This window comes from Peromyscus maniculatus, chromosome 23, assembly GCF_049852395.1.
Source record: "Peromyscus maniculatus bairdii isolate BWxNUB_F1_BW_parent chromosome 23, HU_Pman_BW_mat_3.1, whole genome shotgun sequence".
Lineage (NCBI taxonomy): Eukaryota > Metazoa > Chordata > Mammalia > Rodentia > Cricetidae > Peromyscus > Peromyscus maniculatus.
The window spans coordinates 42081357-42328623 of NC_134874.1; the positions used below are offsets into that span (position 1 = coordinate 42081357).

Here is a 247267-nt window from a genome sequence, read left to right on the forward strand (position 1 = left end):
CTCCACTTCCAATGGCGCCTGCCCTGCCCCCTCCCCTCCTCCACCTAAATCTAGGTTATGTTATCAGGTGAGATTGGAGGGGACCCCCAAAAGGAGTTAGCTCCTGGGGGGTCCTACTGCCCTCTGGAATCTCCTGCAGTAGTTGTGCTGTGTGTCTTCAGACAAGCCCCTGCCTGTCTCTGGCCCCGGACCCTGTCTGGACAGGAGCCCTCCCTACAGGATTCTTGGTGCATTCCTCTGGCACCACTCCAGTGGCAAAGATAGCTCAGGAATGAGCTTGGAGCAGGGCAAGGGACCCTCCAACTGGCATGCTGGTCGCTTCTGAGGCCTGACATTCCCCATCCCCATCCCAACCTCAACCTCTACCAGGCTGGTTTCCCACCAGCCCTTGGAAGTTGGCTTTAAGGATTTCCTTCTGTTTAGGGGTCACCGCCAGGCAGTGTTTAAAAAGGTGGGAGGGGGCTGCATCCTGGGAGAAAGGTATGCAAGTCTGAGGGGCCCCTGAACACCACCCAGGCTGCTATGGGGTGGCTAGCAGCCCAGGGCTGTTTGCCAGCCTCCCTGCCCCCACCCTCCCTACCATCCCACCCACCTCCCACCCCGTATTAGGTAAACAGACTCTTCACTGGCTGCAGGCAGGGCTCAGTGCCATCGCTTCACAAAGAGGCCCTGGGGTCCTGAGCAGTTGCCAGGTCCCCCCATTTCCCTAAGTGGCTCCAGGTCCCCCCTTTTTTACTCCAAAACAATGGATGTGGGAATCGGGGAGAATAAGGAAGGAAGAGAATGGAGCTTGGAGCTCCTGGTAGGGGTCCCTGGGGAATATAGACCCACTGAGATCCTAGTCTGTTTACTTCTTCATCACCAGAAGCCCCTCCCCGAGCCAGGAGTTTCCCAAAGGTGTGAAATGGGGAGACTCCTTCACCTTTAAAGATCAACACACAGGCCGGGTTGCCCCAGGAGCTGGGGTCAGCCAAGAGTCACAGCCTAAAGTCCCAGCCACCTATGAGTGTGACACTGTGTGCCTGTGCCCATGTGTGTGTGCGCGCGCTTGCGTGTGCGTGTGTGTGTGTGTGTGTGTGTGTGTGTGTGTGTGTGTGTGTGTGTGTGCTAACAAATGTGCACAGGTATGCAGGTATACGCTCACATATGTGTCCATGGGGCTGCCAGAGCTGACATCAGAAATCTTCCTCTATCATTCGCCGCCTTAATTTTTTTGAGGAAGGATCTCTCACTTCACCTGGAGCCCATCAATTTGGCTAGGCTGGCTGCCAGCCAGACCCCTGGGAGCTTCCTGTTTGCATCTCCCCAGCTCTGGGGTTACAGGTGCATGCAGGTACCTGGCTTTTTATGTGGGTGCTAGGGATCCAAACTCAAGTCCCAACACAGCAAACACTTCACTAACGGAGCCGGCTCCTCAGTTCCAGGGGCACTGCACTGCCCAAACCCCTCGGTAAGGAGGAGCTCCAACCCGGGGCAGGTAGGCCACCTCCTCCACACTCCCCCAGGACCGTGTACAGAGCTGCTGAGCACACAACACGGCCGTGGAAGAAAGCGAGAGCTGTTCCCAATCTATGGGATTAAGATGGCAGGCTCAGGCATGCCAGAATCCACATTGCCACAATGAAAAGGAACTGGGGCTACGCACACAGTCCAAACAGCCTGGGGATGTTGCCATGAGGGAGGTTGGCAGGGATCTTAGCCCAGGGACCTGACTTTGAGGAATATTAAAAAACCTAGAAGGTTCTTTCTCATGAGTGCAGATAAAGTGCAGATGCACACAGATGTGCCCAGGGCACTCAACGGTAGGACAACGGGACATAGGATCACAAGCAGGCATCTGACCAGGTGTGTAACAGAAGCATTCCTGTGTCCTTGTCCATGTACGTGAGTGTGTGTATGTGCACACGTGCATGTGTGTGTGTATGCATTATGTTTGTGTATGTCTGTGTGTTCCAGCAGAACCTCAACAAAAGAATACACATTTTCTTAAGAGCTCATGGAATTTTCCTCCACCATGGGCAATATTCTAGGCCATAAAACAAGTCTCAATGTGCTTAAAAGAATCAAACTCATGCACTCATGTTCTTCAGCCATATTGGAATGGCATTAGAAAGCACTAATGTCTGGTGATATGGTAGGTGGGTGCACAAGTGAGTATAAATGGGTGGTTAGTGGATGGATAGTAGAGCGAGTGAAGGGTATGTGGGTGAATGGTTAGGTGGCTGGTGGATAGATGGATGCATTGATTGGATGGATAGGTGGATGAGTGAATGGATGGATAGGTATATGGTAACAAATGGATGAATAGGTAGATGAGTGGGTGGATAAGTGGATGAGTGGGTGGTTAGACGGATGAATGGTAGAAGAATAGATAATGGATTGGTAAAAGGATGGTTGGGTAAATGATGGATAGAAGAGTAGATGGGTGGTAGACAGATTGATAGGTGGGTAGATGGATGAGAGGGTGGACAGTGGATGGATGGTAGAAAGATGGGTGAGTGAATAGATTTGGATAGGTGATGGATGGTAGGTAGAGAAAATGGATAAGTAGTAGGTGGATGGATGGATAGATGGTTAAAAAGATGGGTAGGTAGGTGAATGGGTGGGTGGATGGTGGGTGGGTAGATAGATGGGTGGATGATGGGTGGGTAGATAGATGGGTGAGTGGATGGTGGGTGGGTGGATGGTGGGTGGGTGGATGGTGGGTGGGTGGATGGTGGGTGGGTAGATAGATGGGTGAGTAGATGGTGGGTGGGTAGATAGATGGGTGAGTGGATGGTGGGTGGGTGGATGGTGGGTGGGTAGATGGATGGGTGAGTGGATGGTGGGTGGGTGGATGGTGGGTGGGTAGATGGGTGGGTGGATGGTGGGTGGGTGGATGGTGGGTGGGTAGATGGATGAGTGGGTGGATGGTGGGTGGGTAGATGGATGGGTGGGTGGATGGTGGGTGGGTGGATGGTGGGTGGGTAGATGGATGGGTGGGTGGATGGATGGGTGGGTGGATGGATGGGTGGGTGGATGGTGGGTGGGTAGATGGATGGATGGGTGGATGGTGGGTGGGTAGATGAATGGGTGGGTGGATGGTGGATGGGTAGATGGATGGGTGGGTGGATTGTGGGTGGGTAGATGGATGGGTGGGTGGATAGTGGGTGGGTAGATGGATGGGTGAGTGGATGGTGGGTGGGTAGATGGATGGGTGGGTGAATGGTGGGTGGGTAGATGGATGGGTGGATGGGTAGTTGGATATGAAGATGATAGATGGATGGGTGGATGGGTAGTTAGTTGGATATGAAGAAGATGGTAGATGGATGGGTGGATGGGTGGTGGGTGGGTAAATAGATGGTGAGTGAGTGGATTGCTGGGAAGATGCTGGATGGTAGATGAACTTCTTGAGACGCAGCAACCACAAACCTTAGCTCTTTGCAGAGTCCAGTGCATGGCTTCTCCATCCATTAGCCCTGGGCATTCTGAGAAAATACTACTGGATGGTCCCTGCTGCTGGTAGAAGGGGCAGTAGCCTCTGAGCAGCCCCAGGACTGGGCTCTGGAAGTCCAGAAGCCCTGGGAGAGGCCAAGGACCAGGCTTAACAGAAGGTGAAAGTGGGCCCGGAGTCATGCAGGGTTCACAATGTATCTGAGTAATGGTCCTTCCTTCCCCAGATGGTCCAGCCTGAGGTCAAATCCCAGCAAATCTGCAGTTGCTTCTTTCCCTGGAGAAAGGCCCAGGCCCTGGGGACCAGGCACGACTTGAAACTCCTGGCTAGATGTAGCCAGCTGTGTGTAGGCTGCTTGCCCATCTCCAGGCGCTCACAATGTCAGGGGGCCTGCAGGGCTAGGCTAAAACAATAAGCCTCAGAACTAGAGGCTACAGAGGAAACTTCAAACAGGCCAGAGTGCCAGCTGACCATTGCCAGCAAAAAGTTGTTGCAGCCCCCTCCAAACTGGCACAGCACAAGAGGCTTGAAGGGACGGCAGAGTGACCGCCCTGCCTGGGATTGCCCTGGAGGATATTGGAGTCAAGTGAAGAAATTTCTGTCTGTACATTCCTTAGTCACCCTGAATACAGGCCTTCCGGGCAACACAGCCCCGGCACAGTGGCTTTGAGCACCTGCCCCGACTCAGGAGCCAGAAAGGGCATGGGGGACACTTCTGTCACCCCAGTAGAGGCAGGGGCCGTGAGCCATGAGCACTGTGAAGACGGATGCCCAGTGCGTGGCAGGGCAGTCCTCCGGTCGGCCCTCCAAAGAACGTTGCAGGCTAGGGGCCAAATCATGAATACTCCACATTTTTGGCAACTCAAAGGCCTGGCTGGAAACAGTGGCTGTTTTATTCTGTAGAACTCTTATAATTTTCTCCGTCTGAGTGCCTGCGGGGAGAGGGTGGACTTAGGCAACTCGGGGTGGGGGGCAGGTGGCAGACTTCTTGCATACTATGGCCACCTCCCAGGCCAAGCTGGGCCTGGCTCCCATCCAGGGCCAATCAGAGTTATAAAGAATGCTAAAGGCCACGCCCAGAAATAAGAACCTGGCTCTGGGTGCACTTGGCTCTTAGAGCCAGAATCTATTCAGAGATGCTGGGGGAATCCCAGCCCTTCCCCCCAAAAGCCCCAGTGCTAATACACATACAAGGCTGAGGACACTAAGGGATGCTGTGTGAAGAAACTTCCAGAACCCTCTATCTGAAGGCTGACTAGCCCAAGTCTATCCTAGGGGAAATGTAGGGTGCACAGTGGTTGAAGCAAGATCTTCTCCTGCCTCCCTATGCTCCTTCCTGGTGGGGACCCATCAACCTGCCCAGCATCCTTTCTGGACCAAATCCTGCATGTTAACCACAGCAGATCATCCAACCCAGGTCACCGCATGGTCACCCAAGGGTTGCCCAAGGCCACAATGGGTTAAGTGAAGGTGAGTTCACACAAGCTCACAGTGATGTGACCTAAGGTCACAGAGAGGTGGCCAGGATCAAACCACGGAGCTACCCAAAGTCACAATGTCACCTAAAGTCTCAGTGGGGTTTACTTAAGGTCACAATAGGGTGTCCTAAGGTCAAAAAGAGTTTATTCAAGGTCGGGTCACAGTGATAGCACCTGAGGTCACAGTAAGATAGCTCAGGGTTACACGGAGCTCTCTTGTCAGTCCTCAATGGCAGACTGATAATGACAGAGGGGGAACAGTGGCTGCCAAGTGCCTGCTGCCCTGAACCAAGTTCAGATCTTCAAGTTGGAGGAGGTTGGTTCGTGTCCCAGGCCCAAAGGCATTGGGGGAGCAGGGGTTTCCAGTTGTTCCATGATGTGGACAGGCCTCGTAAAGTCCTGACTGGGATCAGGACCCTGTCTGCCTGGCCTGTGCCACAAGCCATCAGCTCCCATACCTGCTTTCTCACCGACTCTACCCTGCCACAGAGAATCCACCCAGTAGAGCTGACGAGGGCCGAGACAAACAAGGGGCTGGAGTGGTTCCTGGTCGGGCTGTGCCAAGAACCATCAGTGTCCTCAGTGGGGTTGAGAGGGGCAGGAGCATGGCGGGTAGGGTGGCCTGTAGAGGGACGGCCTGTGATCTGGCTGCCCTGGGAAGGGTGGACAGGTGGACTAGAGTCCTCAAGTAAGGGGCAGCCATGTTAGCAGTGTGGCCTGAAGGTTGGTGCAGGGCCTAGCATAGTGTACAAACACTTGAGGTGACATTAATCGTCTGGATAGCTCCTGGGCCCCAGGGTGCTTTCCCCACAACCAGGAGGCCACAAAGATACCCACTGGGTCCCCCTCAGCTTCCTGCCTCTGTGGCCTCAGCTGGGGCTAGCAACTCGGAGACACCACAAGGTTGAATTCACCAAAGCCTGCATGCCAAATGGTATCTAAATACACCTTTTGCCCTTGGGTGGACAGTTCTGGGGTTCCTCAGAAGCTGACTCAGTTTCCCCAGGCTGACCCTCCTTCCCCTTGCTGGGGTTTTCCCCGAGTGGAGAGCCATTTACCCATCCTTCACCCTTTGCTTTGGGGGTTCCCAGGCCAATGCACCCCACGAGTCCAGTAAGGAACCTCTCATCTCTGAACAGGGACCCTTGTGATCCCCACCCATGACCCTTCCCAGCACCCTTAGAGCAGTTCTATGCTGCAGAGGGCCCTGGGACTCGGTAGGTGAGAAGCAGATATCAGCACTGGGGGCCGCATGTCCAGCTGCCTCTGGGCTAGCAGAAACCAGGTCTCTAGATAGACAGGAAGGAAGTTGGGGCCTGCAGGTGACCTACTTTCTCTTTTGCCTTTTCTGACAAGTGGAAAATATTGGGGTAGCAGGCAGGCCCCAAGCTGTGCACCCCCATATAGTGACATTGTCACTCCCATCCGTCCTGGAGGCTTACTATCCTTTTTTTGGGGGGGCGGGGTTCAAGACAGGGTTTCTCTGTGTAGCTTTGATGCCTTTTCTGGAACTCACTCTGTAGCCCAGGCTGGCCTTGAACTCACAGAAATCCTCCTGCCTCTGCCTTCCGCATGCTGGGATTAAAGGCGTGCCACCGCCCGGCTTACTATTCTTTAGTGTAACCCATGTTCAAAGCATCATGGGTGTCCACGGAGAAAGGGGTGAAAGCAGGTAGCCTGGAGCCAGGGGGGATCCGACTGCGTGGGAATGTCTGTCTGATTTGAGGGGCACAGGGCTGTGGGTGCCAAGAGGCTAGAGGGAGAACTGGGGGTGGGGATTACAGAGGCAGCCTCAGCTCAGGACAGTAGTAGCTCTTATTCTACCTGATAGCAGTCCCCACCCTACCCCCCATCCCTCCCAGTTCCCAGCATGTCTACACATCCTCCAGGAATCTACAGCCCAGATAGCTACCCTGAACCCAGAGTGGCCATGGTGCCAGGCACGGGAGCCTGGAATGGGTCCACGCAGGTCTTGAGCAGCCAGGGGAGGAGGGTCTAACAGCATACCTAGGTATGGCCATCACCTGTACTTCCTCTTAAGGCGCTTCCCACAGGCTCATGAGGTCTTGGCAGCCATCATCTTTATGATGATGATCACAGCGGTAGGGAAACAAGGTGTAAACAGCCAAAGGATGCTCCCGATGGGGAATTAACTCCCCATACAACTGGGTCCCACACAGCTTGTACATTGGTATTTGAAGGGACCACCCTCTGCTCACTTCCAAGGATGCTGGCTGCTATAAGAGCCCTGACCCTAGAGCCCATGACCCTAGGTCATGGTCGGACACGCACCCAGCAGGCACAAGAGGTTGGCCACGCCCACAACCTCATGAAGCTTGCCTTCCTCCTGGACTACCTAGATTTTGATTGAAGTCGACATTCTTTTAAAAGAATGAAACTATTTTTAAACTTCATTATCAGAGCCAAAAACAAAATATCACAACATGGCTGCTAGTGAGACATACAGCTTGGACGCTGAAACCTACTATACAAACCTGCTTCGCACAGCTCTCTGGGAGGTGGGGGAGTGGGGCACCCATGGGAGGGAAGATTCTGGCTGAATTATAATAGAACATCCAGCACCAGGCATTGCACCTGGGACTCTGCTTCTCAGACCACCCCAAGCCCCTGAAGTACTTTATAGACCATCTTGCCTTGTGTTGGCTAATTCTTTGGCTGGAGTTGTTTTAGAAGACGGAACCTCGATTTAGAAAATGCCTCCACTAGACTGGCCTGTGGTACATTATTGTGATTGATAACTGCTGTGGTAAGCCCATCCCATGGGGGTGATGTTATCCCTGGGCCTGTAAGCAGCATTCCTCCACGGCCTCTGCATCAGATCCTGCCCTGACTTCTCTGGATGATGGACAATAACTGGAAACTGAAAGGAATCTCTTTCCTCCCCAGGTCCCTTTTGGTCCTGGTTGTAGTATCACAGCAATAGAAATCTAACTTGAGGCCCACCCACAGCTGAGACCGCATACAGCTACAAGTTGGCTGCAGCCCCGGGGCCACCCAGGACTTGGGCATCACGCATCCAAAGTGACGGTGCTCAAATCCCACCTCCAGCATTCTGAGTCCCTCAGCTCCTCGTTATCTCACCTTGCGTGTGTGTGGGGGTGGGGGGGGGGTGAATAGCCTTCCACCATCTGACCTGGCTTCCCTAGGCCCTGGAGACTGGGTGTTTCAGGGAAATGGAAAACCCATGCCCCTGGCTAAGGGACACCAGGCTTCCTGGGTGAAGAAGGGAACCCTTGGGGTAACCCCAGGGCTACGGCATGACTCAGCCTCTCACTGGGTGGTGTTGGCCTCCAGGCTGGATCTCAAGGCATGCTTCCTCTCTGATGTTGTGCAGTGTGACCTCCTGGGAGCTGTGGCTCCTGGGACGATTCAGCTGTGAGTCTCTTTGGACCATGTAGCTTCAGCAAGGGGCCCTTGATCCTAGATCCAACCAGAGTCGTAACTTGACATAAGGGTGAACCACAGCTTTGCTTTCCCGGGGCCAGGGAGGCAGAGGCTCCTGACAAGCCAGCCTCAACCCAATCCCCTCTGCTGCCCCTAGCATTGTGTCCCGTGATGTCCATATGGAACTCTCCTAGGGGGTTCAGGGTATGTTGATCAAGGGAGTGACCCCATCCTTAAAACAGAGTGACTCTCAACCAGGGCCCAATTTCCATCCCCAGAACTTCCAGCGAAACCTGAAGGACAAGGGTAGCAAGACACTCTTGGGGCCCACACCAGGAGAGAGTACAGCCCAATACCTCCCGTGCATGGCCCTCCAAAGTCTTGACTATGGACCTGCTCCAGAGAACCCATGAAGTGGTCCAGCTGCACCTGTGGCTGGAAGAGTTGGGTCTGGTCAGCGGAAGGCAGCTAGCTAGCTGCCTGTGTCAGCACAGTCCAGCCTAGCCACAGACCAGGGGACCAGGGAAAAGAGGCCAAGACAGAGGACTCCAGCAAGGCATGAACAGGTCTCACAACGCCAGCTTCAGGAACAAGGAAATGTGGGGCCCCCAGGCAAGTGTAGGAAGCTGTCTCCATGGAAGAGCTCTGTGTCAAGATGATGAGGACAGATGTGACAACACCCCCAAAGACACAGATGACACCAGAGCCCATCTGGAGCATCAGGTCCATCCACAGCTCTTCCGTACACATACACAGTGCAGGCGGAGAGAGGCCACAGGACTCATGGGAGGAAACCTAAAGGTCATGACCCTAAGTTCAAGGTCATAAGTTCATAGAAAACCTCAAGGTCACAACAGAAATCATCAAGGTCACAACTCAGGAAGAAATACCCAGACCTCATACAGCATAGGGGGAAAGGTCACAGAAGGAAATGCCAAGGTCATGGGCCTAGGAAAGAATGTTCAAGGTCACAGAGCTAAAAGAAACATCAAGGCCACAAGAGGAAACTTCACGGTCAGAGGAAGAACCCTGAAGGCCAGGGGTCAGGAGGAAGGCTCAAGGTCAAAAAGAATGCCCAAGGTCACAGAATCATAGGAGGAAGGTTCAAAGTCACAGAAAGAAGTATCAAGGTCATGGGCACAGAAGAAATCCCACGGTCATGACACAAAGCTCAAGGTTACAGGACAGACCACTCGAGGTCACAGTTCTGGAGAAACCCTCAAGGTCACAAGAGACCTCAAGGTCATGGAACCATCAAGATCACTGGTGAAACATCAAACTAACAGATGAAAGCTTAGTCACTAGGTGCACAAGAAGAAAGTTAAGGTCACAGGAGGAAATTCCAAGGTCAGTTATCAAGGTCATGAGAACTATCAAGGGAACCGGATGGAACAAGTTCACAGCAGGAAAACTGAAAGCTGAGGGACCCAATAAGCTCTGATGCTCAGCCCCCATACAGGTGGGGCCTGGGGAGGGGCAAGCATCGGCAGAAATGCTCCAACAGGGCCAACATGCCGCAAAGTCTGTGGAGCACCCAGCAGGCCATTCACCCACTAAGGCAGCTCACTTGTGGGGGGATGGGGGGAGACCCAGGGCCATTATCTATGGGATTGAGAGGGCACCATGAAACAGGCCCACAGGCCAGTCCTCAGGGCTCCCAAGCCTCCCAGCCCGGGGAATTTCCCATGAGCACCAGGCTTCTGGCTCCCCTGACTTAAGGGGTATAATGCTGAACCAAGTGGCTTCGCACAGAGCAACCTAGAGTGCTAAGGCCTGGCGTGTGGCACGGCCCTCAAGCCTCTGAGCCATGCTGTTCGCCTGGAGTATCCGACCAAAGCACACTAAGGGTGAGCTGCTAGACTCCTAGACACTTCTCACGCGAATGCACGACAGCCCGTGGGCCACGGGGACCTCTGATGGCGACTGAGTCACAAGGCCACAGGCCACAGACTGCCCACGTTGACCCATCCACTGGCTGATGTTCACCAGCATCTGGCTCTGTCTGTAGAGGGTGTCGTCCTCACGATTGCAGGCAGCACAGTCCCCTCTGGTCTGTTCCCATTCCATTCAGGAGCCGGGGGCAGACAGCCTGTCATTTCTCCAGGTCTGAGCCTCCGATCCCCAAGTTTTCACGCCCCCAAATCAACCACATGACAGGTCAGAGTGGGGGGATGGAGCGACTCCGGGAAGCAACTAGAAAAACAGGACCACAGAATGCCTCTGATGTGCATGAAGTTTGTTGATTTTTTTTTCTCCTTTTAGTTCAAAATAAAAAATATATATATAGCAGGCTCTCAGGTATATAAACTGATAATATTAAAAATACAAAGTTCACCTTTACAAAAACAAAACAAAACATGGAAACCACGCACACACAATTCTGTTTAACAGTGAAGCCCAATGGCTTACCCCCAAATAATCTCAGCCACATCTCTGCACTGCCGTGGAAGCCATTTTAGCAATGGGGGGCGGGGGAAGCCCCCAAGTGAATGACTCCCACATAGTCCTCTCATGTGACTTAAGCTAGAAGTTAACGCTAAAGGGGCCGAGGAACACAGGAAGCCAGAGGCGCATCAGAAATGATGTATAGGTAGGTATACCATGTTTATTTTAATACACCTCATTAGTTTGGCTAGGAAAAAATAACCGTCTCGCTGTCCCAACTTACAGCAGCCTCGTGCGTGTTATCGACGAAAATGTCATCCAAGAGATGTAAAAAAAAAAAAAAAAAGAAAAAAGAAAAAGAAAAAGGAAAAAGAAAAAAGCTAGGCAGAGAATAAAAAGAAAAAGCTTAATCACTTTATGGTGTAAAAAAAAAAAGGAAAAGAGAAAAAAAAAAGAAAAGGAAAAAGAAATTCCACGTAAGGCCGTCTGGAAGGTCTTAGGCAGACTCAAGCGAGGTGGTGGCTTCCAGGCCCATGGGCATCTCCCAGCTGTCAGCTTCCTTCCCTCGTGGACCCAGCGGGCAGCATCCCAGGCAGGCTCCGGGCGTCCTCGGTGAAAAGCACCTGTGCCCACGGGCAGAATCCAGGGCAGTGGCCACCATGGGCCCCCACTCAAGGGTCAGTCCTGCAGGACGGCCCTCCTGCCGCCCACCCACCTCAGTCTTTGTTTCTTGTGGTGGGTTTTTATGTTGTTGTTGGGATTTTTTTTTGTTGTTTTGTTTTTAATTTTTTTTTTTTGATTTTTTTTTTGTTTTTTGTTTTTTTTGGGGTTTTTTTGTTTTTTTTTTTGTGGTTTTGTTTTCGCTCTCTGTGACAAGGAAGCTTTCTCACTGTCTCTCCGAGTGCTACAGTACTTGCTTTGATGTCACACTGAACAAACAGACACTGTCTCTTTGTCCTCGGACACAGTTTTTCACGGAGGAGAACAAAGACCGCACGCACATTGGCAATGAAGCACCATACATAGTATGTTCAGGAATGTCACACGCCACGTACATCCGTGTCCCGGGAGAGGGCGGCCGGCTCATCTCACCTCACGTCTGTGGGAAGAGAGGAAGAGTTGAGGGTCCCACCAGAGACAGAAAACACCAGAGTCACTTGGCCCCACACAACTTACGTCTTAAGATAGGAGCTTGATGTGTCATTTAAAAAAAAAAAGTAAATTTTCCACAGTTAAGAGTTGGGACTAGGCTGGTTGCATTTCTCAGAAGAACCCATGCTCCCATTGCACAGATGGAGAAACTAAGGCATAGAAAGTTTCTTTTGTCCTTTCCCTTATCTTTCTTTCTTCCAGCCTAAGGCTTGTGCTCGAAGGAGGTATGGCAGACATTTTGGGCCATGAAGTAACTAGGAAAATAGATGCTGCCAGCCACACTGTATGGGTCTCTGTGACTCAGCAGACCTATGTTTTGTGCGTGCGTGCATGCGTGCGTGCGTGTGTCTGTTTTGTGGTGCTGTTTTGTGGTTTGTGTGGACAAACACTAGCTATCACGAGGCTCCGTAACGAGCCAACGATGCCTCCACTCACAGCCCGGAGACCGGTGGCCAACAGGATACAGGCAGGCATGGGAACACCTGCCCCTCACTTGGAGAGGGTCTCTGTCAGCAGCCCGCCCATCAGAGCCACATGGAACAACCCCAAGGGCCTGCTCGAGGAGACACATGCCCAAAGCAGGCATCCCCGGCCACACTCCTGTTGGGAGCCAGGTCTCTCAGACACCCTATCTCTGAGGACTCTCTTGCCCAGAATAACTGTTTGTCTTGGATGCCCCGAAGTCCTATGTGCCAGGAGGAAGGGCTCAGCCAGACAGGCTCCAGCTCTCTGGGCCAGACAAGCTGACACTCAGGACGGGCCTGGGAAATGACATGCCTCACCTACATTCCCTACACTTCCGGGGAAAAACAGCCGTCACAGGGTGGGTTTGGAACAAGCATTCCTGAGAGGCTCTCCGGCCCTTCTTTACCCAACCTGACTCTTCCAGTGCGGAATTACGAGAGTGCTAGCAACCACCGTGGGTCCTGAGAGTCATTCTGAAGACAGAATCTACAGCAGCAAACAGAAGGGACACCAATGACATCTGCTCTGGCTTCCCCTCCTCGTCTTACACAGATTGACATCAACCTTCTTTCCCCATGCTGCTGTTGGTTACGAAAGTCAGCTGCCCTGTCCATGGAAAGCTCTTCAGCTCCACAAGCCTCACCTGTCACCTGTCAAAGCCTCTCCCCAGGTAACTCCAGCAGAACCACCAGAGGCCCCCCCACCCCCACCCTTCCCGCCACAGGGCACTAGGGTGCCTGATCAATAATCAAGAGAAGGGCAAAAGCTGTAGCTGCGAGGAGACCCAGCCCAGCAGCCCCAGAAGCACACAGAGCCTTGAGCCAATCAGGGCCCACGGGAAGCTGATTCGCTGGTGTGATTGTGTGTCCCAGCCCTGCGAGGGAGTCCCCCAGCGCACCCGGCGGGCGGGCAGGGCCTACCTGGTCGGCCGCCTTAGATGGGTTTTAACCTTTTTCTTTTCCGCTTTTTACCTGATTCCCTACGCCTTCCTGTCAAGGAAAGGGCAGGGAAGGTGAGTGGCCTCCTGAGGGCCTGGGGTGGGAAGCCACAGCAATAAATACTAGAGGTGTTTATCTTTCAGAAAGAAAGCCCGATCCACCCTGGTGCATCGACACTTCCGGGTCTTTCTCTGCACCTGGACTGCCTGAACGCTGGCAATGTACCGGTACGCTGAGCAGGATGAAGGTCAAGACCCGGGGCAGCAGGGCACAGTCTGAATCCAGTGTCTAACGTCCCACTGTGGCACCCTGCAGGCACAGCTTACCTGACTCTAGCTCTGCAGGCCAGTGTGGACAGCTGGGAAATCAGGCCTGCTGCTTCACTCAGAGGAAGCACCTTTCCCATCACTCTGTGACATCCCTCAGGACCCACACACGAAAAGCTAACAGACAGCGCTGGCCACTCACCCGTCTCCTCCTCCCGATGCTCTGGGTTCAGGTTGGAGGTCGCACATGCACACTCCAGGTGTTCCTCTAACCTCACCTGGACCTCTTTCAATTTTGGCTTCTTCCTGACATACTCCACTTTGGCCACCTGCCAAGGGAACAAAGCCAGCGTCAACGCCATGTGCCCGAGGGGGACCTGCCTGGCTCACCCCAAACTGGGACTCAGACTTCTAACCTCCCCAAGGCATCTTCCCTTTAGCTCAAGCCTGTTTCCCTTCGAAATAAACCGTAAATGAGGCTAGGCTTACAGCTGCCATCCCAGCACTCGGGAGCTCAGACGTTCAAGGTCAGCCTGGGCTACACAGCAAGGATGTAGCTCAGTTAGCGGAGCGCTTGCCTAGCATCCACAAAGTCCTGAGCTCCAGCCCGAGCACCATATAAACAGAATAGATGTGGTGGCACAAGCCTGTAATCCCAGGACTCAGGACATGGAGGCAGGAGGATCAAGAACTTAAGGCCATCTTTGGTGACATAGTGTGCTGCAACTTGGACTACGTGAGACTCCTAAGTGCCCAAAAGATCCAAAGGACACCAGCAAAGAAAGGGTGAACTGGGCACAGGATGGTGGACCACACAGTACGGCTCTGGCGTTTGTGGTGTTAGTGAAGAAAACGGAGCCTCGGACAGGGACAGCAGTTTGGCTACAAAGCTTGCTGAGGAAGGGGCCTCACTCAGGGAGTCTTTTCCCTCTCAACCCAGGGTCCCTGGAGACACATCAACACAGCAGATACCAAAAGTTCATACTGGACTCTAGAATCCCAGGTAAATCCTTCCACGGTCCTGGCCAGACGCTGACCACTCCAGCCTGCCATTCTCAGGGCTGTCAGCTCCACACACACACAGACACACATGTGAGTGGTGTATGCAGGCCCCACACTCCCCCAACAGGACCACACAGCAGTTGCTTACCCCCCCCCCCCCCCCCGTCCCCATCAAGAACTGCACCAGGAGGCAGCCTCGGGTTACACCCTGCTCTATTCCAGCAGGGTCTATGGGGGACTTCAAGGCCACCTTCCTCAGGTTCCAGACACCAGCATTCATTAACCCTCCTGGCCAGCCAGCGCAGAGGCAGGATTGTCACCTCCATGGATAGAAAAGAAAACCCAGGCACAGTAAGCCCTCTCCTGAGGTGACCTGGAGAGCATGGCTGGCAGCTTGTCCCAACCTCGATGCCACCTAGAACATGTGTCACCCTCCCAAGCCTGCATGCAATCAGCACCAAATCGGTGTCCACCTCCCAGAACAGCCCTAAGGGATCTTTGCCTCCCATCTCACTATACACTGGGGAAACTGAGGCTATAATGGTGCTGCACCCACCCAGGTGGCCTACAGCACCTACAGGTGGCAGCTCCTTGGGCGTCCAATGGTGGGGACAATGCTTGGCCCGCCCAGAGTGACTGAGAGTTTGGGGAGAGGACCGTTCTCCGCTGCTCTTCCAAGGGTATTGAAGCTCAGGAGCCAAGAGGACCCAAGCAGGTGTCAGCCCTGCATCCAGTCCAAGCAGCTGCTTCAGAGCACTGGGGACCAGACTCGGCCAGACTCTGCTATGGCTACCACCTTGGCTACATTAATGGTTAACGTGGGTGCAAAGGGTGCCAGGTGCCCGGCGGGCGTATGAAGTAGTGTGGGTGCCTCAGGTGTGAACACCGTCTGCCAAGTATGAGCTCAGCGTGTAGGGCGTAGGGCCAGGGGTCAGGGGTCAAGGGCCAGCCCAGGAGGTTTCGCTACGTCAGGAGGTGGGAGGAGCCGCAAGAGAAGGAGCAGCAACCAGGGGCAGTGAGGGCTGGGGCATCTGAGGTGCAGTCCGGTTACGCTCTCCAGATACCTCCAATCGGACCTGTGAGATGGGGGCCGTGGTCACACCCACCCAGGTGGCTCGAGCAAGGTCACCTCTACAGAGGCACTCAGAAGTCCAGTGGGTATGGGGGAGCAGGCCTGGAATCCCACTCAGTAGGCTGAGGCAGGAGGATTGCTTCAAGTCCAGCCTGAGCTACATACTGAGTTCCAGGCCAGCCTGGCTACAGAGCAAGACAATGCATCAAAAAACAAAAAAAAAAAAAAACAAAACAAATAAACAAGCAAAACACACAACATTAAAGAATCACCCAGACATGGGGCAGGGCCACCCTACAGGAGCTAACTTCAACAGGAGTCCCTATTCATGGAAAGCTTCTTACTAAAAGGAGCCCCCAAGCTCTGTTCAGGAAGTCAGCATGTCCCCAGGGGTACTGCAACCCCCAGTCCCTAAGCTCAGAAGTGTGGTCTCACACTCCACCCCAGGCAATGCAAGGGCAACCCCTTGTCCCTCCCTTAAAGAGCCCTGGGCAGGTCAGGGAGGAGGGAGTTCTCCCAAATGAAAAACACCAGCCAGTCCCCAGGGGAGCTGGAGGCAGAGGTACTGTAATGGACCCCTACCACAGTCCCCAACCTCCAAAAGGGTCCACAGTCCTTGGTGATCCCACAAACTTCAAGACTGCCCGGCTAAACCCAGGCCTGAGGGAGACCCTGGCCACAGACCCCAGCAGGTGGGCGCTCTGCCCCTCCCACCACCGCCTCTACGGTAGGGACCAGGTAAGCTTCACAAGGCCCTGAACCCAGGTGTCGTCAGAAGGGCATTTGACCTGGCCTTAGTTACAGCTCTCCACCCTGACCCACCCAGACCCTGGCTGCAGGGCAGGTACCCCTCTGAGCCTAGGGGTCCCCTGCATGAGGGGCAACTGATGAGCTGCTCCAGCTAGGGAGCCCCCTTTCTCCCAGACAGGCCCATGTTTACCAGACAAAAACAAACAGTGGTTTATGGGAGCACCTGCCTCGGGAATGCAAGGATTCCAGCCGGCTCTGCTACCTCGGTCTGGCCAGGAAATGGCTACATTTTTCCCGCCCAAAGAACATGTTACGAATACTAAATTTTCAAAACTGCCTCCGCGAAAACGAGATGGTAAAAAAAAAAAAAATCCCAGGCGCCCCACCTGCTCCACAAGCAACCCACAGCTCCCTCAAGTTCAACCCAGAGTGTCACCCCGCCAGACTGCTCCCAAGCAAGCCTCGGGACAGTGTCGGCTATGATCAAAAGCCACTGCTGATTTTGAGTTGAACACAGAGCACAGTCCCTCCTGCAGGTCAGCTGCACGGACACCATTACAGCCTGACTTCATAGACGAGAAACTGAGCCAAGCGACGACCCGCCCAGGCCCCTCGGCAGTCAATTCTGCTTTCTAATAGCCTGGACTTCAAAGGAGCGGGGAGGCCCTGATGCCACACAGCCCTAGAGACCAGGGGCCTTCGCAGGCCAGTCCTCTCACTTGACCAAGAGGGTGCTGTGCTCTAGCTACCCAAGTGTTCCTCGGGCTGAGGAGGGGAGCTGGCGCCAGGCCTCAAAGGCAGGAGGACCTCTGCCCCACCTGGCCAAGGGCCCCACACACAGCGGCTGAAAGGAAGAGACCCCAGATATATAGACATCAAGCACACCTGGGGTGTCTTCTGCCATGCTGCCCCAGCCTCCTCAGACCCCAAAGCCCCTCACGAGAGGGGGAACCGTGAGACTTATTCCTTCAGAGCTAAAGCCAGCCTGGCCACCTTCTCTGAAATCTTCGATGGAGCCCAGCTGGGATTTTCCCTAGAACATAGCTCCAGACCCCACCCAACTGAGACGGGGACACCTTCCTTCTAGAAGCCTGGAGTCCAACCCAGCAGAGCCCTGAGCACGAGACTGAGTAATGAACCTCCCTACACAGCTCAGCAGCCAGGTCAAACAATGGCTCGGAGCTGGCCTGACCCTTTGGCAGTCCCAAGCCCAAACCCTTAGCAGCCCTGTGCGACGTAGACAGGAGAGGCCTCACCTCTGTCCAGCCAAACACCACAGGTAGCTCCAGGAGCCCGGCCCATGCTCCACTGTGCAGGCCCACAGAGCATCCTTCTCCAGCCTCCACAGCAGGGTCTGGAGAACACAGCTGGCACTTGGGGCCAGGCAGCACATGCTGAGGTGAGGGCCCAGGCTGCTCAGATGTCATCGCAGCCAGCACTTGGGAGGCTGGACTAGGAGTTCAAGGCCTGCCTAGCCTACAGAGTAAGTTCAAAGCCAGCCTGAGTAACTTAGACCCTGTCTCACAACAAAAACTACAGAAAGCTGGGGGTGTGGCTCAGTGGTAGAGCACCTGCCTAGAATCCCCCAGTGAGGGGCTGGGGTGTGGCTCAGTGGTGGAGCCCCTGCCTAGAATCCCCCAGTGAGGGGCTCGGGTGTGGCTCAGTGGTAGAGCCCCTGCCTAGAATCCCCCAGTGAGGGGCTGGGGTGTGGCTCAGTGGTAGAGCACCTGCCTAGAATCCCCCAGTGAGGGGCTGGGGTGTGGCTCAGTGGTAGAGCACCTTCCTAGAATCCCCCAGTGAGGGGCTGGGGTGTGGCTCGGTGGTAAATCTTTGCCTATCAGAAGAAGTCCTGTGTTTAATCTGCAGCACAAGGAAGGGGAAACACCACACACACACACACACACACACACACACACACACACACACACACACACACACACGCTGGAGCCAGGGTTGATGGCACACATAACACAGGGTATATATGGCTGCTGTAAGCATCATCATCAGCCCCACCCTTGCTGAACTGACCCTGAGTCCCCACCCCTGGGTCTTTTGGGCCCATCTCCCTCCATCCAGGTCAGCACCAGCCTCCACCCCAAATGCTGCAGAGATGGCATCCACAATGGAGCTCCTGTTCCGCTGACCTTCTGTCCCTTCTGCCAGAGCCTACAGTATCTGGGGCCGGATGTCCCCTCCCAGCTCTGGGTGGGTGGCAGTGGTGGTGTATGTGGGTGGGTGCTTAGGAAGGAGTATGGGAGAGCCTAGCCAGACCAGGACTAGACTGGTCCCTTTCAACTGACCAAGACCCTGCTGGGCAAATGAGCCCCATGGGGTAAAGGCACAGTCCCATACAGCACAGAGAAGGAGCAATCAATTCCAGTGGGAATGGACAGTCCGTGTCCCAGGAGCGGGAGACTGAAAAGTTCCAAGTCAAAACTCTTACACAACTCGTCACACTACCCACCCCTCGAGCATGTCTCCAGCATGGAAAAACTATTCCTAAACTCACATTGTCACAGCTCACTTCTGTGAGCCCACCACCAACTAGTCAAGGAGACTGAGGGGGGGTTACCTCAAGTTTAACACCAGCCTGGGCTACACAGTTCTAAGCTAGCCTAGACTACACAAGTCCATCATGGCAGGCAGGCAGGCAGGCAGGGAATGAAGTCAGACAGATGGATAAACAGACAGACCTACCCTAGATCAAAGCTATCACCTGTACCCAAAGAACAAGATGGCAGCTTTCCAGACTCCTCAATATACCATCGGTGGGAACCCTGAGGCCCAAGGAAAGGCTGAGGCTGGCCCAGGTCACATGGGCTACCAGGGTGCTTGAGCCAGCCCTGGTAGCATGACTCTGTTGGTAGCCAACATCCTGTCTAACCTCTGAGGGTGGATAGCAAACCCAGAGAGCACCCCAGACAAGTCCATGGGACCCTGGGAAAAGCCCAGGGCTTTTGATGCTGTGTCCAATCTCGAAGATGCCTGCAATGATGTGGGGTTTCCTCGGTCAAGCCCTGGAACTCTCAGGAGTCCAAACAGCAGCCATCAAAATAGGTGCCCAGATTGTGGGTCACAAATGAGCTACTGAATACAGGTCCTTACCAAGAGAGATGTTCTCCTGGCACCTCCCTGCCCCCGGGCCGAGGGTCACAGATTGTTGGGGGTTGAGAATGGGGTCCGAAATCCTCATGCATCATTCTGGGGACCCTTCACCCAAGAAAAGTAGCCTGGCTACAGAAGCCTGGCTGTGTCAGAAGCAGATGTCATCCTCAGAGACATTCTAGCCCCTCAGCTGTCTTAAGGGTCTTTAGTACCCACTCAGCCACCCAAACGGTCACACATTCAGCAAAAAGGTCTCAACCAGGTGGGGTCAGTTTTCAGACTGCAGAGCAATCTAGAGCGATGGTGTGTGTGTGGGGGGGGGTGGTCACCACAATATGAGGAACTGTATTAAAGGTCAATGTTAGAAAGGTGGAGAACCACTGTCCTAAAGTGTCTGAAGGAACACAAAGGGTCCCAGCCTTGGCAACATAAACAACAGGCCTCCAACCATGTTCTTAGACTCAGGCCCAAAGAGAAATTAAACCCCTGGTGGCTAGAACCCTCCATCATCCCGCAAGAAGGCCAACAACTGACGCCCCAGGAGCACAAAGGGACACACAGCCTCAGAGGGGAACAGACCCAAGTTCCATGGTCGTCTATGCAAATAATGACCATGCATGCAAACCACGAGCCCCAAACACACCTCCCATGGTGATGTGTGGCTATTTCCTCTGAGTTAAAACACTCCCTCCTAGAGGGAGCTAGTAAGACCCAGGAAGCTAATGAAATAAGCGCAGAAAGAGTCACAAGTACCCCATCCACACATACATATACAAGCAGTAACAACTGCCGCGGAGGGAAGACTCTGCGGGAGGCAAGTTCTAGGGATGCGGCGTCATCACCAGTGCTAGGGCAGGCTTCCCTGTGCTACAGCTGCCTTTGAGTCCCCCACACTCCTGTAAGGAACCAAAACAACATCCTTGGCCCGGCACACACGGTAGACTACCGTCTTTGGTCGGCCATCAGTGCCCAACCCAGATGCTACCCTATCTAGGGATAAAGAGACATTCGTTCACAACTCCTCCATGACAGAAGCACACTGTGACCACTGAATGTCCCAGTCACTCCTGAAGGTTGCTGAAGCCAGCCTCCCCCACCCCACCCCCCACCTCATCCCCACCCACCCCCACCCCCAGGCTTTGTACGGGAGCTGTGTGCTAACAACCGTAAGTCATATGCCCCGTCCTCCCCTCAAACCATCCCACCAGCCCAAGAGCATCTTGTCATGCCGATGCCCAGAGAGGGCAGGGCTCACCTTGACGCTGCGGTGGTGGACCCTCGAGGGCTGGCACTTGACACTGCTGGTGTTGCAACAGCCGGTGCAGCGTTTTACCTCCACGCACGGGGGCCAGATCAGAAAGTTGGCCGATGTGGGGTCCACCTGGCTCCGAGGTATCTCGTAAATGACCGTCCTGGTCTTGCAAACTGCAGGAATGGCTTCCTCTGCAAAGGCAAGAGCGCTGTGAATAAGGAGACCTAGGAGTCTACCAGCAGCATACAAACATGACCTCCGATCTCCCTACCCAATCCAGAGATGCCCACCTAGGTTGCACCTGGGCAGGACTCGTCCCCGTGGCAGCCTCCAGTATGAAAGAACATACTGGTTGCCAACAGGCCCCTGAATGTACAGGGCTGAAACAGCAAAGCTACAGACATAGTTCAAGGCCAACCTGGGCAACGTAGGGGAGTCTTGTCTCAAAAGTGAAGAGGGCTAGGAAAATGGCTTATGACATAACATTTGCCTAGAACCCCCCAACATCACTACTGTGAGGGGCTGGGGTGTGTGTGGCTCAGTGGTAGAGCCCCTGCCTAGAATCCCCCAGTGAGGGGCTGGGGTGTGGCTCAGTGGTAGAGCACCTGCCTAGAATACCCCAGTGAGGGGCTGGGGGTGTGGCTCAGTGGTAGAGCACCTGCCTAGAATACCCCAGTGAGGGGCTGGGGTGTGGCTCAGTGGTAGAGCACCTGCCTAGAATACCCCAGTGAGGGGCTGGGGGTGTGGCTCAGTGGTAGAGCCCCTGCCTAGAATCCCCCAGTGAGGGGCTGGGGTGTGGCTCAGTGGTAGAGCACCTGCCTAGCATGCACAAGGCTTTGGTTCCATCCCTGTACCCTCTCCTTGTTTTTGCCGTCTAAGAAGTGGGACGGCCGAGGAGTAGCTCAACCCCAGTCTCCACACAGCCCACAACTGGGGATCTGGTCGTGAAAGCCAGCAAAACTCTACTTATTTGTCCCCCAAGGAGGAGGCAGCTATTTCCTGACCTGCACTAATCACATAGGGTGAACACAGCCAGTCTGGGGCCATCTGCTTGCCAGGTGTGCACAGCAGACAAGGAATCCCCTCAGGACCCTGGAACACACACCCTTCTCCTCCTCAAGCAATCCCCATTAACCCCATTGAACCCTAGACCCCATGGGTCGCTATACAATGGCTGCCTGGCAGTGCCCAGCTTTGGGACTAGCCAATGTGGGAAGAGGTGGCTGAGGTAGCAGGAAGCCTCTGAGGCCTGCCTACTGACGGTCTCTGCTGCCCTATCAACACTGAAGGGCTCCTCAACCCTAGACTCGGAGCTGGAAGGAGTCGAGGGACCAGGGTCTTCAGGGTAGACAAGACTCGGGCCAGCTGACCAGCAGGAGTGAACCTAGCCTACGAGACACTAGGAATATGCACACCCACAGCTGCCAACACACCCCAGAGGAGCTGCACAGGTGTTTACAGACTCCCTGGAGGTGAGAAAGGAAGGCATGAATGAAGAAGATAGGGACCAGATTCCTCCCTGTCCTCGAGGGCCTGCATTGTCCTTCTGGATTATGAGTCCCTCCCACACAGAGGCCCCAAACACTGGGCTGGGCACACTGGGCAACTGGGCTTGGTTCCTCCACATCTCTCACCACAGCCCTTGCTTGTAGAATCTTCCAAGTGAGTCCCATACCGAGGCCTCAGCTCCCTACGTGGTTTGCCATCAGTCGTCCCCCCGCCAGCTCAGTTGGGAATAGGGACTCTCTACAGTCCTAGCTGGATGACTGAGGCCTGGCTGGAAGCTCCCATCTATTCTCACCTCAGGAAAGTTCTCTGCTAGTCAGTGAGGCATGGATAAAAGCCATCATCTTATCATCTTACTGATAACTAAATATCAGAGAGGGACCCATTTGCCCAGGATCCAAACTGTATGTAGACAGCACCCTTGGCTGAGCTGGGACTGGGTGGGTCATGCTTGCAACCCCACCCCAGGAAGAGAATGCACAGATCTTGAGAGAATCTAATTGTCCCCAGAATGAGGGGCAAGTGGCACCCTAGGGACCAAGGTGAATGGGGAAGGGGCACACTCCAGGCTGCACCCAGCCCTGCAGCTGAAGCCCGGGAGCATGCTGGAGCTCCCATCAGGAACTGGAAATTAAGCTTGGCCACGTTTTCCAACGAAGCCTCCTTGCAGACAGGCCCTGACAAGACCGGGCACTTAAGGAATTTATAATGTTCCCCTCCTGGAAAAACTCCTGGCCCAGGCACAAGACTGCAGAAGGGCAGGCGGGAGACACTCTAGAGAGAAGAGGGCGGCCTCCACGGGGAGGGCAGGAGGCCAAGGGAGCCTTTGTTCGGTGGAGGAAGGCTAGGTGCCTGTGCCTATCCCTCTGAGTGAGCAGGGAGCTCCAGTGAGGACCAGCTCCCTTCCAGCTGCCGCATACCCTCCGGTGCTTACCAATACTTCTCTTCCTGCGAATAGGCACAGGCCGCTTCTCGGGCACATGCTTAATGGTGTGGGACCCGTGGGCTCTCAGGCTTGTCTCCAAGGCATCCTCAGCCCCTACAGGTAGAGAGAAGAATATGGTAACCAGTGCCCACACCTACAGTGCCGTACCCTTGGGACCTGATGCAGCAGCCTTCAGAGCACCAGGACACCGGGCAGTGGCTCAGTCCCCGAACTCCCACATGGGGGGGTTTCCAATGTGCACCTCCAACCAACTCCCTCCTATCCCGTCAGTATGCATGCCCCCCAAATGCAGCTCTCCTGTGTAACTGTGAGGTCCTTTCAGGAAGGCATTCAGGTACTCTCCCTGAAGCGATGTGACCTCCAAAGGGAACCCTTGGAGGTCAGCCCTGGGTCAGGCGGGTCCCAAAGGCCACCCAGCCGGGCCCAGTTCTGGAGCAGTACCACTATCAGCTGCAGCAGAGATGGGAAGGGCGGCGGCCTCTCTCCTGCTGCTGTATGTACAGGGCCTCCCTCTTGTAAAGCAGGCTTTGATGAAGTGTCCTAACCTCTGAGGGGCATCGGAAGCTAACGCCAGACTGGGCTGCCCGCCAACCTCCACTGTTCCTGAAATAAGCCTGCTCCGAGGGCCAGAGGCCATGAGAAACAGCAGAGGGGTGCGGCCGCTGGTGGAATGGGGAGCCAGGCGTGCAGTCACAGGCCTGAGGCTAGAGTCCTGGGGGCCCCAGGAAAAGGCCTGCGGAAGGGAGTCGGGGGGGGGGGGGGGGGGAAGCCAGGGCTTGAAGGAGTGTCCGTTCACACACCGAGGGCCACCAGGTGTCCAGCAAAGACAGGGCTACCCTTACCCACAGAATGCAAGACAGAGTTAGGATCGGCCTGGGGAAACCACCCCCTGGGACACCCTGCCCCCACATTCTTCCATTCCTGGGGACAGGAGGACATAGAGCTCTGCCACATGCTGCGTAGACAGAGCAGCACCCCCAAGATAATCTGTACCCGGCTTTCCCCAGACTATACCATGCAGACGCCAAGCAAAGTCCCCCAAACACACACACACACACACACACACACACACACACACACACACACACACCTGCTTTTTCCCCAGGGACACTCTTCTTTCTCCCCTGGGTCCCACCAGTTAGTGACATTCCACCCAAATGGAGGGCCCTCCTAGTGGGCAATAATAAACCCCACCAGGTACCACACCATCCACAAACCAACAGGAGACACGCCAGCCTCCTCCACTCTGAGATGTCTGCTACCCACACGTTTAAGACGAAAAGCAAAGACTCGCCTAAGGTGTGAATGTCAACGATGAATCCGAGCCCAAAAACTATTTAAAATGACTCAATGTTCCAATGGCACGGATTTTTTTTTTTAAGACCCAAAATAAGATCAGAACTGCTCATGCAGTAAAAATTTCCCATCAACCAACTGTTACAGAGAAGTACCTCTTCACAAAAAAGTGACAGGACGAGTCACGACCTGGTGATGACCATGTCGCCATGGCCAAACTAACAAGAAATGAATGGGTCATCATCCACTCACGGGGCCTGGGAGAGTGGGCAGTGGTGCCCACTCCCGTCCTCTGATGCCAGGCTCGCCTCAACGTGCACACAGTAGGTGTCACGGGTTCAGCAGAGGCCAAGGCACTCTACTCCAGAGATACTGAGCAAGACAAGGACAAGCCAGGCAGGCATGGGGTGAGCCCCCTCACTCAGGAAGTGGATGAAGGGGGACCAAGAGTTCAAGGTCAGACCCACATACAAAGTAAATTCAAAGCCAGCCTGGGATACACAAGATCCAGTCTCTCAAAGATAAAAATAAATAAGTAAGTAAAAATTAAAAAAAAAAAAAAAAAAGTAAAGACCAAAAGAAAGCTGGGACCCTAAGGTCTACCCAGTGGCTCAACCCCCTGACTCAAGGTTTCCTGACTGAGCTTAATGCAGAGACAGAAATTCTGCCACAGAGACTGGCCACGGCTCCTACGCAGACAAGCCCAAGACAAGCCCAGATCAAGATAGGAGGTCACGAGCCAGATGTGGTGGCCTAACAGGAGTTTCTGAAGTTCAAGGCCACCCTTCTCAGAAAACAAAACAACAACAAAACAAACAAACAAACAGCTGGATCTAGCTCAGCTGGAAGAGGGTCCAGGACACATAAGGCCCTGGGTTCTATCCCTAGCACGACACTGAATAAGTGTGGTGATGAATGCATGTAAACTTATCCCTATGGAAGTGGAGACAGGACATCCTTGGCAACGTAAGAGGCTTCAAGGGCAGCCTGGGCTATATGAGACCATATCTTTTAAAAAAGGAAAAGAAAAAGAAAAAAAAAAAACAGAAAACAGGTGGTCACAAGCCAATGGTTGACCCACTACCCACTATCAAAGATGTACGACAGATGAGGTCTTTGGGAGCCTGAGGATGTTATCCTGTATGACACAGTGGAGCCCACCATGAATTAGCAGCTAAGCCCCTCTGAGGTCAACCAAGTCATCTCCCTTTGTCCTATGCAGACGTCTCAGTGACAATATCTGTCGGCTGGAGGAAGGACAGACAGAGTCCACTAGCCCTGTCCTGGCCACAGTGTTATGAGTAGCCTGGGATGGGATGTTTATGTATCAGTTACTCAATGACCCACGGGCGCCTGGCCAGCAGCTCTAGAGAACAAAGCTCCCGTTACACACACACACACAAACACACACACACACACACACACACACACACGACCTGAACTCCTGAGCTGCAGTTCACAGCAAGGCTGCATGCCAGTCTCTAGACCCAAAAGCCACACTACAAGGCCACTTGGAGCTCCTTGACTCAATCATGGAATGCTCTGGGCTCGGGGACATTCTTGGCAATGTATTGCAGTCCTGCCACCTCTGGAGCTGCAAGGTTGAGAGGAGATGCCTTCAGGGTTTCCCCATCTGGAAAATGGGGACGCCGCCAGCCCACCAGACCAGCCATGTGCCAATCACAAAGCTCCACCCACTTGGATGAAGAGTTTGGCTGGGGAGCCTGGAACACCCCTAAGTCTTCCTCTGCTGCCTGCAACCTACATAGAGGGACATCAAAAACCCAGCTGGGGAGGCCACCGTGGCCAACATCCCAGTGAGGACCCCTTCCAGCTCACTCTGACCGCCACAGCTGTCTGCAGCCTTCTGCAGCAGCTTGAAGCCACAGAGCTCCTCACTTCAAGAAGGAACCAAATGAGAACGAGGAGAGCCAGCCAGCCACTCTTGTCCACAGACCAAAGACAAGACTCCAGTTAGTTTCCACGCCAGAACAGGGGGTGGCCCAGCAGGGAGACATCATTTTGTGTTGGTGTCACAAAGGGGTCTCCTCCCGTCTTCAAGACTGGGAAACTAGGAGGGCAGGCCACACCCACATTGGTACTCAGAAGACCCCAAGTGTCTGACAGGTGGACTGAAGAGGGTGGATGTCCTAAATCCCCTGGTACGTGTACACGCGCACACACACACACACACACACACACACACACACACACACCATTCTTACAGAAGCAATTTGAAACCTCCAGAGGGGCCGAACTGCTTTTTCTCTTCGGACCCTCCTGAGGAGGAGGCCTCAACCCAGAAGCCTCCAGCCCCCCACTGGGCACATCAGCTTAACCTAACAGAAGCACGGTGCTAAAAGCATTAATGGTGGGGGGGGTGGGGGAGGGAGGCGTGGCTGCAGAAAACAGCATAAGAATGGTCCCAGCAGAAAGTGAATGGCCCATTTCCCCCAGCATCCAGACAGCAGGAGGCCCGGCCCTGGCTTAAGCGGGGCAGGAAAGCAGTCCCTCGGTCTCCAAAGCCTTTGGGGACCAGCAAAAGCTCCGGGAGTATTTCCCCAGTGACCCAAGCCAAGTCCTCCACCCAGGCCTGCACATCAAGGCATCAGATCAAAACCCCCTGCCCCACTCTTAATCTCCAAGTGAAACCTTAGGCCTGCCACTCCTGATAAGGATCAGGCCAAGGATTTCCTGGGTCAAGAAACTACTGAAACGGGGCCGCCTTGTTAAAAAATGATTTTGGCATGCAAAAAAAACAGTTCAGTCCTCTCCACCACCATAATTAGGTACAAATTTCCAAATGGTTAGACCATGTGATTTTACTTAATTCTCTCACCACTCCCCCTTTCTGAAAAGTTTGCAAGGAGGGGGAAATCATCACTTAGCATTCTTCACTTTAGCCGCCTCTAGTTCCTCCTGACAAACTCATCGGGCCCTTTTTTGTTGGTTTGTTTTAAGCTGGTAAATTTTATCCCGGTGTGTCAAAAAGAATACCCAGGCCAAGAGTTCATTTTGGAAAGGTTGTCACAAAAGACAGGAGACCTTGTCCTCCAGCACACAGAGAGCCTCTTCCACCCCCACCATGACCCTCTATTTTAGTCCTTGTCGATCCGAGCCTAATCCAACCCTACATCTACAAATTGTTTTCTACAGTGGCTTGGCTCTAGCCCGAGGCCCGGAGCCCCCAAAATAGCCCCAAGCGCAAATGTCCCAGGCGCGCCTTTTTACAGGATGATGTTGAGAAAAACATCGGCCTCCTGTGGCCACCACAGGGACCCAGCCCCGGGCAATCAAGGCACCAGGGAGAGGAGTTTACAAAAGGCCCGGACCGGCCAGCTCCTCCAGCACTCTGGGGGCCCTCGCCAGGCGGAAGACCTGCTAGAGCCGCGCGCCCTAAGGGCGGGCTCCCGCGCTCCAGGGCCAGAGGCGGCGGTTGACCCGCACACCTGGCAGGGTCTTTCGGCACGCTCTAAAGCTGAACTTTCAGTGACACACCCGCTGCGATTCCCTTAAATGCAAAAACAACCCCCGGGCGAGCGGAGCGGCGCTCGGCTGCCGCTGGGAGAGAAAGTGGCGACTGCAGGAGAAACGCCTGACTCATACGCCTGGGCGTTTATGGCCGGCGAGTGGAGTCTGACCTTTCGGTGCGCTCCTGCGCAGCACCCGGCCCGGCCGAGCGCTGGGTACGGTTCCTCTCGCAGACTGCCCGCCCCGCCGCCCGCGCCCTTCCCGCAGCCAGGGGCAGGGGCGCGATTTACCTACGGAGTCTATCTCCAAGAGTCGCTGGAGGTCCCGGATGCTGTGGATCTGACTTCGAGCCAGCCGCTCGATCAGCTCTCGGGGTATCTCGGCTTCCTGCAAGCAGACCACACCGTCAGGACGCGCCCAGAGGTTCCAGCCCGGCCCCAGGGGCCACGCAGAACCGCCCGACCCCGGCCAAGCCATAGAACCAAAGGCTCGGGTGGGGCTAGATGGGACCCCCCCCCAAGTCCTTCACCCCATTCCTGTTTGTCTGACCTTGGTTTAAAAAAAAAAATAAAACCAACACCGCCTTGACATGTTCAGACAAAAAGCACCCGCGCTCTGGTCCTCCCCAGGGTGTCTGGGGGCAGCCCGGGGCCCGATGAGTTTCTGGTTTAATAGCTAAATCCACACGTAAAAAGAGAGGGTCGAAATGCGTCACGGATCCACGTCTGGAGTCACAGCAGCCCCAACACTTTAATCTAGCCTGAGGGTTCAATTTCACTCCCGGGAATCCTGGGCCGAGCCCGCCGGGGAGAGGGTCTTCGCGCACCCCCACACGCCCGCGGTCGCCCCACCCGGCTCGGGCCCAGTCACGGCCCTAGCGCCGACTAGGACACCCAAATCCACCGGGGCTTAGAGAGTCTGCAGGGAACGCAAGGGGTTAAATATCCACCTCGCGCCTCTCCGGTCCCTGCCCAGACCACCCCCACTGTTGCAGCCTCCCCCACTCTCCCTCCCAGTTTTTTAAAGGGAGTCAGGGTCGCTGGGGGACTCAACCACGAAGTTCCCACGACAGGGGCTGTGGAAAGTCATTCATCACAGCAAAGCTCCCGGGGACTGGGGGGTGGTAGCGGTGGGAGGGCGCGGGCGCCTGGCCCGGCCCCATCTGCCTCGCTCAGCCACCTGTAAGCAGGCCCTGGGCGGGCGGAGACTGCTCCAGCCCCGCGTCCGACTGGGCTTGGGGACCGGGAACTGGGGACTGCGGCTGGGCGCTGCCCACCCTGCCCAGTCCCGGGCTTCGGCCGCACCCTCCTCTACCTGCTTACTGCCCGCCCTAGTCCCCTCCCAGGGCACGGTCAGTTCACACACACCCCCTTTCCCGCTGCCCGCACCCCGTTACTGCATTGTCCGCTGCGTTCGGGCTGCCCCTTCTGGAAAGGCACCCACAGCCCCCCGAAGTTTCTGCCCACTGGTTCACCTCGCGGCTCCCCCGTCCCTCTCCAAGGCGGAGCGACGCAACGCGCTGGAAACTCACCAGACACACTTGGGCATGGCAGAAAATAGAACCCAGTTGGGAATTTTTTTTTTTTTTTTAAATTACACCACCCTGGCAAAAATCGAAATGCTCTTTGCAGAGCTTGAAACAGGTAGCCGAGGGGGGCGTGCGCGGAGGGAGCCAAGAAGGGACGGAGGCGCGGGGGTGGCACCCACCTCGGCCAGGGCATGGGCGAGGTATCCGCAGCCGAGGAGCAGCAGGCAAGCCCAGGTCCTCATCGCGTCCCGAGGCGCTGGAAGCTCGGCAGGGAGGCGAGGCCGCGGGGCGGGCGCTCCAGCCGGGCTCCTGTGGCGGCGAAATTCAGTACCATCCCTCAGGGAGCGCGGCCCGGAGGAGGGTGGCGCGGAGAGCAGGGAGCCTGCGGAGCGCGCCCGGCGCGAGCTGCGAGTGCAGAGCCAGCGAGGAGGAGGAGGAGGAACAGAGTCGCGCCGGGAGCCTCCTGGGCCGCCGGGTAGGGGGTGGGGACGGAAGGGGCGGAGGGCGGGGGCTGGGCTTCTTCCTTGGTGCGTTCCCCGTGCTGGCCGCCGCCGCGCTCGCTCCCCGTCGCTGGCTTTAGGAGCGACCCGGCCGGTAAATCCGCATATTTGCTGCCGTCAGCCCCGGGAGGGGACCACGGAGCGTGATTGCAGCTCCCGCCGCACCACCGATCACCTGTCTGGACGCTCGGCCCGGTACCGGCGGCCGCCTCGCTTCTCCCTGAAGGCTACGGGCAGCCCCGAGAGCCTGTCCCCGGGCCTTCCTCTCGCCGCTGCCGCCCCGGGCCGGGCACGGCGCGGCCCAGCACAGCGCGGCCCGGCGGCCTGCGTGCGCCCCTCCGCGGCGCGCCCTCGGCTACGGCGCGGCGCTCCGCCCTCCTCCCGCCGGGGCCGGGCAGCTCCCGCGGCCGCGCCGCCTGGCAGCAACCAACCCGCCCGGGGCCTCGCTGCACCGCTCGCACGGGCCGGAGGGCGGGCGGAGGGCCGAGCTGGCGTCGCTGCCGCCGCCGCAGCAGCAGCCGCGGGAAGACCAGAGAAGGAGGTGGAGAAGGAGAAGGAGCAGGCAGGCCGGGCTCCCGGAGTTGAGCGGGCTCCGCAGGACGCGCGTGTGGAGCCGGCCGGCGACAGGGAGGGGGTTATAGCGCCGCCACCGCGCCCCTCCCCCTCCCCCGCCCCCCGCCTCCCCCGGATTCCGGCCCGGGACCCGCACCTCGGAAGCGCGCAGGGGTCTCGCGGGCCAGATCGGGCCCGGCCGCCACCGCCACTGCAGTGGCCACACACGCGCTCACGCAGGCAGCTAAATCCATCCAAGCTCCGGGCCCGCGGCTCGGAGCCCACAGGCGCCGGGGCTCTCGGAGCGCCCCTCCCTCGAGCTTGCCCACCCTTCAGTGCCAGCTGCAATCCTGCGGCACCGGGCGGGGAGGGGAGGAGGCCGCTGCAGAAGCACGGCCGTCTCCGGCTCGCCTCTCTCTCGGGCCCCAGCGGCAGTAAAGGGCAGCGCCCAGAGCTGCTGCGCCAAAAAGGGCATGAGAGCCGGTCCGGCCCCCGCCCGGCACTCGGGCCGCTTCCCACCGTGCCGATCCAGGGCTCTAGCCTTCCCCTCTCCATAAAAGGAGGGGGAGTGAGTCTCTGCGGAGAGGCGGGGCGGGTTTAGGGGCGCGTCTAGGGCACTCACCTGACGGCTGCCACGCGCCCGCGCCCCTGAGCCAAAGCCTGGGACACCTGATTGAGGAACTTGCACTCTTGCGTGGAGGTGGAAACGAAGCCTGGGTCGGGGAGGAGGCTGCCGCCTGCCTCATCGCCACCTTGACACCCTGCACCCTCCAGATCCCTAGCCCCTGGCCGAAGGCCCAGCCGCACCCTGAACCCGGGGAGCTGAGGGGGTAGAAGGAAAGACAGAAAAAGAAGCCACGGGTGAGGAACTCCTGGGTTCTGTCTTGGGATCCAAGGGAGCGCAGAGCGCCACCTCCGGCCAAGTCATAGTACAGACCAGGTGGCGGGGAAGCGACACGCGGGCAGAAGTCTGGTTAGGGTTGGACGGTTCTCATACAACGAGAGACAGATTTCAGGTGGGAAGTGACCCGACAGCAAGGCCAAGCCTGTCGGCGCCTCGCCTTGCACTGGAGTTAGGGCATTTGTGGACCTTTCGAATCCCAAAGCTAGACAGCCTAGGGCTCTGAAGACTATGAAGCGTTCCTTGGGTAGAGGTGCAGTAGAGAATACCACCCGTCCAACTGACGCCTTATCATGTGGATTAACCCGTGCACCCTGCCTCGGTCGCCCCCACCCCCATCTCCTTTGTCCCCAGACAAAGGCGCAGCCGGACAGGAGCCTTTCATCCCCAGCTCCCCCGGTTCGTGCATTTCAAAGGCCAAGTTGGAAGGGCCATGCTAGGGCGGTTCACCTAGCCCCCAAATACCTGGGGGGCGGGGGATGGTCGAGCCTCCCCTGAGAATCGTTGGAACCCGCATCTACTATTTTTACACAGACTTCCATAGGCCTGTAGCCGCCCCCCACACACACCGCCACGCCCCTGCCCTAACACCTAGGGTGCTCAGGAGATTAAGATGGCACCCCCTCTTGGCCTAACAAGGAAGTCTGGAAAACGTCGAGAAGCTCCCCACCTCGAGGTCCTCGAAAGCCAAGGCCTTATTCGTGCTGGTGGAACTTTGTGCCGCTCTGGAGAGGGAGACTACCAAGACCCAACCGGACCTGGGTGGAATTCCTCACCTTCTTATGCCGAGAGTACTGCGCGTCCTGTCCTGCCAAGCCCTCGGGCTTCTCGCAGGCAGAGAGCACCAGAGGACACCTCTTTGCAGTTCGACGACCCGGTGTGACAGTGGGTATGGGAATCCAGGAAGAAGATCGGGTTGCATTGCGGAGGGGATGCCGCGCCCGTCCGGCCACCACCTCCGCATGGAGGCCGCGGGTTCCTGGGGACCCCGCCTATCGGTGCTTTTCTCTCCCTTTACTCTCTTGGCGCAGCAGGGGCGCCCAGCTGGAAATCAGAGCAGAGCGGGAGGAATTCTGAAGGCGCAAGGGGACTTTGGGGGCCAGAGGGAGGCTAGGCCTGGATGCATCGCCGGGGACGCGGGAGCTGCGGGGAGCTGGGCGCAGGCACTGCTCTAATCGCCGACCGCTATTAAAAATAAAACCGCGACCCGTCGTCATAGCGACGGCAACAACAGCGGCCGCGCGAGGGTGGTAAGAGCTTGTGCAGCCGGGCGCCAGCCGCCTGAGGGGACTGGGGCACGCGCCCTTAAGCTTACAGGGTCCTCTGATGTGAGACAGCGACCCCTACCCCCTCACCCCCATGCTGTTCCTTGAGGTCCTCGGAAGACTCCTAAGAGATGGGATGCCTGGCCTCTGAAAACTGGGACTGGCTAAATCATGTGGTCAAGGGCCTAAAGGAGAACCAGCCGACTCAGACCACCACCACCACCCCCTGCTGCGGTTCCCCTTGGGACCCGCTGCTCACTCGCCAGACCTCATTTTGGCCTCTGGAGGAGGAGCTGTGTGAGGGGGTGAGGTTTGGGTGTCAGGCTTCGAGAGAACACCAAAGAAACCAAGCCCAGCTGGCGGGGCTGCATGCGCTTGAGGCCACCGCACCTGTCCCGCCCGCGCCTCGGTGATCCTTTCTGGTGGGAGAGATCACGTGCTTCCCTCTGGCTGGGATTCGAGTTTCACTTCCAGCCGCTATTAGGCGGTTCACTCGGTTCACTGCAAACATTTGATAATGAGGCTAAATATACTTTAGAGTCGGAGGAGGTGTGGGCGGCTGCTGCCCTAGCCTGTAGGTGCGTCGCTCCAGGCTCCACGGGGCATCCCCGCCCCAGCAGCTGAGAACAACCCCCAAGCCTGGTGCCAGAGAAAGACCTGCACCCACCCCCAAATAATCCTGTCCAAACCAGGACAAACAGAGGCTGTGGACACCTGATGTCAGCTGGAGGGGGTCCCTGGAGGAAGAAGGCATCAGCAGCCCGGAGCTCGGAGACTAGGGGAGGAGGTGGGGAGGGGCACCAGAAGGTGCACCTGGCGATGACCAGGGATGTCCGGTCGCCCCCGGAGCAGATGCTTCCTGCCTGTCTCCAGCGCCCCCGGCGCCTGCCGCACGAAGTGTCCGCCCGCCCGTAATTAAAGTGTCAAGTGTTTCAGATAGCCCAAGAGAGGGGCTGAGCAGCTGAGGTGACCAGCTAACATCTAACCTTTGGTGGTGCCTTCTCCACCCAAAACCCGGAGCACACAGGGAGGGGTAGACACGACTTCGAAAGGGGGGAAAACCATCCGACTGGACTAAGAAATCGCCCCATAGCCCAGAGTCTTAAACGCGAAGCACTCCTTTCCACCAAACTCATCCATCTAGCCAGTGCCCTTCAACTGCTTGGAACTCAATTATCCGTGCTCAATTATCACAGTCGTTGTTACTCGTTAGCCGCAAGGACCGATGCTGAGCCCTGATACTGATGCCGGTCTTTTGCCCTGTGAAATAATTTCACACAGCCACCCAGAGGTAGAGAGACTTAAGCCCCCTTCCAGTCTACAGAGAGCAGGTGAGACTGAGTCCCAGGCACCCAGGGTATCATCCCTTGGGAGATCCAAGAATACCGGAAACTAGAATGGCCCAGGTTGCATTTGTACTAGGCAAGAATGTGAAAGCAATACGTCTGGGACAGGTCTAGACACACACCCCCAACCCCTAGAAGAGGCACATCGGAAGCCCCCTCTGCTCTGTGCGGCTGACTTTGTTCTTGGTGTGATCTGTCCCTGGCTCGCCTTGAATTTGGTTCCTTTATCTGGGGGGAAAAAAAACTGGAAGCCAGTGCTTCACCCTGCAGGTGGTCTCCGCACCCAGCAGCCCCCAGGAACCCATAGGACCCTCTCTCTCTATGTGGGTGGGGCCAGCTGGGCCCCAGGCATCCAGGCTCTGCCAGAGCCATCCCAGAACAATTTGTAATGTTGAAACACCAGTTTCCCTTTATCTCTGGGCAAGGCTTTCTTGGTTCTGGGCAATTAACCCAAATGGAGCCTCAGCCATGTGGGCTCTGGTCCTTGAAGATCAAAAGTGCCCGGCCACAAGCCTTAATTATGTCATTATCTTCGCCCCCCCCTCCTTCCCCCAGGCTAAGGATCGGGCCTTTCCAGTTCAGGCTCCCCAGAAAACAAGATAAGTCTGTGCTGGGGTGGGAGGGCACCTCCAGGCTGCTTTCCACTCCCTAGTGTTTTTATTTTCACTTTTAAATACACAAACAGAAATTATGTTTAAAATAGCCCACAATAGACTTTTGAATATTTTGTGAATGAAGACCTATATAAAAGACCGTATGGTGGCTTTTGAAAGGAAAAGCCTAGAGTCTAGGGAATGTAGCACAGTTGATAGTATGCTTGCCTAGCATACACAAGGCCCTGGGTTCTATTCCCAGCACCAAATAAAAACAACTCTGGTGATGCATGCTTGTAATTCCAGCGTTCTGGAGGCAGGAGATTGGGAATTCAAGGTCATCCTTGAGACACACAGTGAGCTCAAGGCTAGCCAGGGATACTTTAAACCCTGTCTTAGAGAGGAAGGAGAGAAGGAAGAAGGAAGGAAGGAAGGAAAGAAGGAAGGAAAGGGAGAGCAGAGGAGAAAGCCTAGCTAGGCATGGTGGTGCATGTCTATAATCCCAGTACTCGGGAGTCTGAAGCACAAGGATATCCTCAACTTCAAGGATAGCCTGACCTACAAAGGAAGACCCTGTCTCAAAACAAAACAAAAATTAGAAGCCCGAAGAGTAGAGTAAATCTGTCCTGGTCAGAAGTTGAAGCCACATGTGGCCACCAGGCATTTAGTTGTGTCTGGTCACAACTGTTACCTACGAAGCATGGAGACTGGGGACTCTAGATCCTATAGGCAGGGTAGAGAAAAACTTTATTATTTAAAAAAAAAAACAGTTTAGGTGTATGAGTGTCTTTTATGTATGTCTGTGCACCACATTCGTGCCTGATGCCTGTAGAGGCCAGAAGAAGGCATCAGATCTCCTGGAACAGACAAGTGTGAGCCGCCGTGCAGGTGCTGAGACTCAAACCCAGGTCCTCTAGAAGAGCATCAAGTGCTCTTAACTGCAGAGCCGTCGGTAACATTTTGCAAGCATGAAGTTAAATAAGTAATATAATTACTATTAATTTCACACACACACACACACACACACACACACACACACACACACACAGCCCATATCCCCTACCCACCCACCCCCTGCCCACCCATGCCTCCTGTTAAATATGTGTGGTTCAAATACACTGAAAATGACCTGTGGAAATCAGTCTGGTAGAGGTACCAGCCCGTCATCCCAGCACTCAGGAGGTTAAGGCAGTACGATCCAACCTAGCCTACACAGATCCTGTCTCAAAATAAATAAATATTTTTCTTTAAAGAAAAAATAGAACATGGTATCTGGAACTCTTTATGATGGTTTATGCCTATAATTCCAGCACTTGAGGCTGAGGCGGGAAAATTGGGAGATCTAGGCCAGCCTGGGCTACGTAGTGAGTTTCAGGCCAACCTGGGCTACCATGTGAGATGTCTCAAAAAAAGAATATCCCCCAAATCAAGGAAGAGAACTTGTGTTCACGTATTTCTTCTTTGAGCCAACAAGTAAGGATTCTGGCTTCTGAACTTGACATGACCCACATTGGCCTCCCTCCCCCAGTGCGGTGTTACTCTGGGTAAAGTGGCCTCTCAGAGACTCAGATTTGTCTGTTTCTTGCAACAGGCAGCTCTGCAGGTGGCCTTCAGAAATGTGTGCCAGGCATCTGGATAAACACTGAGAGGTAGAAGTATACCAGGCTTTCTCAGAGCCCACGATATCTAGGAAGCAATAAACTGAGCATCAAGTGGCTGTCACTTCAGGTGGCTGGGAAGGGTGCATTTATAAAAGACCCAGACCAAGCATTCCAAGGCAAGATAACAACAGCAGCAAGTGCTAAGGCCCTGGGGCAGGAACCGGCTTGGCAGGTCCCAAGTTCTGCAAAGAGAAAAGAGGATGATGGGAGGAAACAGGTCGGAGGCAGTGGGTGGGATGACCACAGGCCTTTGAGGCCAAAGGAAGAAAGCTGAATTTGTTTGAGTGTCCCCACCCCACCCACCTCCGACACACACACACACACACACACACACACACACACACACACACACACACTTTGATTTATCGTATTGAGTCAAGGTATGGCCTCAAACACACAATCTTTCAGTTTCTACCTTCTGAGCACTGAGGTGAGGTTTTTTTGTTTGTTTATGTTTTTCTGGAGCAGATGAAACCATTGAGGGGAATACAAAGTACAATGCCATAATTGGTACCAGCCATTGTCCCTAAAGATTTCTACTCAGTGAACCCAGAAGTGTCATGGAAGGAGTAGACCCCTTTGTAACCCTGAGTGTGTGTGTGTTCAGAGCTGGTGCTGCATTACCCTGGGCGCGTGTCCCCTCAGGCAGACCAATGTAGGCTTCCTCAAGGCACATCGACCTCTGCATTATCAGCTGCTCCCATGGTCCCCGAGTCTAATGCCACCACCACTCCCATGGTCCCCGAGTCTAATGCCACCACCACCTGAGTCATGCACTAGTGTCCAGAGTGGAAGCTGCAGCCCTGTCAGTTAACCTCCCTGTCCTTTGACGTCACAGCCCTCAGATTTCATGAGTCTCAGCTGTGCTCAGAACACAGACAACCAGACCCTAGGGCAGGCACGGCGGCTTGGCTGGAGGGTCTCTCTCGCATGTTGGAGAACAGACCCCGGGAAGAGAAGAGCTGTTACAGGGAGAGGATGGGGAAGATCGTGACCAGGCTCCAGGTCCACAGACCCCAGTGGGGACACAGGCCCAGGACACAGCATGAAGAAGCTCTTAACTCCGGTCACTTGCCATGGTGCAGATAGTCCCTGTGACAGGAACATCAGGGGGCCAAGGAGAGGCATTGGAGTAGCATGGAGGGGACACGGTGCTGGGCAGGACCACTTAGATCTAAAGTCTGTCCTTTAAGGCAGCAAGCCGATAACAAGGAGGTGAATCACATCAGTTGCTGTTTGCCCTGTATTCCAACCACCCCTCCAAGCCAGCAGCAACACAGAACCACAAATACTGGGTTAGGCTGGTGACAGATATCAACACTAAGGCCCCAGAGTGTGCCAATGGTGTGTGATTGTTACACACCCTGGAGACCCTCACAGAACCCAGGGGAGGGTCCTGATGTCTGCAGCACACTCTCTGTTGACTGGGAAAGCTGAGGGGGTGTGGAGGGGTGATATAGGAAGGAAGAGGGAAGAAAAGAGGTAGAGTAAAAGAAGATTGATTGACAGATTCTTAGATAGATAGGTGGATACATAGCTACATAGATTATAGACACTAATAGATGATAAATATATAGATACAGACCTTATAGACACAGGAGATAAATGGCACACAAATACATACATACATCAGAAGCCAAACAGATACATGACAGGTGATAAATGATTTGTTGATTGATGGATAACAGATGATAGATGATTGATGGATAGATAATATATAATGATAAGTAGATACATAAAAAATAAGTAGATAAGTTAGGAAGTGGTGGTGCATACCTTTAATCCCGGCACTCTGGGAGGCAGAGGCAGATAGATCTCTGTGAGTTCAAAGCCAGCCTGGTCTATAGAGCAAATTCCAGGAAAGCCAGGGCTATACAGAAAAACTCTGTCTTGAAAAAAATATATAGGTAGATAGAAGAAAAGGAGATAAATAATAGATAAATGATAGCTGATTGGTTAATATGTATATAATAGACAAACAGATTATATATATGGAGGTGGAGAAAAGACTGATAGCCAGACAGATATAGATGATAAACAGAAGATAGACACATAGGTGGTAGGTAAGTTTGGAGACAATCGGTAAATTGAAGTGAAAGATGTACTATTTCCCATTACTTTTCTTTATTCTGTTTAGTTTTCTTTTTGAGACAGTCTCATGTTACTTAGTCTGGCCTTGAACTCACTAAGTAGCCAATGCCAATGTCCTGATGCCCCCTTCACCTCCTAGGTGTCAGGATTCTGGGTGTATGCCCTCACATAGTCTATGCCCTGCTGGAAATGGATCCCAGGACTTGCGCACTCTAGACGGGCTGAACCACACTCCCAGCCCTCATTGTCCTATTCTTACTTTTCTGCAAAATGAAAAAATTGCGAAATAAAAAGTGGTGATGGGATGATTCCTACTTCACTCAGTCTCCTAGGAAACCACAAGCTTCCGGGATGTAGAAAGCTCCAAGTATGTCACCAGCTACAGGCCAACAGGAGGGTACTGATTCACAATTTGAAGTGAAAAGAACACCAGGCTGAGTGTGGTGGTACAGGCCTACAGTCCCAGCACTCAGGAGGATTGCAGAGAGTTGCTACCAACCTGGGCTACACTACCTCCAGAAGAGGAGAACTGAGAGGGGGAGGAGGAGGAGAAAGAAGAGGAAAGGAAGAGGAGGAGGCAGAAGATAATGACGATCTGAACTCAGTAAATACAAAAACATTGGACATCTAGGACAAACGTAAAAGCCTGAACAACAGAACCCTTCAGTCGTGGGTTGCAATAGTGTGATTTTTACTGTGTGTTTCATCTTCATGTATACCATATTAACCAGACTGCCAGTCCTTGGCTTCACACATGCTAGGCCAGCCTTATACCTCTGACCCCCCCTCACTGGGGGATTCTAGGCAGGTGCTCTACCACTGAGCCACACCCCAACCCCTCACTAGGGGTTCTAGGCAGGGGCTCTACCACTGAGTCACACCCCAGCCCCTCACTGGGGGATTCTAGGCAGGTGCTCTACCACTGAGCCACACCCCAACCCCTCACTAGGGGTTCTAGGCAGGTGCTCTACCACTGAGTCATACCCCAGCCACTCACTGGGGGATTCTAGGCAGGTGTTCTGCCACTGAGCCACACCCCAGCCCCTCACAGGGGGATTCTAGTCTACTGCTGAACAATCCCAGCCTTCCATTTATTTATTTATTTATTTATTTATTTATTTATTTATTTATTTATTTATTTATTTATTTATTTATTTATTTGGAGTCATGCTCTTGCTAAATTGCCCAGGCTGACTGAACTAATTTTGTAACTTGCCATCCTCCTGCCTCAGTCTCCTAAGTGTCTGAGATGAGAGGCCCTGTTGTTAATGGTAGCAAGATTTGGGGGCATTTGTTTGTTTATTTATTTGGTTATTTATTGTGAGTGTGTGTGTGTGTGTGTGTGTGTGTGTGTGTGTGTGTGTGTGTGTGTGTTCACATGCCACAGCACATGTGGATGTTATTGGAAAACTTGCAGAAGTTGGTTCTCTCTGTTCTGGGCATCAAACTTAGGTCTTCAGGCTTTGTGGCAAGTGCCTTCACCTGCTGAACCATCTTGCTGGCCCATTAGCTAGATTTAAAATGCATTGTGTCCTGATTCACATAGAGGGAGGATCATGCTCTGGGAAAACCCAAGAGCAGGTGGGAGCAGCCGCTTTCCAGCCTTGGCCACTTGGTCATAGCTGGCCGCCACGGAGTGCTGGCCTCCAGAGCAGCTGTGGTCCTATGATCCAATCCCTGGGCACCAGCCTGGCAAAGTGACCCAAGTACAGAAAAGGGCCCCTTTCTCAGAAGGCCTGGCACAGCATGATTTCAACTAGCAAAGTCGGGTGTGGACGTGTACACCTGTGATTCCAGCACTCAGGAGGCTGAGGCAGGAGAGTTTGAGGTCTTGGCCAGTCTGGGTTACAGAGGGAGATCCTGTCTCAACAAGGTGACTCATAACTCATTAAATGAAATGACACAGACCAGAGATACCCATACTTCCAGCTTCAGAAAATCCTCGTCTTGTTTTCCTGGTGATTCTTCCACTGCCTGAGACCATGGCTCCTATTCATTCCTCAGTGGTTTGGGAGCCATGGTGCAGTATTGGCCCATGCTTTCTCTCCTACTTTACACTCTCTGGAATGAGGATGTCTCTATGGGACCTGCCTATCTGCTGTCACCTCCGTATAGATAATCTGATCTGCATTCACACCATTTTTCTAAGAATGTGTGTGTGTGTGTGTGTGTGTGTGTGTGTGTGTGTGTGTGTGTGTGTGTGTGTACACACACGCACGTCCCATGGTGAATATGTAAAAGTCAAAGGAATACTTGAAGAAGTATCCAGTCTTCTCCGACAGCGGGTTCTGGAAATCAAACTGGTCATCAGGTTTGTGTGGCAAGCGCTTTTCCCACTGAGCCACCTAGCTGGCCTCCACTTTGTGCTTTGAATCAAGGTTTCTCCCTAAATCCAGCCTTCGCTGCTAGGCTAGACTAACTGGTGAGTGAGCTCTGGAGACCCTCCTGTCTCTCCCCTCCTCAGAGCCAGGGTCACAAGCTTGAGTCGTCATGCCTGGTTTCTTTTAGATGGGGGTTTGAACTGACTTCATTGACTGAGCCATCCCCTAGCCCTCAGGAATCCCTATTGTCACAGCCATGTTCCCAAACTCCAGCCCGGCTACCTCTGAACTATTACCCAGTGACTTGTCTGGCGGTCCTGCAACCCCACAGGTGTCTCCAGCCTGCTAATGAGGCTTCAGAGCTAGCCTCTGCTAGTGCTAGGACCTTAGAAGTCTTAACGGGAAGGAAAGGAAATACAGAGATAATACAAAATAAGAAGGTACTGCTTCTCAGCTACACCTTCTTCCCTTATCTGCATCCTGTTTCTGAGCTGTACTTCTTATACCAAGGCCATTCCCTGCCCCTGGGGTATCCCTTGCCTCTGAGCTGCATCCCTAGACTGTGGCAGCCCAGGCAGGCAGGCTTATGCACTTGAGGGACTATTGTCTGTGGTTGTGTGCCCTTGGCCTGGTGGGCTGGCATTTGGGAGTGATACCAGACTGGCCATACTCTGTTGGGGACTGGTGAGGTGAGGGCAAAGACTTTCTTGTAAAGAGGCACCCACACGTAGCTTGAGTGGGCAGGGTGTAGCCTTCTACAGGCCGTGACACCTTGCCTTAGGACAGGGAGCAAAGGAATCATACAGGGATCTTCAATGAAGCCATAAGCTGGGGATGGGGTGAGAATGCCGAAGGAAGAAGTATGAGAATGAATGAATGAATGAATGAATGAATAAATAAATAAATAAATAAATAAATAAATAAATAAATAAATAAATAAATAAATGAAACTGGGCCTATCATCCCAGCACTCAAATCAGAAGCTGAGGCAGGAGGATGGCAAGTTTAAAGACAACTGAGGCAGTTTAGTGAGATCCTGTCTCAACAAATAAAAAGAAGCAGGCTGGGACCAAAGCTCCCGAGTTCAGTCCCCAACATGAACGTAAAAAGCTGGGTGTGATAGCACATACCTGTAATTTTGGTGCTGGATCAGTGGAGACGGGGATCTCTGGGGCTCCCTCCCTGCCCAGCCACCCTAGATTCCTGGGTAAAGCCTAAGCCAGTGGGAGACCCTGCCTCCACAAATACACACACACATAAATAAACAAAAATTTTTAAAAAGGAGAATTCCCTGTCATTTCCCCATCTGTGACAGTTTCCATCCCCCACCTTGTCTAAAGAGAGACCAGGACGCTGTACCCCAATACAAATGAGCCAAAGAAGCTGGAGACTGCTGATCCATGTGGTTTGCCTTCGGGTACCACTGGTTCAGGTCTCTCAGCGGCACCTGATCAGCTTCGTCTTCTTGCTTCATCATAACCATCCCACAGTGTCCGGACTGCTGTGCTCCTGAGGACACTGTGGCTAGGGGAACGCAGGATGGTGTAGCTGACCATGCCTGGACCCGATGCCCAGCCTGTTTGTTCACCAAGGAAAGCTACCCCCAGATAGTGAGGACCACCCCAGCCTGCCTCAGCTCTAGACCTTACACTCAGCCTCTCTATCCTGGCCAGCTATGTGCCCTGTTCTTTCTTGGCAAGGTGACTTCTGCTCCTGCACCCTGAAGCACTCTGGTGAGGGGGATTTGGGACTCGCATCTCCACGGAGTGACCTCAGATACATCTTTCTCCCTTGGAGATTTGTCCCCTGCCCTGTGGACAGAGCCATGGGCCACCCTTAGTTCCTCCCCTTCCTGTCAGCTGGGGAAGCTGGGTCACCCAGGCGGCTCCTCTAAAGCAGAAGGCAAAGTCCAGGCAGGTAATCTCATCCTCATCCCGCTCTAGGATAGGGAGGCCCCGGCATCCCTGTGGCAGCCACCTCCCTCTGAAGGGAAAACATGGCCATGTGAGGCACGCAAATCACCTTCCTAGAAATGCCAGCAGCCTCATTACTGAGTGTCTGCTTGGTCCAAAGGGCTCAGAGGTGAGAAAGGTCTCTGGCTCAGAGAGGCGTCCACTCGGCCTCCAGCTGGCTGTGCATCCGTCCACCTGTTGCTTCACCTCTCTGAGCCTCTGCTGGCCTCGGCGATAAAAAGATAATAGAGCTGAAATAGCTGCTAATTAGGGCTGTTGGAGGATCTGTTCAGACAGAGCCTGGCATGGAGCCCAAATGTAGCCAGTATGGAGACTGCCTGGTGACAGAGAAGGCTGAATGCCATGGGCTGTGTGTGGCACACGGCAGGCCTTGATGAGCAGAATCAGCTCCACCGGAGGAGGAAGAGGAGCTCTCACCCCTGGGTGACAGGAGTCCTAGGTGGCACTCCTCAAGAAGGGTAGCCCTGTCCATCTCTAGGCCAATCTCTGGAGGTGAATGACACTAAAGGATTCTAGGCAGGGGCTCTACCACTGAGCCACACCCCCAGCCCCTCACTGGGGGATTCTAGGCAGGTGCTCTACCACTGAGCCACACCCCAGCCCCTCACTGGGGGATTCTAGGCAGGGGCTCTACCACTGAGCCACACCCCAGCCCCTCACTGGTGGGTCTAGGCAGGTGCTCTACCATTGAGCCACACCCCAGCCCTTCACAGGGGATTCTAGGCAGGGGCTCTACCACTGAGCCACACCCCAGCCCCTCACTGGGGGATTCTAGGCAGGTGCTCTACCACTGAGCCACACCCCAGCCCCTCACTGGGGGATTCTAGGCAGGTGCTCTACCACTGAGCCACACCCCAGCCCCTCACTGGTGGGCCTAGGCAGGTGCTCTACCATTGAGCCACACCCCAGCCCCTCACAGGGGATTCTAGGCAGGGGCTCTACCACTGAGCCACACCCCAGCCCCTCACTGGGGGATTCTAGGCAGGTGCTCTACCACTGAGCCACACCCCAGCCCCTCACTGGGGGATTCTAGGCAGGGGCTCTACCACTGAGCCACACCCCAGCCCCTCACTGGGGGATTCTAGGCAGGTACTCTACCACTGAGCCACACCCCAGTCCCTCACTGGGGGATTCTAGGCAGGGGCTCTACCACTGAGCCACACCCCAGCCCCTCACTGGGGGATTCTAGGCAGGACTCTACCACTGAGCCACACCCCAGCCCCTCACTGGGGGATTCTAGGCAGGTGCTCTACCACTAAAGTACAACCAAAGCCCACCCTCATTTTTAAAGAGAAGGTCTTTCACATAGCTCTGGCTGTCCTAGAACTCACTATGTAGACCAAGCTGACCACGAACTCAGAAATCCACCAGCCTCTGCCTCCCAAAAGCTGGGATTAAAGTCTGTACCACAACAGCCAGCATCAAAGCCTTATTTTTTACTTTTTAATTTTTCACATAGGGTCTTGTTAAGTTTTCCAGCCTCGATATGAGGTCATTCTGTAGCCCAGGCAGGTTTTGAACTAGCAATCCTCCTGCCTCACCCTCCCGAGCAGCTATGATGACAGGCCTGTGTCACCAGGCTAGGCTAAGCCTTGGCTTTTATTCTGTTTTGTACTGGTTTTTCAGACAGGGTCTCACTACATAGCCCTGGCTATCCTGAAACTCATTATGTAACCAGGCTAGCCTCGAAGTCACACTGATCCACCAGCCTCTGCCTCTGAGTGCTGGGATTAAAGGCGTAAGCCACCATGCCTGGCCTGAGTCGTAGATTTTAATAATGAGTCACCATGTCACCCTACCCTAATAGCTCTAGGTGACAGAGAAGTTCATCAGTCACGGCTTCAAGGGGCCTGGGTGTGAAATTGACTGTCTGGCTCAGTACCAAGTAAACCTACTAAACTATCCCCATGCTGACAAGGCAGATGTGTACCCAAATACCTGTACCGTCATTATTCTACAATGTTCTGAGGACAAGTCCTATGGACAAGTCCTACTCCAGCCCTCAGCCTTCCAGAAATGGTGGCACTTTCTGTCAATGGTTCATAGGTGTCCATGGCTACACAACAAACTGCCCCAAAACTTGAAGGCTCAAAAAGGGGGGTGGGATTTATGACTTCATGATTCCTGGAGCCCAGAATTTGGGATGGGTTAGCTGGGCCCACTTCTGTGGCTTGACTGAACCCACACAGGAGATCAAGAGACCTCGTGGCTCCTTCTCCAGGGACCACCCACAGGTTGATCACCCAGAGCAGCCCTGATTGCGAAGGCACCACACCTGGGCACAGACCCCAGGAGGGACATGGATGGCTGAGGACTGCCTAACTGCTGCTTGTGGTGAGATCTGAAACTCATGGCCATTCAGTACCAAGCCCCTGCCTGTCCTCCTTAGAACTCTCAAGGGCCTGTAAACCAACAGAACCTCCCATGAAAAGACATTGCCATGGAAAAGAAGGCAGGAGCCCTGTGAGTGGAGGGAATGACCTCCTGGGTAGCAGAAGTTCCAGGGAGGGTGAGCCTTGCTTGTTATCCTCCTAAAGGCTATCCCCACCGAAGGACAGCCATCACCCAGCTCTCTGGACTCACAGGAGACCACAGCCTCTAGAGTTTAGAGCAGAAAAGAGTTGGTTCCGTTTCTGTAGCCCAGCTGCCCCATCAGAGCCAAGCATAAGCTCCCTGCCCCGATCCTTGGCCCTGCTGCTACAACCTGGGTGCCACGCACGGGATGCTCGGAGGTCCTGAGACCTAAAGCAGAGAAAGCCCCCTGGGGCAGTGCCTGGCACAGGTTAGCACAGAACACAGCTGGTGAACAGTTAACCCAGCCAGCCCTCATTCTCAGCCTCCTCTCTTCCTTCAGGAACGCCCACCTCCCAGAGTAGACCTACCAGGGTTTCCCCAAGGGCAGTGTGAACTACCAACCTCACCTGCCTTGGGCTCTGGGCCATAGAAGATACATCCAGATGAACCGATGAGGACCAGAGACAACATCCACTCTCCCCTAGACCTAAGCCAGGCAGTTTAGGGAGCTTAGGTCCAGAGTGGGGAGGTGGGTATCTGACAAGGCTTCCAGGTGGCTTTTAAGGTTATCTGTACCCTCCAGGGCAAGAGTGCCCCCCACACACCCCATTCACCAGTCTCTCCTCTTCCTCAGGGGAATCAGGGACCTTCCAGAACAGCAGCTCAATTGGTGCCCTCCCTGTCCTGGGGCCACTGGGCTATGTCACCAGTCTGGAATGCACTTTCAATTCCCCTGCCCTCTCCCATCCTCCCTTCCCCACTCCAGGCCAGCTCATCATTTCCCGTGGAGGGGCGGGGTCTGGACCAAGGAATCTGGAAGCTCTCCGGGACCTGCTGTGTCCTGCAGGAAGGAGGAGAGAGTGGGCTTCTTCCGGGCCCAGCCCCTCCAAGCTCCCTCTCAGCCACCTAGAGTCCAGTAAGGGGAGATGACGGTAGTGGCTGCCCAGAGAGGATTGGGCTGGATGGCCATCAGGGACCCAATCCTAGATATAGTCACATCTTCAAACTGTGCCTCAGGCTTTCGGGTAGATTCCCTAGAGAAGGGGTCCACTGGAGGCATCAGCTCTGTTTCTTTATGGGGAACACTGCTGTCTCTCTGGGTTGGAAGCAAGATCTCACTGGTTCCCAGCACCTTCTTGGCCTTTCTACTTTCATGGTTCCTCTGAGGCCCTCTTGGCTGGTCCCTGGCCCATAGCTCCCTTTTCTTGGATGGGGAGGTGGATGCGGTCCAAACGTCTCAAATCGAGTCCACGTGGGGGTCTGCTGTGGCCTTTCCTACCCCTCCCCCCATTTCTGTCCCAGCAACTGTCAGCAAGAGAGGTACCCTGGGCAGCCTTGGGCAGCCCTGGAGGACAGCACCGTCTATGAATCCAGCCCCACTTGACACATACCCTTCTCACCTGGCCTTCGGATGCTGCAAGACTGGTCCTGCCCGTACCAGGTGGCCATCAGTCTGGACAAGGTGGATACGAGTGAGGCCTCCCATATTCCTAGGTGGGAATGCATCCTGGGGGTCGGGGATGACATTAGCTGCAAGAGGCATTTAGAGCCAGGGTTTTCAGATTGGGTAAACTTCACCTCTCACATTGCTCTGCTAGCCTTAGGATCCTGGGCCATTTTCTGAGAAATTCCCCAGCCGATCACTTGGATATCATTGTCTAATGGGCCTCTGGGCTTGTAAGCGGGGCCATCACCCCCATCTGCCGCTCAGACAGGGATAAGGATGTCAGGAGGTGTCTGGTGACCCTGTGTAGTGACACCCTCCCCATCCCGTGAGTTTTTCATCCTGCAGTTTGGTGGGTACAGGGTGCAGAGGTGAGCAAGAGAGACACCTCAGAGACTGGCAGGGTGGCCTAAGGACAGGCTTCCTTGTGCCAGATGTGAGCAGGATGGAGGAGACTGAGCCATGGCCAGCCCACATGGCCCGTACACAGCTCCCCTGGGTGCTCATCACTGCCGCATACTGTCTTCTAGTACTTCATATCTTCCTGGGGACTCCCAGGAAGCATGATAGCCTCCCAGGGGAAACCTGGCTGGGCCCCAATGGGTTGGGCTCCACTCATAAACAGTTTTATGGTCCCAGGGCAGGCAGAGCTGGCCAGGACAGGCTGGGCTGGGCAGAGATGGCCCAGGCTCTCCTCTCTCGGGGCCCCTCTTCTGTGAACTGCAGTGGCCCGTGTGTAAAATGAGCCCCGCAGGGACACCGTGAGGTTTGGCGGGACAGGGCTCTGTGGTGCTTGGTGCAGACTGGCACTCACAGAACCGGGGGAGGGGGAGGAGGGAGGAGAGAGGGAAATGAACAGAGAGAGAGAGAGACAGAGAGACAGAGAGATAAGGGGAGAGTCACACACAGGCAGAGAAGGTAGAAAGAGAGACTGAACAAGACAGGGACAGTTGGAGATAGGAAGGTGAATAAAGAAGAGGCAGAGATGGAGACAGCGAAGCAGAGAGGAAGAGGGAGGGAGAGAGGGAGGGGGAGACCACGGAAGGTTCACTGCAGTCCTGTAGCCCAGTGTGAGGGCTTGCTGAGCGACTGATGGATTAAGGAGTGAGTAACTGACCAAGCAGTGGGACCCACCTATTTTGGGTGCCACCAGACACCTTCGTGGGAGGGGTATTGTGCTCCTTCGAGGTCACTACTCTCATGCAGGGGACCCTAGGTGACAACTCCAGTGCTATAAAGTTCCTGGGGGTTCCTGTCTACCTCAGCGGGTGACTCTCTCCTTCCCGCCCTCAGCCCAACACAGGGGATCCTCCATGAGGGTCTGTTTCAGTCAGCTTTGTGTTGCTCTGATAAACACTGTAGCCAAAAGCAGCTTGTAGAGGAAGGGGTTGATTCCACCTTACAGCTTCCAGTCCGGCATCAGGGGTAACCAAGGCAGGAACACAAGCAGGAACCTGGAGGCAGAAGCTGAAGCAGAGACCATGGAGGGACACGGCTTACTGGCTCGCTCCTTACGGCTTGCTCAGCCTGCTTTTTTATACAACCCAGGACTATCTGTCCAAGGGTGGCACTACCCAAACTCATCACTCAAGGGAATGCTCTACAGTCTTGCCTCCAAGCCAATATGATGAAGACATTTTTCTCAACTGAGGTTCCCTCTCCCCAGATGACTCTAGCAAGTGCCAAGATGACAAAAAAAAAAAAAAAAAAAAAAAAACTAACCAGCTCAGGGACCATGTCCTGAAGGGCATCCTGTAGGGGACTAGGTTCTGGACACAGGGGTTCTGGAACCCTCCTGTTGTATATGAGCTGGCAGCAGCCATCCAATGGGAGTTATATCCTGGGCCCTGCTGTGGGCTATTCAGATCATAGTTGTGTCCTCAGACCTCATGGAGTAGTCAACCTACCCTCCAGGGCCTGAGTCCCTCTTCACAGAATCCATAAGGCCATACCCTGAGTTTATGTCATGAGATGGAGGGTCAGATGTACAGAGTCCTTCCTGGAGACAGCTGCCTCATTCGCAAGGGTCCCTGAGCAGGTTGGAGCATCTTTACCTAGAGCAGCTCCACCTGGGGACACCTGGGGACACCTGGGGAATGAGGTTCCAAGAGGAGAAAGGAGGATAGCTCCTTTGGACTAAGGTAAATCAAAGGTCCTCTCCAGGTAGGACATCAGGGTCACACCCAGCTACTTTGGGTCTAGACTGTGAATACCACAACGGATGCACATGGGTGAAGCCTGAGGGCCAGGTGCTTGACATTGTGAATGACAGGGTTTGATGTCCCATGCAATGATAGCTTCGAGTCTGATTTCTTTTACTGGATTAACATTCCTTACCTACGATCTCATGCCATGCTAAAAATCAAGCTTGGGAGGCAAATATACCTCCCAATTCACAGATGAGATCATCGAAGCTCAGAGAAGTCAAGCAATTTGCCTTATGCCAAACAGCTAACAAAAACCAGGAGCATGGCCAGGCAGTGGGTGGCACACGCCCTTAATCCCAGCACTCTGGAGGCAGAGGCAGGTGGATCTCTGTGAGTTCGAGGCCAGTGTGGTCTACAGAGCGAGTTCCAGGACAGCCAGGGATACACAGAGAAATCCTGTCTTGAAACTAACTCCCCCTCCCCTCCTGCAAAATGAAAGAAAAACTGGGAGCAAAGCATGGTACTACATGCCTGTAATACCAGTGCCTGGGAGGGGGAGACCTCAAGTTTGGACAACACAGTGGCATTGCCCACAAAAGAAAGGGAGAGAGAGAGAGAGAGAGAGAGAGAGAGAGAGAGAGAGAGAGAGAGAGAGAGAGAGAGAAGGAAAAGAAGGAAGTAGGGAGGGAAGAGAGAGGGAGGGAGGGAGGGAGGGAGGGAGGGAGGGAGGGAGGGAGGGAGGGAGGGAGGGAGGGAGAAGGGAGAAGCCATGTCCATGTTGGAGCATATTTGTAATCCCAGTGCTGAGAAAGTGGAGGATCCGGCGGCTCCATGGCCAGCCAGCCTAGCCTACTGGCAAATTGCAGACTAGTGAGAGATCCTGCCTCAAAAGAGAGCAATGGGGTTGTGGGGATGGTTCAGTAGGTAATGTGCGTGCCGTGCAAATGTGAGAGCCCAAGTTAATTCCCAGAACTCATGTCAGAAGCCAAGGTGGTGGTGTGCACCAGTAATCTCAGCACTGGGAGGCAGAAGCGGGAGGATCCCAGGGACTTGATGGGCAGTCAGCCTAGCCAATCAGTGAGCTCCCGGTTCAGAGAGAGAGCCTGCCTAGAAAAGGGGAGAATAGTGGAGAATGATTGATGAAGCCCCCTAACACTGTGACATCAATACCTGGTCTCCACACACACACACACACACACACACACACACACACACACACACACACACTCTTTCACTAGCACAGGGCACACCAGCCATACCTGGGTGGTACATGATAGGTCAGTCATCACTAAGCTCCATGCCGAGCACTGTTTTAATTTTTTGTTGTTGTTGATGTTGGTTGTTTACATGTATGTTGGTTGGTTGTTTACATGTATGCTAGGCAAGCATTCTACCAACTGAGCCACAATCCAGGCCTTGGGTATTTTGTTAAAATGTGCAAAACTGAGTTCTCTACTTGTAGAAGTCGAAAGGAGATTTGTTCAGGGTGGTTGATGGAGGGGCTGACTGCCCCGTAAGAGTCCAGCAGAGTGACACAGGTCTTTGTTCTGAAGGGGCCTCTGATAAAGGAAGGCCTTTCCTTAAACTCAGCCTGAGCCCAAGTGGCCCCCGCTCCCCCCGGCCCGTGATGTACTTGTGGGTCATCAAGGCCCTCAGAACCTCTTCCAGGAACGTGCTTACATACACACATATACAGCGAACTGTATTTTTCTTCCAAGGATTGGGAACAGAACCCAAGCCCTTCGTGCGTTAGGCATGGACTGCCCTGAGCTATACCACCGGCCATTATTTTATGTTTGTTTGGAATTTTTTGTTTTCATTTTTGAGACAGGGTCTCACTATATAGGTACTCTTGGCTGGCCTGGAACTCCCTCTGTAGTCCAGGCTGGCCTCAAACTCACAGAGATCCTCCTGCCTCTGCCTCCTGAGTGCTGAGATTAAAGACGTGTGCCACCACACCCAGCCTACATGTGTTTTTATTTTTATTTAAGACTGTGTTACATTGTTACCCAGGCTGGGCTCCTGGTCTGTGGGCACAGACTGGACCCAGACAGGATAAAGAATCATCACCAACCATCTGGAGCTGGAGATGGTGGGAGGCTCAGGCATCAGCTTCCCAATTTGGTGACATCCCAGAAGAAGATAGAAGGCAGCCAGGCTGGGGTCAGTAAAGACTTCCTAGCAGGCCCAGGGCCAGCTGAGCTCAGAGGAAGTGCAACTAACTTGAAGTGGGGGGAACTAGATCTAAAGCGAGGACCCGGGTACCCCGGATGTGAAGTCACCCGGCCCCAGTCTGGCAGGAGCGCTACTCGTCTCCCCAGGATCTAGCCAGGGGACTAACCTCAAAGTGAGTCACCAGGCCAGCCCGGCTGATTCAGCGGGGCCGGGGGAGTGAGGCCAGGACTGTCCGTAGACTGAATCGGCCAGCCAAGGTCAGGACTGCCACTGTCTGGAAGCGCCAGCCAAGGCCATCATCCTAGCAGGGCCGAGCCCCACCTGCTGGCATCCAGCCACAGCAGGCCTCTGTCTTCATAGTCCTTTGGTCAGAAAGCCCTGGCCTCAAGGAAATGGTTTTGGCAGGGAAGTGGCTTGTGATTGAAGACTCCTAGAAAGGGCCCAGAACTGTGGAAAAGAACCAAGGCGTGAATGAACAGTGAACTCCTGTGAATTCACCGGTGGAGACGGCCTGCAGAAGTGACTGAGGAGGAGGAGAATTCCCCAGACACAGTCTGCCCCCTCCAAAACAAGCAAAACCCACCACAGCTAGCAAGGGACAGAGGCCAGAAAGAAATGGAGACGAGTCCTCCCTCTATCCCAGATCCCATGTGGACCCATGAGAAATTTGACCAGTGGCACCAGCCAATCTCTTCCCTCTCAAGATTTAGTCTACCCTTTGACCTGGCAGCAGCATGGCCCCATCCCTACATATAGGAAACCAGAGAGAATCAGACATGGACTACAAGGTTGGGGCTGGGCCCTGTGCACTTGCCCATCCCCAGGATGAGGTAGACAGGGGTCTACAACATGGATTCCCATTTGAACTGACAATGTTGAAATGAAACTAGTTAGCCAGGCATGGTGATGCAGGCCTGTAAGTCCAGCACTCAAGGAACTGAGGCAGGAGGATTTCATGAGCTTGGAGCCAGCCTGAGCTCTACAGTGAGACTGTTTCAAAATATCAAAATAGATAGATGATAGAGAGGTAGACAGGTAGATGACAGAAAGATAGATAGATAGATAGATAGATAGATAGATAGATAGATAGATAGATAGATAGATAGATAGATAGACAGACAGACAGAAAACTTTGGTTTGGATACGTTGACTTACAGAAGGTAGAAGTAGGGGTGGGGATGGGGAGTTCACATCTAATGTGTGGGATTTGGGGTAGGAAGATGAAGCTCTGCAGGAGGGTGTAGTGATAGCTGCAATGTACTGTGCATGCAGATAATAACAAAAACATTTGTCATTTTAACTTTTAATTAATTTATTTACTTGTTTCTGCAGTATGAGATATTGAACCCATGTTAAGCAAGTGTTCTACCACTGAGCCACACCCCAGCCCCTCACTGGGGGATCCTAGGCAGGTGCTCTACCACTGAGTCACACCCCAGCCCCTCACTGGGGGATTCTAGGCAGGTGCTCTACCACTGAGTCACACCCCAGCCCCTCACTGGGGGATTCTAGGCAAGTGTTTTGCTACCGAGCCAGGCTGAGCTTTAGTGATTTTGTCTGTCTAGTTGGTTGGTTTGCTTATTGAGTCAGGGTTTCTTCATGTAGCCCTTGGTTATCCTAGAACTCGATCTGTAGACCAGGCTGTCCTCAAACTCAGGGATCCTCCTGTCTCTGCCTCCCAAATGCTGGGATTAAAGGGGTGTGCCACCACTACCCATTAGCTTTAATGATTTTTAAACTCTGTGTGTGTGTGTGTGTGTGTGTGTGTGTGTGTGTGTGTGTGTGTGTGTTTGAGTGTGCCATGACATATATAGGTAGGTCAGAGGTCAGAAGTTGCACTCACCTTCCACCTGGTTTCGGGACAAGGTCTCTTATTTACAGTTAAGTACACCAGGCTAGCTGGTCTGAGCATTTCCAGAGATTCTCCTGTCTGCCTCTCCCACCTTGCAGAAGGAGCCCTGCAATTGTAGACGGTTGATACCTTATCTGGGTTTAATGTGGGTTCTGGAGATTTGAACTCAGGCCCTCACATTTGCAGGAAAAGCACTCTACCTGCTGAGCCAATTCTTGCCAGCTCAGTGTTAATCATTTGGAAATGCCAAACAGAGAAGAAAACCCATAGATCTACAAAAAGATTTAGACAGAGGCCTCCCAGATCGGGAAAGGGTTCTTCATTGCACATTTAATAGCTCATGCAGCACTTGGTGACATAAATAGGGAATGGAGGAGCAGGTCCACAGAATCCACAGATAGTCCACGGTGCAGGCAGGACACACACAGCCACGGCCACACAGGGAGGAGCTGATGGCCAGCTGTAAGGGTCACCTCCCTAGACGTGCACAGCAGGGGCAAGAGAAGGTTGATCACACTGTGTCTCATGACATGCCGGCTACCCAGGGGACACTGAGCAGTTGTGGACACTCATGTGGCCCTCAGGCCTGGCTGGCTCATATCACACTGCACTGGGGACAGGATGTTGAGGGGTCAGTATGTGGGGTCAAGCCTGGTTTCAGTACATTTTCCCCTCGTGTAAGGGAGAAAAGAGACTTGGGTGAAGATGCTTGGGGTTCAGGGGCAGGGACTCAGGCTACACAGCGAATCGGGGGGAGGCTCAATGCCCACAGCTTTAATCAGCAAGTTGGAGTTCTTGGCCATCCCTTGGGGTCTCCAATTGGAAGGCTGACAGAGCCATGGTCCTGGCCTCCAGGAGATAGGAACTCAGCCCAGACTCACCACGTTTGGAAAGCCCCAGCCTCAGCCACGCTTCCTGCCCAATCTGGGCGTCCAGCCAGTGAGGGGTCACGGGCTTGGCCAACTGTCCTGACATGAGATCAGGGTGCCCAGACTACCCGGAAATGGACTTTCCAAGAGCTGTGAAGGCCAGCGACTGGTCAAAGCCACTATCTCCTACCTTTCTGGGACTATAGCTCAGGCCCCAGTTAAGAGGCTGGGATCTACTTGGGTCTATCAGGGGTCCCTCTGGGGATTGTGGGTAGTGGGGAGGGACCCAGAATGTCTTTCCTCGCCCTCTGTTTCTGCTTTCAAGCCTGAGTGTCCGTTTGAGGACACTTCCATTTGACACAATCTGTCCTACACCTGGGCCTAGACCTGGGAGAATCTGACAGGGACCAGGGACTGTGTCCTGATAACTTCCAGCTCTGGGGAAAAGCTACAAGGGTAGCTGTGCCCCCCCCCTCTTGAGACCCAGTAGGACACAGGGCCAGTTCAAGTATGGGGATCAGATAAAAATTCCCAGAAGACTTGAAGAGGGGATAGGGTGGCCCCAAGATAAGGCTGCAGGGCCTCTGTGGGGGAGCCAGCGGTCACGTCCCCGGTCTGGGGGTACAGTGGTTTGCTTGCCCTTTGTTTTTAAAATGCACGAGATGGTTATTTATTTCAAAAGTGAGTCCAGAGAAGGGAGAGGCTCCGTGCCAGGCACCGGCCCCACCTAGCCGTCAACCAGCAGCCCCCAGGCCCCCGGCATGGGGAGTGGGTCACAGGGCCACAGTGGGAGCCCCCACAAGGGCGCAGGTGCTGTGCAAGCTCAGACAGTGAGGGAGATGAAGCTATTGTAGCGCTGGATGTTTCTCTTCAGGATTTCAGAGCAGGGGCCCAGGACACGTTCAAAGCGAGGCCGGTCCAACTTCACGCACTTGAGGGGACCCCGGGCCACCACGGTGGCCGCACGGGGACGGTTCAGCAGCAGGGCAATCTCCCCTGGAGGGGTGAGAGGAGAGAGTCAGGGCACAGGACGGCCTCCCTCCCCGGTGGGACGCCAGGCGGACCTGCGTTTTCTTCCTTCTCCTCTCCTTCCTTCCTTGAGACAGCGTCCCACATCGCCCAGGCTGGCCTAGAAGTCACTCACTATAGAGCTGAAGATGGCTTTGAACTTCTGATCGTCTGGTCTCCTCCTGAGGGCTGGGGACTTCAAACTGCACTACCACACCTGGTTTACTCAGTGCTGGGGACTGAACTCGTGAATCTTTAGCTCTGGTCTTGAATTATAGATGCAGTGTGTGTGTGTGTGTGTGTGTGTGTGTGTGTGTGTGTGTGTGTGTGTGTGTGTGTGTGTGTCTGTGTGTGTGTCTGTGTGTGTCTGTGTGTCTGTCTGTTGCCCGTCCGTCTGTCTGCCTGCCTGTCTGTGTCTGTGTGTGTTTACCTAGGGACTGAACACAGCCTCATGCATGGTACCTGAGCATGTTACCACTGAGCTACAACCCGAGACCTTTAAAAAAATTTTTTTTTTATTTTGAGACAGAATCTCAATAAGTTGCCTAGGACAGGCCATGAATGGGCCATGCTCCTGCTTCAGCATTCCTATAGCTAGCCCTGCATAAGTCAGTCTGGGGCAAACCCTTCCCCAGCTTAAGTACGTCCTGTGAAATACTTGAAATACTTTTATATAAGCTAACAAATTAGGGGCTGGGGACGTAGCTCATTGGGAGAGTACTTGCCAGGCATGCACAGAGCCCTGGGTTCCATTCCAGCCCTGCATAAACCAGGCGTGGTGAAGCATGCCTGTGAGCCCAGCACTCAGGAGGTAGGGGCAAGAGGATGGAAAGTTCAAGGACATCCTCAGCTACACATCGAGTTCAAAGCCAGCCTGGCTTCCATGAGACTGTTTCAGCACCCCACCGCCACCACCAAGAAAAACTCTGTTATTTATCTGAAAGTCAAGTTTAGTCAGTATTGTCCTGTGATCAGCCCCACATGCAACAGACACTGTGATGTGGCCCAGGCCTCCTGATGACCTAGTCCCAGCTGTGAGAACACTCTGGAAATACTCAGGACCCTCTTCCTTGGCAGCTACACGAGTGAAGAGCTTATGGTCCCTGTGTCTCTCACCAGGGCTCTGCTCTCCCCAAGACCAGCGGCTGGCCCCCAGGACTGTCAGCCTCGTGGTCTCAGGCCAGTCCTAGACTTCAGTTTGAGGTGACCCCAGCTGAGGCCTCTCTCACGCACGCATGTGGCTTGCCCTAACCCTCAGAGCCACCCTGGGGCCTCATGAAACTCCATGCAGCTTCTGACCCAGGGCCCCAAATGAGATGCCATATCTTGAGTGGGGGACCCCAACTTACCAAAGTAGTCAGAGGGCCCAAGGCGCCCCACTTCCACATACTCCTCATTGGGGGATCGTCGCTGGAGGACAGAAGCAGAGCCCTGTGAGGGAGGGGACAGGCAAGAGTCACTCAAGTGTGCGGGTCAGTTGTTAGGGGGGCATGATGGAAGCTGCTTGTTTGGGGTACATCACATTTCGGGGATCACTTGCTTTGGTGGGCATGTGTTGGGGGATCACTTGTTGGAGGGTCACGTGGGGAGTCTGCCGCAGGAGCCCCTGCCTGTTTGGTTTTCTTCCCGGCTCCTTTCCTCCATGCAGCCAGAGCTGCGTCCATCCTTAACTATGCTGGCTTCTCCCTCCACTTTTTGGGTCCACCAGGCCTTCTGGGAGGTGGATCTGCATGAGATCTGAGCTCCGAGTTGCCGCAGCTTGCCAATGCACCCTCCCAGACACCTAGAGTCCTAGAGGTTCCTGTCTGAACCCTGCTTTTACTGACGCGATGGAAACACCCCCAAGTGGGGACCTACCCAGCACCTCCCCCAGAGGCCTTGGTGGTGACTGTGGGGATGGCCCCAAGGGTGCCAGTGCTTTGTCACTATGCTGAGAACTGACCTTGGGCTGCAGCTTAAGGACAATGGGTTGTCCCACCACATTGGGGGGGGGCCTCCAGGGAGGCAGGGAGGAGCATGGTCTCAGGGTCACACACCTGCTGAGCTATGCAGCCCCTCCTTATGCCCAAGAGGGCAGCAGGTCTACAGACGGAGCTGGCTCAATGATTAACAGGGCAGCTGCAGTAGGTCACTGGCCTCTGGGAACATTAAAGACAAGGCCAGGGCACCCGGGACGTCTGGGCCGCCGAATGCCTTCTGTGCTCACGCATCTGCTACCTGAGCCGGTCAGCACACATGGGTGGACTGTGGCTCCAGAGTCAGAATCCCCACTTGTCACCCCACTTCAGGGCCTCAGAAAGACGGAGACTGGCTTTCAACATGCCAGTAACTCCCCAAAAGAACAGCAGAGCTGAGCCAGGTGTGGTGATTCCCACCTAGAATCCCAGCACTGAGGAAGCCGAGGCAGGGGGACTGCTGTGAGTTCGAGGCCATCCTGGGCTACATAGTGAGACACTGACCAAAAATCCTGCCCAACAAAGAAAAACAAAGCCAAAGCAACAAAGACAGCAACAAGAAAGCTCACAAAAGCAAAAAACAGGGGGAAAGAGACCTGGAGTTGGCTCTGTGGGTAAAGTCGCTTGCAACCAAGTCTAATGACCTGAGTTCGAGCTCCAAGACCCACACGGTAGAAGAAAGAACTGTCTCCTGAAAGTTATCCTTTGCCCTCCACACATGCATCACCTTCCCACAAATAAGTAAATGTTAAAAAGGGGGAGGGGGCAGGTGGTGGCGGCACATACCTTTAATCCCAGCACTCGGGAGGCAGAGCCAGGCGGATCTCTGTGAGTTCGAGGCCAGCCTGGACTACCAAGTGAGTTCCAGGACAGGTGCAAAGCTACGCAGAGAAACCCTGTCTCGAAAACCAAAAAAAAAAAAAAAAAAAAAAAAGGCGGGGGCATCCATTTGGGTTGGAGAGATGGTCCAGTGGCTAAGAGCAATTGGTGTTCTTCTGGATCTTCACCCATGTCAGGTGACTTAAAACTGCCTATAAATCCAGCTCCTGGGGAATCCAATACCCTCTTCTGACTCCATTGATATCCACACATATGTAGCAGACACTAGTATGCACACACACACACACACACACACACACACACACACACACATCAAAAGGAAAGGAGGGAGGGAGAGAGGGAGGGAGGGAGGAGGAGAGGGAGGGAGGAGGGGAGGGAGGGAGGGAGGGAGGGAGGGAGGGAGGGAGGGAGGGAGGGAGGGAGGGAGGGAGGGAAAGAACAAAGTCAGGTGTAGAGCGAATCTGTAATCTCAGCACTCAGGAAGCAGGTACAAGCATAGGAAATTCAAGGTCATCCTAGGCTTCACAGAGCATTCTAGGCCAGCCTGTGCTATATGAGACTCCTTTTCAAACACTACACAACACTGCATTTGACACTGAGCATGGCGGTGTGTGTGATTCACCTCCGAGGAGCCAGTTGTTTCCAGACTCTGATCAGCCCCCGTGTCCCCGAGGCAGGCAGCCGCCTGAGGGCTTCTGCATCTCATTTAAAACCCACAGAGACTTATACCCAGGGATGCTGAGGTTCCTGGTCCTCAGGGCCTCCCTGTGAGTGTTGCTAGGTCTCCAGGGCCACCTACCATGCCGAGATATCTAGGTACCCACCCAACAAAGCCACTCTTTAGGCAAAGGTGGGCTTCATCACCCAGGCTCACTCAGATCCAACCTTGCTAGAGCCTGTGGCCAGGCTCTGCCTGGCTGCATGAGTGACTCCCAGGTCAGCAGCTGGTGCCCGTAGTGCCTGGAGTCCCCAGGCACCCTTAGCAGCCCCCGAAAGTAGATTCCCAACCTGGCTCCTGGGCCTCTGCATGTTTATGAATCTGGCTGATGGATGGAATGGGGCATGTAAACACGAGTCTACTCTGGGGCTGCCAGTGTGAGCAGGGAGCATGGGCAGGGACCGCATGCTCATGCCCACCAGGGGCCCCAACAGAGGAGATTAGCCCCACCTGTGCGGACAGCTCACTCACTGTGGTGGGCTCCCGAGCCGACTTTTGCTCTGTTAGGACTAGGGTGGTTTATGCTGGGGCTTCCTGCCTTTAAAGTCTCAGCTCGGGGGTGGGGGGTGGGGGTGTTGGGGAAAGTTTAGTCTGCAGGGTGCTTACCACACAAGCATGAAGACCCTCAGCATTCACGGAAAGCTGGACTTGGTGGCCCAAACTACAATCTCAGTGCTTTTGAATCTCTACACACACACACACACACACACACACACACACACACACACACACACACACACACTGCACCCCTCCACAAATTAAAAAAAAAGTTAGTATTTTTTAAAGTAATTCATTTGGGTCGGAGCAATAGTTCAGTGGTTAAGAGTACTTGCTGCTCTACCAGGTGACCTGAGTTTAGTTCCCAGCACCCATGTCAGCCCCCTGACAGGACAAAGGCAGATATAGGGGGATCTCTAGGGCTCACTGGCCAGCCAGTTTAGCCTTAATCGTCCATCCCTAGGCCAGTGAGGGGCCCTGTCTTTAAAAGCAAGGTGGACAGCCCCTGAGGTTGATCTCTGGCCTCTCCATTCACTTGTTGTGGTAGTTTGAATGTAATTGGCTCCCATAAGCTCATAGAGAGGGGCACTATTAGGAAGTGTGGCTTTGTTGGAGGAAGTGTGTCACCGAAGGGGCAGGCCTTGAGGTCTCCTATGCGCAAGCTACACCCAGTGTGACAGTGCATTTCCTGTTGCCTACAGATCAAGATGTAGAACCCTCAGCTCCTTCTCCAGCATCATGTCCGCATGCTGCCATGTCCTACCATGATGGTAACAGACTAAACCTCTGAAACTGTAGGCCAGCCCCAATTAAATGTCTTCCACTGTAGGAGTTGCTGTGGTCATAGTGTCTCTTCACAGCAATAGAAACCCTAACGAAGACACTTGTATACACATACATGCACATTCTTCCCACACTTGCACCCCCCCAAATACATGTACAAATATACACAGTGCTGGCCTGGGGAGCCTGGGGTACTGGCATGATGCTGTCATGACAGCATTTAGTTCTCTCTTGCCACCATGCGGATCCTGGGGATCAAAGTTAGGTCATCAGGCTTGGTGACAAGGGCCTCAGCCCTCTGAGCCATCTTGCCCGACCTTCATCTCAGAATCCTCAAGGCAGAGGCAGGAGAATCTCAAATTCAAAGGCAGCCAGAGCTACGCAGCAACACATACATAACACACACACACACACACACACACACACACACACACACACACACACACACACCAAAAATATCCTCAAACAAATAGAAAGCCAACTTAATGTTGCAACATGCTAAGAAAAAAAAATCACCAACCCATTCACAGACCTAGGAAATAGGTTGGGGGCTTTTTTAGGGATCCCAGCTTGTTCTTACTTCCTGCCCCGGAACCCTCAGTGAAGTGCCCAGTCTTCCAGTCCTCTACCAGGTGCCACATGATAGAACAAAGTTGCCATGGCTCTGGAGTCACCACATGCCATCCCTATATATTTTCAAGTGAGCTGGGGATGGTCATAGAAACTCCCAAGAAAGATGTCCGTGAGGGCAAAATGTACACGAAGCCTCTGCCTGATAGAGACTCAGAAGACAGGATCAGTGACTGTGTGTCTTGTGCCTCTCCAGGGTTGGGAATTCTGCAGGGGATGTGCAGGCATGCCCCTGCCCTCGAAGGGTCAGCATCCAGCAAATGTGAGAGGACAGAGCCGGGCGGCCGTCAAACCACAGGCTCCGACAGGGGGAGCGTAAAGAAACATAGTCAGCAGGGCTAAGACACAAAGTGACCGTGAGGCTGAGCTCCAGAAGGTAAAAGGAGCCAACCAGAGATGGGGGAGCCTCTGACACAGGGAGGAGAAGCTGGCAAGATGCTGAGGTGAGATCACGGAGGAGAGCGAAAGCGGGAGAGCAGGGGGTCGGCAGGGGACTCCGTGCCTCCTACACATAACATAGGAATCCTGGCTTCCTGGAAGACCTGAGCTGTGGGGCCCCAGACCCTGTGGGACAGAAAGAGACATCTCCGTTCTTCCTGCTGTGTTGATATGGGGCTCTTTGTTACAGCAGCTCCTTTGTGGCTCTGACCAATACACTGTCTGGACAGAACGGTCGCCTTCCTCACCCTAAAGCCCCATGTCTGTGAAGCCAGCAAGCAGTACGCTCTCTCATCTGCTAGAGACAGGCCTTCCATGTCTCCTGTCATGGAAAGAAAGCTCCTAGAATAACAAAAACAACAACAACAACAACAAAAACACTCCCAATTCAAGGTCCATTCTGTGTTCCTAGTCGCCACGGAAATGGCCAGATATCCTAGAGGACATGTCTAGAGCTCAGGCTTGGAAAACACCCATGCCAAATTTCTGGCTCATAGTCTCCAAGTTCCTCATTGAAGAAGCCAGTTCAGCTGCAGATTTGGGGCAGACAGCTCAGAGGTGAGGTCAGGGGAATCGTCACTCCTGGGTGCCTGTGACGGGTGCAGTGACAGACAGTAAATTTCCCTTTAACTGCTGTGACTTTTTTAAAGAAGTTTTATTTTCCTACAACATTAAGGAGGAAGTGTGACTTTCCTAAGGAGGAAGCCTCTGAGGGTCACGTGGGATCCACTCCTACAAGGCCAGGTCGCGGGGCTTCCTCTTTCCATATCTCACAGCCTAGCATGTGGAGACCAGAAGTTGAACTGAGTGTCTTCCTCCTATCACTCCCCACTTTATTTTTTGAGACAGGGTCTCTCACTGACCCTGGCGCTCACAAGTTCAGCTAGATTGGCGGTCCAGCAGGCCCTAGGGACCCTCCTGTGTCCACCTCCCCAGTGCTGGGATTGTAGGCACATGCCACCACTCTTGGCTTTTAGGTGCGTTCTGGGGCTCAAACTCAGGTCCTCCTGTTTATAAAGCAAGCCCTTCATCAACTAAGCCATCTTCCTGACACTTCCCCAGACATTTTTAAGATTCAAAACATGGTAGCTTTCAACAGGAAAGCTGGGCTCTCAGAGGTGGAGGTGGGGGAAACCAGATCGGTTTTGGGAGCCAATTCCTGGGAGGAGATGGGTAGGGCCACCATGAGCGAGGCAGTTTCCTTGCCCTGCTGGTTCTCATAGCTGCTCACCATTCACAACCTTGGCCCTGAAGCCCCTCCTTGTCACGGCCTCCATCTCTCCAGCATGAATTGAGAAGTGACTGGGACCCTCCCCTCTGCTGGAGGGATCCTTAAGCATCCAGTGAAAAACAAGCCGTGGGCTCAGACACCAGGGATACCGAGGGAGTAGGTTAGGAGGGGACAGTCACCTAGGTCTAGCCACAAAGTGACCGTGGAGCAAGAGCTATCAACCAGCAGGGCAGAGACCCTCCCAGAGAGTGAGGAGCAACTGGCAACAGGCCAAGATGGGACTAGGGAGAAGATGAGGGTGAAGGGGTGGGGGGAACATTGAAAACAGGGCGGGCTCAGGGTGTCAGCAAGGGCCTACTTGGAGTAGGTGGCCATGTCTTCTAGACCTCTCTCTGCCTGGGACCCACACCAGGATGAGCATGAATGCCCAAGTCTTTCCAAGTCCAGAAAGAGTCAGAGACCAGCAGAGGAGCGGAAGAACCATGAGGCGTTTGCATGAGAGGCACCCCGCACTTGGACGGCAGAGGAGTTGAGCCTGAAAGGGGAGGAGCCATGCACAGTGGAGGCCACCAACCCTCCGCTCCGGAACAGGGAACAGGCCACAGGCAAAACTATTTGCTTTATTTAAAGAAGTATCTTTTAAAAGAATCTTCGTTTCACTTCCATACATGGAAGTGGTTCCCACCATCCATAATTGAAAAGTGACACCAGTAATTGGAGACAGGTGTGGAAGATGCATTGCAGACAGGCCTGGGGCCCACGGGGACAGGCGTGTCCATGGGGACACTCACGCACACGGGGACACACACCTGTGCACACAGGGATATGTATGCACATGGGAACCAGTACCCACAGAGGACCAGCACCCACAAAAGCATGTACACACAAAGGCACATGCGTGTACTCTTTGGGGCTCATCCACACAAGCTGCATCCATGCTGTGACTGGAGGGTGGCCCATCCCCTGCATGGATAGGATCTGCCTACCCCAGAGACCCCAGACACAGCTCCACTGGGAATGGGGAGATGAGAACATGGGTGATGAGGAGGGAGATGGAAGACATGTGCTTGTCCTCAGTGTCATGAAAGCTGTCCCAGGGATCCAGGGCTAGCCTGCAGCTGCTGTGTGTGCTCGTGACTCATCTTTTTCTGCATGGATGCCAAGACTGAACTCACACACACAAGCACAGTCACAGAGCATGGAGGTAGCCTCAACCCAGGGAACATATCCCAGAGGTCTTGCTTTAAATTTGAGACAGGAGCTTGCCATGTAGCCCAGGCTGCACTCAAACGTTTGAGACTGTACCTCAGCTTCCCCAAGGCCAGGATTGCAGGAATGGCTCTACCATGTCCAGCCTCCCAAACTATTATTATTATTATTATTATTATTATTATTATTATTATTATTATTATTATTATTATCATTGGCAGGTTCTCATGTAGCCCAGCCTGGCCAAGGATGATACCCAAGTTTGATTTTGGTTTTCTGAAACAAAGTTTAATATGTTGATGAGGCTAGCCTCAGACTCATTCCATAGACCAGGCTCGCCTTAAACTTCCAGCCCTCCAGCTTTAGCCTCCCAGGTTCTGGGCTAACGTACTACAACATCTAATTTAAACATTTAAGGCTTTCTCCCTCTATAGTGCTGAAGATTGAATCCCCAACCCTGCACATAAACAAACAAACCCCCGACCCGTAGGTTTTTGTGGTTTTGTTTGTTTATTTGTGTTTGTTTTGGTGTTTTTTTGGTTTGGTTTCAGTTTTTCAGGAACACCCATAGGTTTAAAGAAAGTGACCCCCACAATTAACAGTTTTCCATGTGGAAGCTGATTTCAACGGCAGCTCCTCCACCTCACCTCCACCCCACCCCATGCAAAGCCAGTCTGGCCCCCTCCACATACACACACACACACACACACACACACACACACACACACACACACACACACACACACCATGTGACTTTCCCCAGAGCTCCCGCTGGCTGTCTTGCTGCTCCTACCTTAAGAAGGCTGGGCTCTCATCTGCGAAGGTGCCCTGCTCGGCCCCCCCCACGCGCCTCGCTCTGCTGCCTGTCTGTAACACGGCTGGCTACAGCCTGTCCTTTCGACAACTGAGCAAACACACCAGCCTGGTGGGCGGCCGAGGTCAGCTTTTGTGCCAGCGTTTAATGGCTCATCCGTGAGGTCTGGGCTATGGCGGAGGCACGGCCCAGCAGCTCCAGTGGGAAAACAAGACATTAACTTGGATTCCGGCGCCACAGCTCTCAGGATGGGGACAGGTGCCAGTGAGGGCCTGGGGAGCGCAGCTTGAGGCAGTCAAAGCCTGTGGGAGAGGGTCCCCTTCTGCAGAGTCAGTCTCTGTCACACATACCCCAGGGTTGAGTCTGTCCAGCAGGTGTCCAAACAGTGGCTCTAAATGAAGCTCCAGGACTCCAGGGCAGGTAGACATGGCATGCAGGGGTCAACAAGACAATGGTGGGAGCCAAGAGAGTGAGAGGTATGTGGGCACCACCGGCCGTGGAGGGCCCTGCTCCTGTGATTCAGTTCCCCTCCCCACCCACCCTACCCCACCAGCTGCTAGAGAAGCAGGCTGCACCCCGGCCTCACACACTGGCCTCAGGAAAACCCAGCCAAGCAGAGCTGGAGTGAAGGTACTAGACCAGTGCTGGGTTGCTGATTCACGGGGGTGGGCATGAGCTACTAAGTTCCATCTGGGAAGCCCGTGGTCTTGCTTCCTGAGTGAGGCCTAGTGTCTGCTTTTGAATGCATGTCCTAACTCATCTTCATGCCATCCATGTCTCTCTGTATAGAACTCCTCCTGAACACCAGTCCCCATTCCTGCTGACCTCTAGCAAAGCTCTCCCACCCTGGCTGACATCACTCTTAATGGCCCTCATCTTTTCTGATCTCCCTGCTCTTGAGCGCCCATTGACCTTGCTAAGAGTGCGGCCCCTGCTGACCTTACCCATAGATGGACACCCCTGCTGGCCTCCCCTATAGATGGACTCCTCTTTCTGACTCCCCCTTGCTCATCTCCGCCATCATTTCCCCCCCATCCTGGCTAACCCACCCAATAACACCCGCCATCCAGAAGTAATTGAGCTCAGTGATTCTGTCCCTGCCGCCTCTTCCCACCATAGTCCATACCCTACTGCCCTCCATCTGACTTTCTTCCATCCCTGTCCAGCCAACAGAGAGTTCCAGAACCTACTCTAAAAGGGCCACGGCCACCCACAGGTCCCCTTCCATCTACCCACTGTGGCCCTGGAGGGTCTTCCCAAAGAGTGCTGCCAATACTGACCTTGTCCCTTCATCTACTGCTGGGCTGGATGTGCTGGGAACCTTCCTCCTCACCAACCATGGTGTCTGGAGGCCTGTAGTCACCTTGTCCAAGTGAGTCCCAGGCTCAGAATGGCATATATGCACCCCTACAAATAAGATATGCCTGGCCCTACCCCTGCCTTCAACCCAGGAGAACTCAGGCCCCAAGGGTACAAGCTTGTTCTCCAGGTGCTGGGTGGGGCACGCACAGGCAGTTAGGCCTTTGACACAGCCCAGGACAAATGTCCCACATCTACAAGTCCAGAGTGCATCAGGTGCCTGATAGGCACAGCTTCCTGCCTCTGTCATACTCTTATTTTTCTTTTCCAGTTATGGCCTCTCTGCCAAACCTCTACCAGACAGGGAGAAACTCAAATGGAAATCTGGCTGTTCTCTCAGAGATCCATAGCCACCACCATGCCCATCTAGATATCAGGCTTTCCAACCTCAGATGAGTTCCACAAGCTGTTCCAGCCTGCAAGTCCAGTGTGCTGTGTGTGCACACATGAGTGTATGTGATGTGTATGCTGGAGTGTGGGCGCTGTTTAGGTGTACACATGCACGTACTGTGTGTATGTGTGTTGTATAAACATGGGTGCTGGTGCTATGTGCTTGAGTGTGTGAGCTGTGATGTGATGCTGTGTGGGTCTTCGTGGTATGTACTCACAAGAATGAATGCTGCTGTATGGTGTGTGCTATGCATGTGCATGAGAGAGTGCATGTTGTTCTATGCATGAATACAGGTACTGTGCTCATATGATTGCTTATGTTTGTGTGTTAAGCATGCATGTGATTGTGTGCTGAGTGAATGGATCTGCATGTGTGAGTGTGTTGTGCACAGGAATGTATAGATAAGTATGTGCAAGTAATTATGTTCTGTGTGAGAAAGGTGCACATGCTTTCTGCATGTATGTGAGTCTGTGTTGGGTGCATGGTGGGTTGGCATACTGTGTGTGTGTGTGTGTGTGTGTGTGTGTCTGTGTGTGTGTCTGTGTGTGTATTGTCTGTGTGAGTATTGGACATGTCTGCTTGCTTGCTTGTTTGATATGGAATCTTGCTGTATTACTCAGGCTTGTCACTTAGGTTTGTTTGTTTGTTTGTTTGTTTGTTTGTTTGTTTATCAAGACAGGGTCTCTTTATGTAGCCCTGGCTGTCCTGAAACTCACTCTGTAGCCCAGGCTGGCCTCGAACCCACAGAGATCCATCTACCTCTGCTTCCCGAGTGCTGGGATTAAAGGCTTGCGCCACCACCACATGGCTCAGGCTTATCTTAAACTTCTGGTCTCAAGAAATCCTCTTGCCTCAACCTCCCAAATAGCTGGGACAGTCTAATAGATATGCAACCACCACACCCTGTGGGGGTCAATGCCACCAAACTGTCCCTGTAAATATGTTTAAAATGTAAACTTCTTGTGATTTGTATTTTAATCACTGTAATGTCAACTATATGTGACCAGCCTCAGTTTACCCCACCCATGGTCTTGCCCATGCCCTCAGAATCCTACCCTGGCCTCCTCCACAGCTCCTTACCTGGCAGGGCCCAAACCCACCATGCTGGGTAACCCCTCAACTCCTGCTGTCTCTGCCCTGACTGGACCCAGCCCATTTCTGGAGGCAAGGAGAGCACACTCTGCTCTCAGCAACCCTTCGTTAGAAGCCCTTGAGCTGAGTCCCAGACAGCGTCAGGGCTGTGGACGAGCCACGGCCAGTGTATGGGAGTCTCCGTGGCAGGCCCACTGTCCACTCCTGCCCTGTTCCCCCCGTGAGTGGTTTCCCAAGATGGAGCCCAGCCCAGCCCTGCTCCCTGGGGGCCCAAGGCCTGTATGGAGGGCAGCAGAGGCGCTGAAGGGCTGTGTGGACAGCCATGGCATACAGTGGTTCAAGGTTCCACAGACGACTGGCTTATCCAGACTGGCCTGTGCATCTGTTTGGGTTTCCCAGCAAAACATCTGTCCTCACAGGAATTGCTCCTGCACAGTGTTGAAGGCGCCTCTGTGGAGCCAGGAGTCTCAGCTGGGTAATCCCAGACCATGGAAGCAGGCAGATACATTCCACATCTGTCTCACTGGGGACACACGTGACTGGCAGGGCAAGGATGATTGGAAATGGGATTCCAAGGTCTGCAATGGAGGCCTGGGATGTGGGGGCTGCTGGGTCTCTGGAGAAGTTGAAGGAATGGGAACAATATGCCTTTGATACTGATTTGGGAAGGAATGTTCTACATGTTGTTTTTTCTTCTTCTTCTTCATTGAGACAAGGTCTCGTGTAGCCCAGGCTTGCCTCAAACTGAATATGTAGCCAGGAATGGCCTTGAACTTCTAATCCTCCCGCCTGCACCTCTAAAGTGCTAGGATTAGAGGCATGTGCCCTCACAGCCGGTTTATGTGGTGATAAGGACAGAACCCAGAGCTTGGTGCGTGCTAGGCAAGCATTTCGCCACACGAGCACATTCCTAGCCCTCCTGTTAGTTTTTGCTTCGAGACAGGGTCTCACTCTTAGAGAACAGCCTATTGCAGAGCCTCTGAGTCTTGCAGGAATTCCCCAGAACCAAACGATAGCGTGTGTTTGGAGGGCCAGCTTGTCTACCGGGAGCCAGTGTGGTATGGCCATCTCAGCCAGAGAGGAGGTTCCCCTGATCCCTTCCCTATGAGCTGCAGCACCTGACATCTCAGCCGCTAGGAAAATGTAGCTGTGACAAAGCCCGGATGGAGCTGTGGCAAACAAGCCCTAGGAGGATTTCTTCCACACCAAGCTAAAGGGAACACTGAGCCCTGCTGACTCAAAGTGACCATTCTAACTTCCCATGAGAAAGATGATGGATCAGTGTCCAATGTCCTCCATGACCCTCTTGGTGGGCTATGCTCTTAGGAGCTTCCCTGGCCCACTGGGTGGGGTCTGAGCAGTAGGCACTCATGATTACTAAGAGGTCCAGGCATGGTGAAGCCAGACGTCCCTGGGAATCCTGACAGCTCATCACAGCAGCTCCAGCCAACAAGCTGGAAAACACTGGTGAATGAGATCACCCAGTGCCAGACACATGGGGTAAGAGCAATGCCCCCACCCCTGAGAAAGCCCCCACACCTTGGAATCAACAGGCACAGGCAAGTTCTGAGCCATGCTTGGCTCTTGGGAGTTCCTTCCAGCCCACCCCCCAGGGCAAATTCATAGTGTTGCCAACTGTGCCTCCCAACCCCCCACCCCCCCCAGCATTGTAATTCCCCTGGGTCGGGGGTTGAGGAGGCCCCACCTACATGGCCCTAAGGCAGGAAGAACAGAGCTGAGTCTCCACTAAGGATGGATGCTCCCCCAGCCCAGGCCAGGTTAGGGCAGAACAGCTAGCTGACAGCCACACCCAGCGTGTCTCCTAAGACAGGGACAGACATAAGGCCTTCAGGTTTCAGATGGCTGGTCAGGAGGCCCCTTGGGAGCTGGGACCTTGGCCTGGGATCCTAAGGCACTGGATGCCCCCTGTTGACTCCGGAGAGGAGTTCGGGTCACCCAGGCAACATGCACCATGGTCACACGCAGCATATAATGTGCATGGTACATATGCCCAACAATGCAGTCCTACAACAATACACACTTCCAACTTCATGGGCTTCCATGCCAGACATGCTCAGCAACATGCACATCAAACACCAGAGCGAGCCATCAGTGAGCATCTTTGCCAAGGCCCTCTGTGCAGCCTCTCTACCATGTGGTCCAGTATCAGACGTCCCAACACAACTGGTACCCTGTTCTTACGCTTGTGCTGTCCATAAGACATCTCTCCTACCTTAAAAACTTCTACTTGAACTTCAACACCCCAATCCCCTGCCTGCCCTCCCCTTCCTCATCCGCTGGTGGCTTTTTCTCATGACAATAGACCATCTGTCACCTGGAGACAACTTCTCACCAATCTGCCTGGCTTCCTTCTGCCCTGATCCCTTGTTCAATTTATTCTACACAGACAATCCCGTGTGATTTCTTGGCAAGTATCATACACTCTAATGGCCACCTCAGCCCCAGAATAAAACCACCTGAAAGGCCCTGGTTAGCAGGGCTCCAACAACTGCCCCCGCCCCAGAATCCCCTGTAGTCCCTCTCCCCAGCCAGTTCCACTCCAGACCACGGACCTGAGACCCTGACTCCCCAAATCTAGTTACTGTCCGTTTGTATCTCTGGGATGTCCTGGGCTACAGGCATACGGTGTCCTTTCCAAATGTCCTTCCCCTGTGTCCTTCTACAGTGTCTGCCCCCCTTAAAACCTCTCTCACCAGGGCTGCCCGGTGCTTGCCATACCTACAGCCAAGGGAGCTGACACCGGAGAAATATCTGAAGCATTGGCTCCACACAGCTCCTGCAGGCCCCAAACCTCCAGGCACTACTCCCAAAGAGAGGAGCACAGGAACCAACAGGATGACATTAAACACTGTTCAAGCCTGGTGGCGGCGGCGGCTATGGCGGTGGCGGTGGCTACGGCGCCGCCTTTAATCCCAGCACTCGGGGAGGCAGAGCCAAGCAGATCTCTGTGAGTTCGAGGCCAGCCTGGTCTACAGAGCAAGATCCAGGACAGGCACCAAAACCACCCAGTGAAACCCTGTCTCAAAACAAACAAACAAACAAAAAAAAAAAACAAAAAACAACTGTCCAAGGAGCCATGAGAACAGCGGCGACAATGAGTAAGGACTGAGTTTTAGGCGTAAATACGCTCCGTGGAGCCACAGTGCCTGGCGTGTAGTAGGGCCGGCACAGGTCCAGACTCAATGACCCTGAGCAGAGCAAACATGTCCCTCAGGGGTGCCTGGGTGCAGTGCACGTCTGGCCTTCTTCCTGCAGGTCTGCAAAGGTGCCCTCTACGCCCCAGCTTGGAGGCAGGCACTGTGATGTTAGGGCCGTGTTCCCAGGCCTGGGGGCAGCTGAGAGACGTGCTGTTTTACAGTCGCTGCAACACTGTGGACATTCATAAAATTAATTTGCTAAGCGAGGAGATAAATCCAGTGTTCCCATGGCAACACCTTCCATGCCGCCCAATTTCGGTCTTGGGATTTTATGGGAAGCCATCCTTCCTGGTCCAGCTGCTTCCCTGGACGCTCAGGGCGCAGGAATGGGGTGGGGGTAGCAGCTTAAATTGTGGAATGCGGGTCTGGAATCTGAGCTGCTGAGAACTCACTTCTCCCACCCAGCTCCTGCCCAACTCTTCTTGGGTTTTCCTGGAGAGCTGTGGGAGACCTTGGATCCAGATGAGGTCACCAGTGCCTCCGGGTCCTGGCAGGCCCAGCCCAGGCCCACAGTACCCCGCACTGGGAGGCCAGCCAGAGTCTGTGTCCTGCCAAACACAGGTCCAGACCCAGCAAAGGCTCCATCCCATCTCAAGGGCTCCTGACCCAAGGTGGCCCACCCTAGGAACAAGGCAGGAGGGTGGCACTGTAGAGAGTGAGCTCAGAAGCGGGGTGGGGGGGTAGGGGGGTGGGGGGGTGCCTTCCACTTTGTGTCCTAGGTGCCTGGCTCCCACCAGTGGGTGTGTCTGCAGGAGGCACACCCAGCTCCTGCCCTGTCTGCTGAGTGTTTTCTAGAAGCTCTGAGGATCAGGTGTCTGAGGGGCTGGCTGGCAAGCTTCCCTATTCAGCTCAGGGACAGCTGGTGTGAATCTAGCAATGAGAAACGAGCTATATGGCCTCAGAGGGCTCCGCCCTGCAGAGACCCCTATAGGGCACAAAAAAACGGGCCATCTAACTCCTTAATCTGCCCGTGTGGCATCTCGTAGCTCTCAGAGCCCTGACAGTCAATTGGGGACGGAGGACAGGGATACAGAGATGTGGGCTTCGCATCCAGGTAACCCAGGACTACAGCAGCGGCGTCACAAGGACACAGTTTACAAAACAACTTCAGGAAATCCACACTAGGAAAATGTGACAACTGCAGAATGAGGCTGTGAGACAGAGAGGGCGGGGTGGGGTGGGGGGCAGGCCAAGAGTGAGGGAAACAGGAGCCTTCGCGCCTTGAGGAGAGGAGCCCAGACACAGCAGCTGGGTACGCCTGCCCACATCCCAGAGAGGGTTGGCTTTGACCCTCTCAATGCACATCTGGCTTAGATGTGGCCGCAGCCTCCCCAAGCCATGTGAATAGGCTGCACAGTCCCCCCGCGCCGCGTTCTGGTTCTAAGCGTCGTCTCTGATTCCCGTGGACCTGGGGTCTGTGGGTTGGCTTGCCAGATTCAGTTGATCACAGAGGAAGAAGGGGGGGAAGAAAGCCACGTTGCCAAGGAGACCACTTCAAACACATTTTATAAGGTTACGAAAACTATACCTTCCCCTGGGGTTGGGTTACATCTCAGAGGCTTAGACAATACGCTGTTCATGTGAACGGGGCCCACCCTCTCCCTCCTCTGCAGTCAGTGAAGGGGGAAGGAGGCTGATTGATGTTGAGGCCACCCTGGGAAGCAGCAGCCTTCTTGGAAACCTTTCTTCAGTGAGGACACTGGGGACTTAGAGAGAAGCTGGTCCCAGCCCAGGCCCGCTGCCTGAGATTCCCCCAAGGTAACCGGCCATCCTCAAACAGCAGATCCTTCGGGAAGATCAGGAGCACCCTGAGGTCAAATCCCACACCTTCGCCAGAGAGACATGAAGGGAGGGGAGGGATACACAAAATACAAAGCCGAGAGGGGTATGGCAAACTGGTTTACAGAGTGAGACTGTCTCAGAAAGCCCAGGAGAGGATGGGGAAAGAGCTCAGTGAGCCAAGGGTTTACCATGCACGCATGAGGGCCGCCTGAGTGCGATCCCAGCATCACATCAAACGCCGGGTGTGGTGGCAGATCCCTATAAGCCCAGAACTTGGGACAGAGACAAGAGGGGCACTGGACTTCCCTCCTGACACTCTTATTCCCCCCCACACACACCCTTTTTTTCTCTCATTGAGACAAAGTCACTCCACTGTGGCCCAGGTTGGCCTAGAACCCCCAATCCTCCTGCCTCAGTCTCCCAAGTAGTGAGATTACAGGAGTGTACCATTACACACAGCACACCTCCACTTCTCAACCACAAGACGGGCTCCGATAGACACTCGGAAGAGTATCACACTGAGGCCACGGTTGTGACCAAACAGAAAGATTCAGAACAGAGGACTTTGAGAACTATGGGGGGACAGGAGACGACACTGGGGGTAGGCTAGGGGCAGCCGCCCTCATGACAGGCATGCTAGGAGTTCTGCACAGCTCCCTCTGGGATGCCAGATGCCACTCTCAGAGATTGGAAACTAAGCGTGTTCTGCTGGGTGGTGTGTCAGATAGATGTCCCTGACATGACTGCATCTTTCTTTCTAAAATGGTCAGGGGTGGCCTCTTGGGCCCTGGGTCTGTGTGAAGCCAACCCCAACACACACACATACACACACACACACACACACACACACACACACACACACAGAGAGAGAGAGAGAGAGAGAGAGAGAGAGAGAGAGAGAGAGAGAGAGAGAGAGTAGTGCACAGGCTCTGGCTTTGGCCTCTACACAGGTCTGAATCTTGGGGATTGAGGTGCTGGGGTGGAGGAAGCGGCCTCATTCTAGTCTTGACCAGAACAGTCACTTGCTCTTCTCATGGTTCTTCTCTCCTCTTTACATTTTTTTAACTATATTTATGTATTTGTATGTGTGTGCGAGTACATGTGTTTGTGCATGTATGTGTGTGCACATCGTGTGCATGTATATAGTGTGTATGGGTGTGTGTGTGTGTGTGTGTGTGTGTGTGTGTGTGTGTGTGTGCTGAGGACTCGGATCCTCAGCAAGTGTCTACCTGCTGGGCCATCTCACTGGCCCTCCTCCTCTTTTCTTTTGAAAGAACATCTCAGAATGAGGTTCCTTCCCTGAAGGCAAGGAAGGCATCAGGACGATTATTCCCAGCATGACCTGAGGTGGAGGCTGATACCCATTCATGCAGGCCTGCATTCATTCAGCCAGTACGGCCCACTGCGGGGCCAGGGAAGGGGCAAGTCCCCACACTGTACCTGTGAGCTCCCTTCACACAGAGAGTTCAAGCCCAACCTGGAATATAGAGTGAGGCCCTTGTCCAAACTGCCCCGTGTCTTATCCAGAGAAGACAGTTCCCAGTGCCTCCGACATCCCTGTATTTCCTACACTATGACAGAATGCCAGGCGAAAGGACCTGAGGAAAGGATTCCTTTTCAACACCTGACGGGGCTGTTGGAGGCAGTGGGAATGTTAGGTTTATTGGGAGGTCACTGGAGTAATGTCCCTGAAGATGGCATTGGGGCCCCAGCCTTGTTTCTCCCCCAAAAGTTAACAGCTCTGCCCCACCATGAATTCCTGTCACCGGCACAGCCTCCCCAGCCCAAACTCAGCGGAGCCAAGAGACCCAGGATTGGAATCCCTGAGAAAGCCAGAGTAAACTTTTCTCTTCCTGCACAGTAACGGAAGGCTGAAGATCTGCCTACAGGGAGATCCAGTGTCCGTGAAACATAATTTCCCCAACATGTACAATATTGTATGCATCAAAACCGGGGCTCTGAGGTGGACTCCATCCACCCATCTCCCCATTTCACAGGTGTGTGTGTGTGTGTGTGTGTGTGTGTGTGTGTGTGTGTGTGTGTGATGCAATGCCACCACACCTGCCATCATTTTAAAGAAGATACTCTATCTCAACAACAGACAACCCAGTGAGTGGCGGGGTGTGAGGCTATCGCCCCGACTCTCCCATGTGGATAGTTGCAGGAGGAGATGGAGATTGGGGTGGCGAGGTGGAGGTGGTGCTGAGGGGAGTAGAGAGCAAGGCAAAGCAGTGCTGGCTTCCACTCAGGCACTGCCCAGAGCCCTGTGGCACCGACGGTCTGCATAGGACTCACCTCTGTGATGATGTAGAAGTCGTCCCCAGGTTCCCCCTGGACAACGATTTTCTCTCCATCTTCAAACTGCACAGGCTCCAGGGCATCAGCTACAGTCAGGCGTTCCCACTTCTCCAGGGACTCTGCAGGAGGACACAAGGGGTCACAGGTCACGCCTCACAACATGGGATCCTTGAATGCACCCTTAGAATGCCCAGTTCTCAGATCCCTGATGGTGATCTGAGATGATGCTCCTCAGAGTCAGTGCTGCAGCAGAAACCACTGAATGCTCAAATGCCAGACTGAATCCTTCAACACAGGACCTGGCACCTCTCACCATTAGGTTCCATGCAAGATGTACCCTGTAAGCGGATTGTGGTAGCACAGGTCCACATCCCAGCTACTCAAAAGGCTGAGGCAGGAGTTTACATTCAAGGCACACCTAAGATAGAGAGTGAGTTCAGGGGCAATCTACACAACTTAGTAAAATAAGTAAAGAGAAGTCTGAAAATGGAACTCAGCTGTAGAGCCCCTGCCTAGAATCCCCCAGTGAGGGGCTGGGGTGTGGCTCAGTGGTAGAGCATCTGCCTAGAATCCCCCAGTGAGGGGCTGGGTGTGGCTCAGTGGTAGAGCACCTGCCTAGAAGCCCCCAGTGAGGGGCTGGGGGTGTGTCTTAGTGGTAGAGTACTTGCCTAGCATGTTCCAGGTCCTGGGTTGCATCCTCAATTAATAATAATAATAATAATAATAATAATAATAATAACAATAACAATGTAATATACATTTGACTCCTATTTCATTTTTTCATAGGAAATGCAGTTTGAAAATAGTCTTCACTGACTCCATAATGTAAACAGCAGATACTGAAAATCAAGTCAATATTCACTTAAGGAGAAATTACTTTCCAAAAGAGTAGGACTGAGTGTATTTTTTGCAAACAATGGAATCACAGCCCAGTTCCACAACTACTGCATATTTTGGACAACTCCGCAACACAAGCAGGATGTCCCACTCAGCAGCATCACCCTCAAAACAGGGCAAGGACTGGGAGCTGAGCTGATGTAGCAAATGTTTTGTATGTATGTCTTTTTATTCTCTTCTCTCCTCTTCTCTCTCTCTCTCTCTCTCTCTCTCTCTCTCTCTCTCTCTCTCTCTCTCTCTCTGTGGGGGGGGGGGTGCCTGACTGCGTAGGTGCACATGCATGTAGCAGTCCAAGGTTGATGCCAGGAATTGCCCTCCATTGCTCTTCCACATTATTTATTGAGGTAGAGTCTCTTAATCAAACGCAGAGCTCACGGATAAGACTAGTCTCTTGCTCGTCAGCTTGCTCTGGGATCCCATCTCTACCCCTCAGAGACTTGCATTAGAGGCAGGCTCCCACACCCACCCAGCATTTATGTGGGTGCTGGGGTCCAAACTCTAGTCTTCATGCTTACACAGCAATCATTTTAACTGCTGAGCTATCTCCCCAGATTCCTGTTTGTTTTTGAGACAAGGCCTCACTCTATATTCCAGGCTGGGCTTGAACTCTCTGTGTGATGGTTAATTTCAATTGTCAATTTAAATAATGAGAAATCATCTGGGAAGAAAGTCTCAGTGAGGGATGGTCCAGATCAGTCTGTGGGGGATTGTCTAAAGTCCTTAATGGATGTGGGAAGACCCAGCCTGAAAGTGGGCGGCACCATTCCCTAGTTTGGGGTCTTGGACTGTGTACGTAGAGAAGGCCAGCAGAACACTAAGCATGCATGCATGCATTCTCTCTCTGCCTTTGCTGTGGATGTGATGTGGCCAGCTGTCTGAAGTTCCCGCCGCTGCGACTTCTCCGTGAGACGCTCTACCCTAGACCACTTTCTCCCCACACGTTGCTTCTTGTCAGGGTGTTTCTTCATCACAGCAACAGAAATTAAACTAGAGCGCCCTCAGTAGCCCTGGGCAGCCTCACAGCGATCCTCCTGCCTCAGCTTGAGCCATCATGACCAGCACTGATGTTGTGATACTCAGAAAGGGCACACCCACCACTACATTGGGAAAAAAATAATAACTCTGCTGCTGAGTTTATCTTTAAATGCTTAGAAACTCAGCAGGCACCTGCCGCCTTGCACACACTTTGCCGCCCCCGACACTGCCCATCTCCGGCCCCCCAGTAGGAAAAAAAAACATAATAATGCGTGAGTTTTCTGTGAGAAAATCATGGTACCTTTTTAACTGTATCCCCCTCCCCGCCCCCTCGCAGTGAAAGAAACCTTTCTGGCCTACGCTTAGACACCACATATGTAGGCCAGCTGCTAAAAATAAAAATTTCAAAAGGCACTCATTTTAGATCTAGGTTAGCAGGGAAATATCTCGCCCCTAAATCCCCTGCCCATGCCCGCATGCTGCAGAAGGGCCACGTTTCCCACGAACCGCAGGCCACAGGGAACCCTGCTGCGCAGTGTGGGCAGTGAGTCAGTCACTCTAGCGACAATAGTGTGCCCGTGTCCCTCTTTTGTCTTTTCCTCTCTCCCCTCCCCTCTCATTTATCGAGACACACCTCACAATGCAGCCCAGACTGACTTTAGAACTTTTATAATCCTCCTGCCTCAGCTTTCTGAGTACTAGGCTCACAGACTTACACCGCCACGTGGGGCTCGCTGCCAGCTTTCTTTAAAAACTGTCTGACCAGGCGTATTAGCTCATGCCTATAATCTCAGCACTTGGGAGACGGAGGCAGAGGATCAGAGAACTTCAATGCCAGCCTTGACTATGCAGTGAGTTCAAGGCCAGCTCGGGCTGTGTGGTGGCTTGAACTGGAATGGCCACTATGGGCTCATAGATTTGAATGCTTGGTCATTAGGGAGTGGTACTACTTGAAAGGGATTGGGGTTGTGGCCGCATTAGAGGAAGTGTGTCACTGGGAGTGGGTTTTGGGGTTTCGCAAGTCCAAGCCAGGCCCAGTGTCTCTCTCTTCCTGCTGCCTTCAGACCCAGAACTTTCTGCTGCCATGTCTGCCTGCATGCCACCATATTACCTACCATGAGAATCATGGTCCAAACCTCTGAAACGGTAAGCAAGCCCCAATTCAATGCTTCTTTTTATAAGAGTCATGATAGTCATGGTATCTCTTCACAGCAATGAAGCAATGCATATCATCCATTGTGAAATAAGATCATTTTTTTTAACAAAATTATAGTCTGTATCAAGAAGAAAAAGATGCAGAAAGGGAATGTAGATGTGAAACACTGCATACAATAGAGGCTGCAGTTATGATGCTCACCTATAGATGAGTGGTGTGGCTCAGTGGTAGAGCACCTGCCTAGAATCCCCCAGTGAGGGGCTGGGGTGTGGATTAGTGGTAGAGCACCTGCCTAGAATCCCCCAGTGAGGGGCTGGGGTGTGGATCAGTGGTAGAGCACCTGCCTAGAATCCCCCAGTGAGGGGCTGGAGTGTGGCTCAGTGGCAGAGCACCTGCCTAGAATTCCCCAGTCAGGGGCTGGGAGTGTAGCTCAGTGGTAGAGCACCTGCCTAGAATCCCCCAGTGAGGGGCTGGGGTGTGGCTCAGTGGTAGAGCACCTGCCTAGAATCCCCCAGTGAGGGGCTGGGAGTGTGGCTCAGTGGTAGAGCACCTGCCTAGAATCCCCCAGTGAGGGGCTGGGGTGTGGCTCAGTGGTAGAGCACCTGCCTAGAATCCCCCAGCGAGGGGCTGGGGGTATGGCTCAGTGGCAGAGCACTTGTCTAGAATCCCCCAGTGAGGGGCACAATAATAAAGTGCTTGCCTAACGCATACATGGCTTGGGCTTCAGCAGCAGCACCTCTCTCCCCCACTATATGTTTTAAGGATAGAGTTTTTCCCCCAATAGCATTTAAAGTGTGCAATATTCCAAGGTTGGAAAACAAGCGTCATCTCCTAACACCGTAAGTCTTGGGTGAAAACTGAAATAACTGTAAGGGAGACAGCCAGTATTTGGCCGCAGAGTTTTCAATGAAACACAACACATTTCCGAACATTTAAACCATGCACGTAACAGGCAGAGGCGGGGGCAGGGAGGGCCTGTGCAGCGGCCGAGCTGAGGGGGTGGGGGAGTGGCGAGTGGCTGCCTGTGGGGATACATTTCTGAGTGGGTTCTGGGTAGATGGTGATGGCCTGCACACCCTGCAGCTAGGCTTGTTTCTCTGAGCCAAGCTCCTTACAATACTGGAAATGGCCTTTTCTGAGTTACACGTGTCCCACCACAATGAATAGATGAGGACTACAGCGGTTCTTCAAGGGCAGAAAGGGGAGGCCCCTTCACACAGCCACAGGACAAAGGGTATGAAGAGCGTCTGAGAGGCACTGAGAGGGACAGGTGCCAAGCAGAGCCCTCCCTCGCAGTCAGAACCAGATTACCCCCATCTTCTCCTAAGATCTCTGAGCTACTCAAACTGTGCCCATGAGCCCAGGATGCGCGTACAACCCACGAGTCTGCACAGGCCACGGGGATGGAACATAAAGGTGGCCTTGGAAGGGCAGTGATGTCACGTAGGAGCCATGCTCAAGGTGAGCCAAAAGGGAGGGGAGAGACACTTAGTGCGAGTCTCCAGCCCCGAGAACAAAGAGCCAGCTTTCAGCTCAGAATCTCGGACCTGGGATGGTGGCACCAAAGACAGCAAGAGAGATAAGCAGACACGGTTTGGGAAGGATAGGATCAGTGAGAGGATGACTTTCGTGCTCACAGGTAGCAGGGTATGTATGCGCGCCTGTATAAAAGTACACCATGAATGTGTGCATATAGGAACATGCAATGTGTGTGTGCATATGCATGAAGGTGTGTACTATAAATGTGTGCCACAAATGTGTGTATATATATATGAAGGTGCACACATATGAAGGCATGTCATATTTGCACCTAGGTATCTGTGTGTATGTGTGCATGTGTGCAAGTGTATGAGTGTGTATGTGTGTGGTGTGTGTGTGTGTATATGAGCATGTACTGCCACTCCTGTGGGAGCCATGCACACGTGTCTGTGTGTGCATGTGAGCATGCATGTCCCAAACCTGCATAATGCTAATCAGAGATGACCTGTCAGCCGCACGGGGAGAAGCAGATGTGGGCTGGTTGCAGGCGCTCACGGGAGGCTGCAGAGAGGCTACGGGCAGCAGAACCACTGACCTAGGATAGAGACTTTGCTGAGGAATTCCTCATACATCTTGCGTTTCCTCAGCGTGCTTCCCTGTGAAAGAAAAAGCAGAAAGAGAAGGTGGGTCTCCAGTCTCAGTTGGTCTTTCAACACTTGCAGATTTCTCTCAGTGACTCATCTCTTCAGAGGAAACCCGTTAAGCACGTCTCTGCGAGCCCATGCCTCCCATTTCCTGCTCTTTGCCTCCCGTGTCTTCTGAAACAGCTTCCAGCACCACCAGCACGAACTCCAGTGGCTCCAACTATGTGCAAGCCACACCAGTGAATGGGACCATGAGGCTTAAAGTTTCCAAAGGTAAACACAGCTATGCTTGCCCTGCTCTTCCCAGGCTAGACTCTAACCTGTAATCCTCCTGCCTCGGCACCCTGACTTGGATTACAAGTATGCCCCCTCTGAGATGCACCGTTATAAAGCCTTGAGGTTTCTGGACAGGTTGTCAAGACGTCCAGCCACTGAGTGGGCCTCCCAGCTACCTCAGATGTCGAGAGCAATGGTGTGGGAGACCCATGTCCCCTGCCTGGCCGTGGATGAGGTGACACAGATGTCCTAGAGCAGCTTGCCCTGCCTCCCGCTGCAGCAGCTGGGACTCGCTTATTCCTGAGGTTGAGGTCATTACCAATCTCTGGTACTGCAGCAGATTCCCACTGTCTGCTCACTAAGATGTAGATCGGGAAGATGTCCGGGGAGGAGAGATGGATCAGACATGAGAGACAGGACTGACACACAGAGGCTTGCAAATGCCCGAGGCTCTCCCTGAAGCATGTCTTTAGAGGGCCAGGGCTCAGCCTCGCCAAAGAGACTGGTCGCACTCTCAGACCTTACACGGGGTGGCATTTATAATACAGACGTTCCTCATGGGACCTGACACTGAGCTCTGAGCACATCAGCACAATCGGCAGCAGTCCTAAGAGCGGGGCAGGGAGCAGAAGTGGAGAGACCAATGCATTGCACGCTCAGAGTGGAAGCTTCAGGTGTTAAGAGTAAGGCAGAGCCACACATCCTGCTCCTCTCTTGACGCCACCCACTAACAGGGACAAGCGCTGTTCTGTGGCTCTGCCCTCTGGCAGTGGGTTTAGTCGGGTGTAAAGGATGTTCACGTCCCCATCAACTTGGCTCACTGCGGGTGGCTCCATCTCACAGGAAGCAAGGGTTGCAGCAGAAGCCCCTTCCACATGGGTGTGGGGGCAGCCCATGGATACGAACTCAGAGTCACGAGCCAAAGTTAGACAGTGTAGTCCTACTGAGGGAAAAAAGAACTCTCAGGAGAAGGACTGGACTGAAGGCACGTGGCAGTCAATGCCAGTCCCTAGAAAGCTATGACAAAAATGTGAGCAGCGGTGAAGTGAGGAGGAAGGGCCCTTGAGGCTCCAGGCACACCACAATTTCCACAGAGTCAGACTGTGGGTCTCCCTAGCTACGCACAAGGTCCGCCTTTGCTTGCCTCAAGACGCTCAACACTCCCGGCTCACCTCATGAGCTCTCAGCACTCAGAACAGAGACTAGGGGGCCGATGGGAGCTCCCACTTTCAGAAAGAATAGGAAGCCCACTGAGGGAACCATTTGAGCCTCACATTAACAATGGGGTTGAAGGTGTAGGGCTATGTCTCCCCCCACCCCATCCCCTCCTAGGGCCTCAGTCCACCAGGCTAAGTTTCTGAGGGGACAGATACTTAAATGCAAGGGAAAAGGGGTAAATCTGGGTGTACTTTTCACGTCACTAGTCCTGGGTAAATCAGATTTTTGAATCCTTTGTTACAAGGATGGAGATTCAGTATTTCTTAAGTTGTCGTTGCTCCTTATGATGTGATGATGGTGGTGATAGTGTTGTTGACAGTGATGATGATGGTGATGATGATGATGATGATGATGATAGTATTGATAACAGCGATGATGGTGGTGATGAGGATGTTTTTGACAATAATGATGATGATAGTGATGGTGGTGGTGGTGGTGGTGGTGGTGGTGGTGGTAATGATGCTATTGATAGTCACAATGGTGGTAGTGATGGTGGTGATGATAATGATGGCATTAGTGATGATGATGATGGTGGTGGTGGTAGTGATAGTGGTGATGATGATGGCATTGATGATGATGGTGATGATGGTGGTGGTGATGATGATGATGGCATTGGTGATGATGACGGTGATGGTGGTGGTGATGATGATGGTGGTGGTGGTGGTGATGGTGGTGGTGGTGGTGGTGGTGGTGGTGGTGGTGGTGGTGGTAATCAGGATGGTGATAATGATGCTGATGGTGGTGTTAGTGGTGATGATAATAATAATGGCATTGGTGATGGTGGTGATGGTGGTGGTGGTGGTAATCAGGATGGTGATAACGATGCTGATGGTGGTGTTAGTGACTGTGACAGTGAAGATGATGGTGTGAATCTTACTGAGTAACCTGGAGAAGAGCTCTTGGAGAAGGGTCAGCAGAGTGTCTTTCCAGGCAGAGGCAGCCTGTCACTGTCCATGCTCTTGGAACAATCATATCTTCTACAAGGTCTCAGATTCCATCAGATCTCCGGATCCATGATCTGGCTGCTGTCTCTAACCCAGGCCCTCCTTTTCCCTCTGTGACATCAAACCACTGCTCAAAGCTGTCAACACCTCAGCTCAGAAGGGTCTTTGTTTCCTGACACAGGGGGCCATCAACCTGAGTCAAGACCCTAATCATCAGAAATGGAATGAGTCACTCTGCAGCTGGGTACTGACAGGCACCAGCTCCCTGCACCCCAGCCACTCCAGGAGCACTCTCTTCCCAGAAGGTGGCATGAGGCATAGTCAAGACACTGCCCCGGCATAGCTGTTAACGTGCCCCGCGGTTCTGAGAGACTAGTGTTATATCTACTGGATTGGAAACAGAGGCCCAAAGAAGGTAATGGCTTGGTTCCTGTCCAATAAGTTGGGGGCTGAAACAGCTGTCCTCGAGCTCTCTATGTAGATCATGCTGGCTGCTAACAGAGATCTGCCTGCCTCTGCTTCCTGGGATAGATGCTGGGATGGAAGGTGTGCAACATCACACCCAGCTTCTGTTCTTTCCTTTGTGGAAGTATAGTTTCATTCTGTAGCCCATACTAGTCTGGAACTCACTCTGAAGTCCAGGCTGAGCTAGAAGCTGTGATTCTATCTCAGCCCCCCAAGTGCCAGGATTACAAGCATGAGCTCGCCCCGCATGCCACACTGCACTCTCCTTACTCCGTGGGGACAGAAGCTGTGTCCACAGAGTCACTGCTCCGTCCCGTACTGTGTGGTCAACCTCCCGTCCTCACCCTGGATTGGCGGAATGACACACCCTGTGCCCAGGCTTGCGGCTGGCACAAGGCAGAGTTAGGGTGGCCCAGTCTGTTTGATGTCACGGCCATGGCATCAACACCCTCCCATGCTCCGGTACAGGCTGAGCAGCCAGCGGCAGCTGTGTCCAGCCACACAGGTAGCTTTCAGACAGGCTTCCGTGCACATGGAGAGAGCTCAGTGCTGTGTGGACAGACATGCACAGGGGGGCCTAGCTGCCATGAATATCTCCTCCTTACGTGCCTTTCAGTCAATAGCAGAGACAGTCCAGTGCTCTCTCTGAAGCCCAGTGCCCTTTAGGACACTCACAGTGTGATTTCCACGGCTGGGCACCTCTTAGAGACACTGGGACCCACAGTCATGTTAAAGCCTGAGGAGTCAAGAGGGAAATCTATCCCTGAATAGTCATGTACCAACAGTGGAAGGGTGATGCCCATGACTGAAATGCAGAGGCATTGGCAGCCACCAGGACTCTTACCAGCCAGACCCGACCACTCTGACTTGAGGACCCTAGAAGGTAGGGTGGACAGTCCAGGAAGTTCCCACTCGAAGACCAAAGAGTCAGGAGTCAAAGAAGAAACCAGCCTTGTATAACAGTTGTGGGTGATGGAGGAACATGGGGGGTGGGCAGAGAGAAGGGGCTGGACAAGGCACAGAGCCAAGCGCGAACAGTGCCATGGGACTCTGGGGGACACACTGAGGTGGTGGGCGTCATTTCCAAGATTTAAAGACTTCAGGAGCAGTGGGTGATTATAAGTTAGTGCAGAGATACCCACGAGCTTGCAGAGGCAGTCCACCATCAGATCTAGTGCCCCCTAACCAGTGGTGAGCTTGGGGGAGGTCAGAGGATGACTTTGAGCTTGAGCGGTCAGAAAGCCTGGGCTCAGATCTCCATTCTCACTGACCTCTTGAGCTCTGCTTCCTCATCTGTTCAAGGGAATATAAAAACTTCCCCAAAGGGTCTCCATGGAGATTGGCACAGTGACAGGGCCCCAGCTCTACCCCTCACCTTGGGCCTCAACTCCCCCATCAAATCTGGTTCAGACCAGCTCTGACAAGCCTGCAAACTCCCAATCCTAGAAACCGAGAATCACACGTCCTCAAGCTCTCTACTTCTTAGGGAAAGCCCTGTGATGGCTAATCCTGATGCTCAATTTGACAAGACCTAGAATCACCTAGTAGACAAACCTCTGGGCACATCTGTGAGGGAACTTCCAGGTTGGGTTATTAGAGGGAGGACCCATCCTAAACATGGGAGAACCCACCCACCACTATTCCATGGGCTGGGGTCCTGGACTGAGTCTAAAGGAGAAAGCAAGCTGAGAGCTCTCTCTCTCTCTCTCTCCCCCCCCCCTGCTTCCTGACTGTGGATGCCATGTGACCAGCTGCCTTATGCTCCTGCCACCATGAAGGACTGTACTTAAAGCTATGAGCCACAATAAACTTCCCCTCCCTTAAGGGGTTTTGATCAGAGCAAAGAGAAAAATAACCAATTCAATTCCCAACAGAGCTAGGGACTCAATGCCCAGCAGTGCCGGGAGAACCTCATTAAATTGTCCTCAGCTCCCCGAACCTTGAAGATTAGACAGTGGTTCTGCCAGCAGAAGCTGGAACAAGTCTGTTTCCATGACAACAAGATGGAACAATTTGGAAAGCCAGTGTCCGGGCTCTTGTGACGCAGAACTGTTGTGTCTGCTGATGGGTGCAGGTCAGGGTGGCTGCGGTGGCAGCAGCCTGCTCAGTGACCTGGCCCAAGCCATTTTAATCCCATCCAGTCCTTAAAAAAAAAAAAGGCATCTCTTTTGAAAATGTGTAGTCCCCACTGACCACCTAGCAATTAAGCTCTCCAAGTGGAATGTAGGCAGGTTGTGACCCGGAACCTCAAATGCTAAGGTTGGTACAGTGGGCAGGATAACACCGAAAACGTTGTGGGGCCCAGGGACCTGGTCAGGAGGCAGATGAAGCCAGCCTCCTTTGTTCCTACACTGAGCAGTCATCTGCTAAGCCTCTTGGGGACATGGGGGATCCCCAGCTTAGCAAGCTTTACAGCATGCAAGACAGCAAACCCAAGATGTCTCCAATGGGGCCCAGCCTAGGGATCTGCCTGCAGATGCTCTCAGCCTTCTCCCCAAGTAGCCTGCTTGGGCCAGGGCCTCGATCTGCCTGTCCCCCTGGCACCTGCAGCACGCCTTGGAATGGTTAGTACTGATCGTCAACTTGACAGAATCTAGAATCACCAGGAAGGGAGTCTCAGTGAAGGATGATTTTGGTGGAGGTTAATCTGTGGGCATGTCTATGGGGGATTGTCTTGATTGTGTTAATGGGGGTGGAAATGCCCACTGGGAATGTGGGCAACACCGTTTATTCATCCTGAACTGAAGGCAAAGGAGAGTAAACAGTACCAGATCCCAGTGCTCTCTCCTCTTTGGCTGTGGCTGGGATGTGACCAGTTGCCTCTGACTCCTGTTGCTATGACCTCCCTGCCATGATGGATGGGACCTTGGAACTATGAGCCAAGATAAACCCTTCCTTCCCTAACTGGCTTTTGCCAGAGTATTTTGTCACATCACTAGGAAAGGAAACCAGAGCAGACCTCAGACCAACCAGATTTCAACAGCAGGGACCTGGAGACACAAGGGCAGAGCACGCGCTCACTTCCCACGGTCCCCAGGGTCTTTCCTTGCTCCCCCACCTGCAGAGAGTGCCTGGCTCTCAAATGAATTGGCACGAGGCTGGGTTGGAGGACCGCTGTGTGGACAGGAGAGGAAGATGGTGGTTGCTGAACATGAAGAGGGCCCACCTTGCTCAGGGTGTTTCCAGGTAGGACAATGAGACCAGGGACCAAAGATCCTGCCCCCCTCGTTCTTCTCTTCTTTTCTCTCCTCTCCCTCTCCCTCTCCCTCTCTCTCTCACACACACACATACACAGTGCTAAGAGCCACACCCTATCCATAGCAAACACTGCCTACCCCATGGTTCAGAAGAACTGGAACCAGGGATGTGGCTCTAGCACCCAGCACAGCCTGTCCTGGCTGGGCCACCTATGGCAGCCAGGACAAGGAGCTGGCCCTGACTGAAGCGTCCCCATCCCTGCACCTGCACCATGAGCTCAGAAGAAGTTTCTCAGCCGCTTTTGCATCTGTGATTTCTCACTGCCTTGGGGTTCTCACTCTGGGCAAGGATGGAGGGGTCATCTACTCCCAGGCTGTGTGAACCCCTGGGAGTCACTGGGTGACTCTAAGCTCATCTCAGAGACTCTACAGAAAGTGGGGGTGCACTGAGATTGCAGGGGTCACACCCACCTATGCTATGAAGTAGAAGGTACCCGGTCCTTGTGAGAGTCAGTAAGGATGTGGACCCTTCGGAGTCAGTGGCATTAGGAATGAGGACCTGTATCTGCTTAGGACACGAGCTTCCAGAGACTCAGAATACTTCATGCAGAGGCCTCGGAAGATTCAGTATGACCTCTTGTGCACAATTTGACTTTGTCTATGCGACTCCCCACCACCCATCCCCCTTTGAACACAGGGCTTCACGTAACCCAGGCTGGCCTCAACGTTGCTACGTAACTGAGGATGACATGGACTTACGAGCTCACCTCCTAAGTGCTGGATTTATCGGTATGCGCCACTGTGTCTGGTTTAGGCAGTGCTGGGTATGGACCCCAGGGCTTTGTGCGTGTTAGGCAGGTCTTCTACCAAATAAGTCACATCTAGACCCTCTACTGGGAATTCCAAACTCACTAGCTGCAGACACAAGGTCCCCCAAAAGGGGCAGATGAACAGAGGGCCCAAGGCTTAAATAAAAGGAATGAAACCCACGGATTGCCGGTGTCTGTTGATCCCTCGCCAGAGTGCCTACAGATGACAATGCACCCCCAACTCTGCCCAGCGCTGGGCACTGTGTGTCCCTTAGACAAACAGAGCAACAAGGAGAGACACTTAGGAGACTTCCAAATTAAAAGTCAGCTTGAATGTCGAGACTGAGCTGACCTTGTGGGATGCAGCCAACTCCCCAGGGGACACTGGGGATTCTTCTATTCTGCATCTCCCACTGTGAGTCGCAGCTAAGGAAGGAGCCCTCAGTGGTGTGATTTGGACGTATCCAAATCTGCCCAGATGGGGGATGGGTGCGGACAGGATCCAAATTCTCCACAAGAGCGCTGCCGATTCCGGAGCCCAAATGGCTATTCTTAGCGTCTGGGGATCCGAAATTAACCCAAAAGAAAGTGCCAGTTCCCTCTGCGATTTGAGAGCATTCCTGAATATAAAGTCCCGACCACAAGAGTCCCACAGCCAGCAATGACACAGCAGAGACCAGACAGAAGAGAAACAGCTGCTGGTGCAACTCCAAGCCAGGTGTGCGCGGAGGGGACGGGGACTGCGTCCTCTCGCAGGGAGAGAGGAGTCCCCATGGCACCCTCCCACGGGGACAGGCAGGTCCCTGCAGATGGAGAACGTGTTGGAGACAAAGGACTATGGTGTTACACCGTCTGTTCTGTCTTCGTGCCCACAGCAGTGCGGGAGCCCCGACGTGCCGGGCCGAGCATGCTGGGCCTTGGGGACAGTTGCCTTCCAAGACGGTGCTGATCCACGAGTGGGTCCTACAGAAGATCTGACATCACATCAAGACCACAGCAGGATGTGGCCTCTGTACCTCAGTGACTGAGCACCTGGGCTCCATCCTGAGCTATTCTGGGGAACATTCTGGAACGTCTCACCCGATGGCCACTCCCAGTTCTCATTGGGATGCCCAATCTTGATTCCCACCTGGCCCCAGGGCCCTCTGTGACTCCAGGAGCTCTGTCAGAGGTCAGGAGGGTAGGCTCCAGAGGAGGCTGTGGTGCCTCAGGATGGAGCACTCCTGACTCCTTAGGATGAAATCCTTATTCTCTTCTCATAGTGCTCCCCATACAAGCTGTGCTCCAAGCAGCAGCCACCCCAAGGCCTTTGCACTCTCTGTCCCTGTGACGCCTCTTAGCCTCTGCCCTTGGAGGGACCCTGGGTTTTAATCTCCAAATGACCTCATGGTCCTATGGTAGTGCTGGAGATCCAGCCACTACAACCACATCCTAGAGTATCTGGAAAGAAAGGGGAATGCAATAGAGACATTCCCAGAGATCTTCCTGTTTTAAAGAGTTTTCAAAACCCTCTCTGATTCTTTCCATGCATGTCAAGGGCTGTGTCTACCAGGGAGACTCGTCTTAACCCGGGACCTGGGTTTCTAGTGGTGTAGACTCTACCGATATACCTCTTCCCCGACAGAGCCTCCTGGCCAGGGTTCCACTCACCATGAGGATGCGCCTGTAGCTGTCACGGTCAATGCCCCAGAGCTTGAGGTCTGTTTTGGCCTTCACGGTGGCTGCTCTAGGGGTGCCATAGATGAGGGCCAGCTCTCCGAAGCTTCCCCCTTCACTGATGTTGGTAACCCATTCCCCGTTGACATAAACCTTCAGAAAAAAAGAAGAGAAAGTTCCGTGAGACACGTGGGTCACAAAGGCTGCTTCCTCTATGGGGAATCCACAGCCCACCCCAGTGGGAAAGACAGCTGCCTTGCAAGGCTTCTTGGACCAGTTCTTGCACACTCCTGCTCTGGAGGTAACCATGGACTAAGCATGTTCCAAGGGGCTCTCATCCCACCCCACTCTATCCTACTCAAAGCCACAACTGGGCAGCATACAACACCAAAGAACAGGTCAGGACCAGAAGGCAGAACACAGTGTGTCCCAGCTTCCTCCTGGGTGGCTTGCCCATCCAGGGATCACCTCTCAGCCTCTCTGAGCCCCGGTTTTACCGACTGCACCCCAATGAGTTGTTCTACCATTACACATAGATAGATCCAGATGAACATCCTGCCTCTTGACTTTCCCATTTACAAACTGCCTGTCCTCTCTGGCAACTCAGTGACCCCTCTACCTGAGTATCCCTCTAACCCCCTTGTCCCACCCCTGTGGGCACACACTGACTGTCCCCTTCTCCTCTGGACCTTTGCCAACAAGGCAAGTACCCAAGTCTTTCGGCCAGGCACCACTACCAAGCTGCACCGAGAAGAAGCCAGGACAAGATTCCCTTTCAGGCCGCGTGGGCGACGCACCCTGCACACTGTGCGCACTATGCCCGGACCTTGCGCGGCCCACACCCAGCCAGGACACAGAATGGGCAGATTGTTCATTCCCAGGGCGATTATGCAGCTCGGTTACTATAAATTGACACAATGCACGCTTTATCCCTCAGCGTCTCAATGAGCGTACAGAACCGTTCCCACTGCTAAAACGGGTGTGTACCCGAAGAATGGATTGTGATGAATCATGGAAGCGATTCTTATTGAAATCAATGTCTCATTATCCGGTAATAACTGAGGCACAGAGATTTCAGTCTGAAAGAGAACGCCTCGCAGGTGATGGTTGTAACTCCACGATGAAGTGAGCAAGGCATGGAGAGGGGCTGGCTAGCCACAAAGATGGGGGGTGGGGAGGACAGTGGCTCCCAAAGACAGCACTCTACCAGATGGGGTGTGTTGCTCCTCCCACCTGGCCTGGTAGGTCCCCAAAGGGAGCTGGGGTGCTAGGAGAGGAAGATGTGGGTACAGCATACCCTTAAAAACCTTCAGAGGGTGTCATACACCTATCACCCCAGGCTAAGGCAGGAGGATGACAGGCTCCAGACCAGTCTTGGCTATAGAGTAAGGTACTATCTCAAAAAACAAAAACAAAAACAAACAAACAAACAAACACCCTAAAGCCCAAAAGATCCACAGAGAATCTGGAAACAATTCCACCAAATGCTGTAGGGAGTATGGAGCGGGAAGAGGGGGAGGGTAGCGATCTGGTACTTCAGACATGAGTTCACATACATCAGAGCACACCCCCAGGACCTTACTTCACTTCACAGCCCAGGAAGGGCAGGGCACAGCCTCCCCTCCAGCCTCGGAGTTGGCACTGCCACCCTGTCTATGCTTCTGCAGGAACCTATGCATGGAGAGTGAACTCGCAGGTGAGACACCCCAGGAATCTGAACAGGTAGCTCAGTGAGAATGCACATCCCTCCCAGGACCTCCTCAGTGTCACCCGCAGTCTGTCACTTAGTTCCTTTTAGCCTCAGAGTGCTCATCCGGCCTAGATGGGCTTGGGCTGTCATAACCACGGGATGCTGCCAGGATCATTGCTTTCGTTGCTTTTTGTGGTACTAGGGGTTGAACCCTTGCACCCCAGCCCCTCACTGGGGGATTCTAGGCAGGTGCTCTACCACTGAGCCACACCCCAGCCCCTCACTGGGGGATTCTAGGCAGGGGCTCTACCACTGAGCCACACCCCCAGCCCCTCACTGGGGGATTCTAGGCAGGTGCTCTACCACTGAGTCACACCCCAGCCCCTCACTGGGGGATTCCAGGCAGGTGCTCTACCACTGAGCCACACCCCAGCCCCTCACTGGGGGATTCTAGGCAGGTGCTCTACCACTGAGTCACACCCCAGCCCCTCACTGGGGGATTCTAGGCAGGGGCTCTATCACTGAGCCACACCCCAGCCCCTCACTGGGGGATTCTAGGCAGGAGCTCTACCACTGAGCCACACCCCAGCCCCTCACTGGGGGATTCTAGGCAGGGGCTCTACCACTGAGCCACACCCCAGCCCCTCACTGGGGGATTCCAGGCAGGTGCTCTACCACTGAGCCACACCCCAGCCCCTCACCAGGAGATTCTAGGCAGGTGCTCTACCACTGAGTCATACCCCAGCCCCTCACTGGGGGATTCTAGGAAGGTGCTCTACCACTGAGCCACACTCCCAGCCCCTCACTGGGGATTCCAGGCAGGTGCTCTACCACTGAGCCACACCCCAGCCCCTCACTGGGGAATTCTAGGCAGGTGCTCTACTACTGAGCCACACCCCAGCCCCTCACTGGGGAATTCTAGGCAGGTGCTCTACCACTGAGCCATACCCCAGCCCCTCACTGGGGGACTCTAGGCAGGTGCTCTACCACTGAGAAACACCCTAGCCCCTCACTGGGGGATTCTAGGCAGGGCTCTACCACTGAGCCACACCACCAGCCCCTTACTGGGGGATTCTAGGCAGGTGCTCTACCACTAAGAAACACTCCAGCCCCTCACTGGGGGATTCTAGGCAGGGGCTCTACCACTGAGCCACACCCCAGCTCCTTATTGAGGAATTCTAGGCAGGGGCTCTACCGCTGAGCCATGTCCCCAGCTTCTCTATGAAGTATTCTAGACAAAGACCTACTACTGAGCCATATTCTCAACCCCTCTCCTTTTTGAGACAGACTTTCCCTCTGTAGTCCACGCTGTCCCCTAACTAGGGGGCAAGTTAGGCTCCAGTTGCAGCCTCCAGAGACCTGGGATTACAGACACGCACTACCACCCAGGCATCAGAGACATTCTTCAGTTGAATGTGACGTCCCCTTGCTTGTCTCTGACAAAGATCTGAGGACGCATCTGCCGTGTCCCAGGCTCACCTGTTGGCTCAGCAGAAGCATCTGTTACTGAAAGCATATCCCTAGAGGCTGCTCTGACCCCACCACCCTATGTCCCCACGTGTCATAAGCACAGATGCTCTGGGGGTTGGGAGAGGTGTGGGGGACACTCGAGTCCCTGCTGCTGGGTTGCCAGTGGGCTGGTCTCTCTCCTTACAGCATGGGGATCGAGGAAGCCCCGCCCCACCGACTACCCCAAGTGGGAGAAAGGACATAGAGCTACCTTCCCCCAGAGCCTCTGGGAACACAGCCTCCCAGCTGAGCCATTCCCTCACTTCAGTCCCCTAAGGAAGAGTGCGTGTGGCTGACCCAGGACAGGACCAAGGGAGCAGGGACCCTCTGCAGGGACTACCCTCCCTCATCCCAGAGCCTCAAGCCTAGGGGATCCCCCCACAGTGTCAGAGGAAACCATTGTGTCCTCCAGGGCCACCCGGAGGACAAAGGGCCATCCTTCTGTGCACACTGGTCTCTGTCACAGCTCCTCCACCCAGCTGGTACGCCAAGGGGCTACTCTTGTTTGGTTCCATTTTTTTGTTTTTTCTTCCTTTAAGAGAAAAATGGTGGGAGGCCCCACTGGGCTACATTATGCCACCCTGGGAGCCATGGGTCCTCCAGCTGAGCTCAGCCTCCACCCTCTGCTTGCCTTTCTCCTTCCTGCCTGTCCCTCTTGAGTCTCTGCTCAGAGAGTGGCCTTCTGACCCAGGCACCTTCTCACCTCTAGGGACTCTGCAATAGATGACAGATTCCCATCCGCAGTGGATCTTCCAATCAGCGGAGACACAGGCCACAGGCAAATGCCACAGAGATACAAGCCTCGTGTGGTGGCCCATGTGTGGTGATCTTGCCCTTCGGAAACTGAGTCTGGGGGATTGGGAACACAAGGCTAGCCCTAGGCTACAGAGCCTCTCTCTGTCTAAACAAGAAAAAGACAAGGCCGAGGAGATGGTTCCGTTGATGAAGTGTTTGCCTTGCAAGCAAGAATATATGAAGTCAGGACCCGTGCCCTGGGCACAGTGGCCTGGGTCTGTAACCGCAGCACTGGGGGTGGGGGACGGAGGAAGTGGGAGAAGGGAGAGGAGGGGGTGGGTAGAGACAGGCAAATCTCTGGGGCACATTGGCCGGCCAGCCTACATAAATCAGTGAGTTCCAGGCTAGTGAGAAACTCTATTAACAAAGCAAGTGGACTGACAGGATGGCTCAACAGAGAAGCACTTGCCTCGCAAGCCTGATGACCTGAGTTCGATCCCTGGAACCCATGTAAAAGGGAAAGGAGAGGACTGACTCCACAAAGTTGTCCTTCGACCTCCAGATATGTGTGGTGTCAAAAGCACCACCCTCCACATCTCACACACACACACACACACACACACACACACACACACCGCTACAATGAATTAAATTAAATTTTCATAACCTAGTGGATGGTACTTGCGGAATGACACCTGAGGTTCATCCCTCGCTCCCATATACATGTGTACACACACGGACACATGTACTACAGCACATGTGCATGGACGTACACACTAGAAAAAAAAAGGAAACCATAAAAGACTCTGAATTCAGACCCCTGGGGTGGCCTGGACTCTGCATGCTTAGGGGACTCCATGCCAAGGCTTGTTCAGACTGCAGTGTGCCCAGAAGTGGCTGTGTAGTAAAGTCTTGGCAGAGACCCCAAAGATCACTGGATTTCTGGAGCACCAGGACTACAGGACCAGTGAACATTGCCCTCTTGGCACAGACAGACCAAGGTTGCCAGGAACCCAGGGGGGCCCAGATTGGGGCAGGATCAGCTCTGCCTCCATTCCCAAGCACTTCAAAAAGTGGGCAAGAGAGCAGTGGGGAAGTGAGGATGAGGATGGTCACAAGAGCTGGGGGGCACAGGGTTGTCATTCCTGGCCTACACCCCCAGACCACTCCCGGGTAGTCATTGGGCCAGTGAGGGTCCCTCTCCTCCTTGTAGCCAATTCATCCTGGGTGTGGCCCCCTCTTGCCCCGCCTCATGTCCGCATGTCAGGTCAAGACCCCAAATCTGGAGTTAGCTGATGACTTCCCCACCCCAATGTGAGCCCCAAAGTGGAATCCCATGAGATCTGCACGAGCCCAACAGTCCGGGGGACTTGCCAGCACCCAGCCTCTGTCACCCACCCCCACTAGAACAGCAGCGGCATTTGGGTGCCTCGGGATCTAACACGCTCAACTCCCCCGGCACACTCACCGTCAGGCTACATTCAACACCCTGTGACCTGAAGCTGGGCCACCGAGGACCTCAGAGATGATGCGCTGTGTGGGTAAAATATGCTTGGGAGGTGCCAAGACCTTCAGGAAAATGGCAACAAATGAGTAACTGAAACGTAACAGCGCGTTGGAAAGCAGGTCTCCGGGAGACATTCACACATCCGTGTTCACTGCAGCATAGCTTACAAGAGCCCATAAGGATGCACATGAAGGAAATGTGGCACATGCCTGCGGTGGAATGCTATTCAACCTTAAACAGAATACTCTGACACGTGCCATAGTGGGAACGGATGACAGACCTTGAGAATGTTCTGCTCGGCTACAAGCAGCCGCAGGATAGATGCTGTATGAAGTCACTATGAGGCCCCCAGAAGAGTCAGGTTATTTTTAGATTTTTTTTTTTATTTTATGTGTATGGGTGCTTTGCCTGCATGTAAGTCTGTGCAGGCAGAAGGAGGGGTATGATACCCCAGAACTGAAGTTACAGACAGTTGTGAGCTGCCATGTGCGTGCTAGGAATCGAACCCAGGTCCTCTAGAGGATTATTCAGTGCTCTTTAACCACTGAGCCATCTCTCCAACCCCAGGAGTCAGGTTTCCAGGGGAGAGTCAGGGGCTGGGGTGGGGCTGTGGAGGGGCTGATTAAAGGGGTCAGATGAGAATCAGTGAGGCAGCCCAGACAGGAGGAAGCTGAGGAGGCAGGACAACAGCTCACTGTGGAAATGTGAGGGCCTGAATTCAGTTGCCAGAAGCCATGTTTTCAAAAAGTCAGGTGTGATGGTGTGTGCCTGTAAGTCCAGCACTGGGGAGGTGGAGGCAGGTGGATACCTGAGGTTCTGTGGGCCAGCCAGCCTGACCAAATTACATGCCCCTGGCCAATGAGAGACCCTCTCTCAAAAGAACGAGGTGGACAGTGACTGATAAAGACACCTGAGGTTAAGCGCTGACCTCCCCAGGCCTGTGTGCTCCACCACCCCTCCCCCACACTCACAGAGGAAAGAGCTGTGCAGATGGAGGGTGGTAACAGCTGCGCTGATGATACCATAGTCAATCTCCTGCTCCGAGCACTTTAACAGTTTAAACATACGTGCTCACCCAGAAACTCGGGCAAACTGAATGGCCCTCAGCCCGACTGCTGGACCAGAGAGGGATGCCCAGGGATGCCCAGGGATGCTTGGCTCCCGAATGCACACCATGCTGCCAGGGAGGGAGATATCTTCGAGGTGAGAAGAACTTCTTCTCCTGGAACAGGAGGAATCTTACCTACCTAAAGGCCACAGGGACAGTGTGAACCTCGGAAAGGATGGGGGGACCCCCAAAATGAGAAGAAGTCTAAAGACAAGCAGGGAAGATTCTGGGCCCCATCCCCAATCTTGTATGCCTACAGTTGAGTGTCCTTTTCAGCAGAAAGGCAGCGTTCCATGAATAAAATAAATTGGAAAATATTTTTCTACTCGAAAAATGGATCATAGTTCTTGGCAAATGTACACACATTGCCTGGCATTTACCGAGTCTCCGTGGGAAGCTATGGTTTTAACCAAGACTGAACTTCAGGCCTCTTGTCCCCTGATCCTCTAGGGCACGGCTAGTGGAATGGCAGTGTCCATCCCAGAGGGGTGCTCCAGAAACCCTAGCACCCTGGCCTGTTTGGAGGGAGGGGTGCGGATCCTGCCTGGAGGGGTGGAGCTGGTGACTTCCCTCTCATGTCCCCACCCAGGTAAAGGCTGAATAGTTGCTGACCTGGTGGCATCCTCACAGACCTGCCCGGCCTGAGGGAGGGGTTGCAGAACACAGCACGGAGGCCACAGAAGCTTATTGAGAGTAATCGCTGTGATTATAGTCATGCATGCCCCATAACTCAGCTGGCACTGACATGCCGGCTTCTCACTCCCAATCCCTTACTGGGCACCCTTTGATTCCTTAAACATGGCCTTCCTTGATGGCCCCTGTGTGGTTACCCTGCATCTCCCACATCACAGTCCCGTTTCCTCCGTGCCCAGCCCTGTGGGCGCTCCCTGCCGCCCACCCCTGTTCCCACTGGAAAGTCTGAGAGACTGACGGAGGTGGTGGGGACTTTTGCACAGTACTGTGGGGAGGCGAGGCCGGATGCACCCACTCATAGGGACCGTCTTTGCACCACCCGAAGCCTCTGCATCCTAAACTCAAGGCTCTAGCCAGGAAGTGCCATCCACCCACGGTGCCCAGACATCCTGATTTGGCCAGCCAGGGTCCAGCAAGAACCTCTAAGCTGCCTTTGAACCTGACCCTCCCGGCTGGGGAGGGAGGTGGGGCAGATCTGCCGAGACAATATATTTGAAGAACTGCAGTTTTGTGAAGGTGAGCTCACTTTTTCCTTCACAAAATTGCCTCCACATGTCCCCAGGCTGGCAGGAGTCCAGCTAGAGCTCCGACCATCATTAGAAGGCAGTGGGGCCAACCAGAGGCCAGGAAACCTCAAGTCAGGCTCCCTCCCTGGCCCCTTATTGTCTCATTTTGCCTGGAAGGTGGCTAACCCTCAGGGAGGGCTGGAAGAGTCTTTTCAGATAAGCTGTGGCTTCGGGGACCCTCAGTCTGCCTTAAAAGGGTGGAACGGGGGATTATGGGATCTTGCCAGCCCTATCCACCTCACACTCCACATTCAGGGGAGTCAGCGTCATCAGTCAATGTGACTTTCCCATTCTGCGGGATTCTGGGGACATTGGGATAGAGACTGGCTTCTGAAAGCAGATGGAATGACATCGACTAAAATACTGAGCACGCTACAGCCACCCAAGGACAGTGAGTCCCTGCTCCTTAGCCAGACCTGGGGGTCTTCCACAGCGCATGGCTCAGGAGCCTCCAGGGAAAACCGTAAACTCAGGGAGCCAAGGACACGAGATGACCACTGGCCCTCAGAGACACTGGGGAGGGAGGTGGCTGCTGCCCAGGGCACAGAGTGGGTATGGAGGGCTTCCTTGGGGTTGCAAGGGCCGCTAGAGGAGCAGGCTGGGGGTGGGGCCTGCAGAGCACACAATGGGGTCAGGAGGGCCACTGTACAGGAGAATCCCTGTGTAACCCTCCAGGTTCACATCTCTGGGACGAAGCCCATCACAACTGAGGCAGCCCAGGGTGGAGATGACCAGAGCAGAGCCTCCTTGTACAGTCCACACAAGGTTCTGACCCACCCACTATCCATCCACGGCACCACACACATCAGATGTGGCCACACAGGTCGGTAAACCCAGCACTCAGGAGGTGGAGGCAGGAGGATTAGAAATTCAAGGACATTCTCCAACACCTAAAGAGTCTGAGTTCATGTCATCATAGAGCCTTTCTCCAGAAACTAATGGAAGCAGATGCAGAGATCCACAGCCAAACACCAGGCCCAGCTCCAGGGGTCCAGTGGAAGAGAGGGAAGAGGGATTCTATGAGCAAGGGGCATCAAGATCATGATGGGGAAATCTACAGAGACAACTGAACCAAACTAGTGGGAATTCATGAAATTTAGACCAACAGCTGTGGAGCCTCTATGAGACTGGACTAGGCCCTCTGCATAGTGAGACTGTTGTGTAGCTCGATCTGCTTAAGGAGCCCTCTGGAAGTAAAATCAAGATCCATACCTGGCGCATGAGCTGGCTTTCGGAGCCCATTGCCTGTGGTGGGACACCTCATGCAGCCCTGAGGGGCTTGGACCTGCCTCTACTAAATGTACCTCCCCATGGAAGGCCTTTTTTTCTTGTAGGAGGGAATGGGGGGCAGGGGGGGTCTGGAGGAGCAGGAGACGGGAAGAGGGGATCTGTGATTAGTATGTAAAATGAATAAAAAAAATTCTTAATAAAAAAAAGGGGGGTTGAGTTCAGGCTGGAATATGTGAGACCCAGAAGAAAAAAAGATGGAGGGGGAAGGGGAGAAAAGAGGAGGAGGAAGAAGGGGGCAGTAGCACATTTGGGGGTTGGAGGGTGGATAGGCCCAGATCAGAACCCACATGGGCTCCCAGGCTACTAGGGGAGGGTCTGGCCGTCTGTTGTCACTAAGGTCAGTGTTTATTAACGTGCAGATGCAAACAGAGGGACTGGGCCTGGAGGGTACTGAAGGATGAATAAGAGTTTACAAGGCAGAGCAAAAATAAGGAGCAGAGAACCCAGGAATGCCAAGGCCCAGAGGTGTGAGATACCGTTCACTAATTTCCTGATGACTGTTATCTACATCCACCCCGCCCCCAGGGCAGGCTCATGTTGACTATTTCCAGGGTACCATGGGAGCTGGGAAGGCCCGCACCCCCGCCTCCCTCCCCCCAGCAAGAGCTGGCAAACACTCCAGAAGGAAGAGGCAGTGAGTGATGGTTTGAGGGGCCGGGAGTGGACAGTAACCTGAGGGCAGGGCTTGGGGAGGGGCGGTGGGTACAAACCAGAGGAGTGGTAGGGTGCTTGCCTGACAGGCCAGAACCCCTGGGTTCCACCCCCGCCACAGCACTCAGGAAATGGACGCAGGATTGACCGTTCAGGATCATCCTTGGCTCATGTAAGTTTAGGCCAGCCTGTGCTACATGAAATCCCCATCTTTAAAACCAAACCAAAACAACAATAAACTAAAAATTAGAAGTGAGTCAGCTCTCAGCATCGCAACCCATCAATGCCGCTTCCAACAGAGAGCTGGAGAGACGGGTCCTTGGGACCCACTTATACAAACTGCTAGGGGCCAAGCCCTCCTCTCCTCCCCACCCAACCTGACCTGGTTAGGGCAAGAACCCAGCTGTTTTCTGGACTCGGTGTTTCATGGATGTTTGTTTGTTTGTTTGAACCTGAAGCACAGCAGAAGGAGGTGAGCATGGTCACAGCAGAGCCTGGCGTCAGAACCCGTTTTCAGTCCTCCGCCTCACATTTCCCTCTGGGTGCTGAGTGTGAGTAGCGCTGCTCCTCCCCAACCCAGGGATCACTAGCTCTGACTCAGTTTCCTTGTTTGGGGAGACAGGACGCCCTCCGTCCCCTGAGACCCAGACCCAGGGGTTGAGCTGTCAGATTCTCTAGGTCAACTCTGCCTGTGCCCCTCTCTGGACGCCAGGGTGAGTCACTTCCTATGTGGTGGCTCCGGAAGCAGGTGGGCCAGTGCGGTTCCCAGAAGTGCATTGTGGGACCAAGTCAGGCTGCTGGGGAAATCAGAAAAGGCTTTTCCCAGAAATAGCCCGGCTGGACGGAGGGTTAGGAACAGAGGCCAGGCCCAAAATAGCTTGTCTAACCCCAGGGCACCAGGCAGGGTGTGGCCTGGATACCTCTGAGGCAATGGAGGACAAGGCAAGTCCCCTTGTACAGGTGGGGCACAAACTATGGCTAACTTGAAAGGTGGGTGGGTGTGCTAAGTCCCAGCCTGGCAATAACCCTGGGGCTGGCCTAAGAATTGACCAGCAACTTTAAAGACCCTGAAATGTCCTGGGGAGACTCTGTCCATGTCCTCTGGTCCACCTGGAGGCAGACTTTCAAAACATGGGGTCACAGAAACAGCCCCAAATGAGCAATTGAACTAAATCAGGTAAGGGTGCACCTGCCGACACCCATCCTGAAGATCTGACATGGAATAGGACACTAAAGAGAAGCAGGTACTCAGGTGACAGCAAGCGGAAGTAAGGGGACACCCGGGAGGATGGTGCCAACCCAAGCCCAGTGGCAGCCCAGCAGTGATCAGACTCCTGGAGGCAAGAGACGGCCCCAGACTGACTCGAGAGAGACAAACAGCCAGGCGTGGTGGCTCATGAGTGTCATCACAGCACTTAGGAGGATGACACAGGAAGGTTACCATGAACTTGAAGATGGCCAGGGCTACGAATTGAGACCTTGTCTTAAAAAAAAAAAAAAAAAAAAAAAAAAAAAAAGTCAGAGAGACAAAGCCACAGAGGGTTTGGACAGGAAACAGGTCCCTCAACTCAGAGAAACACACTCTGGGAACAGGAGTCAGACAAAAAGAAACCAGGGCCTCGCCAGCCAGGGCGCTGGGGGCTTGGGCAGGGGTGGCCACGGAGGAGGGAGCACTTGGCTGAAGGCACCAGGTGGGGTCTCTGCAGGGATGCTTCTAACATTACGGGGGGGGGGGGGGTCTATCAACATGTGAGCCCTTTGTCCTGAGAGTCCCTCAGTGAAGCTTGCTGTCTGAGGAAGGGTACATGCTGGCACCAAAGGTGACTGTCACCCCCATGTGACATCAGTGCCTCTAGGGTCTCCAGACATGGAAGCTCCTGCCCATGTGACCATCATGTCCATCCACTGTAAGCCTGTGTGGCATTTGCCGGCAGGACCTAGCCGAAGAGAGCACCCTAGGGCGCTTTCCATGCAGACCCTCTGCGGCAGCAACAAAGAACCCCACTGGCCCTACACCTGCCTGGCACAGCTCTCCTTCCCAGCTGGACTTTTATAGGCTTATAATATCATTTAGACAAAATGCATTATTGTTCTTGAATAAAACAATTGAAATGAGGCTGAGGATGTGGCTCAGCAATAAAGCTCCTGCCTAGAATCCCCCAGTAAGGAACCGGTGTGTGGGTGACAGAACACCTACCTACCTGAGGGCTGGAAGCCCTGAGTTTCATCCTTAGCACCAAAAATAAATAGACAGACAGACAGAACAAAAGGCATCTAATCAGAAAAAAATGCTCTCATCCTGCATTTGCAAGACCCGGCGCTAAGCTGTGTAAAGTCTTCAAACCAAGCATGCAAAGAGGACCCACTGTCCAAAACCCACCACGGATACTCACATCTACTTCTCCTTGGTCAATCACATAGAAATTATCTCCTTCATTCCCTACAACCAAAGAGAGAACAGGTGTAAGACGCAAAATGAAATGGGTTGCAGCTTCTTGACTACTGGGTAAAAAACCCTTGCAACTACATGCTCCAACCAGTGCCAAGCAAATACCAGCCCCAGTGCCGGTTCCTGGGTGTAGAGGCCCCCTCTCCTTCTCCTAGGAATTGAACCCAGGGCCTCATGCACAACCAGGCAAAGGCTCCACCAGTGAGCCATCCCCCCAGAACTCTTTTCACTCATTAAGTTCTTCAGGTTGGTCTTGAACTCAAAATCCACCTGCCCTGGCCTCCTGAATTGTTGGGACGACAGATTTATACTACCATCATGCTATGTTCCATTAGTTTCTTTTCCTTCACTCCTCCTCCTTCTCTTTTTCCTCTCTCTGTTCCCTCTCCTCTCCTTCCCTCCCTCCCTCTCTCCCTCCTTCTCTCTGTTTGTTTGTTTTGAGACATGGTCTCACTATGTAACCCTAGCTTGTGGAACTCACTGTGTAGACCAGGCTGGCCTTGAAGTCCGACTGTCTCTGCTTCCCTAATATTGTCTTCCCCCCCACCCCCGAGTCTCACATCATAGCCCAGACTGGCCTTGAACTCATGACAATCCTCCCGCCTCAGCTTCTCGAGCGCCCACCACCCCTGGCATTTCCTTAAGTTGGTCAGGATAGACGATGAGCGTCTGATGGGGAACATACCTTGCTGTATGACCGTTTCCCCAGCAATGTGAGTGACAGGAAACATGGCATCAAATATGTCACTGAAAAACAAACACAGTCGGGAGCTCTAGGTTGTACCGCCAAGTAAACCTGCTTCCCACAACATAACCCAGTCCTGTCCACTTACCAGCTCTTAGCCCACAGAATCAAGTCTGCAGGCCTCGGGGAGGAGATCCCCTCAAAGTGAGAAGAGGAATTACGGCGTTCACTGGCCCTGCTACTCAGAGCCATGTGGGTGCCCTGCACACAGCTGACACTCACGGCCTGTTTGTTCGACTTCTTTGTATGTTTTTGCTTTCGTGAGACAGTGTGTCATGTAGCCCAGGCTGGCCTCAAACTATGCAGCCAAGAATGGTCTTAACTCCTGACCCTCCTGCCTCCACCTCCCCAGTGCTAGGATTATAGGCACCACTCTGGATTTATGGGGTGGTAGAGATTAAGCCCAGCGTTTCTGCATGCTAGGCTAGCACTTTACCAACTGAGTCACCTCCCCGGCCCCTGACTGGCTTCTTACAAGTAAGGAAGGGCTTTATGGGTACTGTTTTTACAATCCAGTTCAGAGAAGAAGTCACAATAGGCTATGAACATTTCTCATGCCAATAAATACAATTCTGTTGGGATGTAGCCATCGAGCCTGATTATGTGGATTTTGTTGGCTTTTGGTTTTGTTTTGGTTTTTTTTCCTCTTGAGGAAAATATTTACAGTCACAGGAATGTTTATAATTCCAGACACAGACATGATATAGAAGGGCTGGAGATGTAGCTCAATAGTAGAGCACTTGCCTAACATGTGAAAGGGCCTGGGTTTAATTCTCAAGCACTCCAAAGACGTAAAGAAATGAGACATTAGTCAGCACCCCTATGTGCAGAACAGAGATGTGCTAGCACATGTGACCCCTGGAAGTTACCAAAGCTGGGGAGCCCAGCATGGCCTCTGGACCACCCCTGCAGCCTAGTGGCTTCATCGTCTAAATGCAGATGTGAAATGGGCTGTTGGGCAGAAGCCAAGGGGAGTGAATAGGGGCAGGCTGTCAGAGTCAGCCACACTTGTCCCAAATCTGCCACTCCCTGTGCAGTCACTACAACAGTCAGGAGTGCCAGCCCCTCTCCTGATATGCCACACCTGCCGTCAGAGACCTCCCTTGCTCCAGGGTCCCTGGGTCCCCCAAAGAGGAAGCTATGATGATGGGGAGGCTAAGGGACAAGTACAGAACCCCTAGCCAGGGAATGAGCATGCTTGGAAACACTGGACACTTCCCCGTCTGTTCAGAAAGGAGTGTATGCGGATCGATAAATTGAGGCAAGCCTCAGGAGAACTCAAGGGCCCTCTCTGGCCGGAAAACATACAAAGCCATCTGGGAAGAAAATACAAAATGAAAGATCCAGACTGCTTCGTGCTCTAGTTCCAACATTCAGGGAATATAAATAATTCTTTACAAGACCTGTGGGAGATGGGCCTGGTCAACATTCCATCCTGGAGAAAGGAAGAGCACACGAGGCCACGCCCCTTGCTGAGGATTCACAGTCAATAGTTGCCAGGGGAGGGGCCAATGAGGCCCCAACCCCTTCCTAAGGACTTATACAGTTTATAGTTGCTGGGGGAGGGGTCATGAAGCCCCACCCTTCCCCAAGGCTTTACAGATAGTTACTGGCTGATGGGGGAGGGACGGAGATTTTCTTCAGCGGTAAAGCCTCCTGAAAGCTGTCCATGCTCCTGTGGATAACACCTCAGCCATGCTCCTGCAAGCACAGGGCTCCACGACGCTCATCGGTCACCAAAGGAATAAAAGACATAAAAACAGTAGAGGGACAAAGTGGGGAAAGGAAAGTGAGGTGGTGCCGGAGAGGGATAAGAGAAGGTAAGAGGAGGTGACTATGATCCAAATGCTTTACATACCTGTAGAGAATGTCATAATGAACCCATTGTCATATGCGGTTACTGTATTTTATGTAAAGCCCTGGCTATTCTCTCTCTATTCAAATACATTTCTCTGTAGCTCTTCATCCCAACCCCACCAACATCTTGGTTTTTAGTTTGTTGTGTTCACTGGGAGAAGGGAGGCAGTCCCGCAAAGGAGCTGTGGGCAGGTCTCCGGCCAGCTCTGGATGTCTGGCTCCTGACAGGGTGCTTCTTGGCCACAGCATCTCCAGTATCTGCAAGAACCATCCCAGCCTGGCTACATTTCCTCAAAACCACAAAACACGGGTCTGAGAAAGGGCAGGTCTTTAATAAATGACCTTTTGGTTCCTCCCACGTTAAAATAATAACCCCTGGCTCACAGGGTTGTGTGTGCGCGCGCGTTCACGTGTGCCTGTGTGTACACATGTCTGTGGGTGCATGTGGAGGTCAGAGGGTGACATCCTGTCTCTTCCTAAATCACCCTCCTCGTGTTGTGTATATATGTGGTGTGGTGTGGTCAGCATGTATGCACGTGTGTGTGCAGGGGCAGGTGCCTTTGCACATGTGTGGAGGCCAGAGGAGGGCAGCAGGTGTCCTGCTCTATCACACTCCACCTCATTTCTGTATCTGCCTCCACGGGACTGACGTGATAGGCCTATGTGCAGCCACACCCGGCTTTTCCTGTGGGGGCTAGGGATTCGAACTCAGGTCCTCGTGCTTACTCAGCAAGCAGTCTTACCCACCAAGTCCCTCTCCACCTTAGTTTTTGAGACCGGATCTCTCTCTGAACTTGGATCCTGGCTGGTAAGCTCTAAATATCTTCCTGTCTCTGCCCTGCTCCCCCAGGCTGAGGCTACAAGGATATGCTACTGCACTTGGATTCTGAGGTTTGAACTCAGGTCCTCACACTTGTGCAACACACACTTTACCCATTGAGCTATACTCAGGGGTGGAATATACATAGACATGTGTATGTCTATGTATACACACGTACATAAGCAATGTGTGTATGTATATAGTTTTACTCTGTAAGTAATGAAGCAGACGCTGTGTGTGCCCCGCCCGCCCACTCAGGCAGCTGCTTCTTTACCACCCTGGCTTCGGACACTACTCCACTGAGGTGTTCTTGGGTCTGGAACGTACGAGTCCACCGTCCTGAGTCTGAGAGTATGATGGGTAGGCAGCGTCAGCGCCACCTCAGCCTGTCCTGGGTTGTCTCTCCCTGCCTGAGCATGCTCAAGGGAGGCCTGCTACGTGCACCACGGTTCTCTCTTATCTGGGGGAAAGTGCGTCAATCTAGCCACTTTCTTTTCTTCTTTGGCCTCACTCTGTAGCCCAGGCTGGCCTTGAACTCGTGACGATCCTCACACCTCCGCTTCCTAGTGGCTGGGATTACAGTGCGAGCCAGCTCACGCAGCTCCCTTGTGCTCTTAAGACTCCTTTCATTCATCTCTCCCTGCCCTGGGGACATTCCAGATATTCCCATGTGTATGTAATCACATAGTGGGCCACGATGAACATTCCAGAGCTCTGCAAGATGAGGGCAGATAACTATGATCGCATCTCTCTACTCTGTGGGGCTTGCTTCCTCTTGTACTCCTGCCTGAGTTGGCCAAGGCGGGAATGGACTGAAAATGTTTTCTGGGCAAACAGCATCCCCACGCTGCGTCTGGCTCTCAGTGTCGGATGCAGATGTCTGCACACACCAAAGCAGGTTTACCTGGGGCAGCCTTCTGTCAAACATCACTGAATGACCCCCACATATCTCTGTGAACACGCCAATGTCTCCTCCACTGCCCAGCTGTATGGCCATCACAGAAGCAAGCTGGGAGACGCCAAAAATGCCACCGGAGCAGCCAGGCTGGGTCTCACTTACCACAGAGGCCTAGAAGCCAGGTTTCCCTCTGAGAAACCTGACACCCCGTAAGAAGACTCAACAAGCTCAGTCAATGGCTCTACCCACTCCCCCTGCCTCCCTCCAACTTCAGACAAACCTAATCCCTTTCCCTCTCTCTCAGCACTTAATGGCATTAAAAGACACTGGCCTCCTCTGCCTGTAAAAAGGAAAACAGTTTTCCACTCTGATCCGGAAGTCACCTCGAGAGGGTTCAACTGAAGCCACAGGCAGAAATCATAAACAGCCTCACATTTGGAAACCCGATCAACCCACCCTCCCTGTCAACAACACTGGCTGCTCACAGTGCAGCGGTGGCTGGGCTGGGGAGTGCAGGAAGCCCGTCAGTCAGGCCAACAGTGGAGACAAGCCCATCAGATCACCACCAAAGGCCCCGAGAGTCCAGCACTGCCCTGAGTCCTTTTGGCCAACTCTGGTCCCATGAACACCTGTCCTAACAAAGTTGGAATGGTAATGACCTCTGCTTCCAGTTAGGGAAGCTAGGAACACTATGTAACCTTATCCCAGCCCTCACTAGCCTGTGGCTAAGAGTACAAACCTTTTGAGAGTCTGTCTATACTTAGGCCATTGTTCCCATCAATGTCTCTCCTGTGACACCTCAGCTCTGGTACTTCTCAGCCAAAATGGATAAGGGAATGGAGGGGATGTAAAGGTGAATATGGAGAGGTGGGTGGATGGGTGGATGGATGGATGGATGGGTGGATGAATGGATGGGTAGATGGATGGGTGGGTGGATGGCCAACTGGATGAAAGGATGGGTAGACAAGTAGATGGATGAAGGGATGAAAGAATGAATGGATAGATGAATAGATGGATATATGGACAGGTGGTAGAAGGATGGGTGAGTGGATAGACATATAGATAAATGAACAAGTAAGTAGATGAGTGGATGGAAGAATGGACAAACAGATGGATGGACATGTGATGGATGGATAGATGTATGGATATACTGATAGATGAACAGATAGATGGGTGGGTGGGTGGATGGATAAACAGATGGATGGATGGATGGATGGATGGATGGATGAATAGTGGATAAATGGATGGATTGGTGGACAGACTACAGAGTGAGACAAAAGAAGAAAAGGAAGTTGCTAGAATGATGCATTTTCACCCAGATAAGAGAGAGAACAGGAACACAAAGCAGTAGCAGGCCTCCTTTGTGGATGCCCAGGCAGGGAGTAACAACCCAGGGCAGGAGGGATGGATGGTAAACAAACATTATAGATGGGCTGGTGGATAGACAGATGTATGGGCAAAGTGGACAGGGGAATGGACAGTCGTGGCTAGATAGGTGGACAGATGGATGCATGGGTGGGTGATGGGACAGGTGGGTAGACGGGTGAATGAACGGTGGGTAATGGACAACGCACAAGTGGGTGAATAAAAGAGAAGGGTAGGGCTAAGGAAAGAGCGCAGATTGAGAGGACGGTGAGTGGGTGAGTAGTGTACGGACAGAAAGACAACGCAGCCTTCTTGACATACACAGCAAACAGTAAAAGCTTCAGCGCTGCCTGCTTAACCCACCATCTCCACACTGAGGAACCCCTGTGATCCGATGGCTTGGAAAGGTGTGCATCCAGTAACAGACACAGGGATACGCCTTACCCTAAACCAAGTCCAGAATGCACAATCAGGGATGTGTTAAAAATCATGGTACTAGGCCAGGTGTGGCAGCATGTACCTTTAACCCCAGAACTTGGGAGTAAAGGCAGGTGGATCTCTGTGAGTTCAAGACCAGCTAGGGCTCCACAGTGAGATCCTGTCTCAAAAAAAAATTTTTTTTTCAGTCATGATATCGCTAAAAAGTGTGATGTTGTGTGGTCATTAAAAACTGATGATGCAGTGCCACAGAAACACTGAGGTCAAGAGCACTTGCTGCTCTTACACAGCCCAAGTTCGGTTCCCAGCACCCATGTCAGGAGGTTCACAACCACCTGCAACTCCATCCCCAGAGGATGTTCTCTTCTGGCCTATGCAGGCCCCTGTACTCACACATACAAGCACACACACACACACACACACACACACACACACACACACGTAATAAAAAATAAACTTATTAAAAACCAATGATCCACATGATAAGGGAAAAAGATGTTTATGATGCTATCCGTGGGAAAAGGTGACTAACGGAGCAACACAATTTTAAAAAGTAAAGCACAAGCCCAGCACTTGGGAGGCAGAAGAACGCAGAGCTCTGTGAGTCTAAGGCCAGCCTGGTCTATACAGTGAATTCCAAGACAGCCAGTGATACACTGAGAGAATCTGTCTCAAAATAAATAAAAATGAAATAACAGTCGGCCTAATGGCATGTCATAATGCTGCACAGCTACCTCGGGGGAGAGAGGCTGGGCTGAGCCCCCACATGGGTGAGGGCGAGTGTGCCCAAATGTATGCGTGCTCCAGTGGGCATGAGGCAGCTGGAAGACAGCATTCAGGAGTCACTCGTCTCCTTCCACCGTGTCGATTTGAGAATCAGATTCAGGACGTCAAGTGTGGCAGCAAGCACCTTCCTCAGCCATCTTGCCAGCCCTCCGCTTCACTTTTTTGAGATGGGGGCCTCTCCCTCATCTGGGCCTCCCTGATTCAATCTGGCTGATTCGCAGGGGGGCCAGGGGATCCTCGTGTTTCTTCCTCCCCAGTTGTGGAATCACGGACCGGCTTCTATGTGAGTGCTGGGGGTCCAAAATCAGATCCTCTGGCTTTATCAGCTGAGTCATCCCTACAGACTCTTTATTTGTATTATTGATGTTCCACGTATAATCTATGAATCTATGCATATTTCTTTAAAATCACCCAGTTTCCTCTTGGAGAATGCCATGCCTACTCTTTGAGGATACGCTGGAGACTCTCAATGAGTGTGTGTGTGTGTGTGTGTGTGTGTGTGTGTGTGTTTGGATTTTTTGTTTTGTTTGTTTTGGGGACAAGATCTCTCACTCTGTAGCTCACGCTGGCTTTGAACTCTTGATTCCCCTGCCTCAGCTTGCCAAGGCTAGTCTTGGAATTGAAGACACCACACCCAGCTAACATTTTTCAAGCCAGACCCCCCCAAGGCAAAAATCCCAACTTTTAAATTTTAGAACACATCTATGTGGGCGTGGTCCGGACTCCAAACCCTTAACTTAGTACCCAGGAGAGAAGCCAGAGGGCCCGTGCAAAGCCAACACTCTGATTGACACTCGTCCAGTGTGCCAGACCCACTTCCACAATGTGCACCTGGCACACACACACACACACACACACAAAAACACTGCCTGCCCTCAGAGTCGGGGAAAGTGGGCAACCGAGAGCCCTTCAGTCCCAACGTACAGACCCGGCATCAAGCCCCAGACACAGCAGGCACAAGATAGAACCGTCTCGGCTACATCCTGTCTTGAGATTCTCAGAACTGCTCATTTCCTCTCCCCACAGATGGGGCTCCTGGGCGCTGCTGCCAGCTCAGGTCAGGACGGGCTCAGGAATCCCCTGCCTGAAGACACTCTCCAAAGCCCCCACTTGCCCTGCCCCAGCCCCCACGGTCCTTCCTCCAACCTCAGAAGGGGATGCCAGGGAAACGAACAGATGGCTCACTCATGAAGTGCTTGCGAGGACCCGTGTCTGGCTCCTGCTTGTAATTCCACCACTCGGGAGGTGGAGGCATGGGAACATTCCTGGGCCGGGCTGGACAAACAGCCTGGCTAACTCAGTCAGTGTCTGTCAAGTGAAGGGTTGATTTCTAGCCTCCACATGTGCACACTCTCACACACACTCACACACACACACACACACACACACACACACACACACACACATGGGGATGCCAGTCTGTGAGGACTCACAGGGTGGTAAAGGACTGTGATAAGTTGGTGAGAAACTGAGGGCAGGGAGAAACAGGTCCACAGACTTAGTGAAGATCCTGTGAGCCAGGGCTGGCCATGTGACGGAGGAAGCAGCGGAAGCCTCTCCTCTGTACCTCAGGGGACAAACAGAGAAAGACTTGGACACCCACCCAAGGGGAGCCTTCTTAACGTCACTGCTCGGGCTCCAAGACCACTCCCACTTTACAGACATGGAAACTGAGGCTCATCAAATTGTAAGGGGACCACTAAGGCTGAACCTGGGAAGCATGCTCCAGTGTCTATCCTATGACCTATACAAATGTCTGCCATGACCTCACACCTGCCTCATAGTATTCACCAGAGAACACGTGGAGAGGCTCGGCCCCAGTCTAGGAAAGTTCAGATCCTCTGGTGCTACGAGTCTGTGCGGAGGGTCCCATCCACCACCCACCTCCTATGCTGGAAACAGACCTCGCCTCTTACCAGCAAGAGGGGCCTGAGAATGTTCTGAAGACATGGAAAGGGAAAACACTGTCAAGGCAGAGAAGTCCGCTGATCACACACCACCGCATGTGGGTGAAAACGTGCATGGCTGAGTGGACATGAACAGCACCCACTGACCTACTGCTCTGTGTGAGCCATGCACTCAGCACAAAGTTAAACATTCGCTCCAGGCCCTGCTGTTCCCTGCAGGGTCAACGGACCATGTATCTGTCCATGTCCCAATTTTGTGAGCTATTTATTCCCTTCAACAATTTTACTTAACCTCAGGTGCAAAATGTAGTCATTGCTTATGGCATTCATTGTGCCCTCAGGCCTCAGGAACTGTGCAGGTGGCTTTTCTCCCTTATCAGCTCACGTTCCAAACAGCCTGCAGACTGCAAGCTTGGAGGTGGACCACTAGGTAAACACCCCTCCCCACCCCCCTGCAATTTATACAAACAAGTCCTGCTGCCTTCTTAGGACCAGGAGCCCCAGGGAGGCAGGGGGAGGAAGAAAAAATCTGTGGAGCCAATGAGAACACATCTCAGAGATCCTAACAACCAATCGATATGCATCTTCAACCTGCACCCGTAACTGTACCCACCCAGGCTGGGGTCAGTGGCCAGGGGCCAGGGAGGCCACCCTATATCCATCAACACACACAGCATTTCTGAAATTAGAAAGGAACTTTGAGGGGGTTAGGGAGATGGCTCAGTAGGGAGAGCACTTGCTGGGCAGGACTGAAGACTTGAGTTCAAATCCACTGCACACACATAAAAAGCCAAGCACAGCCCCAGCACTGTGGGGCCAGAAACGATCGGATCACTGGGGTTTGCTGACTGCCAGCCTAGCTCCAGGTTCAGTGAGAGACCCTACATGAAGGGACTTGGAGGGTAACAGAGCGGGACACCTGACGGCCTCCTTCAGGTTGGAAAGAAGGAAGGAATGCTGTCATTTTTCAATGAAAGCACAATGACCATGATGGCTATTGTCCATTTGGCTACATCTGGAATTACCTAAAACCCAAACAGCTGGATACACCTGTGAGGGATTTTTCCTTAATTAAATCATTTGAAAATTATTTTTCTTAATTAAATCACTTAGATGATTTAAATCATCCAAATTAAATCCACATTAAATCTGGGTGTTTTGAGATGGGAAGATCTACCTTTAATTTGGGCCACACCTTCTGCTGGCAACCTATATAGACATGGAAGAAGGAAGTGTGCTCTCTTTATCTGCTTTCTCTCACTCTTGCTGGCAAGTCCATCCCTTCACTGGTATTAGAGACTACTTCTTCAGGATTCTGGCATATACTGAAGACCAGCTGAGATATCTAGCCTCGTGGACTGAACAAATACTCAATTCTTGGACCTTCCATTCAGAGGTAGCCATTGTTGGATTAGCTGGACCACAGCCTGTAAGCCATTCTAATAAATCCCATAGATAGACAGATGATAGATAGATGATAGATAGATAGATAGATAGATAGATAGATAGATAGATAGATAGATAGACAGATAGGTAGACAGACTGATAGATAGATAGATAGATAGATAGATAGATAGATAGATAGATAGATAGATAGATAGATAGATAGACAGATAGACAGATAGACAGATATTCATTCTATAAGTTCTGTTCCTCTGGAGAACCCTGATGAATACAATGACACGGATCACAGATAATGAAATGCAAGGCCCTCCACGGTGATGAACAGACCAAACCAGGAACACAGCATTTCTGTGCTGTCACTTTAAAAATAATCTTTTCATTAAAAAAGGGGGGAGGGGCTGGAAAGACGGCTTGGCGGCTATCAGCAGTTAAGATCACTTGTTACTCTTGCGAGGCTGGGGTTCAGTTACAAGAACCCAAATGGCAGCTCACAACCATTCATAACTCAAATTCCAAGGGATATGATGTCTTCTGTCTTAGTTTCTTTTGCTTTAATAAGACACCATGACCAAGGCAATTTTAGAAGAGTTTATTTGAGGCTTCAGAGAGTTAGAGTCCATGGCCATAATGGTGGGAACAAGGCAGGCAGAGAGAGCTTACATCTTGATCCACAAGCATAAAGCAGAGAGAGAGAGAGAGAGAGAGAGAGAGAGAGAGAGAGAGAGAGAGAGAGAGAGAGAGAACTGAGATTGCCATGTGTTGTGGAATATTATTTAAACTAAGCAAAGATGTTACATTTGTTTATGCTGAATTTGCTTAATTATGTAAAGATGTGTTGCTGTTTTACCTTGCCTTCCTAAGGCACCTGATTGGTCTAATAAAAAGCTGAGTAACCAATAGCTAGGCAGTAGAGGGATAGGCAGAGCTGGTGGACAGAGGGAATAAGGAGAAGGAAGAATCTGCACTCAAAAGAAGAGAACAATGGAAGAGAGAATGAAGGAGAAAGAGAAGGAGACATCTGGGGCCAGCCAGGCAACCGCCAGCCAGCAAGACATGGAGTAGGAAATACAGAATAAAAGAAAGGTAAAATGCCCCAGGGCAAAACATAGATGAAGAGAAACAGGTTAATTTAAGTTATAAGAGCTAGCAAAAAACAATCCTAAACTAAGGTTGAACATTCATAACTAATAATAAGTCTCCATATCATGATTTGGGAACTGGTTGGTGGCCCAAAGAAAGCCCACTACAGCCATGAACTTTTGAAACCTCAACGCACACACCCCAGTGACACACCTCCTCCAACAAGGCCACACCTCCCAATCCTTCCCAAAGAGTTCCACCAACTGGGGACCAAGCATTCAAACACATGAGCCTATGGGGGTCAGTTTCATTCAAACCACCATATCATCATCTGACCTCTGTGGGCACCAGACACACTCATGGTACACATACATACATGCAGGCAAAATATTCATACACATAAAATGAAATTAATAAATCTAAAAAAAAAATTCTTAATTAGAAAAAAAAAAAAGCAAACCAATCCAGGCCTGGTGATACAAGCTTATAATCACAGATACCTGAGAGACTGAGGCATGAAGATTATGAATTCAATGACCACCAAGATCTATAGATCAAGTTGAAGGACAACCTGGGTGAATTACTGAGACCTTGCCTCAAAATAAAAAGTAAAAACAGGGGTAAAAAGATGACTCAGTAGTAGAGCACCTACCTAGAATCCTCTGATGAGAGGCTGAGACATGCCAATCTCCAGTACAACTAAGAAGCAAAACCAATGTTTAAACCTTTTGGTGGGGGTGGGGTCAGAGTGTAGGCATGTGCTCACTCCCTGGCTGATGTCAGTGAACAGAACAACACCTATGTGTGTGTGCAGAAGTGAATTGACCAAAACAAATAGCAATTGTGAGCAAGGGAAAGAAACCATTTACAAAAGCCCCCACTGAGAGCAGAAAATCTGTTCCTATTTTCTCACTAACGTTTCTGATACTGGGGCTGAAGAAGGGGAGAGGAGGCAGCTAAAAGTTTCATCTCCTTGGCAACTGTTCTGAAAGACCCAAACAAGGAGGACTCCCTGCCATTCTGATCTGTGCTTTCAGTCAACGCTATGTAGACAGGAAGAGTCCAGACTCCCAGGCACCGTGGCGTCGGTCTGTCTTACACTGGCCATCCCAGGCCAAGTGGCCTTCGGCTGCTGGTCAGAGCAACAGATGTGGTGTCCTGGCTTGTATTTAGGCTCTCTCACTGTTTAGGTGGAAGCTCGCTCTATTTCCAAATACTTCTGTGGGGACAGTAATAACTCAGCCCTGGCTGTTTGCACATTGTGAAGCATGGCTGCCTCCTCCCAGAAGGCTGCCCATGAGCACTGTGGGATCTCTTCACACTGTCCAAGGCCAGGTGCCCAGCTCTGGGCCCTAGACTGTGAAGTCCATGAGTGCCAAGATTCAGAGTGGGGGATGCATTTGTGGGGTTATAAGAGGCACAGGCCTGAGTCCCCACTGTGGATCCAGGGTTTGGGGGTAGACGATTGGATGTATCTCTTCCTCATTGTGGCTTCCACCCAGAGTCGCTAGCCCACATGCTGGCTCTGGAGGTTCACAGCATCCACAGATGATCTGGCCCACTTGACCTTCTGAATCTGCACATGCACATTGAGGAGGCTGAAGACTATTTTTTGTAGCCTTTACCCTCCCCACCCCTACCCTGCCCAGAAGCAAGGGGTCTCGCTTCTGTCACTGTGTTGCTGTAACCATGACAACTCAAAACACCCATTTATGGTTTGAATTCAAAGTGTCCCCAGAAAATCTCATCACTGAGCGGTGATTGGCTTGTGAAGGCTCTGACTTCATCATAAGACAATCCCATGATGCACTCAGAAAATGGTACCCAGCTTGACAGGAATGAAGACCTTCCAAAGAGACACTTCTCTGCCTCTCTGTGTGGCTATTAGACCATGAAAGCAATGGTGCCCAAGGAATTGGAATTTCCTCCCAGGAATCTCACACTGGGAGGGGAAAAAAGAAGGCTCGAAGAGGTTTCATATTGCTATTTGTCAGACCACAGACCACCCTGCAGAAGAGGCTGCAACCAGGACGATGATGGAGGGGACCACATCTTGCCCAGGACTGCTTAACTATGCAAAATATCTTGCCTTCTATTAAAACCTAAATTCATGTCAGGACCTCAAAGGTGGACTTGGGGAGGGGTCATCTTTGTGTTCCTCTTCCCAAGGTGGCCACATTGAGTGGCTCTCTTTTTGTGTGCTTCTATTTCTCATTTTTTGGTTAGCTGTCACTCAGGGGATGGAACATGAGGCTTTTTGTGCTTGCTAGGCAAGGACCCTACCACTGTCCCCAGTTCTAAATGGGGCTCCTTCTATTTGTCTGTGTAACTGGTCCTTTGAGGTTGGATAGTGGAGCCTGGCTTGTTATGGCTCTTAGGGCTGGGCTCCGACTCCTAGCAACTCCAGTAACAACATGACAGCATTACTGGAAGGTGGTGGAGAGCAGGAGGCAGTAGATCTGCCCTGAAAAGGTACACCATGCCTCCATGCACTTCTTCTCTCCACTGTCGTGCAGTGAGCATCTTTTCATCTCTATGATATTCTGCTTCATCTCAGGCCTGAAATCAACAGAACGTGCGGACAGAAGCCATGAGCCAAAGTCAGCCTTTTCTCCCTTGGGCTGTCACAGCTATGAGAAACTAATACAGGCCCAACAGCTGGGCTTGGACAATTAAAGAAAATGATGGGGTGTATGACATACTACTTCAAAAGCCCTACAAAGAGACCTCTGTGAAGAATGGTGGTACATGTCTATTAAGTTAAAAGGGGGTGGGACTCAATCAGTAAACTGTTGTCTGCCTTGCAGGCATGAGGATCTGAATGCAATCCCAGAATTAATCTTCAAATTAAAAAAAAAAATCTGGGTATGGTGGAGCATGCATGTAATCCCAATGGAGGCTGGGGAGGGAGGGTGCAGAAACAAGTCTGTGGAACTTTCTGGCTAGCTATTCTTGCCCACTTCATGAGTTCCAGGCCACTCTCAAAAGAGAGACCCTGTCTCAAAACTCAAGGTGGACAGCCTAAGGAACAATATCTGAGGCCTCCACATGCATGCATGCATATATGCACACAGACCTGTACAAATAGATGTATACACACACACACACACACACACACACACACACACACACCTGGACTGCAAAGTAAAATCTGACAGATATGCAGGCAGGTAGTGCCCTGTGGTGGTTGATAACATCTCTCTCCCAGACACCGGAAAACACAGCTAAGACCTGGCAGGAGATGAGCAAAGACCCACGGGAGCAGGGCAGTGGCTGCCCATCAACTGGCTAATGGGCATTTATGGAGCATTTCCTCACACAGCAGAGGGGCAGCTCCCATGAAACTGTCAAGGCCACATCCCAGGCCATAAAACACACCTGAGTAAACGCAAGCTGCAAAGCACGCCATGGGCACCGTTAGGTCACGGCGGAGGTAAAATGGAAATTAGAATGCTGGGAAAAACCCCAAGTGCTGGGACTTCTAAATGACACAAGGTCAAAAAAAGAAGGAGCCAGAACTGGGCATGGTGACTCTTGTCTGTGAGTCTAGCCGTTGGAAGGCTGAGGCAGAAGGATTGCTATAAGAGCAAAGCTAGCCTTGGATATATAGTGAGTTCTAGAACAGCCTGGGCTACAGAATGAGACCCTATCTCAACAAGCCAAAAAAAAAAAAAAAAATAGGAGGAAGATATAGATGACATGAAAAATGATTTGAAACTAAATGAAAAATAAAGACAACTTTGTCAAAGTGTGTGAGGCCCTGGAGAACCCACACGTGGAAGGACATCTACAGTATACAACAGAAAAGACCTGGGGTCGATAACCTAGGTTTCGACCTTGGGCAATGACCATAGAACAAGTCAAATCCAAAGCAACCAGAGAAAGAAAGGGCTTTTTTTTAAGCTACTAAGGAGGCTGTGGCAGGAGGATTGTAAATCCAAGACCAGCTTTTAAGGCCACTCCAGGCATCTTTGTGAGAGTCTGTCTCAAAATATAAAGTAAAAGAGAGAGCTGGGGAAATAGTGCAACAGTAGCATGCCTGCCTAGAATCCCCCAGTGAGGGGCTGGGGTGTGGCTCAGTGGTGGAGAACCTGCCTAGAATCCCCCAGTGAGGGAAGAGGGGTGTGGCTCAGTGGTAGAGCACCTGCCTAGGATCCCCCAGTGAGGGGTTGGGGGTGTGGCTCAGTGGTAGAGCACCTGCCTAGAATCCCCCAGTGAGGGGTTGAGGGTGTGGCTCAGTGGTAGAGCACCTGCCTAGAATCCCCCAGTGAGGGGTTGGGGGTGTGGCTCAGTGGTAGAGCACCTGCCTAGAATCCCCCAGTCAGGGGCTGGGGTGTGGCTCAGTGGTAGAGCACCTGCCTAGGATCCCCCAGTGAGGGGCTGGGGTGTGGCTCAGTGGTAGAGCACCTGCCTAGGATCCCCCAGTGAGGGGCTGGGGTGTGGCTCAGTGGTAGAGCACCTGCCTAGGATCCCCCAGTGAGGGGCTGGGGTGTGGCTCAGTGGTAGAGCCCCTGCCTAGAATCCCCCAGTGAGGGGCTGGGGTGTGGCTCAGTGGTAGAGCACCTGCCTAGGATCCCCCAGTGAGGGGCTGGGGTGTGGCTCAGTGGTAGAGCACCTGCCTAGGATCCCCCAGTGAGGGGCTGGGGTGTGGCTCAGTGGTAGAGCCCCTGCCTAGGATCCCCCAGTGAGGGGCGGGGGGGGGGCTTAGAGGTAGAGCACCTGCCTAGAATGCTTGAGGTCCTTAATTCAATTCCAGTACCAAAAGAATTAAAAAAAAAAAAAGGCAAAACCAGGAAATAGGGGATTAGTAGGGAAAAATCCTTGAAAACAAAGAAATCATTAAAAACAGGGACCATCCTGTTGCCATCAGGGACAAGCCAATTGTAGCACACTTCCTCCTCAGAGGAACACACCCCAGCTCCTCTGAGATGGAAAGAGAATTTGAGGCATTTGTCTGCTCCATTTCCAGGATGTTAGCATCCTCAAGAAAACTTACTTTCTTTTCCTCAATACTCCTCTCCTGGGAACTTACAAGCCAGTCAAGAAAAAAAAAATGGGGAGAAGACATACATTTCTACCATCAGAAATGGAAGAATGTCTATCACAGTGGATGCAAGGACATTAAAACTATAAGGATGATGAAGGAATATTACCCACAAGTCCATGTCCAGAAACTTAGTATCTAAGGTCAAATGCACCAAGTTTCTCCATACCTAGCAATAATGCCTTTATTCCAAGAACCAAAATTCACACAAGAAGAAATAGACATCCCAAACAGACCTGTATCTTTTAAAGAAACCGAATCACTCATTTCTGACCTTGCACTATTACTAACCTCTCTTGCCTGGAGCACATTGCTTCTGCTAGACTGGCTGGCCAGCAAGCCCTGGGAATTCTCTTGTCTCTGCCTCCCCAGTGCTGGGGTTCCAGGTGCACGCCTCCGTGCCCAGCCTTTGATATGAATGCTGCTCATGTCCTCGGACTTGCACTTTACCCAGAGACCTCTCCTCTGCCCCATACCCAAACTTTTACAGATGAGATCACTGGGGTTGAGGGCGGGAGGCAACTCCCCTGGAACCTTGCTTTGTACAAGTGACATGGCTGTGCTGGGACCCAGTAGAAAGGCTGTAAACGATGAGACCATCCTATTCACTACATGGCTGCAAGGTCACCCGTGGGGAGGGGAAGGGCCGCCTGTCGCCCTGAGGACCAAGCCCCACTCCATGGCATGGAACCTTTCCAATCACACCTTCGTAAGAAGAGTAGCATTCCTCAGACGGAATAGCGGACTCACTCCAGCCTGACAGAGGTTCTTGGCTCAGCCCAGCCCTCGGGCTCCAGGGTAAGAAAGGGAAACACCAGTGGAGATTTGAGTCCAACCACCAGGGGGAGCCCTACCCAGCCCTAGCAGGATTTTCAGAGAGCCAGGCACTGTGGTGGATGAGTGGCCTGAATAGGAACTCATAGTCCCCATTATGTCAAGTTAACAGCAAAACAATGGTAGACACCAAAGAGGAGGTGCCTTTCCAGTTGTCTTCATTCATTCATTCATTCATTCATTCATTCATTCATTCATTCAACAAACGGACCATGGAACCCGGCACTGGGTGGAAGGTGACTCTGGTCCCTGCCTACTTTCGCAAAAGCGACTGGTCATGTTCTATGAACAGCAGTCTGAGCCACGCGGCATCTTGACTCCGAGGGCCCCAGGAGCAGTGCCTGGATTTTCACACTTGGTCCACCAGAGATGGTGGTAGTGTCCAGCATCCCACACACTGGAGCCCAGCTGGGGCTGGAAATCTCATTGCTCCTTCTCACCACTGACCGAGACACCAGGTACAGAGCCAAGCAGAAAAGGTCCCACGTGGTCAGCAAGGTGGGAGGCCACCAGCAGCCAGCTCCGGGGGTTCAGCAGAGGTCACCTCCCAAGAATCTTTCTTCCAGAATATATCAGTCTTGGAGGAAGAAAGGAACCAGCTGGCTAAGTCCAGATTAGGCTGTCTGGGGACATGGGGCGGGGGTGTTGGCAGCCATTCTGGCCCAAGGAGGGAAAGTAAACCCAGGGGCTGCCAATGCAAGCCAAGAGCACCAGACACCACAGCACCTCAGGCTAAGGTTGGGTTCAAACGCCTCTGGCTTGTCTACTGGGACAACAGCTGGCTGGCGACTGGGATGAAGCTGATGCCCACTCTGCATCAGAGCCTCAGGAATAAAGTGGGAGAGTTCACCTGAAGGGGCACACTTGTGCTGGCCACCTCTGCCTGAGCCTTATCCTCTCCCAGAGTTTAACTAGACTCAAGGGTTTGGGCTTTGCCTCTTGTCCCTTCCAGGGACCAGACAGTTATCGTGATGTCACCGTCATCTCCCCAGTGGCCCATCTGAGCCCCGGTGATCAGGACTGGAGGTTCGCCACCCTCTGCATCCCATCACAGATGTGCACACCATCAACTCCAGAGATATGGGATGTCCTGTAAATCCCAGGCCGTGCGATCACCGTAAGTGTTGCCACTGAAGCCAAGTGTCACCCTGGGGTCACAGCAGGCAGGGACACCTATGGCTGATGACAGTAGATACTAGAGACGTCAAGGCATTCTCAACCCAGCTGCCCTCACTGGCTGTCACCACTAACCAGGGTAGGAGACAGTCTCCAAGCACACTGCAGACTTCAAACCCATCACAGGACCCCAGCAACTAGACCATGATGGCTGCCAGGCCCAGCTCCAAGTGCAGCAGCTGGGAAAGCACAGCTGCAGCTGTGGTAACAGCTGGCTGGCTCAAAGCACTGGACACGTGCTTTTCTTTCCATGGCTGCAAAACTACTCAGTGGTTCCCAGGTTGTATCAAAGTGCCAGCCTGGACTTGGAACGGTGGACAGATGATCCACCTGCCCACCAGGCCATCTAAGTCCCCCCGCCCAGACAAGGCCAGAGCTTTCTGCTCTCTGCATCCCATGGCAGGTGTTGCTGAAAAGAGAGGAGATCTGATCAGGAGCAGGGGACCCAACAGGTGAGTACTGCAAAAAGCCAACCAGCTGGGTGACTCCAGTCAGCAGGGAAGACCATGGTCCATGGAAAACAGTCCAGTGGGGGGAGGGGAGGACTCAATCTACACAAGAGATCCCAGTTGGTATAGGGCTGGAGACCACAGTTGGTATAGGAGACCCCAGTCAGCAGGCTGAGACCCATTCTATGAGGAAGACCCCACTCTGTGGATGAGATGCCAATAAGGGAGAAGTGGCCTGTCTAGAGAACACAGAGCAAAGGGACTTGATGGGAAGCAGATGGAGACTTGTCTCACCGAGGTCATCAACAGGGCAGCAAGTCAGTGTGCAGCTGAGGCTTGTGGACACCAGAAGGGGTTTCTACCCATGACCGTTGGGTTCTGTGGCTGCTGCTGTCAGGGAACTGTGGCAAGCTCAGGTTCATCTGCTCGTTATTATTCTGGCCCCTTGCCTGGGGGAGCACATGCCAACTGTAAAGGCTGATGGTGTGAGGCTGCGTCTGGGGAAAACAGGGGCCCTCGCACCCATCCCCTGGCCTGGTGCCAAAGCTTTGTGTGAAGGTGTCCAGGAACAAGGGCCCAGCCTCCAAGTGTGGCCACGCAGGGCTCTTTGGGACAGAGGTGCCCTCTCCCCAGAGAGAAGAACAGAGACAACTCATGAACTCGTTGGCATGCAGGCCCAGGGGAGCACCTTCACTGCCTGACAGAGGTGGCACAACATGACAATTTTCAAAAGAAGACAGAAACCCGGAAATTGACCCAATTTTATCTCCTGGTTGCACACAGTGGACAGTGACTGATTCCAGTCACTTGCAGGGAACACTTGTGGGTCCATATGGAACAGGACTGCAACTACCCACAGTTCATCTTCTGTCCAGGGTTTCCCTTACAAGTAAATGGTTGCACCCCAAACCAGGTGTCCACTGGTCCAAAGCCACTCCAGCTAGCCCAGTGCCAGCAACAGTGTGGATCTGGACAGAAGCCAGCCCACAGCCCTGCAAACCAGGATCCCTCTTAGCCCTGCATACATCACCCCCCCGCCCCACCCCCGCGGAGGGAGGAAAAGGCAGTAGCTGGGGTGCTAGCGGATGGATCACCATGCTGAGTGGGGCAGAAGTCATAGCACCACCTGCAGCCCCACAGCAGGGACCACCCAGGCTGCCCTCCTGGTGCTCCCAGAGTCCGGCACAGCCCGGGGAAGAGTGAGTATGTGCTTCGATGTCCTGGTGTGGAGCCACTGTGGAGAGAGACTGTAAAGTTGAAATCAACAGCAAAGCGGAGAGCTGGGCAGGGCTCTGTGCTCCAATGTGGAGGAGGACATCATCTCGGGAGTGGCCTTCGTGTGCGCACAGCATGGTGAGGGAGCAGGTGCTGGCTGGGTCTGTTTATACGTCTACGCCATGTGTATCAGCTGCCTAATTAAAACTCATTGCTTTAAACATCCTTGCGCTCCGGCAGACACCCGCCAGCAGCACCTTCCTGCAGACAGACAGCCCTCCTGTTAACTGTGGAGACCACCCACCCGGCTGTACGAAAGTGCAGAGGCTGGCTTCGAGACAAAGCCACTGGCTGTCATCTGCCCAGGAGCTGCCCCTGCACCCGAGGCCCCTGCTAGGCCAGCTCTACCCGGGGAGGCCCTGCCCATGCTCCATGGCCACCTGTACCCTCCAGGCCACTCGCTACCACCGTCTAGTTGTGTCTGGAGGCTGATTTCCTAAAGTGATTTTTTTTTTTTTTTTTTTTTTGGTTTTTTGAGACAGGGTTTCTCTGTGTAGCTTTGTGCCTTTTCCTGGAGCTCACTTGGTAGCCCAGGCTGGCCTCGAACTCACAGAGATCCGCCTGGCTCTGCCTCCCGAGTGCTGGGATTAAAGGCGTGCGCCACCACCGCCCGGCTTAGAGTGATTTTTTTTTTTTTTTTTTTTTTTTTTTTTTTTTTTGGTTTTTCGAGACAGGGTTTCTCTGTGTAGCTTTGCGCCTTTCCTGGGACTCACTTGGTAGCCCAGGCTGGCCTCGAACTCACAGAGATCCGCCTGGCTCTGCCTCCCGAGTGCTGGGATTAAAGGCGTGCGCCACCACCGCCCGGCTAGAGTGATTTTTTTTTAATGTGTGTGTGTGTGTTCATGTGTGTCCATGTTCATGTGTGTGCAGGTGCATGTGTGTCCAGTTATGCGTGCAGTGCCCAGTCCAGAAGCAGATGCCAGATCTCAGCTCTGAGGCATACCATCAGGAGCACCTGGGTACAACGTGTATGCAAGCCAAAAGGCCATCTTGACTCTCACACTTAGAAGCTTTCCACAGTGTACTTTGAGACTTTTGCTGGCCAGGAACTCTAACAGGCTGGTCTGGCTGGCCTCGGAATCTCAGACACACATCTGTGGGTCTCAGCTCTCCCAGCACTGAGATTACAAACACGCTCTCCAACGCCCAGCTTTTTATGTGGGTGCTGGGGTTGAACTCGGGTCCTCAGACTTGCAAGGCACGCACTTTACCTGCTGAACCATCTCCCCGGGCCTGAGGAGAAATTCTTATCTGTGGTAAGGGGATCTCGGGGTTTGCAGAGTACTTTGGGAAGTGCTACTTCGCTTTCTACAGGGCTCCATATCGCAGGAAACCATCACGCAATTTCTGTCTGAAATGAAGGGGTCCACTTGAAACAAAGGGCGCCATTGCATTCACACTCACCCCTTCACACAGGAAGCCAGGCCCTTCTCCTGACGTCCATGGGCCCTCTAGCATTGCCTGTCACCCCTCCAAACTAACTGTGGAATAATAAAACTCTGTGGGACCCACTACTAGGTGCACAGGGCTCCATGACAGGAACCCATGGCAGGCAGATTCCAGAGAGATACTGAACACTAGCCTCTGTCAGCCAACCGTGAGGATGCATGCAACACCGTGCCCAGCCCAGAAGCAGATGCCCGGTCTCAGCTCCCGACGCATCCCATCAGGGGCAACCTGGGCAAGCCTCAGTTTCCCGTTCTATCGATGGGATGAGGAGACAGCTCAGTCAGTTAACTGTTTGCAGCACACACACACACACACACACACACACACACAAGGACCTGAGTTCTAATCTCCAGCACTCACTTAAAATCTGGGTGTGGCAACATGAATCTTGCAAACCTAGCCCTGGGGAAGTGGAGAGTCACCAGCCAGCCTCACTAGACTACTGCATGAGCTCCACCTTCAACAGGAAACCCTGTCTCAAAAACTAAGGTGGCGGGTGATAGGGGGAGACATCCTATGGTGGTTTGAATGAAGAATGTCCCCACAGCCTCATGTATTTGAATACTTGGTCCCCAGTGGGTGGTACTGTTTAGGGGAGACTGGAGATGTGGCCTTGCTGGGGTCAGGTTTTGAGAGTTCACAGCCTCTCATCCCACCTCCAGTTCACTGTCTCAGCTTTGTGCTTGTGGATGAGCAATGTGAGCTTGATGCCATGATAAACCCTTATCCCTCTGGAACCCTAAGCCCAAATGAATCCCTCCTTCTTCAAGTTGCCTTAGTCATGGGTGTTTTGTCACAGCAACAGGAAAGTAGCTAATATGCACCCACTACTGGCCTCTGGCCTCTATCATACACTCATGCACAAATGGGAAACACACACCACATAAGACCGGCAGAGAAAAGGCTGGGTGGCATGCTGGGGGGAGTGTCACTGTGCTGGTGAGTCCCTGTCAACCTGTCACAAGCTAGAATAGCCTGAGAAGAGCCTCAGTAGAAGGATCATCTAAATTAGGTTGGCCTGTGGGCATATTTGTTGGGGAACTGTCTTGACAATTTACTGATGTAAGAAGACCCAGTCCACCATGGGCGGCACTATCCCTAAGGCAAGGGGAGCTGAACTGTGTACAAGTGAGAAAATTGCGCTGAGCACAAGCAAGCAAGCATGCAGGCATGCGCTTCTCACTGCTCTTGACTGTGGATGTCATGTGACTAGCTTGCTTGAGTTCCTGACTTTGACTTGATGGGCTGTAACTTGGAATTGCCAGCCAAATAAGCCCTTTCTCCCCCTAAATTGATTTGGGTTGGGGTATTTTATCATAGCGACAGAAATTAAACTAAAACAATCATGACACTGGTGGTGACACAAATGACTTCAGCATCACCTCCCTCTAACGGCCAACATGACATCCAAGGAGGGGGTGTCTGTAGAGCCTGGGAGAGGAGTCTAGAGAGAAGGGAGATTCCAGTTAAGGGCTGTGTTTTGTTTTGGTTTTGTTTTGTTTTGTTTTGTTGTGATAAAGTTTCTATAGGTAGCTCAGGCTTGCCCACAACTCACAATCCCCCTGCCTTCGCCACACTCCTGAGTACTGAGGTGGTGGGTGTGTGCTACCGTGCCCAGCTGAAATGTAAATCTAAATGCACTTTTCCCTGTTTAAACTACGTGTGAGAGAGCGGGAAAGAAGGAGCAGGGGAGAGGTCTGCTCAGGAGGGTCCTAGGACAGACACGAACCTAGAACCAGTCTGAAATACGGTTACATGCTAACATAAACCACGCGCTAATATACAATGGCAAAGCCCCGCTTTACAACTAAAAAGTAACCCATATCAAATATTAAAAACAATAAACAAGTCAGGCTTGGGGGTGCACGCCTGTGACCCCAGCACGCAAGAGGTTAGGGCAGAATGATAGAGGAGCTCAGGACCAGTTTGGGCTACAGTTTTTTAAAAAGCGACACATGGGGCCTTTGAGATGGCTCCTCAGGTAATGGTGCTTGCCACCAAGGCTGACAACCGAGTGCAGCCCCCAGGACCCACACGGTGGAAGAGGACCCACTCCTGCAAGTTGTCCTCTGCCCTCCACACGTGCTGTGTAATTACACTCATTCGCATGTTCACGCTTACAATCTAATAAAAGAGCCCATATTCAGAGGCAACAAAGGAATTTCAATGTGTGTCTGGCCGACAGCATAGCCTGGGAGCAGCATCAATGCCACGTGGCTTTGAAACGCTGAATGTCCAAGGACAGAGCTGCCAGGCAGAAATCTTCACCAGTCCCAAGTCACCCCATGGAGCAAGGTGGCAGGAACACTGCTATTCTAAGACACAGCGTGTGTTGTGGGATAAAGTGGAGAAGTCTTTGCTGGGTGTCATTGAAAAGCAGGGTTTTCAGCTCCCCAGAGAAAAGAGAGGGAAAGGCAGAAGGTTGTGCTAAAACACACGGGAAATCCTGGAGCCAGAATTAGACTGAGAGGTACCAATGTGAACTGATGTGTTTGTCTTTGACAGAAAAAAAAACCAGGGCTGGCGAGGTGGCTCGGTCAGTAATGGTACTGCTTGTCACCCAAGTCTGGGGACCTGGGTTCCATCCTCAGAACCCATGAAAAGGTAGAAGGAGAGAACAGACTCCACAAAGTTGTGTCCTGAGTTCTACAGCATGTTGTGGCATGGACCACACAGGTGTGCACGCATACCTATACACAATAACAACAGCAACAATTATTATTATTATTAATGAATTTTCTTAAGAAGGATAAAAGAAAAACCCAGTTCCATCCACAGAAGATATCCAGGAATGACCAGGCATTATACATGCCTGTCATCTCAGTATTCAGGAGGCTGAGGCAGGAGGATCATGAGTTCCTGAACTGTACAGCAAGACCCTGTCTTGGAAAACAAACCCAAAAATATTGCAGGGGGCGGTTAGGGAGGTGTCAGTGGAGATATGTCAGTCAGTAAAGTCAGTAAAATCTCACTGAACAAGTATGAAGACCTGAGTTTGGATTTCGGCACCCACATAAAAGCCATGAACAGCAGTGCACCAGTGTAAACTCCAGCGCTTGGACAAGCCATGACAGGAGCATCCTCAGAGCCTGCTGACCAGCTGGTCTAATTGAACTGGCTCCACATTCAGTGTGAAATCCTGTCTCAAAAAGAACACGGTATAGACTGACTGAGGGAGACCCCTGACAACTACCTCTGGCTCGGAGGGAGGGAGGGGAAGGAAGGGAGGGAGGGAGGGAGGGAGGGAGGGAGGGAGGGAGGGAGGGAGGGAGGGAGGGAGGAGACCAAGGATCAATGTCAAACCAGAGAACAACAGGTGCCCCTCAACCCAAATCTAGTCTGTGAGAAAAAAGACAAAGAAATCTTGGTAGAAAAACAAAAACCAAACAGGTAACAGCTGGCCTCTGCCTGTGCTCCAGGGATCCTAGCTAAATATTGCTGCCAAGACCAACACCAAGGCGCTTTATCCTGTTTTCTTCTAGGAGTTTTACATTTTTAGCTCTCAGCCTGGAGTCTTGATTCATCTGCAGTTAATTGTCATGTATGGTGTGAAACCAGGGTCAGACTTTGCTCTCCACACGCTGATGCCCAGTTCTCACAGCATCGTTTATAGAGTTTAAGAGAATACTATAAACACACCCACCCACTTCTTTTCCTTCCTTTTTTCCTCCCCTCTTGCTCCTCTCCCTTCCTTCCCCCTCCAAGTGCTCTACCCACACCCCAGCCCCTCACTGGGGGATTCTAGGCAGGTGCTCTACCACTGAGCCACACCCCAGCCCCTCACTGGGGGATTCTAGGCAGGTGCTCTACCACTGAGCCACGCCCCAGCCCCTCACTGGGGGATTCTAGGCAGGTGATCTACCACTGAGTCATACCCCAGCCCCTCACTGGGGAATTCTAGGCAGGCATGCTCCTGCTGGGTTATTTCTCCAATACAGTTTTTGGAACACACACACACACACACACACACACACACACACACACACACACACCGCTGCTTGTCCTGCAGCTTCTCTTCCTGTTCCACTAAAAGTTAAACATATTCTCACCCCCGGAATTCTGGAGCTGCATCCCATTCCCTCTGAATCTCTGGTCCACCAAGGCTAGCTCTCACCTCATACAGCCTGGGGAGCTTGCTAAAATGACATGGCTTCCTCCGCCCTGAGGAAAGGCCCGTTTCCACATGTGGTTTATTAGAACAGACACAAAGCAGGAGGCATGTGTACGTGTGTGAGAGCGTGCACGTGCGCGTGTGTGCACGTGTGCGCATTGCCACAGGGGACTTGGAGGGAAGGTGAGCTGGAAGGAGATGGACCCAGGAAAACTAAACCACAGCCGAAGGAGAAGTCCAGTCCTGAAGGAGGCTGAGCATGTGCCACACCCCCTTGATGGTCTGGCTCATTCCCTCTGGCATACGCCTAGCAGCTGCTCAGGGTGGCTCCCCTCTCCAGCCCCCACAGCCCGTCACAGGTCTTGCTATTTGCAGTGTTTCTATTGTAGTACTCCCCAGCCTGGCGTAAGCTGGAATTGAGACAAGTTTCCCGCTGTGATAATGCCCAGGTGATGATGACTGCAGTGTCCCCCTTCCACACAGGCAAGGAGACAGTAATGACCAAGGGGACATCCTCCTGGTGGCAAGGGGATCCTTAGGACAATGCCAAGGTGTGTCTGGCCCTCTCTTCAGGTACAGTGTGAGAAGCATCCACAAAATCTTATGTTACTCCTTTGCTTCATCCTACCAAATGCAGCAGGGGCAGCTTCAGGGTAGTCTAGCACCTCTTCTTAGCCCCTCAAGAATCTGGGTGGAATTTGAGCCTGGGAAGCAGGGCAGGTCCGCTTAGAGTCCCCATGTGCAGCATGTCTCTGCTCTGAGGAGGCATATTCATAGATCCAGGGACAGTCCTGCTCTCTGTGACACACTCAAGTAACTTAGCGAAAATGAGCACCAATACCGATCGCAAGGACAAGGCGTGAATAGCAAAAGTACATCACAAGTCACGTGTGGGCAGCGCACTCGTGACATCTGCAGTTGGAAGCCTGAGACAGGAGGATTATGAGTTCCAGGCCAGCTTGGGCCATATCATGGTGTGTGTGTGTGTGTGTGTGCGCGTGCGCGCGCGCGCGCGCACGTATGGCTAGCTCCAGGTTGGAATTCCCCACATTAGACCTTGTTCCTTGGGCCCAAATTGGTGTTCTCTCTACAGGACTGGCCCCAGCTGACCCTAGAGAGCTATGAATTCTGGCCAGATGTCATATGGATGCCCAAGCAGCAGATACAGCAAGGAGGACCAATCTTTACAAGAACCAACAAGGGCCTGCAAGGCAACATATCTGGATGACCGTGATGGGGTTTAGTGTGCATGTTTATGCTGACTCCACAGACCAACCCAGCAACTGCAGAACTCTTTGAGGGTCACAGGTCTCTCCTCGGGCCTGTTTGAACCCCACAAACAGCCTCCAAGAAGTGTTCTAGGTTCTATCAGACAATAGGGCTGGTTCTGAGCAGGTGGAAGGAGATAACACAAGAGGAAGAGAGGACGCTGGGATGCCCTGGAGCTGAGCACAGAGGGCCAAGGAGGAGGCTCACAAGCTCCGGAGCACATCTGAATACAAATCACAGCTCTCATGCTTTCTAGCTGGGTTACCCACAAGTCATTGGGTTACAAAGCCTCCGTTTCTTCATCTATGAAATGGAGTCACCGAGGAGTGTGGAGCAGCAAGCACAGTGATTGCTCCATCAGCTTCCTCTTTGACACTTTGCTCATAGGTGCTGGGAATAGCAGGGCAGAGCAAAGCTGACCCAGGGGACCCCATCCCAAAGGCACCTTCTCTCAGCAGCTCCGGACTATCCACTAGCTGGTGCACAGTGACCCCAGGTGGCCGGCACCTTCCTGGCTGGTGGCTGCTGTTAGGACCGCAGACGTGAACATATGCTTCATCGGAGAAAGCACTCCTGGACAGAGCAGCTCAGAGACTCAAGGTCCAGGACCCCGACCATCTATCTGTCTGCCTCCTAGTGTTGGATAAACGTCACTGTGCTGTCACCCACAGTACATATAGCCGCTCCTCTGTATTTCCAGCTGTGTGTCACCAGGGGAAAGGGGCACAGACAACACCGCAGGATATATAGACACCATCAGCAGCTGGATGGGGAGGAGATGTAAGCAGGCATGGCTTCCGGAAGAGTCAGAAAGCTCAAGGGCAGAGCATACCCCCAAATAACCCAACACTGCCCCTCATGAGCTATGTGGCACTGGACAAGTCGCCCAGCCTTTCTAGTCTGCCATCTGCTTCCTCGTCTGGGAATCATCCTGAGACTTGATGGTTAACACACGAGGGTCCTGCCAGTGTCCACAGAATACACACCTGTAACCCTCTGCCTGTAGCCCACACACAGCCCTCCTGCTCATGCTGTCAAGTGGTGCCCTGGGCACACGAGTCAGAATTCTTCCACATGTCACAACACGGAAGATATGAATCTGAGTGAGAAACATGGGCTTTACCATGTTCGACCCACACGCGCTTCGTACATGTGTACGTGTCATGTAAGTGTGAGTGTGCACGTGGTGCCAGAGGACAGCTCTCTGTGTCGTTTCTCAGGCTCCATCCACCATGAAGATCACCAACCACTGACACTGGCTGATAAACAAGCCCTAGGAATCCTCCTGCCTCAGCCCCTGATTTGTTGGGATGAGAGGCCTGTGCCCTCAAGCCCAGCAACAAGGTCTTAGCCACGAACTAAAAGGAAATGTTTACCGTGTCTGCTGTTTATATAAGTTTTGTATATCTTCTAGACAATCAAGTGAATTTGGGAAAGCAGAAAGGTTCAGTCCTCTGAAGGCATAGCTCATAAGTTAATGTGAACCCCGAACCTGGGAGCTGAGGGGACCCCACAGTTTGCTTCCTGCAAGCCCCCCATGCTCTGTCCCTGTTCAGCTCAGTTTCACATCCCATCCAGTCCCTGAAGAAGCCTGGGCAGGAGATCAGCCCCAGCATCGCATGTGTGGATGGCCAGTGTGGGCACCCCACACGCACTTAATAAACACCTCGGAATGAACCTGTGAAGAAAAGCCTAAAATATCTCCAGAAACCCCTGTGGCTCCTCAGCTCAGCACATTCGGATTGAAATGTCAGCCCGAAGCCCAGATAAACAGCTCTGCTGATTTTCAGCCATGGGATTGCTTCTTCCCACTCTGGTCTCTGAGGCATCTACGTAAGTCTGTAAACATCTCAGGTCATTCAAATCTAGCCAGGAGTCTACTGAGCCCCTTGAGTGAGGATGGTACACACATTGTGACTGATGTCATCCCCTCGGAGAAGGAGACAGACAGCAAAGGCCAAGTTCTCTGCACAGGGTCTGTCTGCCTTACAGGACATGTCTCCTGGGTCAGGCCCCTGCCTCTTCATCCCCGTGGCACTGGAGGGGAACATGATGCAGACCATTAAATCAGAACTGACAAGTCTGTCGTAAAAGCCACATGGAAATATGAAGGTAGCTATGGCGCTTTTGAAAAAAAAAACAGGGTGGGGGGGCTTCACCAACAACTTTCAAAATACCCTACGACCCCTCAGGGCTTGGCACAGCCAGAAGCAGCTCTCCCCAGGCCCACCCATCACCCTGTTGCCAGATGGCTCCAGGCTTGGCCAGTGGAGCATCCAACCCCAGAAGGAGGGTGTAGCTGTACTCTGGGCCCCAGGAGGAGAGAGTCCTCAGGACTCCCGAGGAGGGGTTCAACTGGCCAGAACCTAGCCCAGAGCCCAAGCCCAGCCTCCCCTCAGACCTAGGGCTTCACCAAACCCTTCCACACTTTATGAAGGCGGGTCTGCAGGAGACTGGAATGGGCAGATGCCCTCAGCCCAAGGACACCGACCAGTGCACTGCAGGGGAACTACGCGAGTCCTGTCTTAAGACAAGGAGATGCGAGCCTTTGGAGGTGACTAGAGGCAGGTCTCTGGTCTCCCAGTTTCTAAAAATAAGGTAGTTGGGACAGATAAGGACTAAAGGCCCCATGATTCTCCACACACCCTTAATTTGGGAATGGGGGTGAGAAACTGGTGTGACCTCTCACAGGCAGCTCCTCCCTCCCACACCTCATCCTACATTTCCCGACAGCGAGAGAGGCCCTGCCCAAGGTCACTGGCAGGGAGCTGGGACAACAAACCAATCAAGCCTTCAGCCTGAGCTCCGAGCTCTGGACACCAGGAGGAGTACAGAGCCACAGAATGAAGCTGGGGATGGAGGGTGCAGGCAGAGGCACAGGTAAGGGCAGACATTTAAACCGGACTGAGGTCCCTGCCTATCTTTGAGAACTCAGCCATGTAGAGGCTTGGGAGAAACTTAGACCTAAGTCTCTGCCATCGGAATTCTCTAATTCCCCATTAGAAAAGCAGCCGTGCCTGCTACCAAGCCTGACACCTGAGTTCCATTCCTAGAACCCAATGGTGGAAGAAGAGAGCCAACTCAAGGACACTGTCCCCTCATCTCCAGGTGTTTGCAACAGTGTCACACACACACACACACACACACACACACACACACACACAATGAGACAGTTTTTTCACCTCTACCGGTTAAAAGAAAGGAAGAAAGAATGATGGATAGAGCAAGGGAAGGAGAGGGGAAAAAGAAAGAGAAAGAAAGACAATACTGAACCCAGCACTGGGGAATCTGTAATCCTGGCACTCTGTGGGTCAGTGCAGGCTACATAATGAGCTCCAGCCAGCCTGGGCGGCAGAGTGAGACACTGTCTCAAAAACAAACAAGCAAATAACAACAACAAAACATGGTAGGGTGCTGGAGAGAGATGGCCCAGTGGTTAAGAGCACTTGTTCTTGCAAAGGACCTGGGTTCCGTGTCCAGCACCCACATGAGAGCTCACAACCATCTGTAACTTCCGTTCCAGAGGGAATCTGATGCCCTCTTCTGGCCCACTGTGGTACTGCACACATGTGGTGCACAGATATACATGCAGGCAAAACATCTGCACAAAATAAAAATAAATCTTAAAAAAACAGAAAGAAAAGGAAGAAGAACCTATGCTACGACTTCCCACCCTGTTCCATGCAATTAAAGGACAGGGAATAGGGCACACTGCCTTCCCGCTGAGGTCCCCAGCCATGCACAATAGTGGCTCACTGGCACACACCTTATAGGACACAGATGCGAACTTCAGTTCCCTGGAAAAGCCATACCCTTTTGAAACTCGAACAGACTCATTGATCAGGAAGAAATTTGTGATTGTGATGAGTAGGGAGGTTTTGGATCCAGAACTGTTTATCTTTTGTTATTCAGTCCTTTTCACAAAAATGTGTTGCCCACCTCTATATCTGACCCTACATCCTGGTGACTATTGAAGAAACCCATTGGAATGTATTAATTTAGACCACAGATTCTACCAGCTAGCATCTGGGACCTGTGATCATGATGACATCACTCCCCTGTCATGCAGAGATGTCATCAGATAGTATCTGGGTCCTGTGATGATGTCACCACTCCTCTGTCCTGCACATGTCTGATGCTCCCCACATTGCATTGGAAAACACCTTGATTTATGACTGAGAAAAATGTAACAAAGCTGGGCAGTGGCGGCAGCACACACCTTTAATCCCAGCACTCGGGAGGCAGAGGCAGGCGGATCTCTGTGAGTTCAAGGTCAGCCTGGGCTACAGGGCGAGTTCCAGGACAGCCAGGGCTACACAGAGCAAACCCTGTCTTAAAAAAACCAAAGGCTTAAAAAAAAGGAAAAATAAAGTATAATGAAACTATTTCTACATTGGAACATGTCACTCGGGGCAACTTGCATCTGAGTTCTGAGGCCACTTGTCACTCAAATTTGGCTCAGAATAAACCTCTTATTCCATGTAGACGTGTGTGTGTGTGTGTGTGTGTGTGTGTGTGTGTGTGTGTGTGTGTGTGTGTGTCTGTGTCTGTGTGTGTCTGTGTTGGCATGGGTATGTGCATACGTGGAATGCACATGCATGTACAGGGCAGAGGTCAATGTCAGGTGTCTTTCTCAATTGCTCTCCACCTTATTTTTTGTGATAAGGTCTCTCACAGAACGTGGAACTCACTAGCTCCAGCTAGGCTGGCCAGTGGGTTTCCCTGCCTCCCTCGAGCCCTACACACACACTGTGTTATCGTTACAGACACCAATACACCTAGCCTTTATGGGTGCATGGGATCCAAACTAGGTCTTCATGGACACACAGCAGGCACTTTATCTGAGTCATCTCCCCAGCCCTCTTCGTCTCTTTGAAGCCAGAACTGTTCTATGCTGACCTGGGACAGAACCTACTTCAATGACCTGAAGGCTGGAACAAGCCTTTCCAGCATTCACAGGCCAATGACACAATGATGTGGACGTGCAGGTGAGCAAGCGTGACTCCGCACATTCACGTCTTCACGTCTTATCTCCTGGACACCCCACAATAGGGAGCAGTAGTGGGGTGCAACTCCCCAAGCCAGAGAAATAAACACATGAGGGTTCTTATCCCACAAGTTCAGTAGTGAGAGATGCAAGACAGAACACTGAGTCGCCTTCCTTGTGGACTATAATGTTAATGGCGGCTATAAAATTACTACAAAGAGAAGCAAGACCGTGTCCCCTGAGGGAGCCAGCCGCTTTGCCAACTCACCGTTATTTCCACACAGTTAAACCTTGATTTCCATGAAAGTGTCACTTTGGAACTGTCTTCTGTTGTAGGGACCCGGCGAGCTCACCACGGGCCACTAAAGCTCCAAGGGCAAGAAAATGCTTTGAGAGACATTTTGATCCAAACCCTGGCTGCTGTCACTACTATACAGGTAATTAAGAACAAGCCATGCTAGGCAAAGTAACTTAGAACTAAGATCTGGATCCGAACGGGAAGAAGATTAACCCCCGAGGTCATTAGCACAGGCCAGGCAAGGCAGTGAGGTGGCAATGTGCCCGGTGGGCAATGCATGGGCAGTGGGTCCTCTGTGTCTCCAGCACTTGAACAGCAGACCAAAGAGACACAGAACTGGGCCAGTGGGAGAAAGCTCAGATGAAGCGCAGTCAGTCACTCATGCATCCAAGGCCATACACCTGACCGCCTGGCACCTCTCTCCAACGTCCAGCAACACCCAGATTTGTGTGGCCAAAGCTTGCTCTTCCACCTCCTTGCTGAAGGGTGCTGGGACCCAAGCCTGGGGCTCTGTCAACACCACCCTACCGGCAAAACCCATTACCCAGCCTATAAACCATCCCAATTCAACCCACTGGAGAAGGGCTGCCCTGGCATCTGCCAGGCCCCTGCTGCCTCCTGTCCTCTTAGAATTAACATTTTAAGATTGTTTTTAAGATGTTAGCACCTATTTGACAAACTGTGAATATATTCACACTTGAAAATGCTTTTTTATAATACATGTGATTTATTTGTGTGTGTGCCTGTGTGTTCATGGATGGAGGTCAGAGGACAACCCAGGAAGTCAATTCTCTCCTTCCACCACAGGGTGGAATCAAACGCCAGCCACCAGGCTTGGCAGCAAACATCGTGTCTCCATCCCAGATAAATAATTATCAACTTAAAATCCATACATTGTCAACTGTTTGGAAACCGTGCTAAATGGCAAGGTCTACCTTTACATTGATTTCTGGGCCGCCTTTGATCGTTGTTGTAGCGTCGTTTGAAAATGATTTCTGAGTTAGCATAGAAAACAATGGGTTCGCTCTGACGCTTCCGTGGATGTGTATGTACCATCCTTGCTCATGTTTACCCCGCCCGCGCTTCTCTCCTGCCCCTCCTCTCCGACAAGCTGCCTCCCCTCCACTAGTTCCCCTTCTGCCTTCATCGCATATAGATTTAAATCGGGGTTCTACATATGAAAGGAAATATGACATTTTGTCTTTCTTCCTCCCATTATCTTCCCTCCCCGCCCCCCCCCCCCATGGTCCCCTTCTTCACTCTACAAAGTCCCGTTCCACTTTCAGGTCGCCACACGGGTCAGCTTCAGCATGCCCCACGCTCGTCGAGGCACTGCCAGCCGTGTGCCATAGCCGTACAGCCTATCTTGACTCACCGTGGCAGAGGACTAGACAGGGAGGAGCCCCACACGTTCGTTGTGCAGCTCCTTGGAGGCCACCGACGCCAAGCCTGCCACCTGGCAGGTTTCATTCAGTAGCTGAGCAAGGCCTTGAAGTACCCAGCTTTCCTCTGACTCTGTCCCCAGTGAGCATGGCCCCATCTGCCTGTCCTGTCGTCCGGAGGAAAACAAGGGTTGGCTCTTGGCAGTGCCGGGCTCTTCTCTCTCTGAAGCCATCACTATCTGACCATTATTGCCACGATGATGTAACACTCCCCCCAATGACACCATCTTCATACCGCCTTCCTCATCATCACTATCCATCACCACCACCATCATCACCATCCTCATCATCCCCGCCACTACCACCACCATCATTACCACCACCACCACCAGCACCTTTATCACTACCATCACTACCACCAACTTCTTCATCCCCTTCCCCATCTTCACTACCATCTTCGCCGTCACAGTTACCACTGCAATCACATTCTTTATCGTCACACCTCTGCACCAGTATTACTGCACCAGTACCTGGGGAACATACCATCTCACATACCGTATGTGTTAGCAGTGTCTCTCTCTTACTCTGGATCTCTTCCATTGGAATGAAGCGCCACAAAGCTAGACTGTTACCTGTGTAGCTCCTGACATGCCATTTGCCCCCTAAAGGAGATCTAGTCCGAAGGAGATGCCCACACTATGCTTGTGGACTGCATGAGTACAGCCTCCACCACAATGGTGTATCCCCCACTGCTGTGCATGCTTTAGAGCTGCCGAACAGATCCCCGGGATGTTAGAGTATTCTCGGGAAAGTCCCTCCATCCTCAGTTTCCCTTTTCTGTGTATGGGGTAATCACACACCTATCTTAGCGGTTTTCAGGGAGTTCCTGGGGATGCAGACCTTCCTGCAGTGTGAGGGTTTGCTAGGCAATCAGTGTGTGTGGCTTTGACAGGCAAGATCCAACTGCATCCTCACAAATGCTTCCACATCCATGTCTACCTCCACTGTCTCATACCAAGGCTGCAGGAAAAAAGAGCAACAAGCTAGGCATGATAGCATATAAGGTAATCCCAGGACTCGGGAGGATCACAAGTTCTAGGCAGGCCTGGTCTACATAGCAAGTTCTGAGACAACCAGGGCTATGCAGTAAGATCCTGTCTTGAAACAACAGGAAGAAAGAATAAAGGAAGGAAGGGAGGGAGGGAGGGAGGGAGGGAGGGAGGGAGGGAGGGAGGGAGGGAGGGAGGGAGGGAGGAAAGAAGGGAGGGAGCAGCAATCCACATGTTCCCCTCTACTATGTCTACACCTATGGACCCTGTCACTGCCCGACACACATGGAAGATTTACAATCAGTACTTATAGAATGTACGAATGAATGATTGGGTGGCTGGAGAAATGAATGGATGGATGACAGATGGAATTTGGATGGATAGACAGAGCCACCTATTATATGATAGGTGGATGGATGAAGGGTGAGTGTATGTGATGACTAGATGGATGATGATGGCTGGATCAATGATGAGTGGTAGATGATGTATGGAGATAAGTGATGGGTGGGTGGATGATTGATGGGTGAATATGGATGGTCAGACAAATGGATGGTTTATGCTGATTTCTCTCTGTGTAACACCAGATAAATCAGAAAACGTTGTAAAATACGTGAAAGCCTTTCTTACTGCTTAGAAATAAGAGGTCACTGGGCCGGAACTAAGAAGGCAGAAAGGAGTAGTGGTTCCCAGTGACCCCAAATGGTTAGAGAGCTCTGTTTTGGGTGGCCTGACCATTTAGTTTCGGCAGCTGTCCCCCAGCTGTCCCCTCCAGCTGTTCCTGGGAGTCAAACCTCTCTTTGTTTGCCCCATTCTTAGCAACTGTTGCCTTTTCTGAAGGACAGCATGAGCCAGCTGTCACCCGCAGGAGGAAGAGCAGAAAGGTTGGTGCTGCGGGGAGACACTTTCGACACAGAAGAACCTCGCCATGTGGCTTCTGGAGGATCCTTCATTTCTCACACTGCTCCTTCCTCACGGGCTCTGTCACAGAGCAGCCTGGGAGATTCAAAGGGCTGAAAACAAGGGTGCCTTTTAAGCAGCTCTGGATATAAACAAACATAAACCCAATGGGCATCACATTTTAGAAGCCTGTCTCCGCGGCTGGCATCGCTGAGCAGAGAGTGACCGCGGTGCTACCCACGATGCGTGTGGAATGTGGTGTGGTCGGGAGGACCGAAACTGGACTGATCATCTGAAACTAAAACATCTGCAACAGTGATGATGGCTGATGGCTGCTTCCAGGGTCAAAAGGTAGGAATGTGACAAGGACACCAGTGAACATAAACTGTGAGGTGGCGGCTTGGGCCAAAGCCTTTCTCCTTTGTGTGCCTTTGAAATTTCCCCTACCCCAACCCCCCAGATGTTTTTAGATCACGGGGCTGGGGAGCTGGCTCAGCTGGCAAAGTGTTCATCTTGAAAGCGTGAGGACCTGAGCTGGATCCCCAGAACCCACGTAAAACGCCAGGCATGGTGGCACATGCCTGATTCTAGCACTGGGGAGGCAGGAACAGGAGGATCCCTGGGGCTCACTGGCAAGCCAGTCGAACCAAACCAGCAAGCCTCAGGTCCCCATGAGAAACCCTGTCTCAAAAAAAACAAGGTAGTGGGGCCAGCAGGATGGCTCAAGGGATAAAGGCACTTGCCACCAAGCCTAATGACTTGAGTTCAAAACCTGGAACATACACGGGAAGGAGAGAACTGACTCTCAAGTTGTCCTCAGATTTTTATATGAAATGTCCCCTGGTTTTCACAGAAATGCTTCAGCTCCTCTCCCCCCTCTGAGGGGGGGGGGAGGAGAAGGACGAGGAGAAGTAGCAGCAACTAAAGTGATTGGCTCCTAAGGTATGACACCCAAGGTTGTTCCTCTGGTTTACACATGCATGTGTACCCACACAGACACACTTGTCCACACACACACACACACACACACACACACACACACACACACACGCGTGTGTGTGTGTGTGTGTGTGTGTGTGTGTGTAGTCATCTTGGAAGCTAAGCAGGGTCTGGCCTGGTTAGCGCCACCTGGGAATACTCGGTACCACAGGTAAAACAAAGTAAAAAGTGAAAACCTGTCTCTTGTACCTGCAGCACCCACTGCACAGAGACACCTGCCATCAGCATAACAAATAAGTCAATGACGTGGGGGCAAAGAAGGTGGAGTCAAGAGAGGAAGTGGGGGCAGGTGAGGATGGGTATCATTTGGGGAGGGCAGGCTTGGCCTTTTCCTATAGTTTCCCTCATTCATAGCCAGCTGGTGCATCCCTCACAAACCACTGGAAGCAAATAGACCACTTTTACACATTGGGGCTAAAGGGTGGAGACCGGGGAACACCTGCGGTACCTGGAAGGAATCGGCCTCTCTTCTGGGACCCGATCACCAGGAGGTTGAGAAAGGGCACAGTGGCCCAGCACACCACCTTGGAGACATCTTGCAAAAACCTACAACTACAGTGCCTGGTCCTGCTGAGCTGCAGAGAGGAGATTCTTGGACCTAGTGAGCTACCTGTGAATCTTGCAGAGGTCCTTCCCAAAGAAAGGCCTACCTCTTACCCCTGAGCACAAGAACAATGAGCATCCATATCTCCACCTAAGTGCTGAGAAAACAGAGCCCTCTCCCCTCTCCTCTCCCCTCTCCCTTTCCCCTCCCCTCCCCTCACCCTTGTGGGGCTACTCAGTCACCTAAAGATGAGTTGCTCAGAGAGGAGCTTTTGGCACACTGCAAACACATACTGTGGAATTCTAGACATTTGAAACACATTAAGCACTGTATTAGTAACATTTTTGTTGTTGTGACAAAACACCGGGTAAAGGCAACTTAAGAAAGGAAGAGTTTATTTTGACTCACTTTATCATGGTACAGAAGATGTCCACAGAAGTGTGAGGCAGGGGTCACATTGCATCCTGCTATGTAGTAACAGCCTCCTAAAACTTTGCCATCCTGGAATGGGGCTCTTTAAGGCTTAGGAACTTAGCACAACTTATAAGTCTCAAAAATTCCCTGAAACTTACAAGTTCAGAAAGCCTTGGAGGAAGGAGTCACTTTAAGCAATAAAGTTTGCTGTGGAGAAAGAAGACGGACTTGTCTGTCCAGCTGCCTGCAAATTATTCAGAGAGCTCCAGAGTTGCAGCTTTCAAGAGCTGTCACGCTTGCTGGAGCAGGCTTTCCATGATGCAGTTGCCTTTGAGTGATCCCTGTCCCTGTAAGTAACCCCTCACCCACATTCCTGTACATAACCCCAGTCAACTCATTGGTTCACAAAGTTGAACTTTGATGTAATCATTTCTTAGCTCTGTCATCAGTTGCCTATCTTGGGAGAGCAGATGTTTGCTTGGATTTACCCAGAAAGATCACACAACAACCCACAGTCAGGAAACAGAGATGGATGCTGGTGCTCAGCTCATTTTCTCCTTTTTATTCAGTCCAGGACCCCAGCCTAGGGAATGATCCTACCCAGATTCAGTGTGGGACTTCCCACCTCAGTTAACCTAAGCCAGAAACCCCCTCACAGACATGCTCAGAGGTTTGCCACCCAGTGATTTCCGATCCTCTCATCTTGGCAGTCAAGACTAGCTATCATGAATGCCACACAGACAAAGCCACAGGCAAGATCCACAGCAAGCGTGGATGGCCATGGCCAGGAAGAGCACCTGAGCACCATACTGTCATCATTCCCATGCTTTGAGTTAATGTAGCTCTGGGGTCCTTTCCAGACAAGGTCTCCACGGACATGGAACTACCTTGTAGTTGAGGAGCACTCCATCTCCCACCACCATAAAACTGCCTACTTGCTAGGAAATTCTAGACATAAGGAAAACTACTATTCTCTTCAAAAGGCTATTGCTGTTCATGCAGTCAACCACGGGTAGCCTGCTTAAGCTCTGTGCTAAACGGCACTATTAGCATTCCAGCCTCAAGGAAGATATTGGGAGGCTCTTCAAAATAATGAGCACCCATTAAAGGGCCATGAGGTCCAGGCCTGTCATCCCAACTACTTGGCAGTTTGAGGCAGCAGGATGGAAAGTTTGAGGTCTGCCTAGACTAAAGAGCAAAGGTCTACCCAGGAAACTTGGCAAGACTTTGTTTTAAATAAGAAAATTAAAGAGGGATAAAGATATATCTTAACAGAAGTCTGTTCTATTCTAGCATAGAATCCCCCAGTGAGGGGCTGGGGTGTGGCTCAGTGGTGGAGCCCCTGCCTAGAATCCCCCAGTGAGGGGCTGGGTGTGGCTCAGTGGTAGAGCACCTACCTCAATTCCCCAATGAGGGGTTGGGTGTGGCTCAGTGGTAGAGCACCTACCTAAATTCCCCAATGAGGGGCTGGGGGGTGTGGCTCAGTGGTAGAGCACCTGCCTAGAATCTCCTAGTGAGGGGCTTGGGTGTGGCTCAGCAGTAGAGTACTCACCTAACATGTAGGTTCAATCCCCAGTGCCTCAAAACAAGAAAGAAAGAAAGAAAGAAAGAAAGAAAGAAAGAAAGAAAGAAAGAAAGAAAGAAAGAAGAAGGAAGGAAGGAAGGAAGGAAGGAAGGAAGGAAGGAAGGAAGGAAGGAAGGAAGAAAGAAAGAAAGAAAGAAAGAAAGAAAGAAAGAAAGAAAGAAAGAAAGAAAGAAAGAAAGAAAGAAAGAAAGAAAGAAAGAAAGAAAAAGAAAGAGAAAGAGGGAGAGAGAAAGGGAGGAAGGGAGGGAGGGAGAGAGAGAGAGAGAGGAGAGAGAGAGAGAGAGAGAGGAAGGAAGGAAGGAAGGAAGGAAGGAAGGAAGGAAGGAAGGAGGAAGGAAGGAAGGAAGGAAGGAAGAAAGAAAGAAAGAAAGAAAAGAAAGAAAGAAAGAAAGAAAAGAAAGAAAGAAAGAAAAGAAAAGAAAAGAAAGAGAAAGAGGGAGAGAGAAAGGGAGGAAGGGAGGAGGGATGAGAGAGAGAGAGAGAGGGAGGGAGGGAGGGAGGGAGGGAGGAGGGAGGAAGGAAGGAAGGAGGAAGGAAGGAAGGAAGGAAGGAAGGAAGAAAGAAAGAAAGAAAGAAAAGAAAGAAAGAAAGAAAGAAAGAAAGAAAGAAAGAAAGAAAGAAAAGAAAGAAAGAAAGAAAAGGATAGAACATGGAGCCAGTATCATTAAAGGCAAGCTTCCAATTTCAGATTCTAAGTTCCAATCCAAGTCCCTGAAAACAGCCCAAGATTCGCTAACCTCAGCCCAGAGCGAACCTGGCGTTATGAAGAAGAAAACTGAATCTGTTTCTGCAGGCCAGTAAGCGTCTCTTCAAATGAGGCCTCGTATTTTTACAAAAATGCTAATTTTGTTTTTCAACACTGCCTGAAAAGGAAGCACAGAGCCTCGAAGCCCTTGCCAGGCTGGAGAGGAGGAAGGGGGTCGAGAAAGCTCCCAGCAGCGGGAGCCAGCTTCCTTGGCTGCATATGACTCGGCAGACAGTGTGTTTTTCCCATCACCTGAGGCCCAGAGCCAATTTCTGCAAAAACAAGCTGCAGAGATAGGCGGGTGGAGGAAGCGAGACCACACAGATAACAGGAGACAGCTGTGGGAGCCACACTCGGGCCAGAGGCCGGAGTTTTAATTAGAGCAGCAGAGAACAGAGCTACTGGGTGAAGCACCTGGACGCCCTTCTGTTGGCTCAGGTAATGAGGCCCCCAGCCGAGGGCCCAACACATGCTGCAAACACGCAATGCTTCCTAATTACCGCACTGCTTGGCCCTTAGGGCTCAGTCATGCTCCCTCTTGGGGCGCGCTATCAAACACCTGGGAAGAGACAGGATGGAGCCCCAGGGCCTCCACCTCCCTCCCAGAGCATCCCAAGGCTTCTGAAGTACCATGGGAGCTGTGCTCTGAGGATGCTGGGACTCTAGCCAAGCAGTAACTGTCCCATTTCACTGGGAGGGATGAGGGTCTGCCTGGCTTCTGATGGAGACACTCAGCAGACACTTGCAGACACTTGCTGCCACCCTGGGGTATTTGCCAGGAACATCTTGACTCTGCACAGAGGGGTCACGAAGGGGCTGGTGTTTGGGGACATGACATCCTGGCTGAAGCCTCAACTTGGACACTTGCTGCTGAGCCTGGAGCAAAGGCCAAGGGTCTTCCCTAGCCTGGGTCCCTGGAGAGCTCTTCAGTATATAATGGCCTCTGGAGACCTTCTTCTGAGTATGGGAGTCTCAAGGACCACAGCAGCCTACTAGGTAACTGAGGCCCCGGATGCAGTGAATGACTTCCTGAGGCGGTCTCAGGATGACATCAGCACTCTCCTGAGTGCTGAGTCACAGTGGGGACTGGCTGCAGGTGCATTGGCAGCAGAGCCAGCTCGGAGGGACAAAGAGAAAAATCTAGGGAGAAGCCCACAGATGGTTGCCACCTGGCCACCCAGGCAAAGGACCGTGAGAAGAGGGACGGCAGTATCACAATGATGACGATAGTGATACTGACCTTCATGTGCACACACCCACAAATGCACACTTAGCTAAAATTTTAAAAGAATTTTTAAAAGGTAAAGATGGTGGTCATATTTGTGGTGACGGTGGTGATGATAGTGATGGTAATGGTGGGGGTGGGGGTGGGGGTGGGGATGGTAGTGATGGGGATGGTGGGGATGGTAATGGTGGGGATGGTGGTGGTGGTGGTGGTGATGGTAATGGTGGAAATGGTGGTGGTGGGTCACAGTCACAGTCACAAAGTGCACAACTCTCTCACCTGAAGCTGTATCTAAGGGATTGTGTGCGCATGTATGTGTGCATGTGCATGCGGAGTGTGCAAAGGCGCTCTAGGCCAGCACTATTATTGGGGCCTCTCTCAAGCCCCCAACACCCACTAGGGCAGAGTCCGTTCCCTGCATGTGGAAGTCGTCACCTCGGGATATAGGGCCTCCATATACAGAGTGTTCTGAGGATGCTCCCAGCAGCAGGCGCCAGCTCGCTCGGCTGCATATACCCAAGCTGCTCAGTCTCCTCATCCCCATGCAGCTGGGGGAAGAAAAGGGTGATATGACCAGTCATCACCGGGGCAACCACACGCTGGACCGCTGGCTCTGCTTCAGAAGTGTTGCGTTGCCTTCGGCAAAGGGCAAGAAAGGAAACTGAAGCCACAGTTCACACCCTGTGCAAAAGCCCAGAGAGCCTTCCATAGGAGCCCACTGGGAACACAACTGTCCTAGAACTTACCAACTGAGCATCAGCGTGTGTGTGTGTGTGTGTGTGTGTGTGTGTGTACAGGTGCATACACATGGGTACATGAGTGTGTGCATGCATGTGGAGGCCCTCAGTGACTTCCGCTCTTGTTCCTCAGCTTCTGTCCATTTTGTTTTTCTGTCTGGCTTGCAACCAACCAATTAGACCAGGCTGGCCAGCAGTCCCAAAGTCCCATCTGTGTCTGCCTCCCGCCTCCGCTGGGGTTACAAGCATGTGCCATCGTGCCCCCCTTTTTTCTGTGGGTTCTAGGGACTGAACTCAGAAGCACTTTACCAACCGAGCCATCTCCTCAGTCCCATCACCCTCTTCTAAATGAAAGGATTTAACTGGACGGCATCTTGCCCCTTTCCAAACTTGAGTGTCTCTGATACAGCTTAGAAAAACTCCTGGACAATAAGTTTGTCTTGAGCCTGAATCTGGAGGGAGAGGCCATCGGGAAAGGATGTGTGATCACCCCTACAAGGCATTGTTCACTTTATTCCACTCATGTGGGGAGAGAGGGGCCCCGAGGTCAGGGCCCAATGCCTGCAGGCTTGGAACTCTGCCCTTGCCAAACCACAATGAGCCAGACAGAGCCGCTAAACCTGGCTTCAAGAACACAGGGGAAGGCAGTTCTGGAAGCTGCACAGAGCAGCATCATGTGAGAGATCTGGAGTAGAAGCCTCCCTGCCTGTTCCCTCAGGACCACTTCCTGGAGCCAGCACCAGGGCCAGGAACCAGAGTCTACTGTGTACCCATGAAAAGAGAGTTTTCCTCTGTGGAAAACAGCAGACGCACATGCCATGTGAACCCCCCCGCCCCTCCACGGCTAGCTCTGCAAAGAGGTCTCATTAACCCAGCCATCTGCTTCCTCGGCTTCTCGGCCCCTTGGCTGGAGATCCCACAATTCTAGAGTGTTATCAGTGACCTGCCTCTGCCATAAATGACCAGACAGAGCGGGACTCACTGCCTACAGTTGTACGACAGGGAGCAGCCCTGGGAGGGCCAGCCCTGCCGAAATCAGCTGTGACCCCATAGCATGTCCACAAAGGAGTGAATCGGGCCCGGTGTGGGATCCCTACCTACCATCCCAGCTGTCAGGAAGCCGAGGCAGGAGGATAACAAGTTCAAGGCTTACCTGAGCTGCATAATGAGACCTCGTCTCAAAAAGGCAGAGAGGGGCAGGGGAGAGATTGGTCAGTGGATAAAGCGCTTGACAAGAACCTGAGTTCAAACCCCAGAACCCATACAAACACCGGGGTTCAAACAGGGATAATTGTAAGTCCACAAGGCTCCACTCCTAGATGAAGAATCACAGTAGATGGCTGCTGAGAGAGGGGACATCAGTCTTCTCCCAGGAGGAGCCCCCGATAGGCCATCCAATCCCAAGTGGACAGCCCTAAACACTTGTACATATGAGTAACACTAAATGGACTCCGCAGAGGGTGTGTGTGTGCGTGTGTGTGTGTGTGTGTGTGTGTGTGTGTGTGTGTGTGAAATAAATACAGAAGGAATCCCAGAGGGAGTTGGGGAGAGGGAGTTGGAGGGAAGAGAAGAAGGGATATAAATATAGTGTACTCATGTATGAAATTCTAAAAAAAATAATAATAATAATTTAAATTACACACTTGTAATCCAAGTCCTTAGTATGGACATCTAAGTCCAAGAATGGACCCTGAGGCTCACTGGCTGTCCAGCTTGGACTACTTGGTGAGTTCTAGGCCAGTGAGAGACTCTGCTTCGGAAAATCAAGGTATATAGTGCCTGAGGATGGCATCCTAAATTGACCTCTGACTGCTACATGCACGTACCCACATGGGCATGTGCACACACATACCTCCACACACACAAGTTGATGTCCCTGTACATACACTGAAAGGAAAGAAAAGGGGTGGGGGAGAGACAGCCTGTTGGAGTGACACCACCATGGGACAAGTGAGTTCCTATCTAAGGAGCAGAAGGGGGCCACAGGGGTGCCCATGAAGATCCACCCAGGGTCAAGCAAGGGGTCCCAGGGCAGTCCCCAGACAGCTGCCTTTCGCTTTGAACCCCTCTCTCTGCACCTGTTGAGGTTTTCACCGTGTGAATGCCACCCCTCATTCCAAGTCAAATCCCGAATGACAGTGGAAACGGATGCATAAGCCCAAGTTAGAACAGGCACAATGCTGGGGAGGCAGCTCAGTCAGTACCATGCTTGCCTCACAAGCATGAAGTCTGAGCTCAATCCCTGGCTCCAAAGTAAGAAGCCAGCAGTGACAGTGCTGGGGGCGGACCCTTCTGTAGGCTACGAATGTATATTGCTCTCATTGGTTGATAATAAAAGCGGATTTGACCTATAGCCAGGCAGAATCAGGCTGGGCGGGAAAGCCAAACAGAGATACAGGGAGACGAAGGGCAGAGAGCAGAGACACACAAACCAACCGCCCAAGGAGCAAGATGCCAAAGGACCTATACACCAAGGGCCACGCAGCAATGCATAGATTAACAGAAATGGGTTAAATGTAAGAGCTAGTTAGTAATAAGCCGGAGCCATCGGCCAAGCATTTATAATTAATATAAGCCTCTATGTGATAATTTGGGAAGTGGCCGCAGGATGGCATGGGACAGAGAAAACCTGTATTTATATGACAAGGTGTGCTTGTAATCCTGGCGCTTTGGAGGCGGAGACAGGTGGATCCCCAGGACTCACTGACTGGCCAGCCTACCTAAATCAGGTTCCAGGTTCAGAAGACACTGGGTTTCAAAACATAAGCTGGATGGTGAGGAATGACCCCAAGGTTAACCTCTGGAGCTCATGTGCACGCACACACACACACACAGAGAGAGAGAGAGAGAGAGAGAGAGAGAGAGAGAGAGAGAGAGAGAGAGAGAGAGAGAGAGAGAGAGAGAGAATATTTCATTCAACTGTTTCCCCCTGGCGACCAGAGCTGTTTCCCCAAGAAAACACAGCTAGCAGCTGGACAAGGGAATCCCATGGCCGCCATGGCCAATTATCATGAACTGGCACCCAAAGTGAGAACTGTTTTTCTCAACACTTCCAAAAACTCAGAATCAAGAAGTAGAACCAAGGTCCAAACTGCATCCCTCCAAGAGCTCTAGGAGAGGCCCTTCCCGCTCCTCAGCGTCCTGTGACGCTAGGCATTCCTTTCTGGTCACCATGACACTCCATCTCCACTTCTGTGGCAGGTAGCCTCCACACAAGTTCCGATCTTCCCTCCCCCTCCCCCCACAAGGGCACATATGCCACTCAGAGTGCCCTAGAAAATCCAAGATCATGCCCATCCATGTCCTCAAGTGTGGGAGAAAGCAGTCCTCAGAACCAAACAGCCGCCATTTTTATCACGTTATCTGTGCCTGCATGCAAGTGTCAGTCATGATCTTGCCGGTGAACTGATGATGGAGAAGATTATTTTAAGGTATGTTACTTTTGTTTGGGAGGAGAGCTGGAGGAACGAGAAAGAGGAAGACTCCATTGGCCAGCCACTCAGCTACACAGCAAGCCACGGAGTAAGAGTAAGATTTACAGAAGGAAGAGAACAGGAAAAGCCCAGAGGCAAAAAGTAGATGGGATAATTTAAGTTAAGAAAAGCTGGCTAGAAATATAAACTAAGCCAAGCTAAGGCCAGGCATTCATAAATAAGAATAAGCCTTCATGTATGCATTTATTTGGGAGCTGCCCCCCCCAAAAGGAGCAAAAACACCACCACATTCCCCTTTGAGAAAGAGGAGGTAGTGAGGGTCAGTGGACCCCATCGAGGCTCCAGCCATTCCTTCCGGCCTCTGTATGCAGTTTGCCCTCATTTCAAGAGGCCTGGAAGTCAGGGGTGCCAGGATACATAGGCCGGGGAAGGTGAGCCGAGGGCCTCCATCGCCCATGCTCTGTTAGTCCAGTGAGCTCACTGAATCCCCAGGGGAGCTTTGGGGGAACTGAACTTTCTCCCTAGAACCTTAAAAGGAGCGGGCAAATGGCATCTATGTCTCCCAGGGAAGGAATTCACTCAACATCAAGTTAATCACATCTGATGTCCTTCTGTGCCATACGGAGGAGCATTCCTCCTCCCAGGAATTGGCTCATGTGTACCATTGGGGGGCCTCATTCCCTACCAAACCAGAGTTGAACCTTACGGGTTACTTTTCTAGTCACTGCTGTCAAATCCCTGAGAGACGGAACTTAAGGGAGAAGCCTTTCATTTTGCACATGGTCAAAGGAGTCAGCCCCCTGTGGCAAGGAAGACAGAATGGCCTGGGGGGCTCTGTGCACCGTGGAGGGAGCTCACAGTAAACGTGCTCACATGTTGGCAGAGCAGAACGCAGAGAACATGCACCCAAAGTGAGGTGAAGCTATAACGCTCAAAGACCCACCTCTGACAACCAGGCCTCGGGTCTCCTAGCTTCTACAAACTTCTACAATACCAACACCAGCTGAGGGTCAAGAGCCCAAGCACGTGAGAGCTGGCAAGATGGCTCAGCAGTAGAGGTGCTTGCTGTCAAGCTTGGTGGCCTGAGTTCCATCGCCAGGACTCACACAGTGGAAGGAGAGAACCAGTTCCTGAAAGCTGTACTCTTACACACACACACACACACACACACACACACACACACACACACACACACACACTAAATAAACAAACAATAGATAAATAAATAAAGTTGGGACACAAGTTTGTAGGGCGCATTTCACATTCAAATGCTAACAGAGGAGTCATACTGGCCTCCTACATTGGTTGATGTGGACAAAAAAAAATACCTATATTTTGAAGTGGGTCTCATGTCATCTAGACTGGCTTCAAACTAGCTATGAACTCCTGATCCTCCTGCCTCCACCCTCCAAGGGTTGGGATCACAGGTTGGGATCAAGGATGGCCTTGAACTCACAGCAATCCTCCTCCCTCAGCCTCCTGAGTGTTGCGATTACAGGCATACACCACCACACCGGATAAAACTTTCTGGTTTTTCTAATCATTTATACAATGAACTTCCCAAACACAACACTGGGCCCCTTCCTGGCTCCCAGGTTTCTCTCCATGAAATAACAATTTCCATCCCACTCTGCTGTTCTGATTGTTTTAGAGAAGATAGGGCCAGCACTGACACAGGGAAGATGCTGGAACATTCAGCCACATGATCAGAGCAAAAGACAGCATTCCAGTGTCTTACTACAAGCTTAAGCATGTGGAAGCTGTGAATCCCGACCCCATAATCAAGAGACGGCTCACCCTCCCCCAGGACCAGGGACACAGCTTTTGTACTGGTCCAGATGGGCACATAGCACTGTATTGTAGAAGTTGCCCCTTCCTTGTGAGCCCACAGGAAACAAAAGCCTGCTTCTCCCAAAGCCAGCATCCCCATAACTCCCAGCAGGATTCAGCCAGGAGGGGTGGTGTGTAAACCCAGGCATGCCTACCTCCTCTCGTTGTCATCCAGGTGTGAGAAGAGCACATTCTTGGAAATGGCCTTAGCCAGTGCAGTCATGGTCTTATAGTCCTTGGGAATGACCTGTGGAGAAGCCATGGAGCAGACCTGTTAGCCCTGGGGAGGGAGCTAGCATTCCAAGCTTCTGCTGGAAACTAAGGCAACATTCCATCCTGGAGCCGCGATCCTGCCATCCTCATGAGACTAGTATCAGGCCGTGCTAAAAGAACACTAGGGAGTGTCACATATATTTTTCTTTAAAAATTTTTAATTACATTTATTTATATACTGGGTAGGGTTTGTCTGCCATAGTGTTCATATGGAGGTCAGAGACCAACCTGCCAGAGGCAGTTCTCTCTTTCCACCATGTGGAGTCTAAGCATCAAATTCAAGTCATTAGGTTTGGTAGCAAGCATGTTCACCTGCTGAGCCATCTTGCCAGCCCACCTTTAGAAAACTTTTATATAAATAGAAAGCAAGAAAACTGGAGTAGCCCAGTAAGAGGCTTGGGCACTGTCTCTAATCTCTAGAGTTTGGAATTGATTGGGGCCTGTGGCTCTTTAGAACTTCAGAGCCACCCTAGAAGGTGCCAGAAGACAGTACCTTTTGCTAATTTTTTAATCTCACTGAATTTGTAGAAAGATATAAGCAGCTGTTTAAATATTAAAAGGGTGGGAGTGTGATGATATAGTGCTTTCCTAGAATCCCCCAGTGAGGGGCTCGGGTGTGGCTCAATGGTAAAGCACTTGCCTAGAATCCCCAGTGAGGGGCTGGGGTGTGACTCAGTGGTAGAGCACCTGCCTAGAATCCCCAGTGAGGGGCTGGGGTGTGACTCAGTGGTAGAGCACCTGCCTAGAATCCCCAGTGAGGGGCTGGGGTGTGACTCAGTGGTAGAGCACCTGCCTAGAATCCCCAGTGAGGGGCTGGGGTGTGACTCAGTGGTAGAGCACCTGACTAGAGTCCCCCAGTGAGGGGCTGGGGTGTGGCTCAGTGGTAGAGCACCTGACTAGAGACCCCCAGTGAGGGGCTGGGGTATGGCTCAGTGGTAGAGCTCCTGCCTAGAATCCCCCAGTGAGGGACTGGGGGTGGCTCAATGGTAGAGCACCTGCCTAGAATCCCCCAGTGAGGGGCTGGAGTGTGGCTCAGTGGTAGAGCACCTTTCTGGATTCCCACAGTGAGGGACTGGGGTGTGGCTCAGTTGTAGAGCACCTGCCTAGAATCCCCAGTGAGGGGCTGGGGTGTGACTCAGTGGTAGAGCTCCTGCCTAGAATCCCCCAGTGAGGGGCTGGAGTGTGTCTCAGTGGTAGAGCACCTGTCTGGATTCCCACAGTGAGGGACTGGGGTGTGGCTCAGTGGTAGAGCACCTGCCTAGAATCCCCAGTGAGGGGCTGGGGTGTGACTCAGTGGTAGAGCTCCTGCCTAGAATCCCCCAGTGAGGGGCTGGGGTATAGCTCTGTGGTAGAGCATCTAGGCAGGTTCTCTACCACTGAGCCACACTCAGACCCCTAGGGATTCTAGGCAGGGGCTCCACCACTGAGCCACACCCTCCCCAGCAGTCCCTCACTGTAGCACTCTAGGCAAACACTATACTGTGCCATGACCCTCACCCATTGAGCTTTGGGAGTCCTACTAGATTCATGATGAATAAGTTGCCTCCATGTTTTAGCCTGATTCCTTTCGCTTTCTTAGATGATCTTCTCCTGTCCCGGGGCCTTGCCAGGGACATTCAGTATTCCACCACCTTGGTCTCCTGATCTGTGATATGTCTCACAGTCCTCTGCTTTTGCTGGCCCTGGAACTGTGTGCCACATGCCACTCTCTGCATACAGGCCCTGACGATGGGACTATGTGAAGCTCTGCACACAGTCAAACTGTAGCTCTAGGAGCGGGGAAGAGGATCACAGAGGGGACGCGCTCTGAGGAGTTTCTTTGTTTTGATCTTGCTATGAAGCTCAGGCTGGCCTGGATCACAGGCATGCATCACTATACCTGGCAGCTTCCTGATGGATTTTACCATGATGCCAACATTAGTTTTCATCATCTACTCATACAGTATTAAATCCTGGGATGAAGGCAGAGTGCAGTGGCTCTTTAGAGTCTGCAGTGCTTCTGTTTTTCAAGACGAGAAGAAGCATTATGTATGCTGATAAGGATGATGAATGGCCACCACCCAGTTATGCACCTAAAAATGACTAAAATGGTGCAACAGGCTGACCTGTGTCTGCCAAATGCCTGTCCGGGACCCCTGAAGCACCCTGGTGGAGGGATTTGCAGACCAGGCCTGTGGGGGATGTTTGGGTTGGTGAGGTTTAAGGGTAGACAGAGTCCAGGCCTCATAGTGCCCTGAAGAGAGACAAGAAGACATGCAGCAGGACAGAACTACAGCCTGTCTGATCCGGGAGAACCCCTATTCTCCCCAAGACTGTTAAAGTCCTAAAACTATAGGGAGCTGCTGACCGCGCCCCACCCCACCCCCACAAAAGCTACATCAAACACTAGTTGGTTCATAGTTGGCCATGGCGACAGCAATCCCACACAGAAACAAGACTCCCATCCCATCGGGCCCCATGCTCCAGGCAGACTGGAAATGTAGATCCTCCGGGCTGACAGAGGTAGCCTGGCTGTGTGTGGAAATTTGGCAGGGTTCTTTACCTTCCTCACGTAGGAGACGGCGTCTTCTTCAGTGTAAACCTCGGCGCTCACACCACCCCGCCGGCGGCGTGCCTTTACCACAGGGTTTGGAGGTGTTGGGGAGAGCTCATCATCATAGGAATCATACTGTGAGTTTGACTTCTGCCGAGCCAAGATCTGCCTGTTTTCCTCCTGTGAGGGAAGAAAGGGAAGGTGAAAAAAAAAATTGGCTGTCATCCGAGTGTTGGGGCTAAGAACTGTCATCCCACCTATACTCAGGAGGCTGAGGCAGGAGGATCAGAAAATTCAAGTCCAGCCTGAACTGAAAGTGAGATCCTTGTCTCAAAAAGTCAGAAGGGATCTGAGGATGTAGTTCAATGGTAGAGCCCCTGCCTAGAATCCCCCAGTGAGGGGCTGGGGTGTGGCTCCGTGGTAGAGCCCCTGCCTAGAATCCCCCAGTGAGGGGCTGGGGTGTGGCTCAGTGGTAGAGCACCTGCCTAAAATCCCCCAGTGAGGGGCTGGGGTGTGGCTCATGGCAGAGTTCTTGTCTAGAATCCCCCAGTGAGGAAAGAAAAGACCATACCAGAGAGCAGCAGTCAGAGCAAAGCCTAGCATGAAAGTCCTGTACATGGAGACAGGGTCCCCAGAGTCTTCAAGATGAAGCAAGTGACTCACAACTCACTCCACAAGCTCCTCCTCTTCCTCCTCTACCTCCTCCTCCTCATCATCATCATCATCCCTGGATGACCTTCCTCCCCCAGATGCCATTGATGTCCCCTCTTTTACTGCTGATGGTGTGAAAACCATCACTTCAGGACCTATAACCATTACATGGTTAGCCCTCTCTCCACCATCCCTCCAAACATGGCCCCTCTCCTGCCAGGCCCTGGGCATCTCCACATTCCCTTGCTCCCAAATGGGCAACTCTGCTAGCCATAATGCTCACCTCAGACCCTCTTCTCTTCATTCCTATATTGAGAAAATTTGTTAATGAGCCTGATCCTGGTGCTTGATGCCAATCTCTCATATTCTGAGGCCACCCCTGAGTATTTAACACCCTATGGGGGAGGGGGCTCTATTCACCCTGAACCCTGGTCATCAAACAGGACAGGACCTATCTGTGGTGCCTCACTCTGCTCCCACCATATGACCATTCACTGCTCCCTCTGGTGGTTGATCTGCCCCCAGGGCCTTTGCCCTTGCTGATCTGGAATTCTGGCATGCCTAGAACTCCATATGGCCCCACCTCCCATCTGGAGGTCTGTGTTCCACCGTTCCTTAAACTACAGTGACCTACTATCACAAGACAAATAGTGTTCCCTCTCCAAATTCATGTCCACCTCAAACCTCACCAGGAAATACATTTCTCCACAAAAATGTATCTCAGAATGGGATAAAACAAGATCATAGATGATCTGAACAGATCCCCAAATCTGATGAGAATGTGTTTGTAAAACCCAAGTAAAAAGATATCGAGTCCCAGGGAGAGGCCACAAGAAGATGGAGGGAGAGACTAGAGTAGCACACCTACAAATTGTGCTGTGGACACCAGAGCCAGAGTGGCAAGAAGGACACTCCCCAGACCTCTTTGGGGAGCACAACCCTGTGATGCCCATCCTCAAGAGGCCTGGCCTCCACAGCCCTAAGGCTGTCTTTGAGACACAGCACTTACTTAAGAAAAGCACAGAGCAGGTGTTAAGAGAGCTGCATCCTCTCCCCTACCCCCAGGTAGCTCATGATGTCCAGGAAGCCGGTTCCTGCTCGGGCTGTAGTCTGTCCTTCGTGTATGCCAACTTCACACTAATCTCAATAGTGGTCACCTCCCCTGAACCTCCAGAGAGGGGTCCCAGTTGTGGGAGATGCTCAACTGAGCCCCAATTCTTCAGGGAGAAGTAGAGGCCAGAGGAGGCTGGCCACCCATTCCACCCACTCATGCCCCCTCCTCTCCCCTTCCTGACTCCTCACAGTTCTCTCTCTCTGTGAGGAGCTCCTAGCACCTTGAATGCCGCCCACCATTCACCTCCAGCTCAGTCAGGAGTCTTCCTGGTAGGACAAGATGGTAGGATGTCTTTCAGTCTTCATAGAGAGGGCTGTGGTCAGTCATCCCACAACCCACGGTGTCACCTCCCAACCTCTATCAACTGCAGTCTGGAAATACTAAATGGAAATTTCTAGAAATGAAGAGTTCCTGAGCTGTCTTTTGTTGTTGCTGTTGTTTTGCTTTGTTTGATCATTTTTGCAATGCTAGCCGTGGAACCCAGGATTTGACACATGCTAAGTAAGCTCTCCACCACTGAGCCTTTCACTGGGGGATTCTAGAGGTGATCAACCACTGAGCCATGTCTCTAGCCCTGTGCTTGCTTTTACTTTGAAACAGGGTCTCACTAAGTTACCCATGTTGGTCTTGAACCCATAATCCTCCAGCCTCAGCCTCAGGAATAGCTGGGGTTCCTTCTCATCCTCTTCCCCACAACCCTCATGACTTCTCTCGGCTCTTGGGACATCCCCGACCCAGATCCCTTCCTGTGCCATCAATATGATGGAGTCTTCTACCAGGTTGGAGACTCCCGGATTCCCCCGAGGGCATCATTGGTGGGTGTGGAACTTAGATGGACTGGCTGCCTCCTCACCAGTGCCTTCTAATAGCCCCAGACAGAACCCATCCAGTCCAAGGCTGAGACCACAGCTCCAAGATGCCCAGCTTCAGACACACAGTATGTAGGATCCTGGAAGATGACTGCAGTGTCAGGCAAAGTCAAGGCTGGGTCCCTTCCTGTGATCCTGAATCTTCTCAAACATCACGTAGACAGAAGGAAAGAGGCTGGCGTGAGAACTCAAGGTACCTTAGCTTCCTGCTGGCTATGAGGTTTGCAGCAACCTAGGCTGCCCCGGAGGCCTGTGAGAAAAAGGAATGCTTGCCTTCCGAAGGCCCTGGGTGCTATCCCCAGCACCACATAAAGCAGTGCTCCTGTAATCCCAGTACTCAGAAGGGAGCGGAAGGAGGATCGGGAGTTCAAGGACAGCCTCGGTTACACAGCAAATTCAGAGCCGGCTTGCGAGACACATGTGATCCTGTCTAAAAAGCAAAAACAGGGCCCTCACGTGGAAAATTCCAGCTGACCTTTGTGGGAATCGGAGCATAGGAGACCTTCTCAAACAGACCTGAGCCGGCACGGCTGCACGAGGGATGCCAGGTGTCGGCAAAGCCCTGCCAACACTGGCTACAACCCCCAACCTCATCTTTCTGACATGTGCCAGCTGGGGCCCACTCCTCACAGAGGTGGGCGCAACAGGCTATCTACCTGCTGCTCTAACCACAGGGTCCACATCTCCACCTAGCAGCCTGGCCAGGAGAAGGGGCCCATCCCCCACCACGGCACTTCATCACAGTGACTGGCTGAATCTCTCTCAGTGCCTCAAATCAGTGGATCCTGAACACCCAGCCAGGAAACCACAAAGAACTCTGAATGCGGTTCTACAAAGAGGTTTAAAAATATCTTTTACAGAATTTCCCGCAAGAAGACAGCAGGTGGGTGAGGCACCACCCCTCTCTCCAGACACTCCACGCTAACGATAGTACATTAAATATGTGCATTTATAAATCGACACCACCAAGGAGACTGGGAAAGACGCCCGCCATCAAGAAGTTTCAGAAGATTCCTGGAAAAAGGACAGGCAGCCGGAGGGAGGGGGATCCAGGACAGGCATGGGCTTCCCTAGCTTCAGGAAAGAAGTGGTGGGCCCTGCAGAACCCCCTGGAACAGCGAAGCCCAGACTCCAGATGAGGACTGTAGGACCAAAAACAAGAGCCTAGGCTGGCCCTGCAGCAGGCCAGCTCCACAGGCTTTCATTGCTTCCCCTGGCCTAGTTTTCATGATGGAGATGTTCAAGATAATACAAAAGTATGACTCATCAAACACCCAGAGCCCAGCTCTACCCAGAATCAAAGGAGACCCACTCCTCCACCCGCCCCACCCCCTTAGTCACGCACACCAGGACAGTACCCAAGATGCCACCGTGTAATCTGAAGGAGCAAAATGGAATTCTGCTTGCCCGTGTGTTGACATAAACAACATCGAAATAAATGATGTATCCCATAAATGATGCCTCCACCACTACACACAACAAAGCCAGGCTTCGTGACGAAGGATGGTTTACCCAGTGTGGTAGAGGTTTATGTCCAAGGCTATCCAGCAACACAACATCTAATGGGCAGCCCTTTCCATGCTCCTGAGAGCCCAGTTCTGGACGGCCCCAAGATCTTCCTCTCCACACACACACAAACACGAGCGTGTGTGGAAGGTGAAGATACAGAGAAACCCCCGGCTAGAGTCAGGCCTGGTAGAACACGCCTGCCTGTCATCCCAGCACTGGGGAGGCTGAGGCAGAAAGACCATGAGTTTGAGGCCAACCTGATCTACACAGCAAGACCCTATCTCAATAAACCAAAGACAGGGTGAGGAATGTACGGGTCTGTTGGTAACGAGTTTGCTTAGCGTGCATGAGGCCCTGGGTTTGATCCCTAGCGCCTCATAAACAGAAAATGTTGGCACACACCTATAATTCTGGCCCTCCAGAAAGCCTGTTCTACATAATGTGTTCCAGAACAGCGGGGGCTATGTAATGAGATACTGTCTCAAAATCAAAAATGAAAAGCAAACAAACGAAAATATATACAGGTATGGACAGGGTCTCCAAGAACAAGTTATATTCTTGTAGGGGACACCTAGATTACAGGACATTCCAACCCTCCTACCTCCACCCCACTCTGACAGAGGGGTACCTGAGAGCAGCCGTGAGGGAAGCTCCCACCCATGCCCACAGGATGAAGGCTGGACCTCCCAGCACACTGACAGGAGGCTGACTCATGAGCCCTGGAGTATGAGTGCAGCCCCCAGCATTAGTGGCTGACTCATTTCTACAAGGTCTCATCCCGTGCCTTCGCCACACAGTGAAACACACGTAGTCTGTGCTCATTCTCTGTGGACCTGTCACTCACCAAGAGTGGCGAGCCTGTGTCCGGCTCAAATCTGGGGGTTGAGCTGCAAGGGGGTGCAGTGTGTGCTCCACCGGCACTGGCTCCCTCATCTCACACAGAGCCTGGTGCTCTAGAACCTCAGGCCAAACAATATCACACTGTCCTGTTGCCTTGACAACCAACCTCAGCATCTCTGAGCTGACTGCCATTCTGTTATATCTCTCCCCCACCAGAACAGATCAACAATTAATCCTGGAAACATCTTGTACGCTCAGAGAGGTCATTGCTAAGGGGAGTGTGTGTGTGTGTGTGTGTGTGTGTGTGTGTGTGTGTGTGTGTGTGTGTGTGTGTGTGTAGGTCAGAAGACAACCTGAGCTGTTGCTGTCTGGTGCTGTTCACTGTTTTTCTGTTTTGTTTGAGACAGTGTCTCTCCCTAGCCAGGAATTCATCAAACAGGCTAGGCAGGCTGCCCAGCAAACCCCGCTGTCCCAGGCTCCCCAGGGCTGGACTGTAAGGGCCCACTGAACCCAGGTCCTTACATTTACAAGCGCTTCTATCAAGTGAGCTATCTCTCCAGCCCTATTACTGTTTTTTGTTGTTGTTGTTGTTGTTGTTTTGGTTTTATGGTTGTTTTGCTGCCCTCCCAGATGTAGTGGGGAATCTCATACACAGGGCTGATCACTTCCTTTATGGTGCAGATGCTCCGCCCTCCAGTATCCCATGAGCTCCTCCTGTCAGGTCCCTGGGGACTTACCCTGTGACCTCATTTAGGTTCCTCAGCAACCCTTGAGGGTGACAGGATCAAACCCCACCAAGATAATGTAAACAAGGGTGATCCTTGTTTGAGAAGCCTACACTCACTCTCTGGGTGTGTCGTAATTTTGCCCCTCCCCTCTTGTCTCTCTTAACTCCTGCACTTAAAATCTAAGAGACTTAAAAAGTCTCTTAGAATCAGCTACCACTAACCAGAGTGTGATCCCCAGGACACACAAGATGGAAAGAAAGAAGCAACTCCAGCCGGGCGGTGGTGGCGCACGCCTTTAATCCCAGCACTTGGGAGGCAGAGCCAGGCGGATCTCTGTGAGTTCGAGGCCAGCCTGGGCTACCAAGTGAGCTCCAGGAAAAGTGCAAAGCTACACAGAGAAACCCTGTCTCGAAAAACCAAAAAAAAAAAAAAGAAGCAACTCCAAGTTGTCCTCTGACCTCCCCTTGTAAGTGAACATACCGCCCAATAAAATAAATGTAATTAAAAATTTTTATAATTATTTTATGTGTATGGGTGTTTTGCCTGCACATACATCTGTGCACCATGTATGCCTAGTGCTTGAAGAGGTCAGAAGAGGGCATCAGACCCCTTGGAACTAGAATTACAGATCATTTGTGAGCTGCTATGTGGGTGCTGGGAATGGAACCAGGGTCCTCTGGAAGAACAGCTGGGCTCTTACCCACTGAGTAACTCTCCAGCCCCAATAAATGTAAATGTTTGTTATTAAACCTCAGCTCTGCTTCATACTGGCCCATCTTGAAATTCTTGTCTGCTGTGAGGCCACAGATCTGATTTTATCAGAATCCAGGTCTCTAATAAAAGATAAGAAGAAATCCTCCAGCTGCTATGGACCACTGTATGGACAGTGTGCCTCTGTCCCTGCCTTCAACGGCAGATTTCCGTTTTCCGGAAATGTATCTGGCTCCTTTCACTAAGCTTCCTGTTTCCAGAGTCCATCCATTTTGTTCCTTTTCGTGCCTGAGTCACATTCCATTATCAGTGCTTTTTTTCTTTCGTAGCTGACAAGTATTCCACTGTGTGAGTGTACCCGTTTGTCAAGTCCTCTGTCTCCTGGCGCGTCTCGGCTCCTGTGAGTAAGGCTCCTGTGAGCATTCACGCATAGGTGTGCCTGGATACCTGCCTGTCTTCAGAGCTGAGGGTGTTCACTCAGATGCAGAGCTTCTGAGTCACGCATGCAATAAGGAAGGTTCCTTTTTTAAATTAACTTACTAATTTTTAATTACATTTATTTTTTAAATTACATTTATTAGCCGGGCGGTGGTGGCGCACGCCTTTAATCCCAGCACTCGGGAGGCAGAGGCAGGCAGATCTCTGTGAGTTCGAGGCCAGCCTGGGCTACCAAGTGAGTTCCAGGAAAGGTGCAAAGCTACACAGAGAAACCCTGTCTCGAAAAACCAAAAAAAAAAAAAAAAAAAAAATTAAATTACATTTATTGTGGGGAGGTGAGTGTGCATGCTGCAGTGTATGTATGTGGAGGTCAGAAGTCAACTTGTGGGAGTTGGTTCTCTCCTTCCATCCTGGGGACTGAGCTCAGGTCATTAGGCTTGGCTGCAATCACTTTTACCCTCTGAATGATCTTGCCAGCCCCAACCAATGTTCCACTTTTTGAGAAGCTGCTGGCCTCTCCTCCATGGTAACTACACTGCTTTATGTCAGTAACCCTGTGAAGCCACGGTTCCTCCACACTGACACCAACATGTTATTTGGCCTTTGGACACCTCGACTTTGTGAGAACAGTGAGACCCAGATGTTGGAGTGACCTGGGGCAGAGACAAAAGAAGGTCCTGTCTGGACAAGACCCCAAGGATCCTACAGAATTGTCCCTGAAGGGACAAACCTGCCCTGGAGCCAATGACTCTGAGCAAGGGAAGAAGTAGAGAGGGACATGAATCTTCCCCTTATGTGGGGTTCCAAGCCACGTGGTTGGTAATTCCTACAAATGTCTAAAGGCCCAACTCCCAGACACCTCCAGCAAGAAGATTTTATATGGTTCCCCTCATTCCTCGACCCACTTCATAAGCATTCTTATTCAAATGATTCACAGCTTTGAGACAGACAAAATGACCTGAGTCTCCATGGGATTTTGGTTAGGAGTAGGGTACTATTAAATGGTCTTAAAAAAACAGTTCTCAGCAAGGTGGCTTAGTGCAAAAAGGTGCTTGCCACCAAGCCTGACAACCTGAGTTCAGTCCCTGGAACCTACACCTTTGAAGGGGAGAACCAATTCCTGCAAATTGCCCTCTGACCTCCGTCTGTCTGACTACATAAGCAGGCTGTGTGAAACCCATCCTTGTGCTCAAGCAGTCTTGCCTCGCTGGGAAGTCTTGTCTTAGCTGTTTTGGTTTTGGTGGTGACTGTAGTGGGGACTAAACCCAGGGCCTCAGGCTTGCTAGGTATGTGCTCTGCCGTGGAGTTACCTCCCTGGCCTGGTGCACGCTTTCTACCCCGGTCCTTGGTATGACAGGCTGAGCTGCTGGTAGCACAAAGAGACGAGAGCAGCTCCGGAGTGGGAGTGATGATCCAAGTCGTCCCAGGGGCAAGGGTAGGAAGGGATGTCTGAAAAGCTCAGAGGCCGGGCAGGAATCAGAAACCACAGGCTCCGGTCACAGGGAGAGCGCCAAGGAACTGCTGAGACTCAAAGGCCGAGGGTTCTGACGTCCAGGACCCGAGAACTCTAACACTCACATCCAAGGCCAGTTCAGAAGCAGAGATACCCGCGGATACTGCCCTCCCGTGCTACTGCCCCCCTGTGGCAGGAACCGGTGGGAGTTCAGGGGATACAAAAGCTGCTACATGGAGGGGCTAGAGCCCAGAGCAGAGAACCACCAAGCATCAACACCTAGAACCATCCCTGCTCTCAGTGTAGGGCTCTGAGCCTCTGCCTCTGCCCATCCGGCCTCCAGGCTTTAGGCACTCAAGGGCCCAGGATGGCTAGTCACCTACCCACAATTCCTATCTTCTAGGTAGAACAGAACCCCAGCCAACTCATTTATACCAGCATATGTGCTTTACCTTATTGAGGATAAGTCCCACTCTGTCTCAGAAACACAGGGTCAGACAGTGAATGAGTGAATGGATGGATGGATGGATGGATGGATGGATGGATGGATGGGTGGATGGATGAAAAGGCAAGATCCTGCATCACATAAGCCTTCACAACACAACCTACCCCTCAGCCACCCAGCAACCCTGTAATGAGGGAGACCAGGAATAAAGACGCAGGGGTCACAGTGGCCCCCACCTGCCCCATGAGGGACTCCTGAAAGCCCTTCCAAGATCAGTGAGAATTTTAAAAAAGTATCACCCCAAATCAAGACATGGGCGGGGATGGCTGAGTCATAATGGTTATGTGATGGAGGCAGAGACAAATTCTGGGTTCATGAGTCCTTAGATGGTGAGATTGTGATGAGATAAATCACTGTTGCCAGATCCATGGCCAAATGGAAACATGTAGATATTCACAGATCAGCCTCTGCATATCAGTGTCCTGATACAGGACAGAGCGTGGCTCTGCTCCCCTAGGTCCTCTGTTGGGGGCCCTAGATACAAGCACACATCCCATCACAAAGACAGGCCACTTCTCTTACATTACCGGGACCTCACTCTCTAGGTGACACCACCGGTCCTGGCAAAGAATGTTTTTCTATCCCAACAGACAGGGGCCAAGCTGAGCAGGATACGGGTGTTCCAAAACATCAAAGCCATGGGTTTCTGGAGTCATCGGGAGGAAGCAGGGAGAGGCCGAGCGCCAGGCAATCTCTCCCAGCCTTGCCTCCTGCTTTGTCTCCGGCCAGTGCCAGCATACTCCCCCAAAGTCCCCCATACCACTTAGGGATTCAGGAGGATCGCCTCTGGCTTTTCAGATCCCCACTTCCTGTCTCCTGTTTTTACACTAGAGCAGGACCGTCAAGGTCAAGGGTTAGGACAGGCTTTCCCAGCCAAAGGAATTTTCCTAACAAGTGTGGGAACGAGTTTCCAGAAAGTTCCTTCAGAATGTACCCAGGAATGTAGTGAAGGGGGGAGGCTGTCCCCATCCTGCCCCCCAGGGACCAGTCAACTTCCTGGGCTCTGAATTGTGTTCTCGGACACAACTGACCACGGTTTTCCTACACACCCGGGACACAACCACAGACAAAGCAAACACATGGGTGGGAATGGACTCACAGAGGTTTCACCCTCCTGAAAGAAGCCAGCACACCCCTGGGGGACATTGAGAAGCCCCCAGTCCCACCAACGCCAGCTGCAAGATTCAGGAGGCTCAGGGAGAGGCCATTCCTGAGAGGAGGCACCCCGACTTCACAGGGCATCCGCCTGGGGCAGGGACAGCATGGGGAGCCCCTTGTGGGCGACATCCCAGAGGAGTTCGCCATATAAGCCCAAGGCTATCCCTCCGCATGAAGCTCCAGGTTTAAAGGAAGAGCTGAGTATTTGAAGACCTGGGTCTCCTCAAATCCTACCAGGGTGTGTTAGTCACCGATCCTGGAAGGAATCCCAAGAGCCTCTGGGATACAGCACAGGAAGCTGCAAGGGAATCAGCCCAGGTGGGGAAACTGAGGACACCAGAGGGAAAAGCACGGGGGGGGGGGGGGAATAGAAAAGAAACACAATCCTTCTAGCATTTATGAAGCACCTACTGTATACCAATCCTCACACAGAAAATATGACAGGGATGTGGGAAGGGGAGAGGATCCTACCCCCATCTTTGGAAGGAGTCAAGGAGGACTTCTGGGAAGAGGAGATTTCCAAAGTGACCCCAGAGTTCAACTCTCGCCCTTGAAAAAACGTGCCAGGAGCAGGGAATGCCCAGCTGAGCAGTTCTGAGTCACACAGGGCCACCTCCCTTCCCCATCTGGGACACATGGAAAGTTTGCGGTTCTTAGGCCTCACCTGCCTGGCCACTCCTGCCAGACGATTGCCACTTGATTAATCTCCTGAGAGACTTGGGTTTGATTGTTCAGAGTGCCACCATTCCTTCAATTTGTAGTTGTGTGTGTGTGTGTGTGTGTGTGTGTGTGTGTGTGTGTGTGTGTGTGTGTGTGAGGGATGGAACCCAGGGGCCTCAGCTTATGGTTTCAATGTTTCTCATTTGTTTATCCTGCTTTGGGGGAGGTAGGATCTTTCTATGTAACCCAGGCTAGCCTCAAACTTGAAACAATTTTCCTGCCTCAGCTTCTCAGACACAAGGATTACATATCCGTACCACAATGGTCTGGCATGTCCGTACCACAATGGTCTGGCATGTCCAAACTCTGCTTTGCTGTTCTGCTCATCTATCCTGACTTCTCACTCGGTTAGACTTAGGAGTTCATCAGTGTCTCCCTTCCATATGGGATTTAACTTAGAAACAGGGTGTTGATGTGGAGTTTATGTGCTAAGGGACGAGTCTTTGAAGTGGTAACACCTGGGCACGTGAACTAGCTTGTGCAAAATCTGTAAGACTGTTAATAGTAAAAATTAGGTCTGACTGAGGATGTAGCTACACTGTGGAGCACCTGCCTAGAATCCCCCAGTGAGGGGCTGGGGTGTGGCTCAGTGGTAGAGCCCCTGCCTAGAATCCCCCAGTGAGGGACTGGGGTGTGGCTCAGTGGTAGAGCACCTGCCTAGAATCCCCCAGTGAGGGGCTGGAGTGTGGCTCAGTGGTAGAGCACCTGCCTAGATTCCCCAGTGAGGGGCTGGGGGCGTGACTGAGTTCTGTCCCCAGTATACACAGAACAAGCCAGATGTGAAGGCACATGCTTATAATCCCAGTGCTAGGAAGTGGAGGACAGGAGAAGCCCAGGACTCACTGGCCAGCCGCCTTAGCCAAATCTGGAAATATAGGTCTCAGTGAAGAGACTCTGTCTCAAAAACTAAGGTGAGGCCGGGTGGTGGTGGCGCACGCCTTTAATCCCAGCACTCGGGAGGCAGAGCCAGGCAGATCTCTGTGAGTTTGAGGCCAGCCTGGGCTACCAAGTGAGCTCCAGGAAAGGCGCAAAGCTACGCAGAGAAACCCTGTCTCGAAAAACCAAAAAAAAAAAAAAAAAAAAAAAAAAAAAAACTAAGGTGAGGAAGGATACCTGAGGTTGACCTCTGACTGCCACATGCGTGTGTGCGCGCGCACACACACACACACACACACACAAAATAAAATTAAAAGAAAATAAAATAGGGGCTAATAAGGGCTCAGCCAGTGAAGTGTTTACTGCGCAAGCCTGGAAACCTGAGTGTGATCCTTGAACCCATGTAAAGGTGGAAAAAGACAAGAAAACAGGAACAAAGTCATAAAACCAGGGATGACAAAGAAAAATAATGGGAGGCTTAAACCAATCATATCAATTATGTTAGATGCTTATGGTCTAGAAATGTGGTAATGCATATATATGTGTACATGTATGCCTATACAGTAATGAACAGGATTTATATTTAATTTGTAGATAATATCAGCACATCAGCTCTGTAGTAGACTTTATTTTATTAGACTTAAAAACCTAAAGCCAAGCCGGGCGGTGGTGGCGCACGCCTTTAATCCCAGCACTCGGGAGGCAGAGGCAGGCAGATCTCTGTGAGTTCGAGGCCAGCCTGGGCTACCAAGTGAGCTCCAGGAAAGGCGCAAAGCTATGCAGAGAAACCCTGTCTCGAAAAACCAAAAAAAAAAAAAAAAAAAAAAAAAACTAAAGCCAAGCCAGGGGCAGTAGTGTCCACACCTGTAATCCTAGCACCAGAGGGGCTGAGGCAGGAGGATCATGTGTTCTAGTAAACACTAGAAATGATGACGTAACTCAGTTGGTAGAAGTTGAGCATACATTGAGTCCTGGGTTTGGTCTCCAGCACCACATAACACAAGTGATGGTGGAGGCCACCATCTCAGCACTCAGGAGGTGGAGGCAGGAGGATCAGGAGTTCAAGGTTATCTATCCTCAGCCACACTGTACATTTGAGAACAGCAATGGCTACAAGAGACACTGTCTGAATAAATTGGTCCGTGTTATGGACAGAGAATCCGAAAACTAGCAAGAATGCAAAGTGGAGCTAGGGAGAAGGCTCGGCCAGTAAAGGCACTTGTTGCCAAGCCTAATGACCCAGGTTCGATCCCTGCAAACCACACAGTTTAAGCAGAGAACCAAATCCTGCAAATTGTCCACTGACTTCCACAAATACATCATGCATGGCACTCAAGCCCACACATACAAAATAAATTTTAAAATATAATAAAATTGTAAATCCAGGTGTGGTAGTTGCACACCTTTAATCCCAGCACTGGCAAGACAGAGAAGCAAGTGGATCTCTGCGAATTCAAGATGAGTCTGGGGTACATAATGCTTTCCAGGACAGCCAGGACTGCATAGTGAGACACAGTCTCAAAAAATTAATTAAAAAAGAAAACAACAGGGCTGGAGAGATGGCTCAGTGGTTAACAGTATTGACTGCTCTTTCAGAGGATCTGGGTTCAATTCCCAGCACCCACATGGCAGCTCACAACTATGTGTAACTCCAGTTCCAGGGGACCTGAGATCCTCATGCAGATATACAAGCAGGCAAAATACCAATGCAGATAAAATAAAAATAGAAAAAAGGAAAAAAAAAAGAACACAAAACTCCATAACCCTGAGCTCTCAGAGCTGCAGAGTGCTCCACCCGAGTGCATGGGGAGGAGTGATGGGGAGGAGTCACCAAAGCAACACGATGACCAGCCAGAAATCATTATGAATTGAATTGAAAAGGTGTGGAGTCATTCAACGCTCTTGGACCGCAATGAAGCCAGGCCTGAATAACAAAGATTTCTGGAAAATCGCCAGATATCGCAAAAATTGAACAAAGAAAAATGCCTAATGGGTGAAACAGAGATTAAGTCTCCAGAGAGATGGAAAAGCATCCTGAGCTGAGTAAAACAAGACAGAAGAAAGCCCCAGCACCAAAATGTGTAGAATATTTCCAAAACAGGAAAATGTGTTTCCTTTCAAAAAGAACTAAAGTGCTATTTTGACATTTCACCTTAAGAAGCCTTGAAAAGGATACAGCCCAATACAACAGAAAGAAGGAAATCATAAAAATAAGAGCAACAATATTAAATAGAAAAAAGGGATGTGGAGATGGGATGAAACTAGCATGCACTTCCTTGAAAAGCCCACTCAAGGAGCCAGAGCAGTGACTGGCTGCCCTTGCATCCATCCAGTTCCCAGCAGCCACGTGGCAGCTCACAACCATCTGTAACTCCAGCTCCAGGGGATCCAATGCCCTCTTCTGGCCTCCAAGAGCACTTGGCACGCATGTGGTGCACAGACATATAGGCAGGCAAAACACTTGTACACATAAAATAAACTTTAAAAGGAAAAAACTCATTAGAACTGATCATCTTCTAGACAAGCTGATTAATAACAACAAAAAGGCACTAATTATCCATATCAAGAATTAAATATGGGGAGGCGTGTGGAGAGATGCTCAGATGGCCTCCCTCACTGCTCTTCAGGAGGACTGGAATTTAGTTCCCAACACCCACATCAGGTGGCTCACAACTGCCTTTAACTTTATAGCACCAGGGCATTTGACACCCTCCTCTGGCCCCTATAGACACCGACACCCATATGCATACACACCCACAAACATACACAATACACATAAATAAAAATAAATAAGTGAAAATTATTTTTTTTATAGTGAATGCAATTTGAGGCCAGCAAGATGGCTCACTGGGTAAAGGCACTTGGTGCCTGGTAAACCCAAGTGCTAGCCCATAACCTACACAGCTGCTTGGTTTTAACTACTGACTTGACATAGCTTAGAATCACCTGGGGGGGAAAGTCTCAATGAGGAATTGTCCTGATCAGGTTGGCCTGTGGGTGTGTCAGTGAAGAACTGTCTTGATTTCCCCAATTTAGGCAGGGAAAGACACACCCACTGTGGGTGGTACCATTCCCTCAGTTTAGGTCAGTGGTTCTCAACCTTCCTAATGCCGTGGCCCTTTAATACAGTTCCTCATGCTGTGGTGACCCCCAACCATAGAATTATCTTCATTGCTTCTTCATAACTGTCGTTTCGCTACTGTTATGAATAGTAATGTAAATACCTGTTTTCCCATTGTCTTAGGTGACCCCTGTGAAAGAGTCATTCAGCTCTTCCCTAACGGGTCCCCATGGGTTGGGAACTGCTGGTTTAGATCAATAGAGAAGCCAGGCGGCCTGATGGCACAAGCCTTGAATCCTAGTACTTAGCAGGCAGAGGAAAGAGATGTCTGCAAGTTCAGTCTGGTCTACAGTGGAGTTCCAGGCCAGCCAGGACTATATAGCAAGAACCTGTAGCCCCATAAAAACCCAAAAAGAGTAAAGAAAGCTAGCTGAGCATTAAACGTGCATGCATTCACTTTCTCTCTGCTCTTGGATGTGATATGATTAGCTGCCCCTCCACATCTGCATAGGCACGCGCGCGCGCGCACACACACACTCACACTCACAGAATACTGAGCAATCACAGACTGAGCAATCATTGGAAGGGATGTCCCCACAGAACAGATGACAAGTAGAAAAACACACAAAATATAAAACTGCCACTGCCACATGGCCACACACATCTAAAGACTGTTTTTAAATAGCACAAGAGAGAATGGGCATGGGGAGGGCGTGGGCGTGGCTCCATGGGTAAGACGTTAGCTTTGAAAGCACTGGATTCTGAGTTTGAATCCCTACCACCCACATAAAAAGCTGGGTGTTGCTGGATATGGAGGTTCACAACTTTAAACCCAGAACTCAGAGGGCAGAGGCAGGTGGATCTCTGAGTTCAAGACCAACCTGGTCTACAGATCAAGTGCCAGGACAGCCAAGGCTACACAGAGAAACCAGATCTTCAAAAACCTCCACACACAAATACAAATTAATTAAATAATTTAAAATATATTTTAAAGTGTTTGAGGAGTTGGCTCCGTGGTTAAGAGCACTTACTGCTTTTACAGAGGACCACAGTTCTGTTCCCAACTCCCAGGTTGGGTGGCTCACAACACCTGAAACTCCAATCCTGGGAGATTCAGTGCCCTCTTCTGGCCTCCAAGGCCACCTTCATTTATGTGGCATACACATGCAGACATATACATAGTTAACAATAGCAAAAGAAATAAATCTTTAGTCTGGTGAAGGGGCTGTCTGTAGACGCCATGTTGGGCCACGAAGGTGGCAAAAAGAAGCCCCTGAAACAGCCCAAGAAGCAGGCCAAGGAGATGGACGAGGAAGATAAGGCTTTCAAACAGAAACAGAAGGAGGAGCAGAAGAAACTCGAGGAGCTAAAAGCCAAGGCCGCGGGCAGGGAACCCCTGGCCACAGGTGGAATTAAGAAATCTGGCAAAAAGTAAGCTGCTCCTCATATCTGAGATGACGGTGAGCCTCTTCCATTCCTATTTAAACATCTGGATTCCCTGCCATAACATCTTTACCACCTACAGCTAGGGTGAAGTGTTACCCTGGAGCCTGTTAAACATCTGGATTCCCTACTATAACATCTTTGCCACCTACAGTTAGAATGAAGTGTTATCCCGGAGCCTGTTGTACATTGTAATAAACTTTTGTAAAATAATAATAATAATAATAATAATAATAATAATACAATGGCTCATTGTCTCTAGTGTTCAGCAATTCCTACCTCAGCTGTGAATTTAAAGTAAACTCAGTCCGAAATCCTACCAGAGCTGTTTCATCTCTGTTGTACTCTGAATTCTGTATCACTTTGAATTAATTAAACCAACTCATTAAAGGCAAAAAAAAAGAAAAAGAAAAAGAAAGAAATCTTTAAAAAAAAAAAAACATTTTTGGTAGGTTATGTTCATTTACCAAGTGCTATTGACTAGTTTTTTTCAGAAATGGGAGCAGAGCCGAGGCTTTTCACAGCTATCTACCAGGGAACCACTGGGCTCTGCCCCTGAGTCCCCCTCCATTCATGATGGATGGACTGTCTTAAACAGAAGAACAAGGTTCATTCTTTGGAGCCAGGCATGGTAGTGCATATCTGTAGTCCCAGCACTCAAGACCTACAGCAGGAGGATCATAAACTTGAGACCAACCTCAGCTACATAGAAAGACCCTGTTTCCAAGAAATGCACAACATGGACTTGAGATAGTTCAGCAGTTGAGAGTGCTGAGTTTCATTCCCAGCACCCACATCTAGAGACTTACAACTGTTCATAACTGATGCCCTCTCCTAACCTCCATGGGCACCATGTATGCCCGTGGTACACAGACAGGCACACAAGCAAAATACTCATGTGCATAAAATGAATAAACCTAAAAAAATTAAAAATACATAATAATCAATAGTAGCAGTAGTTGCTTTGGGTCAGAGCTAGATGATTACAGGAGGCGCCCATGAGAAGTGTTTAACACCACATAGCTCACAAGCGTTCAAAAGCAAGCCTCAGCTTATACAAGGCTCCTCACATTCTCATCTGGTCTCCAAGACACTGGGACAAGGGATGGTTAAATGACCTCAGCAATACTCTGGGTGGAGAGATACAATAAGGAAAGATGGAGCCACTGCCTGGGAGGGAAACAGGATATAGCAATGGACTCATGCCAAGACTCCTGCTGGTCAGCCACCCTAGCCTGAGGAAGAACCCAGAAAAGGAGCTGGGGAACATTGAGAGGTACCATTCACAGAGGAGCCAGTCATGAGGGCCTCTGTCCTCAGAACAGTAGGGCTAGAGAGGTGATGTAACATGTGCTTATAACCCTTGCACTCTACTGAGGCAGGATTGTAAGTTTGAGGCCAGCCTGAGATACCTAGTATTACCTACCACAGAGAAAGAGAGAGGGAGAGAGGGAGGGACGGAGGGAAGAAGGGAGAGAAATATGCTTCTCCCATCAAGCATGTCTGGAGGTATATTCCTCCATCCATACTGCCAATCAGGCATGCAGATCAACATGGACCTGGATGCAGGCATGCAGATCAACATTACACACACCCACATCACCTGCATGATCAAAGCTACTTATCTTTAATTTATTTTTATATAGTGTGTGGCTATGTGTATGCCTGTGTGTGTTCATGTATGCACACAGGTGAAATGTGTGTGCCTGGTGCCTGTGAGGCCAAAAGGGCACTGGATATCAGGGGAGTGAAGTTACAGATGGCTATAAACCATCATGTGGGTGCTGGGAATCGAACCAGGGTCTTATGGAAGAGCAACTGGCGCTCTTAACTGTTGAGCCAACTCTTCATTCCCTCGCTGGGATCTAGGGGCTTGAAGATCAGGCTAGGCTGGTTGATCACCAGGCCTCAAAATGGTTATACCTCAGCCAGGCAAAGTGGTATAGGCCTGTAATCCCAGCACAGAAGAAAATGAGGCAGGAGAATTGCTGCATATACATATATATATATAGAGAGAGAGAGAGACAATTTTGGACTACAATGTGAGAGCTTCTCAAGGCATGCACACATAACCAGACCTCATCCCCATCTGCCTAGCCTGAAAACTGCCAGTGAACTCCATGGCCACTAACTAGGCTCAGATTCATAACTCCTGAACCATCATCCACAAGAGTTCTTGAGATTGTGAACCTCAAAGAAATAGAAGGAGGGATTCTGGGGCTCAAAGATGAACCCAAGGCCTAACAAAAACAGGCCAGTCTCAGGTCAACTGTATTACTGGGGATGGAGCCCAGGGCCTCATGAATGGGGGGCAAGCGCTCTAACACTGAGCCACACCCCAGCCCCTCACTGGGGGATTCTAGGCAGGTGCTCTACCACTGACCACACCCCAGCCCCTCACTGGGGGATTCTAGGCAGGTGCTCTACCACTGTGCCACACCCCAGCCCCTCACTGGGGGATTCTAGGCAGGTGCTCTACCACTGACTGATGTCCCTATCCCCTAACTGAGGGATTCTAAGCAAGCTTTCTACCATGGAGCCTCATCCCCTGCCCTGCTGCTTCCCATGGTCTTGACAAATCCTGAGACAGGGGGACATCGCTCTCTTGGAATTCCAAGGGAGAACCTGAAGCAGCTTTGCCCGGGGAACCTACCAAGGGTACTGAGGACACTGACCTTCTCCATCTTCTCGAAGTACTCCCGAAGGAACCGCAGTGGCCGGTCCGGCTTGGCAACACAGAGGTGCACGATGCATTCTTTGAGCACCTGCTGGATGCCATGCTTCTGCACGTACATCTCACATCCCTTCAGGGAGTCCTCGTCCTCCGAATGGAAGTATGATGGGGAGGCCATGGTCAGAATTTCTTTTACAGTCCTGTCAAGGAAAAAGTAAAATCAGCTTCTGGGGAAGCCAGACTGTTCTGCTGTTGTGCTTTATCAAGCACACGTGGGCTGGACCTGGTGGTGCAGGCCTATCATCCCAACTACTCAGAAAACTAGGGTGGGAGGAGCGTGCGTTCAAGGCTTGCCTGACCAGGACCAGCCTATACAACTTAGTGAGAACCTGTCTCAAAGGAAACAGGCTGGGGAATGTGGCTTAGTTGGTGGGTATTTGCCTAGCATGCAGGTTTCATCCCCAGCAGCAAATAAACCCTCTGTGGTGATGTCTGCCTGTAACCCCAACAGGCAGGACCCAGGATGTAGAGGCATGAAGATAAGAACTTTAAAGCTAGCCTTGGCTACACAGCAAGTTGGAGGCCAGCCTGGTCTACATAGAACTTTAAGTGGGTCTACATAGAACTACATCTTTAAGGGGGGGCACTGAGAGGGTGGCTCATTGAGTAAAACACTTGTGGCCCATGCATGAGGGCAAGAGGTCAGATCTCCAGCACCCACATAAATGCCAGGTGGGCTTGGTGGCCTACAATCCCAGCATGTGGGAGGTGAGCACAAGAGATCCCAGGAGCAGGCTGACTACCTACCTAGCCTGGCTGAATTAGTGAGCTCTGAGTTCACGGAGGAACCCTGCCTCAATACATAAGGTGAAGAGGGGTCAAGGAAGGCACCCAACACCATCCACGGGCCTTCTATACACACACATGCATAATATGCATCTGCGCATACATGTGAATATGCATACGTGTGCACGTACACATACACACACATATACACACACACAATTTAATTAAAAAAAAAAAAACCAGAGGGTTGTACATCAGTGGTAGAGGGAACTGCCCAGCGTGTAAAGTGTATTGCTAATGATTAACCCCAGTGAAGGGTATATAACACCAGAAGTTGTGTGTGTCAAAGGTCTTTCTCTGATGAGTGGGTTCATCCCTTCCTTCCTTACCTGTTGACAAATTCTTGCAGGGATGGAAAAAGATCAAGTACAATTTGTATACGGTCCGCTCTCCATTTCTTAAACATTTGAGGAGGAATACGTTGTCGGTAGTTTGTCGCCCCCACCATGGGAACCATGCTGACGGATGGCTTCATTTTCATCCACCCCCTCCCCCTTTTTAAGGGCACCAATATAGATAGATGTTGTCACGATCTAAGGCCTCAGCGGAGGTAGGTGGGGCGGGAGGGGGGGGAGGTGCTGTCAAAAGATTGGAGTGGCTAGTTTCATGAGGAAAGGGGGCAAGGAAAACAATGGAACAGAGCTCAGGGGGCTTGGAAGACAGTGACAGAGGCTCGAAGGCTCTAGAACGCGTCAGTGTGTGCCCTGCGCAGGGTTGAGTCACAATGTCCAGGTCACCGCCCTACCCCACACGGATTGGAGTCACCCAGCCTAGAGGCCTCAGGGTTTGAAAGGACCCCATGCCAGTGAGGTACACCTAGCTTCTGGAGAATGGGAATTCTCCCTGCCCCCAACCCCGTGACCCGGCCCCCGGGGCCCTGGGCCCACCGGATGAGCAATTGGAGACGCCCCCAGTTCGTGATGGGTGCTGGGCGCCCCAGATCGTGGTGGGTGCAGGATGCCCCCAGACTCTGGCGGTGAAAGCACCCGCCTGACCCTGTCCTGGGCGCTTGCGCAAGGGCCTGGCTCCACCTCGGACACCAGCAGCCCCCCACCCCCACCCGGGTGGCCCTGCGGCCCATCCTGCCGCTCCCCAAATCCCTCATGTCCCCGTGAGTCCCCCAGTTCCCACCGAGACCCAGCTCCGGGCAGGGCCAGGTCCCTGGGCAGACCCCACCCCAGCCCGCGTACCTGTAGATGCGCGGTGCCTGAGGCCAGAGGCAGCTGCGTGGGGACGCAGGGACGCGGGGACGCGGGGACGGCGAGCGGGTCTCCGCACTGCAGCGGCGCCGCCCTCCGCCCGCCCCCGCTGCGCGCCGCCGGCCGCCAGGCCCCGCGCACCGCGCCCGCGCGGGGTCGCCCACCGACCGCTGCCCTCCCCAGGGCCCGCCCCACTGCTGTCTCTGAATGGGGACGACACACGGGAGGCCCGTCGCAGAGGCCCCGCACTGCCGCCAAGACCTTCTGCCACCCCCAACCCTCTCCTCCTGACCTGGCTGGCGCAGCTCCTCTGGGGCCCAGATGCTCTGTTCAGGGCACACCACCCTGCTCTGTCTGAACTGTCACATTCAGTTCAGGGGGAAGTCGCATTCAGTGCCTGCCCACTCTAAAGCCAAGGCCTGTAGCAAAAATTAGCCTCCACGCATCCTGTCCTGCGCCATCTGCTCCTGCGGCGACAGAGAGTCCATCTTCTAAGCGATCTAAGCACAGGAGGAAGGATGGGACTCACAGGTTGAAGAAGACATCTCCAGTCTTCACTGGCCTGCCTATACTCCCCTGTCCACCACCCATCCCCTGACTCACTTGTCCACACTCACCTGCTCCCCACATCTATTCTTCCATTCACCTGTCCCCTCCCCACCTGTCTACACGTGCCTATTTTCCACATCTATTCTTCCATTCATCTGCCCTATCTACACTCACCCGCTCCCCACATTTGTTCCCCGACTCACCTGTCCACATTTCCGATCCTTCAGCTGCCTGCTACCTCTGGCCACATTCCCCAGGCCACCCTCTCCTGACACACATGCCCTCCACCTGGCTTGTGCTCTCAGGAGGCAGGGCTGGCTGTGGTCACAGCTCTTCCTTCAAACGTGAAGGCGAACTGGCGCAATAAGGACTTGCTGGCCTGAAATGGAGCTCTAAAAGTTGGTAGTGTGCTTGCCTAGCATGCACGAAGCTCAGGTTCCCATCACCAGCTCTGCACAAACAGGGTATGGTGGCACACACCTGCCATCCCAGCCCTTGGGATGTTGAGACAGGAGGATTGATCCACTCAAGGCCATCTTTGCCTACAATAGCAAGTTTGAGGCCAGCCTGGGGCTACACGAGATTCTGTCTTAAATAAAGTGAAATCTAAAATTAAACTAGTTATAAAATAAAGCAAGAAGATAAAATAAACAAAAAAAGTAATAAAATAAAAAGACGCAGCTCCCACTTCCCCAGTCTTTCCCTCCAGCTTGCCTCCCAGCTCTGTCCACATGACAGTCACACACTTACCGTGGGCACACCTATTAGGAAGGGGTCTTTTTTCAAGAATTTAAGCCCCATAAGTAACTCATGTGCTTCAAACTGCCTAGAATTGCTAGAGACCAGCAATGGGCGGGGATAGCCTGCCTGCCTTCTACATCACCGCTCACTTCTCTCTCCTGCCCCAGCTCCTCCTGGCTCCGGCAAGGAGCAGCGAGCAAAGTCAGCAAAAAAAGAGGCATTTTCACTCTGGTACTCAGGCTGTGGAGTTGAATGCCCCAGGGCTGCTCCCCCCCCCCCCCCCCGCCTTTTAAAAATACTAACCCAGGCTGCCTCAAAAGCAGTAAGGATGGCCTTGAACTCCTGATTTTTCCCTCTACCTCTTAGGTGCTAAGTTTATAGGCATGCATCACATGCTCCAATAAGGGCTGGATTTTCTCTACTGGGGATCACCCCCCCCCAAGTTTTCTGGGGTTCCTTGTAGAGACTACCCTTTGTGGTGTTCCTTGGGAGAGGAGAGGTGACCCTCTGCAGCAAACCTCAAGAACAGTCCTCAAATCACAAGGCACCCACACCAACAGACTTCTGGGGTGCGCCACCTCAGATGTAAGTCCCCTTGGACTGTGAATGTCCCATCACATACAACCAGAACCTTCTAGGTCAGGGGCTGGCCATCAAGATATATGCAATCAACCAGAAACTCGGTCCCTGGAGCTTACAGCAATGTCTTCTGCTGAGCCCCACTGTGAAGGCAGCTCCTGCCAGCCTCAGATATTTCTGGAATACTCTAGTAACCTCTTTCAGGGACCTCAACTTTTTGAGGCTTTCCTCCCAAGGCTGCCTCTGGTCCCCTTGCTGTGGCGCTGGGAAGAGAACCTAGGTGGATGCCTGCAGTTCCCTGGCCAGTCATGCTAGCCTACTTGCGGAATTCTGCCAAGGCCCAATCTCAAATAACAAGGTAATTAGATATGCCTTTAGTCCAAGCACTGATGATGGAGAGGCAGGTGGATCGCTGTGAGTTGGAGGCCTGGTCTACATGGTGAATTCTAGGCCAGTCAGGGCTACATAGTGAGACACACACCCCAAACCTCCACCATCACCACCATCCCCCAAAAAAGTACATGTGGTAAAACAAGAAACTCAAGCCTGGATTACATAGGAAAGTCCGCTGTAATGAAAATCTTAAAAGGTCTTACAATAATAATAATTTAAAAAAACCACACAGATCCAGATATTGGGGTGAAAGCTGAAAGATCAGAGAAGCAGAGCAAACCACAACCAACCTCACCTCACCAACTCCTCAGTTGATCCTGTTTTCTCAGACTGAAAGCCTCTGTGTCCTCACGGAAAGGATTTCAGCTGAACTGCTTTATTTCCTGTTTCCTCACACCTTATATACCTTTCTCCACCTTGCTGTCACTTCCTAGGATTAAAGGCATGTGTGCTTCCCAGAACTGGGATTAAGGGTGTTTGCTGCCTGGCCTCTATGTCTAATCTAGTGTCTGGCTCTGTCCTCTAATCCTCAAGGCAAGCTTTATTAGGGTATGCAATATATCACCACAGTCCATAGGAACGCAAAAGAAAAAAGTCACTGAGATAACAGAGCTGATCTCATTTCTTCACTCTGCATAGTTTTGTAGAGTTCAGAAAGAAAGATGACTCATTAAAGCATGGTCTGTAGAGACTATGGAACACAGCTCTGTGACAAGGGGTCCTGCAGATGACAATGTGCATGTGGACCCCATCTCCACCCTGAGCTGCCGTGAACAGAGCCTCTCCCAAAGGAGCAGGAAGAGGTGATTGACACTCACTGGGCTGAGCCCTTACCTAGAGGGTGCTGTGAAATGCTCATGCCAAGTCAGAGGATGTGAGTGGAGGGGATGTGAACTGAGGGGAGGTGCAGAGAACACCCCAAAACCCAGAGACTGAAAAAGAATAACCAGCCACCCCCACATATAAAGTCTAAACTTCATATTTTTGGCATTGTGATAGCGGGAAAGAAATGTGAACCCCATTAAATGGTACTTAAAAAACCTCTTCTGGGCTAATAAAAAGGGATGCAATATCATTTTGTTTATTTTGATATTTTAAGTATATGTTCCTGAACGTATAGGGGTACCTTCATGAGGAGGCCAGAGTTGGACCCTGTGCATCTTTATCATTTTCTACTCTTTTTAACGTGTGTGTGTGTGTGTGTGTGTGTGTGTGTGTGTGTTCAAGCATACATGTGGCAAGAGGGCATGTGGAGGTCAGAGAGATCAGTTTCCAGAATTTGGCTGTCTCCTTCCAGGGTCCTAGGGATCGAACTCAGGCTTGTACAGTAAACTGGTTTGCCACCGAGCTATCTCACCAGACCCATTTTGGATATTCGGAGGCAGGGTTTCGCTGTGTAGCCCAGTCTAACCATAAACTCAAGATCCTCCTGTGCTCAGTCTCCGGGGTGGCGGGATCGCATCACCATGCCTGGCTCCCGGAGCTCTTTCTTGATGGGAGACAGCAGCAGCGCTCCCAGCTCCCCATCAGCTGGCTCAGTGAGAGATGGAAAGCCACTGATAACTGGCAATCGGCTTGTTGCTCAGAGCGGTGGTAGTGGCTAGGGAATAGGTGTTATGTGCATTCTGTTAGTAAACCACAGATTTCTCAGAACCTGAGTCCAAGGCAGTCAAGTGGCTTCTGTTCTACTAACAACTCAGGCCACTCCTTGGGAGTCACATGATTCTTCTCCAGACACTTACACAGGATGGTGGGTATGCAAATGAGGCCACTGGAAAGAGAAGCCCACACTGAGGCAGGACAATAAGCAGATGGGGTACGGGGAAGGATACCCTGACACTCCAGGAAGGTCATGTTTCCTATCAGAGCCACACCCCAGCCCCTCACTGGGGGATCCTAGGCAGGTGCTCTACCACTGAGTCACACTCCAGCCCCTCACTGGGGGATTCTAGGTAGGTGCTCTACCACTGAGCCACACTCCAGCCCCTCACTGGAGGATTCTAGGCAGGTGCTCTACCACTGAGCCACACCCCCAGCCCCTCACTGGGGGATTCTAGGCAGGTGTTCTACCACTGAGCCACACCCCCAGCCCCTCACTGGGGGATTCTAGGCAAGTGCTCTACTGTTGAACCATGGCCTCAGTCCCAGGCCTAGCTGGGTGCAGACCTTCTGCAGAAATGTGAACTAGTGAGAAACACTCCTGCAGGAGAGCAGATAAGACTCTGCTGGAGTTGCACTCTTTCATATTTGAATTTTTTACATTGCCTATTGCATTCATCTGAGAAGTGGAGTCTGCTGAAGACTTCTAGACGTCAATCCTAGTGTACACTGGCAGGCTTCAAGATAATCATGAGCCTTTAATCCCAGCACTCCAGAGACTGAGGCAGGCAGATCTCTGAGCTTGAGGCCAGGCTGGTCTCCAAAACCCTGTTTCAAAAAAATTAAAAACAAACAAAAACCCAGCCACCTGAGTCCCTATTGGTCCCAGCCCCCAGCCTCAATCCTAGCCCCCTCACCAAGGGTTCATGCCTTGGGGTTCTTTCCTCTCAGTGTGGACAGGACTTGGTTTTACTCGACCAAAGTGGTAAGACATCCACCCTGTGTGGATGGGTAGCTTACATGGGTCCTGATGTCAGTCTGGCTGGTCTCTCTCCCTGGATGGTTTTAAAGATGCCAGCAGCCCTGCTGTGAGCTGGTGTACACAGACAGTCATATGGCAAGGGACTGGGGCAGTCTCCAGGGACGACCAAAAGAAAAAGGGCAGATCTAACTACCAGGAAGTGATACAACAATGTATGTGAACCCACCTTTTCTGGCCCAGCATAGGAGAGCACCCTGACCTGGCAGTGATAGGGCCTTCAAAAGACCTGCCAAGCTATGCCTGGACTTCAGCCTTCCAACACCATGACATAGGTGCTGCTCCACACCACTAATTTGTAGTCATATGTTACACAGCAGTAGAGAACCAATTTAAAAGAGGAATCAAGGAAGGAAAGCTGCTGGGAATGGAGCCTACCTAGAATCCCTCAGTGAGGGGCTGAGGTGTGACTCAGTGGTGGAGCACCTGCCTAGAATCCCCCAGTGAGGGGCTGGGGTGTGGCTCAGTGGTAGAGCACCTGCCTAGAATCCCTCAGTGAGGGGTTGGGGTGTGGTCAGTGGTAGAGCACCTGCCTAGAATCCCCCAGTGAGGAGCTGAGGTGTGGCTCAGTGGTAGAACAATGACCTAGCATGTGCAAGGTCCTTGGTTCCATCTCCTGCACTAAAAAAAGACTAATAAAAAAATAGAAATTCAGCATATAGTTTGAAAGCAACTAAAAAAGCTATTAACATTAAATGGGATTCCTATGTCCTCCTTCCCCAGATAGAATTCAGGTGAATCAAAATTTTAAATAATGTTTAAATTATAAAAGTCACAAGATGAAGAAAATTCATAATATTGCACTAAGAGTGTCTAAACATATTACAGAAGTCCCAAGTGTAACACTTGGTAATCTTGTATATTAAAGTAAAAAGTCTTATGCATTAAAAAGGAATTACATCCGCCAGGCAGTGATGTCACATGCCCTTAGTCCCAGCACTGGCAGGTGGATCTCTGTGAGTTCAAGGCCAGCCTGGTCTACAGAGCAAGTTCTAGGGCAGCTGTTACACAAAGAAACTCTGACCTCCCCCAGAGAGAGAGGGGGAGGGAGGGAGGGAGGGAGGGCGGGAGGGAGGGAGGGAGGGAGTCACATCCACTCAGAGTATGGTGGCACGTGTCTGTAATCCCAGCACTCTGAGGGTGGAGAGAAGGATCATAAGTTTGAGACCAATGTGAGCCAGAGTGAGATCATGAGTTAAAACAAACCAAACCTCCAACATTCAAAAGACAAAGCAAAGAAAACTATGTTGCTAGGCATGGTGGCTCATGCCTATAACAGAAATAGAAATAGCAGGAGTGTGCATGCAAGGCCAGCCTGGGTTATATAAGATATTCTCTCTCAAAAAAAATGTTTTTATATACCTACATGTAAAATATACATCATTCAAGCCGGGCGGTGGTGGCGCACGCCTTTAATCCCAGCACTCGGGAGGCAGAGCCGGGTGGATCTCTGTGAGTTCGAGGCCAGCCTGGGCTACCAAGTGAGCTCCAGGAAAGGCGCAAAGCTACACAGAGAAACCCTGTCTCGAAAAACAAAAAAAAAAAAAAACAAAAAACAAAAACAAAATATACATCATTCAAAGGGGTTATTTCCGTAGAAAGATCTTCAAACTTCCTGAACATGAGAAAAACACAGATGAAATCTGCAAAGACACCATTTTTAAAAAAAAAAATATTTTATTTGCCGGACTGTGGTGGTACATGCCTTTAGTCCCAGCACTCACGAGACAGAGGCAGGAAGATCTCTGAGTTCGAGGCCAGCCTGGTCTACAGAGTGAGTTCCAGGACAGCCAGAGCTATTACACAGAGAAACCTTGTCTTAAATGTATTTTTTGTATTTGTATTAGTTATTTGTATTTTCTAAATTGTGTGTGTGTGTGTGTGTGTGTGTGTGTGTGTGTGTGTGTGTGTGTGCATGTGCAGTGCCCACAGAGGCCACATCCCCTGGATCTAGAGTTAACAGGCAGTTGTGAGCTTCCTGATGTGGGGCCTGGGGAACTCAAGCCCTCTGCAAGAGCAGTATGTGCAGAGACATCATCTTCACCTATTAAATGAGGGAAAAAAATCATTTAAAAACAGGCTCAGAAGATGGATCAAAATAGAAACTAGACATCAAAATACTGAACAGTCCAATTAAAAAATGGGCTAAAGAGCTAAACAGAGAATTCACAAAATAAGAATCACAAATGGCTGAAAGACATTTAAAGAAATGCTCAACATCCTTAATCATCAGAGAAATGCAAATCAAAACGACTCTGAGATACCACCTTACACCTGTCAGAATGACTATGATCAAAAATACTAATGACAGTCGATGTTGGAGAGGATGTGGAGCAAAGGGAACACTCCTCCACTGTTGGTGGGAATGTAAACTTGTACAACCACTGTGGAAATCAGTATGGCGGTTTCTCAGAAAATTAGGAATCGAACTACCTCAAGACCCAGCCATCCCACTCTTGGGCATATACCCAAGGAATGCTGATTCATACCATAAAGATACTTGCTCAGCTATGTTCATAGCAGCACTATTTGTAATAGCCAGAACCTGGAAACAACCTAGATGCCCATCAACGGAAGAATGGATGAAAAAAATGTGGTACATATACACAATGGAGTACTACTCAGCAGAGAAAAACAATGAAAGCATGAAATTTGCAGGCAAATGGATGGAACTAGAAAGAAATCATCCTGAGTGAGGTAACCCAAACCCGAAAGACAGTCATGGTATGTACTCACTCATAAGTGGATTCTAGATATAAAATAAAAAACAATCAGACCACAACCCACAGAACCATGGAGGCTATGTATATATAGCATGGAGGTCCCTAGGACAACTGTGACTTATAATAAATTTCAGTTTTACTCAATTATTGAAAAAAAATAGCCAAATGAATGGAAACACATGGACTATGAACCAAAGGCTGAGGGGCCCCCAGCTGGATCAGGCCCTCTGAATAGATGAGACAGTTGATTGGCTTGATCAGTTTGGGAGGCAACTAGGCAGTGGGACCAAGTCCTGTGCTCATTGCATGAGTTGGCTGTTTGAAACCCAGAGCTTATGCAGGGACACTTGGCTCAGTCTGGGAGGAACAGACTGGACCTGCCTGGACTGAGTCTACCAGGTTGATTGCAGTCCTCGGGGGAGGATTTGCCCTGAAGGAGGTGGGAATGGGGGGTGGGCTGGGGGAAGGAGAGGGGGTGGGAGGGGGGAACAGGGGAACTCGTGGCTGATATGTAGAACTGAATGGTATTGTAAAATAAAATAAAAGGAAAAAATTAAAAAAAAACAGGCTGGGAGGATGGATCAGTCAATAAAGTGTTTGCTTTGCAAGCATAAGGATCTGAGTTTACTTAAGAAAAAAAAAACACACAGACATGTCGACCTGGTGAGAAGATGTCTCAGTACATAAAGGCACCTGCCTCCAAGCCTGGCCATTTGAGTTTGATCCTTGGCATTCAAGGAGAGAACCAACTCCTGTAAATTGCCCTCTGACCCACAGAGACACACCATGGCATGGGTGTACACACATCCAAGAACCTGATGATATGGTTTGGCAAGGGTGTGGGAGGCAGGGCTTCATACCTGGCATCTCTATGCAAATCAATTAATAAAAATCCTCTTTAAAGTCTGAATGCAAAGCTTGCCTTTTCTAGTGATCCTCACTGACCAGCCATCATGAGTACTGCAATGGCTATTGCAGCCCTGCATCTTTTTGCACACAAGCCAACACAGCCATGTATGTGTTTACATTGCTTTCTTGGCAAAAATGCATAAATCAAGAAACACTGGGTGGGTGCTCAGTAACCATGACAAAGCTCGTGAGGTTATTGTACATTGTTATGCTGCTGTTAAAAAGATGCAACAGTTCTGCATGAATTAAAATGAAGCCATCTCTGAAGTGTTGTTCTTTTTTTTTTTTCCTTTTTCTTTTTTGTGAGCTTCAACATTTTGGGATTGGTGATTCATTAAACAGTAGCGTTACATAATCGCCACCACCTACTTCAGGATCATTTTGCCCCCGACCAAGCATGTGCTTCCCCCTGCAGCCCTGGTCATCTGCCAGTGTTTCTGTCTCTGTGATGGATTCCTCCATCTGTTCGGGATTGGCACCAGAGCCCGCCAGCTCTGTGGCAGCTTCCCTCCCCTTCAGTCCAGTTACCCACAAAATAACTCAGATATACCAAGCATCCCCACTCCCGAGTGAGTGGCAACAGCCTTCATCCTACCCAATGCTTCCTCATCTCCATCCTCCATCCACAAGGCTCTGCAGGAGCCTAAGACCTTGCTCTCCCCACTCTACAGAGCCTGTCCTGTCCCCAAGGATCCTGCCTCTCGGTCCATTGTCATCTGTTGTGCGGCTTTTCCCAGGGAGATGAACATATGTCTGTCGATTCATTCCAGAGAGGACGCCAATGACAGACAGGCCAAACTATTTCCTCCAAGTCCACTTCAGTGACTCAGTGGTTTAAAATGGGGTTACATGAGTGCAGGCGACTCAGAAGCCGTGACACTATCACTATTATGTCTTCAGAGGATAAGCCAAAACTGCCGTCAGCAATCTGTAACAGGCTATAAATCCTCAGAAGGGGCGGGGCTGCACTAAACACTCCCCTTAGCAATAATTTACTGCCTATAAATCCTCACAGGGGTGGGGCCTCCTGAGCCCCTCCCTCCCTGCCTCAGGACTGAAAGTTGAGGATCTAGTCTTCTTGTTCAGGTCTCCTGGTAATCACAATGCTGACAGTTGAAGAACCCAAGGGCTATGTCAAAGCCAGAGGACAGTGGTCTGCACTGCCCCACCACTGGACACTGGACAGACTACTCTCCAACGCAAGGAGTAGCAGTACTTGCTTTGGCTCACTGTGGTGGTTTCAATGAAAATGGCCCTCATAGACTCGTAGAGAGTGGCACTATTAAGAGGTGTGGCCTAGTTGGGGGTAGGTGTGGCCTTGTTGGAGAAGGTATCACTGGGGGTGGGCTTTGAGGTTTCAAATGTTCAAGCCAAGCCTGTGTCACTCTCTTCCTGCTTCCTGCCAATCTAGATGTAGCACTCTCAGCTACCTCTCCAGCAGCATGTCCGCCTGCACACTGCCATGCTTCCTGCCATGATGAATGGACTAAACCTCTGAGCCTGTAAGGCAGCCCCAGTTAAATGCTTTTCTTTGTAACAGTTGCCATGGTCTCTGGGCGGTGGTGGTGCACCCTTTTAATGCCAGCACTGGGAGGCAGAGGCAGGCAGATCTGTAGGCCAGCCTGGTCTACAGAGTGAGTTCCAGGGGCGCAAAGCTACACAGAGAAACCCTTTCTCATAAAACCAAAAAAAAAAAGAAAGAAAGAAAAAAGAGTTGCCATGGTCATGGCGTCTCTTCACAGCGATAGATGCTGCAAGTTGCAATAATATGCAGTGGGATTTCCGCTGACTATGACAAAGCTACACCTGGAAGAAGCAAAGGGCCTTCCAGAGGTCAAGCTGAGGCTCAAGGAGTCTTGGTGATACTGGCTTTTGATCACTGGCCGTTTCCTGCTGTGCATTTCTCATGTGCTATTGTAGCTTTTCCATCATTCATTGGGCACCATTTCCCCTCTAAGGAATATTTAGATAACCTTCTGTGCAGCAACACAGCCAGGATCCCTAATTTCAGGCCCTTCTGTCATTATCATCATTAGCAGCATCCAGCCAGGACCATCTTGGGACAGACGAAAGTATCTTATCAAAGATACCTCTGTACTCTCTAAAAACAGGCTTAAGCATCCAGACTACCTGTTTGAGAAGGCCTGGCGGATGTGCTAATTAAGCTTAACATTCTCCCTTCCCAAAGTCTTATCTCTAGTTTTATATCTACCTTTAACTATTAACTCAGAACTAAAGGGTCTTTACTTACAGGTACATCCAGCTGACTCAGGCTGCCCAGCTACCGAGTACACTCTTCAGCCCTCCCAGAAAGCAGTAGTCACTACAGCTTGGACAGGTAAGGGACCAAGGAAAATAAGGTAGTTTTATTTTCACTCATCACTAATAGACTCCTAACACTTTAACCACTAACTAAGAATATAGTTTGAGCACATAAAATCCCCTTTGCTCAGATAGTAACCTAATTTAGCCCTCTGTTGATTCTATTCCTCACAGTCACTTCCCTTTTGGATTGCAGATGATGGTTGGCAATTACTGCTCCTTCGTGTGGATCTTATTGCCCCTCCTTTTGACCCTGAGGGAATTCAAGCCTGGTGACCTTGCCTTAGCCAGAGCATTACTATTGCATGGGTATATAACTGTAAACCTCAGAGACTTGGAAGGATGAGACAGAAGAGAAAAGATAATGGAAGAACTAGATAGGTAAGAACTGGAGAGGAATGAACTAGATGGGAAGAACTAGATTGAAGGGCTAGAAGAGAGGACAAGAGGAACAAGATGGAAGATGAGGAAGAGCCAGATGTGGAAGAACAAGATGGGAAAGAAGGAGATGGGAGAGGAGCTAATATGAGAAAGAACTAGATGGATGAGAACCTAGATGGGGTGGAACTAAGATGAGAGACTTAAGATAGAACTTAGAGGGACAGTAGATAAATGTAGAGAGAAATCAGGCAAAAAGGGAGCTAGGCATGAGAGCAGAATAGAAGCTGTGTAGAGAGGGAACTGACTCAGAAGAATAGTGAATAGACTAGAGAGTTTTGTGTATGTAAGATTCATTTCTTATCATCTAAGATTAGATTATCAGCTGGTTGTAGATTCTTTTCAGACGCTGGGGAAGACTATCGAGGGGCTGGACCCCAATACTCCCCGTTAAATAGAAACCTTAAAACACTCATCTTTCACTAAATCTTAGCTGAACATCTGGAAGTGTCTCCCACAACCCACATAAATATATGTCACAAAAATATGAAACAATAAATGAATGAATCTGAGTTAATTTTGCCAAAATCTGTTTACTGGTTGAGATGACATACTTCTTGGAAGACACTTGAAAATGCCCTTTCCTGATTTTTGAGGGTCTTTAAAATATATGCAATGCAGGGAGTTAAACAGAATAAATTTAGATGGTCTTACTATATTTTGGCTCAAACGTAATTTAAAAGTTCCATATTTATGTTAAGATATAAACCCAGTATAGGGCTGGTGAGAAGATCAGTGGCTAAAGTGCTTGCTTCCAAGCCTGATGACTTGAATTTGAACTGACTCCCAGAAGTTGTCCTCTGAACATCATAAGCATTCTATACCACACACATGCATTTTTTAAAAAGGAGGAGGAGAAGGAGAGAGAGAGAGAGAGAGAGAGAGAGAGAGAGAGAGAGAGAGAGAGAGAGAAAGAAAGAAAGAAAGAAAGAAAGAAAGAAAGAAAGAAAGAAAGAAAGAAAGAAAGAAAGAAAGAAAGAAAGGTGTAAATCCAGTGTCGACTCCTAAGTGTTAGAGGCTAGGAGGTCATTAAGACCTCATCAGATTTAGGAGGAAAACATTTGCCCTCCTCCACAAGGCAATCTGTCCTTCTCTTCATTCTGCCATCCCCTCCTCAGATGGCTGATCTGTCCCACAAAGAAACACACATGGCAACTCAGGTGCACCAAGTCTGTCATGCTGCCTGCCTCCTGTAAGTAGACTCACTCCTTACTCTTCTGTGCATGGCTCACCTATGAGATGGTGAGCCATCGGTTCCGAAGGTTGATTCATATTCTTCGGTGTGTCAGGTCACATTGTCTCTTTTTACTGACAGACATTTGCGTTGTTTTCATCTTTGGGCTATTTGTGAATAATGCTACTGAGAAAATGGACACAGGGGTGGGCATGGCTCTGTGACAGAGCACTAAAGTAGTTTGTGAGGCCCTGGGTTCCATCTCCCAAGACCAAATCAAACAAACAAAAGATGGCTGTGCAGGTATCTGTTCAATTCCCAGGTTTCACTTCAGTTTTTCCGAAGTGAGTTGCTAGAGGTCAAGGTGATCCTGTGGTTTTTGGTTTCCTGTAGCTGTGAACTGAGTCCAGTGGTACAGGGCTGCTAGACAAGAGCCCTAACAATGGTCACAACCCTGGTGCCTATGTTTCCTACTCTGGAGAGGACTTCTTCGCAGCAAACAAAAAACAAAAGCAACCCACATCCCAACAGGTGAGCAAACCCACATTGTATGTTCCATCCCTACAGAGAGCTGTGACCAATGCAGCCCCAGAGGAGGACCAGAGCAGGCAGATCCCTCCTCAGCTCCCACCTTCAAAGATGCTGATTTGGACTGCAGAGTAGGAGGCTAAGGGCAGATCCGCAGGCTGCAGCAGTACTGGAGAGTTCCAGTCAGAAGATGTCTTCCTTGCAACCCCATCTTTGGGGGTTTGATGCACCTGTTCTGATGGATGTGAAGTGGCTGCCAGGTCTCTTCAACTCAAGGGCTGCAAGTGGCTGGACACACTCTTTCACTGCATTCCACGGGTTTGCATGCAGAGAGGACTGTTGCTGGCTACTTTAGCAAATACACTTCTGAGAAAGTTTTGTAGATCTAACTTGTCTCAGTTCCCTTCTATTTCTAATTACCTGGAAGTTTATTCATGTCAATTTCACCAAATGCTGCCAGCATCTATGGAATCATGTTTTTTTTTCCAACTTTTAAATTTAAAAAAAGTTTTTTTTTCCCAGTCAGGGTTTCATGGATTATAAACTAGCCTCAAACCTATTATGCAGCTGAAGATGACCTTGAACTTCTGATCCTGCTGCTTCCATCTCCTAGGTGCTGGGATTACAGGCATACACCAGATTCCTAGTTTAAGTAGTGCTGGAGATGAACCCCATGATTCCACGCATACTCTGCCATCTGAGCCACATTCCCAGTCCTGAATTATTTTTATTATTTGCATTCTCGGGATCAATTCAATTTGATTATGTCTTACCCCACCCCCTACTTTTTTTTTTCTTTTTCAAGACAGGGTTTCTTTGTATAACAGTCTTGGCTGTCCTGGAACTCAATGCGTAGACCAGGCTGGCCTTGAACTCACAGAGATCCACCTGCCTCTGCCTCCTGAGTGCTGGGATTAAAGGAGTGCACCACCACCTCCCACATGTCCCTTTTTAAAACTTCATTCTCTCTCAATTTGTTAGTATTTTCTTTAGGATTTTGTCATCTGCGCTCACTTAAAGAGGTCATCAGTTATTCACCTCTCACATTGTTACCCTTTGAGATCACAAGTTTGATGTTGTCCTTATGAAACGAATTCAAAGTGTCCCCTTCCAGCTTTCTTGACTGTAATTGTTCATTACATGTTTGAACTTTGCGTGTGTGTGTGTGTGTGTGTGTGTGTGTGTGTGTGTGTGTGTGTGTATGTGTGTGTGTGTGTGTGTGTGTGTGTGTGTGTGTGTGTGTGTGTGTTTATATGGGTGCTTTTTTGCTTGCACATATTCCTATGCACCACTTTTTTAAAGATGTATTTGTTGCCAGGCGGCAGTGGCGCATGCCTTTGATCTCAGCACTCGAGACACAGAGGCAAGCAGATCTCTGTGAGTTCCAGGCCAGCCTGGTCTACAAAGCAAGATCCAGAACAGGCACCAAACCAACCCAGAGAAACCCTGTCTTGAAAAACCAAAACAAAACCAAGAGAGAGAAGGGGGGGGGGGAGAGAGAGAGAGAGAGAGAGAGAGAGAGAGAGAGAGAGAGAGAGAGAGAGAGAGATGTATTTATTATGTATACAGTGTTCTGCCCATAAGAGGGCACCATATCTCATTATAGATGGTTGTGAACCATCATGTGGTTGCTGGGAATTGAACTCAGGACCTCTGGAAGAGAAGCCAGTGCTCCTAACCTCTGTGCCATCTCTCCAGTCCCCATATTTGAACTTCCTGTCAGCAAAACCATCTGGGACAGGCCTGGAGAGATGGCTCAGTGGCTAAGAGTGCCCTTAAGTGCCCTTAAGATGACAGTCATGGTGACATGGACAAAAACATTTCTGGTTGTTGCTGGTACAACCAGTCACTCCTGGTTTGTGTGTGTGTATCCACACCTATGAAAGTCAGAGAACAACTTTCAGGCGCCAGTTCTTGCTTTCAACCTTGTGAAGGCAGCACCTTTCTGGTCTGTTTCTGTGTTGTGTACTCCACTGTAGCTGGTCCGGGAGTTTCCAGCTGACTCTCCTGTCTCTACTTCCCATTTTATCCCTAGGGTTATAGATGCATGGTATCACATCCAGCCTTTTGTGTTAGTTTCAGGGATCAAACTCAAGCCATCAGTTTTGCATGACAAGTACTTCTGCCCACTGCACCATCTCACCAGCCCCCTCCTGGTTATTTTCATGTTTCCATGACGCACCTTTCCCATCCTTGCCCATTGTCCACTACATTCTTACATTTCAAGTTTCAGCTTGGAGCAGAACATCACACAGCCAGCACTTTCTAGAGTTCTACTTTGTAATGTCTTTGGGCCGATCACCACTGTTAGGGGCCACTCTACATATCACCGTGTTCACGAGTGATGGAGCTGCCTACCAATGTTAGCGTTTGCCCACATGCAGGACAAAAAGCTCGATTTAACTGCCCTTTAACTATAACTGTAACTATTTTCCATAGGAACAACTACTCGGTGTTAATTTTTTTTTTTTTTTAACATTTTTGGTCAGTGAGGTGGTTCAGCAGGTAAAGGCACCAAACACCAAGCTAGATGGCCCAAGTTCATTCCCCATGACCACAGTGAGAGAACTTAGTCCTGAAAGATGCCCTCTGACTGCCTCACATGCTTGCATGTACACACACACACACACACAATTTAAACTTTTTATTAGCATCTATTATGTTTCATTAATCTCTTACATGTACATGGTGTATTCCAATCAAATTCACCAAGCTCCATTAGTCATACCCCGCCCACTCATCCCCTTCATCACCCCCAGTGTCCACATTTTTGCTTCAATTATCAATAATTAAGCAATCACATGAAGATGGGGTGCAATTCTGTTGCCACTGACAGAACTCATTTGAGTGAAGTCTGTATCAGTTTGGCTTATGAACCTGGAGGCTGAAGGGCAAGACATTGCATCAAATGGTCTTCTGGCCAGCAGAATCCTGAAGCAGCATTGACATCACTTGGCAATAGGCAACGAGCGCTTCTGCTATGGTTTGGACATGCAATGTTCCCCACCCCCTCCTGTTTGAATATTTGGTCCCCAGGTGGGGGTACTATTTGGGGAGGTGCTGCAAACTAGGATGTAGGAAAAAGGTGGAAGATCACTAGGGGCATAGGTCCTTGGACCCTTCCTTCTTTCTCCTGCCTCTATTTTCTGGTCAACAAAAGGTGAACAATTTCCTCTACCACATACCTTTGCTGCCATGGTGGTCTTTCTGAATCCATGGATCAAGCACATATACACCCAAACCCCTAAAACCAGGGGCCAAAACAGAGTCTTTTCCTGTTCCTGCCAAGTTTTTGGTCATAGCAATGAGAACACAGTCGTGTATGTGCAAACACATATGTTGGCCTCTTGTGGTTTAAGTGGCGGGGGTGCGGGTGGGGGATGTCCCCAGTTGGTGGGACCGTTTGGGCGGGCACAGTAGGAACCTTTCCAGGTAGTAGTGCTGTGAGTCAAACAGACTGCAAAGGCCCAGCTCAGGGGTAACTTTAAAAGGAAAGAACAATTTGACAGAGGACATTTCAAGACAGCACAACATGGAACCTGTGGTGTGACTGTAACACTTATGCAGATCAACAATGAAAAAAAAAATGAGCGGAGTAGAAAGAAACGCATAATGTATGATTTCAAATGGAAAAAGACTGTTAGGATGCCTAATGTTACAGACAGGCATTGTCAGGAGGTAAGTGGCGTCCAGGAGAGGCCTGATCTGCAGGAGAACAAAGCGGAGGGTGCACTAGGGATGACTCCACTAGCTAAGCTTTCACTGTGAAAGCAAAAGGCTTTTCTGCTCCTAGAAAGTAATAAAGGGGGCTGGAGAGATGGCTCAGTGGTTAAGAGCACTGGCTACTCTTCCTAGAGGTCCCAAGTTCAATTCCCAGCACCCATATGGAGGCTCACAATGAGTTCTGGCGCCCTCTTCTGGCCTTCTGTAGAGGCAGACATACAGGTAGAACACCGTATACTTAATAAATCTTAAAAAAAAAAAAAAAAAGTAATAAAGGGCTGGAGAGCTGGTTCAGTGGTTAACAGTATTGGATGTTCTTCTAGAGAAACTGGGTTCAATCCCAGCACCTACATGGCTCACAACCATCCAGTTTCAGAGGATCCAATGTCCTCCTCTAGCCTCCAAGGGCACCAGGAATACCTGTGGCGCACAAATGTGCATGCAGACAAAACACCCATGCACACATTTTTTTTAAGCCACTGCAAATATAATTCAAAGTTCGTCCCAAGCTGGTCATTGAACTTGGCAGTGTCCTCCAGGAGGTGCTGACTTTTGAAGGATGTAAGACTGAAAGGTCATGGATTCTTCCTCTGTGGTTTCAGCCATTTACACCAGGCAGTATGTGGCAGGGAAGTCCTGGTGGGAAGGCCAAGGTCAACTGCCTGGTGAAGCTGCAAACGTGAAACTTATGTTGAGGACCCTAAGATGTTGGGGCTGCCAGAGCCAAGGGCTACCTGACAAAGAGAGATGCAGAGAGAGAATGGAACCAGTCGAGGGGAGAGGCATGATATAGGCAGCAAAGCTGGAAGGGCGGGGCCATCTAAGTCCTTGACACCAGACATGGAGCTACAGGATTTGTGTTTGCCCTACCAAGTTCCGGTCTTGCTTTTGTCCAGTATTTCCTCACATTGCCCCAAACCCTCCTCTTTAGAATGGTAATGTATAGCCGGGCGGTGGTGGCGCACGCCTTTAATCCCAGCACTCGGGAGGCAGAGCCAGGCGGATCTCTGTGAGTTCGAGGCCAGCCTGGTCTACCAAGTGAGTTCCAGGAAAGGCGCAAAGCTACACAGAGAAACCCTGTCTCGAAAAACCAAAAAAAAAAAAAAAAAAAAAAAAAAAAAAAAAAAAAAAAAAAAAAAGAATGGTAATGTATAGCCTGTGCCATTATATGTTGGATGTATATAATTTGCCCTTTTATTTATGATTGTCTTGGGTCTCAGAAGAGGCTTTGGACTTCAAAAAAAAGTGTTGAAACTGTGAAAAACTATGGGGACTTTTGAGGTTGAACTAAATATTTTTGCATTGTGTGGTCATGAGGCCTCTGGACCAGAAAGTGAAATGTAGTGCTATAAGTGAAAGACGTCCCCCATATGTTCTGGCATTTGAATATCTGCTTCCCTAGTTGTTGGTGGTGTTTGGGGAAGTTCAGAAAGGTGGCCTTGCTGGAAGAAGTCTGTTACCAGGGGCTGGATCTGAGAGCTCACCGCCTTGCCCTACTCACAGTCTGCTCTCTGCCTTGTGATTGTGAAGATGAACTCTCAGCTTCCTGCTCCTGCCATCACGCTAGCTACTTGTTGCTATGCCTCCCCACCATGATGGAATCAACCCTCTGGAACCATAAGCTCAAATAAACTCTTCTTTCAATAATTGCCTTGGTCACAGTGTTTTATCACAGCAATAGGAAAGTAACTAATAAACCTCTTCTCGGAAGGCCATCAAGGTCCAGATTTGGGGACTCTTTCCTGGTGACCTTATCTAAGCCCCCGTCACTTTCCCAGGCTTTACCTCTATCCACCACAGTTGGATTAACATCCCCACTTCTCTGTACCCTACAATGGGAATTAAACTTCAACATACGAAACTGGGGGGACATTCAAGTCAAATTCTATCTGCCACAGGTGGTCAGCTACTACCCTTTAGCCATTCCACTGTGATCCCCAACTGTCTGGAAATCGTTTTTCTCCTGATTGCTTCCACTGTGCCTAGAGAACTTCTGGTAGCAACATGTTCTTTTGGTTTGCCTTTATTCCTGAGAATGTCTGATTCCTCCATCATTCCTGAACAATATTTTGCTTGACAGAGTTCATAGTTTTCTTTACAAGCTTGAATAATTCTATGCCCTTCCTTCTGGCTCCTGTAGCCCCAGAGAAGCAGCCAGATATGGTTGAGATTGCCTCTTCTCGACCTGCAACACGTCATTTCTCTTTGACAGGCAAGGTTTTTCCTTTTCTTTCATTGCCAAATGGCTAATTAAAGCTAGGTGTGATGGTTCATGTCCGTAGTCCTAGCACTTGGGAATCGGAGTGGGATTGGCTGAAACTCCAGGACAGTCTAGTGTGAGACCCTGTTTCAAAAGTACAGATAAGGTCAGGTGTACTGGTGCATGCCTTAAACCCCAGTACTCAGGAGGAAGAGGCAGGCAGGTGTCTGAGTTCAAGGCCAGTCTGATCTACAGCTCAAGTTCCAGGTCAGCCTGGCCTACAGAATGAAACCCTGTCATACATACACATCACACACACACACACACACACACACACACACACACACACACACACACACACACACAAGAAAAAGTTTATGATGTACCTCGGTATGGATTTTGGGGGGATTTATCGTATGAGGGCTTACTCAGCCTCTTGAATCTGTATATTTTATGTCTTTCATTGATTTGAGGGGCATCTTTGGCCAGTACTTCTTAGAATGTTTTAGCCCCACAACTCTTATTGTTCTGGGATGCTGATGAAATATGAATTATCCCACAGACCTCTGAGACTCAGGGAGTTTTAATTTTTTTTTTGAGACAGGATCATACCATGCAGCCCAGAACCTTCCATCCTTCTGCATCAGCCTCCTCAGTGCTGCAATTTCAGGCGCGTACCACCACACTTGGCTTAGGTTCACACTTTGTACTATTTTCTTTGTGTTTCAGATCCAAGCAAGTCCTAGCACTCCATCTCCAGTCTACCACTATGTCCTTCTAATGATGGACAGTGTTATTCTGGTTGTTTTCTCAAATTCTATAATTTCCATTTGGCGCTTTACAATTTCTTTTTTGTTGCTAACTTAATCTTTTTTTTTCAATTTTAAACGAGTTTGTAATCACTTCTTCTTGTAATTACTTCTGAAAGCGATTTCCATGGCTGTCGACAAGTCCTTGGCAGATGGCTCATTTTGGCATCCATTTCAGTGAGCAGCCTTTTTACATTCACGTTGTGAATGTTCTTGGAATGATAAGCGGTCTTTTTCAAATGTATGCTGGACATTTAGGTTATTCTGTTTGGAGACTCCTGGTTCTATTTAAATCTTCTACGTTAGCAGGCAGCTGCTAGTGCCAGTGTGTGGATGTATGTCACATGTACAGTCAGGCCTGACTCTGTGGCCTCTTGTTCCAATGCTGGCTGTGTCCCCAGAGTCCTTCTCTTGCTCTCCTGGTCCGCTTGGTGCTCTGGTGCTGGTGGGGGGCACTCAGTTTCTGCTGGTGCCATCTGCAGGGTTAAAGGTACATCTCTGGGGTCCACCATCCTGAGGATAAGTGTAATATGTTTCTGTGGGTTCCTGTGCTGATGGGCAGCTCCACAACACTGCCTACACAGCCTACGCAGTCCCCACTGGCCACCCTTCTGCAAGCAGGGTCAGATTGCCACTGTCACTGGGGGCAGACTGTGAACTGGTACTGGAGCATTGTTCTACGTCTCTCCTGCAAATGGCCAGGGAGAAGGGGTTTTCCAGAAGACTTTCCTGTATCTGTTGGCCACTGTGTGCGTGTGTGTGTGTGTGTGTGTGTGTGTGTGTGTGTGTGTGTGTGTGTGTTAGACCTCTCTGGGGCCCTGCCCTAGAAATCTATACCAGAGAAAAAGGAAACCCAGGGACACAGGTCTAGTTCTGAGTCCTGGGCCAGGGTATCTTATTTCCATCTCTCAAGTCCTTTCCTCATTGGCTGTTACTTATGGGGTATTTAGGTTGTATTTAGGTGAAGTCATTACTGCTCACAGGACTCCACATGCCATGCCTCCTGGCCCATCCCAACCTTCACAGCAGCCACAGTCATCCTCGGAAGTGTAGATCTGACTGCCCGTGCTCCACTTAAAGCATCTTTCTTGGCCCCTGAAGAGAGACAAAGACCCTCCTGGCTGCCCTGCACAGCCCCCTGCTCCCTACAGGACACTTCCATTTTTCTCCTTCCCCTCAAAACTCCTCTGGCCACAGACCGGCACCATAAGCTTTAGCTGCCAGGGCAGCCCCTCACAGACCCGGATGCTGGAGTGATGAAGCTGGGGGACTGCTCCCCCAGACCTGATGGCTGCCCAGCTCACACGCACAACGCCTTGTCACAGCTTGCACACTTACCCAGACTCCCCTTCTTACGAGGATGGCAGCTAACTCCAATGCCCCAGTCTTGACATCTGCAAAAATCCTGTCTCCAAACAGTCACAGTCTGATGTATTAGGCTTAAGACTTTGACATCTGAATTTGGAGGGACACAATTCAGTACATGACACCTAACACAGGGCCTTTGCTCAGTCAATCCTCTCTCTTTCCAACTCTTTTACGTGGTTCCTCACCATATTCAAAACACCCAAGGGTCACCTGTTCACACCAATTTTCTACAAAACTTATATCAACAACCACACAGAAGGGCAAAGTTTGTTATAAAGTCCAACGCCTACATGACAGGCCTGTTCTCAGATGTGAAGTGCCTGGCTGCCCAGCACCCACACCCCATTCTGCCTCCTGGGAAGGCCGTGCAGCACTGAGTCGGGCCCACTGGCAATATCATGCCTGTCCTAAAACCTAAAACCCTCCAGCCAGCGAGGTTACTACAAGTCTAAACTGAGGGTAGGATCCAAGCAGCAGACCCACACCTGCCTTCTCAAGGACCCCCGAGTAACCCAGTAAGGATCACCCGCATCTACGCCACTTAAAATAAGCTTAGCTTGAGCTGCCGCCGCCTTAGAACAGATGTGCTCTCACCTGTGTTACCCAGGGACCAAGGGGAAAGAGGAATGTGAAGCTTCAGGCTGAGTTCCAGACCCAAGAGAAAGGCCAGCCCCACCCTTCGCCCCGCCCTCCGCCATTTGCCACGCCCCAAAGCCTGCGCCCCACCTATCAGCCCTTGTCCCAGGCCCCTCATTCCTCATCCTTCACCCTACTCAGACCCCCACTCCACCCTCGAGGTTTATGCCCCTTCCCCCAGCCTGCAGCCCGCCTACTGACCCTTGCCCGCGGCCCCCGTGGTCCATGCCTCTCCCACCTTCCCCTTACCCAACCCACTACCCCCTGCCCCGCCCCCTTCCCTTAGGCCCCTCTTACCCTTCGCCCCTCCCACAGCGGCCCGCGCTCCGCCTGCCGTCTCCGGCAACGCCCCCAAAGCCCGCGCCCCGCCTACTTGGCTCTTACTCTTCCCATTACCCCTTATTCCCTTCTCTGTACACTACCCCGTTTCTCAAGGGGCCCGCGCCCCGCCCACCACCCCCTCATCCCGCCCACTACCCCTTACCCCCAACGCCTCACCCTTCGCCCCTCCTCCCGAGGCCCTCGCCTAGCCTGCTGCCCCTCGCCCCGCCCCCGAGGCTCATGCCCCACCCTCGACCCCTGCACCCAGCCAATTACACTTTCTCTCCGCCTCCTCTCGCCGGCTCCTTACTCCGCCCCCTAAACCCCTTTTCCGCCCACTTCCCCTGGCCCCGCCCCCTGCCCCTAACTCCCTGCCCCTCCCCCCGCATCACTCCTCGGGGGCGCGCACTCCGCCGCGAGCGTCCAAGCCAGCCGGAAGTCCTGCCGTAAAGCGTGCCGCCACAATCGTACTAGCGCCGGTTCCCTTGGAGACAGGCAACGCGCGCAAGATGGCGATGCCGGCGGAGGCGGAGGCGGCCGCGGACTGCGCCGAGGCGGCGGAGGCTGCGGAACTGAGCCGCGCGCTAGGTCGCCTGCTGCCGGGGCTGGAGGCCGACAGTAAGCTGGGGCGGCGGCGTGCGCTGGAGGCTCTGGAGCACGCACTGGAGGAGACGGTACGGCCCGGCGTGGATTCTGCTGCCTTCCAGGGCCCCTGGGCTCGCCTGCTGCTGCCGCGCCTGTTGCGACTTCTGACCGACCCGGCCGAGGGCTGTCGCGCGCTGGCTGCTCACCTGCTGGACTTAGGCCTGCGCCGCGCCGCGCGGCCCCGTGACGCTCTGCCGCGCCTGTTGCCTGCGCTCACCGCGCGCCTGGCCCGGCCTGAGCCCGCGCGGCCGCCGCCGGAGCCCTGCGAAGAGCTGCGCCTCGCCCTCGTGCAGCTGCTCCGTCTGGCCGTGGACCTGGGCGGCGCCGCACTCGCGCCCCACCTGGACGACGCGGTGCGCGCGCTGCGGGGCACGCTGCTCGACCCCTTCGCCGCGGTGCGCCGCGAAAGTTGCGAGTGCGCAGCCGCCCTGGCGCGAGCCACCCCAGGTAAGCGCCGGATCCCCTTCCGTGGGCACCCAGGTTTCCGGCCACTTACTTAAAGTGAGCTCGTGTGATGATGATTTCGTATGGGAAGGGGCACGGGACAAGGTCTCATAGTGTAGCCTGGGCTGGCATCAAACTTCCTCTGCTTCAGCCTTCTGAGTGCTAGAATCTCAGACGTGTGCCACGCACCCATTTCATGCTCATTTTTATGCAGAAGTCATAGGATCCACGTGGAGAAGGACCACTCAAGTTTATGCACTTGTATTTCTCTACTCCAGTGTCTCCCGTGTCCCTGACTTGGATCACTAGCGTCCTAGGTGGAAGGAGGCTGCTTCTCTCCACTTCCTTTTAGTTTATTCCCACCATTCTAAAAGCTCTGCCTGATGAGATCCTTCCGCTTTTTCTTTCAAAATTAGGATTTGGGGGGGGGGGATAATAATAAGAGGCCCTGCCTAGTGCTGCTAGTTAAACTGAAAGTCTAGACGGGAGGGAGCCAACCTTATGAAATGTATATACATGTCCACCTCCATGCCTGGAGCATAGGCAGCGCTGGGACCACTAGAGAGGGAATGTGGGAGTTGAGGCTAACACAGGCTGGTTTACAAGAGTTCAGAGGAAGATGGCAGGTGTGGTGGTGACCACAGAACTGTATCTGATAACCAGCAGCCTCCCTGTCCCACAGAGCACTTCCACATGCAGTCGGAGTCCCTGATAGCCCCCCTGATGCAGACCATCTCCCACCAGCACTGGAAGGTCCGGGTGGCCGTCATCGAAGCCACAGGCACTGTGATCCAGTTTGGCAGTGGGAGTTCCGTGGATGATGTTCTTTCCCACTTTGCCCAAAGACTCTTCGATGATGTCCCTCAGGTAATGGGATCTCTCTGCCTGACAGTCTTGCAACCTTGTGCTTTTGTTAGTGGAAGTGTCTTCGCATGCTCACCCACTGGAAGGATTTCAGTGCAGAGCCAAGGTGGGTTTGGAAGCCACAGAAGATGCTGGCAGACAGGAGTCCTACAGATGTAGTGGTGTACTGGCTTTAAGAAGGCAAAAGCCAGCTCGCAGGCATGTCTCAGATCTAAGGCTGTTGTGTCCTACGGTAGTATCCCCTATAAAGAGAGGACTGGGTAAAGGGGGAGCACATGATTCTGCTTAGGTGAGGAGGAGGGACAGTGGCCAGCACCCCCTCAGAGAAACTGAAAGCTGTTCCCATCTTGGCCATCATATCAACCATCAAACTCTCCACAGAGTGGCAGGTTGTATCCCGGTGTCAGTGTCCCCATCCCTGTGATGAAGATGTTGGCCTGAGTGAATCAGGCATCCTCTGTCCCCTGCTCTAGGTTGTATCACTTGTGCAGGTGCCCAGCCTACAGTGGATCCATCCAAGTCCTGCCTCAAGTTCCCAGCTCAGCTTCATGTCTTGTTTTATTTGTGTACCTCTCTATGGCATTATAATTCACATGTATACAATTCACCCATTCACGATGTTTAGTAGGTTTTTTTAATATATACTTTTTAAAGATTTTGTAAAGCATGTAATGTTTTTTTTGTTTTGTTTTGTTTTGGGGTTTTTTGTTTGTTTTTTTCCAAGACAGGGTTTCTCTGTGTAGTTTTGATGCCTGTCCTGGAACTCACTCTGTAGACCAGGCTGGCCTCGAACTCACAGAGATCCTCCTGGTTCTGCCTCCAGCAGAGATCCTCCTGGTTCTGCCTCCTGAGTGCTGGGATTAAAGGTGTGCACCACCACTGCCCGGCAAGCACATAATGTTGAGTTTATTGTTTCAGGGTTGGGATTGTGGCTCAGGTATAGAGCACTTGCTCAGCATGTGCAAGGTGCTGCATTCCTTCCCCCGCACCACACACACAGTGTTGTCACAATTGTCGCCACCACCACAGGTCTCATCATCCCAAACAGAAACCCTGAGCAGCCAGCAGTGGTTCCCCATTTACATCTCCCCAAACCCTGGGGAGGTCTAATCGTTCTGTTCCAAGATTGCTTGCTGTAGATTTCTCATGGAGTCATGTCACATGCCAGACAAGGTAGCCTCTGCTGTCGTCACTACAGCCCATGAAGCACCCTGGTACCATGGTGACACAGAAGACAGCAGACACGGTGCATTACTAGGGGGAGGGGGCACAGTGAGTCCACAGGACAGCTAGTGGGTGTCACAGGTTCTGGATCAGCGGTCTTCTGACTTGTCAGAGGGGTGGGGCCCAGCCCCGGGCCTCGTTGCCTTACACCTGTTTCAGGACTAACACCCTCCACAGCAGGACTCCGAGCCACCCTTCCTAGACTCTAAAGCTTCTCTGTTCTCTTATGGCAGGTCCGGCAGGCAGTGACCTCAGTAGTGGGGGGCTGGCTGCTGAATCTTCGTGACCGATACTCCTTCTTCCACAAACTCACCCCACTGCTGCTCAGCAGCTTCAGTGACGAGATGCCTGAGGTCCGGTAAGTGTCTCGCCGGGCAGCTGGGCAGTGTGGGCCTAGTGGTGTTCCCCTGCCCCTCTGATTTGAACCAAGAGCTTTTCTCCAGTTACCACAGTTGTGGTTTCTCTGCTCTAGAATTGCCACAAGAAACTCCCCATCTCCTTGTTAGGTGTTTTGTGGTCCTGTGCCACATGAACTATCTCTGATCACTAGGAGCTCTTTGGAGCTCTTACTTACGTTGGGTCTGTGGGTGGACGTCAGGCCCTTGCTGGCATTGTTAGAAGGCTATTCCTGCCGAGTGATGCCCGTTACCTAACCCTGTTCCCCAGCCCAGCAGGGATCCCCTGAGGTCTCTGTGGTCAGGATCTTCGTGGAAGGGGTCTCCTAGCACCCAGGCCTGACTGCCACTCCTGTCTTGCTGTGTTGCAGGCAGACAGCCACCAGCCTCTGGGAGAAGGTCGGGCAGAAGTGGCAGGAGGAGAATGAGGCAGATCTAAAGGACAAGCTGGATTTTGCTCCGCCTCCTCCTCCCCATTACCCTGAACATGGTGAGTGTCCCTGCTAGGGAGACAAGGCAGCTGGAAGGTCCATGGGGGCATCTGTTCTCAGGCCCCGAAGAAGGCACTGGTATCCGAGGTGCTGCTGAGCGGAGTAGTTGCTGAGTCCCTGTTTGGAGCTCACAGAGACGGGTCCCTCCTTCCCTGGTGGCAGTGCAGGCCCGTGCTGTCAGCCTCTGCTCTCTGTCTCTCAGAAGCCGATCTTTTCCCAACTCTGGTCCAGCTCCATCTTAAGGAGGGGATGCCTTCCCAGAAGCATCCAGATATGCTGCCAGGTGCCCACAACTCTTCTGAGCATGTGCAGGAACAGGTGACTGGGCCAGGCCTCTGCAGCACTTCTGAGAGTTTCAAGGGTGGCACCATGGGGGCCTTCATCCTTTGACCCAGAAGCAGCTGAGTCTGCAGGTCAGGGATAAGTGGCATTTGTCTTTCTATGTACTTTCTGCATTCGGGTAGTGTCTTCTGTTGGCACCTGCTTGTCCTCACATGGTCATGACCCAAGGCCGTGTTTGTGCCTGCCTAGCCAGTTCAGCTGTAAAGAAGGTCTTTCCCCACAGCCCAGGCCCTGGCCCCATGGACTTTAAGACCTCCTGTCTTCTCAGGAAAGCATATTTCTTAAAACCAAGCAGTAGTGCACTCTAAAAAGGACAGAGATGTGCCCAGTGGGAGGCACTGTCCCCCAGCACCCAGGTGGCTCCTTCCTAACCCCAGTGGAGGGATCTGGTGGGCTGTGGACACGGTAGTGACACTGAGGCCACTCCTGAATTCTGTTCTGCTGAGATGCTGAATCCAGGCCTCTTCTTAGCCGTCCCAGTCAACTTCTCTGCCCCCAAGGTTCTGCCTTGTCCTCAGAAGCTGGCAGAGGAAAGTACTCCAGTTCCGGGAAAGGTACAAACAGTAGAATAAGCTGGGTTTGTTACGATTTGGTAAGTCAGGTTGAGAGCACAGTTTTCCAGATGTGGAACTGAGATGTGAAGGCTGTTTGTGTGTTTGTTTATTTGTTTGATTGATTGGGGTTTTTGTTTGTTTGGTTGGTTTGGTTTTGGTTTTTTAAGAGAAGGTTTCTCTGTGTAGCTTTGGTGCCTGTCCTGGAACTCCCTCTCTAGACCAGACTGGCCTTGAACTCACAGAGATCCACCTGCCTCTGCCTCCCTTGTGCTGGGATTAAAAGATATGCGCCACCACCGCCGGGCAATTAATTCTTTATCGTGTGTGTGTGTGTGTGTGTGTGTGTGTGTGTGTGTGTGTGTGTGTGTGTGTGTGACTCTGTTTCAAACTTAGGGCCTCACATGTGTGATACCGAGTGTTCTACCACTGAGTTATACCCCGACCCTTGGTTTCTTTGTGGCAGGGTCTCATTGTGTAGCCCAGGCTGGCCTTGAACTTATGCAGTCCTCCTGCCTCAGCCTCTTGAGTGCTGAGATTGCAGGTGTGCATCCCTGTACCCAGCATGCATTTATGCTAACTGTTCTTTGTGGCAGAGGCGCAGCAGGACTCTGAAGGGCTGAAGGGGGTTTTTCCCTCTTGTTCTTTCTGCCTCAAGTTACCTGTGTCCTTTTGCAAAGCTGAGCAGGAAGGTCCCTCCAGCGCTAGAGTCGCAGCCAGGCTCTGACCATGCACTGGTGATGTGCTCTGTGGTGTGGGGGGTAGTGTGTCCCCCTGATTAGCTCTGCAGCAGCCCAGCAGCTCTGTCCTTGCTCTCCAGGCTCCTCCCACACAGTTCACTGGCAGTCTAGCAGTGTCGGCAGGACACAGACTGGCCTTGACTGCAACAGATCTTGCTGCCAGGAGCAAGGAAAGTGTGGGAGGCAGTTCTGTCTCAGGAGGCTACCGCACATGACTAAGTGGGCGCTTGTATGGAGGGACTTGGAGGCATGCTTGCATGCACTCTGTCTGCACTGACCAGCTTCCTGTGCTCAAGGTCTGGAAGGAGATCTGGTCTCTGCGTGTGTTTTGGATCTAAGTCAGCTTAGATCTAACCGGGCTTGTTTCTGACAGTAGTTATAGGCACCTCAGTGGTTCTGGTTCTGAGCTGTGAGAGCAGCTCCTCCTCAGAGCTCATTTTTCATCTGTAATCTGAAGCAGAGTGGATTTAGAATTGAGTCATAGTAGTCAGCAACATGGCACTAGGTTTCATGAGTTTTTTTTGTTTCAGTGTAGGATTAGACTTTTAAACCTTAATTTAAATTTAAAATTTAGAATTTTGCTGCATTTCAGCCATCAGGTCTTGCCACTAGTACTCAGACCCTCACCCTGGCCCTCCTCGATTGTTGCCCCTCCCCGCCCTGGGCCTGGCCTCTGCCTGCCATCCTGGGACCTGTGTTGTCCTTGTCCAAGGGGCCATGTAGCTCCAACCCGCCCTCCATGCTTTTCGGTGGACATGTGCTTGAGTTGCCTCCACCCTAGGAGGCTACAGAGACTGTGTTCAGAGACAGAGCAGCTCCGATGAGTAGCTAAGTCACGTTAGGTCCTTTCTTCCTGCAGTGCAGGGGACTCCAGTCTGCCAGGACACACTGCCTGACCGCAGCCGAGCCACACAGCCCTACAGTTGACAGTTGCCACACCAGTGTCAGCACCCGGATCAAATTTAATCAAGTCCAGGCGTCCCCTTGCCTAGGACAGAAAGGTAGTGCCACAGAGTTTACGTTCAACTTACAGACAACGTTAGTTTCCTTTCGCAACCCAGAAGAAGTCTCCACTTTTAGTTTCTGGTTTTTAAAGTTTTTTTTAAGATTTATTTTTTATTTTATGTGTATGAGTGCTTTGCCTGCGTGTATGTATCTGCACCGTGTGCATACTTCACAGCTGTGGAGGCCACAGTTGTGAGCCACCTAACGTGGGTGCTAAGAACCAAAGTCGAGTCCTCTGCAAGAGCAGCGAGTGCCCTTACCTGCTGAGCTCTCTCTCTCCAGCCACTTGTTTTTGTTTTTAACTTGGTATTTGTGTTGGTAGCGTGGATTTGTGAACATAAGTACGCTGCCCTTGAAGTCCAGAAGAAGGTGTCATATCTGGAGCTGGAGTTGCAGTTGGTTGTGAACTCTCCACAAACTCAGGTCCTCTGCAAGAGCAGCAAGCGCTCTTCACCACTGACCATCTCTTTGGCCCTAAATCTTCACTTTGACTTCCTATCTTTCCGCTTTATTAGTTTCTGTGGGTATGTACAGTGTACAGTGCTGTATGTACAGCATTGTAGCACAGCTGGACTTCAAAAACCTAACTTTCTGGAGTTAGTTCTCTCCTTCCATCTTTACGAGGATTCCGGGGATTGAACTCGGGTCTTCCGGCGTGCATGGCAAAGACCTTTACCACCAAGCCGCCTTGTTGGCCTCAAATTACCAGTTTTAAAATGGAGTGCTATGTGGGCATCCAGGAAGACTGAGGTTGCATTGTCTTCAAATCAGTTTTTACTGGATAAAGTGTCGTCACGCTCCTGCAGACCGCCGTGGTAGGGCCCTGGTGACAACAGGTTCCAGGTTTGGGTGGTGCTGCTGGCGGTTTTCCTTTGAAACAGCTTTCTGCTGGAATTGTTTGCCTGTCGTGCCCAGGTGCTGAGGGCAGCATGTCTTCAGAACGGTGGCCCGATGCCAGGAGGACACAGGGTCTTTTTCTTTCTTTTCTTTTTCTTTACCAAAAAAAAGGCTGGTCTGGAAATGAGTAGAGTTGCTTTTGAATATGTATCACTGTGCCCGTCCGTCCGTCTGTCTGTTTCTGCCCTGCCTGCATTCCATCAGGGTGTTTGGAATAGAAACTTGAATGGGAGTGGATGAGGAGAAGCTGGCTGGCAAACTGGCTAGCACCGTGGGAGCTTTTTCCTCTTCTCAAGGGCAGGTCATTCTGCCTTAGCAGCACACAGACAGGCCTTGTAGACAAGAGTAAGGTGTCAGAAGAGGAAAATCACTTTCACAGAAGCCAGGTTTCCCTGATCGCAGAACCCCAGCATCTCTGACCCCTCTGAAAACTGAACTTTGACCTCGGCACCAGCTTCAACCTTCCACCCTGTCTCTGTCCCCAGCCCCTCCAGGTGGAATGTCCTTTGCTTCACTGGACCTGACATGACCTTCCCTTTTCCGTTGGTTTTTGGCAGCTAGATGGATGGCTGCTGGTTGCCAGAGTGTCTGTCTTTGCAGATGTTCATGGCTCTCCTGCTGAAAAGTCCATTGTCTCTTACAGTCTCAGGGCGCTCGCCGCCGGCCCCAGAGCAAGCATGGCCCAATTAAGCTGCCTCTTCTGCCTTCTGTCACTGTCAGGTTGCAGTTATTTCCTCGGAGAAGATTTACAGACAGTGCCGAGCTCTCTGGGCCTCCAGGCCAACACTTCTGGACTCCGGATTTGAGTAAATGATTGCTCAAACCCCAGGGCCTTCCTCCCTGCTTACCTGTTCTCACATGCTTCTAGACAGAGATACAGGACCACTGACCCCTAGCCTGCCCATAAATCAAGTGGCGGATAATCAAATCTAGGAAGGAATTGAGATGCTGAGAAACAAATATGGCCGGTAGACAGCCAGTGCCGGGACAGTTGTAAAGTAGTTGCTGTTTCTCAGGGTGTCAGCCATGGTGCTTACCACCTGTCCAAGGTAGACACCGGACAAGAACGCGGCTGTGCCTCTCCAGCAAAGCTGGAGATTATCCTAGCAACCTTGAGAGCTCCAGAGGGAAGCAAACGAGGTATACCAGGAGAGGGGAATTGGCAAGGTAGGACATCCCTCAGCCAAAAGGGGAAGGACACAGACATGTGCCACAGCGTGAATGGATCCTGTTAAGTGAAAGAAGCCTGTTTACAGAGCAGTACACACACACACACCAAACAAACAAACAAACCTGGGGACACACAGGCACCAGTGTCCTAAATAATACTATCAGCCCAGCAGAGTTAGTCCTGCCATTTGGGGTGTTGGGAAGTGAGGGGGAGCCTCTACATTCAAACATCTGTAAGGTTGTATAGAAAGTGTTAAGTTACTTGGAGGTAGGGCGTGAGAATTAGCTTTGTTTTTTTCACACTGCTTGAATTTTTTACGTTTTATTTATTTGGGCTGTCGAGATGTCTCGGTAGGTAAAGGCGCCTACTGCCAAGCCTGGCAGCCTGAGTCTCATTCCTGGGGCCCACGTGGTGGGGAGAACTGACTCCCACAAGTTGTTCTCTGCTCTCCACGCATTAATGGCATGCACTCGAAAAATAAACAGTTTGAAGAATTTATTTTGTATTTCACATACTGTGTGTGTGAAAGTACAGGTACACAGAAGGCGTGGCACACGTGAGGGTCAAAGGACAACTTTGAGGGGGTGGTTCCAGCCTTCCACTTCGTTTCTGAAGCAGGGTCTGGGGCGTCGGCCGCTGAGTCAGTTACTCCAGTTAGTTGGCCCAGGGGCTTCTGAAGGCGACTCCTCTCCCTGCCCATCATCTCTCCACAGGAGTGCTTCGATTACAGACGCATGCCGCCACATATGGCCTTGCTTCGTTTTTAAACATGGGTTATGGGCATGGAAGTCGGACTTTTGCAAGTGAACAACACTGAACCATCCCCTGAGCCTTTGTCTTGGTTGATTTGTTTACTGTACTGGGGATTGAACCTAAGGCCTCGTACCCCTGCCCTCTCTTTACTTGTCTTTTTGGTTTTGAGGTATAACCCAGGCTGGCCTCAAACTCCGCTCACAGCTGAGGATAGCTTTTGACTTTTATCCCCCTGCCTCCACCTCCTGAATGCTGGGATTGCAAGCATGCACCACCACATCCTGATGATGTGAAGTGAAACCCGGGCGTCAGGCATGCTAGGCAAGCACACTGCCAACAGCCATGTTTAGACAGGGCCTGAGTTGCGCGGGCTACCTTGACCCGGTTGGTGGTCCTTCTGCTTCAGCCTCTGAAGCAGCTGCACGACAGGCCTGGGGAAGACTGGCAAAACTCAGGCATTTTTAAGGAATGTGTACCCCACTCGTGGGAGAGTAGGTTGGTTAGTCCTGGCTGCATGTGGTGGCTCAGCTTGTGTTTGAGGACATTAACACACATACGTGCCTTTTGACTCAGTGTTTCCATTTCTTAGCATTTTCTAAATTCCAGTCAGATTTGTGATACTATATTTACAGATATTTGTTATAGTGATTGTAAGAAAATTAAAGTTGCTGTGCATGGTGGAGTTTGTTATTTCGGTATTCAAAAAGCTCAGACAGGAAGATTGCTGTGAGTTTGAGGCTAGCCAGGGCTACATAGTTTTAACCTTGTCTCAAAAGACATCCCCCACCTCCCCAGTAAAAGTAAATGGAAACAACTGGGCCAGTGCTTCCCAATACTGGATCCACATGGTGCTGAAATCATTCTGTGGGTTGGGTTCCAATATCCTGGGGCAGTGCAGACCAATGGAATGCTCCATACAGTGGAAGCATCCACATCCATGCTGTCCTGTGTAGCATCCCCTGGCCACATGCTTATCAGGTGCTGAAATGCCATTGGCACAGTGGGGAGCTGAGGTATTTGTTGTGTGTAGACTACATGCTGGCAACTGCATCCACAAGGTGCATAGAGCCAGTGCTGGCTGAGCTGTGCTGGGAAGACTGGGAGTGTCATCCTCTGTGATAGGAAAGCAGGCTAGCCAGGCTTGGTAGCAAGTGCCTGAAGGCTAAGACAGGAGAGTTTTAAGTGTCCTAGGCTATGGAGTGCATTCAGAGGAAATTTAGTGAAACCCCGCCTCAAAAGAGGGCTGAGGGTGTGGCTCAGAGTCACAACGTTCTTCTAGAATCCACCAATAAGGGACTGGACGGGGTATGGCTCAGCAGTAAAACTTGACTAGAATCCACCCTACCAGTGGGGAGCTTGGGGTGTGGCTTGGTAGTAGAGTTCCTGCCTAGCTCCCTATCAGTTATAGGGTGCTTGCTTAACAAATGTGAGGTGTAGGTTCAATCCCCAGCAATACACAGTGTTAAGAAGGTGGGGGGAGAGAAAAAAAGTAATTAAAGCTTGTGTCCAGAACATACTGAGAACTTTCAGAGGTCAATAAGAAGAACAATTCAAAACTTTTTTTTTTTTTTTTGAGACAGGGTTTCTCTGTGTAGCTTTGTAGCCTATCCTGGATCTCACCTGGCTCTGCCTCCCAAGTGCTGGGATTAAAGGTGTGCGCCACCACTACCCGGCCAATTCAAAACTTTTTTTTTTTTTTTTTTTTTTTTGGTTTTTCGAGACAGGGTTTCTCTGTGTAGCTTTGCGCCTTTCCTGGAGCTCACTTGGTAGCCCAGGCTGGCCTCGAACTCACAGCGATCCGCCTGGCTCTGCCTCCCGAGTGCTGGGATTAAAGGCGTGCGCCACCACCGCCCGGCTCAATTCAAAACTTTTAAACAAACAATATTTGGAAAGATATCACCCAGGATGGTAACTTTTAAACAGCACATAAGCCTGTGAAGTGTCATTGGTATTGGGGAAACAGAAATCGGACCTCAGGGAGATGCCACTGTACCCTTCCAGGCTCAGCTAACTTGAAGGCTGGCCATACCATGGCAGGGAAGTTGAATGGTGCAGGTCCTGTAGAAGATAGGCAGGTGCTTTTTTTCCTAAGTCAAGCAAGTACCTGCAGTATGATCTGTCCCCGCTAGTAACTGTGTACTAGGAGTTCAGCACAATGCCATTTAAAACAGCCCTCAGGAGGTGAATGGGGAAACTGCTGTGTTCACTGCCTAGACTACTCCAGCAGAGTGGGTGTTTGTTATTCAAGTCCACCGAGCAAAGGTGCTAGAGAATACACCAGTCTATAACCAGGTCCATTGGGTGGAGGGGCGGGAGCCCACGAGCTAAGTTTACCTCAGGGTTATGGTGATGGTTTGCAGGTGTGTCCCAGTGTGATTTCTTGTGTGTCATACCTCAGCATGGCCATGAGGAATACTTTATGACCCTCACTTTTCCCCCCTTTTTGTGGGGGGTGGGGTTTTTTGTTTGTTTGGTTGGTTTTTTGTTTTTGTTTTTTTCTCTTTTTGAGATAGAGTCTCATTCTGCAGCCCAAGATAACCTGGAACTGTATAACCCAGGCTGGTCTAAAACTTGAAGCAATCCTCCTGTCTCAGCCTCTTGAGCTTCAGGATCATAGTTGAAAGCTGCCAAGCCCAGCCCTCCTTCCCGTCTTGAGAAGTTTCAGTCTGTCAGACTGAAGCTATCTCTGTGGGTTCCCGTCTTCTCCCCTCTAGAGAGCCGTCCTGGCCTGGGCTGCCGAGAGCTGGTCTTCAGGAACCTCTCCAAGGTGCTTCCTGCCGTCTGTCGTGACATCACCGACTGGGTGGTAGGGACACGGGTAAAGGCCGCACAGCTATTGCCCGTGCTGCTGCTGCACGCAGAGGACCACATCACGCAGCATCTGGAGATCCTCCTCAGAACCCTGCAGCTGGCGTGTGCCGACGAGGAGAAGGCCGTGGTCAGCAGTGTGAGTGTCCCGTCATCTTGCAAGTGGCAAAGCTCAGCCCTGTACACATCAGTTCTGTGCTCATCAGCTGCCGCCTGCCCTTCCGCCTCCTCCATATTCAACCACTAGCCTGGCCCTGATGGGGCCATCAAAGCAAACTGTTTCACTTGAGCACACAGGCCGTGTGCAGCATGTGCACCTTTGTCCAGACCCTGCAGTACTCTGCTTCCAGTGACCCGGCAGTCAGCAGTCAGTTTGCCTAAGAGACCAGTTTCCTCAGCCCAGGCACGCTTACTGTCATTTCCACACAAAACTCGGAGCAGGAGGCATTGCAGTGTATTCATGTATGCTTGCATATGTATGGCCATGTGGTGTGTGCACATGTGTGTGTGTACATGTGCAAGTGTACACATGCTTATAGAAGCCCAAATTTGACATTGGGTATCAACTGCTGTCCACTTGATTACAGGGCCTCTCACTAAACCTGAAGTTCACAAATTCATCTAGTCTTACCTAGCCAGCTTGCCCCAGGGATCTCCTTGGCCTGTCTCCTAGGTACCGGAATGACAGGAGGCCGCCACCCCTTCCCTCCTTTTACATGGGTGCTGGGGATCCGAACTCTGGTCCTCAGGCTTGTCCAGCAGGTCATTCCTTATTCACTGAGCCACCTCCCCAGGCCTTATCATAAAACTTTGAACTGCTGTATCTCTCCATGTGGATTTAGGAAGGAGAGGGAGGGAATGGTGAGAAGCACCATGTGAAGGTTGCTGTGTCCGTGTGTCCTGTGCCTTCCCCTGTGTGCCGCCCCTGTCTGCTCCATGATGCAGATGCAGAGCTGGCCAGGACCACGAGCATCGCACCTCCCTCTCCAGCTGCCCAGCCCCCTTCCTGGGCAGCCCTCACTGCTGCCCAGCTCTGCTGTCGTCTAGGAGGGAAGTTCATGGAAACAGCAGTGAGGGGCCGTGGGCTGATGCAGCGATGCCCTGCGTCAGTCACGGGTGTGGAGGCACTGAGTGTGTGAATGAGAAGCTTAGGCTGCTGGTGTCACAAGAGGCAGGAGAGCCAGACACACCACTTCAGAGCCCTTGGTCTCCCCCAGGAGAGAAAGGGGAGTGCTTGCTTCCCCACGGGTCCTGTACACCGTGCCCTCTGGCGGGTGGGAAGCCCTGTGGGCAAGCCCGGGCACCACTGGGAGCCCTAGCCGGAACCCCACCTTTAAACTCTGCTTCTCCCTGTCTTCCTTACAGTGTGTAAGAGCCGCAGAGCTCATTGGCACGTTCGTCAACCCAGAAGTGTTTCTGAAACTAATCTTAGCAATGCTGAAGAAGGCGCCCTCCACCTCTGGCCTCTTGATCCTCACATCTGTCATCCAGGGCTGCCCCCAGAACACCCTCCAGCCGCACCTCAAGGTCATAGCCACAGAGCTGGCCCAGGAGCACATCTGCCAGGGGTCTGAGAATGTAAGTCTGCCTGGAACCAGGTGGGCACCAGGACATCCTGGTGCTGGAGAAGGGAGGTAGCCCTGCTGGCCTCTCTGTCAGTGTAGCTGCTGATGGTGGCCAACCCGAGGGCGGCAGCACACCCGGGTGCCAGTGGCTTGGACAGTTCGGGGCACACCCATCTCCCAGGAGACTCCAGTTAGTCTTGCTGCTGTGAGTGGTCATGGGTCAATGGCATGAGTCTGAGGGAGTCTTGGGTCCTACTCTGGAATCAGAGACTACACACAACATCAAGGTTGGTATGAACAGCACATCGTCGGGGGTGACCAAGAGCTCATTCTGTCGGTAACACATCAGCACATGAATCCTGTGTCTGAGGTAACCATTTGTGACCTGACAGACAGGTTCACTTTAAACTGAGCCAGAGCAGTCCAGCCCTCAGCTTTACCACTGGGATATGTTCTGGTTGCCTCTGCTGAGGGCAGAATGAAGGTTGCTGTATTGAATTGAGTTAGGCATACCCCCGTATCAAGCACCCAGATCCTCTTGTTGGGAGACTTGGTTCTGTTCACTGGCCAGCCAACCTATTTGGGCCTTGGTGCACCTTGGTTCAGCTCTGGCAAAGCTGGGCTTGGGGGAGGGACACTGGCTGACAGAAGTCAGCCCTGGTCCTCTGTCCAGCCATTTCTGTTGTCAGAGTGAGAGACCCATGGGTATAGTGCCATATACCTGTCGTCTTAGTTACTTTTCTAATGCTGTGATACAATACCATCACCAAGGCTGTTTATACTATTTTATTTGGAGGATTATAGTTTCATCATGACAGGGAGCACAGCAACAGAAAGGCGTGGCGCCGGAGCAGTAACTGAGAGCTTATATCTTGAGACACAACCACAAGTCAGAGAGAGCTAACTGGGAGTGGTGTGAGCTTTTGAAGTTTCAAAGCCCACCCCCAATGACACACTTCCTCCAACAAAGCCACACCTCCTAATCCTTCTCAAATAGGCCCACCAACTGGGGACCAAGTATTGTTGGGATACTAGGTTCTGCTCACTGGCCACAGGTTCAAGAACAGCCTGGTGGGGTTGGGGGATACTGTAAGACATTTTATTTTGTTTGTTTGTTTTTGTTTTTGTTTTTTTTGAGACAGGGTTTCTCTGTGTAACTTTGCGCCTTTCCTGGAACTCACTTGGTAGCCCAGGCTGGCCTCGAACTCACAGAGATTTGCCTGGCTCTGCCTTCAAGTGCTGGGATTAAAGGCGTGCACCACCACTGCCCGGCTTAGACATTTTATTTTTAGATAATAAAAATAATAAGGGAAACCCATGGGAATAGGACTGAAGACTTGGGAAGGAGTGAAGACAGGCCATGCTTATGGATGAGTCCACGTTTCCCAGAACTCAGTTTAGAAGAAAAACTGTCACTGCCATGCTTATTCTGTGTACTATAGAACCTGTGGAATAGGCATGGTAGAGGAATAATAAAGGATATCAATTTTTGCCTTCCTACAGCCCATGGCAAGTTCTTCACAGGGTCCCACTGGTCACCCAGCCATGGTTCTGTAGCAAATGCACCTGAAGCCAGAGGAGCAAGAATGGGCAGGTTAGCCTCCAGCACCTACATCAGTCAGGAAGCTTGTGCAAGCTGGATGGACACTACCAGCTAAGCCCTAGCCTCGGCTCCACTCTAGGTATTTTAGAGTGGGTCCAAGACATGCAGTCATTTCAGCATGGGTGTATCACAGTTTATGTTCCTGGCACAAAGTTATTAATGTGAGCTTTAGGGGGTTGTTTGTTGTTGTTGTTTGGTTTTGGTTTTGGTTTTTGGAGACAAAAATCTTATATAGCACAGGTTGAAGTAACTGCTGTGTAGCTGAGTTTGGCCTTGAATTTCTGATTCCCCCTGCCTCCGCCTCTTTGATCCTGGAATAATAGGCCTGTGAATGAAAAAAGAACTAAAAGGAGACCATGACTGCTCCTAAGAGGTTGAGGTTTTTTTATAACTGTAAGGGAGAACACAGGCACAGGCAGAGACATCTGAGAGTCCAGAATGAACATGACTGCAGACTGAAGCAGGTGATGTAGATCTGGGAGCCGGGAGCCAGGAGGCCAAGAGGCCAATGTAGTCAAAATGGCTGGGCTATCTCAAAATCAGAGAAGCTGGGGGAAGGGTAGCCTAGCCAGTCTCTGGACTGGAGAGTTTAGGGTAGGGGCAGGGTATGCCAGCCAAAATGTCTCAGAATGCTGAGAGGCTGCACTCTCCCTCACCTCTGGCACTCTCACCTAGGAAGACTGAAGTTCCACAGACTTCTTTGTGCGTTCATGTCATTTATCATTCCTCTACCACATCTATCCACAGATTCCAGAGAGCACAGAACAAATAGGAACAGCATTTTTAAGTTTTAAGATACTAGTGAACATTTCACAAAATATATTCTTGCGGTCTTGTGGGGGGGTGGGGGGGCGTGGTTCGAGACAGGATTCTTTATGACTGCCTTGGAATTTGCTGTGTAGACCAGGCTGGCCTCAAACTCACAGAGATCTGCTTACCGCCACCTCCCAAGTGCTAGGATTAAAAGTGTGCGCCACCGCTGCCTGGCTCTCAGAGCATATGTCCTTAATCCCTCTGTAGCTTCCCTTCTGGACCAACTGTGCCCTTCTCCGTGGATGTGCTCTGGTCGGGGCTGGGTAGCCCTGAAGTGGGCGCAGTGCCTCTTTTGGCTTTCGGTACATGTGTGGGCCCCACACTGGCAGTGGGCTGCGGAGGGAGAGATACTGACTCCCACTTGTCTCTTGCAGGATCTCTACCTGGAGCATCTGCTGCTGTGTGTGCAGGCTCTGCTGTCTGTGTGTCGGGAAGACTGTCGTGCCGTCAGCCTGCAGCTCATGGAGGTGCTGGTGACGATAATGGCAGTCTCAGGGGCTGCGGGCCTTTGGAAGAAGGTAAGGCCGACAGCCCCCTGCAGCTGGTCTCTTCCCACAGGAGACGGAGCTGTCTTCTGTCAGTCTCCAGCTTGGGTGAATTCCAGGCCTGGGGCAGGCTTGACTAGCGAAGGTGAAAGAATTCAGAGCATTTAGGAGTCACTCACAAAGTGGCCTCAGGTAGTGTCCCCTCAACCTACTGACCTATCTTTTATCTAGGAGTGAAGGCTGTTCCTGAACCCCTACCCACCCCACCCACCCCCCAAAAAAAATTCTCTTGAGGCTTCAAAGCATTCCTGTGCAGGCAAACGCTGTAGAGAAGTCTAGTGGCCGTCCTGTGTTAATGGCAGCCCAGCATTTGGAGGCTTTTTCTGTCCCCTTGACATGTATTTAAGCTTTAAATTTTTCTTTTTTAATTTTATTTGGGTTTCTTTGTTTTGTTTTTGAGACAGACTTATTACGTAGCTCAGGCTAGCCTTGAACTTCTGAAGGCAGACTTCCTATCAGAAAATAAGATAGAGAATGACTGAAGTAGACAATGTCAGCCTGGTCTCCACATGCACATGTGTAGATGTAACCAACCGTCTTATTAAATAAGAAACACAGACCAATGTAAAGCAGAAAACCAAGAGGTCAGAGCTCAGAGCTAAAATCTCACCCTTCCTCCTGTGGTGGTCCTACCTCTCCGAAAGAGACCTACTTCCTGTGTGTTTGTCTTGATAAAGTCTTTCTGCTCTGCCTTCTCATTGGTTGTAAACCCAAACACATGACTGCCTCTTCACTGCCTGTATGTATAGCCCTCCAGGTCTTAAAGGCGTGTGTCTCCAATGCTGGCTGTATCCCTGAACACACAGAAATCTACCTAGCTCTGCCTACCTACCAAGTGCTGGGATTATAAGCGTACACCACCACCGCCACGCTCTTGCTATGGCTCTAATAGCTCTGACCCCCAGGCAACTTTATTTATTAACATACAATTAAAATCACATTTCAGTACAAATAAAATACCACCATACACATGTGCATACACCCCCACAGACACACACACACATACCCACACACCCCCACAGACACCAAACACCCCATAGACACACACACATACCCACACACTCCACAGACACCAAACATACACTCACACATCCCTTAACATCCCTGTGGGCCTCAAGCTCATGGGGGCAGATGCTGCTGCTTCAGGGTGAGCCAGAGCAGGATGGGCCTGCAGGATGCTTAGGTGTCCTGTGGAGCCCGCCAGAAGGAGCCTTTCCCCCTCTTTTGTTAGGGACTTTCTCAGTTCAGATTCTTCTCTTTGAAGACAACCTTTGCAGAAGGTATGTGTCATATGTCATCAAGACAGCTTGTCACTGATAGAGCTATAAATTCTAGCAAGGCTGTGCCTGCAGGCCACAGGAAGGAAGCCAAACCCATCAGGTCAGGAACAGAGAGATACGGCCGACTGCCTAGGCCCCTGATGCCAAGGAATGTCAGGAACTGCCTAATGTATTAAATCCTAGGAGGTGGCTGCAGCTCTCTCCTTCGCTGCCCATCACCCTCTGTGGGCAGAGCCACCAGCGGGCTGTTTTTACCTTGAGATCTGGTCTCAGTAGGAGAGCTAAATGGTGGAGGGTGAGGGCAGCCCTGGTTTTATGGTTTTGGAGATTTGGGTAGTAGTTTTGTTGTGTGTGTATAGGATGGAAGCGTAGTTCTGGGATGGGCCCAGGGCCTTGCTGTATTAAGTCTGCACTATGCACTGACATGCATTCCCAGCCCCACTCCCTTTAGTGTTTTTTGGTGTTTTGTTTCTGTCTGGTTTGGGGGGGGGGGGGGATTGTATTATTTTAGTTGTGTATGTATGTGTGTTTGCATGTGCGTATGAGCACAAGTGCCCTCAAAGGCCAGAGACATTGACTCCCCTAGAGTAACACTTGGTTGTGAACTGCCTGACATGGGTGCTGGGAACTGAGCTCAGGACCTCTAAGAACTGTACATGCTCTTAGCTGTTGAGCCATCTCTCTGCCATGGGTTTTTGTTCTTTAAACAAGATCTTGCTATATAGCCCAGGCTGACTTTGAACTCTTGATCCTCCTGCCTCAGCCGTCTGTGTGCTGAGTCACTGATAGGACTGTAAATTGTAGCCATTTCTTTTTTTCTATTTTGTGAGTGTGTGCATACAAGTGTACGGGTCAGCACACGTGCGTAGGGTCAGTGCCATTCCTCTGACACCATCCACTTGATGAGTCTTCTCTTTTGTCCTTGGTCTTTTATTTTACTCCTCTTTTGTTTTGTTTTGTTTTGTTTTGTTTGTTTTTATAGACTGTGTGGCCTTGGTGGCTGTTCTGGATCTCGCTCTATATTTCAGGCTGGCCTCTAACTCGCAGATCCACCCGCCTCTTTCTCACAAGTGCTGGGATTAAAGGCATGTGCCAGCACCGCCCAGCTATTGTACTTTTTTTAAAAGGTTTTTTAATGTGTGTATGTGTACATGAGTGCAGTACCTGCAGAGGATGGGAAGAGCTTCAGATTCCCTGGAGCTAGAGTTATGGGTAGATGTGTCCCACTCATCATAAATGCTGGGAACTGAGTTCGAGTCCTCTACAGGAGTAGTATGTGCTCGTAATTGCTAAGCCATCTGTCCAGCCCTAATGTGTTTTTTGTTTTTGTTTGTGTATTTGACAGTCTTTTATGGCTTACCAAATAGGCCAGGCCAGCCAGTCCTAAGGTCAACACCCCCTATCCCACCCCTGTCTCTGCCTCTACATTGCTGAGATTACAGGCATATACCACCATGCCTGACTTCTTATGTGGCTTCTTGAGATCAAATTCAGGTCTTCATGCTTGCAAATGACTGAGCCACCTGCTGCCCCCCCACCCCCCCAACACCCCCTTTCCCCCACCCCCAATCCAATATCTTTAAAACTACTTTCCCTTTGTCCGTGTATGGTCACGCTCCTGCAGCTCTCAGGACCCAACAAAACACTCATATACACATGCACACACGCATGCACACACCTGGACCCCTGACCTCCTGAGTGGATAGGTTTGTGTCTGTTACTACTTGCTGTACAAACAGCACAGACGAAGGCAAATCCATGTATGAGAGTGTTGTAGAAGGGCATCAGCCTGCTCTCTGCGGGGCTTCTGTTTTATAGCACTTGCCTCCTGGTCAAGTGTTTCTGTTTAGCTGATGGTTCCTTTAGGTCATAGGCTTCAGATGACAAGAAAATCTCTAAGAATGTTAACCTTTAAAAAATAAACTTTAGCTGGGGTGGTTGGTGGTGGTGGTGGTGGTGGTGGTGGTGGTGGTGGTGGTGGTACATGCCTTTAATCCCAGCACGCCGGAGGCAGAGCCAGTCGGATCACTGTGAGTTCGTGGCCAGTCTGGTCTATAGAGTGAGTTCCAAGAAAGGCACAAAGCTACACAGAGAAACCCTGTCTTGAGGAAAAAAAAAAAAAAAAAAGTAAACTTTAGCCGGGCATTTGTAGTGCACGCCTTTAATCCCAGCACTTGGGAGGCAGAGCCAGACAGATTTCTGTGAGTTGAGGGCAGCCTGGTCTACAGGGGGAGATCCAGGACAGGCACCAAAATTGCACAGAGAAACCCTGACTCGAGAAAAAAAAAAAAAAAAAAAAGAGCAAACTTTAGCTAGGCAGTGGTACATTCCTTTAATCCCAGTGCTCCGGAGGCAGAGGCAGACAGATCTCTGTGAGTTTGAGGCCAGCCTGGGCTACAAAGCAAGTTCCAGGATAGCCAGGGCTACACAGAGAAACCATATCTCAAAAAACCAAAGAATAAATTAATATATAAAAAGTAGACTCTAGGGGGCAGTGAGGGCACTCAGCAAGTGAAGTTACACCAAGGCTGACGACCAGAGTGTGATCCCTGGAATCCAGTGGTGGAAGAAGAGAACTGACTCCTTCAAATCACTTCTGACTGTCAAACGTGCACCGTGGCGTGCATCCCCCCACCCCCATCCCCCGACAAAGTAAACCGGTAAATGGAAATGAACAGAGAAATTGGCCTCTAGAGCTGGTGCTAGATCTCAGTTGGTAGAGTTTTTTTTGTTTTGTTTTGTTTTGTTTTTTTGATTTTTCGAGACAAGGTTTCTCTGTGTAGCTTTGCGCCTTTCCTGGAACTCACTTGGTAGTCCAGGCTGGCCTCGAACTCACAGAGATCCGCCTGCCTCTGCCTCCCGAGTGCTGGGATTAAAGGTGTGCGCCACCACCGCCCGGCAGTTGGTAGAGTATTTAGCTAGTATGATACAGCATAAACTGAGTGTGGTGGCACAGATCTACAATTTCTACACTCAGAAGGTAGAGACGGGAGTATTAAGAATTTGAGGACATCTTTGGCTATATTCTAAGTTTGAGACCAGCCTGGACTACATAAGATCCTTTCTCAAAAAGCCTCCTCAAAAAAGCATTTTTAATTTAAAAATTAGACTAGTCTCACCCTGCGTTTACCCTTTTTTAGGCCCAGAAGACCATGGACACACTGGCCGAGGTGGAGGACCTCCCCAGCAGTCAGGACCTCTACCGCAAGCATGTGGGTGCGCTCCTGGAACGGCTGACGGCCTCGCATGGCGAGTGGACGGTGCACTCCGTGCAGTTGCTGAAGTTCTCTGTGGTCCTCACCCAGGCAGGTGAGCCTCAGCTGCACCGTCCTCCCCAGCCTGGGCCCCAGGACCCGGCCTTGCTCCCGCGTGGTTTTTGTTTGTGTGACAGGGTCTTGCTGCATAGCTCAGAATGGTCTCCAACTAGTTGTGCTGGGATTACATGGCTTCCTTTACAGCTTGTATTCTTCAGATACTTCTGTTTTACAGTAAAATTAAGCATCTCCAGCCTCATTGGCATGTGGCCCTGAGTTCCCCCTGGAGGCTCTGTGGAAGTGAAAAGCATTGCTTTATAATCCTTACTGGGGTTTTATTTTTACTTTGTTTTTTGTTTGTTTGTAAGACAGGGTTTCTCTGTGTAGTTTTGGTGCCTGTCCTCGAACTCAGAGATCCGCCTGGCTCTGCCTCCCGAGTGCTGGGATTAAAGGCGTGCACCACCGCCGCCCGGCTTTACTTTGTTTTTTAACATTCTTAATGCCAAGTGGTCCAGCTCCCTTCACAAATCCCACTTGAGGCCGCAGCTCTGGGGAGGAGAGGCTGTAATCCATCAGCAAAGCCCCTTCCCATGCTCCAGCACAGCAGGTGACATGGTGTCTTTGTGTTTATGCAGAAGTAGTGTTTGCCGCAGTTGTTTAGAATATGAACAGTTCAGAAGACAGATGGCACCCGCGGGAACTGGAGAGACAGCTCAGTCAGGTGCTTGTTGCACAAGCATGAGGACCTGAGTTCAGTCCCCAGAGCCAGTCACAAACAGCCAAGTGTGACACTGGAGAGACGGCTCAGCAGTTAAGAGCACCTGCTGCTCTTGCAGAGGACATACATTGGTTTTTAACACCCACATGGTGGCTCACAACTGCCTGTAACCCCAGTTCCAGGTGCTCCAGTGCCCTCTTCTGGCCCCTGCTGGCACCAGACACACACATAGTGCACATACAGGGAACAATAAAATAAATCGTTTTTTAAAGGCCAGGTGAGGCGTCATGTTCCTGTAATCCTGGCGGGGGGGGGGGGGGGGGGGGAGCACAGGATCTGTGGGGCTTGCTGGCTGGCCCGGCTAGGTGACTCGGGGCCCTAGGTGCCAGGGAGATGGGGGGGTATAGGCATGAAAACCTACACGTTGGGAGCCTTTGGAGTCTTTCTGCTTTGACTTACTGAGATATAAAGACCAGAAGTACAAGGACTCACTTAGGACAATAGTTCCTCCCATCCCTGTCAACACTGGTGATAACAGCACTGTGACGGGCTGGCACACTTGTTGGCATTGACCAGTTGCAGGGTAAACCCAAGCCAGGACCAGGGCAGAAGCAGGAGCTGAGGGTGCAGCTCTATGCCCTGCTTCCAGGCCCCATCCCCCAGAAAAGTTGGACCTGCTCTACTGTGGAGCACATTTCTCTGGATGGGTTTGTTTTGTTTAGAAGACAGGGTCTCGTGCAGCCAAGGCTGGCCTCAAACTGGCTGTGTAACAGGATGAACCTTGAAGTCATCTCCTGAGGGCTGGGATTGCAGGTTTTCACCATCATGCCCACGTTACATGGTGCTGGACTGGAACCCAGGACTCCAAGTGTGCTAGGCAGCCACTCTAACCGTGGAGGTAGCCCCAACCCTCACTAGGTAGATTTGTACCTTGGAAGGCAGTTTGCTTCTCACTGAAATTCAGTGGGAGTGGCAGCTTCCCTCTCCTGCAACCCCGTTCTTTGTGAATGAAATGATGCCGAGTTTTTATTCTGAGGGCTGCCTCATCAGCTGCAGGGTTCCAGACGTCTCTCCTTTGATGGTGACAGAGTCTGAGCAAACCCTGGCACTTGCCTGTGCTGCGTGGAGCAACCCCCTGGCACTGGCCAGTGCGGGAGGGATCCTGCTCATCTCGTCAGGCCAGCAGCCGCTTTTCCCACTGTGCTGGTTTCCTTCTCTTCCTCAGACCCACACAGCCTCGGGTGGTCAGCTGTTGCCTCCTTAGCCCCATTTCCACTGCACAGACCCTGGACACACTGGATTGAGAACTGCATCTTGAGGCAGGAGATTTAGGTGACTTGGCTTGTTGTCCAGTTGTAGAATTAACAAACTGTGCCTGGGTTTATGCTGAAATACAAAGTTCCACTTGGGGCACGGGGCACAACTGGGAAGTGTTGGGGGACATGTTCCGGCATGTCAGCTGTATGTGACCCATTCCAGAGGCTGTGGGGTGAAGGGAGCAGGATCCCGTCCCTTCTCTTCCATACCGTAAGGCTTGAGCATGGTGCACATGCTTTGGCTGATTGTGGTACGTGGTTCAGATATTTCTTGACTTGAGATAGATGTAAGGGTTTGGTAAGGAGGCCTGTGAAGTGGTAAGGAGACCTGAGGGCCATCGCCAGGCTCTTGTAAAAAATGCCAGGCATTTTCTTGTTTGTTTGAGAAAGGGTTTTTCTGTGTAGCTTGGGATGGACTAGAACTTGATGTGTAGATCAGGGTGGCCTCAAACTGGGATCCACCTGCTTCTGTCTCCTGAGTGGTAACCCCAGCCCATGGAGATATAGAAACAGGGCAGTCAGTCCCTAAGGTTCAGTGGCCAGCCAGGCTAACCTAATCCTCAAATCTTAGGCCTGTGAGAGACCTGCCTCTACAAGAAGGTGTATGGCCATGTAGGAGCAATTGGAGGCCAAGGTATTGTCTTGAGTTCAGAGCCAGTCTGGGCTATAGAGTAAAATCTTGTGTCAAAAGAAAAAGGGGGCTAGAGAAGTGGCTTAACCGTTAAGACCTCTCCCAGCACTCAGGAGGCAGAGGCAGGAACGTCTGGAACCCTGCAGCTGATGAGGCAGCCCTCAGAATAAAAACTCAGCATCATTTCATTCACAAAGAAAGGGGTTGCAGGAGAAGAAAGCTGCCACTCCCACCTGAATTTCAGTGAGAAGCAAACTGCCTTCCAAGATACAAATCTACCTAGTGAGGGGTTGGGCTACCTCCACGGTTAGAGTGGTTGCCAACACACTTGGAGTCCTGGGTTCCAGTCCAGCACTGTGTAACATGTGCATGATGGCTAGCCTGGTCTATGTAGTAAGTTCCAGGACAGCCAGGGCTACATAGTAAGACCCTGTCTGAAAATAACAATAACAAACAAACAAATAAAAAACAAACAAACATAAACTAGGGCTGGAGAGATAGCTCAGTGGTTAAGAACACTGGCTACAGTTCCAGAGGTCCTGAGTTCAATTCCCAGCAACCACATGGTGTCTCACTACCATCTGTAATGGGATCTAATGCCCTCTCTGGCATTTAGATATACATGCTCAGTCTGAGCACTAAAAAAATACATAAAATGTACATAAATAAATTAAAAAAAAAAAACTTCTCTATGAAGCATAAATATTGTGGGGCATGATGACACACAGCTTTAATCCCAGCACTCAGGAGGCAGAGGCAAGCAGATCTCTGTGAGTACAAGACCAGCCTGGTCTACAAAGCAAGTTATAGGACAGCTAGAGCTATTACACAGAGAAATCTTGTCTCAAAAAACCAAAAAAAGAAAAAAGAAAACAAGACCTCTTACCACTCTTGCAGAGGTCTGAGGTTGGCTCCTAGCACCCATGTCATGTGGCTCTGACCGCCTGTGACCCCAGCTCCAGGGAGGTCATGGCTTCTGGCCTCCAGATACTACAGTTATACACACGTATCTTCAGGCACACATGCATGTTGTTAAAAATAATGGAGAAAAAATTTTTAAAGAAAGAATTTGGAGATTGTAAGAGAAGCCAGATTTGTGTCTTGGTCCCGTGATAAGAGGATTCTGGGGTTAGTCTCCTGTTAGTGTCCTCAGCATTGGGAGAGCAGTGTGGGAGGAAGGAGAGCCCCAGCACTGGCTTGCAGGGCGGCTCTCCCAACACGCCTGCTCCTGTCTCCTCCCCACCGGAGAAGCCTGGCCAGCCAGCAGCCTGCTGCAGCCCTCCTCTGTTTTCCAGGCCCGGCTGTGGGAGAAGCGCTGCAGCATGTGATTCCCACCCTCAGGACCTGTCTCCAGCCCACCACGGACCCACACATGCGCCTGAAGCTCTTCTCCATCCTATCCACGATGCTGCTGAGGCCTAAGGACACTGTTGACTCTCAGGGGTAGGTCAGTCCTCAAGTCTGTGTAGAGCCTACATGAGTGCTGGATGGGTCCCCATCTTCCCATGCTACCCTGGGCAGGGCCCCCGAGGGCTAAGGTGCAGGCTTCTTGGTGGTCTGTATCCCTAGCATCCGCCCTGCTAGGTAAACAGTGGGCTTGGTGAGTGCACCACAGAGACACAGACAGTAAATCAAAGTCACTCTAGAGGAGTCATTAAAATTCCATTGAGTGAGAAAGTTTTAGGGCACATTAACTATTAATGGCTTCTGTATCAGCTGTTCTCTTTTAAAAGCCTTTTGGTACTTTCAGACCTAACAGACCCGACTGAATTAGCATTGATGGTGAAGGCTTAGGGGTGGCTTTCTGTTATCTCAGAAGAGCTCAGAGCAGCATTGTGGCCTAAGAGCCTCCAGTTTTATGGCTTTGAAGTAAAGGAAAAGTCGAACAAAGAGCTTAGGAAAAGAACGGGCTCTGGGTGGGGGGGCAGCAACCCAAGACCCAGACGCTCATCCTGGGAGAGGACCTGTGCGTGCGGCAGAGAGAGGATGTAGAAAGTCAGAGCTGCCCTGGAAGAAGACAGCCCCACCCACCCACCACACACACACACACACACACACACACACACACACACACACACACACACAGTCTTAAAATACTGCCTTCTTTGGTTCATTGGGCAGAATATGATTAAAACCATACTGGGACCTCCCAAGCCTTAACCACTCATGGCAGCCCTGGGTCTTGAAGATGGAGACCTGAGCACTTTGGTCCCATGTGAGCAGGGGGACCCCCTCCTCCACCTCTCCCATCTCCACTAAACAAATCTGTCATCACAAAGTGTGGTCAGGAAGTCTAAAATTCCCTGTGACTTGGCCATTCTAACCTTTCCTCTTCAAATTCACTCCTGGTGTGGGGCTGGCTGCCAGCCTCTCACACTGCAGGAAATTCTGTTTCCTGCTATCTGCAAAAGCCTCAGGGTTGAAAGGGGACCATAAAAAGGTATTAATGAGCATCTTGGCAGCAGGCCACTGAGCGGGCGTATACACAGGAGTGCAGTGAGTGCATGGCACCCTGGCTGCCACTGGGCTGTGGCCCTCTCCACTTGTAGCCCAGTGTGCCGATGAACAGCAGCCACCCCTGACCCACAAACACAGCTGCCAGGTTTGGGCCAGGTTCCCAGAGACACACTTCAGACCTCTCAGGGGATGAAGTCAGTCTGGAGAATCCAATTATGCAGCTGAGTTACTGAGAAAATTGCTACTGTTTGGGTAGGGACGGTTTGAAAATAGCATTGTCTTAGGGTTTCTATTGCCATGATGAAATGCCATGACCAAAAGAAATTTGAGGGAGAATGTATTTGGCTTACACTTCCAGGTAACAGTCCGTCACTGAGAGAAGTCAGGGCAGGAACCTAGAGGCAGGAGCTGATGCAGAGACCATGGAGGGTGCTGCTTACTGGCTTGCTTGCCTGTTTTCATATAGCACCCAGGACCAGCAGCCCAGGGATGGCACCACCCACAGTAGGCTGGGTCCTCCCCCATCAACTCCTAATTAAGAAAATGCCAGTCGGGCGGTGGTGGGGCATGCCTTTAATCCCAGTACTGGGGAGGCAGAGGCAGGCAGATCTCCGTGAGTTCAAGGCCAGCCTGGTCTACAGAGCGAGATCCAGGACAGGCGCAAAGCTATACAGAGAAACCCTGTCTTGAAAAACCAAAAAAAAAAAAGAAAAGAAAATGCCTAACAGGTTTGCCTACAGCCAGATCTTATGGAGGCAGTTTTTCAGTTGTGGGCCTCTCTCAGCTCACTCTGGCTGTGTCAAGTTGACACAGAACTAGCCTGCATGAAATAGTTTGGTTTTGATTTGTAGATTACAAAATGACAGAGTGAGAGGTTATCGAGGTGGGGCTCAGGCTGGCAGTGTGAGCCCCTGCTAGGGGTTAGGGTTCCCTACCTAGAGAAGGCAGTGCTCAGAGCAGGCCATAGTGGTGGCACCGCAGCAGCCCCCCCCCCCCCCCCGGCCCCCCTTGGCCTCTCACTCTTGCCTGAGCTTCTGTTGAGAAGCCTGTGAGGGAGCAGGGAGGAGCTACAGAAAGCTCTGCCCAAGCCTCTGCCTCTGCAAGTGGCCTTTGCTTCAGTCCCTTTGGCAGCCTTGGAGTAAAACTTCATGTAAAAATTCTGGACTAGGGGACTAGTTGGAATGATTCAGTGAATAAAGGCATTTGCCTCCAGACCTGCCCACCTGAGTTCAATCCCCAGGCCCTACGTGGTGGAAGAAGGAAGCCAGCTCCTGTAAGTTGTCATGTGACTTCCGTATGTGCACTGTGGCTCACATACCCCACCCACCCTCACATACAATGAATAAGAAAAGTGTAATGTCAAATTTAAAACTGAAATCACAGATTAGGGTGTGGGAATGTGGCTCTGTTGGTACAGTGCTTCTCTGGCATGCAGGAGGCCTTGGTTCCATCTCCAGCACTGCATTAACCAGGAGTGGTGGGGCATGCCTGGCATCTCAGCACTCAGGAAATGAAAGCAAAAGGATGAGGGTTCAGGCTAGCCCAGATTATATAGCAAAATCTTGTCTCAAAAAACAAAAAAAAAAAAATGAGCTGGGGGTGTAGCTCAGTTGGTCGAGTGTTTGCCTAGCACACAGGGTTCAATCCCCAGCACTCTACAAATTGAGTGTGGTGGGACATGCCTGCAGTCTCTCCACTCAGGCAGGGGGATAAGACGTTTAAGAGCATCTTCAGCTCCATAGGGAGTTGGAGGCCAACCTGGGCTACGTGAGATCCTGTCTTTATAAATTAGAAAAGAAAGTGGGTTAGAAAGCAGTTGTGAGGAAAGAACTCCTTCTGTCTGCTCTCTGAAGCCACCCTGAGCAGTCTGTTAGAGAGGGCCTGACTGACAAGGTGACAACAAGGTGTGACCTTGTTGAAGAAGTGTGTCACTGGGGGGCAGGCTTTGAGGTCTCTTTTGCATAAGCTTTGCCCAGTATCACGGTCTACTTCCTGTTGCCTTCTGATCAAAATGTAGCCAGCACCACGTCTGCCTGCACGTTACCGTGTTCCCTGCGGTGATGACAATGCACTGACCTCTGTAACTAGAAGCTGACACCTCGGGTAAATGGTCTCCTTTCTAAGAGTTGCCGTGGTCATGGTGTCGCTTCGCAGCAATAGAAACCCTAACTAGGACAACCTTGGTTGAATATGTGCAAGCCAGGCCATCCTAGTTAGCTTTCCTGGTTCACCTGCTCCCCTTCCTTGCTGGGCTCACAGATCAGCCTCCAGAAGAGGCTCCCAGCTGGTGCTGGGACCTTCCCCCTGAGTTGGTGCTCTTTAGCCTTGGGTCTCCTCGTGTGCCTCTAACCTGGCCTCCCTAAGCATCAGTCTAGTTCCGTTCCCAAACTGCAACGTGTCCTTCCTCACTTGCCTTCTTGTTCCAGACAGTTCCATGGCTACTTGGAGATGGTAGTGAATGACATCCTAGCCCCCAACCTGCAGTGGCATGCAGGAAGGACAGCTGCAGCCATCCGGACGGCTGCCATATCCTGTCTGTGGGCACTCACCAGCAGTGACATCCTGTTGGCCAAGCAGGTAACAACTTTGTGACCAACCCAGTTGCCTGACCGTGTAGGTTCCCACAAGACCTTGCGGAGCTGTGTCAAGTAGCAGCAGGGGAAATGCTAAGGGGCTGAGACCTGGAGGTCAGTTCGGAGCAGCTAGGTCTCCTTGAAGGAGCTGGGGTCTGGTCCCCGACTTAGGTTTACAAACTCTTATTTTCTTGTCCTGAGGCTGTGATAAAATACCCCGACAGAGGCTAATCAAAGGAGAAAGAAGGGCTTTCTTCTGGCTAGCAGGTAAGGTTGCAGTCCATCATGGTGGGGAAGCCAAGGCAACAGGAGCTTGAAGCAGCTCGGCACGTCCACAGCCGAGAAGCAGGCAGTGCATGCCGTCAAGTGCCTTTAATCGGGAGATGGAGGCAAGCAGCTCTGAGTTGGAAGCCAGCCTAGACTATGTAGGCAGTTCCTTCTTTGTGTAGGCTGACTGTGTGCAGCCAGGATTATCTAGTGAGACCCTGTCTCAGACAACCAGAAAACAGAAGGCAGTGAAGGAGTGCACACTGCTGCCCAGCTCACTTTCTCCATTTTAGATCGCCAGGACCACAAGACCAGGGATTGGTCCTGTCCACAATAAAGATGGGTATTTCCATGTCAAATATTCTTTAAGTTTTTTTCCTAATATGTATGTATTAGTACCCGAAACATAGATCTTGAGACATTTCCTCTTGCTTGTTTTCTACTGGGTCTTCAAAATCCAGTATACTTTACAGCGTCAGTGAATTGTGGTGTGATTCTGATTGGCCACGGCCCAGGGCTCCTCGCACGTGGCTTGTGGCTGTTGTGTTGGACAGTGCTAATGGGGTGGTTAGCAACAGATCTCAGGATCACAACCTGGGTTTGAATCTTGACCCAGCACTTAACTTCTCTGTGCTCTGGTTATCTGTCTAAATGCTCCTTTGACCCTTATGGCTAAGGTGAAGAGTGAATGGGACTTGCCAAGTAAAGCCTCAGCACAGCGTCTGATGCAGTGGGAGCTGGGCCCCCGTGTGCCAGGCACTGTTACATAATTTACATAGTTAATACCTAGGCAGCTGTAGTGTCAGGGCTGAGGAGATGATGTGCCATCCTGAGTACCTCGGTGTGTGTGTGTGTGTGTGTGTGTGTGTGTGAGAATGATAATGGGAAATTCTGGCGTTGATTCCTGGCCTCTGTAAGCACATGTACACACATATGCACTATGTCTGCTACAGCTGGACACATTATGTAGCGTGTATTATTAGAGATTGCTGCCAGAGCAAGTTCTCCACCCAGTATTGGTTCAGTGGTCTCCTAAGTCAGTTTCTATCAAATGACCTTCACAAAATTACAAGCTTGGGATGGGGGTGTCCCTGTCAGTGTCTGCAGCACACAGACAACTAGCTGGGGGTGGAGGCCAGATCTGCACTGCTGTTGGTATGGCTAGTGAAGTGACTGTAGAGAACTGGTGCTTTTGCTCCTGCCCAGGAAAGGTGCATTTGCAATCCCAAAGCTATGACAGGCCTCTGCCAGCCACTCACAGTGTCCGAGCGCCCCCTGCTGACAGCAGGAGGTTGTTACCTAACTTTCACATGCTGCTGCACTCCATATGGGGAGGTAGGGCTGAGGAATTCAGCTGATCACATTAAAACAGAAGTGGTTAAGACGATCTAGGATTCAGAATCAAGATCTGGGCTATGAACACTTGTTCATAGAGAATGGAGTATTTCTGATCCTGGATCAGCGAAGGAACAATTACTGCAGGCAGAACCCTCACTTTGTCCTGTGATCCGTCCCTTCTGACATGGACCTCCCCAGTGGACCCCACAGGAGCCCTACTCAAGCTGCTTACGGACCCTTTCAGCCTCCTTTCAATGACTCATGCCTCCCCCATTCTCTTGTCCTATAAAACCTTCTGTATGCATCTAAATGTGTTTTTCCTCTCAGGCCTATCCCCCATTACATGCTAGGCAGGTGCTCTACCACTGAGCCAGACCTCAGCCCCTCACTGGGGATTCTAGTCAGGTGCTCTACCACTGAGCCACACCCCAGCCCCTCACTGGGGGATTCTAGGCAGGTGCTCTACCACTGGGCCACACCTCAGCACCTCACTGGGGGATTTTAATCAAGTGCCCTGTGGCTAATTTATGCTCCTGACCCTGCTTTTACTTTTTAATTTTGAGACACAGTCTCAGTAAGATCCCTCAGCTAGTTTTGAACTTCCTCTGTAGCCCAGGCATATTTGAACTATGAGTCTTTTGCCTCAGCTTCCAGTGACAGCTGCTGCACTTTGCCCAGTTTTTCCTACTTTGAAAACAGAATTCCCTGTCACACCTGCAGCTCCCATCATCTCCTGCCTCTTCTCTCCACCCCTCTTCAAGAACTGCCACACTTCACATTTTACTTTAGTAGGGCAAAGGGTTCTCTTGTTTTAGCTGTGTGTCTGTCTGTCTCTGTGTGTCTGTCTGTCTGTCTGTGTGTTCATGCAAGAAGTCAACTTCTGAATATCTACCCTGGCTAGTTTTATGTCAACTTGACACAGCTAAGGTTCTCAAGAAGAAGAAACCACAATTGAGAAAATACTTTCATAAGATCCAGCTGTACGCAGGCAAGCCTCTAGAGCATTTTCTTAATCTGTGATTGATGTGGGAGGCCAGCCCACTGTAGATGGGAGCACCCTGACTGCTAGTCCTGGCTTCTGCTAGGATGAAAGCAGACTGAGCAAGCCAGGAAGCAGTACTCCTCCATGGCCCCCATGGATTAGCTCCTGCCTCCAGCTTCCCTCTGTCTCGGCTTCCCTCAATGGATGGTGATTCAGGATAAGCCAGATAAACCCTTTCCTTCCCAAGTTGTTATGGTTATGACGTTTCATCACAGCAATAGTAAGCCTAACTAAGACAACGTCAGAAGTCATGCCTCACATGCTGCCCACTTTGTTTTTTGAGGCAGGGTCTCTTACTGGCCTGGCACTGGCCTAGCAGGTCAGCGAGGCTCGCTAACCACCAGACCACAAGGACCTTCCATAGCACTAGAAATACAGATGTGTATCACCACATCAGGCCTTTACATGTGTGCTGGGATTGAACTTAGATCCTTGTAAGCACTTTGCTGTCTGAGTCATCTCTTCAGCCCCTCTTGGGTTTTTGGTTGGCGGGTGGGTGGGTGGGTGGGTGGGTGGGTGGTTGGTTGGTTTCCCCCTAGAGATGGTTTTCTGTAGGCCAGGCTGTTCTAGAACTCACTGTGTAGCTGAGCCTTCCCTTGAAGTGCTGAGATTACAGATGAGCTGAATTGTCTGTACTTGATGTGGTCTGCTTATCTTGCATGGCCTGACCTATCCCCCAGGACTCTCAGCCAATAATAAATAATTCAAGGGCCAGCAAGGTGACTCCGCAGGTAAAGGCATTTGCCAGCAAGCCTGACAGCCTGAGTTTGATCCCCTGGACCCATGTTATGAAAGGAGAAAACTGACTCTTGTAAGTTGTTCTCTTGACATGTCCTCTATATGTGTATTATAGAGCATGTATGTCTCCATACATACACAAAGTAAACAAACTTTTACTGAAAAAAGTAAGAGCTTGGCAGAGATGATGCACCCCTTTAATCTCAGCACTTGGAAAGCAGAGGCAGGTGGATTTCTGTGAGTTAAGGCCAGCTTGGTCTACAGAGTGAGTTCCAGGACAGCCATGGCTACACAGAAAAAATACCCTGTCTCGAAATACCACTGCTGGCTGAGGTGTGTTGTAGCCAGGAGTGCCTGGTAAAGAGCACTGACGAGTTCTGACAGCATGGACAGGCCCACATGTCCTCTCACCCATTGGTGGCTTTCAGGTGCAAGAGGCGCAGGAGACCTTGATGCCACAGGTGCTGGCCACTCTAGAGGATGACTCCCAGACCACACGCCTGGTCTCCTGCCGCATCATTAGCGCGTTCCTCAAGAACTCAGGAGATACCATGGAGCCAGAGAAATTCCTCAGGGTCTATCCTGGTAAGACACTGGGGCATGGGGGTACACAGAGTTACTCAGTAACTTCTTTCGTAGTCAGACATAGAAAATACTTCTTTGACTTCTGATTGGGTTGGTGCTGGGTGTCTGTATACCACAGTGACAAATGAGCCAGCCCTGACTAAGCAGCCAGCACCAGAAGCAAGGAGAACCACTATGGGCGTTATTGGAGATGGGTACAGATCCTGTTTCCAGAACCACTGGGGTTGTCGCCCATAAGGTTGGAGAGTCTCCTCAGAACAGGAACTCTGTCCAAGTCCCCAGTCAAAAAAAAAAAAAAGGTGTGGGATAAGGCTCTGCCTTCCATGTGCTAGAGAAAGCAGTCTGCATGGAACCGGGCGGTGGGACATGATTGGGACAGCCCTACCACCTGTCTAGAACCAGCCTGAGCAGCAAGCAAATTATAGACAGAGATAATGACGATGTCAGAGCCAACAAGATCCCAGACAGTAGAAAGGGGGAAGAGGTCTGGGGCACCCATTAGGAGGCTGGCCAGGGGCAGTACTGAGCAGAGCACTGGGCACACGGGAACAGATACACCCCGAGAAGAACAGTGAGTGTGAGGGGGCAGTCACCAGGCAGAGCAGCAGGTGTGAGGGGGCACGGAGGAAACGGGTGCAGGGGTCACTGATTCTCAAGGTTAGCTCCCCAAAAATTGAAACGAGGACGTTGTAATGATGATGGATGGTCTTCGGGATAGGTGACACTAGAGAGGTTTGTATTTAAAGTGGTTTAACATTGCCAAGGAGCTAAAATAATAACATCCTCTAGAAGCAGGCTGAGACCTGTCCATTCCTGCAGCCCCTCTAATGCCAGCACTGGAGAGGCAAGGGCAGGAGGATTGTTGCAAATCTTAGGCCAGCCTGAGCCACATAGAAAATTCCAAGCCAGCCGAGGTCTACCCAGTGAGACCCTGCCTCAAAACAAACAAAGCCAGGTGTGATGGCACACAGCTGTAATCCTAGCACTTTGGAGGCGAAGGCGAGAGGATCAAGAGTTTGAGGCCAACCTTAGCTACATGAGCCCCCATCTCAAGGAAGCAAAACAAAAAGTCCTAGGCTAAGCATGGTGACGCACAGCTTTAATTCTAGCACTTAGGAGGCAGAAGCAAGCAGATCTGAGTTCGAGGCCAGCCTGATCTACATAGCAAGGTCTGGGCCAGCCTACTGGGCTTCTAAGCATCTTGTAGCCAGATCTTAGGACGCTGGGAGGTCCTGGGTATCTCCCATGCCCATGAGTCATTCCAGCAGATCTCTGTCCTAATGTTCCTCGAAGGAGGCCTTGTACTCTGTGCGTAGAAATCTTTGCATGCCTTCAGTGAGCCAGGGCTAGCCTGCTCGTGCCTGCCCTGGCCAACACTCAGCTGCTATCCCACGTGCCCATTCTCCAGAAGGTTCATGCTATGCTGTAGCAGGAGGTTCCAGAAATTGCTTTTCACCTCCTTTGGTTGAGATACGTTTAGCCCAGAATGATTTAGAACTCCATCTAGCCTAACTGGACCTCAGACTTATAGCAGTCCTCCTGCCTCAGTTTACCAAGTGCTGGTATTGCAGCTGTGTGCTCACATCTGTCTCCGGAGAGGTTTGTTTTGTGTTGTTTTCCAGGTCCTGGGGAAAGCCTAAGTTTAATGAAACTCTTGCCCTCTCACTACTTTAAAAGTTTCTGCCTGTCAGGAAGGCTAGATCTGTTTTTGACAGCACACAGCCTGGTCAAGGAATTGACCAGAGGCAAACCAAGGCTGGCACAATTGTCACGTTACTGCTGGCCTCAGGCTCTTCAGCCTGCAGCAGTTGTGAGGAAGGCTCAGCCCCGTGGCAGCTGCCAGTGTCTGGTGTGCATCTAGGTCGTCTTGGTGGTCTCAGGACAGTGGAGACTGAACAGCTTCAGGGAAGTGAGGCGCCATCTGCTGAAGATGCTCACTGCTGGAGAGTCTTCCTTTGAGGGGTGGGTTCTCAGGCCCCCAGAGCAAAGGCCATCCACATTGGCAGGTTAAAAGCCCTGCCATAAGTCTGCATGCCTGGCCCCTCTCACCTTTCCCCTTCTCACAGAGCTCTTGAAGCGCCTAGATGATGTCTCCAACGACGTGAGGATGGCAGCTGCTTCTGCCTTGCTCACCTGGCTGAAGTGTGTGCAGAGCTCCGACGGGAAATCTGCCTATCAGAGCAGCGTTCAGTTCTTGTACAGGGAGTTGCTGGTCCATCTGGATGACCCTGAAAGTGCCATCCAGGACACGGTCCTAGGTGAGCTCTCCAGGGCCCATGGGATACAGCTGCCTCTGGGTTCTGGTACCCTAAGTTACTGAAGCAGATATTAGTTGAGACCTAGTATGTGTGTATGAGTGTTTGCCTGTCTGTGTGTCTGTGTCACATGCGTGCAGTACCCATGGAGGCCAGAAGAGGGCATTGGATCCCCTTGAGTCTGAGTTACAGGTACTTGTGAGCTGCCATGAGATACTGAGATTCAAATCCAGGTCCTCTGGAAGAGCAGCCAGTGTACTTGTATTTATTTTGTGTGGTGGGGAGGGCACATGTGCCAGAGCATCATGTGCATGGAGATGAAAGGACAGCTTGTACTGGGTTGTTCTCTCCCTTCAGCATGTGGGTTCCAGGGGTGGAACTAAGGATGTCATACTAGGCAGCAGGCACCTTTACAGTCTAAAAAATAAAAATAAAATAAAATGAGGTGGAGAATAGTAGAGCATTGGCCTCATATACATGCACATGCACACACATATATATGCTACATACATACGCACACAGACCAAAAAAAAAGAATAAAAATAATAGGGCTGGAGAGATGGCTCAGCCATTAAAGGCTAGAACCAAAAATATAAGAGTTCGGTTCCCAGCACCCACAGCTATCTCTCTCTAACCACCAAAAAATAATAATAATAATAATAAGAAAAATACTTTTGCAAAGGCCTTAGTATGGTACCGGACACTTTGTGGACACTGCTGTTTTAGAAGGAAGGAGAATGGGACTAGTCATTGCAGGGATGAGGGAAGACTGTCCACACTGCAGCCTGCCCGAGCTTCATTGTCTGAAGTACCTGCTGAAGAGATGGGCCATTTGTTCCCAATACATAATCAAAACACACTGCAAGGCCAGCGAGAGGGCTCAGCAGATAAAGGCACTTGGTAAAGCCTGGGGACCTTAGTTCAGTTCCCAGACCCATGTGGTAAAAGGAGAGAACTGACTCACAATGCTTGCCCTAGAGTTCCACATGCATACACACACACACACACACACACACACACACACACACACACACACACACACGGGGGGGGGGGGGGGAGCAGACACTGTAGACTGTGATGCTTCCAAATAGCCCCTACGCTGCTACTTCCCGGGGCATGAGACCTCAGCCTTCACCCTCTGAACATTGTGCCCTAGGCTTCAGGAGGGTGGTTTTCAGCCCCGGGGAATCTACCCACCAGCTCTGAGAAAGCTGCCAGCTCTGTGCAGTGTGAGGTGAGCTCCCAACCCACTGCTGCAGGATCCAGGGTTCTGTGTTCTCTTGTAGAAGTCCTCAAGGAGGGCAGCGTCCTGTTCCCAGATGTGCTGGTTCGGGAGACTGAGGCCGTCGTCCACAAGCACCGCTCATCTGCCTACTGCGAGCAGCTGCTGCAGCACATGCAGGCCATGGCTGCTGCTCGGTGACCCTGTCAGCAGCCGCGGAAGGGCCCAGCTCTCTGAAGGGCAGCACGGGTGGCCTGGAGACCTTGCACTTAAGGCAGCCGCGTCCACAGTCCAGGCATCCTTGGGACCCCACCAGCCACCAGAGGGTGCTTTGGGCAGCAGCCTCTGTCTTTCCGAAGCAGGTTCTGGGATTTTGTGACATGCCTACTGTACAGAGCCCTCAAAAGGCTAAAATTAAATGCCCCGCCTTTACCAGCTCCCACTAGCTGCCTGAATGGAATGTTTTTTAAGGTTTCCTCCCAAGCCCCAAGGAGTCCTGGCCTGCTTCTGTGCTCACCAAGAACGCTCTTCATGTTGCAGGAAAGCCAAAGAGATTGTAAAAACAACCATCCACTTCCTTTGGGCTCTGTCTCCTCATCTAGGCTGAAGAGAACACCCAGTCTTGACTCACCGATGAAGTTTCTCATGATTTTTTTGTTTTGTTTTGTTTTTCAACAGTTTCTCTATGTAACCCTAGGTGTCCTGGAGCTCGCTCTGTAGACCAGGCTAGCCTTGAACTCACAGAGATCCGCCTGCCTCTGCCTCCTGAGTGCTGGGATTAAAGGCGTGGGCTACTACCACCCTGCTTCTCCCAATTTCAAATAACACTGGAACTTGCGGTGTGGGTGCACTGTCCTGGCATTTCTGTTTCTCAGTATTAGTGATGCCTACGGATAAAGGATAGACTAGGAAACCAGACCTCATCCTTACCACTCGCTTATAGCAGTCAGTAACATAGTCATCCCCCCATGTCTTTTCCACCAAGTGCCTAAAATATTTTTGAAGTGAATGTTTATCAACAGCCAATATTTTTGTTAAGACGATGGGGGAGGGGACATTTTCCAAAAAATTTTAACATTTCTGCTTTGCCGTTTGTGGAATTAAATTATTTATTATAGTTATTTTGTGTGGCCATCTGTGTGATTTGACTGATTACATTGTTACAAACAGCTCCTGTCTCCATATGTCAGCCTGAGGGACACTGGCATGGGCTCCATGGGCCCCTCTGGTAGTCACCACTGCCTGTGATGTGCATTCTGACACGAGGTGGTTGGAGTACCCAACAAGACTGGCTCATCACAAGGATTAGCAGGGCACCCCAGCATGGCCCTGAGTGGGGCTGGGCATCCGGGTGAGTGAAGGTTTGTAAACAGAGGCAGATTTCTCTTGTCTCAAATAAATACACAGAAGCTTATATTAATTATAAAAGCTTGGCTGATGGCTCAGGCTTATTACTAACTAGCTCTTACGTTTAAATGAACCCTTTTCTATTAATCTGTTTATTGCCACGTAGTCCATGGCTTACCCATCATCTGGCATCTTTGTTCCTTTGACAGCTCCTCCCAGTTCTGCCCCTCTTCCTCCAAGTCCTCAGTTTGATTGCTCCGCATGACCTTATCCTGCCTTGCCATAGGCCCAAACAGCTTTATTATCAACCAGTGAGAGCCACACGTATTCACAGTGTGCATAAGGACCGTCCCACAGCAAAGGTTGGCCTCAGAGTGCCTGGCCCAGTCACTACAGCCTGAAGCCGCAGGTCTGTCCTCCCCTCTGCCCTTGCTGCCTCGAGCTCCATTACTCACTTGGGAACTGACCAGTGCTCTCTGCTGTTCCACCCACCCATCTCTCCCATGACGACAGAAACAGCATCAGCATCACATGGACACGTGTTAGCAGTTCATGAGAGAGGCCCAGTCAGACCCACCTAACTCATGAGCACCAAGCATTTTTTAAAAATGATTACTCACTTTTTTATTTTAATTACTACATTCCTTTATCTGAAAGGGCATGGGCTACAGTGTACATGTGGAAGTTGGCCTGAAGGAGTCAACTCTCTCTTTCCACTGTAAGCATCCTGAGGATTGAACTCAGGATGGCAGGGTTGGCAGCAAGCACCTTGACCTGCTGAGCCATCTTGTTGGCCCAAGCACTAGGCATTTTATTTTCTTTATTTATTGTGCGTTACTGAGTATAGAACTCAAAACTTTACAAATGTGTTTTACCCCTGAGCCATGCCTCCCAGCTCCTCAATGTAAGATTCCAGGCAGGGGCTCTACCACTGAGCCACACCCCCAGCCCCTCACTGGGGGATTCTAGGCAGGTGCTCTACCACTGAGCCATACTCCAGCTCCTCACTGGGGATTCTAGGCAGGTGCTCTACCACTGAGTAACACCCCCAGCCCCTCAGTGGGGGATTCTAGGCAGGGGCTCTACCACTGAGCCACACCCCAGCCCCTCACTGGGGGATTCTAGGCAGGGGCTCTACCACTGAGCCACACCCCAGCCCCTCAGTGGGGGATTCTAGGCAGGGGCTCTACCACTGAGCCACACCCCAGCCCCTCACTGGGGGATTCTAGGCAGGTGCTCTACCACTGAGTCACACCCCAGCCCCTCACTGGGGGATTCTGGGCAGGTGCTCTACCACTGAGCCACACCCCAGCCCCTCACTGAGGGATTCTAGGCAGGTGCTCTACCACTGAGTCACACCCCAGCCCCTCACTGGGGGATTCTGGGCAGGTGCTCTACCACTGAGCCACACCCCAGCCCCTCACTAACTTATTTAAGGCAGGGGCTCTACCACTGAGTCACATCCCAGCCCCTCACTTATTTAAGGCAGGGGTGTTACTTCTGAGTCACTCCCTGCAGCTCAGCATCTTTGCATAAGCATGCACAGCAAGTATTTTAGGCTTCGTGGACCTTCCTGTTCAGCTGTTTCTGGGGCTCCAGCTGCACACTGAGGCCATTGTAGACGAATTGCTCATAGTGTGGGCGTGTTTCCCAGTGCTCCAAACAGAAAGGCTGGGCTTGGATTCCAGGAGGTGAGTCCCGGAGTGATTAGTTGGTCGGTCAGTGGTGATGTTTAGCTGCTTTATTGATCTGAAGTTAGGGTGGGCCATTGGGTGAGTATAGGCAGGCGCACACACCGCGCACACCGCGGATCCACCTCCGTCAAGGCGGAGCACTTTCCTGAGCCTCTTCTCTGCACCGTGGAGTTTATCCACAAGCACTTGCCTCCACTGAGCCATCTCACCAGCTGCCTCCTCTTGGAGGGAAAATGCTGAGTTGGAAGAGATGCCTCCTGGGGTGGAGGTGAGAAAATGAGGACAGGAACCCACTTCCTCTCCATGCCATGCCCCCCACCTCCTTCTGAAAATCGAAAGGAAGCCCTGAGTCAGCCACATGTAAACAAATGGGCTTCTCTTTAGTTTGGTTTTTGTTTTTTGAGACAGGGTTTCTCTGTGTGTAGCACTGGCTGTCCTGGAACTCTCTGTAGACCAGGCCGGTCTTGAACTCAGAGATCTGTTGCCTCTGCCTCTGCCTCCAAGTGCTGGGATTAAAGGCCTTCACTCACAAATGGGCTTCTCAGCATGTCAGAGCCAGGGAGATGGCTCAGCGGGGGAAAAGCACTGGCCAAGCAAGCCCAGTGGCCTGAGTTCAATCCCCAGCTCCACAGGGGAGTCTGCTGACCTCCACGTGTGCAGGAACGTGTGCCCACACACGATGACACACACACACAAAAGTCAAAAGGAAAAGGCTGGCAAGATGTCTCAGGAGTAAAGGCACCTGTCACCAAAACTGACAACCTGAGTTCAGTCCCTGGACACACGTGATAGAAGGGAAAGACCAGCTCCGCCAAGCTATCCTATGACCTACCCCCTCACACACTGGCATGGGCATGTTCCCCTAACACACAAATAAATGCAATTTAATGTTTTTAAAAAGGAAAAGAAAACTGTTTGAACTAGTAGCATTGTAAAATCCCTGTAATCCTAGCACTTGGAGATGGAGGCTGGAGGATCAGGAGTTCAAGACCAGCTTTGTAGAACCTTGTCAAAAAAAAGAATCCAGATTTGGGATTGGTAGAGAAACTAAGCTCCCCCTGGTGGCCAAGGCTGGAACAGCAACAGCAACAAAAATAACAGGTTACTGGAGCACAAATAACTCAGGCTGGGGATGCAACCTCGTCATGTTTGCTTAACGTGAGCAAGAACCTTGTTTCCACCCCCAGTACTGCAGAAGAATGAAAGGTAACACACAATTTCATGGTGATGCAAAGAAGGCAGGCCTAGCAGAGCAAGCCTTAGACTCACTGGGGACACGGACGCAGGTGGATTAAAAGTTAGAGGCCAGCCGGGGCGGTGGTGGCACACGCCTTTAATCCCAGCACTGGGAGGCAGAGGCAGGCGGATCTCTGTGAGTTCGAGGCCAGCTTGGGCTACAGAGTGAGTTCCAGGAAAGGTGCAAAGCTACACAGAGAAACCCTGTCTCAAAAAACCAAGAAAAACAAAAAGTTAGAGGCCAGCCTGGGATGCAGAGCGAGTTTAAGACCAACCTAGACAATGTAGACTTTGCCTCAATAGAAAGGGTAAAAAGGGCTAGGTGAACCCAAGAGACAACTGGAAAAAACCACTCAAACCTCATGACCTGAGTCGGTCTTCGGGGCCCATGACAAAAGGAGAGCACCAACTCATGGGTGTCCTCTTATAATCTGTCCACTTGCACACAGACACACACAATCTAAAATTTAAAAAGAGAAAAGGGGAGGCTGGAGAGAGGGCTCAGTGGTTGAGAGCATCTGCTGCTCTTGTAGAGGATCTGCTTTTGGTTCCCAGTACCCACATAGAGGCTCACAACCACTCACAATTCCAGTTCCAGTGGGTTGAGTATCTTCTTCCAACCTCCACAGGCACCAGTCACACACATAGTACACATACTTACATGCAGGCAAAACACTCATACACATGTAGTTCAATAGTAGAGCCCCTGCCTAGAATTCCCCAGTGAGGGGCTGGGGTGTGGCTCAGTGGTAGAGCCCCTGCCTAGAATCCCCCAGTGAGGGGCTGGGGTGTGGCTCAGTGGTAGAGCCCTTGACTACCACATGCTACTGGTGAAACTGGTTCAATCTCTACTTCCACCAAGAAGTAAACATTAGCCAGGTGGTGGCTGTGCACACCTTTAATCCCAGCACTCGGGAGACAGAAGCAGGTAGATCTGATTTCAAGGCCAGCCTGGTCTACATAGTGAGTTCCAGGACAGTCAGGACTACACTGGAAAAAAAAATCTCGAAAAACAAAACAAAATTTTAAAAAAGTAAACATTAGGGAAACAAGCACTTCAGTAGTGATTACAGGAAGAGCTTCTAAGACCACTAAAATATGGGCAGGAGAGATTATTTACATAGTTTCAATATCTCCCTGGGTTATTTGTTAACTACAAAAGGAAAGATAGTAACTTCTGAGCGGAGAATCTAGGCAGCACACTTCAGCACTGTGTTCACCTGGTGAAACACACGGACTTCATGTTCCCACATATCACTTGCTGACATCACATCACATCTATGGTATTTTGCCCAAAATGTATAACCTCAGTCTAACCGTGGGGAACGTCAGACAAACAAACCAGTCAAATACCGGCGTTCTACCGTAGGGCTTTGGGGCTTGTCTAGTTGCAGAGACTGTTGTAAGAACTATGGGAACTCAAGGAGACTTGAGAACTCAGGGAAGCATGGGATTCTGGAGCAGCCTGCTCTACTGGCTGGTTTTGTGTGTCAACTTGACACAAGCTAGAGTCATCAGACAGGAAGGAGCCTCCGTTGAGGAAATGCCTCCATCAGATCCAGCTGTAGGCATTTTTCTCAATTAGTGATCAATGGGGGAGGACCCAGCCCATGGTGGGAGGTGCCGTTCCTGGGCTGCTGGTCCTGGGTTCTATAAGAAGGTGAACTGAGCAAGCCATGGGGAGCAAGCCAGTAAGCAGCACTCCTCCATGACCTCTGCATCAGTTCCTGCCTCCAGGACCCTATCCTGTTTGAGTTTCTGTCCTGACTTCCTTCAGAGATGAACAGCAATGCTGAAGTGTAAGCCAGATAAACCCTGTCCTCCTCAACTTGCTTTTCAGTCACAATGTTTCGTCACAGCAATAAAAACCCTAACTAAGATAGCTGCACCAAGGAAACGTAAAAACTGGTGCCCGGGGCATGGTGGTACAGGTTTGTTCTCTCCGTTTCTCAGGAGGCTGAAACAGGAGGATCACAAAATGAAGGCCAGCCTGGGCTACATATGGGTACAAGACTACTAGCCTGGGCAACGTAGTGAGACCCTTCCTCAAAAAAAGAAGTGCTGGACGGTAGTGGCGCACACCTTTGATACCAGCACTGGGGAGGCAGAGCCAGGTGGATCTCTATGAGTTCGAGGCCAGCCTGGTCTACAGAGCGAGATCCAGGACAGGCACCAAAACTGCACAGAGAAAGCCTGTCTCAAAAAAAAAAAAAAAAAGGAAAAAAGAAAAAAAGAAAAGAAAAAAGAAGTGAAAATGAGGACTGGAGTGTGGCTCTGAGGCAGAGCACTTGCCTAGCGTTACAAGCCCTGGGTTCAGTCCCCAAAAGGAAAAAGGAAAAGAGCAGGGAGATGGCTCAGCCCAGAGAGTCCCTGGAGCACAGCATGGGGACCTGAGTTCAGATCTCCAGTACCCACATAAAAGCTAGTGCAGGAGTTCGTCCTTTCCCAGGGGCGGGGTTAGAGACAGGAGGATCTCCGCGCTTGCTGGACAACCAGTCTAGGCAAATCTGCGAGCTCAAGATTTAGTGACAGGCTGTGTCTCAAAAAAATGAGACGGAGAGGAGGTAGAGAGATGGCTCAGGCTGAGAGTGACGGCTGCTCCCCCAGGGGATCTAGTTTGGTTCCTGGCACCCATGCTGGGCATCTCACACCCTCCTGGGACTCCAGTCTAGCAGAAATGACACACTCTTCTGGACTCTGAGGCCACCTGCGCTCACATGCACAAACCCATGTGCAGATGCAGACATATACGTAATTAAAATGTTAGATAATAAAAAATCTGTATTTAAAATGTAGATATTGCCGGGCGGTGGTGGTGCATGCCTTTAATCCCAGCACTCGGGAGGCAGAGCCAGGCGGATCTCTGAGTTCAAGGCCAGCCTGGTCTACAGAGAGAGTTCCAGGACAGCCAGGGCCACACAGTAAGACCTTGTCTCAAAAAAACAAAAAAAAAGGGGGGGGTGGATATCAATTAAAATGATATCTGACTTCGACCTCTGGCCTCTATAGACATTCACATTAGGGTACACGCAAGCGCGCGCGTGTACACACACACACACACACACACACACACACACACACAGGAAGGAAGGAAGTCATCAGCTCTGAATTGCATCTGTAGCTTTGTCAATTGTCCTGTGGCCAAAATTAAATTCCTGGTGTCTGTCACTTCTTGTGCCTTGGTTATGTAACATGTCAATATTACAAGAAGGCAGAATAGATGGGAAGGCTCTGTACCAATTTTTGCTATTTTTGTGTTTTAAAAAAAATCCTAAAATATTTCAATGTAGAGTTTAAAATACATACACAGATGGGCGAGAGCAAACAGAACACTCATCTCTCCCCTAAGTGGGTGAGCAAGCGGCGAGCGCTGTTGGGCCTGACCTGGCCCATGTCTCGGGGAAGGGAAGACCCATGTGTGCTCAGGGTAGTGGATCCCTTTGGTGGGGTCCCAGCCGCCAGTTCTGTGGGTACCAGCTGAGTTAGAACAAATGCCCTGGGCAAGAGCAAGCCTGGCCTGTCAGCCCTAAGGAGGCCGCCCTGCAAGAAGCCTCCATGTGGCTTCGAGGGAGACAGCGGGAGACCAGCTGGGGTAAGAGTCAAGAGTGGTGTGTCGGGGCTTCAGACGAGGGACACTCACCTCCACCTGCTTCTGTTAACATCTTTCCCTTCTTCCTTCCTTCCTTCCTTTTCTTCCTTTCCTTGAGAGGATCGCTGTGTAGTCCCAGCTGTCCTGAAACACACTACCTAGACCAGACTGGCCTTGAATTCATACTGACTCTGCCCCCAGCATGCTGGGATGAAAGATGTGTATCACCCCCACCCAGCCATTTGTTAACCTTCCTCAAGGGCCTGTGTCAAAGTGAGTAACACACATTTGGGTCCCACCCCCATCCTCTGCCTCCCCACAACCTCCCAACTCCATACAGACAGCCTTTCCTTTCCATGATCAAGGTCACTTCTTATAGTTAGAACATGTGGAAAATTTACATTTCAAGGGTGTGGTGATACATTGTGTACCCTAATAAAATTTGCTTTCAGCATGTACCCCAATATCTGGCTCCGGGATTTTTTATTAAAAGACCTATTAGATTTCGTGTTATACAAGGGTCCCTGTGTAAATCAATTTCAAAGGCTACAGCTTGACCCGGCATTCAGACCCTCCTCTATAATCCCAGGACTCAGAAGCCCAAGACAAGAAGATTGCAGTGAGTTCAAGGTCAACTTAAGCTTCCTAGACCTTGTCTCAGAAGCCCCCAGAAGGTGGTTTGGCAGGGAAAGCACCTGCCACGGAAGTTGGTGGCCTGAGTTCTGATCGGAGGAATCCACAAAAGTGAAGCTCTACTCTGTGGCACTTGTATAACCTCAGCACTCCTAGGATAATCTGAGAGGGAGATCCAGGAGAATCCTCTCCAAGCTCACGGGCCAGCTGGCCTGGGGCACTCGGTACAGCAGCAACCAATGCCCAAAGACAAACCAGAAACAAAAGAACTATACTAAGGAGCTGATGAGATGGCCTCATGGTCAAAGGCACTGGCAACCAAACCTGACGACCTGCCTTACATCCCCGGGATACACATGGTGGAACAAGGGAACTGACTCCTGAAAACTGTGACCTCTGCGTACACACAGTGGCACAAACACACCCACTCACATAGGCTATACCTCTGTCAGAAACATTTTCTGCTTGTGGTTCATTTATTATACAACTAGTAAAGTAACATTTTTCTTCCACTGAAGTGAAATGTCCTAACATTAATTATTTTACATATTTTTCTCTATGATGGTCTCAAAATAATGTAGTTTGGTTTGCTGCATTCATTCATATTTGTATTTTGTTTTCTTTTGTTTTGTTTGAGACAGTCTCATGTATTCCAGGCTAGTATCACACTTGCTAGGTAGCTAAGGCTGACCTTGGGCTTCTGATCCCCCTGCCTCTGTTAGGGTCCTAGAGTTGTTCCACAAAAGACCACCATCCACGTATGCGATCAACAAGAGCATTTATTATCTCAAGAATAAGAGTTCCAGCATGCTGGGGCCACACTTCTGACACAAAGGCAATATGGTGACCTTGAGAGAAGCTTGCAGGGTCCTTTATACACAGCTAAAGAAATTCTAAGGTCGTTCTGCCTATGATTGGCTTAAGCAAGTGGCAACTATGTTAGTATATTTCTAATTGGCTAGGGCTAGCAGGGGCTGGCTAGCTACAGTTTTACCACCTTTGGGCAAGTTTGGTCAAGTTCCAAGGGAGGCGGGTGGGAAGAGGATTTGTCCCTACTAGGGGATGGCCCAGCTTGATACATGCTATCTCCTTTGTCCCTGCTGTCAGGGGCGTTGAAGATTGATTGTCTATTTTTTGTAGTTCTTTCTGAAATGACTTGTTCAGTCTCAGGAAACTGAAACTGAGGCCTGATCTCTGACAGAAGAGTGAGCAGCCTGTTACGGCGGTGTCTGCTCGGCTCTCTCGCCTCCAGCTCCCAAATGCTAGAATAATAAGCATGTGCCATCTTACCTGGTTTCTGTGGGGCTGGGGATGGAACTCAGGATTTTCTATATGCTAGGCAAGTGCTCTACCAACTGAGCCATATCCCCAGGCCAGGCACATAGTAGGTGTTTGTTTGTTTGTTTGCTTGGTTTTGAAACAGTCTCACTATGTCACTCTAGCTCTGGCTATCCTGGAACTCACTACATAGACAAGGCTAACCTGGTCTACGAACTCACAGAGCTCCCTCTGCCTCTGCCTTCCAAGTGCTGGAACTAACGGAGTGTGCCACCACACTTAGCTACTCATGGGCTTTTAATTTCTATTTCCCTTAAGACTGTGGATCCTGGCCACCTCTGTGTATGTTGTTATTCTTAAACATTTTGTGGCATGTCTGTTCAGTTTCTTCAGCCCATCTCTGTGCTGTCTTCCCAAGATAGACTAGTTCCCACACACACACACACTCTCCTCAGGATTCAGATCAGCACATTCTCCAAAGCCTTTCTGCACCCCCTCCCTAGAAGGAGGTGTGCCCCATTTTAGTCCCTGGCCCTTCACTCTCCTGCAAGGTCCATGGAGTTCCCTGTTTAGAAACCAGTGGTGCCCTGGTTTCTATTTCAGATGACTCGGTTTCCCTGCCAAGCCTTTCTCCAGAGTTCAGTATCCAAGCAGACTCCCTCAGGTATCATCCTTGCAAGATGTTGGGACCTCCCTAGGGGCCACACTCAGGAATCAGCTGCTTGGGAAGCCTGTACCTGCTCTGAGAGCCTACCGGGAAGGATGCCCATTCCTCTGCCCAGGAGGACCCAGCTCTTGGCTCTTGGGCCGGCGCATCCGGCCAGTTGCCCGAGTGTGAGAGAGCACAGTTGCTTCAGCCCAGAGCTCTGCTTAATCCCCGGGGCGCCAGGCATGCCCCCAGCCTCGCCCTTCCTCAGTCCCATGCCTATTCTGGGATGTTCTTCCGCCACTCCGCCCACTCGACATTGTGCAGCTTCCGGCCTTCCGAAATTTGCCTAAGCCCTGTGGGTGCTCCCCTCCTCTCTCCACCTACATTATCCACTGTCTTCTCCGCTTCGTGGGCACAGGCTTTTGAAACGGGGGGATGTTTGCCTAGGCCGTCTCTTCTTCCTCTCTGCTGTGCCGACAGGGCACACACTGTTAGGTAGAAAAGCAAAAGTCTGACAGAAGTCACAGACTCCACCTGTGTTAAGGAAAAAAGCAATGGGATGGACCAGGCATGGTGCCAAATGCCTGTGAGCCTCATGCTGGGGAGACTAGGGCAAGAGGACAGCCTGGGCTACCTAAGATCCCATGCAAAATAGAGACCAAAAAGTGCCCAAAAGGAGTTTCTTCTGAGTGGGGAGCTTAAAGTGACTTATTTTATTCCTTTCCTTCCCTCCCTTCTTTCTTTCTCTTCTTGAAAAAAGAATTTTAGGGGCTGGAGAGGTGGCTCAACATTTAAGAGCACTTGTTGCTCTTTCACGGAACCCAGGCTCAATCCCCAGCACCCATACGGTGGCTCACAGCGATCCGTAACTCCGTTCTTCTGACCTTCAAGGGCACCAAGCATGGCGTACGGGAGTGCATGCACCATGGTGCATGTGTGGAGGTCAGAGGACAGCTTGCAGGAACTGGTTCCCCCTTTGCACTATCTCGGGGTCTCAGGGATGGAACACAGGCTGTCAGATTTAGAAACAAGCACTTCCAGTGGCTGAGCTGTCTTGCCAGCACACCCTCCCCCCGCCACCCCCGAGACAGGGTTTCTCTGTGTGGTTTTGGTGTCTGTCCTGGATCTCACTCTGTAGACCAGGCTGGCCTCGAACTCACAGAGATCCGCCTGGCTCTGCCTCACGAGTGCTGGGACTAAAGGCGTGGCTATTTTTTTTTTTCCTTTGAGACAGGAGTTCCCTATGTAGCTAAAGCTGACTTTGTAGTCACGGCAATCCTCTTGTCTCAAGCTCCTGAGTGCGATTTTATAGCCCTGTACCACTCACCCTGCCCGGCACTGGCTCTGGCACAAGGGACAGCCAGTGCTTGACCTTTGGGAGGGGCAAAGGTCTTCCGGACCAAGGAGTGGAAGAGACTGGTTTTAACTGAGTGCTGTGAAGAAAACCCCAAGAGGAGAGGGCAAGGTGAGCCCAGGAGTTCAAACCTGGAGGTGTCAAGTTGGGGATGCCAAGAAGATCAGAGAGTGACTGGGAGCCTGTATGGAAGGCAGGGAGGAGCCTGGGGCGGTGCAGAGCCAGGCAGCTGCCCTCAGTGATGAGGCTGCCCAGGTGCTAACAGCACAGAGAACTGAGGCACACCGGTTTCGGAAAGTCCTAGGGCCATGGCCTCGGGAAGCCTGCTGCAGCAGCAGCTTGGTTAGCAAGAGCTCTGGCCAGGGGCTGGGGGAGGCCAGATACCCTGTCAGAGGTTTGCCAGAAAGAGAAATAAGGAAGTCAGCAAGGGTTGTTCTGTTTCTAGGACGCAAACCGTTTGTTGTGGTTGTAGCCTCATGAATTTTCTTTGATTTCATGTGTATGAGTGTTGGGCCTGCATGTGTATCTGTGCACCACCGTGTACTTGCTGTCTGCAGAAGTCAGAAGAGGGCGTCAGATCCCCTGGAACTGGAGTTACGGATGGTTGGGCTCTGCCATGTGGGTGCTGGAAATTAAACTGGGTTTTTCACAAGTGCTCTTAACTGCTGAGCCACCCTTCTAGTCCTTGCTTGTTGTTTTGAACTTTATATGTGTGTGTGTGTGTGTGTGTGTGTGTGTGTGTGTGTGTGTGTGTGTGTGTATTTATTTTATTACTTTGCGTCTGTGAGTGTTTTGCCTCCATGTACCAGTGAGCCAGTTCTACACTCCATATATATTTACTTTGTCCTTCTGGCTAGCCTGGAATTCACTGTGTAGACCAGGCTAGCTTCCAAGTGTCAACAATTCTATTGCCTCTGCCTCTCCAGTGCTGGCAATACAGGCATGCACCACGACACTCAGCTCAAGCGCAATCCTTCTACAAAGAATCAGGGCCCCCACGTGTTCCTCCGTGGGTTTTATCAACACAAAATCAAAACATTTTTACGATATATTGGTGGATCTGAGTAGAGTGGTACACGCCTTTAATCCCAGCACTCAGGTGGCAGAGGAGGCAGGCAGATCTCTGAGTTCAAGTCTGACTGAGTTTGAGGCCAGCCTCATCTACATAGTGGCTAAGGCTACATAGCAAGGCCTTGTCTCAAAACCCAAAACATAATATAATAAATATAATTAGTATAATATAATATAATATACTGGCAAAAATATCAGGTAAGAGGGTTATGGCAAAGTGGGGACATCTCTATTACAGGCCTCAAATGTTACCTGGTGACATTCTTAAGCTTTGGATTGGGTGGACGCCAGGGATCTGTTAGTCCATTTCAAAAGGATTTACCTAATAGCTGTAGGATGTTAGGTCAGACACAGAGGTGAGTAAGAAATGTCTATTAAGGGGCTAAAGAAAGCACAGGATGATTTGGGTATGGATCTGCAACATCCCAACTCTCTGATCATGGAAGCTCTAGTCAGCCTTGTAGAATCAACACAAGTGTGCCTTTTTTCTTTAAACTTCGGTTTGCAGTTTGCTAATCTGTCATGAGGGGTTCATACCTGTAGTTCCAGCTACTTGGAAGGCTAAGGTAGGAGGCTCACCCATTCAGGACCTGCCTGGGATTCGGAGTGAGTTCCAGGCCAGCCTGAGTAACCTAGAGAGACCCTGTCTCAAAAATAAAAAGTGAAAAGAGAGAGTTCTGTGGCTATAGCTCCCTGGCAAAGGGACCAACCTAGAATCCTCCAGACTGGGCCCTGTGAGCAGCTTAACAGGTAGAGGTGTACAAGCCTAGGAAGCAATCAGCTCCTTGTGGTTTGTGGCTTTGTTTTGTTTTGAAACTGGATCTCAGAATGAAGTCCTGGCCATCCCGGAACTCATTACACAGAGCAGGCTAGCATGGAACTCAAGAGTTCTGCTGGGATTAAAGGAGTGTGCTACTGTACCTGGGTGAATCAGTTCTACTGGAATTCTCGTAAAGGTAGGAGAGAAACAAGTCCAACAAGGGTAATGGTAAAGAAACAATTTAAAAACGAGAATAGGATGTGTCTCTGTAGCGGGGCACTTGCTAAACAACCCCAGTGAGAGGGTGGGAGTGTGGCTTACACCTATCCAGGGCTTGTGGGAGACCCTGTGTTCCATCCCTAGCACAGCAAACAAAGAGAGCCCCTTGTCAGTCAAGATTATTGGCAGGTGGGGTTTTGTGTGACTTTTGCTCTGGATGCTAAGAAGGATGGAACTCAGGACCCTGCTGCTCCACCGTAACCACTAGTCTGTGTGGGGCTCCACTGTCAAGGCTAGGCTCCTCTCAACTGACATGCCCCTCCCTGCCACACCCAGAACCACACTGGGACTAGGAAACGCCCTAGCCCTCTGCAGGGAACCACCAAGGGCAAGAGAGAAAGAAAAAAAAAAAAAAAGCAAACCAACCACTTCCTTTGCGGTACCTCCTGCCCCAGCCAGCCAGCAGGGAAGTCCAATTGCTTCCTTAAGAGAAAGGGGTTTCCTGGGCTAGCTGACCTTCCTCTCAGCGTCTCTGCCCGCCCAGTTTTCTGATCCCCTTGCAGCGCTGGCTCGGAGGCTGGAAGCCTCCAGCTTGGGTTTCTCAGCCTCCTTGCTGTTGGAGTCAGGTTCTGTTTACAACTGAAATACTGATCTGGTGCCAACGTGGAGGTGTGAGCTCAGAGGGACTACCCTCACCAGTCAGCAGTGTTGGGCTAGGAGAAGCTACTCAAAGGCTGCTGCTCTTCAAAGCAAAACAAAATTACAAAAAAGTGGGCCTGGGCGTTGGGTAGAGGGAGGGTAGAAGTTCTGGGTTCCCTTCCCAATACTCCATAAACCAGGTGTGATGGTGCACATGTCTCTAATCTCAGGACTTGGGTGGAGGAATTAGGAGGATCAGAAGTTCAGAGTTATCTTCAGCTTCATAGCAAGTTCAAGCTAGCCTGTGCTACATGAGACCCTGTCTCAAAAAAAAAAAGTTGGTTTTGGCTATGGCTACAGTTACGGCAGCAGGAAGTGGCAGCAGGGGACATCCACTATGGCAGGTCACACGGATGCTGGATAGCAGGTCCTGGGGGCTATAGTTATTACAGCTCTTTCTGGTGTTATTTTGCCTTTCTGAAACGAGATCTTGTATAGCAGAGGCTGGCCTTGAACAACTCCTGACCCTCTTGCCTCTACCTCCCAAAGGCTGGGATTCCCAGGGTGTGGTCTATTATAGCTCTCATATACACCTAAGAGGTTGGGATTCCTCCATCACCCTGTAAGCAGCTGGGGTTGTAGTTTCTTAGGAGGGTCTGGGAGCTGGGATTCCATAATCCTCCACAGCCAGGATGAGAGCTCCCAGCTTGTGGTGTCGGGGACCCTTGGCCCTGCCGGCTTGGCAGCTCTCTGGAACATTTCCTGCTACCATGGCCCGTGGGTTCCCTTTGGTCACCGCAGGCTTCTGTCTTTGGGCCTCTGCTCTCCACCCGTCCTTTTTCTTCCTGCCCTGGCGGCACCTTGCCCGGCGGTTCAGGTGCCTTTTACTGCTGCAGCTTCTGTCATAGTTTACAGGCGGTTTGGAGCAGCTTCCGCCAGTTTCTGTAGCCATGCTGCCCACTCTGCTGCCTCAGGGGCTCAGTGCATTGCCAAGCTCTCTTGTCGCCACCGCCGCCGATGCCACTCCACTGCTCCCGCTTCCACCGCTCGTCTTCACGCTCACCCCGTACTATATACAGCAGACAAGAAAGGACAGCTTTTTACCGCGTCTACTGCGGCATCACGGGACATGGCAGCACAGGACCTTGTCCTAGGCGGGCCTGCCACATGGGTCCGACAGCCTACTTACGTGGCCAGAGGGTATCCGCACCAATCACAGGAAACCGCTCATGCAAATGAAGATTGGTGTTTGCACCAAGCACAGTGCTGCCGTTAGCACCCGTTTCCAGGTCTCACCAGACTGCCCGGGCTGGCTTTGAATTTGGGATTCTCCTACCTCAGCCTCCCAGATGGCTGGGATGACAGGCCCCAGCCACCAGATGCAGCTGCTAATAATAAAGAGCCACAATTGGCCAGTGGTAGAAAGCTAGTAGAGTGTCTGCCTAGCATGCCCAATGCCCTGAGATTAACCACCGGCAGTGCTTAAATTTAGGGTAGCAGAATATCCCTTTAGTTTCAGCACTTCTGGCTAAAGGATGAGAAGTTCGTATCAAATTTAAGGCCAGCCTGGGGTATATAAGACTCTTGTCTCAAAAAAAAAAAAAAAAGCTAATTAAAAAAAAATAAAAGAACAAAAGAATTGCCAGTTGTGGTGGCTTACACTTGTAATCTTGGGACTTGGGAGGTAGAGGCAGAAGGAGGAGGATCATGAAGCCAGCCTGGGCTACCGTGTTGATTCCCTATTTAATTAAAAAAAAAAAAAAAGCCAGGTGTGGTGGTGGTGTAGGCTTTTGAACCCAGCACCCAAAAGGCAGAGGCAGGTGAATCTCTGTAAATTAAAGGCCAGCACAGTCTACACAGCAACTTCCAGGGCAGCCAGGGCTACATAGACCCTGTCAAAAAAAAAAAAAAACCCTGGGCTAGAGTTAATAGCATTTACTGCTCTTGCAGAGGACCCACAGTGAGTTCCTAGCATCCACAGAGTGACTCACAGCCATATATAGCTCAAGTTCTAGGGGATCTGATGCCCTCTCTGACCTGCGTGGGTACCAGGCACACACACAATGCAAACAAACACACACATAAAATATGAATAAAAATAAAACAAGCCAAATTAAAAGAAGACAAAACTAAGCCAAATCTTCCACACAGACTCCTGCCTCTGAATGCACAAGTCTTTCTTTTATAACAGCATCTACTGACAAAACCCAGATGTCCAGCAGCTGGCCTAGGGCTCAGCTCGGGCCTGGGGAGACAGCCAGCTGCCCTGCCAAACCCACCCACTTTAGTAGTAGTGGACTTAAAATGCTTGCCACAAATACCCTTGTGGCCTGAAACCCTCCAATGTCTATTACTTACAGAGAAGTCCCTCGTCTTACCAATGGAACACATCAACATGGTGTCAAACACTTGCCGCATAAGGAGGCAAGTGTATGCAGCATGGGTGACTATCAAAAGCCAGCAGCAGGCTGGGTGTGCTGGTGCATGCCTGTAATCCCAGCACTGGGACAGAACATGAGACATTCCGAGACAGCCTGGGCAACAGACTGAGACCCTGTGTATGTGTCAATGTGTGTGCACACACACACGTGTATGCACTAGTGCCATTCCTCAGGAACCATCTGCCTTGTTTTCTGAGACAGGATCTCTCACTGGGTTGGTGCTCACCAAGTTAGTTAAATTGATGGGCAGCAAGTCCCAGGGATCCCGGTCTCCATCTCCAGTCATAGCATTACAAGCACGAAGTGCTAGACTTTTGTTTTTCCAAGTCAGGGCTTCTCTGTGTAACAGTCCTAGCTGTCCTGGAACTCACATTGTAGACCAGGATGGCCTCAAACTTAACTGAGATTGGCCTGCCTCTGCCTCCCAAGTGCTGGGATTAAAGGCATGCGCCACCAACCGCCCAGCTTAGACCTTTTTTTTTAATTTGGATTCTGGGGTTGAACTCAGGCCCCGGATGCTTTCACTGCCAGCACTTTACTGATCCATCTCCCCAGTTCAAGACTCTTAACTTAAAAGTGTAAAAGCTAGCCAAGAATGGTGGTGCATGTCTTTAGACCCAGACAGAGGCAGGCAGATCTGCATAGCAAGTTCCAGGACAACCAGGACTACATGGAGAGACCCTGTCAAACAGAAAACAAAAATAAGTAGAAGTGTAAAAGTCAAGGGTTGAGCCGGGCGGTGGTGGCGCACGCCTTTAATCTCAGCACTCGGGAGGCAGAAGCAGGCGGATCTCTGTGAGTTCAAGGCCATCCTGGGCTACCATGTGAGACCCAGGAAAGGCACAAAGCTACACAGAGAAACCTTGTCTCGAAAAACCAAAAAAAAAAAAAAGCCAAGGGTTGGAAAGATGACTAAGCCGTTAAGAGCACTTGCAGCTGGGGGTGGGGGGTGGGGGGCGGGAAGAGCACTTGCTGATCATTCAGAGGATTGGGGTTTGGTTGCCAGCATCCACTACTGGCACCTAGCAACCTACAGCTTCAGGGGACGGGGGTGGGGGGGGGGGGACGGAGACGCGCGCGCGCGCGCGCACACACACATTTAAAAAAAATAGTCGAAGCCAGCTGTGCTGGCACTTAGTAGTAACCTCAGTGCTTGGTAGGACAAGGCAGGAGGATTGCTGCGAATTGGAAGTCAGTCTGGGCTACACAGTGAATTCCAGGCCACAGTGAGACCCAGTCTAAAAGAGGAAAAAACAAGTGGGGCGTGGTGGTGCACGCCTTTAATTCCAGCACGCCGCCGTAGGCAGA

General features: G+C 51.4%; 3 protein-coding genes and 1 pseudogene across 14 annotated transcripts; 2 read left to right on the forward strand and 2 right to left on the reverse strand.

Moving 5' to 3' along the window:
• Positions 1 to 10896: 10896 nt before the first annotated feature.
• On the reverse strand, positions 10897 to 32563 carry Pdgfa (platelet derived growth factor subunit A). Of its 5 annotated transcripts, none has more exons than XR_013047824.1 (9): positions 30660 to 30793; positions 29630 to 29759; positions 28213 to 28309; positions 23144 to 23248; positions 20707 to 20894; positions 13725 to 13851; positions 13239 to 13307; positions 12636 to 12804; positions 10897 to 11800 (listed from the first exon to the last, which is right to left on the reverse strand). XR_013047824.1 is itself a non-coding variant. In XM_042267795.2 (9 exons), exons 3-8 carry the CDS (start codon positions 29690 to 29692, stop codon positions 13252 to 13254), a joined length of 636 nt encoding a protein of 211 aa, XP_042123729.1. In that variant the 5' UTR covers positions 29693 to 29759; positions 31125 to 31324; positions 32180 to 32367; the 3' UTR covers positions 10897 to 11800; positions 13239 to 13251. The 5 variants fall into 5 exon arrangements, 4 of the variants coding, with proteins under 4 accessions (XP_042123729.1, XP_042123727.1, XP_006991183.3 ...); XM_042267795.2 differs by lacking the exons at positions 12636 to 12804; positions 30660 to 30793 and adding exons at positions 31125 to 31324; positions 32180 to 32367; XM_042267793.2 differs by lacking the exons at positions 12636 to 12804; positions 30660 to 30793 and adding an exon at positions 32180 to 32563.
• A 21732-nt stretch (positions 32564 to 54295) lies between these two features.
• On the reverse strand, positions 54296 to 193406 carry Prkar1b (protein kinase cAMP-dependent type I regulatory subunit beta). 8 transcript variants are annotated; one of them, XM_076560623.1, is made up of 12 exons: positions 171219 to 171322; positions 170759 to 170966; positions 168423 to 168621; positions 149681 to 149851; positions 147021 to 147112; positions 100518 to 100579; positions 99777 to 99823; positions 87629 to 87787; positions 79021 to 79081; positions 73916 to 74037; positions 56012 to 56093; positions 54296 to 54650 (listed from the first exon to the last, which is right to left on the reverse strand). In XM_076560623.1, exons 3-12 carry the CDS (start codon positions 168597 to 168599, stop codon positions 54478 to 54480), a joined length of 1146 nt encoding a protein of 381 aa, XP_076416738.1. In that variant the 5' UTR covers positions 168600 to 168621; positions 170759 to 170966; positions 171219 to 171322; the 3' UTR covers positions 54296 to 54477. The 8 variants fall into 8 exon arrangements, with proteins under 8 accessions (XP_076416738.1, XP_042124156.1, XP_042124155.1 ...); XM_042268222.2 differs by lacking the exons at positions 170759 to 170966; positions 171219 to 171322 and adding an exon at positions 193309 to 193406; XM_042268221.2 differs by lacking the exons at positions 170759 to 170966; positions 171219 to 171322 and adding an exon at positions 175348 to 175425.
• On the forward strand, positions 165522 to 166066 carry LOC121825378 (translation machinery-associated protein 7 pseudogene; annotated as a pseudogene).
• On the forward strand, positions 192502 to 230170 carry Dnaaf5 (dynein axonemal assembly factor 5). Its single transcript, XM_042268219.2, has 13 exons — positions 192502 to 193609; positions 194289 to 194473; positions 195928 to 196052; positions 196461 to 196579; positions 204754 to 204986; positions 206213 to 206425; positions 209203 to 209346; positions 213794 to 213962; positions 217868 to 218015; positions 221456 to 221606; positions 225416 to 225572; positions 227639 to 227830; positions 229114 to 230170. The coding sequence occupies exons 1-13, from the start codon at positions 193027 to 193029 to the stop codon at positions 229248 to 229250; spliced, it is 2556 nt and encodes an 851-aa protein (XP_042124153.1). The 5' UTR covers positions 192502 to 193026; the 3' UTR covers positions 229251 to 230170.
• Positions 230171 to 247267: the final 17097 nt, after the last annotated feature.

Excerpts from the sequence above, each read along its gene's own strand:
- Prkar1b (XM_042268220.2), bottom strand. The coding sequence starts at position 169,748 with ATGAAAATGAAGCCATCCGTCAGCATGGTTCCCATGGTGGGGGCGACA. Across the intron at positions 147,113-149,680 it reads CCGTCTCCTACGTGAGGAAG|GTCATTCCCAAGGACTATAA; the intron begins GTAAAGAACCCT and ends GCTTCTCCACAG. Across the intron at positions 87,788-99,776 it reads TTGACCAAGGAGAAGTAGAT|GTTTATGTCAACGGGGAATG; the intron begins GTGAGTATCCGT and ends TTTTTTCTGAAG.
- Dnaaf5 (XM_042268219.2), top strand. The coding sequence starts at position 193,027 with ATGGCGATGCCGGCGGAGGCGGAGGCGGCCGCGGACTGCGCCGAGGCG. Across the intron at positions 193,610-194,288 it reads CCTGGCGCGAGCCACCCCAG|AGCACTTCCACATGCAGTCG; the intron begins GTAAGCGCCGGA and ends CCTGTCCCACAG. Across the intron at positions 213,963-217,867 it reads TGTGGTCCTCACCCAGGCAG|GCCCGGCTGTGGGAGAAGCG; the intron begins GTGAGCCTCAGC and ends TCTGTTTTCCAG.
- Pdgfa (XM_042267793.2), bottom strand. The coding sequence starts at position 32,367 with ATGCGGAGGTGGTGGCCGGACGGGCGCGGCATCCCCTCCGCAATGCAA. Across the intron at positions 29,760-32,179 it reads AGTACTCTCGGCATAAGAAG|GAGCCCGGCTGGAGCGCCCG; the intron begins GTGAGGAATTCC and ends TCGCCGCCACAG. Across the intron at positions 13,308-13,724 it reads GCATCGGGAGGAGGAGACGG|GAAGGCGTAGGGAATCAGGT; the intron begins GTGAGTGGCCAG and ends TTTCCTTGACAG.